General features: G+C 40.2%; 4 protein-coding genes and 1 non-coding gene across 13 annotated transcripts; 3 read left to right on the plus strand and 2 right to left on the minus strand.

The window, feature by feature from the left end:
* Positions 1–73828: 73828 nt before the first annotated feature.
* TOPAZ1 (testis and ovary specific TOPAZ 1) lies at positions 73829–141545 on the plus strand. 2 transcript variants are annotated; one of them, XM_068557900.1, is made up of 20 exons: positions 73829–74178; positions 74635–77101; positions 87958–88019; positions 88715–88842; positions 96788–96852; positions 98765–98910; positions 100500–100585; positions 101321–101446; positions 104916–104979; positions 112710–112861; positions 113067–113159; positions 114880–114995; positions 121559–121625; positions 122679–122853; positions 123554–123654; positions 126095–126260; positions 131180–131344; positions 132943–133146; positions 137969–138152; positions 141297–141545. In XM_068557900.1, exons 1-20 carry the CDS (start codon positions 73830–73832, stop codon positions 141514–141516), a joined length of 5136 nt encoding a protein of 1711 aa, XP_068414001.1. In that variant the 5' UTR covers position 73829; the 3' UTR covers positions 141517–141545. The 2 variants fall into 2 exon arrangements, with proteins under 2 accessions (XP_068414001.1, XP_068414002.1); XM_068557901.1 differs by having other exon boundaries at positions 73829–74034; positions 98768–98910.
* Positions 141546–143391: 1846 nt separating this feature from the next.
* On the plus strand, positions 143392–181509 carry TCAIM (T cell activation inhibitor, mitochondrial). Of its 8 annotated transcripts, none has more exons than XM_068558884.1 (11): positions 143392–143571; positions 149974–150046; positions 151341–151476; positions 154228–154381; positions 157312–157564; positions 164697–164819; positions 167202–167299; positions 167591–167682; positions 171627–171859; positions 172828–172959; positions 179632–181509. In XM_068558884.1, the coding sequence occupies exons 2-11, from the start codon at positions 150018–150020 to the stop codon at positions 179870–179872; spliced, it is 1491 nt and encodes a 496-aa protein (XP_068414985.1). In that variant the 5' UTR covers positions 143392–143571; positions 149974–150017; the 3' UTR covers positions 179873–181509. The 8 variants fall into 8 exon arrangements, 7 of the variants coding, with proteins under 7 accessions (XP_068414985.1, XP_068414984.1, XP_068414987.1 ...); XM_068558883.1 differs by lacking the exon at positions 143392–143571 and adding an exon at positions 143669–143751; XM_068558886.1 differs by lacking the exon at positions 143392–143571 and adding an exon at positions 143758–143823.
* An 11878-nt stretch (positions 181510–193387) lies between these two features.
* On the minus strand, positions 193388–223937 carry LOC137774033 (T-cell activation inhibitor, mitochondrial-like). Its single transcript, XM_068559171.1, is given in 10 exon segments — positions 193388–193523; positions 194488–194720; positions 199139–199230; positions 199522–199619; positions 202565–202625; positions 202628–202675; positions 208409–208418; positions 216623–216879; positions 220219–220371; positions 223799–223937. Coding segments are annotated over 10 exon segments (1227 nt in total).
* Positions 223938–230133: 6196 nt separating this feature from the next.
* LOC137774270 (uncharacterized protein C3orf86-like) lies at positions 230134–230644 on the minus strand. Its single transcript, XM_068559540.1, is given in 2 exon segments — positions 230134–230434; positions 230436–230644. Coding segments are annotated over 2 exon segments (510 nt in total).
* A 26401-nt stretch (positions 230645–257045) lies between these two features.
* TRNAE-UUC (transfer RNA glutamic acid (anticodon UUC)) lies at positions 257046–257118 on the plus strand. The gene has a single exon. It is a non-coding gene; the product is annotated as a tRNA-Glu (tRNA).
* Positions 257119–259357: the final 2239 nt, after the last annotated feature.

The following is a 259357-nucleotide window of genomic DNA, read 5'->3' on the forward strand; positions in this document are numbered from 1 at the left end:
TTCAATATATGCAAATCAATCCATGTGATACACCATATTAACAAACTGAAGAATAAAAACCATACGATCATCTCAACAGATGCAGAAAAGACTTTTGACAAAATTCAACACACATTTATGATAAAAACTCTCCAGAAAGTGGGCATAGAGGGAACCTACTTCAACATAATAAAGGCCATATACGACAAACCCACAGCAAACATCATTACATCATTCTCAATGGTGAAAAACTGAAAGCATTTCCTCTAAGATCAGGAACAAGACAAGGATGTCCACTCTCACCACTATTATTCAACATAGTTTTGGAAGTCCTAGCCATGGCAATTAGAGAAGAAAAAGAAATAAAAGGAATACAAATTGGAAAAGAAGCAGTAAAACTGTCACTGGTTGCAGATGGCATGATACTATACATAGAGAATCCTAAAGATGCCACCAGAAAACTACTAGAGCTAATCAATGAATTTGGTAAAGTTGCAGGATACAAAATTAATGCACAGAAATCTCCTACATTCCTATACGCTAACAACGAAAGGTCAGAAAGAGAAATTAAGGAAACAATTCCATCCACCATTGCAACAAAAAGAATAAAATACCTAGGAATAAACCTACCTAAGGAGGTAAAAGACCTGTACTCAGAAAGCTATAAGACACTGATGAAAGAAATCAATGACACAAACAGATGGAGAGATATACCATGTTCTTGGATTGGAAGAATCAATATTGTGAAAATGACTATACTACCCAAAGCAATCTACAGATTCAATGCAATCCCTATCAAATTACCAGTGACACTGTTTTACAGAACTAGAACAAAAAATCTTAAAGTTTACATGGAAACACAAAAGACCCCGAATAGCCGAAGCAGTCTTAAGGGGAAAAAATGGAGCTGAAGGAATCAGACTCCCTGACTTCAGACTATACTACAAAGCTACAGTAATCAAGACAGTATGGTAGTGGCACAAAAACAGAAATATAGTTCAATGGAACAGGATAGAAAGCCCAGAAATAAACCCACACACCTATGGTCAACTAATCTATGACAAAGGAGGCAAGGATATACAATGGAGAAAAGACAGCCTCTTCAATAAGTGGTGCTGGGAAAACTGGACAGCTACATGTAAAAGAATGAAATTAGAACACTCCCTAACACCATACACAAAAATAAACTCAAAATGGATTCGAGACCTAAATGTAAGACCAGACACTATAAAACTCTTAGAGGAAAACATAGGAAGAACATTCTTGGACATAAATCACAAGATCTTTTTTGACCCACCTCCTAGAGTAATGAAAATAAAAACAAAAATAAACAAATGGGACCTAATGAAACTTAAAAGTTTTGCACAGCAAAGGAAACTATAAACAAGACAAAAAGACAACCCTCAGAATGGGAGAAAATATTTGCAAATGAATCAACGGACAAAGGATAAACAGCTCATGCAGCTCAATATTAAAAAACAAACAACCCAATCCAAAAATGGGCAGAAGACCTAAATAGACATTTCTCCAAAGAAGACATACAGATGGCCAAGAAGTACCTGAAAATCTGCTAAACATCACTAATTATTAGAGAAATGCAAATCAAAACTACAATGAGGTATCACCTCACACCAGTTAGAATGGGCATCATCAGAAAATCTACAAACAACAAATGCTGGAGAGGGTGTGGAGAAAAGGGAACCCACTTGCACTGTTGGTGGGAATGTAAATTGATACAGCCACTATGGAGAACAGTATGGAGGCTCCTTAAGAACCAAAAAATAGAATTACCATACGACCCAGCAATCCCACTACTGGGTATATACCCAGAGAAAATCACAATTCAAAAAGACACATGCACCCCATTGTTCATTGCAGCACTATTTTCAATAGCCAGATCATGGAAGCAACCTAAATGCCCATTGACAGACGAATGGATAAAGAAGATGTGGTACATATATACAATGGAATATTACTCATCCATAAAATGGAACGAAACTGGGTCATTTGTAAAGATGTGGATGGACCTAGAGGAGACTGTCATACAGAGTGAAGTAAGTCAGAAAGAGAAAAACAAATATCGTATATTAACAGATATATGTGGAATCTAGAAAAATGGTACAGATGAACCGGCTTGCAAGGCAGAAATAGCAACACAGTTGTAGAGAACAAACGTATGGACACCAAGGGGGGAAAGTGGTGCGGTGGCGGGGTGGGGGGATGGCGGTGGGATGAATTGGGATATTGCGATTGACATATATACACTAATATGTATAAAATAGGTAACTAATAAGAACATGCTGTTTAAAAAATAAATTAATTAAAATTCAAAAAAATTTTAAAGATTTAAAAAAAAAAAAAAAAGAACCAGCCCCGATGAGGCAGTGAACAGGTTTGCTGGTAGATCTGGAAAGCTGCACAGAGGAGGGGCGATGGAGGTGCATTTTGAAGGATGAAGGCATTCCCCGGTATAGAGGGTGGAACAGGGGTGTGAAAGGTGGGGCTAGCACCCAACCAAAGGAAATGACCCAGGCAGGGACCCTGAAGCAGGAAAGAATCTGATGTGTTTCAGAAACTCCTAAGAGTGGGCAACTCTCGTGGCTTCGCACAGGATGGTTGAAAAGGAACAAACAAGGTTGGGAACAGGAGACTGAATGGGAAGCTTTTATTCTAGTCTAGGGGGGAAAGGTGAGGACCCGGCCTGAGGTGGGAAAGGCACAGGAAGCAAGTCCTCACAGGCCGCAGTGGAGAAGTGCTTGTGCGAAAGCCTGTGATTCCCACAGTCATGGCACAAATACAAATTTGTATGTTTCTTTTTTTTTTTTATGGCCGTGCCGCGTGGCATGCAGGATCTTAGTTCCCTGACCAGAGATCGAACCCGCGCCCCCTGCAGTGAAAGCACGGAGTCCTAACCACTGGACCGCCAGGGAGGTCCCTAATTTGTACGTTTCGATGCTTCACACCCAGGCTGGAGGGGTCACAACGTGTACCCCTCGTTATACCTTAGGAGAGCTGTGCCGTCTGGGAGAGAAGGGGGCCCTGACTCAGACCACACCCTGGGTATAAGCAGCCGCTCCCTGGAGAGGGCTGAGCTGAGGTCTGCCTGCCTTGGTCCAGGCTCAGAGAGCGGGGACATATCTCCTCTAGGAAATAACCCAGACAAAGCCTATCTGATACAGGAGTCCAAATCCAAAATCCAGCCCTGCTTTCTCCAGAAGACATCTCTAGCCAGAGACATGGCCTCTTAAGAGCCCCCTCAGTGGGTATCAGCCCCTCCGAGCCAAGAGCTGGGGATGCCAATGCTCTCTGTTCTCAGCAGATGTGCCCCCTTGTCACACTCAGTTTGGTTACTTGTTTGCCATCTTCCCTCTGGAAAGCTTTGTGAGGGAGCATGCCTTGTCCACCTTGGTCACTGCTGTACACGGAGCCCTAGATCTGTACCTGGTACCTAGGACATACTCACATGTGATGGATAAAGGGATGCTGGATCCCTAGAGTGGTAACCCCTGGCTCCCATGAGGACAGTCCATGGAGGAACTTGTCTCCCACCCTTTTCTGAACATGTCCCTCTAAACCACTTCTCTGCTACAATGAGGCTGGGTGGAGAGGGGCAAAGCAGCCTAACACCAGGCTCTGACGTCCTGCGGTTAGACGTCTGGTTGCCTAGAGGCGTTGACAATGACTAATCCCACTGAGGAGAACTCCAGCCCAGCCCAAGGCAAAAGGAATAGGCTGGATGATATTTTGTCATTTTGGATGCTGAGGAAACATGATCTACTTACACCACAATTTTTAATGGGGGAAATGCAGGCACTTCTGCACTCCTTGTTCTAGAGATGAGAAGACACGCACCACCAGGAATAAAGCAATGAACTGACTGCTTCTCCTCCAGCCTGTGAACGCCTTAGATTTATCTCCATGGCACAGTGTCTGGTCCCAAGTAGGTCCTCAACAAGCCTAAGTTGAATGCAACACGATAGATGGCCATCGAACACAGATGGATGTCACGTGCATTAAACTGAACGATCCAATTGAGTGTGTGAGAGTGAGCATGTGCACATGAGAAATGGAGTCTCAAAGGAGGAAAATCAGGGTCTTGTTCTCCTTGCTCCCAAGAGATCTTTGTCCCTATGGAAACGGACACACCCTCCCCCTAACACCAACTCAAGAATCTGAAAAAGAATATATGTATACATATAACTGAATCACTTTGCTGTACACCTGAAATTAACACAACATTGTAAATCAACTACACTCCGATAATTTTTTGTGGAGCTCGGGACCTAGAACTCGAAGGTCTCCCTCTGCGCCTCCCAACAGAGGGATCTGGAAGCCAGTCTCTGGCCCCTGTGGGAAGATGCACACACCTGGCCAAACCCTGGGGGCAGCCGAGGTAAAGACCAGGTACACGTTTACACTCAAATCCACAGCTGCCGCCGGCAAAGGAAGGTGCTTGGGATGGAGAAAGTTTAAGAAGATGGAGCTAAATAGTAAACTTGGTTGCTAACCATCAGATTGAAACGTTCAAGACTAAAACTGTTTGATCATAAGTGGTTGGTGTCATGTTTTTCCTGCCAATCATTATAAAAATATAAAAATGCTGTTTTCAAATTGTTTTATTGCCCATCAAACTGTAAATGTTTGTTCAAGAATCTTGATCAGATAATTATAAGTTATAAAACATGCAGGAGGTCATTATAGTTCATAAATTTTACTTATCAATAACATCTGAAGTTTAAGGGAGAGCTAGTTTCTTGCATAAAGCTCAGTCTTATGTTGAAGTGTTTAGGAGTGAAGTGTAATGATGTCTGCAACTGACTATGAAATACATTAACGAAAATAAGATGGATAAATGAATGGATGGAGGGATGGAGCGACATGTGATAAAGTAAAATTATAGAATCTAGGTTAATTGTAGAATCTAAGTGATGAACATATGAGTGTTTACCATAAAATTCTTTCGACTCTCAAAAAAAAAACTATACTCCGATAAAATTAAAAAAAACCAAATACATGTATAGTAAAACAACACCACCACCACCTAACTCGGATACCAAGAGAGGCAACCAATAATCAAGAAGCAGCTTTCTAGGCTCTGCCAGACCACACACATACACAGCATGGAGCTGCCCTGCGGACCAGGGTTACTGAGATCGACTCTGCAATGCCTCAGCATGATGATTGTGATGTGTGTTTAACCAAGTTCGTCCTCATCTGTATCGACGCTAGGACTAGTTTATTAGCATTAGAAGCGGTTTTGATCAGGGGCATTAGTGATGCTTAAAACAGGACGGATTAGGAGGCATCCAAGAGAAGCTTCCACCTTCCATGAAAACAGCATGAAGAATCAGAAAGCACAGCAGCCGGTGCCACCAGCCCCCTCTCAGTGTATAGAAGCCTTTCCTCTAGGGTTGGTCTGTTTTAAGAAGGATCCTGCCACCTCCCAACCTTAAGACGCCCCATCTGCTTGGGAGGGTTCCTTCCAAGCAAATCCTGGGAGAACTGCCAGAGGAGAATGAAAGAGAGGGATTTTTTCCCACTCCAGACAGGCTGGGAAACCTCTGTTAGCATAGCTCGTACACTTGGTCAAATTTGGTCTGAGACTTAGGAAGCAGTGAGGCTGCCAGTTGTGACATTGTCACACACACACACACACACACACACACACACCCCAACCACACCCCTGACATTCACCGACTAACCAGACTGGTTCAGTTTGGTAGGTTGGTGAATGACACCAGCTCACTCCTTTTAACTCTTCCTCTACTCCCCACTCCTAACTGCCTTGCCATGGGCTCGTCACAGCCCCTGTTCAGCTTGGCAGCATTTTCTGGATTGATCGATTGATTGATTTGCCGCACGGCAGGCAGGATCTTAGTTCCCAGACCCGGGATCGAACCTGCGCCCCCCCTGCGGTGGAAGCGCGGAATCTTAACCACTGGACCGCCAGGGAAGTCCCTTGATAACATTTTCTCACCTCTTTCCTCCTCATACTATCCACCTCAGTCTCTGTTGGCTAACTCCACGTTCCCCAAAGGGGAATCGGATTGGCTGTACTGATGCTTTCAAATCAGGTCACTTGGGTCACTGACTAGTGTACTGTTGGACTTCCCTTGGGTCAGATACTTTACTCAACATCCAGACAGCCATGGCCAGAGAGGTGGGTCCAGATGGAACAGACGTGGCAAATGCCCAGTTGCCCCTCGGTGGGTTATGGTCGGAGTCTTCCTATCAACAGAAGGAGGGGCAGGAATACTCAAAACCCAACGTGGACACAAATCTCTGTATGAATACTTGGTAGACTCCCTAAAGAAAGAGTAGATTGGCTAGGATTCATTTTCATGGTCAGGTTATAAACTCTGGGCTAGGGGTAATGAAAAATAGTCTATTCATTTGTTTTCATCTCAAATGCTTTTTCACATTTTCCCTTTTTGAAGGGATGCCAACTTGATATGAAAGGTATCGAAAACTCACACAGCCATCAGCACCCAGGAATGATTAAGTCACCTTTGCAAAGTCACTGAAATTAAATCAGAGACAGAGTCAGGACTGGGCCTACAGACCGCTGAATTCATATTTAAAAGCAGAAATCAAAATATACCAAACCTATAATCATTTCACAATGTATACATATATCAAATCATCACATTTTATACCTTAAACTTATATATGTTACATGTCAATAATCTCTCAAAGCTGGAAAAATAAAAAGCAATGCAGTAAAGAAAAAAAAAATGTGTACATATATATACCATAGGTTGGCCAAGTACAGCTCTAATCAATCTCAGAAAATCATCTGCTTTGTCTCTCTACTGACTACATTGCAGCCTTTGTTTTTAAACATTTTGCAAGTAATTGTGAGGATGCCTGTATCTCAAGGAGCATGAAACAAACGATAGGAAGTGCACTGCAGCATTTCCAAAGATGATAAAGATAATTAATTCCATTTCACCAACACTGAATGCATAATTAAAATGGAAGCCTGGTTTTCCCTCTGTTCAAGGTCATTCCCCCGCACTCTGCTCATGGGAAGTCCATTCTGATTTAACATGTTTCCCCAGGGTTTTCTGTAGGTGAACACTTTCCAAGTGGCTGTTCTGTGTTTTCTGAGGCTAGGCCTGGGTCCATGGCATTCACTGTGGCATCACCAGTGCCCATGAACATTTGACAGATAATTAGCAAAATGCCCAACACTATGCAAACTCTGAAAGATTCAGGGGAACCTAACACACCCAACAGCAAGAGAGCTCATGGAGAAATTAACCATTCTGTCTGTCAGTTTCTCTCTGTACTTCTGTTCTTTAGCTTTGATCCCCATTTCATCCTCATTGCCCCCCACCAAGCAACCTCTAATCTATTTTCTGTATCTATATATTTGTCTCTTCTGAACATTTCATATACATGGAATCACATAATATGTGGTCTTTTGTGACTGCCTTCTTTCACTTAGCATAATGTTTTCAAGGTTCAGCCATACTATAGCATGTATAAGCACTATTCATTTCTGTGGCTGAATAATATTTCAGTATATGGATATACATATTGTTTATCCACTCATCTGCTGATGGACATTTGGGTTGTTTCCACCATTTGGCTGTTACAAATAATGCTGCTATAGCCTTTTGTGTACAGCTTTGTGTAGACTTATGTTTTCAGTTCCCTTGGATGGATATCCAGGAGTTGAATTGCTGGGTCAAATGGTAACACTGTGCTTAACAGAATCCTGCTACCTAATTTTTTCCTTTTTTTCCAAGCTCTTTCTCTCTTATATCAGTACTACCTACCATCCACACACATTTTTTCTTGCCTTTTGTTGAAGTCTCTTTAGTTCCAGTTTTTTTTTCCACTGGTTAGAAAGTTATATATTCTATATTTATTCTTTTAGTGATTTACCCTTAAACTTTAAACCTTTAATTTTAAGCTTTAAATGTTTAATTCATGTATCTTTCTAGTGAGGTTCCTCTTTATAACTCCCCCCAAGACAAGGCAAGAAGCATAACATTGGATAAACAAGGTCCTACTGTATAGCACAGGGAACTATATTCAATATCCTGTAATAATGGAAAAAAATATGAAGAAGAATTTATATATCTGAATCACTTTGCTGTACACCAGAAACTAACGCAACATTGTAGATCAATGACACTTCAATTTTAAAAAAAAGAAGCATGTTGTGTTTTTATACCTCCCTACTCTCCCCCACCACCTGCTGCCCTACTTCCATGCTGAAATCATCTAGAATTCTAATTCCAGATCACTCTTCTAAAACATTTCCTCAATTAGCACTTATTTAGAGAGCTCTAGATTGTACTCACCATTGCATCTCTCCGCTTCCTCCCGAACTAATTTTTCTTCTTGCTGAATTACAGCCTCTAGTAGTGTCAGAAACAGTCGTGGGGGCGGGGTGGGCGAGGTGCTTTAAGTCCACAGCTTCGGTACAGCCTACATTTAAACCACATATTCAAATGTCCCTCCTCTGATTAAAACCGTGCAAAGGCTCCTGATTTTACTCAGAGTAGAAGTCACACTCTTAAGTGCCCATATGACGTGGCTCCCATTCCTCTTGGCCACATCATTGGCCACGGACACCACATTAGTCCTGCTCTAGCCACCTTTTTCACTGTTCCTCTAACAGGAATAGACAGGTGACATCTCATCTTGTGCCTTGTTTCTAGCTCTTTCCTCTCTGGCATACTGTCTTCTTCCCCCAGACAATCATTCAGCCAACTCCCTCACCTCAATTCTTTGCTTCAAAGTCACTTTCTCAGTGTGGTCTTCCCTATCCTCACTGCCTCCTTTCACTCTAAAATACCTGGTTCCCTTTATTTTACTCTACAATTTTTTTTTTCCAAAATTAAAAAATCTTAAACTTACAGCCTTCTAAACACACTATGTTGTTCAATGGCCATTTGCTCTCATACCAGTCCCCGCCATTCTCCTACCCTGTTCTGTATCACAGGGAACTAAGTTTCCCAGGTTCAGTTGCCCTCGGGCTTCTGAGAGATTCAGCCAATGGGAGGTACTGGCAGGAGGTTGAAGGATGGAAGGAAGAAAAAAACTGAGGTCCTTCTCCTCTCTCTGCTTTCGGGGTACCTCCAACAGCATCTCTGTCCTCTCCGTGACTCCGTCTCCCTCTGTCTATCCCCTTCCTCTGTGATCCAGGGCCTTCCAGGCTGCCCCCTGATCCTCTAGCCCGCACCCATAGCCTCAACTTCTAGGTTCTGGTAAAACTGCCCCTTCCTTTTGTCCCTCTGGCCCTAGAGGTACATTAGATCCCGTTTGGCTCCCCCACTCTTTCAATACTTGTATTAATCCCCTATATAAAACTCCTTCCATATGAAAATCCTGGAGTGGTTTGATTTTCTTGGCTAGCCACTGATTGACACAAAACGGTTTAACTTCCTTACTTATTACCTTTATAATTTGTGTGCCCATAAGGTCCAAGAGGATGGGGATCATTGTTTCTTTTGTTTACTGATATGCAGCAAGTGCCTAGCATGCTGCCTGCCACATAGTAGGTGCTGAATACATATTTGTTGAATAAATGTTCATCTCTGTGCTTGATGCTGGGATGTGACCCCCTGATCCCTCCCTCAAGATGGAAGAACTTACTCCCCCAGCAGCTAGCAGTGTTGCTGGCAGACATATTTTAGCTTTTAGCCTTCTCCAGAAATGTCTCTCAGCTAGCAAGAGCTGTCTCATCCAACGGTGCACCCCTTTCCTGGGGGCATCCTGCACCCAGTGACTGGTCCATATGGGAGCAGAAAGACCCCATGCAACGCAGGACAACTCTGAAGGCCATCCCACCTCAGAGCTCCCCTTGGGGTCTGCTGTAGCCTTTGCCAGGGCTCCACTGCAGCCTAACTTTTCTTTTTGCCTAATCCGTCTTCCTTTCCTTCCTCCACAAGTGTTGATTCCTGATGCAACTCCCCTATGCTAATCTCCATCTCAGCATCTGCTTCCTTGTGAGCCCAACCTGGAGCAGTTTTACTGGGTCTAAAGCTCTAGGTCAAAGTTCTTTCCCTTCACTACTTTAAAGCAGTAACCCTATTGTCTTACTTTTAGAGATACTGATTCGAATTTTAATTCGATCTGATTCTAGCTCTTTTAGAGTTGTGGCAAGTAATCTGTGGCCTCCCCCTTTTCCTTCTGATAGAACCAGAGTGTTGTTCAGGTTTCTACTGGCCAGTGTGCACGGTCTTCTATCTAGCCCTGGGGGGTGAAGGTCAATTACTCTTAGCCATTGCTTCCCATCCTTTTTTGCATCAAGGCCCACATAGGATATGATTTTTATAGGACACCTTTTAAGTGCTTCCATTTATCCTGGGAGACGACTAGCCTGGGAGGCTCTGGGCACCCCAGGTGCCACCCAGGCTGCCCTAAGGAATGAGAGAATCAAAGTCTCAGGACTGTCACCCACTTTCAGCACTGCCTACCAGCTAAGACTCTCTGGTCCAAGCCAATCATTCAATCATGCTAATGCCATTCCCCTTGCCGTGATTGCTTTTTGTATGGAAGACAGAGTTGCCTTTTCTAACCTTTGGTCATTGTTGTGTGGATAAGTGATGCAAGTAGCTGTACCATCTTGTAACTATGGGGTAATAGCCTAGGAGCAAAAAGCAAATACTCTAGGGGAGGCAAAGCCAAAAAATGGAAATAATCTGGATATCTGGTAACACTGAGCCACTGAATTAATACTGGAACTTTCCTGCCTCAGAACTTGTATGTAAAGAATTTTCCTCATTTAAAAAAATTTTTCTTTCAATTGGGTTTTTTGTCGTTTGCACCAAAAAGCATCCTATCTGATACAGTAGGTAAACTTGTTTGTTTCTAGTAGCTTTTTGGATAGGATGTAAAGAGAAGTCATTAGCTAAAACCAATGACAAAACACTTTTTGTCCTTTTCCTGCCATCTTTTTCCTGAGACTGTGCATGTCTTGTCTAAAGTTCTAGAAGCCATTTGTAACTACAAGAAAAAGGCCAAGCAAATGAAGACACTTCAGCCCTAAACCAGTGCCAGCCATCTCCTCCCTCTGGACCTATTACAAAAGGAAACAAACCCTCAAGTCTTTAAGCCACTACAGGCGGGTCTCTGTCACCAGCCGTCGAACAAAAGTCCTTACTGATTCCATATCCTTTGCATATTTGTCTAGCAGTTTGTCTATTTCTTGCCAAATTTTACAAGTTCTTTATGTATTGGAGAGATTTTCTCTTATCTGCACTACAAACATTTTCTCAAGCTGTCTCCTGTCTATTAACCTTTACAATATTTTGCCATGCAAATGTTCCATATTTTCATGTAATCAGATTTTTTGTAGTTTTTTCTCCTCTTAGTTACAGTGGGAGTGTTAGAGATGTGCCCACAAATTCCTTGATACTCCTCCCATTAAGAGGAAGAGATTCATTCCCTTCCCGTTGAGTGTGGGCTGAACTTAATCATCTATTTCTAAGGAACAGAATATGGCGGAAGTGGTGAGATGTCACTTCCAAAATTAGGTTAGAAAAAGACTGAGGCTTCCACCTTGGGCGCATTCATTCTTATTCTCATTCTCTGTCTTGAATCTCTTACCCCAGGGGAGGCAAGCTGCCATGATGTGAGCAGCCCTATGGAGAGGTCCACATGGGGAGAAATGGAGGCCTCCTGCCAATGACCAGTGAGGAACTGAAACCTACCAAGAACCACATGTGTGCACTTAAAAGCAGATTCTCCAGCCCCAGTTTAGCCTTTAGATGACTGCAGCCCTTGCTCACTACTTGACTGCAACCTCCCAGGAAACTGAACCAGAACCACCCAGCTAAGTCAGTGTGAGATTCCTGATCCTTAGAAAGTCTGTGAGATAATAAATGTTTGGTGTGTTGAGCTTCAAAGTGTTGGGGCAATTTGTTACACAGCGATAGACAAGTAATACAGTGACAAATCATTCCTATTATCCCAAATTATACTTGTACTCTCCTACACGTTCTTGCATGGTTTTAACTTAAAAAAATACATTTTAAGTCTTCAATCTATTGGATTTAATTTTTTTATGTGGAGTAAAGTAAGTCCACATACTTTTTTTCCAATATGAGCACCATTTATTATATTATCTATTATAAATCCCTTAATTCTTTGAAATATTAAAGTTTTAGAAATTAGAATCTCTTTCTGAATTTTCTCCTGGAACTTGTGTATTTGTCAATCCCTAAGCCAATAGAAATTGTTTGATTGCAGTGGTCATTGGATGGGGCTAGAGGTTCAGTGGGAGGAGGCTGGAGGGGACTGGACCACAGAGGGAAGGGATGTATTATATGCAGGGAGATGGAGACATGAAGAAGACACAAAGAGATGCTGCTGGAGGTATCACAGGAAGCAGAAGTACCACAGAAAAAGACCCTTGCCCTTCCTTTCCTCCAAGTCTCCAAATTTCTGCCAATGCCTCCCATTGGCTGGAACTCCCAGAAGAAAAGAAGGAAGGAAGGAGGACTGGGGAGGAAGAGTCTAGGACTACATTGTAGTTCCAAGGATGTTTCAACCCAGGCAATGGGGAGTCCTCAAGCAAAAGCTTAGAGGACTCCTCAGTTAGAGGAGTCCCACATGTCACTAGGATGCCCACCATGTTGGTCAATGGCTGGGAGCAGCCCAGGGGAAGCATGATTTCGGTGCAAACATGGTGGTGAATCCAGAGGAGCAACAGCTGGAGCTGCCAGTCAACCAGTTTCTCCTCGGCAGGAGATCTGAGCAGCATGTTTCTACAGTTGCCACTTTTGGTTTTAAAACTCAATCTATATTTAAATCACTGGAACAGAATCACCAGTGTTATCTAACTGCAAAGCAAGGTATATATTCTCTGACCAGGTAAGTACTTGGCATCGTGCATTTGTCTAGATACTGTGTCACAGGAAAAATGCACACCATACTCCATTTATGCCAATTGGTACAAAATATCTACCTTTTATCCCTGAAATATAACAAAATATATCATCAAAATATATTTTATATGTTCAAATTGAACATCTATCATGTTCCAGGAAATGTTCTTAGGCACTGGGGGAACATGGTGATAAAACAAGACAGATTCTGCCCACATGAGCTTACATTCTAGGGGGGGAAGTGGTAGGGTACAAAATAAAAGAGGGTAATAAGATGGAGAACCCTGATTTGTAGCATGACAAGTACCCAAATGGATGGAGCCAGGGGAAGACATTAGGTGGAATGGTTCAGACAGGCTCCTGAAGAGGTGACAAGTGAGCTGGGACTTGAATGAAATTGCTTTTGCTATCTCAAAATGTTTCATACCTTATGTTCAATCCTTCAAGTGCTTTTGATAGTCTTGATTAGGGACAAATAGAAGTCAATATATTAGATGTATAGAATTCTTTTATTTTGAGATAAAAATCAACTAGCTTCTTTTTATAATCGTCATGATTTTTTTAAATGACTCATTTGGAGAGAAAGTTTGAGGCTGCTATTTGCAAGCGTTGCTCTACAAATAACACATTACAGATGTGGATAGTATTTATTCCCAATAAATAGAAAGCTAAATTGGAGTAATTTCCACCATATTTTCTCTTTAGCACTGGTTGCTTAAGTGATAGATAATAATGTTGCTCTGCTATGTAAAGATCTCGATCAGATAAATATGCAACTTACAGATCTGGGAAGAACATCTTGAGGCATATCTGAGGAATTATCGTTTATCTTCTTAAATACGTATTTCAACATCAATGTTCCTCATGTTTCCTGCCTTCCATCAAGTGTTTATCATGGCTGTGAATTTAAGACTATGACTAAGAATAAAACAATTTAAAACATAGAATGGTTTAGGTAATTGCAATGTCCACTCTGCTCTACCAGCCACAATGGACTTGGGTTCAGATAGACAAATTCACAAGACACAATAGGCCCCACCCAGCACCAAGTTTACTTAGCTTTACTAAGGGATACAGGACATGGTATACCCTGACATGCACCACAATGGCACAGCCAAAATCCTAGGCACAGTCATTCTGAACTTGGGACATGTGTTCTCACAAGAGACAAGACTGAGTGCAAGTGACCTCAGTTCAGGGAAGCCATCATCTTTGAGCCCCCTTCAGCTTTATGCCAGCTGGTCATGTAGCCCCTCAGGCATGTGACTGCCCCCCACCCATTCTTCAAGGCAGCTGCATCTCATCAATGCCAATTACTCGTTACTCAATAACCAGTTTTGACAATGTGCATGTACAGACTATAATCCTCAACCAGATTCTATTTAATCAGTAGCCTATCATCTCAACAATTCTTTAAGTTAATGTTCCAAAGAGAAAAGACCAAGAGTCTTTTGGTCAGCTATGGGGGGAAAAAAACCCCACAAATTCCAAGAAACTGAAACTTAGTATCCTAAGCAGCACTGTCTTTCATCTCCTTGGTCTTGGCCCAAGTTATTCCCAAGAATTGAAATGATGGGGCCCTGAATTTTAGCCAGGTGAATTAACCATCTTTAGCTGGTTGTAGGTACTGTTGAAGTTCTCCAATTTTCCCTCACTGCTGCTTCTGAGATGGAGACCATCACAACATCACCAGTGTGAAAAACAACTTACTTTTGATGGCAATCAAATCTAAATCTCTTCTCACTGGGTTGTGACCATATACTGGAGACTTCAGGCACCCTTGCAGGAAGACAGTGAATGGATCCTGCATTCCTTTCGTTAAAAAATGAGTTGTGCCTGGCTTCCTCCCAAAGTTTATATAGAAAAGCAAGCATTAGTCAAATCTGTCTAATTTTAGCCTGTTGGGCTTTCTAACAGTTTTCACTGCGTCTAGTTTGGTGAAAAGCCATGATAGCCAACATTTAGTCTCCCAGAGCCACCTGCTTTACTCCTAGGCCAAATAGGATTATTATTAAGATGGAGAGATGATCACTCCTCCTTCCACTTATTACAACTGAAATTTCTTAATGCTGTCCCATAAGGCAGTACTATTCAATATTCAGTTTAAAGTGTGTATAATGGGAAAGGGGAGGGGAAACTATAGTATATGGGAAGTGAATTGGATATATTACAGCCAAGCACATTTGATCTCTCCTGAGGTAGGTTATCTTCCCAAGCACACTGGAAAGGTGAGCGTTAATAGGTGAAGGGTCTGAGATTTTACCCTACTTGCAAGCTAACAAATTAGCCTGCTACAGTTTCATGGTGGAAGATAGGAGAGTCTTAGATCACAGGACTTTATTTCTCATGGCACAAAAGCATAAGCCGCATGTTTACATAGTTCCTCTTGCACCAGGTAGATGCTGCACTGCAGGTATCAAAGTCCCAAGGTGGGAAAGGCATGAGCACATTTAAGAAGAGAAATAATACAAGTGTGCCTGGAGCCTGGTCATCAAGGGGAGAAGTAGAATGAAAAGATTAGCAAGGTAAACAGGAGCCAGATTTGCAGGTCTTGTGGATCATAGTAAGAAGGTCTGAATTTCATTCTGGAAGATAGGAAGCCATGTAACTCTTCAAGGTAGGAAATGCCATCATCTGATTTATGCCTGAGGGAGATCATTTTGGCTGCCATGTGGAGAAAAGATAGGAGGAGATCAAGAGTGAAAAGTTTAGTCCAGATGAGAGATGAAGATGCTTGATTAGGAGGTGAGAGGAAGTTGGAAAGGTGTAGATTGATTCAAAACAATATGGGGCTTCCCTGGTGGCGCAGTGGTTGAGAATCTGCCTGCCAATGCAGGGGACATGGGTTCGAGCCCTGGTCTGGGAAGATCCCATATGCAGCGGAGCAACTAGGCCCGTGAGCCACAACTACTGAGCCTGCGCGTCTGGAGCTTGTGCTCCGCAACAAGAGAGGCCGCGATGATGAGAGGCCCGCGCACCGCGATGAAGAGTGGCCCCCGCTTGCCACAACTAGAGAAAGCCCTCGCACAGAAACGAAGACCCAACACAGCCAAAAAATAAATAAATAAAAGTCATTTGTGAGACAAATATTTAAAAAAATAAACCAAAACAATATGGAACTCGAACCAGCACCACTTGCATGTGGATTGGTGGGGAGAGGCTCTGTGCTGGGGGTAAAGGAAGAATTGAGGGTGATGTCTAGGTCTTTGGCTTGAAGAAAAAACAAACATACCAGAGGTAGGTAGATAGGAAATGAGGTTTGGGCAACCAGAGGGGCATCATTAGAGCTCCTTTTGAACAAAAGTGACTTGAAATCCACATAAGTTTTGGAGTGTTAGTATTTGGGGTACAATTAAAGGCATGAGACTAGTAATGACCCAGTGAATGAGTACAGAGGAAAAAATCAGACCAATACCATGGACGAGGGCAAAGATGTACCTACAACAGTGGACATCATGGTGTTTATCATAAGAGAACAAAACAGTAGCCCAAAATCCACAGATAGGAGACCGATTAAAGAGTACCATGCCATCAACTGAATTGTGTTCTATAATGTATTTGCTCACATGGAAAGAGGTTCGGTTTTCATCCAGGCTACCCAGGTCCGATTTCTGGGCAGAGAACTAAGATCTCACTTCAAGCCACTGCCCACTGCTGTCTCTCCGAGATCAGTTCATGATATTAAAAGAAAATAGTTATGAGGCTATAGCTCGTGTAATCCTGCTTTTATTGAAGAAATTCTCTGTACATATGCATAAAAATAAGAGTAAAGAAATATCTACCAAATGGTACTGAGGGGCTAGATTATAGATTTTTTGTCTCTATTTTCTAAATCCTCTTCAATAAACATGGATCATGTGTATAGTAAGAGAACAGCTATGAAAAAATAACCTGATTACTCATACCTCATCTTTAGGACTCAATCCTGCTTCTAGAAACTCGAGTGTGAGGATTAAGGTAGCTCCAGTGGATTAGGACAGTCAAATCTATCTTATTTCTTAGCATCATTTCCGTAGCCAGCGTTTTGGAACCTTGGCTGTATACTAGAATCAGCTGAGGAACTTAGATGTCTATGCCAGGGCCCTACCCCAAGAGATTCTAACCTGAGTGGTTTGGAAAGTGACCCAAATACAACTATTTGGGGGCCCCAGGTGATCCTGATGGGCAGGTAGGGCTGGGAACTACTGGTAAGACCTGGCTTGGTCTCCCAAGCAGAGGCTGCGAATATTCAGAGAGGAGAGTATGGTAGAAAGAATGGTAGAGAAGGAGGAGTTGTGAAAGAATGTAGACTCGGAAATAAAGGATTAGAGAGAAATTAATCAGGACGCAAAATGCATTGAGGAAAAGGTTGAGAACTCCTCCCACCTCAAAATAGCTTTTATTTCACACCAGGCGCTAGTTAGCTGCAAAAATCTGATCCCTGCACAGAAGTTGATAATAAGAGGCCGTTTCCAAAGCTGCTGGAGCAGGTGTTTCCTCCCAAAAGAGGGTGGGCCAGAACTGTAAATCTCATTTTGGAAGTTTCGAGCCCTGGGGATACTATTCTGTGTCACCGCCACTCTTGCTGCCATCTGTACTGCATCTCGGCTCCCATTTCTGAGGCAGCCCTCCAGCCCACTTGCAGCCCCATGGTTTGCATTCTTGCACAGTGTGTGAATAGAGTGGGAGAGCCTTTGGCAATGCAGCCCTGGGGTTTCCTTCCCTCAAAAGATTTGCCAGTGCTCCTTGCCCTGCTGGCTTCCTCTTTAATTGGCCCACGCCGTGGGGAGCAATTGAGATTAAATGGCCACTTGCTGGGCGGCTGCGTGACGGTAGGCGTGCATGGCCCTATTTGGAGCATTTGTTGTCTCCCAGGGTTGAATGAGGCGACCGCTGCTGCTGAAGCTCGCGGCATGTTCCTTGAAGCCATGTCAAAGCAGCCTCTTAATTTTGCAAAACAGCCTCCAAAGTCAAACCGGCTCTGCACTGGAGCCATTCTAGACAGGAGTTGTCACAAGCAGAAGCCAGAAGGCTCAGAAAGAACCGGGCAGAAGGAATCAAGAAAATGTGTTATTGTATAATTGCCAGCTCAATTTGAATAGCCAGCAAGGGACAGAGAATGACCCCTTTCACTCCCAGAGGTGCCGTGTTTCTCTAACAATGCTCTGAAGCAAAGATCATCCCAAGAGAGTCCAGAAGTTCTGCATTTTAGACGCTAAGGGTCAGAGCAGGGCATGGTTGATTATGACCTTGAGCGAGGTGCTGAGCTTCCCGAGGCCTCAGATCCCAGGCTCTGCACAAGGGTGACAGGAAATCAAAGATATGTTTTCATCTTCTCCTGGGAGTGTTCTCAAAGATGAGCTTTGAGCCCTGTTCAGTCCCATCATGCAGGATGGATTGGGGACCTCACTGAGATTAAGCCAATGCAAATGCCAGTCCTTTGGCAAACCCAGAACCTGACCACCTGCAGCCTCACGCCATCCTCCTGTGAGACTCCGGGCCTCATCTCCCACTACTCCCCCCAACACACTTACTTTGCCTCCCTGCACCTTGCCTCAGGACTTTTGCACTTACTTCCCTAGATTAGATCCATCCTGGAGAGTAAGCTGAACTTCCAGTAGAAAGAACAAGCATTTCCATCCGTGAGCCACAACTACTGAGCCTGCGCGTCTGGAGCCTGTGCTCCGCAACAAGAGAGGCCGCGATAGTGAGAGGCCCGCGCACCGCGATGAAGAGTGGCCCCCGTTTGCCACAACTAGAGAAAGCCCTAGCAATCAATCAATCAATCAATCATTACAAAAAAAGACAGACTAACAAGGGAAATTGCTGCCTGGGATCATTAGCTATAAACCAATTATAAATTGGGAATTGTCTACCACACAGAAGACTTTGCTTACGCAGCAGCCCTTGGATTCTGGGTGAAATTAGCTGACAGCGCCTATTGCATAGTAAGGCCCTTCCTAATCTTTAATATGTAGATGACATGGTTTGAACTTTCTCACGCTTGTATCCAGCTCAGCCCAGTGTGTTGGGTAATCGGTAAATGGAAAGAAGGAGCATCCAGAACAATCAGCCTGTGAGAGGTGAGAAACCAGAGCAGAGGTCACAAACAGAGGTCTAGCAGGTGATGAGCAAGAGAGAAGTGGGCAGAAGCCAACTGGAGGAAGCAGGACCCATCTAAAGGGGCAGCTGCTGCTCAGCACTGCCTCATTTTTACTCCATGGGAAAGCAAGTCTGGGGCTACCAGATATGATTTTTCAGTGCAAGCCAGAAGCCAAATTTATGTGAAATCCCTCCATTTTGTAAATGTTGGCAACTCATTCAAATTAAAAACAAACAGTGGCATGGGTCAAATTACACCTTTGGGACAGATTCAGCAAACACACTGCCCATTTGTTATCTCTGAATTGACACGGAGAAGGTTACAGCGAGTAAGGGATGAGAGAAAGGCAGCTTTATAAATGCAGAATGAAGAGTGATGACCCCCAGCCTGAGGTCAGGAAAGGTGTCAGAAAGGAGACAAGTCTTAGACTGGAGAACGTGACTCAGGCAGAGTGGCAGGCAGGTGTGCATAATAAGTCTGCCAAATTTCAGCATAGCCAGCAAAGGCCCAGAGGTGGGATGGACAATGCAGTTTGGCCAATGAAGCACAGGGAGGGTGCTGGTGTGGCAGGATATTCCATCTTCCCTTTTCCTTCCTGTGTTTTCACCTTTCAAAAATATAGGGCAGGGGCTTCCCTGGTGGCGCAGTGGTTGAGAATCTGCCTGCCAATGCAGGGGACACGGGTTCGAGCCCTGGTCTGGGAAGATCCCACATGCCACGGAGCAACTAGGCCCGTGAGCCACAACTGCTGAGCCTGCGCATCTGGAGCCTGTGCTCCGCAACAGGAGAGGCCGCGATAGTAAGAGGCCTGCGCACCGCGATGAAGAGTGGCCCCTGCTTGCCACAACTAGAGGGGGCCCTCGCACAGAAACGAAGACCCAACACAGCCATAAATAAATAAATAAATAAAAATTAAACTTTAAAAAGAATATCACCAAACATTCCGAGAAGCAACTGGCCCTGAATCTGATCAGGGACCACTTCTAATCTCTTAAAAAAATAAATAAATAAATATAGGGCAGAAGTCACAAGCAACCTGGGACTCCACAGGGCTTGTTTCCAAAGCCTGAACCTCTTGGGTCTAGGGTAGAATTCTCAAGAAAGGTATTTTGGTCATGAAATGAAGAGAATAGCCTAGAAAGAGCTTTCCCTGGGCTGTGGGGGTGAAAACAAGCAGAGGTGTCTGGGGGTCCCATGGCAGAGGCTGTTCATAACATGGCAGGAAGAACTACCTGGGAAGCAGCCGGATCCCAGAAGGGAAAGTGATGCTAGACATCGAGACAGATGAGATTCTACCTGGCTGCCCAGGTGGATTCCCAGCTACTGTCTGGAAGCAACAGAGAGCCTCCAGGAATATGCTTCAAAACCAGGGCGATTCCTCCCAACACCTTGACTCCTCTGAGAGTGAGGAAGTTTCCTAAGACTCAGTAAAATGCAGGCTCAAAATCAGTTATTTTTCATATACCAGGGTTTGTAGATGGAGGTTCAAACTGGCTCCTTTACAGCGGGGCTAAAATTGAAGGTGGAGAGGTCAGAAGCAGTGTCTGAACTTGAGTCCAAGCTCCTCTGCTGATGGTCATGGGTAGGCAGTCTGTCTCTAGGACAGCTCCTAATGATCCCCACCCCATGATATTACACCCTGGGTGGTCCCCTCCCACGCTCTACCAGGATTGGTCTGCGTGGGACCAAGAGCATATGGCAGAAGTGATGACGTATCACTTCTCGGATTAGGTTATAAAAAGACTGCAGCTCTGTTCTGGGCACTCTCTTTCTTTCTCCCCCTCACCCCACCCCCACCCCGGGAGATCACTCTCTGGGAGAAGGAAGCTACCACATTGTGAACCGTTCTAGGAGAGGTCCAAATTGTAAAGAATAAAAGCCTCTGGACAACAGCCTGTGAGGAACTGAGGCCCTCAATCCAACAGACTGCAAGTAACTGAGGCCGCCCATGACCGCAAGAGTGAACTTGGAGGCAGATTCTCCAGCCTCAGTCAGTCCTCAGGATGACTGCAACCTCATGAGAGACGCTGAACCAGAATCCCCTAAGCTGCTCCCAGATTACTGACTGTTAACAACTGTGAGATAATAAATGTTTAGTGTTTTAACCTGTTAGGTTTGGGGGTCATTTGTTACACAGCAATTGATAACTGATATAGCCCCACCTCAATAGATAAAGTGGATGCTGAACCTAGTAAATTGGGAATTAGATGATCGGCCAGCAACAGAGTAGAGAATTATTGTCCTTTTTCTGCCCAGATGGTGCCACTGACCCTCTGGCAGAGAAGCTGATTCAGGAGAGAGAAGTGAATGAGGCAGACAGTTGGGGAGGGATGCTGAGCCATGCTCTGTACTGGGCACTCCTGGGTGACACAATTTCTGTACAGGATTTGGTCTGTGTGTCAGCAGAGGGAAGTGTGCCTTCCTGGCTTATACCAGTTGAGGAACAAAGAGTTCCCAGGCAAGCTTTAAGCCAAAGCCCCACAGGCTGGGCAGCACAGGAACTCACACTGGGTGATTCAAGGTAAAGACTGATTTTCAAGAGCAGCAGATCTTTGGTAGTCGCTTCTTTCCTCCCACTCTTTTTTTTTTTTTTTTTTACACAGAAGGGGAACATTTGCTGGTTTTTTTTTTTTTTTTACTTGCCTAGAGCTTTAACATCATGCCCCCTTATCATTGGGAATTGAGTATTATGGCGCTTGCTGATTTTTAAAGTGACCATTCATCATTTAGCTCTATACTCACTCTGATGACAAGCCAGAAATGATTATAAACTGGAGCATTGAAGAGTTGACCCAATACTTCATCTCCTGACGTGCCTGACGTTTGTTCTCCATGGTCTATGAAGCTAGCGGACACAAAATGGAGACCCTAGAACCTAAGAGAGAAGTTGGGGTGGGAAAGCCTGGAACCCAACCCTCTCCAGAGAGATTTCCCATGGTCTCTCTTCCAGTACCTAAGTCTTTGCCCAGGGGTACTCTTGTCTTGAGACATCCCACAGGAGGATACTTCCAGAACGGTACCAGTGACCTCCCTAAACCATGGGCTGTAGGCAGCTCCACCACTGCTAACTGCTTCCATTAGAAAATTTTCCAGTCCTAAACAAACTCATTTTGGATCCTGAGAATTAAAAGAACTCCTCTAAACTAGCACAGGGTTTCCTCTCAAGAAGGTACATTCACATCACCTTCACTCTGATGATTCTTCATTGCAACCTTATGACAAGGCATCCACCCTCAAAGGACTGAGTTTGATTTTAAACTCTTATCTGGAAGCTGGAAAGCTGAGAAATACTAAAAGTGAGCTTGTGGAATCAGGGCAAGGGCAACTCAAGATGAGTGGCCTTGGTCAAGTGTTAAGAAAGGTCAAAGTGAATGAACAGTGACCTTTATCACTGGGTGTTTGCATGAGCTGAGCTGGGCTGATGGCCAGAGCAAAGCCTCTTTTTTAGCCATCAGTCTCTCTTTGCATCCACTGGCATATAGGCGCTTTTGCTTCCTAACTGTAGGAAGAAGAGGTTTGGGTGGGCAAGGAGGAGTAGAGAGAAAGCCAACCAAGGCAGGAGCTGGGAGAGGTGTGGAGACAGCTCTCCTCCTGGCCCCTTGGATGGATTTGAACACCTATGGGTAAGGGCATAAGGGCCATCAGCTTCCCATAGAATCCAATCTGTGACGTACACACTGGCCTTGTCAGGACCTTGTTCCACACAGAATTAGAATCATTTCCAAAAATCTGGAAAAGAAATTAATTTCTGTCTTGTGCTTGAAGACAAACAGATTTTGCGTCACTAGAATAAGCCTAGGGTCATGAGACTTTGGAAGTTTGGTTCTCTACAACAGCTAGTCTATTTCCTTCAGTCCCCTGGTGTGGTGTCGGCAGCCCATTTAAAGTTTTGAGCACTTCTGAGAATGGGAGCTGGAACTTGGTTAGCATGAGGCTTAGCCATGCTGCCAGAACCTCACTTTCAGTAATAACGCATCAGGGGCTTTTCCAGAGGTGCCTCTTCCCTCCATGGTCAGATCACACCTGGAAAGACAGTTTTAGGAGCCTCTGGCAGGTAATCATCGCAAGGTCTCTTGACACTGAAGACGCTTATTTCCACAGGTGCTTTCTAAACTGACTCTAAAGACAAAATTACAAGAACCCCAATGTATAGAATAGGTGAAAAGTGGAAATTTTGATTAAATGAGGGGACATGGCATCCAGAGTCCCACCAAACCTAGATAGAAACTATGCAGTAACATTAGATAGTATCTTTAAATGTGGCCAAATGGGTCCCCTTCATTTCGTTGCCCACACTGATGTCTGTTTTGTTTTTGTGGAATGATAGCCAATTACAGGGGGCACTATAGGTCGAAGACAAGCAAAGCCTCCAGGTCCAGCTAAAGCACCGTGGGGAGACGCCCAGGGGGACCCAGCCGAATCTGTTCTGGTGCCAGTGATGGCAACATGGCAGTGGTTTAAGTGACTGGAAAATTCAGAGCCTGGTGCAGTATTGTATACTTTGCCACTTGTGTGTCCTTCAGGGGACCAGTTCTGTGATGTTATCTGGGGGTATTGCTCCTGGCTGTGAAGCTTCCTAATCTGGCTTTTCTTCTTTCCTGAAAATTACTTTCCTTTCTGATTGTTAGCCAGAATCAGTACTTGCAACCCAAAACCTGACTTTCAACAGCCTCCAAGAGACAGAGAAAGGAAGAGAAGTTATTGCAGCAGGAAAAGACTCCAGTGTCTCCCAAGACAGAACTCTGCATCTGCTTGAGGCACCCTTTCCCCCTGTAGGGAACCCTCCATTTCCAGTGGCTTGGGGTCCTTGCTTGGTGCGTTGTTCTCTCAGTTTGAGCCGTGACCACTGTCTCAAGGGTGGGCACATGCCTGGAGGAGATGCTCTGGCAGAGACATAAGAGCCATCGTCTTGAGGGGCCAGCTGAAAGGTGGAGGGTGAACCCTTACTGCTAATTAACAAAACTTAAAGAATGGTCCCAAATGGCCACTTTCCCACCACACAAACAGCCTTCTACATCAAGTGCCTTGGCTGATTCCCTGCTCCCTGAAAGCAGAGCTGAGAAAGAACTTGCTTACAGGTTGTGCACTTGACAAGGCTTTTAGGAATCGGCAGTAAGGGGAAGGGGAGCATGAGACAGAAAGGAGGCCATCCCCAGATGCGCCCTCATCACTGACTGGTCACACTGTGGGTCACCGGGGCTGGGGGTGCCCCATGGGCCCCGTACATTGGATTGCACACACAGCCATGTGAGGCAGGCGCCCACAGGCCACCCCCCCAGGATGTAAGAGCAGCCCCAGGGCAGGCGTGGCCCTGCCAGCAGAAGGTGCTGACTCCTGGGAACTGCACGCTCTAGCAGTGCCTGGAATCGGAGGCCAGGCCAATGGGATGTGAGGCAGGTAAGGCATCCCATATCCCTCCCACTGCTACGCTCTCAAGGCACTTCATGCATTTCAGAAGATTAGTACCATGTTGCATGTCAAAAATGATAGCTGCCCAAGTTTGGTCACTTACAATGTTATTTCTGGAACAAGCCCCACATCACTAAAGGAAGCAAAACACAGATCTCTCTCCCTTCCTCGTGCACACCCCAGCCTACGCATTTATGGATTTGTTACCATGAGGTTGGGCAGAGGGAACAGGGTCCCAAGATTTGGGTTTGGGGCTTAAGAGAAGAGAGCCTATTTAGGTCTCAAGCATGAGTCTCAGGTCCCAGCACACCTTTTCAGACTCTGTCTTGGGGCCTGGGGAGTATATGTCAGACTCCGCTGAAGAAGCAGCTGCTCTTCCACGCCCTCTTGTTCCTGTGTGTGGAGCTCCCTCAAGGATCTCCTAGGAAAGGCTGAGTCAAGACATGACCCAGGGTTCCTCGTCACTTTGATGGCAGCAAAGTGCCTGCCTTTGCCCATGACATTCACCTGGGCAAAGGTGTGAAAGATGGATTTATTCTACTGATAACCTGAAGATCTTCCTTATGTTTCAACTTTTTCCAGTTATCAAAACTGTTTACCTGAAGTTATTTCCAACTAGATTTGAAAGCCATCTCCTCACCTTCTCTTGGGGAAAGCCCTTTATCAAAATTGCCAGCAGGTAAGCAAAACAAAAACAAAAACAAAAAAACAAAAAAACCAAGCCTGATGGGGGTGGGGAAGTCTGACCTTGGACTACTTAACGTAATAACATCTCTGAATGTATTACCATTGGCAAAGTAAAGAAGCAAACTATGAATGAAATAAAGAGCTTGAGGTTTGTTCATTTCTTTCCTTATAAACAAGTATATATTAATTTCATTCTTCATTCCTAGTGATATTATAACACAGACACCGTCACTAAGCACCTTTGTCAGCAAAGAATCTCTGAGTCTAAAACAAGCCTCACTCAGTTAACCACTTTCTTTCTCAAATCCATTAAGCGAAGGTGAACTGTCACAATTTTTTCCTATAAGGATAGTGATTCAAATAGCATTAACAGATCTGAAGACATTAAAGATGGTATCTAGTAGAGTGTAACATCTATGTCATATATCTATTACACACACAGAAGTTATAAAGTGGTCTCAATACAGGCGGAACTGTCACTAATAAGTAGTGGTGGTGACTCAGGGAAGAAGCAGCCTAATCCAGTGCTAAAGTCAGAAACTGCCCATTGTGGTTACCCTGAACTCAGCCCCAGCACCCCCTGCCCTTCCAATTGTTCTTTTGCCCAGAGACAGCTCTCTGAGCAGTCACACTACAACACATCAAAGCATCTTGCATCTGACTTCAGCTTTGATGTGTTAGCAAACCTCCAGGTTCACACCTGTGCCAGGATGTGTCGACATTTAAACACTTATAACCTTGTTTTCTCAGAGAGTAAAATTTGATTGGGAGAAAAAAGATTACCAGTGCGGTCCAGTGGTTAAGAATCTGCGCTTCCACTGCAGGGGGCGCGGGTTCGATCCCTGGTTGGGGAACTAAGATCCTGCATGCCGAATACAGCCAAAAAAAGGAAAAAAAAAAAGAGTGCCATGGGAAACAGACAGGTCAGTGGGCATAGCAGTTGCCAGGGAAGGAACAGTGATTGTGTATCAATATTTTTTCACAGAGAGGAGCACCTCTCCCCTCTCCTTTTGGAAGATTGCCCCCCCGCCCGCCTCCAGACATATAGTTCTGGTCAGCCTGCCAATCACAGGCTGAGCTGATCAGTGATTTGTCATGTCCTTGCCCTGTGCTAATTCAGGCCAATCTGAGTCCCTCCCTGGGATTCTACTTAGTGAAATTGTCAAGGAAATGCTCTTTTTCCTCTCTGATCATATGACTATGAAAAATCTATGTCTGGAGCTGCCTAAAGCTTTGGTTCCAGTTTCCTCAGTACAGGGAACCTGGGAGAACAAAATCAGCATGCAAAGAGAGGTAGATACAAAAGCTGGGGAATACCAGTGACATCCAAGTCTCTCAGTCTAGTTACCCTTAGATCAGCACCAACTGCACCCCTTCTTGGGAAAAGGCTGGAACTTGCAACGGACAGAGTCCTACTGCAGAATGCTTCATACATGGATATACAAGTTGGGTCTTGAAGGCAGGTTAAGGCCCTGGATGCATGTTAAGAAAAAGGAGCATGAGGGCTTCCCTGGTGGCACAGTGGTTGAGAATCTGCCTGCCAATGCAGGGGACACGGGTTCGAGCCCTGGTCTGGGAAGATCCCACATGCCGCGGAGCAACTGGGCCCGTGAGCCACAACTACTGAGCCTGCGCATCTGGAGCCTGTGCTCAGCAACAAGAGAGGCCGCGATAGTGAGTGGCCCACACACCGCGATGAAGAGTGGCCCCCACTTGCCACAACTAGAGAAAGCCCTCATACAGAAACAAAGACCCAACACAGCCAAAAATAAATTAATTAATAAAAAAAGAAAAAAAAAAGAATGAAAAAAAAAAAAGAAAAAGGAGCATGAGAGGACAGGGAGAGGTGCAATGATCACACTAAAGAAGCAGGTGTGCTCTGCAGGAATGGAAGAAACGATTGGTCAGAAATTGTATACAGGATGGTATACTTTATGGTATTGTTGGAATGAATACATTCTAAATTGATTTAAATTTCTAAAGTAAATGCTGAAAAGTTTCCTTCCCATGCCTCTTTCACAACCACTGAGTTCCCATTCCTAGAGGAAAACAATGTTATCAGTCTCATATCATACAGCAATTTTTTTACAAAAAAAAAAATTGCATAAGCAATATACGTAACTGTTCTAGAAAGCCTTGAATGCCAAGGTAGCACACTTTGTCTGCATTTAGTAGGCAATAGGGAAACAGTGTAGTATTTTTTCACGAGGTGTAATTTACATATAAAATGCATACTGTAGTTTTTAAAAGACTGACATAGCGAGAGTAGTGTTTGGGGATGATCTGGCTGTCAGAAGGGTTGAGAATTTCATTGGGTGGGCTTAATAGCATATTTGAGATGACAGGAAAAAATATGGCTTGTGGTAAAATATCAAAAGGTCTAAAATGGGTGTAATCAGAGTCCAGAAAGAGGGAAGACAGAGATAGGGCACAAAATATTTCAAAAAATAGCAGTCCAAATTTCTAATTTGATAAGAAATGTGAGTTTATAGATTGAAGAAGTTTAGTTAGTTCTAAGTGGGATAAATACAAACAAACCACACTAGACACATCATAGTCACTGCTGAAAACCAAAGAATAAGAAAACCTTGAAATAAACCTGACAAAAAGGATACTTTACACGTAGGGAAGCAAAATTTAAAATTATGGTTTGCTTCTCATCAGAAATAATGCAGGCAAAAAGTCAACGTAATGACATCTTTAAAAGTGATGAAAGAAAACTGTCAAACCCAGAATTCTATATCCAGCCAAAATAAATCTTTCAAGAATAAAGGCAAAATAGAGACACTTTTAAATAAATAAAACCTAAGAAAATTCAAATTCATCACCAGCAGACCTGTTCCACAGGAAATGTTAATGTTCTTCACACTGAAAAAAATAATACCAGATGGAAACTTGGATCTTCAAGAAGGAATAAAGAACACCAGAAATAGAAAATATATGGGCAAACATGAAATAGTATTTTGTCTTACTTTTAAAAAATACATATGACAATATGTATAAAGCAGTAACTATTACACTGAATCACGGGGCTTATAAAACATGTGGATGTAATATATGTACATGTATATTATGTACATATATATACACATAAATATACACACATATACATGTACATATATACAGGCATATATATGTGTGTGTGTATGTGTATATATATATATACACACACACACAGATACACAACTATCATATAAAGGATAAGATAGGTAAATGGAAGTACATGACTACAAGGTACAGTTTAGGTGAGATGGTGTGATATTAAATTAGATTGTGAAAAGTTAAGAATATATATTGTAATCCCTAGGGCAACCACTAAAATAAAAACCAGCAGATAAAAATGGAATTCAAGAAAATATTTTAACACAGATGATAGAAAGGGAAGAACAGAGAAACAAAACACAACTAAGACAAACAGAATACAAATAGCAAAATGGCAAACCTAAATCTAACCATATCAATAATTACACTAGATGTAAGTGGACTAAAATGTAAGTGGACTAAACACTCCAATTAAAAGGCAGAAATCGTCTGGCTAAGAAAAGTAAGATATACCTAACATGCTACCTATAGGAGACATTTCAAATATAAACATATATATACAGGTTTAAAGTAAACCTACAGAAGAGCATATACCCTGCAAACAGGAAGCATAAGAAAACCAGAATGGTTACACACCAGATAAGGTACTCTTTAAGACAAAGAGAACTGCCATCAATAAAGAAGGACATTTCAAATTACAGACAGGTCAACTCAGGGGAGAAAAAGTCATAAATATTTATAAACTAAATAACAGAACTTCCAAGTACAGGCATACTTCATTTTATTGTACTTCGCTTTATTGCACTTTGCAGACATTATGGTTTGTTTGGTTTTTTTTAAATTTTATTTATTTATTTATTTATGGCTGTGTTGGGTCTTCGTTTCTGTGCGAGGGCTTTCTCTAGTTGAGACAAGTGGGGGCCACTCTTCATCGCGGTGCGCGGGCCTCTCACTATCGCGGCCTCTCTTGTTGTGGAGCACAGGCTCCAGACGCGCAGGCTCAGCAATTGTGGCTCACGGGCGTAGTCGCTCCGCGGCATGTGGGATCTTCCCAGACCAGGGTTCGAACCCGTGTCCCCTGCATTGGCAGGCAGACTCTCAACCACTGTGCCACCAGGGAAGCCCTATGGTTTGTTTTGTTTTTACACAAATTGAAGGTTTGTGGCAACCCCTTGTTGAGCAAGTCTATTGGTACCATTTTTCCAATAGTATTATTTTTTAATTAAAGTATGTGCATTTTTTAGACATAATACTATTGCATACTTAATAGACTACAGTATAGTGTAAACATAACTTTTATAGGCACTGGGAAACCAAAATATTCACGTGACTCGCTTTACTGCAGTGGTCTGGAACTGAACTTGCAATATCTCCAAGGTATGCCTGTACATGAAGCAAGAGTAGGTAGAACCAAAACAGAGAAAAATAAATCCATAATCAGAGTTGGATATTTTTTTTTAACGCTCCTCTGTCAGTTATTGATAGAAAAACTAGACAAAAACCAACAGTCAGTAAGGACAGAGATTTGAAAAGTTCTACTGAGCAATTTGGCCTAAGTGACATTTGTGGAACAGTTCGCAAACAATCGCAGAATACATATGATACATTGATCAACACTGATCATGTGCTGGACCATAAACTGAGTCTCAATAAATTCAAAAGATCAAAATCATACATACATCCTATGTCTCTGTTCACAATGGAATTAGAAATTAATAACAAAATATCTAGAAAGAAAAAAAATCTGGAAGTTAAACAACATACATCTAAACAAGTCAAAAAAGAAATCAAGGAAATTATGAAATATTTTGAAGTGAATAAAATACAGTGTATTAGGTGCCAAGGCCCCAGATTTTCTGAATAAAACTAACCTGAGGCTGGGTTTCTACTCAAACTACTTGATTTTTTAAAAATTCATTACTTTTGAGTGTGTGAAACACTAACATGATTCTTGAAGTGTTGAAGGAGGTCATGAGAAGATGTGAACACTGACTGACCCGTGAGCTGGTCCCAGGCAATGGGAGGCTCCTACCCACTCCCCTGTCCTTGGATGTGCATTCCGCTTGCCTTCCCCACGCTAGAAGCTGCCCAAGGAAGACACAGCCTTGAGGGAGTAATGTGTTGTTTAGACCATCTGGAGAGTACACATGACTGAACCCAGTTAAGGCTTCTATATAAACTTTTAAGATTCTGGAAGGCAGGTATGACAATCTACTCATCTTGCAACTGCCCAAGACAAGCCTCATAAGTATGTCCCCTTGCTTATTAAACCTGCCATCAGTCAATCAATCAATAAGGCATATTAAAATATATATGACGCACCTAAAACAGGGCTTAGTGGCTAAAAGGCAAATTATAGCTACAAATGTTTATTTTAGAAAGGAGGAAACCTCTTCAATAAATACTCTGTAAAGTTCCATGCTAAATAGCTAGAAAAAAAGAGCAAAGTAAACCCAAAGCAAGTAGAATATAAATAAGAATAATTTTATGAAATTGAGAAAATTAATAAAGACCAACAGAGAAAATACAAAAACAAAATTAAGATGAAAAGTTGTTCTAGTAAAAGATTAAGACAATTGATAAACCCCTAGCTATACTAATCAAGAAAATAAAAACACAAATTACCAATATCAGGAATGAAAGACATTAAAAGGATAAGTAAATATTATGAACAACTTTATGATAAATTAAATAATTTAGATATAATGGACAAAGTCTATAAGTAATAAAACTTAAAGCTGATACAAGAGGAAATAAGAAATCTGAATGCCAATATCTATAAAAGAAATTAACTACTAAAGTTTCGCAAAAACAAGACTCCAGGCCCAGATGGTTTTATTAGCACATTCTATCAAACATTTAAGAAAAAAATAACACCAGTCTTACACAAACTTTCAGAAAATGGAGTAGAAAACACTTCAACATATTTTATGAAGCCAACATTTCCCAATACCAACACTAGACAAAGACAATACAGGAAAAGAGTACTGTAGACCAATATCTCTAATGAGCATTACATGCAAATATCCTTAGCAAAATATTAATAAATCAATATATTGTGAATAAATGGAGTTTATGGTCAGAATGCAAAGTTGGTTTAAGACTGAAAACCATTCAATAAAATTCCTCGTATTAACATAATAAAGGGGAAAAAATCACATGATTATTTCAATATACACAGAAAAAGCATTTAATAAAATCCTATACCAATTCATGAAGGAACAAACACTCAGCATACTAGAGAAGAAGGGAATTTCCTCAGTCTGAAAATGCATAAACAAAACACCTACAGCTAACATCATACTCAGTGATGAAATGCTAAATGTTTTCTCCCTACAGTCAGTGACAACGCAAGGATATCCACTCTTACCGTTTCTATTCAACATTGTACTCAAAATTGAAGCCACTGCAATGACACAAAGAAAAGCCATCATGATCATAAGAGAAAGATCAAACTTTCTCTTTTCAAAGGTGACTGATTGTGTAGAAAACTTTAAAGAATCTTTAAATCAATTACTAGAACCAGTGAATTTAGTTAGGTCATAAAATGCAAGGTCAACATTGAAAAAGATCAGTTGTGTATCTATATACCAATTGAAAAACTGAAACGTAAAAAACAATACCATTTACAATAGCTTTCCAGCTTCCCTGGCGTTAGGTGTGGTCTTTGACCAAACTTAATAGAGGTGATCTGCACTGCTCTAGGCATGGCCCAGATAATCCTCTAGTTATAATCCTCAGTCCTCTCTCCCCTTCCTTATTACCAGAAACCTTGGCAGCCTTGGAAATCTTGGTGTGAAGATAACAGAGCTGCAAAGATAGGTGCCTATATCTTCAGAGCCCTGCTTTAGAAGAGATGTGCCTACTCTCAGGAATAATTGTTTTGGGACTCCTAATAATAAATTTATCATGTTTGGTCCATTAGCTAATATTACGTTAACTGATATAGTGACCATCACTTGGGGATCAGATAAGGAAATATTCTAGAACACGATGCTGCAGTTACATGCCATGAATAAGATACATTCGTGTTGCTGTGCATACATCTTAAACAAACAACGAGTGGAGAGAATGACAGATCCACAGTGTGGAACCACTTATGTAATTTGGAATACATTCCACTCCACTGTACATTGAAACAGTCAAGCATATATACGAACATATTACTAAATGCATTAGAAAGGTTAGGGTGGAATGGGAGCGAATTTTAGGAACAAGGGTGAGAACATGTGACCATGAAATGTTACTCAACTCAACAACTGCAAGGAGACAACACAAAAAGACAGCAGGTCGGAGATGGGAGTCTGAAAGTAGATGCTATTAAGGGTAGATGTGGGGACTTCCCTGGTGGCACAGTTGTTAAGAATCTGCCTGCCAACGTAGGGGACGCAGGTTTGATCCCTGGTCCAGGAAGATCCCACATGCCGCGGAGCAACTAAGCCCGTGTGCCACAACTACTGAGCCTGCGTTCTAGAGCCGTGAGCCACAACTACTGAGCCCGCGTGCCACAACTACTGAAATCTGCACACCTACAGCCCGCGCTCCGCAACAAGAGAAGCCACCGCAATGAGAAGCCCTCTCATGGCAACGCGGAGTAGCCCCTGCTCGCCGCAACTAGAGGAAGCCCGTGCACAGCAACGAAGACCCAATGCAGCCAAAAATAAATTAATTAATTAGTTTTTTAAAAGAAAGAGTATATGTGTACAGGGACGTATATTCAATATCTTATAATAACTTATAATGGAAAATCTGAAAAAGACAAAATGTATATATACACACACACATATATAACTGAATCACATTGCTGTACACCTGAAACATTGTAAATCAACTATACTTCAATTAAAAATCAATTAATTAAAATTTTAAAAAGATTTTAAAGAGGCTACATGTGATTAGCACACAAAGAGAACGTTAAGGATTGCTTAAAAGAAAGTCCAATGGCACAGTTTGCTTTGCAGAAATAACAAATAAAAATATACTTAGTTAAGGAAAGCACTTTGATATTGTCACACTTGCAAAATGTGTATATTTTCCGGTAGATGCAAAAAAATCTTAAGTCATAATAGCGCTTGTCTATGTTTTTCAAAGGAAAGGTTGTTAGAAACAGTAGTATGATAACTCAGGTACCATTAAGGGGAGCCTCAAAATAGTACTGTTAGAATTGAGACCGTCTTCCACTTAACCAAAAACCCTGCTATGGATCTGTAAAGGAATTGCAAAGAACCCTGAACACACATCACATGCATTGATTCATACTTGGCCTTTAACTCTCTTCTAGAAACAAGCTGCACAAGACTGTAGGACATTTTCATCTGGCACATATGAGAGGAAGATCCAACCCCTTAATAATCCTGCTGTTTTAAATTCCTATGTAAGAGAAAAGTGGCGCAGTTCCAGTTTAGCCACTTAGTATGTGAATTATATATGATTTTAGATGAGGCTTTTAGACTAGAGACTCATCTCCGTGTCTAACTGCTGGAAAGGGTGCCATAAAAATACACTTATGACCCCATGGAAAGAGCAACAGCCATTAAAATTGTATGACTACTTAAAGAAAAACTTGTAATTGAATGAGATTGCTTTGGTCTCACTGTGGTACTCAACACAAAACTAAGCAAGGGCCGGCTCCTAGTGATATAAAATACATTTTGATTGTTTGTCTACACTTGGGGAGGTGTCTGAAAGCTACAGATAACAGCAGGGAATACCCAAGCAGGATTTCATGTAAGAGAGGACAAAGTGAATGACAGAAGAAAAGGTACAGAGTCATAATGTTTTTGTCTTATCACTGACTTCAGCAATAAAATATTTCAACACACCCTTGCCGGCTCTGCACTACAGTGTATCACAAGACTTCAATGCCTTAGAATCTGTGCACCATGAGAACTTTGTAAAGATGTGAAGATAAAATGCCTTACCATCACTGTGAAACAGCTGTGACTTGCTGAGGACGCAGAGATCACACCCCTTCATTACAAATGCTCTGCAGATGAAAACCCAGAATTAGGCCAGGGGGCAGAGGCAGGCTGGAAGCACAATTTAGCCAAAATGTGAAACATTCCTTTGAATTGTTCTGGAACAAGGTGGGTGGGGCGGAGGAAGCAGGAGGTTAGGAGATTCCCAGCTCCCTCCTAAAACTCTTCTTTCAAACTATTCGGCAGATTTTTGCCCTCCAGAGCAAAACTTACCTGCATTCCTTGGCAGTTGGCATGCTGGTAGGAAATAGCCTTTGGCACACCACCATCTAGTGGTGTCTAGAAGAACTGAAAAAGCTCTATTTTTATTTATTTTTTCTTTAAACTAATTGGAGGCGAGGAGGGGGAGTTTATGCATCCTGGGAACCTCTTTTCTTTGCATTCTAGACCCTCCGCAAAGGGGGGACCCTCCATTGGACTTTCATGATGGCAGTGCAGACTGCCCTCATTTGAACGAATCCGGCTTTTCATCATCTCGGGTGAAGATAACAGCATTTATCCCCAAGTTTGTTGTGAGGATAAAAGTGCCCACACATGCAGTGCTCATACCCATGCCTGGTATAGAACAAGCACTAAATATCTTCGCCAGCAACCAGTGTTGGAGCCAATGACATTCCTACACTGAAAAACTCAACTCGCCGCTCATTAGAGCTAAACAAGCCATCTAGGCTTGTCAGGTGGCCCTCCCACAAGCAGCCCCAAATGTAAGTGGCCAAGAGCAGTGGTGGAGGCGGCAGCACTTCCATGGAGCAGGGGCAAAAAGTAGATGAAAAAAGCTTCCATTCTTCCCCTATTTTCAGCACCATCATTCTTTCCAGGACCCCCAAACAGAATGATGATTTTAACCCTTTCCGGTTTCGAAAACACCTCTGGGAAGCCAGTGTTTCTGGTTCAGCAGAAAAATGCACACAAAATCTTACATTTGACTGTGGGTGGTTCACTGACCCCCAGAGCTTATTCCCATGAACCCCAAGGTTAACATTGCCTCTTATAGAGACTGCAGGGTCATCTGGAAACAGGTGAGGGGGCGTTTTCCCCTCCAGCCCCTTTATAAGCTCCCTGCTTCCAGCAATGGGGGGAGAGTTATTGGTGGATACAGAGCCTGCTCACGTGTTCTCATCTCTGCCCTGGGTCAGTGGGCTTGCCACTCACTCACTGAGACAAAGCCAACATCCTTTAAAGCTGCAGTAACCATTTAGACATTTTCTCAACCTTTACTCTCTCCTTCCTCCCAACCAGGAAAAGGCGCTTGGAAGCTGCCCTTGGGCAGTATGACAGCTCTAAGCAGAGGATGAAAGGCTTATGAAATACACTGACATTAAGACCCCAGCCATCTGTCAGGCAATTTAGAATTTTAAACAATAAAATGAACAGTTGCCCAGGCTTGCCAGCAGGCCTGCTACCCTTATCTGCCTGAAAACCACACCTTCTACTAAAGAAGTGCCTAAGTAGGGTGACCAGGGCTGTAGCCCACTGAAACCCACAGGGCTTTCCCCACCCATCATCCATCACTCCTGGACCATGGTAGCTGCTTGTTGGATCACACTATACCTTGTGCAGGCTCAAAAGTTGTGCATGGTTCACGGTGATTTTAGGGATGTCATTTAGTATAGCTTATACAGGTCAATAGTTTTAGAGAGACATTATCTGGTCTGTTTTGTAAGTTCCTAGATTCGACTCTTCTTTCTTACTCCTCTGGGGTTGATTTATCTTGAAAGGCCAACAGCCCCCCTTGTTCATTTGGATTTCACAGGAATCTCCTACTTATTCTTTTTTTTTTTTTAAGGAATTCCTTTATTTTTATTATTTATTTATTTATTTATTTATTTATTTTTGGCTGTGTTGGGTCTTTGTTTCTGTGCAAGGGCTTTCTCTAGTTGCGGCAAGCAGGGGCCACTCTTTGTCGCGGTGCGCGGGCCTCTCACTATCACAGCCTCTCTTGTTGCGGAGCACAAGCTCCAGACGCGCAGGCTCAGTAGTTGTGGCTCACGGGCCTAGTTGCTCCGCGGCATGTGGGATCTTCCCAGACCAGGGCTCGAACCCGTGTCCCCTGCATTGGCAGGCAGAATCTCAACCACTGCGCCACCAGGGAAGCCCTATCCTACTTATTCTTAAGGCAAGCCTCCTTCCCACATTTGCTACCTGTTTAACTCCTATAGACTTTGCTCTAGATGACTAAGCAATATCTTGAATGAAAGGCTTTAGCAAGAATTGAGAAGAATAAGCACCGTTGTTTCCTAAAGGTAGTGATAACATGATTTTTAATCTAGAAAAATGAGATCTTCATCATCCCACCATGACCCCAAGGTTCATCTCCTAGGATTGTAGAATTGAAGAGAGAAAGGCGATCAGATACAAACAGGCCTATTCTAATCTGTGTCTCCTTAGATTAGTCTTCATATTTTGGAGAAATTGAGGCCCTATGTGGTCCGAATGCAGGAAATAAATATCTGCACACATCCTATTTGCTGAAGAAGCGATTCATATTTTGCTTTAAGAACATTAAGGACATTAACATAGGAGCAATCTGATGTCACTGAAGTAACATTTCAGTCATCGATAGACTCCCAAATATCTTTTGGATTCTCCGAAAGTGTAGTTTCATTTTCTAAAACATCTGATAAGATTTAAGGAAATCATAGGCAAACCGCCGATAAGGGGGCAAGATGGCTGGCTAGCTGTGACTCTCAGCCTATCCACTGCATGGGAAGAAGAAATGTGACTTCCTATGCACTGGCATCAGCTGTCAGATCCCACTGACAGTTTCCTCCGGTATGTGAGTACTTCCACACAGCCAGTTGCTTTATCCTGGGTGTTTACCAGGGTACCAAAGAAATGGTGCGGATGCTACTGGCAGAAGAGGAAAAAGAAGGGGAGAAAGAAAGAACAAAGGAAGGGAAAACGTGAATATGAAACCTACTTCTGGGTGTGCTTGGTCAAGCTATGCACAGATCCATCTCCTGTCAGGCTATGAGAGCCTTAAGGCCAAGATGGTCTTCATTTCAAGCTCCAAGCTCTGTTACAAAATATATGTCAGTATGTGCTTGAATATAGGAGCCAACCAGCGCCTAATGAATGGCATCAGTAACTCAACAGTTTGCTACAAACCCTAGCAAACCACCTAGATGGAGGAGTCTAGTTTTGACCAGTTGAGAAGACTCAAAGTTCACTCAACTTACAATCTTGACCTTAATGAAACAGAGACCCTGAAACTCCATTTCAAGAGCAACATAAGCTACAGCGAAGGGTTCCAAGTCCAGCTGTTAGTGGACTAGTCTCTAGTAAACTCAACTATAAAACCAGTGACCCTAACAACCAACGTACCTCTTGAGTAAAGAGAAAGGAGATAAATGATTTGGTTTCTATTTTATGCGCTATGATAATAATCCAAAACTTTCCCATAACCAGTGTTAGAAATACAATAACTACATGTAGACTATATATACATAGTCATTTAGAAAACACTGTTCCCAGAGGGATGCAATGAAAAGACTCAGGATGATTTAAACCTCCATGAGCCTTAATGGAGAAGACATTTCAGGCAGAGTTGTAACGATTAACGAAAATGTATATAGTCTAGCACCGTCCTGGCAGAGAACAGGTACTAAACAAGGACCTCCCTTCCACAAACTGCCTCAGTCTTCTGACTCCTGCTATTCGGAATGGCCTTCAAACATCTAGAAAAAAAATACCAGGGAATCAAACCAATAGTAAAAGGAAGGGCAGTGACCCTGTCATTAGCAGTTCTGTTACAGAAAATTCGATGGAGAAAAATCGTACATCTCACCCATAGTGTTTGCCATCTTCACAGATGCATAATTCATAAGGTTATAATTAAAAGGTGATGGAGGCAGATTGAAGCTCCCCCCAGAGGTGCCACTCAAAGCTCTAGCTTTAAGTGTGCCAACTGGCTCTTGGGGACCAATGCCAAGAATGTGGTCGGATGCTTTCTGCCAAAAGCAATGATAATTTAATCAACATGGAAGGGAGACCAAGCTGGGGTCCTCTACCAACACAGCCCTTGGGATCACGAAGGAGTCTTCTAGGGTTTTCTGAACCTGTGCCAGGTGGAGACAAGAGAGCTAGATGGAGCCACAGCTGGAGGGTGGCCAAAAGGAAATGACTACCTCTGAAAGGGAGGCTAAGAAATAGCCAGTTGGGCCCCTATCAGCTCTATCTGTACATGAAGCACCTGCTTGTTAAAGAGCCTAAGAGCGCGCACACACACTAAGAATTGGAAATAAAATCCAAAGAGAAATGTTCCTACTGTCCAGGCTGGCAACCTTCTGAAGGAAGGCGTCAAGTAGATAAGCTGAACAGTTTTGTGAACTCACCGCATCTCTCTCTGCCATAGGAAAGTGGATGAGATGGGATGGACGATATGATCAGTATCAGGCCAGATCCCCAATACTACCCTACCATTAACTAGTTATGGAAAAGTCTGACAACTGGGTTTCAATTGTAGAGTCTGGAAGAGGAAAACAGTATTCCTGTCACTTTGTGAAAGAATAAGAGTGGTAAGGTAGACTAGATCATCTCTAAGCCCCTTTCAGCTCAATTTCTCCAATATCAAAGCACCTGGTCTCTTAGGCCTATTTTTAGCTTCCTTTCAATCAGGATCATGCATGGTCTACATGTTTGCTGTAGACCTTAATCATCAATTAGGGTCCTCTCACAAGCATACCTGAAGTTTTCTGAAGACTTTCAAATGCCAGAGAACCTGCATCTCATTTTAATCAACACTTTGAGTAGCTATTTCACACTAGGCACTGAGTTAATTCAGTGTGAGTCATGGGAGTGTACGACCTGTTCCCTACTGTCAATGCGTTTGGCCATCTGAAGGCAAGGAGTTAACTGTAGCTTAAAAACTAGGAATAAAGAATTCCCTTTATCAAAAATCGAACTCAGAGTTAAAGACTTTTAATCCATACCCCAAGCAGACATGGGAAAAGCCAAGTTCTCTGGCTGCTTCATTACCACCCACTTTTTCCTAATTTGGGTACAGCCTCCAAAGCCAACCCAATACTGGGGAAGAAAAACAAGAATATCTCCAGGTTCAAAGTCTCACTGCACATTTCCTTCAAAGCAGCAGTGGCCTGCCGTGGAAGGGAATGAGAAACAGCCCATGAGGTCTTCATGAGCACATGCAACTGTGAGGCAAGGCTTCGACAAGGCACGGGGTCGTGCTGGTCTTGGTGCTTGGGCAGCTGCATTGATGACCCAGGCTGGGTGGCCAAGGACAGAGGTATTCCAGACTAATAGGTGACTTGGAGCAAGGGCTAACAAACCAGTGCAGATGCCCAAGGAAGTACTATATTTTATTCAATAGTGCTCAAACTTGATGGGACTCAATCCTGGCTTGTCTCCAGATACTTTACAGCCAGGAAATAGAATCAAGACCCAACACCTGAACTGAGTTGAAAACAGAAACCCAGGAATTTACTATCAACCAAAATAGCATCCATCTGGCGTCTTCATATCCACGACCAAAATTAAAGCAACTGGGTATTGTTTCCATAGTGATTCAGTTGTCACAATTGCACACTGGGCTGTCCCTTGGGTAGAGCAACTAGGTCCCCAGGAGCCCCACATGGGCCTGCATTTTACTTCTTTTTTCTGATCATTACAATTCAATTGCAAACTTCAGTTTCTAACCAAAACCTCAAGGACCCATGAAATATACCAATAACCCAACCTCCCTTAAAGCACCGTTATTCTGGGCAGGCTGCACGGCTTAAATAACTCCAGGCCCTACACCCTTCTAGGGAATATCCTAATGTTAGATGCGGGCTTTCCCCCTACTTAGGAGTTAACAAAGCTACAATTCAACCTCTTAGTAATTTTAGAAAAGCCTTCAATCTAAAATAGAGAAGAATAGCTTGTAAATCAAAAATTACTCCCCTGGGGCAACTGCAAATTACCACTCCCTAAGGTGGGGCTCCTTGGACACCCCAAAAAAAGGTTGTTTAGGCTTAGGACCCTGCTGGTAACTGGCTTAGGACCCTGCTGTTCCCCTTTGTAACTGCATGAAAACACATGGTCCTTCAGAGCAAGTTTGGATGGATGGGACTGCTGTGGCTGGAGGCCATATTCTCCAGGGAGAAGATTAAATGCACAGCGGAATTCATCTCTACAGAGACAGTGAGACACAGAGCTGACCTAGGCTATTCTTCACTCCTGGAGACGCAACTTTTTCTACAAACCTATTTGTTCATCCTGGACTTACCTTCCAGAGGCCATAAAGCTCACATCAACGGCAAGTTTCAAAAAGGACTCTAGGCCGCAGGCTGGATTCTCCCACCATCCGTGAAGGCAGAGGCTGCTGCTTCCCAGAGAGAGCTTTTAACCTACGGCTGGATTTGCTGCTCAGGGAAACCGGAAAGGGAGGGGGAACCCACAATTCCACTCAGCTGTCTCACACCACTCGAGGGAGGTTTCAGGTGCGCAACAATGCACCGTTTTACCCAGCAATCAACACTTCTTTGACTACAAAGAATATGCTAGGTGGGTTCTTAAGAGAACTTGGAGTGGCTGTAATTTTCAGGAACTACAGGGTCATTCCCCAGAGTCCAATATGCCATTGGGAGAAACTACTGCTCAAACAGCACTTGCAAGCAGGGGTTAAGTAGGTGGTTCTCAGACCTCATCGTTCATGGGCCACACCTAGGGAGCTTATTAAGGTGCAAGTTCCTGGGTCCCAGCCCATGAGGTTCTGGTTCGGTAGCCTGTGACTCTATATGTGTATCAAGCACCCAGCTAATAACAGTGTGAGGGTTCCATGGCCCACATGCCTGAAGCAGCAACATGCAACCCCTAGGTCAGGGCCGAAGTCCTGCACAGCCCAGCTGGACCTTACACTCCCAGGAGAACTCCCCGTAACTCCGTGACACAGCTTGTTCACCCCATGATTCATCTAGCATACACTCAACTCACTCCAAGCCTGTGTCTGTGCTGTGAACAATGGTGGCTCCAGAACCTCTCCACGGGGCAGGGATTTGGCTGTTGGACGAAGGGATCAGGGAACACCACTTAGGCTTAGATAATGTGCTTATCTGGGGCAGCTTGGGAAGCAGCTGAGGCTGACTTTATCATCGAAATGGCAGTGGCCCACAAAGATGGCTGAATTATACAGTGGTTATAAGTGTCCATTTGTCGATCTCACACTGGATTCTAAGCTCGTTGTAGACAAGGACTCTGCGCTACTCCTCTTAGTGCCCCGGAAGAGCCTTCCATGCAGTAGGTGCTCAATCACTAGTTGTTAAAATTAATCACTGCACCTTCACACATCCTCCGATGCCTAGAGGCAAGTGCAGTGCCTTGCACGTTAGAAGGCGCACCCCAAGTATTTATAGATCTGATTTAATGCTGGGTCCCCCTAAGCCAGAGCTGCCACACAAGGGTGGGCACTGCAAAGAGATACCACATGGAGGTCGGGTAAGTCCTGTGTGGGAGGAGGATTAATGCTGGACCTTGATGGCTGGGTCTGATTATAGTAAATGAAGATCCCTTTAGCTGTCAAAAGATGGGCTTCCCTGGTGGCACAGTGGTTGAGAATCTGCCTGCCAATGCAGGGGACACGGGTTTGAGCCCTGGTCTGGGAAGATCCCACATGCCGCAGAGCAGCTAGGCCCGTGAGCCAAAATTACTGAGCCTGCGCGTCTGGAGCCTGTGCTCCGCAACAAGAGAGGCTGCGATAGTGAGAGGCCCGTGCACCGCGATGAAGAGTGGCCCCCGCTTGCCGCAACTAGAGAAAGCCCTCGCAAGAAACGAAGACCCAACATAGCAATCAATCAATCAATAAATCTTTAAAAAAAAAAAAAAAAAAAAAGATGGAAGGTTCTGCCAGGCGGTCAGTTGGAATTGTGAGTTGAGAGGATAATGTACATCATCTCTTGATATTGCTGAGCTCATCATTGTAGCTGACGGGATGACACAGGCTGTGGGAAGAAATATGGTCTCCAACTGGAGTGCAGCAAGAAGGAACTGAGAATGTAGGGAGGGGTGGAGGAAGACAAGCCCGTGAAGGAGACTAAGAGGGGAGTTGTAGGCATAGAGGAGAATCCAGAGAGTGTAGTACTGATTCTTCTGAAAGACCGAACATAAGGCAAAGAATGAACCAAATACCATGTTCTCTATACAGTCTGGTACACAGTAAATACAGATTAACTACAAAAAAAAAAAAGACAGAGACAGAGATACCACATCGAAGAGGCTCTCGTTTACACTGAAGCCATCAAAGTATCTGAATAGACATTTCTCCAAAGAAGATATGCAAACGGACAATATTCACATGAAAAGTTGTTCAACGTGATTAGTCACTAGGGAAATGAAATCAAAACCACAATGAATTATCACTTCACACCCACTGGTATGATTAGAATCAAAAAGGCAGATAATGTTGGTGAGGATGTGGAAAAATTGGAGCCCTCATACACTGCTGGTGGGAATGCAAAATGGTAAAACAGTCTGGCAGTTCCTCAAAAGGTTAAATATAAGGCTACCATATAATGCATCAACCCCACTCCTAGATATATACCCCAGAGAAATGAAAACATATGTCTACACAAAAAACTTGTGCACAAACCTTCAAAGCAGCATTATGCATTGTAGCCAAAAAGTGGATCCAACGCAACTGTCCATCGACAAATAAATGAATAAACAAAATGTGGTATAGCCATGCAATGGAATATTATTCAGCAATAAAAAGGAAAAAAGTACTAATATACTGTGTGACATGGATGAATCTTGAAGACATGCTAAATGAAAGAAGCCAGACACAAAAGATCACATATTGTATGATTCCATTGTTATGAAATGTCCAAAATAGGCATATGCATAGAGACAGAAAGTGGATTTCTGGTTGGTTGCCAAGGGCTGGGGTGGTTGGAAGGAAATGAGGAATAACTGCTAATGAGCATGGAGTTTCTTTTGTGCATGATGAAATGTTCTAAAATCAATCGTGGTGTTGGTTGCACAACTCTGAATATATTTTAAAAAACATTTAATTGTACATTTTTAATGGGTTAATTTTATGGTATATGAATTATATCTCAGTAAAGTTGTCATTTCATTTTTTAAAAAACCCATTGGAATAAAACTGATAAGGTCTAATGGAACAAGTTGTTCTATATTTTGAAAATCTTTTTTGGTGGATTTGTTTACAATTAGGTCTACACAATAAGAAATTCTCCCAAGTGTATTTCATAAAAGCAGGGCCACTGTGTATTGCTGGTTAGGTTGTACACTCAACAATGTACTTAGCAGTATGTAGCAATCCTGCCTGAGGGGAACTCCATCTCAGACTGTGTGCTTTCTAGCCTGGGGGAGTAGAGCTGACCTGTGCCTTTGACCCTTCTTTGTGTCAACAATCAAACAGTGGTGCTTCTTCATTTCCACTCATTCTTCCACATTTCAAATGGCCCAACTCACCTAAATCCCCGAAACAATTCTCTTGAAATGCATGGCACACAAAAGAAGGCCAGAGCCAAAAGCAGAATGGATGTGAAACCCCAGCCTTCCTCCTGGTTGGGTTTGAAATGTTTCTATTTACTTCTTGAGTCTGTACTGATCATCTGGGGACTCAATCTGTCTCCTCCCCGGCCCTGTAACCCTGGATTGTGATTCTTGCTAACAACTGATTGCCCTGATTCCATTTCAACAAAAAAAGACTGGGAATTTTACCTTGAGCGTTAAAGAACTCTTCCTTATCCCCTAATGGCTTAACATAGAAAACACACCTTAACTGCTAAAGGAAAGTGAACCCTGACTTATGGAACGGTTTGGTACACTATTATTTTGAGAATAAAATGAGATGACGCATGTGAAAAAAACCTAGAAGTTTTATAGAGAACAAATGACTTGAGAGCTAGAAATAATTAGGGAGTTGATAGTAAAACACTTTAAGCTGTGTCTCATCAGGCTAACTATTTTACTTCCCTGGGCCTCAGTTTATCCATTAGTAAAGTGGGCAAAATGGTAGTACCCTTTTCATAAAGTTGTTTGTGAGTACTAAATGAATTAATATATACTAAGAACTTTAGAAAAACACCTAGTTCCTACTTTGCTCTTACTATTGTGTTTGCTCTTTCATTGTACATTCCAGATTTCACTTTGAACAAATTTTGGAGAGATCTGTTCTAATGTATTGACCACCAATTTATGGGTTTCTTCTTATCCTGTCTCCAATTTTTCTAAATAAATAAATTAAGCAGCATTTAGTGGTTAAGAACCTGATTCTGGAGCTGATCATCTGGATTTTAAACCAGGTTCTGTCATTTCCCTATCATCTCTCTGAGCCTCACTCTTACCATCGGCTAAATGGGGATAATAGTAGTACCAACCTTACAGGTTGTTGTGAAGATTGAGTTATTACGTGTAAAGACTTAGTACAGAGCCTGATACATAGTAAGCACTGTGTGTTTGCTATTATTAGGTTCAAAATGTGAAAATATTACTGATGGTCTTATGATCGGTCTTCCTTACTCTTCTGGGTTGCTGCTAAAGAAAAAAAAAAAAAAGAAGATCTCCATTGATAATCAGGTACAAACTAGGTCCACCCTCTCATGCTAAGGTAAGGTAGACCTCACTACCAGAGAATCATCTCAGGGTATCCATCCTGAGTTTAAAGCCCAGAATTTACATCAGGTTAAACATTTAATCAGGTTAAGCACAAAGGAAAACTACTAATAGGAACCATTCTAGGTGATTATTTCTTCATGCAAATTCAGATTTCAGGAGCACACAAATGACGCACGCACTCAAAGGACAGCAAATACAATCTGTGCCCTCCACAATAGGGCAATGAGTTTGTTAGCAATGTGTAGGGAGGGCTACAGTTGATGACAAAACAATTCATCACACTTTAAGAATTGCTCAATGACTGTCATTTTTCCCATTTGCACTTTCCAAGGCCCTGATCACACTGTGATTAAGATGAACCCTCAGATGCAAGGCCATAAGGGTAAGGATTAGCAAGTACTACTGGGCTGGTCCTGACCTGGTGTGCCACTAGGGAGAGAACTGAAAGAGTATACCTGAAAGCAAGGTTATCCCTTAAAATCTTCATTATATTATTCTGACATGTCCTGGGAATAATGACTTCTGACTGTTAAAAAATAAAAAATGACAACAGTCCACAGTAAAGCCCAAGCCAGTGTTGGACTCCAGTCCTACCAGAGTATGTTCATGAATCCTGGACTTTAGATCCTAAAAATAGGCAATATTCTCTTGTTAATACTGATTAGTTTCGGTTAAATTAGCAGTTGAAGGATCAGAGGGAATTTGACAGAATATGCACCCTCAAGGGGTTATCCCTGAAGAATTTCTTACTGATTCACACAGAAATTATTGAACCACCTAAAACATTCAGTGAATCACAAAACCAAGTGATGAATGCTAATGTCAGCCAATGATGAAGAAAAATGTATGGAAACATAAAAAAAACATTAATCTTGACATACTATTATGTGTCTGTAGCATGCATATGAAAATTTGGACCCCCAAATTTAAATATAAGGAAAGATTCATCACCACCCTACTTAAGAAACTTTATTGGCCATAAAATAGCTATCTCTCAGGAAGGGGGCCTCCTTCATATTTCTCTTCTCATAGAACAGAGGTTCTTATTAAAACCAAGTGTGGAAAGGAAAACACTGACAGACTGAAGCATAAAAATCCAAATGTTTTGTTTAACAAAAGATATTGCAGACAGAATTAAAAGACAAGCTACTGATGGGAGAAAATACCAGTAACATACACAGCCAGGAAGGTAGTAATATCCATAACACAGAGAATCTATAAATCCATAGAGAAAAATAATAAAAACCCCCAAATTGTCAAAGGACAGGAATACAAATTCACAGAAGAAACAACAGTAATAAATACATGAAATATGTTAAACCTCAGTAATATTCAATGAAGTACAAATTAGAAATAGAATATGCCGTTTTTTGCTGATCACAAGGTAAAAAATTAAAACGTTAACCATAACAGTAGGAATAGAATTTATTTATTTATTTATTTTTAACATCTTTATTGGAGTATAATTGCTTTACAATGTTGTGTTAGTTTCTGCTTTATAACAAAGTGAATCAGCTATACATATACATATATCCCCATATTCCCTCCCTCTTGCATCTCCCTCCCACCCTCCCTATCCCACCCCCCTAGGTGGCCACAGAGCACCAAGTTGATCTCCCTGTGCTATGCGGCTGCTTCCCACTAGCTATCTGTTTTACATTTGATAGTGTCTATATGTCCATGCCACTCTCTCACTTCATCCCAGCTTACCCTTCCCCCTCCCCGTGCCCTCAAGTCCATTCTCTATGTCTGTGTCTTTATTCCTGTCCTACCCCTAGGTTCTTCAGAACCATTTTTTTTTTTTTTAGATTCCATATATATGTGTTAGCATACGGTATTTGTTTTTCTCTTTCTGACTTACTTCACTCTGTATGACAGTCTCTAGGTCCATCCACCTCACTACAAATAACTCAATTTTGTTTCTTTTTATGGCTGAGTAATATTCCATTGTATAAATGTGCCACATCTTCTTTATCCATCTGTCTGTCGATGGACATTTAGGTTGCTTCCATGTCCTGGCTATTGTAAATAGAGCTGCAATGAACATTTTGGTACATGACTCTTTTTGAGTTATGGTTTTCTCAGGGTATACGCCCAGTAGTGGGATTGATGGGTCATGTGGTAGTTCTATTTTTAGTTTTTTAAGGAACCTCCATACTGTTCTCCATAGTGGCTGTATCAATTTACATTCCCACCAACAGTGCAGGAGGGTTCCCTTTTCTCCACACCCTCTCCAGCATTTATTGTTTGTAGATTTTTTGATGATGCCCATTCTGACCAGCGTGAGGTGCTACCTCACTGTAGTTTTGATTTGCATTTCTCTAATGATTAGTGATGTTGAGCATCCTTTCATGTGTTTGTTGGCAATCTGTATATCTTCTTTGGAGAAATGTCTATTTAGGTCTTCTGCCCATTTTTGGATTGGGTTGTTTGTTTTTTTGATATTGAGCTGCATGAGCCACTTGTATATTTTGGAGATTAATCCTTTGTCAGTTGCTTTGTTTGCAAATATTTTCTCCCATTCTGAGGGTTGTCTTTTTGTCTTGTTTATGGTTTCCTTTACTGTGCAAAAGCTTTTAAGTTTCATTAGGTCCTATTTGTTTATTTTTGTTTTTATTTCCATTTCTCTAGAAGGTGAGTCAAAAAGGATCTTGCTGTGATTTATGTCATGGAGTGTTCTGCCTATGTTTTCCTCTAAGAGTTTTATAGTGTCTGGCCTTACATGTAGGTCTTTAATCCATTTTGAGTTTACTTTTGTGTATGGTGTTAGGGAGTGTTCTAATTTCATTCTTTTACATGTAGCTGTCCAGTTTTCCCAGCATCATTTATTGAAGAGGCTGTCTTTTCTCCATTGTATATTCTTCCCTCCTTTATCAAAGATAAGGTGACCATATGTGTGTGGGTTTATCTCTGGTCTTTCTATCCTGTTCCATTGATCTATATTTCTGTTTTTGTGCCAGTACCATACTCTCTTGATTACTGTAACTTTCTAGTATAGCCTGAAGTCTGGGAGCCTGATTCCTCCAGCTCCATTTTACTTTCTCAAGATTGCTTTGGCTATTTGGGGTCTTTTGTGTTTCCACACAAATTGTGAAATTTTTTGTTCTAGTTCTGTGAAAAATGCCATTGGTAGTTTGATAAGGATTGCATTGAATCTGTAGATTGCTTTGGGTAGTATAGTCATTTTCACAATGTTGATTCTTCCAATCTGAGAACATGGTATATCTCTCCATCTGTTTGTATCGTCTTTAATTTCCTTCATCAGTGTCTTCTAGTTTTCTGCATACAGGTCTTTTGTCTCCCTAGGTAGGTTTATTCCTAGGTATTTTATTCTTTTTGTTGCAATGGTACATGGGAGTGTTTCCTTAATTTCTCTTTCAGATTTTTCATCATTAGTGTATAGGAATACAAGAGATTTCTGTGCATTAATTTTTTATCCTGCTACTTTACCAAATTCATTGATTAGCCCTAATAGTTTTGTGGTAGCATCTTTAGGATTCTCTATGTATAGTATCATGTCACGTGCAGACAGTGACAGTTTTACTTCTTCTTTTCTGATTTGGATTCCTTTATTTCTTTTTCTTCTCTGATTGCTGTGGCTAAACCTTCCAAAACTATGTTGAATAATAGTGGTGAGAGTGGGCAACCTTGTCTTGTTCCTGATCTTAGTGGAAATGGTTTCAGTTTTTCACCATTGAGAATGATGTTGGCTGTGGGTTTGTCATATATGGCCTTTATTATGTTGACGTAAGTTCCCTCTATGCCTACTTTCTGGAGGGTTTTTATCATAAATGGGTGGTGAATTTTGTCGAGAGCTTTTTCTGCATCTATTGAGATGATCATATGGTTTTTCTCCTTCAGTTTGTTAATATGGTTTATCACACGGATTGATTTGCATATATTGAAGAATCCTTGCATTCCTGGGATAAACCCCACTTGATCATGGTGTATGATCCTTTTAATGTGCTGTTGGATTCTGTTTGCTAGTATTTTGTTGAGGATTTTTGCATCTATGTTCATCAGTGATATCGGCCTGTAGTTTTCTTTTGTTGTGGCATCTTTGTCTGGTTTTGGTATCAAGGTGATGGTGACCTTGTAGAATGACTTTGGGAGTGTTCCTCCCTCTGCTATACTCTGGAAGAGTTTGAGAAGGATATGTGTTAGCTCTTCTCTAAATATTTGATAGAATTTGCCTGTGAAACCATCTAGTCCTGGGCTTTTGTTTTTTGGAAGATTTTTAATCACAGTTTCAATTTCAGTGCTCGTGATTGGTCTGTTTATATTTTCTGTTTCTTCCTGGTTCAGTCTCAGAAGGTTGTGCTTTTCTAAGAATGTGTCCATTTCTTCCAGGTTGTGCATTTTATTGGCATATAGTTGCTTGTAGTAATCACTCATGATCCTTTATATTTCTTTTTTTTTTAAACATCTTTATTGGAGTATAATTGCTTTACAATGGTGTGTTAGTTTCTGCTTTATAACAAAGTGAATCAGCTATACATATTAAAAAAAAAAAGAATATATCCCCATATCTCTTCCCTCTTGCATCTCCCTCCCTCCCACCCTCCCTATCCCACTCCTCTAGGTGGTCCCAAAATACCGAGCTGATCTCCCTGTGCTATGCAGCTGCTTCCCACTAGCTATATGTTTTACATTTGGTAGTGTATGTATGTCCCTGCCATTCTCTCACTTTCTCCCAGCTTACCCTTCCCCCTCCCCATGTCCTCAAGTCCATTCTCTAGTAGGTCTGCATCTTTATTCCCATCCTGCCCCTAGGTTCTTTATGATCCTTCATATTTCTGCAGTGTCAGTTGCTACTTCTCCTTTTTCGTTTCTAACTCTATTGATTTGAGTCGTCTCCCTTTTTTTCTTGATGAGTCTGGCTAATGGTTTATCAATTTTGTTTATCTTCTCAGAGAACCAGCTTTTAGTTTTATTGATCTTTGCTATCATTTCCTTCATTTCTTTTTCATTTATTTCTGATCTGATCTTTATGATTTCTTTCCTTCTGCTGATTTTGGGGGTTTTTTGTTCACCTTTCTCTAATTGCTTTAGGTGTAAGGTTAGGTTGTTTATTTGAGATGTTTCTTGTTTCTTGAGGTAGGATTGTAGTGCTATAAACTTCCCTCTTAGATCTGCTTTTGCTGCATCCCATAGGTTTTGGGTTGTCCTGTTTTCATTGTCATTTGTTTCTAGGTATTTTTTGATTTCCTCTTTGATTTCTTCAGTGATCTCCTGGTTATTTAGTAGTGTATTGTTTAGCCTCCATGTGTTTGTATTTTTTACAGATTTTTTCCTGTAATTGATATCTAGTCTCATAGCATTGTGGTCAGAAAAGATACTTGATACAATTTCAATTTTCTTAAATTTACCAAGGCTTGATTTCTGACCCAAGATATGATCTATCCTGGAGAATGTTCCATGAGCACTTGAGAAGAAAGTGTAATCTGCTGTTTTTGGATGGAATGTCCTACAAATATCAGTTAAGTCCATCTTGTTTAATGTATCATTTAAAGCTTCCGTTTCCTTATTTATTTTCATTTTGGATGATCAGTCCATTGGTGTAAGTGAGGTATTAAAGTCCCCTACTATGACTGTATTACTGTTGATTTCCCCTTTTATGTCTGTTAGCATTTGCCTTATGTATTGAGGTGCTCCTATGTTGGGTGCATAAATATTCACAATTGTTATTTCTTCTTCTTGGATTGATCCCTTGATCATTATGTAGTGTCCTTCTTTGTCTCTTGTAATAGTCTTTATTTTAAAGTCTATTTTGTCTGCTATGAGAATTGCTACTCCAGCTTTCTTCTGATTTCCATTTGCATGGAATATCTTTTTCCATCCCCTCACTTTCAGTCTGTATGTGTCCCTAGGTCTGAAGTGGGTCTCTTGTAGACAGCATATATACGGGTCTTGTATTTTTATCCATTCAGCCAGTCCATGTCTTTTGGCTGGAGCATTTAATCCGTTTACAGTTAAGGTAGTTATCGATATGTATGTTCCTATTACCATTTTCTTAATTGTTTTGGGTTTGTTACTGTAAGTCTTTTCCTCCTCTTGTGTTTCCTGCCTAGAGAAGTTCCTTTAGCATTTGTTGTAGAGCTGGTTTGGCGGTGCTGAATTCTCTTAGCTTTTGCTTATCTGTAAAGGTTTTAATTTCTCCGTCGAATCTGAATGAGATCCTTGCTGGGTAGACTAATCTTGGTTGTAGGTTTTTCCCTTTCATCACTTTATATATGTCTTGCCACTTCCTTCTGGCTTGCAGAGTTTCTGCTGAAAGATCAGCTGTTCACCTTATGGGGATTCCCTTGTATGTTATTTGTTGGTATTCCCTTGCTGCTTTTAATGTATTTTCTTTGTTTTTAATTTTTGATAGTTTGATTAATATGTGTCTTGGCATGTTTCTCCTTGGATTTATCCTGTATGGGACTCTCTGCACTTCCTGGACTTGATTGACTCTTTCCTTTCCCATATGAGGGAAGTTTTCAACTATAATCTCTTCAAATATTTTCTCAGTCCCTATTTTTTTCTCTTCTTCTTCTGGGACCCCTATAATTTGTATGTTGGTGTGTTTAATGTTGTCCTAGAGGTCTCTGAGACTGTCTTCAATTCTTTTCATTCTTTTTTCTTTATTCTGCTCTGCGGTAGTTATTTCCACTATTTTATCTTCCAGGTCACTTATCGGTTCTTCTGCCTCAGTTATTCTGCTATTGATTCCTTCTAGAGAATTTTTAATTTCATTTATTGTGTTGTTCATCATTGTTTGTTTGCTCTTTAGTTCTTCTAGGTCCTTGTTAAACGTTTCTTGTATTTTCTCCATTCTATTCCAAGATTTTGGATCATCCTAACTATCATTACTCTGAATTCTTTTTCAGGTAGACTGCCTATTTCCTCTTCATTTATTTGGCCTGGTGTGTTTTTACCTTGCTCCTTCATTTGCTGTGTATTTCTCTGTCTTCTCCTTTTGCTTAATTTACTGTGTTTGGGGTCTCCTTTTCGCAGGCTGCAGGTTCGTAGTTCCCATTGTTTTTGGTGTCTGCCCCCAGTGGGTAAGTTTGGTTCAGTGGGTTGTGTAGGCTTTCTGGTGGAGGGGACTGGTGCCTGTGTTCTGGTGGATGAGGCTGGATCTTGTCTTTCTGGTGGGCAGGACTGCATCCATTGGTGTGTTTTGGGGTGTCTATGAACTTATTATGATTTTAGACAGCCTCTTTTCTAATGAGTGGGGTTGTGTTCCTGTCTTGCTAGTTGTTTGGCATAGGGTGTCCAGCACTGTAGCTTGCTGGTCATTGAGTGGAGCTGGGTCTTGGCATTGAGATGGAGATCTCTGGGAGAGATTTCGCCGATTGATACTACGTGGAGCCAGGAGGTCTCTGGTGGACCAATGTCCTGAACTCAGCTCTCCCACCTCAGAGGCTCAGGCCTGACACCCGACTGGAGCACCAGGACCCTGTCAGCCACACGGCTGGGTGTATGACTGTTGTCTCCTTTTCTTCACATCCCAGGGCTCTTTGCTCAAAAAAGGTGACTAGGTTCAGCTTAGGGACAGCAACACCTGGCACACGGCCCAGAGGGCAAACAGGGTTTCGGCCGCCAGGGTCTGTCCCGAACGCAGTGGCAGTGAGGCTTTGGGCGGGGTTGGGGGTTGTGCCGCCCTCCTCTCAGGCTTTGGGACAATCTGCGACCATGGAGGCAAGAGAAGCCGAGCAAGGAGTTCAGGCTCTGTGCAGACCCATGCGCCATCAGGAATAGAATTTTATATTGTAATTTCCATCTTCATTAAAATAGAGACTTTTAAAATCTCTTTATGACTAACTTCATTTATTCAACCAGTATTGATTGGATGCTTCTAAAGCCGATGACAGGCTAGACTATGCAGTAGTTGCAAAAATGAATAAAAGACGCCTACAAGTAAACTGTAGTCGAGGGAGAAAGAGACCAACATCCAAGCAACCAATGGAATACAAGACAGAGTGAAGTAGGTACGTACACGAGAGATTTGGAAGATCAGAAAATTCCCAGTGGGAGATGTCTTCAAGAAGGGCTGGCATTTGAGCAGAACTTGTAATACTGAGCTGAAATAACATAGGCAGAAGTAGGAAGAATATTCAGGTAGATTGAAAAATAAGAATAAGAAAAAGAGAAGTGATATCACAGAAGGAAGGTCATATGAAGTCTATAAACACTGAGGCTGGTGTGAACATGGTAGAAGGGTGGCCAGTGGTTAGAGTGGCAAGTTGAAAATGGCTCAGTATGGCCTATTTAAATAAAGTTCAAAAAGAGCCAAAACTTTACTAGGTCATTTAAGAACAGTTGCATAGGGAGTAAAACTATAAAGGAAACAAGAAATGGTTATCACAAGAGGCAAGAAAGAATGGGAGTGGGGGAAGCTTCTCATAATAGGGAAATGTTCCCTTTGTTGGCCCCTAGTGGTGGTCACATGGGTGTGTGCTTTACAATTATGGATTAAAATATTCATTTTATCTAGGAATGCTATAGTTCACAATTAAAAGCATAATTTTAACACTTTTTTTAAAAATACAGATTTGATTCTCCTTTGTATTCTAAACTATTTGGTAAGATTTGTTTTTAGATGTTTACATAAAATTGTTTGTAACAAGTGAAAATCAGTCCTTCTACCTTTATGAGAATTTCAGTATTAAACTATGGAACATAATTCAATTTTATGAGTCTCAACACTGAAGGAAGGAGAAGGGGGAAGAAAGTTAAGCTCAGAATTCACCCTGCACTAGATTATGAACAGGCTCCATGTGGCCACACACTCGGCCGAGCTGACTCTACTAACCAGCAGGAAGGTGGTTATAAGAGGTAGGCAGGCTGAGCCAGAGCCTACTGGTCTTGGGGTCCTCAGGCGTAAGTGGGTGGGGATGCCAAGAAGACAAGTTCTTTGAACAGATTCAAGGAGTGAGGTCAGGCCTGGGGAGAGAGCACAAAGCTTGAGTCCAGAAAGGTAGAGACTTTTAGTGCCTGCACAGGAAAGGGGCTGCAGCCTTATGAAGGGCTTTGGATGGGGGGTATGAGGTGAAATTAGCAGCTCTATAGCGATTCTAGCTTACAGACAAGGCTCAAGGCTCTTTGAGGGGGTTGATTCCAGAGCCCCTTTCCTCCTTTATTCTTAGTCATTTCCATCGAGGCTCACAACGTCCAACTGCTTGCTTGGGACACTGTGGTATAAATAGCCTTTTTTTTTTTTTTTAATGGACTTTGCTCTTTGTGAGGTATTTTGAGACTCCTCTTATTCCTCAAAATGTAGTCAGCAACCAAGAGGATGTCTATCAAGAAGCCTAGAAAATGGTCAAAAACTTGTGACCAGAAACAAACCCAATTTTGAGCTACGTATTGGCAATACAGTAGTATTGTGCTTAAGAACTTGCTATCTCTATGTCAAGTTGTCTTGAATGTAGAGCTAACACTGGTGTCAGGACTTGCCTTTCAAACATCTCTAGCATTCTATGCACTCCAGGGAATTACTTTTCTAGCCTACCTTCTGCCCTAATCTGCCACTGATGGTGTGTTCTTGTTCTATGTATGCTGATTCGTCCTTTTGACTTAAGGGTCTCAAATTTCTCTCAAAGGGGCACCTGGACAGTGCTGGGTGTAGATGGGTAACTAAAGGGTCCCATTTACCCCCTTCTGTGCGTACTGCCTTTGTGTAACATTCTCAATTCGATAGTGGAGTGGCCGTTATCAAAAGTGATACAGAATGAGGTAAGGAGGGAGTTATGGGGATTCTAGAGCCCCATCATATTTTTGGAGGCAAGACTTGCCACACTTACAAAAATCATAGCATCCAATATTGAAAACTAGATTTCTTCCCAAAATTTTTCCTTCACAAAATCCTGCTCAGAAGGAACCAGAGGCCAGAACTCTTTATTTCCTTTTTCTGAGAGGGAAAAAGTGATTCTTAGGAGATGTCTATCCTGATTTGGTGATTTCCATGAAGAAAGAAACAATGGGCTGTCTGAAATATCCAACTGTCTGAACTAATGCTGAATTGGAGGTTAACTAAGAAATCTAGCAGTTCGGGACCTGGGGTGGGTTGATGGGTAGGGGAGGCAGATTGACAGGTGGAGACAGTAAACTAAGACTCCTCCCTTGAGCCAGCTGTTCCCTGTGAACCCTAACTGAGCCGAGCAGTCTAGGCAGCAAAATCTGTCAAGAAGGGAGAGACACCTCTCAGGCTAAGATGAAGGGGAGATACAAAAAATTAAGCATCTCAACTTTATTCCAGTTTGAACTCCTCACTCCTTTGGAGGTCCTAATAAAGAACTAGGTGACTAGGAGAAGGCAGAGCTCCAAGGAAAGAACAAGGAGCAGGGATAGGCTGGAGGGCTGGGATGTAGAAGCTGATGTTTACTTACAGGAGCATGTGCTTAAAGCCTGGTGTGTTCATGTCACAACTTCCCAGCTGCCTGTCTCTGCCTCTCCCAAAATTCCTGCCATTCTCTCATTGGGAAGATCAAGGGGGCAATAAAAGTAACTGGATAACCGCTTGGAAGTTGCAGGAGACAGGAAGGATACCTTTTACGACAGCCCTTTGGAGTTGCTTTCCTGCTGGCTCTGCTTCCCACTTGAAGGGACCCAGAAGAAAAATTGGTCAGGAAGAAGGCACAGCTGGCGAGCTCATGGACAGTACCTAATGTAGCTCAATTGAATGGGGCTTGAAGAGCATTAAGGCCAGGTGCCCCTGTTTTCCCCGTTGCACTGGCCCCTCTGGCAGTAATTGAGGGGCCAAGTATCCCCCCAAACTTAGAAGGGCTCCTTGCCTCACTTGAAACCAAAGGCTGGACATGTTATGCTGGGGCAGGTGGAGGTTTTGGGGCAACTTGCAACAGATAGAGAGAATCACTGTGGGATATGACTGGGGCGGGGGGGAAGCCAGGTCACGCTGCTTAGAAGGGGTCTGCTACCTGTGTGGGTAAGCCACATAAAGGGAAGCAACTGCTAAATGATTTAGGGTTGGTTTGTAACTTTCTGTAGTGGCTCCAGCTGACTTCAAGGTGAATCATAGGGCAGGTAAGCAGCGACTGGGGGCCAAGCCAGTAACAGGGAAAAACCACAGACCCATAAAGTGTGAATGTGGCTTATCACAGTGACAGGGCAGTAGATTTTTAAAAGTCTGGATTCTACTCAGGGGAACAAACACTTCTGGAGCATATTTAAGCCAAGCATCCTGCAGAATCTTACCTCATTTAGTCTCACAAGGCATGCAGGAAGTGACTTCTCACCCGGATCTTAGATGGCAGTTCTCAAATGTGAATGTGCATGAGAATCCCCTGCAGGCTTGTTAAAATACGCATTGCAGGGCCTCAGCCCAGTGTTTCTGACTCAGAAGGACTTGCACTCTAGCAAGTCCCCAGGTGCCACTGATGTTTTTGGTCAGGGATGTTTATCATTGCCAGAAATACTGTGCATAGGAAAGGGCAGTAGTTTCAGTAGTGACTTAGGTAGAACTGCAGGCGAATAGAGGTGTCTTCCTAAATTTTAGTGTATATACAAAGATGGTTACATTGCCTGAAGCCACTGATTTCATGAAGAACAAAGGATTTCAGTTTCAACAAAGACCTAGCTCTGAGGTAAACTGTGTGCTCCCTGTTGTGAATACACCAGATGAAAGTTGGGGTTGTATATGCGTAAAGTCAGAAGTTTGCTATTAACTTCCAACTGGAAGTGCTGACCTTTTAGGTAAATGGTTTTTGAGAAAGTCAAAGCAGGTACCAAAGGCTCTGGAAAATGTATACAAATGAGAAGGGCTGAGCTGCTGTTTGCTTTGTCTGATGGGATAATGATAGGAGTGAAGTACAAATGTCAGCACCAATACAACTTAGATAAATAGGGGGGGGTTGCATGATTAATTGATTTCATTTCCTGAACCTGATTATCTCTTTTCCTGTCACTTACACCTGCATTACCAAGTACATTGGGGCAGGGAAATTGCTGCTCTGCTTTTCTACAGGTAGAGCTTGCATTTGATGACCACACTGTACAACTTACAATACACCAGTAATTTCCTGACAGCTTCCACTTAGGGAACATATTACTATATTTATCAAGACATCTGAGTTGCATTTTCATGATTCCAAGTATAGCTTGTTTGTTTCTTTTCTTTATCTGAAGTGACTTTGAGAATGTTGGAAGTTCTGGTGGAAGTTATGATGAAAAGTAACATAATCAGAACTGAAGTTTTAATTGACAATATGGAATTCCAACTTTAGGAGTCCCTCTGGGTGATGTGAGTTTGAATAATTTTCTGAAAATATATTTCTATATTGTTAGAATGCTTAACAAAAGGCTTGTGGTTTTTTTTTTTCAAAAGAGATACAAACTTTGAAAACAAAACTTTGTGCACTTCCTCTAAGAATTGCCCTTCCTTTTGTAATCCTCCAAACTCTAGAAGTTTTCTGTATGTCTGTTATTTGTCTGCTTAAGAACCTGGAAACAGCCATGACCGTTACCTTACTTTCACATTCTTTATGCTAACACACCATCTAGTGAGATTGTTAGAATGCAATTAGCATTCTAATTGTGCAATTAGCATTCTAATTATGCAATTAGCATAACCCAAGATGTCAGTTAAAGGGAGGGAAGAGTGTACATGTTCACAAAGATGAAAATACATCTGTATAATATATGACCTTGGTCAAGTGTGCCTCCCTTTTCTTTGAAATCTGCTCTTTTTAATATGTAAAGTTCTTGTATATAGGAAATGCTCAAGTGTCAGTTTTAGCCTAAACATTCCGGGGTAAGCTCCTGCTTATAGGGAATCAGGATTATAAGGGAGAGAATACAAGATGTAATATCTATTTGCTCTGGCAATATAGATAGAGCAAACCATTAAAAGCAGAGAGAATGGAGAAAGCACATGGAAAAGTTAGCTGTCTTCAGCATTCACTTCGGTGGTGGTAGCAGCATTGGTTTTGTAACTCTGAGAGTACAGTATGTGTGATGTAGGAGAGCAAACGTGTAATTACGAATATTCCAATCTATCATCTTCTGTATCCTTGAGAACCAGGATTCTCTATATGGAAGAAGGGAAACGAAGGAGATAAGATGAAAGAAGTTAAGTAAAAATCCCACACTCATGAATTTGAAATAAAAGTATTAGCATGAACTCAGGGTATTTTCATTTAGCTTCCTAACTCTGCTGAAGAGGTCGAGAAATCATGACCAACCTGTTAGCAATGAGCACACCTAGCACCCAGATTATGGCCTTGAAACACCATTTTCTGTTAAAAGAAACCAGGGCTTCTTGGAGAAATGGATGATTCCAGGGCCAGGATAGAAATTGTACTAGATGAGTCTGGAACATCTTGCCATGTCAGAAAGTTAAGGAAGCTATCAAAGCTATCAAAGATTAACAAGATTGTGTTTCTAAGGACTTGACGAGGCACAGGCCATAGATGAGAGAATTTACACGGTAATAAAAAGATATAATGGTAATAGACAGAAACATTCAAATATGTTAAGTCATCAGTAAATCCATTATGAAATGTTACTAAAAGGAAACAAGTCACCTCTGGAGCATGATAGAGAACAAACTCTTTTTAAAAAGTAGTAAATTGAACCAAATAATTTCCCTGTTTTTTCTATATAGATGGAACCACTAGGTAACCAACTAGTTGATGAGGGGAAGTTTCTCTGTATGGAAGTAGCTACCAGCTAATACATAAAAGAATAGTAGATTTAGAATGTCACTACTCTGCACTCCCCAATGAACTAATGCATGCAGCATCAAAGGCTAATAATACCACAGAAGGAGAGGTGAGCAGACATTATGTGCTTCCCAATGCAAAAACACATTGCCGCCTATGAAATTATCTTGCAAAAAAAAAGAACCTGAATTGGACCGTCTCAAAATTCAGAGAACAGAAGACAGTGACAAATTACACTATAGGGATACCATCAGCAAAATCCAATCTATGGGAAACTTTAGAGCAGGGGTCCCCAACCCGCAGGCCACGTATCGGTAGCCTTCTGTGGCCTGTTAGGAACCGGGCCACACAGCAGGAGGTGAGCGGTGGGCGAGCAAAACTTCATCTGTCTTTACAGGCACTCCCTATTGCTTGCATTACCGCCTGCGCTCCACCTCCGGTCAGCATTATGGTGAGTTGTATAATTATTTCATTATATCTTACAACGTAATAATAATAGAAATAAAGTGCACAATAAATGTAATGAGCTTGAATCATCCCAAAACCATCCCCCACCCCCAGTCCATGGAAAAATTGCCTTCCACGAAACCGGTCCCTGGTGCCAGAAAGGTTGGGGACCACTGCGTTAGAGGACAAATGATTCAATTTCTTCAAATTGCAAAACGAAAAAGGGAGGTGGTGGAAACCTGTAGTTTAAAAGATTTCAAAGACATTTATTTCTAAGAAGCAAGCTAAATTACTGCATATAAGGATGCACATTTTGGAGTTAAAACTATAAAGAAAAGCAACAAAGAGCTGTGACTGCACAGGGCACAAAAGTGCTGCCAAAATAGATGGCAAAGGTGTATTTCTCGACCTGGGTAATGATTGCAAGGGCATTTGTTTTATAATTTATTAAGCTATATTTTATGTGGATTTTCTGTTCCTGTTTTACAACCAAAAAAGTGGTGGGAAAAAGAGATACACGTGATCAACGGGGTTCACATCGTTTGTCAGAGAAAAAATCTCCTAGAAAACAGTAAGAAAAAGACAGCCAACATAAGAGAAAAATGAGCAGAAGACTTGAAGAAGCACTTCACAGAAAGAGAATATCCAAATAGCCAATAAGCAAGACAAGTGCTGAAGCGAAATACAAATTAAAACCACAATTAGGTACTGCTACATGCCCACCAGAATATATTTTAAGTGTTGGCAGAGATGTACAGGGACTCTGAAATTGCTGGTGGGAATGTAAATTGGTACAACTGCTTTGAAAATAATTTGGAATTATCTGATAAATTTAAGGACACACATCCAGTGAGAGCTGCGAAATGTTCAACAGCCAGCTCTCTGGAAGCAAAGCCCTAATTTATAGTGTTTGCTGATTTCCATGGTGTAAAAACTAGGAAGTGATGAGTCTTTTTTAGAAATATAATTAATTGCAAGTATATATAATTTAGTGTTTAATAAGAGCTGTGTTAATTACAAAATTCCTGAAAATTTAACGTTTGGCTTCAGGGGCCAGCATGAGCTACGGCATATATATTGCCATGGCCACAGCCCATGACCCAGAAATTCCACAACACCCTAGAAAACGTGTTCATATGTGCACATACAGAAACATAGTCTTGGTCTGTAACTGTTCAAAACTGGAAATAACCTACTACCCAATAATAAATGAATTCAATAACTTTGGTTTGGTCATACAATGAAGTTTATTATACAACAATGAAAAAAGCCTGGAGTTACATGGAACAGTATAGATGAACTTTTAAAACAATGTTGAGTAAAAAGTAGACACAAAAGAATACATCATTACAACTCGGTTAATATAAAGTTGAAAAGCAGGCAATGCTATAGTGTTTAGAGACATACATATAGGTAACGAAACTGTAAAAGCAAGTCAAGAAAATGCTGTAAAACACAGGATGGTGACTATCTTTGCTTGAAGAGGCAGGGCTGTGTTCAAGGCACATGGGTTATCTAGGGTGCTGAAATGTTGCTTCTTGAACTGATGGTGGTTACCCAGACCTTCACTTAAGCTGAAAATGTGTTCCAAATACTTTTCTGTATGTGTGCTGCATTTCTAAATACGTTTCTGTATGTGTGTTGCATTTCACAATTTTTTAAAAAGTTAAAGTGAATAGAAAATTGTCTCCCAGCATAACTTTCAAGGTGCAGCAAAAGTTAGTATCTGAAAGGCACCGTAGAGAAATGCAGAAGGCCCAGCAGAGAGCAAGAATCCAAAACCTGGCCACAGAGCCAGCGGCCACGAGCAAGACTGATTCTCTCCAAATCATTTCCCTTTGCGAAACTGGGCCTGTCACCACGCACTGGCCCACTTCATGGCATGACCATAAAGATAAAATGTTGATGGCTTAAGCACTAGAGAAATACATTCAAGGGAGGCTTGTGATTCAGTGATGAACTTGAGGGGCAATGCAGGCGTGAATCTCTGCCCTGCTCCAACCCACTGAGAGGACACCCCTCTGGGCCTCAGTGCCCTGATCAAGTATCCTGCAGTGGCAACAAGCCCTTCCTTGTAGGGCTGGTAAGGGGATATTAAACACCATGTCCCACCTAGAGCACACTCAGATCGTGATTCTTTAACAAATGTATAACCTGTATGGAACAAGCATTACATAGATGCGGGACCACAACTATTCTTTTGTTTTCCTCTGTCCCTTCAGACTTCCTACAGTGAGGAGTAATATTCTCCGGAGCCTGGATGAAGACTTGGGCAGGATGAGAATTTTCTGGTCACTCGCAGATAGTCCTCTGTTGCTCTTAGCCATAGATAATCTCGATCACAGAAATTAAAGTGTCTAGCCCCTCGCGATGCTCTTGGTCTCGACGACCGTGGTTGTCAGTTGGCTCTGCACTGTCTCCCCTCTCCGCTCATTCCTGCTCCCAGATGGAAGCCTCCAGTGGGAAGAGGGATCCCCTTTCTCCTTGCCCCTCTTTTCCAACTCACTGCTCTTCCTGTCCCCCTTTGCTTTTCCTCCCTTGCTGGTTGTCTCAGAGAGAAGCAGTGGTCAAAGTCATCTCTCATGGGCTGTGCAGAGCCTCCTCTTGTCCCTGAACCTGAGCAGGTGCATCTATTTTCCAGGTAGTCCTTGAAACTGTTTCCTTAGCCACCAGGCACCCAGCCTCCTCCTCCTAAGGACACCCCATCCTATGAGCTGACTCTACGAGACATGACCAAGACTCCCTCATGTCCACTCTCCCCTGTATGGTCCCACCTGGTGCAAGGTGGACGCTGTCCAGTCTCCCGCCCAGACTAGTTCTAGGAGCGCAGACCTATCCCCACCTGGCCAGCCTACTGGCTCCACTACCAAGGCAGAGAGTCAGCTCTTTCCCACTCTGGATTTTCTGGGGTAGCAGGGCGTCAGGCTCACTTTAGTTTTCTGAGGCATGGGTCAGGCCTCAGTTCTGGGTCTCCCAACTGGATGGAGTCCAGATCAAACTCCCCAAGTGGTTTCCTGGAAGCCACCCTTGCTGGGCGTACGTCAGAAAATATCTCCTCACAAAGGGAAAGGATTCAGCAGAGCGGCAGCTCTCTCCCTTGAATAGCCATTTGAGCTACCATAAACGTTAACTGACTGTTACTTCTAAGGCTCGACCAGTGGCCAGGCATCACACTGAGTGCTGGGAGAAGAGAGATCAATAAGACACTCTCTTGGCTCTCGAAGAGGAATTGTTCTTCCTCGGGGTCTCTTGAACCTGCCACTTGCTTTTCTAGTGTTTCGCTCTAACACAAGGGGCTGTGGAAAGGCCCCTCTGTTTGGTTACCTTCTTCCTGCATGCTCAGCTCTTCCAGATCAGCCTCCCTGAGCCTCGACTCTGACAGTCCCACGATTCCACAACTGCTCAGAAAGGAGATTTCAGGCCCCATGCATCCAACGAACGTGTACTCTGGGCCAGGCACTATTTTCAGCAGGAGGGATACAGCAGGGCGTGGAGGGAGACCCTGGTCCAGCTGCGGGCTGGAACAGACCGACAGTGAACAAGCACACCATATGGCACGTGCTGGAAGTGCCAGGAGGAGAATGAAACCAGGGAAGTGCCTGGGAGTAATATCCCATCTTCGAGTGGCGCCAATGTTGGAGTTTACTTAAGCCCTGTGATCCTGCAGAGCAGGGAAGGTTAAGGAAACCCCACCCACTCCACCCTTTGTGTTCCAGAAAACTGCCAACTGCAAAGAACCACCTTTTCCCCCATAACTGAGATAAGACTCCCAGGGGCCTCTTATTTACCCATGACAAGGCCAGACTCTCAAAATTCCCTTTCTTTGCCCCATAATTAACTGAACTGTTTGTCCTCACTGATCAATTGTAACAAAATGCTTGTCTACCAAACTTTGGTTAAGCTTCTCTCCTCCCTTTAGGTTCCTGAACTTTGGCCCGCCCTCACCCTGAGCCAGCATACGACCCCCCTGAGAACAGGCTGGCCTCAGGGTCAGACATTCTCCGATCTATCCGATCATGCCACCCCGTCATCCCACTAACCCAAACCTGGTTGCTTCTAGCTTTATTTACTCCTCTCTGTAAATAATCTCTTGGAATCAATCCATTGACACCGGCTAGATCAGCCACGTGTTTATGTGTAATATGTGAAACAATGTACTTTCCCAGTGTGTGAACTACACTACTACCTTATTCTTATTTTATTTATTTATTCTATTCTTATTTTAAAATTTAAATTATATTAATGAAGATGATATAAAACTAAAAGTTCAAAAATAGACCCACAGACATAGGAAACAAACTTACGGTTACCAAAGGGGAAAGGTGGGGAGGGGTAAATGAGGAGTTTGGGATTAACAAATACACACTAATATATATAAAATAGATAATCAACAAGGACCTACTGTGTAGCACAGGGAACTCTACTCAATATTTTGTAACAACCTATAAGGGAAAAGAATCTGAAAAAGAATAGATATATAGAGACATATGTAGATATAGATATATGTATAACTGAATCACTTTGCTGGACACCTGAAACTAACACAACATTGTAAAACAACTATACTTCAGTAAAAAGTAAAATAAAATAAAATAAAAATAAATAAAATTAAAAGTTCATCTTCTCAGTTGTACTACCTACCTTTCAACTGCTCAAGTGTTACATGTGGCCAGTAGAGACAAGAGCATTCTTTAGAATATTGAAGTTTATTCATTTAAATACTGAATTAAAGATCATTTGGATTGAAATATTTAAGTATATTGCAAAGCACCTGCCCATATTAAGTTTTTTTGGTGATTTAGATCATTCATTTTTTTTCTTTAATATTTATTTATTTATTTATTTATTTATTTATTTATTTATTTATTTATTTATTTATTTATTTTGGCTGCCCCGGGGCTTAGTTGCGGCATGCAGGCATCTTAGTTGGGGCATTGGGACTTCTTAGTTGCGGCATGCATGCAGGATCTGGTTCCCTGGCCAGGGATCGAACCCAGGCCCCCTGCATTGGGAGCACGGAGTCCTACCCACTGGACCACCAGGGAAGTCCCTAGATCATTCATCTTTGAACTGTGTATATAAATCATGGTACTGGGTGTACACATTGTACATACAGTGGTTTCCTATCCCTTTGATGTTTACTGTGTTTTTGATGTTTCCCAAGAATCCAAGCGCTCATCTGCTTTTAGTATAATTTTCCCATCTGTGAAATGGAGATAACAATACTATTAACTATCTCATAAAGTTAAATGATACAGTGAATATAAACAACTTAGAACAGTACCTGACACATAGAAAATACCCAATGAATATTATGTATGTTTAAATTACAGTAAATCAACTATACTTCAATTAAAAAATAAACTTAAAAACAAACTTTTTGCCCAACTCTGGAGGCACTTGTAGATCTTATGGTCACAGTGTTCTCTCCATTGTAATAGTCTCTTTCTCCCCTTGCAATAATCCTTTTGAACAGAAGTCTTTCCTTGCTAAGTCCAGATGTGTTTCTTATTTGGCTTGGTCAGGGAGAGTCTCTTTCCGCAGGAACATTTCAGCAGAGATGTGAGGAAGTCAGGGCGTGGAGCTGATCAATTCTGGTGGGAAGAGACATTCCAGGCAGGGGGAGAGCAAATACAAAAGCCCCAAGGAGAGAACACACTTAGCATGTTCAAGTGACAATGAGAAGACCAGGGGGTTAGAGCATCACAAGGAAGAAGAAGGTGATCAAATATTAGGGCAAAGGGATGCCAGGGACATGATTATGCAGAGCCTGTGGAACATCAGAAGGACTTGGGATTTTATTTTAAATGGGACGGTACCCAGTGGAGGATTTGGAGGCAGAGACAACTTGCATTTTACTGAATCAACTTGACTACCATGTGAAGAATAGCGGGGCAAAATTAGAAGTAGGGGAATAAGTTAGGTTTTTTTTACAGTAGTCTGACAAGAAAGATGGTGGCCTAACGAGGGGACAGAAGTGGTGGAGATGATGAGAAACGGTGAGATCTGGGATGTTTTTAAGGAAAGCAGACCGAGTTTGCTGATGATTGGATGGGGGTGGAGAAGTGGGCCGGTGAGAGAGAGGATCCCAGAATGAGTCTAAGGTTTTTGACCCGAGTAACTAAAATTATAGAGTTGTCATTTACTGAGCTGATGAAGCTATGGGAGAAGTGGGGGAATCAAGGGTTATATTTGGGGAATGTGAACTTAAAATGTCAATTAGATATCATCTAAGCTGGGACAGAGCCCAAGGCGAGGACCTATGTGTAAGTCATTTACTTAGGAGATGCAGGGGCCAGTGGTAAGAATAGGGAGAGTGAGACCAGGACGGAAGAGAGGCCAATAAAAAGGTGTGCTATCCACTGCTATATATAAAAGAGATAACTAATAAGGACCTACTGTATAGCACAGGGAACTCTACTCAATACTCTGTAATGACCTATATGGGAATAGAATCTAAATTCAATCTAAATCTATGGATATATGTATACGTATAACTGATTCACCTTGCTGTGCAGCAGAAACTAACACAACATTGTAAATCAACTATACTTCAATAAAAATTAATTTTTTTTAAAAAAGGTGTGCTATCAAGGTAGCTGCCATGTGCGCTGATGGCTCAAATCTTCAGAGATACCTGAGAAAATATACCAAATGCCCCCAGGATCGTCTGCCTGAAGGGCAGGAGGCAGGAACATTTTTTCCGCTAGCTCCCCACCGCTGCTGGCTGAGAGTTTCTCCAGGCATGCTAACATCACTGCACTTTCTAGCTGCCCCTGCCCTGAATGAAGCCAGCTGTCTGTTGTGGGGGCACTGGAGGAACCCCTGGGGCAGGAAGGGAAAACTCTTGGTGACTGCTCTCTGCTAAATGAGTCGAACCCTGCAAGGAACTGTTTATCCCAGCCACTTGATCAAAGGCATGGACAAGGGGCTTCGAAGCAGAACATTGGGCTGGAGATATGAAGTCATCAGTGTATATGTAAACATATAATATTCTCTTGAGTGGGAAAAAGGCTAAATAGGAGGAACACTTCCCTGTCACACTTCAAATCAAACCATTTAGACAACCATCCACTCTATCCATTGGTGAGCTTGATTTTGACATAGTAGCTACCAGCAGAGCCCCCTCCTCTCTGAGGTTTTCCCATAATGGAAAGTGAAATGGGAATTCCCTCCTCCACAAATGATATAATAGACTACAATATTGGCTCTAATTCAACTGGAAAATTTGAGAGGCATAAATACAAGCTCCCTTACAGAGATGCTAGAACACGGGCACATGCACCACAGACATCCTTAGACAAGTGTGCAGCCCCATGCAGAAGCAGGAGAATAAATTTGTGCTTGCCTCGATCTCTCTCTCAGACCAGAGGTGACGGTCTCCTGAAGAATGGCCACTTGGAAGTGCGGGCAACTCAGCTGCAAGCAGTGGAATCACTTAGGAAATGACTGAATCACAGCACTTTTAAATTACTTAGCTTTCCCTGCCTCACAGTAGTAAAATGAAGAGGTTAGACTGGATGATTTCTGAGGTCCTGTTCTGCTGACAAATTCCCATTGTGTTCCATTTTGGACTTATTACATTGAGTAATTGACTTCATCTAACTCAGTGACACAATCAAAGGCTCTTAAACAGCATGGAGTTCCTGGAGCCAAAGAGCCGTGCGTCATCCTCGGCTGCTCTGGATCTGGCGCCCTCTAGTGTACAGAAAGTTAATTGAGTTTCCAAGTCCGGGCTTTTAATATCTGAAGTAAAATATTTGGGACCCATTGGCCAGTTTTGAAATCTTTGATTCTTTTTCCCCCTAGAGGTAAAACAGGATTATAGATTTGTTTTTCTTACATTTAAAGCATTCCAATATGTTATTCTCTGCTGAATATAAGATTGGGTGATATTCCTGGATGGAAGATTCACAATCTAAAGTCGAATAAGAAGCTACCCCTGGTGAAAATATTGGAAATACTTAGGAGAAAGAAAAGCGACCATGTCTTGGGAGAAGACCATGGTTATTCTTGCATAATTTAGACATTTATTTCAAGATGGCAAAATAACATTTCCTGCTATCGTGGCAGAACAGAAGTCTTTCCTTTTATCCCCTTTGTTCCTTCATCCACACTTTTAGTTACAGAGGGGTTCTCTTACCAAGAAAAAAAAAATTACTTTAAGTATCGTAAACAGAGGAATATAATGCAGGGGTAGAAGAATTGAGAAAACAAACAGGGTTTGATGAGGTGCCCAGAGATCAGTAAAAACAGAAGGGCACTGCTACTCTGAGGATGGAGGGTAAAGGGACCTCAAGGCACCTGGCTGAAACTACACCCCAGTGAGCCTGCCCAACAAGACCTGGAGGCCCAGAGGAGATGCAACTGCTGTCTCATAGACAGACTGAAGCAGAGGAAGATCTGGGGAAACGTCTCCCTTCTCCATTCTCCTACCAGTGTCCTTCATTGACCAAATCTCACCCATGATCCAGAAGCATGGAAAACACAGGCTGAGGGGCTAGCCCCTGTGATTCAGAGCAGGGCAGAGGCAGAGAGTGGAATTTCTCTGAGTTCAAACTGACCAAGAACTGGCACAATAAAGAGTAGAAGTTTTGATGTCAACACTGATAAATATTAGCCATAGAGAGGTTTGTAGACCATGGATCTATAGGGCTAGCTTCATGGGCACACAACCTGTGTAGTTGCACAGGGTGCCACACTTAGTTTAATACTCTGCTGTCTCTGTCTTGAAATCCTTAAGTTTGAACAAAGGGCCTCCAAAAAGTACATTTTCATTTTGTACTAAGCCTCACAAATTGTGTAGCCAGTCGTGTGCATGAATCATCTACAACTTATAGCTGTAGAATGCAGAGAATGTGGCTCTGCTGTCATCTTTCCAGCATAGAGCTAGGACCTGCCATGCACAAGGGACATGGTTGAAGCAGTGATCCTGAAGCTGACTTCAAGGGCTAAGCAGTAGTGTCGATCAGGATCCAGGGACAAGGGGAAAGGGGTAGAAAATTAAAAGGGGGGGAGAGGAACTAGAAGAGAAGGGACTCCCAAAGGGCTGACTCTGAGTGGACTGAGATGCAGTCCAATAGATATGGGTAAATATTCTGCTCCGTATTCTGGACTCCCAAGTGTATGAGATCTGCCACCAGGAAGATTGAGTCTTTTCTGATAAACAACTGTGCCTGCCCTTTCCAGACACTGCCAAGTACAATAGTAGGATTATGATAATCATTTCACAGAAGAAAACTTGTATAAACACACCTAATCTCCTCAAGTTTTCAGTGAAAGCAGTTTAGTATGAGGAATTTTAAAACTGTAATAAAGATTATAATTTTCTTATTCAGAACACTCAGGGAGCTTGATTTTGCAATTTCCTATGCTACTAAGCTCTTCCCATTTCTCTTTTATGCATTGCTCAACAGTTACGGGCTTAAGTCTTTAAATTCCTGGGCCTATAGCCGACCTTAAGACCATCTGTTTTTATTAAGACCAAGGAAGCTGGACTCCTGAATTTTTATTTTTATTTTACCAAGATCTTAGTAACAATGTTTATTTTGAAGGTAGTAAATGTCAGAATTATATAGGATTTATCTTTCAATATAGAGGTTTTTATTTAACAAATCTAGTTATTGTTTACAATCTGCTAGGCATTGTTAGAAGAGCTTTACAAATATTAGCACATTTAATTCTCACGAGAACTCCTTAGAACTCCACCTTCTATAGCATCTTCAACAAGGAACAATAAACTTGTATAGAAATTACAGGACAAAGGAAAGCAGTTTTAGGTGTCTAAGGGTGGCAAATTGGAAGAAGGTAAACATATGGGAGGAAACTAATAGAGTAAGTTTTATTTGCAGATTCCTCTAGTGCCATCTCCAAGCTTATAAGAGTCTAGAGTCATCTCCAGTAAAGGAGAATTTATATCTTGCCTCCACACAGAATTGAGGGAGGGTAGAGAGTTTTTCCTGCATTTCCTGCTGCTTAATTGCCTTCAGCTCAAGAAAATGTTTATGTCGAAGAGGCATAGCTTGGGATGACATATTCTGGTTTCCTTCAGGAGGTGCTCTTATTTCATTTTACAGATGAGGAAACTGAGGCACAAAGTGAACTTGGAATGAGCATGTAGCCTGAAATCCCTAAAATAACTTTTTCTAAATTCTGTTATTCTTAAACTGTCTTCCCTTTTACTGGAGGTATTCGCAAGCAGAAAGAAACAAAGTTCCTAGATCTTTTACACCTCCTTTACCTAAGTTCTATTTTCTAGAAGCTCCTCAGGATATTCCACTCATCCAAACTGCCACAGTACTCACACTCTCTGCACCATACCTACCATCCTTGAATGCATAACACACATTGTGTTCAAAATCACCAACTTCCTCTTTAAACACACAAAATGCAAAGATTAAAAGAAGGTACCAGAATTTCCCTGGCGGCGCAGTGGTTAAGAATCCGCCTGCCAATGCAGGGGACCAAGGAAGCTGAACTCTTGGTGGTGGGTTCAATCCCTGGTCCAGGAAGATCCCACATGCTGCGGAACAACTAAGCCCCTGCACTGCAACTACTGAGCCTGTGCTTTAGAGCCTGCGAGCCACAACTACTGAGCCTGCGTGCCACAACTACTGAAGCCCACGCACCTAGAGCCTGTGCTCCACAACAAAAGAAGCTACCGCAATGAGAAGGCCGTGCACCGCAACGAAGAGTAGCCCCCGCTGCCTACAACTAGAGAAAGCCTGGGCGTAACAACGAAGACCCAACACAGCCATAAGAAAAGAAGAAAAAAAATAAGGTACCTGCCCTGAGAGGGACATACAAGTAAACAGTTGAAAGTGACGAGTTTGCAGGCAGAAGCACCTGACCCCTCCAAGTGTAAGGAGAAAGTTAGGCGGGTAGCTTCCTTGAGGGGTGATCCTTGCACTGAATCTTGGAGGGGAAAATGTACTTCACCAAGCAGACAAGCAAAGGAAGAATTTCCAGGACCAGCATGTAGAGAGGCAGGCTGTTGGGGAAGCTAGTAAAGTAGCCTTGTTCAGGCTTCAGAGGCAGCACCAGGCCTCTCACTGACCGGACGATGATACTAAAGCTGGCTGCATGCCAAACTGCTGAGCTACACCCAGGCCAGCAGGGGTGGCACCAGCACACATCTTAAACCAATAGATAAGATAGAGTCAGTCATGGGACTTCTTGCACCTTGAGGGTCTGGCCAGCCCCCGGGATCCAGAACATTCCAAAACTTACCAGAGCTGCAAACTTGCACATAGGCTGATTGTTATCATCCTGCGGCCTGGTGCTAAAAGCTGTGCTCCTTCGAGTGGCAAACTGAAGTCTTACCCGTGGGGTGGACGCACCACCAGGACCTTCCCAACTGGGACTCCAGATTGCTGTTCAAGGGGCTTCCCAGCGTTGCTTGGATCTGAATGTAGGTGCTTCCCCAATTTGGAGATGTATAAACCTCTGTCTTTACTATTCTCTCTTAGTTAGTTATACTATTCTTTTCTTAATTAGTATACTGTAATTTGTTAATTCAATAAACTCTCTCTAAATTCTTGTTTAACTGAGTGTAGAGTGGTTATTTTGCCAGCTAATCCTATGAACCTTGAAACCAAAAGTAAGGCTTTCAGCAAAACACAGGCATTGAACAATTCATCTCAGGACTTAATGAAGCTCAGGTTCTTTATGTCTCAGCACAGAAGGAATTCAGTGAGGAACAAAGTGGTAAGAAGTGGATTTATTAGTATAGGATGCTTGTGGATTTATTAGTATAGGATGGATTAGTATAGGATGCTTGTGAAGGGTACAAGCGGGCAGGCAAGAGAGCTCTGCCCTGATAACTAAGTGGGCTACATTTTTATAATCCAAGGAAAAGTGGGGAGAGGGAGAAGACCACCTTCTTCCTCATTCTTTGAGTAGACAGCAGGCTTACATCATTAGCTCCTCCTTCATGTCATGGGGCTATTCAAATCAGCATAAGAGTGGTAACATACAGTAAAATATGTTAAATCATCTCAGGTTTCAGTATAATGAGGGTCTTCTACTTCGGAATGTCACCTTTCCCCTCTATTCCTGTCCTTGGTACGTGCAGAGGTGCATGTCCTAAGGATCATTATCTTGCTGACCTCGACCAGCAGGATGCAGGTCTCATTTTTTCACTTAATGGCCTGGGGCATATCTCGTGCTTTTGCTAGGGGAAACACTGACTGAAACTGCCCACCCTGGCCAGGCAAAGACTAACAATTTGCATGAGTTATTTTAGGACAGGAGATCCTGGTAAGGAACACGTAACTAACAAGCCACCACCAACCGGAAGAATATGGGAAAGGTCAAAAGGAGAGAGGAGACTCCAGTCCACATGTCCTACCAACCTCCCAAAATCCTCCTCGCTGGAATCCATCTTGGCTGAGCGATGTGCCCACCACCAGAAAGGACCCTGAGTCAGAATGATTGGCCAGAAACAACCCAGAAACTAATCCCATCACCATAAAACCTGAGACTGTGAGCCATGTGGCAGAGCAGTTCTCCTGAGTTCCCTTACCTTTCTGCTCTCCACCTGGGCACCCCTTCCCAATAAAGTCTCTTGCTTTGTCAGCACGTGTGTCTCTTCGGACAACTCATTTCCAAGTGTTAGACAGGAGCCCACTCTCGGGGCCTGGCAGGGGTCCCCCTTCCTGCAACACTTTTATTGCATGGTTTCATTGTTAAGCAGGTCTGTCTTGTTTCACAATGTTCTGATTACTTTCTTGAGTGGTCATTAACTTACAATGGTCTCCCAAAGTTCCTTCTCTATCTATAATCCCCTAGTGGGGTTTCTAAAGCTACCTGTGTAACTATCCTACTCTATCTCTATCAGCATGATGGATCATATGGAATCTAGGGAACTTCAGTAGTAGTCCAATGTGGTTTAAGTGCAGGCAGGCAAGGGCATGTGTGCTGTTAAAAGATAGCACCCCCCCAATTAAAATTGTTACTGAACTTGGGTCTGCTCACCCACAGCACAGCAAAGCCAATTTACTGACACCATGTTGTAGTGAAGGAAAGTACAGCATTTATTTGCAGGGCACCAAGCAAGGAGTACAGGCAGCTTATGCTAAAAAAAGAGCCAAACTTTCTGATGGTCTTCATGGAAGAATTTTTAAAAGCAACATTTAGGGGTGAGGACTGCAGGATGCATGACTTTCTTCTGATCGGTTGGTGGCGAAGTAACAGAGTGGTGTTCCAGGAATCTTAATCATCAGTCTTCTGGTTCAAACTAGTCTGGGTTCTATGTGCTTTTGCTCAGTCTGAAGTTACCATCCTCCACCTGGGTGGGCTACTTAGTTCCTGTAGAACTCAAAGATATGTATCAGATTGTTCTGTATATCCCTTGAGGAGGAATTAAGACTCTGCTTTATCGATGCACTATTGTTTCTTGCACTACTGTTTTCCCTTTGCTTCTACATTCCCTCACTTCCCTAATTAGTAACTGTCTGAATCTGCCCTTTTGGAACTCAGGGGAAGCCTATAAACAAGAAATGGGGACACAGAAAGCCTTTTGTAAGCAGGAGGGCCCCACAGGGTCCTGCTCAGTTTCAAAATCATGACTGTCATATAGATGTAAAAATGAACATGTTAAAGATTTTGTTTCTCCCATCAGGCGGATTTTATAATCGCCACTCAAAGGGTGAGTCCAAAGAACAGACACGTTTATAGACCAGGAATATTGAAATGAATGTGCAAGCGGAGGCAAAACTGGCTTCTTCCACAAGGAGGGGGAAGTCCTCTGAACTTCTGTAGGAGAGAATTTGTGTATCTATAGACCATTATTTTGCAATGCTACCACTCATTTACAACTTATATAGTTGTAAAATATCTCCCATAGAATCAGAATCAGATAATGCAGAAGGATGACTCCTGTGCATAGATTTCCACTGAAGCACACCTTCTCCCCTACAGTGGCAGTAAGAGAATCAACTATTCAGGGGCCATATCAGAAAGAGCCACAAATACCACAATAAAGAGTTTGGGGGCTTCCCTGGTGGCGCAGTGGTTGAGAATCTACCTTCTAATGCAGGGGACACGGGTTCGAGCCCTGGTCTGGGAAGATCCCACATGCCACGGAGCAACTGGGCCCGTGAGCCACAACTGCTGAGCCTGCGCGTCTGGAGCCTGTGCTCCGCAACAAGAGAGGCCGCGATAGTGAGAGGCCCGCGCACCGCGATGAAGAGCGGCCCCCGCTTGCCACAACTAGAGAAAGCCCTTGCACAGAAACGAAGACCCAACACGTCCAAAAATAAATAAATAAATAAAATTAAAAGAGTTTGGACTTTCTGTTAGTTTCAGTCTTTGAGCAAAGGAGGTTCATGAAAGGTCAAGCTGGGAAAGGCCAAGATATCCTTTCATTGGAAGGGCATGGCCTGGCGGCAGGTGGAAGCTGACTGAAAAGGCACAAGAATGGAGGCACGAATAAAATCTAGGAGGTTGATGCAGTAGGTCAGAGTCTGTAAGCCAGAGCCAAGGCGAGTGGCTGACAAACAGAGAAAGTCAAATCAAGCGGACCTAATGAACGTGGATGCGAGGGATGAAGTGGAAAGTAGGGTATCTCTGATGGTTTCTAGGTTTCCGACTTAGACAACTGGGTAGAGGGTGACGCATCCACCAACACAAGAGGAGCAAGCCCGTGAGGAAAGATAAGGTCAGTTTTGCACAACTTAAGTTTGAGGTGCGTATAGGATGTCAGGAAGGCATATGGAAAGGGACCCCCCAAGAGACTTGGGGCGGAGTTAGAAGCCACTCGGTTTTTGCGCGCAACCAGGCGCGAGAGGTGGCCGGGGGGGGCGGTGGGGGGGAGAGTCCGGCCTCCTGGAAGGCTCCACCCCCAAGCCCCGTAACGAACCGCGGAGAGGCTGGCTGCAAAGGCTCGAGGTCCTCCCGCCCGTTGGGCCTTGCCGCGCTTGCCCCAGCCAGGCATCGCGGACCCCACTTCCGCTTCCGGTCGCCGGGTCTTGGCGGCTGGGCGCGGCGGGTAGGGGCGGGGCGGGGCTGAGGGCCGCGGGTGCCTGGCGGCCGGAGCAGCTTTTGCGAGGCCGGTGGGCTCCTGCGAGCGGGCGTGGCGGGCCTCGGTGGGCAGACGGGCGGCCCGGGGCGGATGCTGCGGTCGCGGACCTCGGGGCCCGCGACGGCCCCGGGGCGTGAAGGCGATGCGCGAGGCCCGAGCAAGAGAGGCAGGCGGCCTGGACCAGGCAAGGCGGGAGGCTGTGGCCCTGAGGCCCGGGGGCGCAAGGAGAGCAGGCAAAAGAGGAGGATGGTGGCCCGAGCGTCTGGCAGAGAAGAGGTGGAAAATGACAAGTCGGGTGAGGCGTTCGGGGCTGGGAAGGCCTCAGCGAGGCGGCGAGTGGAGGGGCCGGGGGGCCAGGTGGGCTGTTCAGACCCTTCGGACCGGCTGGGCTTAGAAGCAGCGAAGGAGGCGGAGCTCCCCTTGCAATCGGGAAGACACAGTAAGGAAGCACGCAGAGGTCACTCCCTTTCCAGCCTTTGCACCCCTTCTCCTCCACCCGTGTTTTACCACTAGCGTTTCACTTGAATCTACGTGGGCTTTACTGATGCACACGGTTGACCCGGAGAGAAAAAAACAGGAATTCGCTTAAAACGTGTTTGTCCTGTTAGGATCCCTTGCTCAGAAGTTCTGTAAAAGGAATTCCTACTAGTGATTCACTTTGGCTTGTATGAAATGATGATGCTAGAGGTTATTCAGCTGCCTTAGAATTTATACAGGTTTATACAGGACCTTAATAGAAATTAGGTCTTTGATTTAAAAACAAACGTATATTTCCATACAGCTATTCAGGGAAATAAAAATGGATGGCTTCACAATTTTTTTTTATTTTAAAGTGGTATTGCTTTTTCCTCCTCAATATAAAATCTTTTCTGGTATGTTTTGTTGTTTTGATCAGCCAAGGAAAAAAGAAAAGTTACTGAAGCCTCAAGTGATCATCCACAGCCAGGGATTGACCTGGTAAGAAAGGAATCATTAACCAGTTCGGAATCTTTCCAAACAGTGGAATGCAGTGAATTTCAAAGTATGGCTTTCTTGCAGTCTTTGGGTAAGGAAGGTTTGGTAAAAGGTATTAAAAGAAGAATTCGAATTAAAAAATTTAAAAGCTTAGAACGCCCATCTCTCAAAATAACTGAAAATAAGGCTACACAAAATAGTAAGGTTGAATTCCAAGATGAACTGTACAAGAATACTCCAAAATATTCTTGTAACAGCTTGTCACCTGGAGTAGAAAATAATTCCATTTTAAAATTACATGATTGCAGTTGTTTCCCCCATTCCAAGGGTTGTAATGATGAAAATAACCTTGCATATAAACCTGATGGTGGATGTATGCATGTACCAGAAAATTCCTCAGAGTTAAAGAAAGAAAGCCCTAGGAGTCTTGCAGATAAGAGTGACAGAAATAATATTCCTCAACTTTTACAAACTGAAGAAAACTTAATGGGAGTAAATCAGTTATTACTTGAAGAAAATGATTCATACCAAAGTAAAAATAAGGGCTTGCTTTCCTGCCTTCAAAGTGAAAAAAATAAACATTCATTAGAGGAGAGCAGTGTTGGGAGAAAACCCAGAAAAAGGATGAAGGTGTCTGAAAAAGGAGATGAAATGGTTATTAAGATGAAATTCTCTAATGTGTATAACAAATCTGAACTGGTGTTACAAGAAAACAAAACAGGTGCTGAAGGTAAAGAAACAGAGACTTTAGTGGCTAAAAAAAGTCCTTTAAAAGTTTTGAGAAAAGTAAACAATAACACGCTGTCACCAGTGGATCATTTATTAAGTCTTCCAGAAACAGGGAAAAAAACAAGTCATGAACACCATGTAAATCCTATGTTTCAGAAAACTCTTGAGCCACTTTCAAAAGAAGAAAAAAAGAATGCTTCAGAGCCTTTAGGATGTAAGAGCATGGATCCAGAGGAGTATTTTAAGTGGATGAAAAACTCAATAGTGAAGTCACCTAGCGATTGCCATCCTATTGAAAAGAGAGCTTCGAGGGAAGACTCGAAGAATGAAGCTGAAGAATCTAAATTTAGCTGTCACAGAACAATACCAATGACTGGCAAAAGAACTTGGCCTTGTTATTCATGTGCTAGAATATCTGCCCAGTGTTGGAAAAAGACTTCCTTGCCACAGTCAAATAACTTTCTTCCTGGGTCTCAGGAAAGTTTTAGGCAAGATGATTTTCTTAAACACCAAGCAAATCAAACTCACTTAACTGACTCCAAATTGATGCTACAAAGTTCTGTAACAGAAACAAGCAGTGACTCTTCAAGTAGAGAGAAATTGGATTCTAATTTAAATTGTTTATCTTCAGTCTCTACAGTGGAACCTACTTTAATGGTTATAAAGGAACCTATCATCAATGATAATAAAAAAATGAAGTCAGAGAAACTAAGCAGAAGTGCGTCAGAGGTAGTTTCTAATACTACTGAAGATACTCCATTAACTAATGTGACTCAAAACTTAACAGGAAGTAAAAAAAAAGATAGAGGGAATTTAACAAAACTGAATTTGACAGTGGCTTCCCAGGATGGCCAGGAAGCAAATAGCTCTACAGGCAAAACTATTCATCGAAAAGCATGCATTGCTAAGCAAACACTGGTTGTTCCAGACTTCGTTAAGATGTTGAACACAGGACGGCTGACTAATTTTAAAATTCCCTTACTTAAGAACAAAACAGAAAAAAGAAAAGAAATAAATGCCAAGTCATCAGAGAGAGAAGTATATAGTCCCCTAGAACTTCTTGACAGTTTATCTGGAGCAGAGGTAAGGCAGAATAGGACTAAAGAAAATGTCACCACAGTAACTTCAGGACCTCAATCTTTGAGCATACAAAACAGTGTAATTCCAGTGCAAGCTGGTTCTGACTCATACTGCAGTAAGAATTCCTGTATTATTTCTCCAGGCTTTTTAAAGCAAGGTAATGGTAATAAACCATCTAACCACATCTCTGAACCAGGCAATATTGTTTCTAATAAGGAAGCTGTTTCTTTCACAGTTGAAAATAATACTATTTCTTGTGATCCTGGGTGTATAAAGAAAATTCCTGCCTTCTGCTCTAGTGAACAAGAAACATTCAAAGCAGTTTCCTCTGAAGTTAGTGGTAGAAAAATGACTAAGAACTTTTCAGAAATTGAAGTGGGGTTTCCAGATATTCTTAAAGCATATGAAGATGATGTCCTCTTAATTGATGTAATTCAAGATGACCCAGACCTCTTTGGAGTCTCCAATGAAGGGGAGCTGTCTTTTACTTCCGAGGTTCCCATGATAAGCCAGGAGCCCAGTGTTGCCGAAGAGCACCAGTCAACAGACTCCAAGCACATGGAACTTCCAGAAAAAAAAGAACCAAGTGATGACTTGAGGTATGCATGTTCAAGTATGCCTTTTGGTACAGATTATTGTTGCAGGTTTCAAAAGCACTTTCTGCTCTTAGGTGTCACCGATTTATTCAGTGATCATTGACGCTCCATTATTTTTTTAACCCAGTTATTTATTAAATGTAATATAGTGTATAATTGCTGAGACCTGGAAATGTCATTAATGCTGAAACTTAGAATCAAAATAAAACAATTATATATATTTGAAATTATAATGGAGCAGATTAGCTGTTCAGAATTTTAAATGGTGGTTTATAAAGTGGCTTTTAAAATTACTGAGATTGCTTCTTTCAAAAGTCAAATTTATTTTCATATGTTTTTTAATAATTGTAAATATACAGATATGCTTTTATTTCAGTCAAGTTATGTATTAAGAACAGTGCTATGTATTTTAACCCATTTTCACTGGCTTCCTTGTTAGATAAAAAATCCATTTTTCAGTGACCAGAGAAGCCTTGGAAAAGTTTATTTGAATTAGAACTTGAAAGTCGATCAAAAGTGAAACTAATATTCAGAGGGGAAAAGCACAAAATTTTTTTCATGGTTTTACTTTTAAGGTGATGGTTTTATTTTTTTTAATTTTTTTTTTTTTTTGAGTAAATGTTGCTTTATTATCAGCAAGGATAGAATAGGCATCTTGGTTAAAAGCAAGTAAAGGTGATTCTTTTTTTTTTTTTGCCACAAATAGTAGAGTTCTTATTTATTTTTTTTTGAATTTTAGAATTTTATTTATTTATTTATACAGCAGGTTCTTATTAGTTATCCATTTTATACATGTTAGTGTATATATGTCAATCCCAATCGCTCAATTCATCACACCACCACCACCCCACCACCACCACTTTCCCCCCTTGGTGTCCATACATTTGCTCTACATCTGTGTCTCTGTTTCTGCCCTGCAAACCGGTTCATCTGTACCATTTTTCTAGGTTCCACATATATGTGTTAATATACGATATTTGTTTTTCTCTTTCTGACTTCACTCTGTATGACAGTCTCTAGATCCATCTAAGGTGGTGGTTTTAAGTGATGACTTAGCCCCCAAATAGAGTGAGTTTGCCTGAATCAACTTTAAATGGAGCCAAGTAATAACCTTCTTATTCGGGAACTTGACCTATCTGATTGGCCTAAATTTTATTTACTATTATGTCATATTTTACTAAATTTTTATAATTCTTTAAGCTCTAATTTATATTTGTATGTTACAGTACTTGAATATTGGAATGTTCTGTGAACAGACTCGAAACATGAACACTTTCCACTAAGATTCAATAGTACATGACTTAAATTTATCTGGTATTCATAAATTTTAGTTACTTTTGTGATATTACATTCTTCCTGATGTTCCTAGTGTGACAAGAACTTGTAACTTATCACCAAATAGAGTACTTTCTGTATCCCAAAGGAAGGACCAAGAGCTTTATCTGTTATTTTTTAAAATCGTCCATAATGAGGATGGTAATCTGCCCATCTTGAGGTGGAAAAAATGAAGATGACAAGTTGTCAGTTGTCCAAATTCACACTGCTAGTAACAGAATCTGGATTTGAACTATCTTAGTTTAAAATGAGTGGTCAAGAACTTAACCTTTATAGTCTGACCTAGGTTTTTGAATCTTTTCCTTTCCCTAATAGCTCTGTCACCTTGTAGGCAAATTATTGATATTTTACCTTATCTGTAAAAAGGGAAGGTACTTGCCTCTCAAGGTCGTGAGGATTAATCAATGAAGGGATGGGAAAGGTTTTGGTGTAATACTGAGTGAATAGTAAGAGCTCAATAAAAGGTAGTTAATTAAAGGTGGTTTTAACTCTTGTTATACCATGCTTCCTTTGAGGATTACAAAGAGAAATTAGAGCAAAACCTACATTCAAAGGCAAACATCTCTGTTAGCTAACAAGATGTTGACAATGAACTGCAGTTGAAGGTAGAAATGTTGTAAACTGGGCATAAAGTTTGTTTTTTATACTTTTTTTTTCTTTCTTAGGATAATGGCTGATTTTATAAAAATGATACGTGTTCATTATATTAAAAGTGTAAGAGGGAGGGAATCTCACCACCCAAAATAACAAACTAATTACTCAAAATTTGTATGCCTATCTAGGCATATATGTGGATATAATTTCAGAAAAGTTGGATCATGCCACTTTTTAGTAAAAAACATTTAATTTTACTTACGTTTAACTTGGGGAAGGAGGGACTGAAGTGAAACTAAAGGAACTGCTGAATCAATATACTTCTTTACAACAAGAAATTAGTTCTTAAAAGTCCCTCCCAAGTTAATAAGAAAGATTATTTAAAAGTTTGAGTTTTGTTATCATGACTTTTAAAAATTGTGTTCTAACTTCAGACAGCAGCATTTGCTTTCCTGGTATAAAAGACAAACCAAGTATCAAATTTACTTCAGAAAATTTTTCTGTTATTGTAACTTCATTTCCTTTTATGGCAGGAGCACCAATTATACTTGTTTTAGCTCTTCTTTTTCTTTCATCTCTGCTTCTGAAGTTTTGGTTTTTAAATAAACTTTAAAATTTCCTCAGTAGTTATTTTAATATTTTCATTTTTCTGCACTGGAAATACCAGTTTTACAGTCATCCACAGTGCTAGGATAAACCTTAACAGGGAAAAATGGACGCATGATCACCAGAGGGGCTGCTAATAGTTATACAGAAAATTGTTAATGGTTCTGGAACTAGATGAAGCTTAAAATATAATTTCTAATGTCAGCTCTCTCCCTTTTACCAATCAGTTGCTAATTAGTACATTACTGTTTCCTCACTCTACGACACTGAGAGGTTGAAACCTGTTAGAATGAGTTTCTGTTTTACAGAAATAGAAATTGAAGATGGGAGGGCTATGCCCAGAAATTGTCAGAAGCTCTGGACTACCTCTTATTGGTAAAACAGGTAGACAAACATGAGTTAATTTGTAAGGTATTTAAGTTATGTTAGAATACTTGTTCATTGTCAATCTCCACTGTGGGGGAAGTCCATATTAAAATCCAAAGCATTAGAAGCATATTAGAACTAATTCCCTAAGACTTGAACTGATGAGCTTAGACATATATAATGGGTGAAATAGGTAAAACTTTTGAATTAGCCTGTAAGTATAGTTAGAGATCTGAGAATGTCTGTAATAGTCAGTGCTCTACAGTTAATCTGTACTAGAATATAGGATTATGTTCAATCACATATGCTAAAATATCAGTCGAGTGATATTATACAGTGGATCACTGAGATTTTAAGAATCTGCCAGATATTCACGGGAATTACTATATCGCTGGGGAAGTGGGGACTAATGTGTTTGAAACAAAAATATGTAAACTGAGGTACAAGAACACTAGTAGTTTAGAAAAGAGGGTTGAAAGGGCCTCTTGGAAAAGCCAAAATTTGTACTGATCCTTAACGGTTGGATTGATTTAGATTAACAAGGGGGAAGAAGGAAGAAAGTTTGGAGAGGTAGAAAAATAATGAAGAAAATGTGGGCAAAAGGTAAAGGTAGCTATGAATATGGTTGTGCAGGGCAGATTATGACTTCTTCAGACAGAAGTAGGAGCCGTTCTCTTTTCCCACAGCACCTTTTGCTACCTCACTTATGGCACTGATTTCATGATGATATAATTTACATCTCTCACCTGCTAATACTATTGGACTTCTTTTTTTTTTACTTTTCTTTTTTCTCTTTATTTCCAAATTTATTGAGACATATTTGACATATTTGAGACATATTTGATATATAACTTATGTAAGTTTAGAGTGTACAATTTGATGATTTGATATATGTATTTGTTGCAAAATGATTACCTTAATAAGGTTAACTGACACATTCATCTCTGTTCCTATGAGTTCTTTCTTTTAGATTCCACATATAAGTGAGATCGTACACTATTTGTCTAGACAAAATGAAAAGGCAGCCTATGGAATGGGAGAAAGTATTTGCAAATCATATATCTGATGAAGGATTAATATCCAAAATACATAAGGAATTCATACAACTTAATAGCAAAAAACCAAATAACATGATTACTTTTTTTAATCTTCACGTAGGTAGGAACTCAACAGATTGAGTCAGCCACCTAAGAGCCTTGAACAGGCCTGATTACACAACAGGAATCAGAAAATTTAACTTTAGCCAACAAAACATACACTAATCTAGTAGACCTTAATAATTTTGATAAAATATGTTTTATTTGCCCATTTTATTGTAAACACAGTTATTAGTCTTGTTTTATTTTCTTTGTAGATGCAACATTTAATGAGTTCAGTGAAGTCTTGAGAGGAGAACATATTTTTTGTTACTGAATACAGGCTAATTTTCATCTTGGTACCCGCTGATGTAAATACAGTTGCACAAGAATATATACTCTTGTGTATATTCTCTATTTTTCTTTCTTTCTTTCCTTTTTGTTTCTGGTGTTATCCTCTATAATAAGTTCTTGGTTTAGAGTAGATATCTCAGACACTTTTCCATGGGAACATCATTTTCTCTTTGTGTGTGTGTGAGACAGATATTTAACTTTTGTGTACCATACCTTGTATTCCATGGCTCACATAAACTGTTGGACTCCTTGAGGGTGGGAAATGTCCATGTCTCATTTGCCTTTGTAAACCCAGTCACTCATACATTGAGGGAGGGGAGAGAATTAAGGTTTCAATTCCTACTATGTTGTAGGCTGTTTCTCAAGCATTGGAATATATGTAAATGGAGACAGTGAATCCTTTTTTTCTAAAGCAGATAGATGTTTAAGAATAGTAAAAATAAGACTTGGTAAGTAGGGTGATACCAGACTAAGAAGGTTGGAAAATTAGGCATCAAAATTTGAACTTGGTATAGAATTGGTGCTGGTGATCAGTTTGGATCATTTATACCACCTTTGCAACTTGGACTTCAATCCGTGAAAAGCCATTGTACATTCTAGAGCCGGTAAATAATAAACTTCTGGGGGGGGAAATACCTAGCACCACTGTACAGAAAATAAAAGCCTATTACTTTTGCTCAGGCATTTGAGTCCCATTAGACCATGCCTAGCATGGATCTATCCTGGGTAAACTATATTGTCTCAAGAAATCCACCCCACTTACTTTCTCAGAATCTTGGGGAATCAGTTTGTTCCCCAAGAGATTGGCCTCTGTCACCAGGTTTACAATACCAAATGACCAAAAACAAAACCAAAAAATGGTTTCCAGCAAAAGTGAAGGTCATTCTCTTTCTTTCCCTCATATATTTAGACTCCTTGGCCTGTCTTTCAAGAAGCTCATCTTCCTCCATTCTCCCTTTCCACTGAATATCTGAGGCACTCTAACTATAATGCACAATTGTACACTTAATTGTAAGAACTGACATTTAGTGTCTACCCTGTGCTGGATACATTACTTATGCCATTTCATTAAGTAGAACAATTCTGAGATTGAAACTGACCCTATCTTTAAAATTGAGTCAAAGTCACTAACTTTCCAAAGGACACACAGCTAGTAAGTATCAGAGCTGAGATCTGGACACAGGGCAACCTGCTTCAAAGTCGATCTCCCCTCCCCAGAACAGCATGCTGGAAGAGTGGCACTTTGGTTCTTTACATGGCTTCAAATCCATTATTCTGTAGACTGCCACAGAACATTATTTACTTTTTGACCCCTTTCCTCTCTCATCTCGTCCTCCTCTTTATTTTTTTTTATTAATTAATTCATTTATTTATTTATGGCTGCATTGGGTCTTCGTTGCTGCACACGGGCTTTCTCTAGTTGCGGCAAGCAGGGGCTACTCTTCGTTGCGCTGCGCAGGCTTCTCATTTGTGGTGGCTTCTCTTGTTGCGGAGCACGGGCTCTAAGCACACGGGCTTCAGTAGTTGTGGTGCACGGGCTTAGTTGCTCCACGGCATGTGGGATCTTCCTGGACCAGGGCTTGAACCTGTGTCCCATGCATTAGCAGGTGGATTCTCAACCACTGCGCCACCAGGGAAGCCCTCATCCTTCTCTTTAAAGTAGCAGGTGGTGCAGTATGAAGAAGTATCGTTCTGATTTTTACTTTTTTCTCTTTTGGACCACATAAACCATTGTTTGTTTTTGCTGAAATAAATGGTACTGTACTTGATGGAGTTATTGTTTGTAATATCAGGAGACCGAGCACCTCACATCCTGGCATCAGGCTTGGGAACCTCTGGCCCAGTGAATTGGATACTGTAATATTTCTGGTTTTGGCTACTGTTATGTGCAGAATAATTGCCCCAGTAAGTTTATGGTAGTCCTTTCCACAAACAATATGTGAATGTGTAAATAAGTGAACATTGACTGCATTCAGCTAGTCAGCACCTCAAAAGGAAGCAATAACATTCTGAATTTTTCTTGGACATTCTGAATTTTTCTTGGGAATTTTTTCTGAATTTTTCTTGAGCAATAACATTCTGAATTTTTCTTGGGCAATAACATTCTCTTAGTTTTCAAGCTTTTTCTGGTAATAATTATTCTAGGGCTGTCATCTTCAAACCTGTTTGTCAGTTACCCGTACTAAAGATACATTTTACATTACAGTCTGGTACCTACCTCTGAATATGTAAGACAATAGATTTATAAAAATAGTATTTCCCTTACTACATGTGGTCTAGTATCGTATTTTGTATTTTATTCTGTTTTATTTAAAAATCCTGGTTGGAACCCATTAAATTTCATCACCCCCTTGAAAAATGCTCTGTTAGAGGATAAACCTGATGTAATCTATGTAGTTCTTCAGAAGCCTCTCTTATTCTCCTCTCCTTTTTGCTCAGATCTTCTCTTTTGCTTCCCTGTATTCTGTAGCCTCACCCAAGTCTGTTTCTCTCCTTTCCTCCTTCTACCCTTCATTTTTCCCCCTTTCTACTCCACTAATGCAAAGCTGTAATGTATTTATGGGGGGTTACAATTTTATTTTTCCTAATCTAGATGAATTTAAGTTTTTCGTATCTCTTTGTGTCTTGCAAATTCAAAACAAAACTAAATTACTTCTAACAAGAGTGGCATGTGCAATTTTACCTTCCTTGTAAGTTACTTATTAATAGTAAAAAGTTTCTCACTCTTATGAACTATACCAGCAGTATTAAAAATACTATTGTAATACTTTGAAATTAAAGCAGTACACTTGCTATACTTATTTACTTTTTTGGGTTTGGGTTTTTTTTTTTTTTTTTAAGGAATAACCTTCTGTGTGTCTGGGCTGTACCTATTTGTGAATGTAACTTTCACTATAATTAGAAACAGCCCTCAATTCTCCTCTATTTATTGAGTCAGTTAATCCTATTCATGCTATTACCTTGAATATCTCTGATGGTTTTTCCTTTCTCTCAATTCTCACTGCTACTATCTTATTCATATTTCTTCTAAGTTATTGCAATTAGCTCCTGGTTAATCTTCCTGAACTCTCTTAGTATATCCTCCTCCACAGTAATATTTTGAAGTAGAAATTGATCTGCCAGTGACTGCTTACAGCGCTCCGGTGGCTTTCAGCCACCTGAGGATGGAGTCTAAATTGCTTGGCATGGCTTTTTATGGCTCTTTGGTGGATCTGCATCCATTCTCTCTTTGGCAGCTATGGGGTCGGTGGGGAGGAAAGTGTGGGGAGAGGCTAATAAAAGATAAGCAGAGCAGGCAGCTCACTGTTTCCACAATATGTCATTATCTGAATCCTTTTGCAAGTGTTTCTTTATCCAGAAGTTCCTTTCTTTTCACTCATTTGTCCTCTAAATCACATCTGAGATATTATTCTAGGGATTTGTTCCAGTAGTTCTCTTGGCACAGATCTCAGTGTATTATGTCTGCTTGCATGTGCACCTCCTCCTATCTCCTATTCTGGGAGTTTGTAGACAGGAGAGAGGCATCTTCATTTGCGTCTCCCTAGTGTCTGGCCAGGAGGATGTTAGGTGCTGACTATATGGTGAGCAACTAGATGCACATGGACCTTGTTCTCACAGAGCTTTTAGTCTATCAAGGGCTGCAAATGATTAAGCAAATACAATAAAATATGGTAGGAAAAGTGCAAGGTGTTGAAGGCTTCCTCGCCCTAGAACATTTAAGTTGAACACTAAAGAATGAATAGGAACTAGGCAATAGGTGAAAAAAAGTGAGTAGAAAATTGAGAGGGAAGGAGTAGTCTATAGGTAGGCCTGCAGGGAAGAGCATGTTACAACTGAGAGACAGAAATAACATCCCATGGCTTAGTGTTCAGGTGGCAAGAAATGAAGCTGCAGAGTATGCAGAAAGCTCAGTCGTGCAGGGCTTTGTAAATAGGATGACCATAGAATTGATCTTCTGAATTGCAAAAATTTTGAGAGGGAAATGGGCGGGGGGAGGTATTAATAATTAATATGCCAGGGTAAGAGTCATACACAGATCATCCTAGATGAACTAGAATTCATGGTGAGTTTGAACTTTATCCTAAGAGCATATAGGGATTCACTGAAGGACTTTACTTCAAGTAGAGAATTTGATCAGATTTACATTTTAAAAATCATGATAGCTCTGGTGTGGAGAATAAATTGGCAAGGAGCTATTGTCATAATTAGACCAAAGGACGTGGTGACTTCAACCAGAAGTGGGAGTGGATTTGAGACAGGTTTAGGAAGTGAAGATTGATTAATCAAATGGGGGCGAGGTCAGAGGTAGGAGTTAAGGATGATACCTGGTTTCTCTTGTTTCAAAGAAGGGCATTACAATTCTCTGATGAAAACAGGCAGGATTGGGGAGGGATGCTGGTCATGAGGTCAAATTTAGACATGTTGGGGCTTCCCTGGTGGCGCAATGGTTGAGAGTCTGCCTGCCAGTGCAGGGGACATGGGTTCGAGCCCTGGTCTGGGAAGATCCCACATGCCACGGAGCGACTGGGCCTGTGAACCACAATTGCTGAGCCTGCGCGTCTGGAGCCTGTGCTCCGCGACAAGAGAGGCCGCGATAGTGAGAGGCCCACACACTGTGCGATGAAGAGTGGCCCCCACTTGCCGCAACTGGAGAAAGCCCTCGCACAGAAACAAGGACCCAACACAGCCATAAATAAATAAATAAATAAATAAATAATTTAGACATGTTGAGTTGGAGAGACCTTTGAAATACTGAAATGGAGATATTCTAGTAGACATGAGTTCAGAGGTATGAATTGGGGGAGGAGATTTGTATATATTTGTGTCTTGTTTGTAATTTTATTTTCCCATTCGTTTTTAAAATTTATTTATTTTATATTTATTTTTGGCTGCGTTGGGTCTTCATTGCTGCGTGAGGGCTTTTCTCTAGTTGCGGCGAGCGGGGGCTACTCTTCGTTGTGGTGTGCGGGCTTCTCATTGCGGTGGCTTCTCTTGTTGTGGAGCACGGCCTCTAGGCGCGCGGGCTTCAGTAGTTGTGGCACGTGGGCTCAGTAGTTGTGGCTCGCGGGCTCTAGAGCGCAGGCTCAGTAGTTGTGGTGCACGGGCTCAGTTGCTCCGCGGCATGTGGGATCTTCCCGGACCAGGGCTCAAACCCATGTCCCCTGCATTGGCAGGCGGATTCCTTTTTTTTTTTTTTTTTGTTATATACACAATTTTTCTTTTAATGATAAGATAGTTCAAAGCAGAAAATCAAAGACGATACTATTTTCAGAGAAAATTTTTTAAAAAAGCAGAATTGAGGTTCTGAATAATTGAGGTAGCATTGAAACTTGAAAGGAAAATCCCTCTCACAAAGTATAACATCATATCATTTAAAAAGCCATTGGTTTTCATACAAGTGTCTATAAACTTAAAGTTATATAAATGCATTTACTTTTTTTTTTAACATCTTTATTGGAGTATAATTGCTTTACAATGTTGTGTTAGTTTCTGTGGTATAACAAAGTGAATCAGCTATATGTATACATATATCCCCATATCCCCTCCCCCTTGCGCCTCCCCTCCCACCCTCCCTACCCCACCCCTATAGGTGGTCACAAAGCACCGAGCTGACATCCCTCTGCTATGCAGCTGCTTCCCACTAGCTAGCTATTTTACATTTGGTAGTGTATATATGTCAGTGCCACTCTCTCACTTCGTCCCAGCTTACCCTTCCCCCTCCCCGTGTCCTCAAGTCCATTCTCTATGTCTGCATCTTTATTCTTGTCCAGGCAGGTGGATTGTTAACCACTGTGCCACCAGGGAAGTCCTATTATATTTTATTCTGTGTACTTTTATATACTTTTGTCCAAGTTTTTAAAAATAGAATAGTATTTGGCCATTTGTTTCTGAATGGCTCCTATAGCTATAGTTTTCATTTGTTGAGCCTATGCCATTGGCTTTAAGAACATTTTATCGTATTTAATCCTCACAATAACCTTGTGGGTAGGTGGTATTCTCATTTTACAGATACGGTTAGACTCAAAGAATTTAAATAATTTTGCCACGGTTGACATAGTAAGTGGCAGAACAATATTTGAGCCCAGGTTGGTTTAACTCTGATCTCCATAGCTGTTACCTTTAGACCTTAGGTTGTCTTCAGAGACTACAAAAAGAGCCTCAAACTGCTCTCACACACTTCCTTTTACATTGGCGGTAAGACATACATACACATGCTTAAGAGTAGGAGGTAAACATTATCTTGCATTGGTGTAATACTTTTAAAATGTTTTAAATGCTTGGTATAATGTCATCAGTTCTCTCTAACAAAGTTTGAGTGGCAGCACTCCCTAACAATTGTGGCGAATGTGATTAAAGAACCAAATGCAGAATCTGCTTGGGTGTGCTATCCCAGAATAGTACTCTGGCCTTGGAGGACTTGAGCTGATGTTCACCAGCTGCTAAAGCTAGTATTGTGTAATGTTTAGAGGAGTGGATAGTTCTGCTAGAATATGTTATAATGTGTAAGCTCTGTTTGCTTTATAATAGACAACTCCCTGTACTGGATCCTGAATCGATGAAGTCAGAGATCTGTGCTTCCTTGTCAGCAGGTAAAATTTGACATTTTCAGAATGTGTAATATTGAAGTATTTTTATATCTCTATTTAGGCATAGTCAGAATGAATTCATTAAAATAGGAAGCTTTTCATTTTAGAGTCTGTCAACCGTGTTTTACAGTTTGTGAGTTTTCCTCAGTTTTGCCTGGTTGGCAGATCAGATTTTGAGAAATTTTCCAGTTGATTATTTAATAAATAACTTTGTTAGGCTTTATCTACAAAAGATAATTGACCTTAGCAATTTTTGTAGTCTCATTTTTAAAATTGAAATATATATTTAAGCTTTACCACATTTTAAATCTGAGTCCTTTTTAATATTTTTTTAATAATAGCTAATCCTAAGTTTAAATAACTGAATCTTTACAGGAAATAATTTGAAAGTTAATTTCAAAAACTTTCAGGTTTTAAAAATATATTGAAAAATAGCTGGACATGATCAAGAAAGATTCTTAAATTTATCTTTATGTCTCAATTTTGTCTTACTGCCAATTCTTTTTATACCATGTAATGGAGTTATTTTGATAGAGAGGGAGGAATAAATGTATAATTTGCTGAAAATGCTGCTTCATATTTGTCACATTGGACTTTAAAAGAGTCTCTGAATTCTAACTCATTTTTAGAACAATCTTTAAATGACTTGGTTATTTTGTCATTTAAAGTTTCTACAGTTGAATATTATTTCTTTTCAGCAAGTGAGATAAAACATGATTCCAAAGGTGCGAACATTTCCTTAGGTGAAGTTACTAATGAGACTTCTTCAAATGAAAAACTGGGAGACGTCAGTGAACACACAAAAAGTTCAGACTTGGATGAAAAGGTACTAGGGAATCTTTTGCATTTTCGTATTTCTTGGTCCAGATAGTGGTAAATACAGAAGTCCATCTTAGCAGTGCTGTCAGGTGACAAGGGAATGGCCTTTTTGTTGAGTAAAGAGTCACGTCATTCTGGCCATGGGACATACTGCTTGATGCTTGCCGTAAGCACAGTATTAACAGAGTTTCACTTGTCTGGGAAAATGGGGTGTGCTGTTTAATTATATATTTAGCTTTTTAGAATCCTAAAGTTCTTCTCAAACCTATGTAAATCTTTCTAAATTGTTACATATCTTCCTGCCTCACTAAGTACAAAGTACTGAATATCATTTGATCTTCTTTGAAGTTTTAGAATATCATAGTGCCTGAGTGCTATGAATGCAAGCATCAGTCATTCGACCACAGATGAAGAAGGCATAGGAATCGGAGCTAAACCTAACTTGATGTTGGAACATACCACTGGTGTATGATATGGAGAAAATTTGGGGTATCAATTATCTGCCAGATAATGTGTATGATTGTCTTAACCTTTTGAATAATTTAATTGACTCCTAGACAACTATTTCATGTTTTCTTCTTTCTCCTTATTCCTCCTCATTTGTCCTCATAGCTAACAACCTTGTTTCCTACTTTACCAAGAAAATTGAAATAATTGGAAAAGAACTTCCTAAGTTCCTACCAATACATTAGGCCACCTACCTGCACCTGTTCCCAAAACTTCAGCTTCACTTCTGTTACACTGGGTGAACAGGCCAAGACTATTCCCTTCACCTGTGTGCTAGAATCCATCTCTTCCCTCTCTTAAAATACACTCCAGTAATTCTGCTTTCATTACTGGATCATTCTCTTCAACATAAGCATGCTTTTCTCCCATCTTCAAACAAAACCAAAAATACACTTTCATGGTCCCATTTTCCTTTTCACCTCTTGTCCTATTTCTCCAAAGACTTGTCTAGACCCTCTATCCCCAGTTTCTCTCCTCCAGTTCCAAAGATACTCACCTTCACCTCCACCAAAACTACCTGTCTTAAACTCTCCAGTGACCTGCTCGTTGCTGAATCTAATAGACATAGTTCAGTCTTACTCTTACTTAACCTAGCACCAGTATTTAACAGTTGATCACGCTTTCCTTGAAACATTTTTTTCACATGGCTTTCAGGTTAAACATGCATGCCTAGTGTCCTGTCTGTCTGCAACTTCCCAGTTGGTTTCGCTGGTCTCTCCTGATCTCCCTGACCTCTACATGTTGGAGCGACCCAGTGCCTACACCAGGAGTCTGTTCTTTTTTCCTATCTAGATTTGCTCCTTAGATGGTCTCATCCAACCTCATTGCATTGAATGCCATCTGTGTGCTAAGACTCTCAAATTGATATCTCCAGCTTGAACTTCGTCTCTGAGCTGCAGACCTTTCTCTCTAGTTGCCTACTTGATTTTTCCACTTGGATGTCCAGTTACACTTCTCAAACTTAACGTGTTCAAAACTGACCTCCTGTTAGATGTCCCCTAGCCTACCACAAACCAGCTGTTCCTGTAATTTTCCCCTTTTCTATTAAAGGCAACTCCATCCTTTATAAGTTATTTAGGCTCAAAAACCTTGGATTTCCTTACTTTCTTTTTCTCTCACTCCATATCCAGACTGCAAGGAAATCCTGCTGGCCTTAGCTTCAGATGATGTCTGGAAATTATTCACTTTTCATCACTCCCACACATACCACACAGGCCCAGGTCCAGGCCCCGCCTAATATCATCTCCTGCCTGCATTACTGCAGTGGTCTCCTAACATTTCTCCAGCTTCTGATATTGTCCTCTTGTAGTTTATTCTCAACATAGCATAAACTAGATCATGTTATTCTTCTACTTCAAACTCTCCAGTGGCTTTTAATATTCATATTCCTTACTGTGACCTACATGGCCCTTTATCTGTTCCCCCTACCCCTCCCCTACGTTGTTACCTCTCTGATCTCTTTGACTACTCTCCTTATCCATTTTACTCTGACCACATTAGTCTCCTTGCTGTTCTTGGAACAAACCAGGCTTTCTCCCACTTCACGGCCTTTGCCCTTGCCATTTTATCTCCTAAAAAAAAAAAAAAAAAAAAAAAGATATAGCTTACTTTCTTATTTCCTTCACATCTTTACTCGAATTTCGTGTTCTCAGAGAGACCTCCTCTAGCCATCCAACCTAAAATTCCAGTATTCTCCGTTCTGTCAACATTTCATATCCCCCTTTCTTGTACTTATCATGATATAACATACTTTACATTTACTTATTTATGTTTACCTCTGTCTCTTCCTGCTAGAATGAAACTCCATGAAGGCAAAGATTTTTGTCCATTTTGCTCACAAATGAATCTTTAGCACCTAGAGCAGTGGCTGATACAGAGTAATAACACAAATGATTGGGTTTTTTTGGCCGCCCCGCACGGCATGCAGGATATTAGTTCCCCGACCAGGGATCAAACCTGTGTGCCCTGCAATGGAAGTGCAGAATCTTAACCACTGGATTGCCAGGGAAGTCCCAAATGGTTGTTGAATGAATATTGAATGTGAACCTCATTTGAAAATAGTCTTTAGGGACTTCCCTGGAGGTCCAGTAGTTAGGACTTCGCCTTCCAATGCAAGGGGTGCAGGTTCGATCCCTGGTTGGGGAGCTAAGATCCCACATGCCTCGGGACCAAAAAATCAAAACATAAAACAGAAGCAATATTGTAACAAATTCAATAAAGACTTTAAAAAATGGTCCACATCAAAAAAAAAATAGTCTTTAAGTGTTAGAAGTGTCCTATAGCATGAATAAAAATATCACAAAGTACTTGCTTAATGGTTTGATGATAACAGCCAGTATGTATTGAGCCTTTATTAAATGCCAGCCAGCCAGTGCTAGAGACTTAGCACTGGTTATATCTTATCCCTATGATATAAGGAGGTGCTGTTCAGGAGTTCCCAAAACCACCCTCAGGTTCAGTGATTTGCTAGAAGGACTCACAGAGGTCAGCAAAGCTGTTATTGTAACTCAAGGTTACAGTTTATTTCAGTGAAAGAATACAGATTAAAGTCAGCAAAAGAAAGAGTCACATAGGGCAGAGCACAGGAGAAACTGAGTACAAGCTTCCAGTTTTTCTCTCCCAATAGAGGCACGTGAACACTGCTTGCTTCTCCCAGGAGTGATGTATGACAGAAACAGAATATTGCCAGCCAGGGACTTGCCTGAAGCTTGGTCAGGGTTTTTATTGGGGTCAGTCACATAGGCATGGTTGACCACCTGCGTGGCTGACCTCAGTCACTCAGTCTCCAGTCCCTCCAGAGGTCAAGCTGATACCACATGGCTCAAGGACCCCGTCATAAATCACAAAGACTTTCTGGAGTGGCCCAAGGCCTCTACCATAAATTACACTGTTAGCTTACACTATCTGTTGTGATCCCAGACACCCAGGTAAACAAAGACACACAATCAGGCAGCATATTCCAAGGGCTTAGAAGTTACCTTCTAGGAGCAGGTCACAGGCCATTCCTTTAACATAGGCATATGGACAACCCAGATTTACTGAGTTAACCCTTTACTGCACATGAAGTGTGTACTGCTATTTCCCTTTGCAGATGAAAAAACTGAGACTTAGTATCTTGTCCAGGGTCACACAGTAGAATCCCTTGACTCCATAGCAGGGGTCAGCAAACCTTTTCTTTAAGACTAGATAGTAAATACTTGTCTGGCTTTGTGGGCCATATGGTTGCTGTCCTAGCTACTCAGCTCTGTTATTGTAAGGAGAAAGAAGCCATAGACAATATGTAAACAAATGTCAATTGCTGTGTTCAAATAAAACTTTATTTACAAAAACAGGCAGCCTGCAGGCTATAGCTTGCCAACCTTTGCTCTAAAGCATTAAAAAATAAAGTTTGTACTCTATTCTACTTAAAGCAGAAGAGAAGACTTTTTGCTTTCAATTCTGCAAGGATAGATTTTAAGAGACGTTTGCCAGAATTCACTGAGTTCTTAACACTAAATATTTAAAGATGTAGACTATTTTCAATATTAGCTCTTTTAAAAATAATCCCCAAAATCATTTAGCTGCTTCCTAGTGTGGTACTACTTTTTGGATTTGTTTAAGGGAAGGGGAATGATACTTTTATCTTTCTGATACCATGGTAAGCTTCAAAGTAGCAACTCTTTAGAAAATATTGATACATGACCCTGTCAGTAATATTTGTCTTTAAAATATCTGGCCCCCAAACTTGGGAATTAACAAACTTTATCCATCTCTCACCTTATATTTTAGGAACTTTAGAGGGTAGATAGGTTGATTTATAGGACATATGTCTAGCCTGCCACTTTTCTGCTTTTATGTATGGTTTTCTGTGAATTTTTAGAAATGCTTCCTTACTGATCTTTTACATATATATATATTTCTGTCTTTTCCCCAGACCTTGTTTTTTCTTTCTCTTGTATATCAGTTATACCCAGAATCCATATATAACAATTTTTAGATTTACCATGGTAGTAGTTGCTTAATGATTCTAGTTTTGAGCCCCAGATAGTTGAAATGCTAGTGTACTTTTTAATTTTTATTTTGAAACAATTGTAAATTCACAGAAAGTTGCAAAAGTAGTTTTCCTCCATGATTACATCTTAAAGCACAATATCAGAAGCAGAAATTTGGTATTAGTATAATGAGTGTATGTAGTTCTGTGTATATTATCAAGTGTGCAGATTTTTGTAGCCACCACTGCAATCAAGATAATTATGCCATCACTACAAAGATATTCCTTATGCTACCCCTTTGTCACACATCCCTCCCTACCCCTAACTTCCATAACCTTAGTAACCATTAATATGTTTTCCATCTCTGTAACTTTGGTATTTTGAAATAAATGCCCAGGTTTGCAGTTGCTGGGCTGTCTGGTAGTTGCATGCGTAGGTTTTAACTTGGGTGGACTTGGCCTCCAGGTTACTCCCCCTGTGGTAGTAGGCAGTTGAAATGTTTATTCAGTTCGTTTAGTGTCATCTGGGTTGTTTGGAGTCTACCTTACAAAGGTGTAGTTCAAGGGTCAGCTAGAAATTTGGACCAAGTTTAAAGCAGATTTGGGGGCTTTCTCTCTTAGGCTCTCCCGTTTCCAGGATTCCCAGCCTCACTTCCCAGTTTCTGACTTTGCCCTATACTCTGTCTTCTGGTTCTTTGTGTCAGTATGGCAAATTTTTAGCCTTCCCCAGTGGTTCCAACCAATTAAGGCCTCTCTTTAAGAATAAATCCATAAAAACAGGACTGTTACCCAGTGTCATTCCCTCTTTCCCTCCAGATTCTGCCTACTTTTCATACCTTTCCAGTGTTTTCAGGCAGAGTTTTTTTTTATAGTTCATCTGAGAGTTACAGTTGTTACCTGAAGAAGGATTAGCCCAATAAGAGATACTTATTTGCCATTTCTCAAACTGGACCTATTGTGTCTTCTTTTTAATTTTATACAAATGACAGCTTATCATTCTTTGTCTTTTTTTAACTTAATGTATAATGGAGATTGTTTCCTTTCCATATATGTAATGATACTTTGTTTTTACAATTATATAATTATCCACTATATGGGTATACTCTATTCAACAAGTTACAGTGTTGATGGACACTTGGTTTGTTCCCATTTTTTGCTATTTTAACATTGTTGCATTATGCATCCTTGAGCATAAGGCATTTTGCATATGTGCAAGCATTTTTGGATTAATTCTTAGAAGTAGAATTTTCAGATTGCCCTACATAGAGATTGCTTTGATTTATGCTTCCATCAACATTGTATGGGAATGACAGTCTTCTCCCTCACACACTCACCAACTCAGTATTAAAATTTTTTTATTTTTGTCCATCTGTACATTTTTACAAATGACTTTTCATTTGCTTTTCTCTTATGAGTCTAGTTAAGCATCTTTTAGTATGTGTAAAAGCCATTTACATTTTCTTCTGTGAACTTCTTTTTTACATCCTTTGCCCATTTTTCTTTTGGGATTTTGATCTTTTTTTATTTGCAGGAACTTTACATATATTAAGCATATTTGTTCTTTGTCATATGTTGCCATACTTTTTCCTGTTTTTTCATTTGTGTTTGACTTGGTTTAGGAGCTTTTTACCTTGAAGGAGCTTTTTATTTTTATTTAGTCAAATGCATGTGTTTTCTGTTGTTGTTGTTGTTGTTTTAATTTATTTATTTATTTATTTTTGGCTGTGTTGGGTCTTCGTTTCTGTGCAAGGGCTTTCTCTAGTTGCGGCGAGTCGGGGCCACTCTTCATCGCGGTGCGCGGGCCTCTCACTATCGCAGCCTCTCCTGTTGCGGAGCACAGGCTCCGAACGCGCAGGCTCAGTAGTTGTGGCTCACGGGCCCAGTTGCTCCGCGGCACGTGGGATCTTCCCAGACCAGGGCTCGAACCCGTGTCCCCTGCATTGGCAGGCAGATTCTCAACCACTGCGCCACCAGGGAAGCCCCTCAAATGTATGTTTTATTTTATGATATTTGAGTTATGAGTTGTATTTAGAGAAACCCTTCCCTGTTTCTGGATTAAAACTGTTCACCTGTATCTTTTTCTAGTGCTTTTTTGGTGTTATTTATTATGTTTACATTTTTTATCAATATAAATCTAAATTTTATCTTGGAAGAAAAAATGTAGAAACAATGTAACCTTTCTGTTCTTATTTTGACAGGTGACTTTTGTCATCTTAGCATATGAAAATATTTTAAATGTTTGTATTCAAACCTACTGATACTGTAATTCATGGTTTCTGCCTTTGGTGTCAGCTTAGGCTTTCTCCAGCCTCCAAATTATATAACTACTCACCTTTATTTTATTTTTGATACTTTCAGTATTTTTTATATTTAAATCTTTAATGAACCTAAAGTATTTTGACATATGGTGAATTGGTACCAAGCTTTTTTCCATCCAGTCAGCTAGCCTGTTGTTCTGTTACTATTTATTGAATCATTTCCTCACAAATTTCAAATGCCATCTTTAATAGTTTCAATTTTTATGTATAGAATGATTCTTTTACTTGTCTTTTATTTCATTAATTGCTCAGGTCCTGTACCAATTCCATACTGTCAATTACTTGAAAAATAAAAACAGGAAGGCTTGCTTTAAAAGATACTAACCTGTATTATAAATCTAAAATATTTTTGGCTATTCTTATATTCTTCTAAGAACTTTAAACACACATTGTAAAGTAATTTTTTAAACGTATAAATTAATTTGCAGGCAATTAACATTTTTTACCTTTAACATTCTCATCCAGGAACATGGTATATCTTTCTATTTGCTAGTGTTTCACGTTACTCAGTTGATTTTTATAGTTACAATAGTATATATAGTGTGTACCATTATTGTAAAATATGATTATGTACTTCAAAAAGACTAGAAAGATATAAAGCAAGATATTAAGTGGTTATCTCTGGCTGCCCAAATGATGGGTGATTTGGGGTATTTATTTTCTTGGTGCCTGTTTTTTCAAAGGTCTAGTATGTATAATTTTCTTACAGAGAATCACAATTCCCAAAACACTAATTACTAATTGTAAAGTGCTTTAAGTGTAGCAATGTTTTAAATACATATAAATATTTCTAATGAAAAATCCATTTATGTTGGTAAATACCACCTAAAAATAAAAGTCACTCAAAGCTGTTTTTTTCTGAATAAAAAGAAATATAACTTTAATTGTCCAAAATAATTTGAAATGGTGGCTTGCATAATTAAAGGTGACATCAAAAACTGGGAAAAATGTATTGATTTATATTAGCTTTTCTCAACAGCAGAAATTTTAAAATCAGTGTTCATATTTTAAATAATGTAGAGTAGAATTATTTTCCTGCTTGACCATGAGCTAGTCGTTTAATTAACATCTAGTACATTCTGATCTGGTAAGCCTCATAGCCTAATATGGAATGCAGAGATAGTCACTTATACTATTTAACCATAATCTCTTCACAGTGTAGATTTTTGGACAAGGTGACTATTCAAGAAGAAAAAGAAGATATTTATGAAGTTTGCAAAAGGTCTGTAACATAATTTTAAATTACATAATGTTAAAATAGTCATTCGTGTAATTTGTATCTTGAGCATATTTTTCATTCTCTCCTGTATATACTTGGGCTACTATGCCGTAAACAATACATGGGTATTATTTAATTAATGTGTCAGGTGTATACAGATGTTAGGGATATTGTAAGTTACCTTAAAGCTATCACTAAGAGTTTGGAGCCATTAAAATTTTTTTTTGAGGGAGGAATGAAGAATAGTGATAAAAGAAAAAAAGATGTTTATGTGACTTCTATGAAGGTAAGACTAGCTGAAATCAGATGAACATTGCAATTTGCAGGTATCTTCTATGTCTGCAGCGATTAGTACTGAGAGCTACAGTACACTCACTGGAACATATACAGATACCAAATTTAGATTTAGAGGACACCTTGGAGGTCATTTGAGCCACACCCCACACCTGTTCTGCTGTTGAGGCAAGGCACAGTCAGGTCAGGTGACAAATATGTTCAAGTTCTTTTATGTTAAGACAGTGTTTTTCAAAGTGTGGTCCTTGGAGCAGCTGCATCATGTGGGAACTTGTAAGAAATGTAAATTGTTTGTTCCCACCCCTGACCTACTGAATCAGAAACTCAGGAAATGGGGCCCATCAATCTGCGTTTCAACAAGGTCACCAACTACTACTAATCCTGCTACATGTTCAAGTTTGACAACCATTACGTTAAAGAAAAGCCTAGGTAAGAATTAGATTGGCATAGAAGCCGGTATGGTTCATGCCCACTTGAAGATCTTAAAAAGAAAATGTGACAAGGTTAACTTTTTTTTTCGTATTAAAAACATTTTGCTTACAAGCTAAACAGTTGCAACCTGCAGAGTTTTGTCATCACCTTGGCTCTGCCATAATGACCAGGAGTGTGACATTGGGTCAGTCACCACATTACCCAATCAAAATAAAAGAATTTTTCTAGATAATCTTTTCCATCTATAAAACTCCATAATTCATATTTGTTTGTTTTATGTTACTGCTTTTATTTTGTTTTATTTGGAGTGGGGGTATGATAATTGCACATATCAATGATATCCCAAGTTGGGGAGAGAAGCAAATATTTTTATTTTGTGTGAAATTATTGAACTCCCGTCAATGCTACTAGGTTTCAACTGTTATGAGCATTGGCCCCTTTTCTTACTATTTTTACTCTCCGCTGGCCAAGGGAACCCCAGGTGAAAAAGCTTTATTAGAACTGTGTTTAAGGTAAAATACTGTAGTATCTGAATGAGGGTATAGGTCTTTCTCCGAAAAAGTAAATTCATTTATATCTGATAGCTCTGAGGTACTTTCCACCCTCCCCCTTGCTTAAGTTATTTATTTTTCTAGGTAAGTGACCTCCAAATTAAGGTGGTTTTTTTTAATTGGCTATATAGGATCTCACGTATTAGAACACAGTCAAAGCTGTTTAAATCAGTAGCCTAGAACAATACATTTCTTATACCTTCTTCCCAAAGGAAGGTCTCAAGTACTTGTATAAATTTATTATATATACATGTCCTGAAGAATAACTTGCAATTCATTTATTTTATTGCACTATTAATAGAATCATTGCCTGATCTTTTCTGGATTTGGATGCTAGTCCAGTTCCTGCTCAAACCTTTTGTCTGACATGATCAGAAATACTTTGCTCTAGTTTTAACCCCACCACCCCACTTCTACCCATACCCTAGCCATTTAACAAGTATCAGTTTTCTAGTTAAGAAGGCAGGAACAACCTATTGAAAATACTGAAGAATCATAGTATATGATGGTAGTACACAGCATAGTATGTAGACTACATCAATACTGTCGTTAGGATGTGTTTCTACTTATTTGATTCTCATTACTTTATGTTTTTAGAATAAATTTAAATTCTGATTTTGGTTTTTCTGCTCACACAGCAGTGATTCTAAAAATACAGAGAATGTGGTTGGTGAATGTCAGTTGGCAGCACTGGGCCCCAAACCTCTGTGCTTATCAGTGCCAGTGCCACGTTTGAATCTAAGTGCTCATCAGGAAGACACATTACTGAAGCCCTGGATGAATGGTACAATTTTCTTGGTAAAATTCTGTTGGCTTTTGATAATATAGAAATGATACAGGAGATTTTTCCACCCGAAACAAAAAAGTTAAGAAAACAATTGAGTGAATTCCCTGGCGGCAGTCCAGTGGTTAGGACTCTGCACATCCACTGCAGGGGGCACGAGTTAAATCCCTGGTCAGTGAACTAAGATCCCGCAAGCTGTGTGGCAGGGCCCAAAATAAAAAAGAGAAGAAAAAAATTGAAACAAGTATAGGATATGCTAAGATTAGAAGGTTTGTGTACCTTTAGTTAGTACTTTTGATGGAACAACTTCTGAGATATCTATATTTATGTGATAGTGGTAGTATAGGTAAATTATAGTCTATACCTAAAATATTCATATTTTAAGTGAGTGTTTTAGAAATTTAGAATGTAGATTAGAATTTGTGTCTTTTTTTGATAATTCATAATGCTGTGAAAAAATAAACTAGATTGAAGAATTAATTTAGAAACAGCAAAATCCTCTTGTGTATGTAGCTCACACCTAACTCTTCTGGACCTCCCATTACTGACTTCATGCTGCCTGGTGTTGTGTACTATAGCAGCAAGCCCATGATGATCACATGTTTTATCTTAAAAAGCTTTACAGGTTTCATAATGAAAAGTACTGCAAAGCTATGCAGCAAAAACGTCAGCTTGTCCCAAATTATATCTGGATGCTGCCAAAATGAAAAATGAAATCACTTAAGATAAAAAACATTTTTGTGTTATCTTTAGAAAACATAATTTTTAAATGTCCTAATTCTCATTTTAAAAGACTAACATTAAGGGATAATGATCCCTGGTATAATAGTCAGCTCGGGCTGCCATAACAAAATGCCACAGACTGGGTGGCTTAAACAACAGATATTCATTTCACACAGTTCTGGAAGCTAGAAGTCCAAGATCAAGTTTCTGGTAGAGTTCAGTTTCTGGCTGTCTTCCTGGCTTACAGACGGCAGCCTTTTCACTAAGTCCTCACATGGCCTTTCCTTGGTGCATGTGCATGGGGGGAGAGAGAGAGAGAGAGAGAGAAAGAAAGCTCTCTGGTGTCTCTTATAAAGACATTGATTCTATCAGATCAGGGCCTCATTTTTACAACCCCATTTAACCTTAATTACTTCTGCAAAAGGCCCTAACTCCAAATACAGTCACTTTGGGGGTTAAGGCTTCAATTTATGAATTGGGGGGAGACACAGTCGATCCATAGCACCTGGGTTTCTCAGTAGTTTTCTTCCCTAAGAAAGGTTTATTGTGTGTAATATTTGTCTGTTTAACTTAGACAATCATTTGAATATAGTACTCAAATCTGCTATGTAAGGCTTTTAAGAAAGCATCTTTAGCTTATAATGAATTTAAAATGTTAAGTTCAGATCTAGACATCCTTAAGGAACACCTAAGATGTAAATTACTGTATATTTCATAGGAACATACTACAGCAGCAGTCCTTGAACTGAGCACAAGAAGTCCAAAGTGAAATATTAAAGCAGATAGTAGTAGTCATCTGTTTGATCGTTCTGAAAGGAATAAGTTGTAACATATTTGAATGTAATCTCATTCTTAATCATTTCTAGATTTCAGATTTCCAGGAAAACATTCTCTTCTAAAGCTGCAGGATCCTGAAATTTGTGAAATATTTAAGAGGGAAAAAAATGTAGGGGTAAGCGCCCCATTTAAAAAAATAGTAATAATCTTATAAGCTTGTACTTTGGGGCTTTCTGATTAATTTCCCTATCATAATTTAAGCAGTTCTGGACATTTTATGGATTTTAAATGGGAGTTGGTGGTAAGGGACAGAAAATGGGTAGCGATTCAGAGGATATTCACAAACAGTATAACAGGTTTAAGGCAGAAGGGTGGGGAATGGGATATCCAAAACAGAAAATACAGGATGAATAGTTCCCTGTGATGGAGAAAGCTAGTGATATAAAGCAATTGATAGGAAAAGCCTGTTGTAAAAAGCTTTCACTCATTGCCTTTTTCCGTTAATCAGAAAAGCTAAGGAAATTTTTGGTTCTAATAAATGCATCTGAAATATGCATATTATTACAGAATTAACTTTTTATACAAGTTAAAAGGGCAGGCACATGAGAAGGAGGAGGGAAAGTATAAACTTTTAAAACCACATAAAGTAAAATGGTAGTAACTTTGATGAAATATAAAAGTTTTACACTAAAGGAGATTGCAGAAATTCAGACAAATAACTTTAAATTGATTTTTTTAATAATTTTTAAAAATATAAATTGTTTGGAGTTACTTTTTATCAAGTCAGCAAACAATTTATCGTGATACTTTTTGGATGTATAATATTTCTGGTTGTTTCAAATACTTTCTCACTTGATTGCAGTAAGTGTTTTACAATTAACACAGAAAGGGAATTTGTCTAATTTTCTAGGTGTTCCAGAAGCCCCTAGGGTTGATGATACCCCATAGATATTGCAAATTTCATTTTAATACATTACGTGGCTGTGAGCGATCACAGTGCAAGTTTGCTCACGTGCCTGAGCAAGGGGATGAAAAGGTAAAATATGTTAAGTCTTTGAAGTAGAGGTTGTTTTAATAACCATCTCAGTCATATGTTTTAATTCAGATTTTCATCAACTCCTGATATATGAGCTTTGCCTGATTTTGTGCTTTACATAAATGGAGTCATACAATTTGTATTCTTTTGTTTCTGGCTGCTTTTGCTCAACATTTTTGAGATTCATCTGTACTTTTTTACTTAATTGTAGATGTTTCTTTCTCATTGCTGTATAATATTAAATATTCCATTGCATGAGTATATCAAAATGTTTTTTGTTGATAAATACTGCTTTTGATGGGTGCTTTCTAAATTTGGTAAATACAGTAGTGTTCTGCATGTCTTTTGGTGAACATACGAACACATTCTGATGGGTTATACTTAAAACTGGAATTATTGGGTCAAAGGGTCTACATATATTCAACTTTAGTAGATACTGCCAGACAGATTTCCAAAGTGGTTTACCAAATTACACTCTAACCAGCAATGTTTGAGAGTTCTGGTTGCTTCACATCCTCACCAGCTCTTGGTGTTACCAGCCTTTTAAGTTAAGCCATTCTAGTGGGTGGGGAGTGATACCTTCCCTGGTGATTGATGAAGCTGAGCATCTTTCAAAATGTTTGTTGGGTGTTTGAATATCCCCTTTCTGTAAATATCTAAATATTTTGCCTATATTCTAGAGGATTATCTTTTTCTTGTCCATCTTAAGAATTCTTTATATATTCTGGATGCAAATTCTTTGTTGGATATACGTATTGCAAATAACTTTTACTACTTTACAAGTTGCCTTTTCACCCTTTTATTTTTTTAATTTTTTTGGAGTATAGTTGATTTACAATGTTGTGTTAGTTTCATGTGTACAGCAAAGTAAATCCGTTATATACATATATCCACTCTTTTTTAGATTCTTTTCACATATAGGTCATTACAGAGTATTGAGTAGAGTTCCCTGTGCTGTACAGTAGGTCCTTATTAGTTATCTATTTTATATACAGTAGTATGTATATGTCAATCCCAATCTCCCAATTTATCCCTTCCCCTCCCCTTTTCCCCCTGGTAAACCATAAGTTTGTTTTCTACATCTGTGACTCTATTTCTATTTTGTAAATAAGTTCATTTGTACCATTTATTTAGATTCCACATATAAGAAATATCATATATTTGTCTTTCTCTTTCTGACTTACTTCACTTAGTATGATCATCTCTAGTTGCATCCATCTTGCTGCAAACAGCATTATTTCATTCTTTTTTATGGCTGAGTAATATTCCATTGTATATATGTACCACATCTTCTTTATCCACTCCTCTGTCATTGGACATTTAGATTGCTTCCATGTCTTGGCTATTGTAAATAATGCTGCAATGAATGTTGGGGTGCATGTATTTTTTCAATTTATGATTTTCTCCAGATATATGCCCAAGAGGGGGATTGCTGGATCATATGGTAGTTCTATATTTAGTTTTTTAAGGAACCTCCATACTGTGCTCCATAATGGTACCAATTTACATTCCACCAACAGGCCTTTTCACCCTTTTATTTTATGTATTTATTTATTTATTTATTTTTGCTTAGTTAAATCTCTAATTTTATTTTATTTTAACATCTTTATTGGAGTATAATTGCTTTACATTGTTGTGTTAGTTGCTGCTATATAACACAGTGAATCACCTATACGTACACATATATCCCCATATCCCCTCCCTCTTGCGTCTCCCTCCCACTCTCCCTATCCCACCCCTCTAGGTGGTCACAAAGCACGAGCTGATCTCCCTGTGCTATGCAGCTGCTTCCCACTAGCTATCTGTTTTACATTTGGTAGTGTATATATGTCACTGCCACTCTCTCACTTCATCTCAGCTTACCCTTCACCCTCCCTGTGTCCTCAAGTCCATTCTCTATGTCTGTGTCTTTATTCCTGTCCTGCCCCTAGGTTCTTCAGAACCATTTTTTTTAGATTCCATATATATGTGTTGGCATACGGTATTTGTTTTTCTCTTTCTGACTTACTTCACTCTGTATGACAGACTCTGTCCATCCACCTCACTACAAATAACTCAATTTCGTTTCTTTTTATGGCTGAGTAATACTCCATTATATATGTGCCACATCTTCTTTATCCATTCATCTGTCGATGGACACTTAGGTTGCTTCCATGTCCTGGCTATTGTAAATAGAGCTTCAGTGAACATTGTGGTACATGACTCTTTTTGAATTATGGTTTTCTCAGGGTATATGCCCAGTAGTGGGATTGCTGGGTCATATGGTAGCTCTATTTTTAGTTTTTTAAGGAACCTCCATACTGTTCTCCATAGCGGCTGTATCAATTTACATTCCTACCAACAGTGCAAGAGGGTTCCCTTTTCTCCACACCCTCTCCAGCGTTGATTGATTGTAGATTTTTTGATGATGGCCATTCTGACCGGTGTGAGGTGATACCTCATTGTAGTTTTGATTTGCTTTTCTCTAATGATTAGTGATGTTGAGCATCCTTTCATGTGTTTGTTGGCAATCTGTATATCTTCTTTGGAGAAATGTCTATTTAGGTCTTCTGCCCATTTTTGGATTGGGTTGTTTGTTTTTTTGATATTGAGCTGCATGAGCTGCTTGTATATTTTGGAGCTTAATCCTTTGTCAGTTGCTTTGTTTGCAAATATTTTCTCCCATTCTGAGGGTTGTCTTTTGGTCTTGTTTATGGTTTCCTTTGCTGTGCAAAAGCTTTTAAGTTTCATTAGGTCCCATTTGTTTATTTTTGTTTTTATTTCCATTTCTCTAGGAGGTGGGTCAAACTTTTCACCCTTTTAAAAGTGTCTTTGGTAAACAAAATTATTAATCTTTATATAGTCCAATCTTATCCATTTTTTTCCCTTTTATGGTGTTGACTTTTTACATGCTGTTCAAGAAAGCTTTGCCAAGATCATGAAGATGTTCTTTTATGTTTTTCCTTTAAAAGTTTTCTTGTCTGATATTTACATTTAGAACTCTAAGCCATCTAGAATTAATTTTTGTTTAGGATGTGAGAAGGTCTAGATATATATTTTTTCCCATGTGGATCTCCAGGTGACCCAAAACTATCCTTTCCCCCACTGCACTGCAGTATCACCATGTCATAAATGAGTGGGTCTATTTATAGGATCTCTGTTCTATGGGTCTATTTATAGGATCTCTGTTCTAATCCATTGGTCCATGTGTTTCTCCTTATACCAGTAAAATATGTCCTCCCTTCCCCAGTTGATTGCTAATCTTGACTCTGCTTCCTAGACTATTTCTTTGACAGAGATTCTCTGAATAAGATTTTTGTAATGAATTCAGTGTACATTTCAAATCTTAGTTAACCTAACATCAGCTTCTTTATTCCATTGCTTTCAATTGACTTAAAAAAATTGGAATAAGCAAAAAGATAGGACTGAAATTTGTGTAGATCTTACGAAATATAAAAAGGTAATTTTACATTTTTTGTGACTTTTATAGGTTTGTATGGATGTGTTTAAGAAATACATAAGTATCAACGAGCTTTGTTTGCTACAACGTGCAGGTATGAGACAATGGAATGATTACTATGAATTTATTAATATGAGAGTTTCAAACAATGTGCTGTTGTCTTAATAGTTTGAAAGTAAATTCAGTACTTTTGAGTATGAAAACTGAATGCCTTAGAGTAGCTCTCTTGGTCTTAGAAAGGATTAATAATAAGTGTGGCATTTTGGTTAATAAAAAAATTATAATCCACCTAACACTGTAATTCCCTCACATACTAATATTTTCATGACATAGAAATTTTATTTACAGTTGTAAGACAGGAAAAAGGATATTGTTAATTGGCTTAAAATCTTTCTGACGGGATCTTTCAGAAACTGTATCTTCCTTACTTATTAGCCCTTTTCTTTTTACATTATCACTTGTAGCCAGTGCACTATCCATCATTCTGTGCAGTTCCCTAAATAGGGCATGCTGTGTTATAATAGAGAGGGCACTGCTGTCTCTACCCAGGATCCCTTTCTTTTATCCCACTTCCCCATAGCAAAGACCTATTCATCTTTCAAAGCTTACTCCTAGGAAATAGGATAATCTCCTCTATTAGGCCCTTATCTGACTCCACAGCCTCATCCCATTCCCTGCTCCCGTCTCCCCCTACTACATTGTGAGCCCCAAGAGGAAGGGACCAAGCTTTACATTTGTCACCCTGACACAGCCACCAAAACCACATAGTATGATGGTAACAGAGCACCATATTCATCTGCTTAAAATCTCATCTAGCTAAAAACAAGATCTCTGACAAGTTTGTTTTGCTGGTGATATCATCTCCTCTAAGGATTAGAGGAAGCATATGAGGGAACTGGTAGTCTGGACTTAATCCAGCTGTAGCAAGGAGGAAGTAGTTAAGGTAGAAGTAATAGGAGCCTATATAGGGAATATACCTGTCATCTGACAGGTTGTGATAACCAAGGAGGAGAAGCTACATATGGTTAGATATGGATGAACATTTATATTCCAGAAATAATTCCATAACATATATGGAAGAAAAGAGGATGACATGGGAAAAATGCAAAACTCCCCAAAACATAATTCTGGTTGTGTGAATATCCAGTATGGGAAAAGGAAAAATATATGTTTATTCAGTTATAAAACAATAAATACAGAAAACAAAAATAAAAACCTATAGTGAAGAATAAGTGCAGGAAGTTGGCAAAAACCTATATAAATTACGTTTGATGTGAAAATAGAAAGTTAGATCAGCGGAACAGATAGATAGCTCAGAATAAACTTGATATTATGTATAAAGAGGTTTAGTGTTTAGAAAGACCATAGGGTTTGGGAAGGAAGACTCATTTTATGAATGACGTTAGGAAAACTGGATAGCAACTTAGAAAGAGAAACTCTGAATATCTCTGGTATAAAGTATAGATCTAACTGCTCAGGCTCTACAGAGAGGCCTCAGGAACCACCTAGTTCACAAGGGAAGGTACTGAGAGGGTGGGACTCCCCATTACCGTATTTAAGCATAAGTTCATTTTTATCTGTATTATATTTGAATTTCCACATAAAATTCTTTTTCCAGAAGTTGTTTGACTAAAAACATTGTGAAAAACTACTACTGCTTAGCATACACCAAAATGAATAATTGTAGTATGTTGGTAATTCAGTAAAAAGAATTAACATTTTCAATCAGATATTTCTGAAAGTTGATAATTTCTGTGGTTTAAAGTAATCAAAGGAAGCACAAAAGATAAAAATTTGTTTATATAAATGTAAACTGAAAAAAGGTATTAGCTTCAAATATTTTAAAATATATGTATTCTGAGCTCCAGAGTTACCACATTATTGGATTCAAATGCCCACTTTTCAATCAAAAAGTCTCATGTGACAGGGCTTCCCTGGTGGCGCAGTGGTTGAGAATCTGCCTGCCAATGCAGGGGACACAGGTTCGAGCCCTGGTCTGGGAAGATCCCACATGCCGCGGAGCAACTGGGCCCGTGAGCCACAATTGCTGAGCCTGCGCGTCTGGAGCCCATGCTCCGCAACAAGAGAGGCCGTGATAGTGAGAGGCCTGCGCACCACAATGAAGAGTGGTCCCCACTTGCCGCAACTAGAGAAAGCCCTCACACAGAAACGAAGACCCAACACAGCCATAAATAAAAATAAATTTTAAAAAAATTTAAAAAAAAAGTCATATGACATACAAAGAAATGAGCAAAATATGGCCTATTCAAAGGAAAAAATAAATCAACAGAAACTATCCTTGTAAAAGACCTGATGGCAGATAAATTAGACAATGATTTTAAAACATCTGTCTTAAAGGTGCCTGAAGAACTAAGGAAGATGTGGGGAAAGTCAAGAAAATAATGTGTGAACAAAATGGAAATATCAGAGAGATAGGAAACCTAAAAAGAAACCAGAAGAATTCTGGAGTTGAAAAATACAATAACTGAAATGAAAAATTCACTAGAGGGATTCAACAGCAGATTTTAGCAGGCAAAAGAATCAGAGAACTTGAAGATAGGAGAATGGAAATTATCAGGTCTGAGGAACAGAAAGAAAAAAGTTTGAAGAAAAGTGAATACAGCCTGAGGAACACCATGAAACAGAACACTGTGGAAGTCTCAGAAGGAGAAGAGAAAGAGAAAGGGGTAGAGAGAATATTTGAGCAAATAATGGCTGAAAACTTCCCAAATTTGATGAAAGTTGTAAATATAAATATCCAAGAAGCTCAGCAAACTCTAAGATGAACTCAAAGAGACACACACCAAGACTTATTTTAATCAAACTTTCAAAAGCCAGAGGCAAAGAGAGGATCTTGAAAGCAGCAAGAGAGAAGCAAATTATCACATACAAGGGATCCTCAATAGGATTATAAGCAGATTTCTCATCAGAAGCTTTGGAGGCCAGAAGGCAGTAGGCCAATATATTCAAAGTGCTAAAAGAAAATATCTGTCAACCGAGACTCCTATATCTAGCAAAACTGTCCTTCAGAATTGAGGGATAAATTATTGGTATGACATTCCCGGATAAACAAAAGCTGAGAGAGTTTGTTTCCTTTAGACCTGCCCTTCAAGAAATGCTCAAGGGAGGCCTGCAAAGTGAAATGAAAGGGCATGAGACAGTAACTTGAGGTCATATGGAGAAATAAGGATCTCAATAAAAGTAAATACATGGGTAGTTACAAAAGCTAGTATTATTGTAACAATGGTTTGTACTGTACTTTCTGTTTTTTACATGATTTAAGAAACTAATACCTTTAAAGAAAAGTATATTATTAGTGTAAAAACTAGTATTATTGTAAATTTGATTGGTAACTCCAAATCCTCTTTTCCATATTATTTAAGAGACTGATGCATTTGAAAGAACTGTTAGTTAATGTTTTGGGGCACACAGTATATAAAAATGTAATTTGTGACCTTAGCAACTGAAAGGGGTGGGGATGGAGCTGTAAAGAAGCAGAGTTTTTGTATATTATTGAAGTCATGCTGGTATAAATCCCACAGTAACCTCAATAGCTATAGAATATGCACAAAAGGAAATGAAAAAGGAGTTAAAACTTTCACTCAAAAAATCAGCTAAACACAAAAGAAGAGAGTATTGCAGGAAATGAGGGACAAAAAAGCTATGAGACATACAGAAAACAAATAGCAAAATCAGAAGTAAGTCCTTCATTATCAGTAATTACTTTTAAAGTAAATGGATTAAATTCTCCATTCAAAAGACACAGATTGGCAGAATGAATAAAAACACATTATCCAATTATATGCTGTCTACAAAATGTTCACTTTAGAGCCAAAGACAAATAGATTGAAAGTGAAAGGATGGAAAAAATATTCTATACAAATAGTAACCAGAAGAGAGCAGGAGTGGCTATACTAATATTAGACAGAATAGACTTTAAATCAAAAAAGGTTACAAGAGACAAGGAAGGACATTATATATAGTAATGAAAGGTTCAGTACAGCAGCAGTATAAACATTTATACCTAATGACAGACGATCAAAATACATAAAGCAAAAACTTACAGAATTAATGAGAGAAATAGACAGTTCTACAATAATAGTTGGAGACTTCAATACCCCACTCACAATAATGGATAGAACAACCAGACAGAAGGTAAGTAAAGAAATAGAGGACTCAACACAAGATACCCACTAGATCTAACAGACACATACAGAATATTCTACCCAACAACAATAGTATACATATTCTTCTCAAGAGCACATGGGGCATCTTCCTGATAGACCATGTGTTTGGCCACAAATTAAGTCTCAACAGATTTTAAAAGATAGATATTATACAAAGTATCTCCTCTGATCACAACAGGTTGGAATTAGAAACCAGTAACAAAAGAAAACTGGAAAATTGACAAAATTGTGGAAATCGAACATACTTTTAAGCAACCAAGGGATCACAGAAGATATCACAAGGGAAATCAGAAAATACTTAGAGACAAATGAAAATGAAACACAACATTCCAAAACTTATGAGTTGGAGTGAAAATGGTACTTAAGAGGGAAATTTATAGCTATTGTATAAATGTTTATGTTAAAAAACAAGAAAGATCTCAAATCAACAACCTAACTTTACAACTTAAGAAACTAGAGAAAGAAAAACAAACTAAACCTAAAGCTAGTAGAAGGAAGGAAATGATAAAGATCAGAGCAGAGATAAATGAAATAGAGAACAATGAGAATAGAAAAACAATGAGAAGAAAATCAATAAAACTGAAAGCTGGTGTTTCAAAAAGACCAACAAAATTAACAAATCTTTGGCTAGATGGACTAAGAAAAAAGGAGAGAAGATTGAAATTGCTAAAATAAAAGAAGTGGGGACAATAATATGATTCTACAGAAATAAAAATGATTATAAGAGAGTACTGTGAATAATTGTGTGCCAAACAAATTGGATAACTTAGAAGAAATGGCCAAATTCCTAGAAAAACAAAATCTTCCAAGACTAAATGATGAAGAAATAGAAAATCTGAATAGATCTACAGCTAGTAAGGAGATTGAATCAGTAATCAAAAATGTTCTGACAAAGAAAAGCCCTGCACCGAATGGTTTCACTGGTGAGTTCTACCAAACATTTAAAGAACTAATATCAATCCTCAAACTTTTCCCAAAAATTGAAATACTTGCTAACTCATTCTATGAGGCTGAGGCTACCATTGCCCTGATACCAAAGCCAGATAAAGAAACTGCCAAAAAGGTAACTACAGATCGATACTCCTTATGAACATTGATACAGAAATCCTCAACAAAAACTAACAAACCAAATTCAGCAGCATATTGGAAGGATCGTAGACCATGACCAAGTGGAATTTATTCTTAGAATGCAAGGATAGTTCAACATACAAAAATCAATCAAAGTAATACACCACATTAACAGAATGAAGGGGAAAAACCACATGATCATCTCAACTGATTCAGAAAAAGCATTTGACAAAATTCAACACCTTTTCATGATAAAAACACTCAAAAGACTAGGAATAAAAGGAAACTACCTCAACATTTAAAAAGCCATATCTGGGCATTTCTATACACTGACATTGAACAATCTGAAAAGGAAATTACAAAAACAATTCCGTTTACAATAGCATAAAAAAGAATAAAATACTTATTAACTTAACCAAGGAAGTGATAGACTTGTACAATGAAATCTACAAAACATTGCTGAGGGCTTCCCTGGTGGCGCAGTGGTTGAGAGTCTGCCTGCCAATGCAGGGGACACGGGTTCGAGCCCTGGTCTGGGAAGATCCCGCGTGCCACGGAGCAGCTAGGCCCGTGAGCCACAATTGCTGAGCCTGTGCGTCTGGAGCCTGTGCTCCGCAACAAGAGAGGCCGCGATGATGAGAGGCCCGCGCACCGCGATGAAGAGTGGCCCCCACTTGCCACAACTGGAGAAAGCCCTCGCACAGAAACGAAGACCCAACACAGCCATAAATAAATAAATAAATAAATAAATAAAAAAAAATTAAAACAAACAAAAAAAAACAAACAATTAGGAATTTCTTAAGCAGCAGCAGACTGGGAAAGGCAACTGTCAGTGCTAAAGAAATATGTTGAAACTCATTTAAAAAAAAAAAATTGCTGAAAGAAATTAAAGATAAATTAATGGAAACACATCCCATGTTCACAGATTGGAAAACTTAATATTGTTAAAATGTCATTACTTCCCAAGTGATCCCCAAGGAATCCCGAAATAATCTTGGAAAACTTAATATTGTTAAAATGTCATTACTTCCCAAGTGATCCCCAAGGAATCCCGAAATAATCTTGAAAAAGAAAAAACCTGGAGGACTCATACTTCCTATCTTGAAAACTTACTACAGAGCTAACAGTGTGGTACTGGCATAAAGACAGACATATAAACCAATGGACTAAAATAGAGAGCCTGGATATAAAGCCTCACATATATAGTCAAATGATTTTTGAGAAGGATGCCAAGATCATTCACTAGTGAAAGGATAGTTTTTTAGTGCTGGGAAAACTAAATATCCACAAGCAAAAGAATAAAATTGGACCCTTATCTAACACTATATATAAAAATTAGTTCAAAATTGATTAAAGACCTTAATGTAAGACCTACAACAATAAAACTCTGAGAAGAAAGCATAAGGACAAAAGCATCACACGTTGGATTTGGCAGTGATTTCTTGGATATGACACCAAAGACAATGGCGACAAAGAAAAAACAGACAAATTGAACTTCATGAAAAATTTAAAATTTCGTTCATTAAGAGACAATATCAGTAAGATAAAACAGCAGCCCACAGAATGGGAGAAAGTATTTGTAAATCATATATCTGATAAAGGATTGGTATCCAGAATATACAGAGAACCCCTAAAACTCAACAACAAAACCTGATTCAAAAATAGGCAAAGTACTTGAAAAGACATTTCTCCAAAGATACACAAATGGCCAATAAGCATGTAAAAAGATGCTCAGTATCACCAATCCTAAGGGAAATGCAAATCAAAACTACATTGAGATACCACCTTACTCCCATTAGGATGACTGCTATCGAAAAAAACAGAAAACAGCAAGTGTTAGTGAGGGTGTGGAGAAATTGGAACCCTTGTACCCTATCGGCAGGAATGTAAAATAGTACAGACACTGTGGAAAAACAGTATGACAGTTCCTCAAAAAATTAAAAATAGAGTACTGTATGGCCCAGCAATTCTTCTCTTGATATATACACAAAAGAATTGACAGGGTCTCAGAAGATATTTGTACACCCATGTTTATAGCAGCAGTATTCACAGTAAAATGTGAAGCAACCCAAGTGTCCGTTAAGAAACTACTTTCTCAAAGGAAATTAATAAGTGTTACAATTTTTGGTAGAATGTTCATATCACAAATTGGAATAAAAATATCCCCAGGGTCAACATGTTGGTGGGGGTTAAAACAGCAAGAAGGGATATATGTCAAAATAGTCTACATCCACCCCTAAACAAGCCACTACCTGAAATCTCCATGGGAGTGTGGCTCCTTAGGAGTTTGTATTTAGACCATTATGTATGAGGCAGTTTGGCCCTATTTTTTGTGGATAGCACATGAGTTAGCTCCCAATGTAGTGCCTAACATCCTGGTTAACATGTTATTGCCATTAACTTTTGCTTTAATTTATTTTCTTCAAGTATTTCTGATACTGGAAGTGTACCTTTTAAGAAAATGAATTTATACTACTTGATCTTTAAATATGGAAAGATTGTCTAATTTAGGAAAGATGAATATCTTAAAAGCAGCAAATAACTTTAATATATACTTCTTCCTTTTTAGTAAACACGTTTATGGCGTACTACAGAAAGTTCCCTCCGGGTATACACTTTGATCTACAAGTACTAAATGACCTTCTCAATTCTTTACTCACACATTGTTTACTGAAAGAAGTATTTCAGGTCATGAGCCTCAGCATAATGGTTAAAATGCTGGTAAGTAACCTGAAAATATATTTTTCTAATATTTTAAGTTAATTTATCTGTTATATTTCTTGTTTGTATAATTGAGCAGTTGCATTTCTGTTTGTTGAATACTTCGTAGAGAACACTTGTGTTTTTCAGCATAAATGAATTTGAGAAACTTAAGGTGTACTGAAAGAAGACATGAAAATGAGTGTAATTTTTTTGTTTTATCCAGCCTGCTCTGAAAATATTACTAAAAACATTTGAGTGTGTGGCAACTATGAAATTAAGGAATGCTGTACCTGCTTTAATTGATATCTTTTGCAAGGTATGATTTCATTTTATCCCTTTTATACTCTAATACTGAATAACCAAGAAAACAATGATTTCTGCTTACACTCTTAAATTGCCTTTTACTCACATTCTTAATGCCAAAGAATTCTGTTTTCAGAAATGTTCTTTTTCTCCCGAAATAAGGTTTATAAACACACTCCAGTGGCTGACAGGACTTCCCCTTAATTAAATAGTTCTAAGCACTCGAGGTGACTTCTTTCGGATTCGTGAACTGTCCTCATCTCTACTTCTTAAGGATGATTAAAGAAAGTTTTCTTTTTCAAAAAGATTTGAGGTCATATATAACAAAAATAAATACACAAATCAATGTATAAATAGGACATTGTTACCAAACAAAGCAGATCGATAAGAACATGGTGGCAAGGAGTTAATTTTCTATTTGGCACTAAGCAAAAAGAAAAACAAAAATTTTTATAGCTTTTAAAAGGTATATTAAAATTTTGACTGTTGTTGAATATTTCCTAGTGTTTGGTACTACCCAGCCATTCATTTCAGAATAGGCTTAATAGCAGGAAAACACCCAATTCTCACCCATTCTCTTTAGGGAGCAGCATTGGAACCACTCTAGCAGATGAACAAATATTTCAGTGAATACTTCTAGTTCCACATTACAAAACTTGACAAAGTTACTTGCCTGGAAATTTTTTGAATCAAGAATTACTCAAACTTCCAGTTACATAACAAATGAGTCACAGGGATGAAATGTACGGCATGGGGAGTATAATCAGTAATAATGTAGTATCTTTGTATGGTGACAGATAGTAACTAGACTTACGGTTATCATTTTGTAATGTACAGAAATATCAAATCACCATGTTGTACACCAGTAACTAACGTAGTGTTGTAGGTTAATTATACTTCAGAAAACAAACTCATAGAAAAAGAGATCAGATTTGTGGTTACCAGAGGCAAGGCATGGGGGGATTGGGAATTGGATGAAGGTGGTCAAAATGTACAAACTTCCAGTTATCAGCTAAATGGGAACTAGGGATGTATTATACAACATGATGAATAGAATGAACACGGCTGTGTGTTCTATATGAAAGTTGTTAAGAGAGTAAATCCTGAGAGCTCTCATCACAAGGAAAACAATTTTTTTCTTTTATTTTGTATGTATATGAGATGATGGATGTTCACTCAAATTATTGTAATCTTTTCGTGATCTATGTAAATCAAATCATTATGCTGTACACCTTAAACTTATACAGTGCTGCATGTCAGTTATATCTCAACAAAACTGGAAGATAGATAGATAAATTTAAAATTAAAAAAATAAAAAGAAATTACTGATCACCTGTAGTCATTGTAGAAAACCTCAGTTTAATACCTCTCAGGAATTTTATCATCAGGGATACAGTACAACCACCAGTGCTATACTTAGTAAAAGACAGAATGAGTACCAAACGAGGTACAGCTGATGAAGTGGTTGAGCTAACTTGGAGAACAGGAAGAATATTCAAGTTTGCACTCTAAAGTATTATTTTCATTTTTGCTTTAAATTCTTGACATAAGCAGTCTTATCGTGGTTCTCAAATATTTGAAGAAAAATATGCTTCAAAGTTTTAAAACGAATTTTAATTCTGTTTGTCTCCATGTTTCACTTCTTCCATCAGTCTCTTAGTTTTTTCCACACACATTGGTTTTGACTCTTTCATATTTTTATGAGAATGACTACTTTTTTCCCTCTTCTACAGCTTGTTGAAGCTGGGATGGTACTTGACCCAGAACACTTTAACTATATTATTAAGCTTTTATACCAAGTACAGGCTTCCAAGCAAGAAATAACTGCAGTTCTGGAAATGAAATCCAGGTAAGAAGAATCATTATAATTAGGACTAAAATATATGTATTTTGGTGGGGACTTAAAAAGGATGAAGGCAAGGCACTTATTATTGTTCACATGCTCACCGTAAGCCCTTCTCCTTATTTTGGCTATGGCCTAGTCACATTGTCATCAGCTGCTCCTAGCCAACCCTCCTGGCCAGCCTCACCAGATCTTTTTCAGTACCTGATTTCATCTCAGTACCTGGCAGATCAAATGTAAAGTCTCCCTTGCTCTGTTTCACAACTTACTTGATTCTACTTAATGCACTCTCTTATGTGTATACAAATTACTTTAATTCTTTTTTCTCTTTCACTTCTTGCCACATTAACTAAATAAAATATTTTAATGTCTCTCCTTCATTCTTTTTATTTATTGATTGATTGATTGATTGATGGCTGCGTTGGGTCTTTGTTGCTGTGCGTGGGCTTTCTCTAGTTGCGGTGAGCGGGGGCTACTCTTCGTTGTGGTGCGCGGGCTTCTCATTGCGGTGGTGCGCAGGCTTCTCATTGCGGTGGCTTCTCTTGTTGCAGAGCATGGACTCTAGGTGCCCGGGCTTCAGGAGTTGTGGCTTGCGGGCTCTGGAGCGCAGGCTCAGTAGTTGTGGTGCATGGGCTTAGTTGCTCCGCGGCATGTGGGATCTTCCCAGACCACGGCTCGAACCCGTGTCCCCTGCATTGGTAGGCGGATTCTTAACCACTGCACCACCAGGGGAGCCCTCTACTTCATTCTTTCTCTCTCACTTGTTCACTTTCTCTATTCAGTTTATGGGCCTCCAAAGGCCTTAAAAAAAAAAAAAAAAAACCCTGTGCTAATTGTAAGAGTAGTACCATAATATACCTGTATTGAGAAAAAGGAAAGCCATGACTTCTATAAAAATTTTTATTACGCTGTCACATACATAGAGAAAAGTATACAAATTTTAAGTATTTAAATGAACTATAGCTTTTTAACAAAATCAGATTTGATAAAGTGCAAATGATATCAACCACCAAAGTCCTTGAGAGTGCCCAGAAAGCTCCTTCAGAGGAGCTTCCACAGTTGTTTTTATCTCATTTCTCATTATCCTCTAGTACAGAGGTTTCCAAACTTTCTTGGTTCACAGTGTCCAGAGGCCAAAATAAATACATTAACAGTACCGTTTATTAAGTAGTTAAATCCAAACAAGTTAATAGCAGTTTGACAGTGTCTGACAGATGTCGCTTGAAAATTTAAAATAACCTGAGGAGCCCCTGTGAATTTGCTCTAGTGCTCTGGATGCCATGGTGCAGTTAGGGAATTTCAGCTCTAATTATACTGCTTCCCTTCAAACACCAGCATTTAAGGTACATTTGAGTTCTTCAGGTTCTATGATTTTTTTAAATTCCTTTAACTAGTGATAGTTAATAATATTTATGTTGCATATGAAAATTATGACAATTTATTTGGTAACCCCTAATTTTGAAAATTGTATCCTTATGCACTCTGCCCCTTCCTATGTGCTTGCTTCAAAACAGTTATCTTGTATTTTTTAGGAGGTATTAACATGGGTGACCTATTTATTAGTGAAGGAGAAAATTAAAAAATAACTCTGGGTAGTTAAGAGGTGTAGATCATGGTGGGGGATATGGACCCAGCCCCAAGGCAGAAGGAAAAAAAAAATTTAGTATTTATTATTTTATATTTGAATTTATATTTCCTGATGTTCTTTGAAATAATTACCCATTTCTAGACAAGGGAAATGAATTTTAATGGACATTCTTATTTTGATTTTGATTATAATTTTTAGTTAGCTGTAGTTCATTTGAAAGGCTTTCACTTTCAGTGGATAAGGCTACTACAAAGAATTCTGACATTTATATTCAGGACATCAGTGAAAATTTAGGTGTGTATATAATCTAGGAAATTTGTTAACATACATTTAATGATTTTAAAAGTTGTATTTTGAAATAATCTTAGATTTACAGAAATGTTGCAAAAATTAGTGTGGCGAATTCCCATGTTCCCATCATCTAGCTTCCTTCATGTTAACATCCTACATAATAATAGTGCCATTATCAAAACTAGGAAATTAATTTTGGTATAAATCCATTAACTCACTACAGATCATATTGCACTGTAGTAGGATGCACATGGTTCAGTATATCTTATTACTGGTTAAGTTAACCTTTATCACTTAGTTAAAAAGATTATCTGCCAAGTTTCTACACTGTAAAGTTACTCTTTGTCCTATTGTAATGAATAAATATCTTGGGGAAGAGACTTTAGCATTATGTATTATGCTGTTTCTCCTCAAAACTTCATACATTAATTTTAGTATTCTTCAGTGGCTCTTTACTACAGGTTACTACTGTGGTATTTACCCAATGGTGATTTTGTATTTTCCCCATTTTTTCTACATTTAAAAAATTTTTATTTATTTATTTATTTATTTATTTGGCTGCACTGGGCCTTAGTTGTGGCATGCAGGATCTTTAGTTGCGGCATGCAGGATCTAGTTCCCTGACCAGGGATCTAACCCAGGCCCCTTGCATTGGGAGCGCTGAGTCTTAGCCACTGGACCACCAAGAAAGTCCCTTTTCTACATTTATTTATTTATTTTTAAATAGCATGCTTCCTTTTTTTTTTAATAGCTATTATTGCTGGGGTTTTTAAGAAATATTTATTTATTTGATCACACCAGGTCTTAGTTGTGGCAGGTGGGCTCCTTAGTTGCAGCTCACCAGCTCCTTAGTTGTGGCATGCGAACTCTTAGTAGCGACATGCGTGTGGAATCTAGTTCCCTGACCAGAGGTCGAACCCAGGCCCCCTGCATTGGGAGTGCGGAGTCTTAACCACTGCGCCACCAGGGAAGTCCCTCCCTTTTCTACATTTATTAATTGGAATTTTTCAGTAAAGAAGAGCTGTCCCTTCTCCATTTATTTACTTATTCAAAATTTATGTCAGTGTGAACTCATGGCTGTTTATTTTATTCTATGGGTTATTTATAATCTAATAATATAGTTATTTATTTTGTTGCTCAAATTGTTCCAAATTTGACCTTTGGGAATTCCTTCAGGTTTGTTCCTACATCCTTTCATCATTTTTTTTTTCATTTTTCTACCACTTTCGTGTTATTTGAAGCCAAAAAGTTAAGTCTCATCTTCTCTTTTCCCTGCTCCAACATTGGCAGCAACCATTTCTCCAAGGAGCTCTGGTTCCTTTTATTAGAGAATGGTATTTCAAAACCAAGACCTGAATGTGTTCATTGCTGCTAGAGTATCATTGCAGCCAGGTCTTCTCAGTGGACAGGGCTAGGAAATATATGTATGTATACACAACATACATACACACACAAGATATATATATTTATTTCTCTATTTTTATGTATATTACAAAAAACATGAGTACATACTGATAGCTTGATTCTAATCCAGCACTACAGGTTCATCTTAGTCTTCCCTTTTTCATATTTATAAATTCTCCAACAGTGAGAAACCTGACTCTCATTATCTACAATATATTTGCTCACTTATTCAGTCTTACGATCCACAAAAAGTAGTTTCAGAACTGCTAACCCATACCTCTGTGGGAAAAAAATTTAGTACATTTTTAGTATAAGGTTATTATAGTATTCAGCCAAAATATTTCTTCCTAAGTTATTTTGTTTAGTTCTTTTTTTTCCCCTATGCCCATTCAGTGTGGTTATTCATTTGTAGACCATTTAGGTTTATTTATTACTGTTTGTATTATATTTTCAGTTATCCCACATCCTAGTTGGTTTGAATTATTTAGGGAAGTATGTGAAAAATTGCTGTCTGTTCTAACAGTCAATGCTGTACTAAAAAGATGCAATGAGAAATGTTGCTCCGGCTTACTCCTGCTCCACCGTTTCCATTTCATCCTTCTCTCTACCCCTTTTCCACCTACATACTGGAGGTAACCAGTCTTTCAGTTTCTGGGGTTATCCTCTTATAATGAGCAGATGTGTATGTATTTTCTTATATCTACTTCTTTATTACATATAGTGTAGAAAATAATAAATACTCTTTTTTTTAATTTGCTTTTTTTCACTTAGACAGTATATCCTGGAAATCAATCTAAACCAGTCCATAGAGAAATTTGTCATTTTTTAAACAATGCAAAGTACTCCATTGTATGGATATACTTTAGGTTATTCAATCAGTGATGGGTATTTAAGTTGTCCCCAATATTTTGCAATTTAAAACAATGCTACTGCTCTTGGATTGTAAGAACTAATATTGTTAAAATGACCATCCTACCCAAAGCAATCTACAGATTTAATGGTATCCCTATCAAATTACCCATGACATTTTTCACAGAACTAGAACAAATAATCCTAAAATTTATATGGAATCCCAAAAGACCCAGAATTCCGAAAGCAATCCAGAGGAAAAAGAACAAAGCTGGAGGCAGAGCCCTCCCAGACTTCAGACAATACTACAAAGCCACAGTAATCAAAACTGTATGGTACTGGCACAAAAACAGACATGTTGATCAATGGAACAGAATAGAAAGCCCAGAAATAAACCCACACACAGTTAATCAGTTAATCTTCAATGAAGGAGGCAAGAATATTCAATGGAGAAAAGACAGTCATTTCAACAAGTGGTGTTGGGAAAGCTGGACAGCTTCATATGTTTAAATCATTAAAGTTAGAACGTTCCCTCACACCATATACAAAAATAAACTCAAAATGGTTTAAAGACCTAGAAATAATGACACCATAAAAATCCTAGAAGAGAACATAGGCAAAACATTTTCTGACATAAAACGTAGCAATATTTTCTTAGATCAGTCTCCCCAGGCAAAAGAAACAAAAGCAAAAATAAACAAATGGGGCCTAATGAAACTTAAAAGCTTTTGTACAGCAAAGGAAACCATAAACAAAACAAAAGACAACCTACAGACTGGGAGAAAATATTTGTAAACGATGCGACCAACAAGGGCTTAATTTCCAAAATATATAAACAGTTCATACAACTCAATATCAAAAAACCAAACAACCCAATCAAAAAATGGGCAGAAGACCTAAATAGACATTTCTCCAAAGGAGACATACAGATGGCCAACCTGAAAAGATGCTCAACATCGCTAATTATTAGAGAAATGCAAATCAAAATTACAATGAGATATCACCTCACACCGATCAGAATGGCCATCATCAAAAAGTCTACAAATAATAAATGCTGGAGAGGGTGTGGAGAAAAGGGAACCTTCCTACACTGTTGGTAGGAATGTAAATTGGTACAGCCACTATGGTGAACAGTATGGAGATTACTTAAAAAGCTGAAAATAGAGTTGCTGTATGATCCAGCAGTCCCATCCCTGGGCATATATCCAGAAAAGACGAAAACTGTAATTCAAAAAGATACATGCACCCCAGTGTTCATAGCAGCACCATTTACAATAGCCAAGACATGGAAGCAGCCTAAATGACCATTGACAGATGAATGGATAAAAATTAGGAACTTGTCCTTCCTTTTTAATGCTCTGGAATAATTTATAAAGCATCGGGACTAATTACCAAAATTGACCCCATAGTTGGCTGTCACACAGTATTCTTAGTTTAATGGAACCCTCCTCTTTTCTCCTTTTCTTCTTCTCCTCTTCCCAATTGCCGGTGTGCTTCTCCTTTCATTTTTGTCTTTTTTTCTTTCCCAGAAGCTATCTATACATTTCACAGATTGCTTTCTTTAAATCATACAAAACTTTTAAGTTCCTTCTGTGTGGTTTGTGTTCTAATATACCCAGACAGTTTTTTTCTTAGCATTTTCAAATTTAGTGTGGACTTTGTCTTTGTAATGGTAGTTCTTAATCAATGTTAGGTCCCTCTGGTAGTTTCCCTTTTTGGTTCTCCCCTACAAGTATTTTTGTTTGTTTGCTTTGTTTTGTTTTGGTCAGTATTTGCTTGCCACAAATCCTTATGGACCAGTGAGAGTGAAGTGGGAGCAGTAGAGATCAAGTGCTGAGATTTAATTTTTTTTTCTCTTTTTATTCACAATTATTTTAAAGTTTTGACATTCTCTATCTTCAAGTTAGGATGAAAGTATGATTTCATGTGGAATTTGCTTTTTCCTCCTTGTTGCCTGTGGTTAGGTATCTGCTCAGTTGCCATTTTCTTCAGCGCTGAATAATTTTTGTAGTATATTACTCTCTCTTTCTCCAGTCTCTTAGGTATAAATTATAGAACAAATGAATTAGGAGCAATATTGACTTTTTGGGTGATGAACATAATTAACCCTTTTTTTTTTTTAATTTTTATTTATTTATTTATTTATTTATGGCTGTGTTGGGTCTTCGTTTCTGTGCGAGGGCTTTCTCTAGTTGCGGCAAGCAGGGGCCACTCTTCATCGCGGCGCACGGGCCTCTCACTATCGCGGCCTCTCCCGCTGCGGAGCACAGGCTCCAGACGCGCAGGCTAAGTAGTTGTGGCTCACGGGCCCAGTTGCTCCGCGGCATGTGGGATCTTCCCAGACCAGGGCTCGAACCCGTGTCCCCTGCATTGGCAGGCAGATTCTCAACCACTGCGCCACCAGGGAAGCCCTATTAACCCTTTTTTATTGTTAAAGGTTACAGATGAGGCAGTTTATAAAGAACTGGAAGTGTGATTTAGAGTCAGCCTTGAATGAAATAGAGGTATGTTGCTTATCTTTTAAATAAATTTCTGGGATCTCCAAAACCAATAACAGCAAAGAAACTTTGGATAGTAACCAAGTTTTAGAAAAGTTTTACAATGCGGCTGTTACACGGAGAAATGAAGGAAAAGAAGTTTAATTTTTTGCAAGTTAATACTTTGAAATGCAAACATAATTTCTAGAGTTGTGAACTGTTCTAAAAATAATTGTAGAAATAGTTCAGTTTAAAATTAACTTATGTTAAGCTATAATAATCTATAGCTTAGCCTTTAATTCTTGTCACTAGGCAGACTCCCTCAGTGCACAAATGACTTGGCTTTATTGTCGAGATCCATAGGTGGCTGCAGTATGTGACATGACAGGGTAAAGCCAAGGTCATTGTGCACTCTCCAAGCATTTAAAGTCTGAATAAGAAATAGAGGACTTTCAGGATGACTGTACTTTTTAATTTAAGATCATTTTTGTACTCATTCTAGTAATTGTTGATCTAGTCTAAATTAGAATTTATATCCTTGAAACAATTTTTTGTTGGCATGGGAAACTTTCTTAGTTTAGAATTGAAAATAATAGGAAGATAGTAAGTTTACTGAAATTTACTTTGTAACACCTTTTGTAGAAGAAATGTAATGCCCAAAATTATGTGTGGGCTGCAAATCATAAATGGCCAACTAACTGTAAAATGCAATCTCTAAAAGTAATAAAATAGTGTATTGCTGTGGAAGTAGCTCAAATCATGCTGCTAATCATCTGTTTTCCTTAAATCTATCTCCACTGTGTAGTTCAGGTTTGGGGGTGACATCATTAAGTACATTAGGAGCTAGATAATTAAAACAAGTGTATGTTGACATCTGGAACTTATAGAGGCATTGCTATGGACAGAAAAGCAAACTGTACAGTAACATGTTACTGCTGTTGTAACACTTGTCAGTAAGTTTATAAGGTTTGCAGAGATTGTCTTATTAATTTCTGTATATCTAATGCCTGCATGTGGCTACCCCATAATATGTTTGCATAAATGACAACTTGCATCTTTTGTTTTTAATAATTCTCATAGCATTATAAAGAAAAAGGTGACTGGACCAAATTGGGAAATTTATACATTAACGTAAAACTGGGCTGTGAAAAATTTGCAGATTTCCAGAGATTTTGTGCTTGTATTGCTGAAACACTAACAAAAGACTGTAAAGAAGAGAGACCAGGTGTTCCATTTTGTGAATTCGCTGAAACAGGTAAATGTCACTGTTTTGATCTGAGTACTGTGTGTTAGGGTGATACAGTGTTCTTTATTATTGATTGATGGATTGACTGGTACAATGTTCATAACATATAAAGCTCTTAATAGTCTCCATGTTGGAGATAAGTTAACACTGCAGTTTTTAGATACTTTTCCTTCTTTTTATAAATTTTTCCATCTATTTATTGTTAAGTTAGATTATAATGATAAAAGGTCAATAGAATATCAGATGTTTCATGTTCTTATTTTTCTTTTCATTCAGATTGGTAAAACTATTTCTAAGAAATTGTAGTGGAGCATCTGAATTTTTGAATCATTAAGTTGTTACTATCTTCACTATTGCCACGTCAACAAAATTCGTATATTTTTGAGACCTTTCTTTTTACATCAGCTCTTCACTGCTATATTCTGTGTCAGGGTTGGCAAACTCTGTAAAGGACCAGATTTTAGGCCTTGCACGCACGGCATATAATCTGTGTCACATGGTTTTCTTTTCAAACAACCCTTTAAAAATAAAAACCATTCTTAGAAGCTCACAGGCTGTACAAAAACAGGCCACAGGCCAGATTTGGCCCATGGGCTTTAGTTTGCCGATACCTGGTCTTTGTGGTAATATCACTAATTCCATATTAAATTTGCCTTTTCTATCATTCTAAGTGACTCACTTTCTTCCATATACCTACTTTGTGTTTCAGTTAGCAAAGATCCACAAAACAGTGAAGTAGATAAAACTTTGCTGGGAAGAATCGGAATCAGTGCTATGTACTTCTACCACAAGCTGTTGCAGTGGTCCAAGGTACTTCACTAAATTTTATTTTGGCTTGGTATGTAGAGTGTTAGTTTTAAATTTTTGAGCAGAATATAGGTTAACCCTGAAAATTTGCTAATAATTTGCTAATTTGCTAAAAATTTGCTAATAATCATTACGGGTGGCAAATTGAGACTTACACAATAAGTGAATTATTAGGTGGTATATTAGGCAAATATGGAAAGGAGGTGGCATGAGAAGAATCTCTATGACTACTATGAAGAATCTCAGTATAAGGAACACTTAGGAAGCTGTGCTAAATATCGTATTTATTTGAAGCACCTTTCAATTCAGAATTTATTTTGCCAGCTCCTGAGTATTGGTAGTATTATAATTTTGGAAGCTCTCTCTTAAGATGAACCCGAGATACTAACAATTAACAGAACTCTTTTAAAATCACTTCTTAGGATGCCCTGGAATACTGTATACCATATATCTTCATGTCTACCTTTGAGGCTTAGCTCACCATAGAAGTGGTGTAGTGATTCTAGACCATATTGTACTATCATTGTTTAGATTTCCCTGAGGTGGTGGTGGAGTTATAGATTCAATAAAGTTAAGTAAAGTAAAGGACAGAAAAATCCAAAATAGGGAGCGAAGTGCTGAGGGATGGAGAGTAAGATAGTTGAGAGTGGGGTTACTATTGAATCAACTATTAAAATGTATCTTTTATTCCTTCCTTCTTTTTATAAAGAGGTTATTTCACAATTGAAATAATATTTAAGGACATGGTCACTCAGGTACACATACAAAATTCATGAATTTTTTTTTAAAAAAGAAAATAATTTTTAAATAATCATTGTACAGAAGATCTCCGGTCTCCAACGTCTTCTAAGCGGTTTAGCACCTATTGTGTGGTAGGCCTGGGATGGGCAAAATGTACCTTGGCTCCGCTCTCACATTCTAGCTTAAAGTCTATCATAGCATTAATTTCTTGGGTATTTAATGCTTGAGAATTTGAGGACTACCTAGTTAGAAGACCCTTTTATAAAACTCAGACTGATTTTGCTGAAATTTTAGAGTATGTTTTAATTTTATTTGGTTTCTTTTTAAAGATTTGTTTTTGATGTGGAACATTTTTAAAGTCTTTATTGAATTTGTTACCATATTGGTTTTTTTGGCCGTGAGGCATGTGGGGTCTTAGCTCCCCGACCAGGAATCAAACCCGCACCCCCTGCATTGGAAGGTGAAGTCCTAACAACTGGACCACCAGGGAAGTCCCCTTTATTTGGTTATTTTTATTTAGGGTATAAGCAGTTGGTGACTTTGTACCCTTTTCTTTTCTTTTTTTTTTTTTTCCTGGCCGTGCTGCGCGGCATGTGGGATATTAGTTCCCAGACCGTGGATTGAACCCGTGCCCCCTGCAGTGGAAGCACGGAGTCTTAACCACTGTACCGCCAGGGAAGTCCCAATGCCTGTATTTTAATTTTAAATGTTCACTATCTTATTTAGAATGAGTATTTTATTATCTTACTTAGCATGAATTTTTTAATGAAACATTCCATTTTGAACATAAAAGTAAAACCATTGAAATTAAACTTAAGGTATCCCTTGAAAAATGCACTCATTTATACAGTCAGATTGAAAGTACTTTGACATCATAATATGCATCTGACTCAAAATAGCATGTAATATAATATAAAACAAGAGTCTGAAAACCAAAAGCCAGATCTGGCCCACAGCCTGTTTTTATACAGCTCATGAGCTAAGAATGTTTTTTACATTTTTAAAGATTTAGAAATTTAAAAACAACGAAAAGGAATAAGCAGCTGACCAAATGTGACCTGCAAAGCCTAAAGCATTTACTGTCTGGCTTTTAATGGAAAAATTTTGCTGACCCTGGTATAAATTAATGACGCATGTCCAATTTCTGATGTCCACCCTAGAGACAGCCTTTATGTAGACAATGCGAAATAATTAGCCTATTGACTCAAAAAAACAATTTTCAGACAACAATTTTATCCCCCTTTTTTTTTCACTATCATTCTTTATCTAAATTTCATATGAAATAATCTCCTTTTCATTGACTTTCCCTCCTGGATCTCAGGGTGATCAGCAGAAGAAGAGCAAAAACATATGATGGGTAGCTTTCCACATTAAGGCATGAAATCCTTTTGCCAAATGAAATCTTTAGAGGAGACACAGTGAATAAAACAGATGAAAGGAGAACCGATGAAAGGGGGCCCAGTGGTGGGCGTGGTTAATGAGACAAAGCCCTGCTTGCTCCCCTTCCCTTTCCATCTTTGTGGCTGAGCAGGAAAGGGCTTAAGGAGAGAGTCTTGGAGCAGTTTGACAACCATCAGTCTAGAATTATTCAAATTGCATAATTGGCTTCTATATAATTATCAGTGACTTTGTACCTCTATAATACTCTTAATGATTGATACTCAGTGGGTGTTTTTGTCTTTTTTTTTTTTTTTAACTCTAGGGAAGGAAGGTCTTAGATAAACTATATGAATTAAAAATACATTTTACAAGTTTAAAAGGACTTACAGGGCCTGAGAAGTTAGCACCGAGATGTCAAATTGTGAATATTGCAGCAGAAATTTTTCTAAAAAGTGGAAGCCTAGATGGTGCCATTTGGGTATTAAGGGGTAAGTTCTGATATATGCCAGCATGAAATAATTTGTTAAGCTTGTTATAAATTCTTGGTTTTGTAGTTATCTCAAGTTGATATTGAATTGTGGGTGATAATTTGGTCTAAACCCCTAGTGATCATGCGGGTAGGAACGGTTGTTACATAAAATGAAAGGAGAATGTTAACCTAGCTTTAAAGAAGAAACTATGTGAACCTTTGCTGAAAAGTTAGTTCTTACTTTGACCTAAGCACTATATAGATGCTTTACCTGATTATCTCAATTAATCTTCATAGAAACCCTATGAGTTTGGAATTATTACAATCCCCATATTATTGATAAGAAAATGTTGTCAGAGACAGTAAGCAGCTTGCCCAAAATGACATAACAAGTAAGGAGTGGAGGCCGGATTTAATCCCAGACAGTCCAGCTTCAGAGCCCAAGCTTCAGCTGCTGAGACAGGGAAATCCTGACTGCAGTCTGCGTAACTCTATCTTTGCATGTGCCGACAACCATGGCTCCAAACCAAGACAATAAAGATTATTTCCCCTAGTAAGTCAAATCATCTAACAGAAATTACGATGAAATTAAGCCAGCAGAAGCAACTAAGGTTAGTTTGGCATGAGGTAAATAAAATTTAGAGAACACAGTAGTAGCACAGCATCTAATGTAGCTTTGGCTACTTGGACCATCAAGCAGATTTTATTTGATAAAATGGGATAGATAAGAATGAAGAAACTTTGAGAATCTCAGTTTAAGTGGAAGATGGAATAAACGCACAGGTAAATAAAATAGAAAACTTTTACACTAACACACAAAACTAACATGCATACATATTCCTATATACATAAAACACCATATTTGTTCAGAGCTGAGGGTTTATGGAATATAGAGGTTGTGATTAGACTTCGTGATCAAAAGCTTGCTGGAAAAGGTTTTCTTCAACTTAACAGATGTAGCCAGTGAGGTTTCCTAGGACGGGAAGATTAATCAAAATAGAAAGATACCACACAAAATACAAATATACAAATACAAAATAGAATGTTTATAAAAATAGGAAGTAGCAAAATGCAAGCCAGAGCTCACAAGCTCTGTGAGAAAGAAAAAATGTGGCAAGAAATGGAAAGGGTAAAATAGTTGGTAAAAATGGGCCTGGATGATCTTCTGCCTAAAAGTTTCTGGCAAAACCAGTCTTTCTCAAACTAGAGACTGGGGAAGGGTTTGTGGGAGGGGTGTGGAGTGGTCTATGGAGATTTAAAATTTTTACAATTTTGTTGTTTCAATTTTGAGATTATCTTTTTAAATTCTATCAGTTATAAACACAGGATTTTCTTTTGCAGTGACCATTCCAATTGAAAGTCATTTTTCATAAGTAAAATTTTATTTCTTCGGAAAAAAAGGGCCCACAGAAGTATGTTAAGTTGTCCCCAGAATTTTTTTGTTCTTCAAAGAGTTCTGCAGTGAACAGGCCACTCTCAAGAAAGGAAATACAAATGGCTTGATCTCACTTGTAATAAGTGAGAGTAATACTCACTTGTATTAAGAGAAATAAACATTAAAATCCTAAACACCTGTCAGACCAGCAAAGATTAAAGTTTTGTGATATGCTTTTTGTGAGAGTATAGAGAAATGAGCCTTCACATATATTGTCTTTAGGGGCTTTTTGACAAAATGTCTGTCAAAATTTAGTAATGCATATTTCCTTTAATCTATTAACTTCATTTCTAGGAATTTGTCTTACAAACACATTTATATCTGTATACAGGGGTATGCACTGTAAGTTATATGGAATCTCTTTTTTAACCCATCAACAATGATAACAAAGAATTCCAGATAACTTAAGTGTCTGTTAAGGGTGTACCAGTTAGTGAAACTGTGTGACAGCCATATGATGGAATAGAACGACGTAGAGCTGCAAATACTCATTGGAATGATCTCCAGGATTTACTACCAAGTGAAAAAAGGAATGTGCTGAACGGTGTACACAGTATGCTACCACTTCCGTAAAAAAATAAAATGGATACATACATACTTGCTTTATACCCTTAAAATACTTGCAGAAGGATGGATGCACAAGAAACTAGGAATAGTGGTTGCTTCTGGGAAGAAGAATTGACTGCTTGGAGCACAGGGATGAGAGGCAGATTAACTTGTTACATATTTTTTCTATATTTTTTCCTTTTAAAAACGTGCATTTATTACCTACTAAACTTTTTAAAGAAGGGGTTTACATACACTTACTCATATTTGAGAAATGTAGAATATTTTATACATTTTTATTTAATGGGTGGCAGCCATTATGCAGCAGTCCCCAACCTTTTTGGCACCAGGGACCGGTTTTGTGGAAGACAATTTTTCCACGGTGGGGGGTCGGGGTCGGGGCCAGGGGGATGGTAATGCCAGCGGTGGGGAGCGGCAGATGAAGCTTTGCTCGCTTGCCCGCCGCTCACCTCCTGCTGTGCGGCCCAGTAGCGGTCCGCAGCCCATGGGTTGGGGACCCCTGCTCTATTGTTTGGGCCTTACACATTTTCACTTTCACATTTTAAACTCTTCTTCAGCATTGGTACCTTGTATCCTGGCAAATGAACAGCAAATTCCTACCTTGCCTTATACCCTTACCAGCATTAAAAAAAAAAAAACAAACCTTAAAACTATAATTTTATAATTAAGGTTTGGAGGCTGAAAAATAAATGTCTTAACATTCTAGAATACAAATTTTGTAAAAAAAAAAAATTTATATATGCTATTTATTGAGAAACTGCTCTTGAATTTTAAAATAACTTTTAGTGCCTTTATATAAGTAATACATGGTTATTATGATTTAATAATATGTTCTGCTTATCCACCCCTTCTTATTTCTCTATAATGAAATATAGAGAAATTTCTATAGAGAAATAGAAGGGGTGGATAAGCAAAACTGATGATAAAAAATCCTTTTCAGCCACCCACCCAGTGTTATAAATAACACTATAGTGTTACTATACAGACTCCTTAGTACCTTTCATTTTCATCAGGCAGCAGTCTTTCTGTGGCCATCTTTCTGTGAAAGGGAATATTCCTCTACAACATCACTTAATGGGCTGCGTAGTTTTCCATCTTATAAACAAATATAAATAAACATAGATACATAGATATGTCCGTGAGTCCACTTTTCTTGAACTAGCTGGTTTTTAAATTTCTATGATAAACAAAATCCCTGCTAAACATCCCTGCTAAATCTTAATTACGCCCTTAGGATAAATTCTGATGGAATTACTGGGTAAAGGTAAGGGCAGTTTAAAGCTTTTTGATAAATGTTGGCAAATTTGCCCTTGTTGCCATTCAGATTTGCAGCAAGTTATTTTGAGTTTATTAGAAAGCCTCCCTTTGTGAGAAAATCCTTGGAGAACAATTGCATAGGTATTCTCTATACAGTCATTGTCCTGTTAGGGATCACAGGTGCACATAAACAGTCCAGATGTTAGTGCCCAATTTTATGTTTTTTACTTACCAGACAGACTGGTCCACTTCAGTTTATGCAAACCCTAATCTGGCTATTCCGAACATTCCATTCCAGGTGTTACCTCTGTGAATAGAATACAGAAGTACTCTATACCTTTAGAAGTGTCGTACTAATTATAGTCATCTTGCCAGCATTTCAAGATGCATATTATGAAACACCCTTGCCAAATTCAGTATTATTTTTCCTATCTCTTTATTAGTTTGACAGGATAAAAGTGATATTCACTGGTTTGTTTTGCATTTAATTGCTTATTAGAAAATTTAACTCTTTCTCTTTTTATTTCTATTTGTACTTATTCTTTTGTGAATTACCAGTTCACATTCTTGGTCTGTTTTTTAATATTAGTATTTCTCTTCATTGTTGATTTAATCAATTTAGGAGTAAATTAATGAAGGTATCTGTCTAAATGAGTTAATAATTGTAAAGCACTAATATTTGTAAAACACTGCCTCGTAGGTAGTATAAATCAAGTCAGCCAGTCAAGTGAGCTCTAGTAATTTAAAAACAAGCTCCTGCTTTAAAGTTTTCTACTCAATACTTAAGACTTTATTTTGGCATTGTATGCTTGAATTATCAAATCTTTCTTTAATACTTTCTGTATTTACTGTGCTGGGAAGGCCACGAAAGGAAAGGATTGACTCCTGTTCTTTGTCCAGTTGAAAAAGAACACAGGAATGTGATTTGAATGTTACATGACAGCGTTTCATTATGTGTCTCATTATGTGTATAATGATTGAGGGAATTAGGTAAATGGTAAAATGCTGACATTTCTAACATGTTAACACCTCCGTGTTCTATACTACAGTCTCCCATTGTTTTTCTCAATGTGAAAATCAGGGCAGAAATTAAGGAACTTCAGCATTATAGGTAATATTCTGTTTTCTTTAAGCTGTGTGATGGGTACCCAAGGATTCTTTTCATTATTATGCTTTTGTAACTTCCATATGTTAGATATTCCTCTGTACATAGCAAGTATTTTATTTAAAAATTTTTAAATAGGCAGATATTGTGGGGGAAAGCTGCTCCCCAAGAATACCAAAACTAATTAAATTATGTATTCTTTACTATAAAATTGTTCAATTTGTCTACACATACAATATTTTACCTTATAATGTATACTCATTATAATCTGAACATTTTGTCATATAAAAATAATCATTAACTTCAGAATCAACAACTGATTGGTACATTTAGAAAAATGAAGAATTAGTAAAAAGATAAAAATAACAAAATGGTCATTAGTTGCATCTTCTTAGGATGATGATCATCACTATATAAGTTGTTTCTAATAAATTTGAGCTATGGTTATCTTTCTGAGTACACATATTTAAGTTTTTCCACTTTCTCCAAAAGATACTTAAAAACATTTGTTGTGATTATACTGTTAAATGTAATTTTCATGGTGTAAAGTACTTGTACTTCTTCTTTTTGTAAGAGTCAGAGTGGGTCATCAATACACCACTGTGGCCTTGTGATAGACTGGATGTGCTCAATCGGCATAATCTGCTCTGTACAATTGCACATGAAATTTTAGCGAAGAGTCTTTACAGACAGACATTTGAAGTTTTGCAAAATCTACCAGGTTTTCAAAATTCTCAAGGTATGTTTTTTAAAAAGTCTAGCTTAATTATCTCTGACCCATCTGGTATTTAATAAGAAACAGTTCTCCACCTGTTTTGGTTGAATTTTATATTCCAGCATATATTTTTAATGATGTTTTTTGTAAAATGTGTTCTCTGCAAATTGAATATGCTTTCCTGATGGTTCAAAAAAAAAAAAAAGAAAAAAAAACCAGAGATGCTTATCTTTTGTCAGCAGTTCCTACAAGGAGCATTTCATCATTCCTTTTCTAACCTCTGTCAAGTCATCAGCAATCAATGTTAAGTGCCCCCAGCAAGCTTTATACTGTACCTTAAAATAATTTTTTGCATTGGCATAATAAAGAATACCTTTTCTTTTATCACTTAACAAACATAGAACATAGTTTCCATTACCTTGGAACATAGGAAAACATGGAATAAATGCAGGAAATTAAGCAGGTGATGGGTTCAAAGAAAGAGAATGCCGGTGTGGGCAATGGCAGGCAGTGCTCTTGAATGCTTGCAAGTCATATGTCGGTAGCAAGAGAGAGTCCGTGTGAAGGGAAACAGCAAAAGCTTTGGGTCAGGAATGAGCTGAGCAATGGGTTCAGAGTGGTGGGTTAATGTTTAATGAAAACGTTAACTTGAAGGCCTCCCCTCAGTGCTTTATCACCCTCCATTTTCCCATGTATTCCACTGAGATACTGTATTGTCATTAACATTCTTATCTGATTCTCCCTCTAGATAGTAAGCTCCTTAAAGGCAATTGTTTTCTTTATCGTGGTATCCCTGGTACAATGGCTGCTGTAGAACTGGCTTTTGATACACAATTATCATGATAATGAAACAAAATATAATAGTGAGATTCAACAGATAGTTGTGCCAGATTTTGGAAGACCCTGAATGGCAGGCTAAAGGAATTTTCTTCTCTATGTGTAGTAAGGGGTCACTAGAGTTTTGGCGCCAGGGCGTGACATAATGGAGTTGGTGTTTTAGGAAAGTTCCTCTGGTGGTAATGTTTAGAAAGAGACTAAAGGTAAGGAGATAAATTTCCTGATAAGGCCTAGACCACTAAAAACTCCTAAAGTGATAAAGACCTAGGGTCTAGGTCATAGACCCACCTGACTGAATATAGGGGATAAAAGAGTTGGAAGTATCCAAGGTGACTTCACTTTCTTCTAAGTGAAAAGCAGAAAGGAGTAGACATACCCAAGAAAGGAGGTTTTGTGTTTTTTTTTAATTTGAGAGTGAATATTTATGAGTAGATGATTTATTTTTAGTCGTGGGAAAAACAAGTCTGAGGTCTGCACTGTAGATAGAATGCAAACAGAACCATGCAGATGCAGTCACACGTGAGGACCATGGACAGAGGTGTTAATGTAGCCTCTGAAATCATATTCCTTTCACATTCTCCATTACAAAGTGAATGAACCGTTTTGCTTTTGTCGAATTTTTTGTTTGTTTGTTAACTTAGTATGTAAGATGATTGCATTTTGGTGACTCTGACTTTTATAGCAGGTAGGAAGGGGCCGAGGAGAGCAGAGGGGAAAAGGAGTAAGAGAGAAGTTTGAGAGAAGATAGATCAGTTTCACTATATCAATGATTTTTTTCTTTTCAGAAACTGTGGAGGTCTCACAGTATAGCCTTCTTTTTAATAAACTTCTAGATGCCTGTATAGAAAGCAACAGTCTTGGTATATCATCCTCCGTAGCAGAATTCATGATTTCAAAGAGCATCCCTATTGATTTTTCCATTCTTAGAAGATTAATTACTTCTTTAGGAAGAAGTTGTTTATGGCTCAAAGCCAGAGCCCACTACAAAAGTAAGTTACATTTTAAAATTTTAAAGTTTGATATATTGGTTTTGAATTTGATTTTCTAACCTGAAATCTATGTATAATATTCATGGCGGGGCCTTAAATATGTAAAAAGAGCAGTTGATACACATTTAAAAATAGTGGCCTACATAGATTTGTGCTCTTTTGAAACCTGTTATTTCTCATTTCTAATTGCTATATTTTTATTTCTTTCTATATTGGCTTGTCCACGGGAGGATATGAAAAGGAAATAAATGACAGAATTTGAACCAGTTTGGCATATTTTATAAATATATAGGGGTAAACCAATTGGTAGAATGAAGCTTAAGGAATACATATTTATCCCTGGTATATCCGTGATCTTTTTGGTTAGAATATGTTATAACAGGCACATAGGAAGTACAGAGGGTGTCATTACAATGCAACATGATACATAACAGTTTTTCACATGGCTCCTAGTGATGTTTACAACTGTTCCTCTCTAACAAGTAAGCCTAGAAAACGAATACTTTCTCTAGTCCCAATCTCCTTGCAAGTATTTTAATTAGAAAACAATTCTGTGTAGAATCTAGATCTAGAAAGGAATTCTTTTCTGCCTTCCTGCAGTAATTTGTCTTAAATTTCCATTTCTACCACTATCAACTATATGACAAACATTTGAGTACCTACTCTGTGTCACCACTGTGCCAAATGTGTCAAACATCCCAGCCATCCCTACACCAACAAAAACCTCTCTGAACTTGAAAGTGTTTTTCATGTTCCCAGCTGTGATCAGTTCAGCAAGTGGTAACTTTTTTTTCCCAGTGAAATGGGAAAGAAACTATTAGTGTGCATTACAGGTAGTAAGATATCATATTATTTGATCAAATTTTCATTTCAGTTACATGTATTCTTATATGTGTGCTAGGTCATTATGTAAAATGTATTTCTTATTATAGGTTACAATAAAACTTTTGAAAGCAGAATTTTTATAAAAGGATGATCAGAAATTTAGAGGCAAGGTGGAATTTTTGTTCATAACACCTCATTTCAATTTTGTGGTTATGTTTCAACTCCTTATACTATTTCCCTGCAGACTGCTAGAAATCACACCACAAAGTATATATGTACTATTTGCTATAACTTCTTGATTTTAGTTTTTAGAATTGATGTTAATGAGGTATTTTTTCCAAATAATTGTGCAATTTGGGAAAAATGCCAGCAGAAGGCATTTATATGCCGCAGGAATAACGTGTTAACTTGGAAACATATAAATGAGATTTCTATGAATCTGTTTTTTAGTTGAAAATAAAATTTTGTATTAAAACAGCTAAACTTAATCATTTAAAAAATTTTTAATTGACAGCTTTATTGAGATATAATTCAAATGCCACACAGTTCACCCATTTAAACATGTACAATTCAGTGGTTTTAGTGTATCTACAGAGTTGTGCAACCATCACCACCATCAATTTTAGAACATTTTCATCAGGCCAAAAAGAAACCCCATATGCGTTGAGTCACTCCCCATTCCCCCAAATTCTTTCAACCCTGGTAATAATTTAGTTTTAAAGACTTTTTTTTAAGCGATGTGTTAAAGCATTTAATGCTTGAGTATAATTCAGTACCTTTCCTATTAGCTTAACACATCTATGCTTAATTTCATATGTAGTGAAACTTCTGGGACTTATGCAAGTGAGGTTATACGGTAAAGAGTATTTTTGTTTTGTTTTGTTTTTAATGTACCTGAGTTATAAAATGAAGTGAGTAATTTACAGTCACTGATCAGTCTTCAGAACATCTCATTTCCTGACAGTGTTGACATTTAAAATATCAGTGGAACTCTCTTTGGATCTGTCTTCACACACAGGTTAACACATGCTAGGAAAGCCTTTCAGTGCCTTATAATCACATCTAGTAGTACATATTTGATTCTGAGCTTACAGTTAATTTTTCATCAAGGTACTGTTAAGGCTGTAGTGCCAGTGCCTTTGTTTTGCTTTTTTCTTTAACATTTTTTACAGCTTTATTGAGATAATTTCATATACCATAAAATTTACACATGTGAAGTGTACAGTGCATTTTTATTTATTTGTTTATTTTTGGTTGTGCTGTGTCTTCATTGCTGCACGCGGGCTTTCTCTAGTTGCAGCAACTGGGGGCTACTCTTGGTTGAGGTGCGTGGGCTTCTCATTGTGGTGGCTTCCCTTGTTGCGGAGCACAGGCTCTAGACACGCAGGCTTCAGTAGTTGTGGCACATGGGCTCAGTAGTTGCGGCTCATGGGCTCTAGAGCGCAGGCTCAGTAGTTGTGGCACATGGGTTTAGTTGCTCTGCGGCATGTGGGATCTTCCCGGACCAGGGCTCAAACCCGTGGCCCCTGCATTGGCAGGTGGATTCTTAACCACTGCGCCACCAGGGAAGTCCTTACAGTGCATTTATTTTTATATTATTCACAGAGTTGTGCACCACAATCTAATTTTAGAACATCTTCAACACCTCTAGAAAAAGAAACCCTGAACACATTTATATTCACTCCCTGTTCCATGTATGTTTCCCACCCAACCCAGTCCTAGGCAACAATTAATCTGTCTCTATGGATTTGCCTTTTCTGGGCATTTCACATAAATGGAATCATTCAATATGTAGTTTTTTGTGACTGGCTTCTTATACTTAACATAATGTTTTCAAGGTTTATCCATGTTGTAGCCTATATCATTATTTCTTTCCTAATTACTGAACAATATTCCATTGTACGGAATTTGTTTGTCCATCCATCAATTAATGGACATTTACTTTGTTTGCACTTTCTGACTATTATAAGTAACACTGCTCTGAACATTCACATGCAAGTTTTTGTGTGGATGTATGGTTTTCATTTCTCTTTGGAGCAGAATTGGTGGCTCGTATGGTAAATCTATGTCTAGCATTTTGAGGAACTGCCAAACTGTTTTCCAAAGAAGCTATCTGTTTTACATTTATATTCCCACCAGCCATGTATGGAATTTCTAGTTTCTTCACATCCTCACTGAGTTTTTTATTTTAGCCTTCCTGGTGGATATAAAGTGATACTTCACTGAGGTTTTGATTTGCATCTTCCTAATGACTAATGATGTTGAGCATCTTTTCATGTGCTTATTTGCCATTTGTATATCTTTGTAGAGAAATGTCTATTCAATCCTTTGCCCATTTTTTTCTTTGTACTTTTTTAAATTGAGGCGTTTTTCTTGTTTTTTCTTGTTGAGTGTGTTAAGTATGTGTGGGGGTACATATAAACACATACTATTCATATATGTATACGTGCGCTCTACATACAAGTCCCATGTCAGATATATGAATTCAGTTTTTTTTCTATTCCATGAGTTATCTTTTACTTTCTTGATGGCTTTGCTTGTGTTCCCTAACTAATCAGAAGGAAATTGTCCAGGGACAGCAAAATTGCCTTCCTGATGCTCCTGATGTCCTACCTAGTCCTAAAAATAACGGCTTTTCTGTCAGAACTGAAAAGTCAGGAAGGGAAGATGTTATTAGTATATCTTTTCCTTACTTTCCCCCGCTAAAACCAAATAGGAGTATTTTTCTTTTCATGTTTGATTTTAGGGGAAAAGATAATGTTAGTAAATTTCTACTTAGTTTGTTGGCTTTTGTTTTCCTCTTCTGCTCAGAAGTAAAACAGGTATGCATGTAAATTATACCTACCAATATTTAGGAATGTTAACGAGTCAATAGTTTGTTGGTCCTGGCAGTGATCTAGGAAGGTGGGACTTCCTAGTGGTTAAGATTCCAAAATCTGGAGTCAGAAGGCCAGGGCGCTTACCCAAAGCCCCCCATCTATAATATGGGAGTTGTTGTACCTAATTGCAAAGGTAGTAAACTGTCAGGTTAAAATTAGATAAAACCTATGTGTTTAGCACAGGTACCTGGCATATAGTAGGTCCTCAAAGATTACTCATCATCATCCATATTAGAAAGATTTATTGAAGAAATTTAACTTAATAAAACATTTTAAACAAATTTTACACACAGATTTAAATTGGTTTCAGTAAAAGACAACAGTATAATATTGCCTATATACAATTTGGATGTCCTGGACTGATGTATAGGGGATTTCCCTGTATATCACTTGTAATAAGCACCTAAACAGTTTAAAAGTTGAATCTGTTCTTTGGAAAAGCAAAATTTTTAGAACATGAATTGGAGAACAACACACTGAGCACAGACATGATGGAAATGTATCTTATTCATTTTTATATCTAGTGTTTAGCACAATGCCAGACATTTGTAGGAACAGCAAATATTTATTGCACAAACTTTAACAGCACTATAAGTACACTCAAAAATACTATAAAACTATGTGATAGAAAGTAAAATCTTCAAATTATAATTTCTATTTTCTTTCTACATTTTGGATTCATAATTCAAGGTAGATAGTTATATATATAATTATATATAATATTATATATATAATAAGTATATGTAGTTGCTGTTAGACCCAGATCCCATTAAAACAAAACCCAAGTAGCTATTCTGGTTTTTTAGTTATTCTGAAATTATGTTGTGTTGACTATGGCTTAAAATAAATAGACATTTGCTACAGTGAGGCTCAAAAGTTCTTTTTCAGGGTTTTTTTAAATTTCTCACTTCATGTTTAATGTTTCAAAACCATTTTACAAAGAATGATCTCAATTGTACTAGGATAAGCTCACTCCCATATAATTTATGCAATAAATCTGCTTCTAATGTGAAGAATTATTCTGAAACAAAAGTAATTATCACTTGTGGATATTTTCGAAGCCTAGGTTTTCACCTACTGGGGTTTTAGTAAAGTTTGATCTGTTACTTGACTTTCAGGTGCTTTTTCATTGGGTTGCTACCCACCATTGGAGGGAAATTTATACCGAAAACTTCTACTGATTCCTTCCTATTTGTCTGAGATTGAAATGCTTTTAGCTATTGAAATCTTCATGGTATCTAATGCTAGTAGTATTCAGAGTCCTGGAACTTCTACACAGATGCTGCAGATAGTTTTAAAAAGGTTGGTTGAACTAACTTCTGACTGCATCCTGAAAGCAGATCATGGCTCCCTACACTTGCCCTAGCACGTAAATGTTTTATTTATTTGTATATATATAAACATTTATATATTTATATACTGCATATTTATATACTTGTGCATGTGTGTATTGACAAACTTTGGTAGCATTTATATTGAGAAAGGATTTGACCTATTTTTGGTTTAAATCCAAACAAGTTAGTACCTTTCAATAAACATTTTAACAACTTCAAAGATCTTGTTTAGATGTTCAAAGAGATGGGTCTTCTTTAGGTGTGGACCTTTCTCGTGTACTGGTGGTTTTTAGTTAGGTACCTAAAAGTTATCTTTTTGGTCAGCACAAAAGATCTAAGAACCAGGTCTAAAAGGGAAATATATGATAATTTATTAGGTTCAGTCAAGAATCCTGTTCAAAATAAAGCCATCAGCCTAGTTTCAGTATTTTAAAATGCTGTTATAAATGCATAAATATTATAATGTAGCTGTTGGACCAGAGTGGCATCCCTTCAGATAATTTTGTTCAAAATCCCAAAATTTAGTTTTACACCACTCCAATTTTTTGTCAGCTTTATCTAGGAAACTTGTAATATAAGGATCTCATGGGACTCCTGTTTTGGCATTTCTTAACAAGAATTTTGCTTCAGTTCACTGGTGTTAGAAACCGGATCCTCAGACTGAATATTCTGTTAGTTATCTATTACAGTGTATAAGTTATCCCACAGCTTAGTGGCTTAAAATAGCAAGTATTTTCTTAGTTTCTGTGGGTCAGGAATTTTGGAGTAGCTTAGCCAGATGGTTGCGGCTCGGGGGTCTCTCATGTCACTGGACTCAGGATGTGGTCAGGACCTGCAGTCGCCTACTTGATGGCTTCACTGCGGCCAGAGGATCCGTTTCCCAGCTGGCTCACTCGTGCCTGTGGTCAGGAAGCCTCAGCTCCTCACCACATGGGCCCCTCCATAGGTTCCTTAAGTGTCTTTATGACACAACAGCTAACTTCTCTCAGAGTGAGTGATCAGGAGAGAGAACGCAAGGAGGAAGCTACAGTGCCTTTTGTGACCCTACATCAAGAACTGTGAAGGCTCTGAGATTCCACCCCATTTGCAGGCTGTAAGTCAGCCTGCCATAGTTTCACAGATCCTGGCATAAGACACAAGACCTCCTGGGTTGGAGACAGGACTTTATTACTCATGGCACAGCAAGCAGCATGATTATCTGCATATTTGTATCTCTTCCTCTTGCTTGCTCCCAAGTCCCACACTTGGGCCCAGATGGATATCTGCACATGCAGTGGGTTCCATTACATGAGAGGAATCCTGAACTTAGGAACCCCAATCTTTTATAATGGGTAATAAACATACCTGCCCCTTTGCTCTTTAGATGGAAACGCTATCTCCACCTTGTAAGGCTGTAAGCAAACCTGTCTTTCGCTCCTGAAGGAGAAACTATCTTTGTCTTTCAAGGTTGTTCACTATATTAAACATCCTTGAAATCCAGAACAAGGGGTAATCAGTGTCTCTGCTCTCAGAACTTCCAGAAATGCAAGGGACCATGAAAATTGATATCTAACAATCTAGTGTCCAAAGTTGTGCATCATTTCTGCTCTATTTATTGGAGATAAACAAGTCATTCAATCCAGCCTACACTCAAGGGGAGGAGAATTTATTTTAGGTCCACGTTTTTTTTTTTTTAAACTCACTAAAATTAGCTTTTTTGTTAGCGGTCTTTCCTGAGGGCCTTCTGTTTACAACTATGCACTACAGTTGCATGAGGCATTTGGGCTCTCCATCATCCTAATGAGGGTTTGGTTTTCTCATAACTTTCCATTCCCCACATATGCAGTCTCTTCATTCATTATTGAGTTTGTGGGGTATTTGTGATGCCAGCACATAACTAGTGACATGCCTGGATCTTCTATTTTGTCCAAACCAATATTGTTTCCTCCATTACTGTTATCATACCAAGCCCTGCTTTGTTACATTAACCTCTGAGAGAGTTTTTATTCATCTTAAGACTTTCAAAACTGCATATAGTTGGTGTATGCCCAATCTACCAGATTTCAGGCACCAATCCTAAGCCAGAATGTACTAGAAGCGACCTGACCAATCTTTGCTCTCTGTGATCACTGATTCCTGTTCCAAGTGGAAGTCCTCACTCCCACCACTCTGTGGACCACACTGTTGTGCTAATGCAGTTGGCTCATACTCGGGCCTTGCTGCTGAGCCTTACAGGTGCCCAGAGCAGGATGCAGTGAACACAGAGAAAAAGTGATGCCTAATAACAGCTACATCTCTATCTTATATACTTCTTACTCCCTATCCCATAGGAAAAATAGCCATAAGGTATGAGTTTTATGAAATTTGGTGACTGGTAGAAAAGTTATTTTAAAATTCCAGCACTTTAGTGAAGTACCTTAAATCAGGACTAAAGAAAATAACTTAGTATAAAGTTATTCATATATGAATATACTATAAATATAATAGTATACTATAATATACTGTATAATATACTATATTATAGTATATATATACTATATAATATACTATAATATTATACTATAAAAATTTAGTATAAAGGCCTACAGCTACAATTTCTGTTACCAGATGTGAGCTACAAATTAAGTATATGCTTATAATTTAAAATAGCCATATCAAGGTAAAACACATGAATGTTAGTAACTCCAAACTTGATTAAATTTAATATTTTATGCATTATAATGAATAATTATACAGTTATTAATTTGAAAATACGAAGAGAGGGGTTATTAGTTGTGTTCTAGATCAGTGTTTCCAAACTGCGGGTTGCGGCCCATTTGTGTAGTGAAATCAATTTAGGGGGTTGCAACCATTTTATTTTAAAAAATGAAACAATAGAAAATAGGGTCATAAGGGTAAGTCTTGTTTTGTGAAACTTTTATTTCAGTTTTTATGTATGCAGGTATATATTGGGTCACAATATAAAATGTCTTTATTACTGTGTGTCACGGTCAAACAAGTTTGAAAGCCACTGTTAGAATATAGTAAAAAGACTGTCATAGCTTAGAACCAATAAATGTAAATTACTATCTTTTGAAGAAACTATATAGCTTCTTTTTAGAGTTTCTGACTTTGTGAGGTGTTCACTTTGTAGATGTGAAGAAAACAAATCCCGGAGCAAGGATGATTATCAAGCTGCAGTGGAAAGATTAATTATGGCTGCTCGTATATCAGATCCAAAGCTCTTCATTAAGCACATGACCGTCAATGTTAATACGGAACAGGTTTATAGTTTGGAACATTGTTCTGCCCTGAAATGGCTGAAAGAGAATATGAAGTGGGCTGGAAAGGTTTGGCTTTTCAGTAACCATTAGTTATGAAAGGCTTTTTTTTTTTTTTTAAGTTCAAGTAATCATTGTTGAAAATAAAAGGCAATGAAAATAAAGACAGTTTTCACTATATTCAGCTTTTGCTCTTTCTTGATTTATAGTATGTCAGTAGTTTTCAAACACTAAAAATTTTGTTTGAGGTACGCAATTTATAACAGTTTAACCCATACTGCAAATGATTTTTCAAATTACTTTTTGACATCTCCTTAATTTAGGTAAACCTAAGTATGGTGAATCCCAATTTATTCTTAAATCCAAACAATGAAAAATCACAAACTGAGTATTGTGCAGCATTTAATAAGAGGGAGACATAAAGGGGAAAATATTCAAGCAGGTGTCTGGAGCTTTCAGAACAAGCTTTGGGGTTATGAAGTAGATTTGGTGAGCACTCAGTCCAGTCTCTAAAGCCTATTGTACGCTTGTAATATAGAATAGTAAAATAATACTGGAAAATGACTCAAACACTAAAATTCCAGAGCTGAGTTATACCAGAAATTTTAAATTATTCTCTAAAGTTTTCCTTTAGTGTATCTTAAAATACTATATGTATATTGAAAATTTGTAATTTATGTACATTACATTAGGTATGACTAAAGAAATCAGTATTTTAAACAAATATACCAGAACCTGTCCAAACAAGAATTGTACCTTTCAAGCCACCTTAGGAAGTTTAAACTCCTTTTCTGAAGCCATCTGCAGAATCCGTAGCAGTCATTCTCCAAGGTGGTCATCCTCAATCCTTAATTTGATACTTTAGATTTGATACTTTAAACCATAATTTAAATCATTTAGAGAAAATGTCTGAGTAAGGGGAGTAATAAAAGAGTAAGTGGTGACTAGGGGGACTGAAAGTATTTCTTAAAGGAGTTCCCAAAATATGGTAATGGCAGCATCACTGGAGTAAGTCTATAACCTCACAAGAATAAAAAAGTTAAAACCTAGCACTTAGCAGAATGCCTTACTATGATAAAATGTGGAATGAATACTCTCGTGAATGGGATATGGGAAGTAAGGCCTAAGTAGACATCAAGAAAGAGGCCCAGTTCTCTAGTACGAACAAATTGGGTGACTAACTGCCATTACTGAAATTCAGCACCTAGGAAATAAATTGGGTTCGGAGATTACCACCATCAGTTTGAAGTGCCTTTGAGGACAAGTGAAGAACGGTAAGTGGGCAATTATAACCTTATGCTGGTGGCAAGGATGCATTTGAAAGGATGAAAGATGATAAATTAAGCTTTTAGGAAAAATGGGATTGGATGGAACGGACCACAAATTGACCAGATGGTTTCCAATGAATGAGAAGTCAAGAACCCTTAGGGCTGGAACAAAGGGAGGTTGGTTGTTTTGTTTGTTTGTTTTTTGGTATTCTGGGGGTATTTTTTGGTTTTGGGGGGGTTTTTTCCCCCACCTCGGTCAACGGTGCCAAAAGGTAGGAAAAGAGCGGTTATTGTACGTGTCTTATTCCATCTGTGGCAGTTTATGGGAATAACCAAAGTCATAGAAGCGAAATACAGCTAACAGTAAAAACCCCAAGCTGACAGTGAATTGCTTACCCTTAAGGGCCAAAGTCAAAAGGAAAATGCAAACTGGAGAAAACAGTTTTAATTAGCTATATTTATGTAAAGAAAGCCAAAGGCTATACTCAGTAAGACCTTTAAAATCTGGAGGTCTCAAGCGAGTCGCCCTAACGCGTCAGCTCCGAACGCTCTGCGGACTGATCCGCCAAGCCAGCCTCCTCCCCTCCCAGGCGCCCGGGGGTTGGGGGACCCGGGACGGGGAGGAAAGCGGCGCCGGCGCGCATAGCGGCGCCGGCGCATGCGCACGCTCGGTCGCCCTTCTCTCCTTGCCCTCCTCAGCAACCCTCGGTTCAGGCCCGGCCACCTGCCGCCCAGTCATCTTCTGACTCCCTCCCGCCTAGTCCTTCCTATCCCTGAGCGCTCATTCGCGCCTCCTAAAGCTTTCAGCTGAGTGCGCGGAGCCCGCTCCGGGCCGGACCGTAAGAAAACGGAGGAACAGGAGCTCCCACGCTGCGAGAAGGTGGGCGGTCACCTAGTTGCTGACGTCACGGTGGGGCTGAGAACCGCTAGGGTTTTAAGCCGCGTCCTGGGCTGTGCGCAGGCGCCCCAGAGAGGAAAGCCAGGCACGCTTCAGCCAATGAGAGCGCGCCTGCGGCCCGGCCCAGAGCCCGGGCTCCTCTCCAGCAAGTTTCCGCGACAGGCACCGACAGAGGGGTGGAGCAGTACGCGCCCAGCTGAGATTTCACGGGGGGGGACTCAGAGAGCACTGCGGGTAGGAGCCTGTCAGAGCCTGTCGTCAGGTGGGGCGAGAGCGGGCGGGAGCGCCGGCCCAGCGGCGCGCTCGTTGGCCGGGCTGGCGCCCCGGTACGCATGCGCCCCTGCCTGGCCCCGCGCACCCCTGCACAGCCTTGCGAGAGGATCGACCGTCCTTCCTCCTGGTACCTGGTGGGAGGTGGAGCCGGTAGGAGGAAGCCCTCGCGGCGGCCCCTTGCCAGAACTGTAAGGAGCAGGACGGGAGGGGCTCCATTTGTGCTTTCAGGCAGCTCGGGGCAGAAGGGGCGGGGGGTCGGCGTGGGCAGCGATCAGCGTCGCCTTAGCTCGACGTGCTAACTTTCGAACCCAGGTAGTGCCGGGGATCGGAGTACCCGCCTCGTATCTGTTTCAACTTGTTTTGAAATGAGAAACCTGAGACGATTTAGGTTTTGTTTCCGACTGTCATATTTCCCCGAAGTCTTTGACTTATCTTAGGATATGGTTGATTCAGATCTCATAGCAAAAGATTTACAAAAGGAAGCTTAAAAACCCTTGATACTTTGCTGCAATTTATTAATTTATCTAAAGGTCTTCCTGCTTTTTCCCTTCCCTAAGAAGTGTTAAACCGAAGAGCAGTGAAATATTGCCCGCTTTTATCACTCCTTGATAGAACAAACTACTTTTTAAAACCTTACAAGATAGTTACTAAGGAAAGTCACAGTTTAAATGAGAGTAGCCTGAGGATATTAACTGTGTTCAAATAAGTTACTAGGACCTCTGTGTGGCAAACGTGGTTTCTATCGAATGTAATTTAAACAAAACTTCTTAGACTACCCATAATTTGGCTTTTCCACCAATATAGATATCTTTCTACCCAATTTGATCTGAAACTGCCTAGAAGATTTAATGCCTCACTTTAAACAGCACAGGACTTCCCTGGTGGCGCAGTGGTTAAGAATCCGCCAGCCAATGTAGGGGACACGGGTTTGAGCCCCGGTCCGGGAAGATCCCACGTGCTGCGGAGCAACTAAGCCCGTGGGCCACAATTACTGAGCCTTCCCTGACAGTGTCATGTTCACTTAAATTTGCCTTGAATTGGCCTAGGTCAACGCCATCCAACAGAAATACAATATGAGCCACAGGTGTAATTTAAGTGTCACAAAAGACCAGGTTGTGTTTTGCTTTTAAAAAAGCAAAAAGAAACAAGTGAAATTAATAAATTATCATTTCAACATAATCAGGATAAAAAATTATTAATGGGATACTTTGCATTTTCTTCATACTAAATCTTTGAAATCCAATGGGTACTTTGCATTTAAAACACGTCTCAGTTCACAGTAGCCACATGTGCTAGGGACTCCCTTATTAGGCAGCACAAGTCTAGATTCGAATTCTCTTTATTGCAGTGTGAACCTTTTTAGGAAATAGCCAACTCACCAAAAAAGCAGGCAGAAAATACCTAACTCTTAATCTATAGTAGCCTAATCTTTTTTAAAGTTCTTTCTAAATCTAGAAACCATGATTTAATGTTCAGACTTGTATTTGAAAACATTTTATTTTCATTGGGAGAATCTCTTGTCACACTTCCAAGTATTAATGTCCTTTTTAAGTCATTGCTCAGTACTAAGTTTAATTATACCCTATGATTACAGAGTGAACAATGAATGAATTATTTTTCTGGACAACTGAAGACCCGGACTTTTAAATACAGAAACTTTTTTTTTTTTTTTTTGCTTTGATTATTTTTGACAGAATCACTTCTAAAACATGCTCCATAATTCTCTGCATGACATACTTTATGCTCCATGTTTGAAAGTCACTGAGGATACAATCCCTAATTTTTGCAACTTTGCTGTGAGTGACTCTTTGGAGACTAATTCTGAAGTAACTCTTAAGACAAATCCTGTAAGTTTCTTTCTTGGCTAAATCAGCTTTTCCTAACAATTCTTTTTTTTTTTTTTTTTTTTTTGTGGCTTGGCCACAAGGCATGTAGGATCTTAGTTCCCCAACCAGGGATGGAACCCGTGCCCTCTGCAGTGGAAGCACTGAGTCCTAACCACTGGACTGCCAGGGAAATCCCTCCTAACAATTCTTATTTATAGGTGTTTAGATATGTACATTTCTAAACAGTGTAACTTGGCTGCCTGCCTCTCAAATTCTTCGTGAATCAAATTGGAGACAGCCAGTCTTTTCTAAATCAACTTCCAAAAATTTTATTGTCTTTTTAGTGTGCTTTAACTTCTATTTCAAATCAGTGATCATGACAGTTCCTTTTCACTGTTTTATTTGTTTTGATGTCTTGCTTTGGAAAATGGGGAATAGAGTATGACTTGGATCACCTACATTGCACATCAGATGGAGACATTGTGATTTCATGAACTTCTAAGATACTGCTGCAACCGACCATTAGAACAGGTTACATCATTGTTGCAATGGTAGGCCTAAGTGCTTTCCATTGTTCAGTACTTCTGACTTTTCAAGGCTTCTTATAGGATCATTTTATGCTGAAAAGGATGATGGTTAGAACTTGGCTGCATATTATTTTCATCTATTGCCCATTCATATTCTTGGTTGATCATACGCCCCTCGAGTATTATTCCTCGTTTCTTACCCAAGTTTTAGCTCATTTATTAGTATCTTTGCAGTTAAGTGGCATAAATTTTCTTACTAATGTTAAAAATGAAATGTCATTGTGCGTGAATGTGAGGGGCTGTTTCCTTCTTGAGCTAGACTGGGATCACAGTCTAGAGCTGTCACTGGACAGATTTCCCAGGGCCAGGGGCCTGTCTTAAATACTGAATGAACAACACGTATTCCTGCTCTATTCCTTTTCATTGTTTACTTTTGTATGCTAGAAGCATTGTTGTTTTTTTTTTTAAGAGCATACTTCGCGTGCTCATTGTAAATAAACTAGGAAATAAAAAAAAAGTAAAGGGCTTCCTATCCTACCACCTAAAGAGAGCCAGTTCTGGATTGGATATGTATATTCTTCTGGTCTCTTCTTTGCAAGCTTGGAGGCTTGTACCTGTTCTATCTTAACTAAGTCGAGATTGTTCAGTTACTTCATAATGACGTTTAGTGAGAATTCGGTCGTGGGCAGCACTGAAACTTTAGTCAAAACGGTTCTTTCTTCCTCATTGTATCTCCACTGAATCTCAGAAATCTTCCAAATGGTAGGAGTATTTCTGGTATCCATATTTGTCTCAAACAAAATAGCAAGGTGAATGGTTAAATAAAAATCACGTTTTTAAACATTTAAATGAATACCTATAAACACATTCTGTATCCAAGAGGGTCTTGCCACACCAGTCAACCAGAAAATAAATGGAAGCACCCACTGTTGTTTGCAAATGCACTTTTTAAATAGGTAATTCTTGATTTGTCTTTTAAATACATCTTTCTATTATCCTGTTAATGGCAGTTTTGCTTCATTACCTTGGTTCAGATATATTAACTGCATTATGAAAAAATTTTTTAAACTTTTTAGTTTTATTTTTTTTTAACATCTTTATTGGAGTATAATTGCTTTACAATGGTGTGTTAGTTTCTGCTTTATAACAAAGTGAATCAGTTATACATATACATATGTTCCCATATCTCTTCCCTCTTGCATCTCCCTCCCTCCCACCCTCCCTATCCCACTCCTCTATGTGGTCACAAAGCACCGAGCTGATCTCCCTGTGCTATGCGGTTGCTTCCCACTAGCCATCTATTTTACGTTTGGTAGTGTATATATGTCCATGCCACTCTCTCTCTTTGTCACATCTTACCCTTCCCCCTCCCCATATCCTCAAGTCCATTCTCTAGTAGGTCTGTGTCTTTATTCCCATCTTGCCACTAGGTTCTTCATGACCTTTTTTTTTTTTTCTTAGATTCCATGTATATGTGTTAGCATAAACTTTTTAATTCTTAAGATTTGACAGAATAGGACTTGAGCCACGTGGTGGTTTGTTTTGAGCAAATACACTGCCCCACAGGCTCAGAGCTTCATAAGCCGGGGGAAGAAAGGATTTTTTACCTGGTGATTATCATGTGAATAATGTGGCATTTCAAGACAGGTTGCTCATAGAATATTTAAAATCACTTGGTCAGTTGACATGGAGACTATAGTATAGTTGAAATTCTTGCTGAAGCTCTAAATTATTGGAAAAGTCCATGTGATTCAAATCATGTTCCCCCTTTTATCTGCTTAACCTTTTTATAAAAAAAAGCTTTATTTTTTAGAGCAGTTTTAGGTTCACAGCAAAACTGACCAAAGTACAAGAGTTCCCACATACCCCCTCCCCACACACAGCCTCCCACACCTGAGTTGTACATTTGTTACAATCGATGAACTTAAATCGACACTTCATTCTTGCCCAAAGTCCATAGTTTACATTAGGGTTCACTCTTGGTGTTGTACATTCCACGGGTTTGGACAAATGTATAATGACATGTACCTACCATTGTAGTATTATTATACAGAGTAGTTTCACTGTCCTAAAAATCCTCTGTGCTCCACCTATTCATCCCTCCCTCTCCTCCAACCCCTGGTGACCACTGATCTTTTTACTATCACCATAGTTTTGCCTTTTCCAGAATGTCATAGAGCTGGAATCATACAGTATATAATCTTTCCAGATTGGCTTCTTTTGCTGAGTAATATGCATTTAAATTTCCTCAGTGTCTCTTCATGGCTTGATAGCTCATTTCTTTTTGGCAATGAATAATATTCAATTGGCCGGATGTACTACAGTTTATCCACTCACCTACTGAAGGATATCTTGGTTGCTTCCAAGTTTTGGCAATTAAGAATAAAGCCACAATAAACATCCGTGTGCAGGTTTGTGTGTAGACAAGTTTTCAATTCATTTGGGTAAATACTAAGGAGGGTGGTTGCTGGATCATATGCTAAGAGTATGTTTAGTTTTGTAAGAAAGCCCCAAACTGTCTTCCAAAGTGGCTGTATCATTTTGCATTCCCACCAGCAATGAACGAGAGTTCCTGTTGCTCCACATCCTCACCAGCATTTGGTGTTGTCAGTGTTTTGGATTTGGCCATTCTAATAGGTGTGTTGCAGTATCTCATAGTTTTAATTTGCATTTCCCTGATGACCTATGATGTGGAGCATATTTTCATATGCTTATTCGCCATCTGTATATCTTCTTGCAGGAGGTGTCTGTTCAGGTGTTTGGCCCATTTTTTTAATCAGGTTGTCCATTTTCTTATTGTTGAGTTTTAAATGTTTTTTGTATATTTTGTCAGATATGTGTATCTTTTACAAATATTTTCTCCCAGTCTGTGGTTTGTCCTCTTGTTCTCTCTACATTGTCTTTTGCAGAGCAAAATTTTTAATTTTAATGAAATTCAGCATATCAGTTCTTTTCCTTCATGGATTGTGTGTCTGGTGTTGTATCTAAAAAGTCACTGACATACCTTAGGTCATCTAGGTTTTCTCCTAGGTACTCTTCTAGGAATTTTATAGTGTTTTTGTTTTACATTTAGGTCTTTGATCCATTTTGAGTTAACTTTTGTGAAGGGTGTAAGGTCTGTGACTAGATTAATATTTTTGCATGTAGATGTCCAGTTGTTCCTGTACCATTTGTTGAAAAGATTATTGTTGCTCCATAGTATTGCCTTTGCTCCTTTGTCAAAGATCAGTTGGCTATATTTTTGTAGGTCTATTTCTGGGCTCTCTATTCTGTCCCATTGATCTATTTGTCTGTTCTTTCACCAGTACCAGACTGTCTTGATTACTGTAACTTTACAGTAAGTCTTGAAGTCCAGTAGTGTCAGTCCTCCAACTTTATTCTTCTTCAGTATTGAGTTGGCTATTCTGAGTCTTTTGCCTCTACATATAAACTTTAGAATGAGTTTGTTGATTTCCATAAAATAACTTAATGGGATTTTGAGTGGGATTGCACTGAATCTGTAGATCAAGGTGGAAAGAACTGACATCTTGACAATATCAAGTCTTCCTATCCATGAACATGGAATATCTCTCCATTTATTTAATTCTTCTTTGATTTCTTTCATCAGAGTTTTACAGTTTTCCTCATATAGATCTTGTACATATTTTGTCAGATTTATAACTAAGTATTTCATTTTGGGGGGTGCTAATGTAAATGGTAATGTGTTTTTAATTTCAAATTCCACTTGTTCATTACTGGTATCTGCTTAACTTTTTAAGTGATTAATGGATGCCTGGAAGTTGACCTACATATATATTCAGAAATGTTTTGCCACCTGAGACCTGTGAGGAGGTAAGCTTTGTGGTTCCATCTGTTATTAGTATTTGTGGGGGTGGAGGGGTGTGGAATCTGTTAGGTGTTTAGCTAATTTCAATTTATTATAATTTATCAAATTCTGACTATTTTGTGGATAATATGGTGGAGGGCAGGAATAAAAAAAGAAACAGAAAATTCATGTGAACATCCAGGTCCATTCTCCCAAGAGTCCATTCAGAGTAGAAGGTGAAAAGAATACCATCTTTCAAAATAGTTCAGTGTGAAAAGTTTAAGAGGAAAAAAGATAAAGTTTGTCCTTAGCACAGTTCTTATTACCATGTTGCCCTCAAGTCTATTGCCGTCATATAGAAAACCACGTTACATTTAAATTGGATAGTAAGGTCATTTGACTATTATATTTGCTATTTATATAGTAAATAGTAGATTGTCTAAACCCTATCTACTTCAAGAAAGGATTTAAGGAGTTCAGTAAAATTTAATTGGCACAGTAATAGGCATATATAGGGTAATCAAAATGGAGACCAGATACCCTCTAGAGAAAGATCATTTGTTAAAAAAAATAGAACTCATGAGACAATTATTCAAACATCAAATTTTGTTCTGGCTTCTTGGTAGCCAAGTCAAAAGAGATAAATAAAGTGTTTATTTGGCTCAAAGTATATAACCAAAATAAAATTGGATCTGTTACATAAAAATGACATGTGAAGTTTTAGATTTCTAAAACATATTTGGCAATAATTAGTACTTTTAATTAACTATTATGTACATGAATATCTCAGTAAATAGTCATTGTTAAAAGGAATGTCTTGGGACTTCCCTGGTGGCGGAGTGGTTAAGAATCCACCTGCCAATGCAGGGGACACGGGTTCGATCCCTGGTCCGGGAAGATCCCACATGCCACGGAGCAACTAAGCCCGCATGCCGCAGCTACTGAACCCATGTGCCGCAACTACTGAAGCCCACTTGCACGCTAGGGCCTGCACGCCACAACTACTGAGCCTGTGCACTCTGGAGCCTGCGCACCACAACGAAAGATCCCGCGTGCCACAACTAAGACCCAGTGCAGCCAAAAAAAAAGTAAATAATAAATTTTTAAAAAAGAAAAAGAAAAGAAATCATGTGGGACTCACTGCTTTCAAAACTTTTGTAGATTTAAAAAAAACCCACAAAATTTTACACTTTGGTTTCTGTCTTACTTCTACGGTATTTTCCATACACAGTAATCTTAATGCTACTGTCACTTTATACACGGGGGATTTGTGTCCATGTCAGTGCTCTGGTGAATAATAAATCCATATGTTTTAAAAAGGTTATGTCCAGGAAAGATATTTCCATACTGGTTTCTCTACTCAAGAGCTTTATCGGGAGCTGAAGCAGTCAATGCCTTGAGGCCATTCTATTTTGCTGTACATCCAGATTTCTTTGGACAGCACCCCAGGGAAAGGGTAAACAATTATTTTTTTACTATTTAACATTTAGTCTATGTTTCTGTTTAGTTTATTTACCTTTGCTACAGTTAATACAGAGAGTTCTATAAATTGGGGTTGTTTTGTCATGGTGGAATAATCAGTGCTTTGAACTATAGATACTGAAAACTGAAACTAAAACTATTGTTTTTTTTAATGAAAGCTGTCATGTTTTATGCAGGCAATAAAGATATCACGTAAACTCTTTAGAGTATTAGTAATCATATTTTCTGTACCAGGTTTGAAAGTAAAATTGAGGGTTTGAAGGAAAATTTAAGGGCTCTGATACCATGATCAGTGCTTTTTTTTAAGGTTGATGCAAGGAGGGTTTTTCACTGCCCAAATAGTTTTTCCTTATGTTGCATGCTTCTGGTCCACTTCCCTATATCATCAGTTAATGTCTGCTCAAGGAATACAAATTCATGATGAACTTAGTTGGGAAGGTCACTATTTTTTAATGTTAGATAATATATTACAAAGCCAGATGCTTTGGAATAACTTCATTGGTTCCTTTTATCTTCCTTAACATTGACACCTGGTTTAACATGTAAAGGAATTTAAAACTCTTGAGAATTAGAACATTATTGTGTTGCTTTTCCCCCTTTTTTGGGGGTGGGGGCCATGCCTTGCGGCTTGCACGATCTTAGTTCCCCAACTAAGCGAGGAGTCCTAACCACTGGACCGCCAGGGAATTCCCTGTATTGCTTTTTTTCTACTTGCTGTGGAAAATAAATCAGTTTTGCTTCTTTGCTTTAGGAAAATATTTTGTTTATGATAGTTGATATATATATATATATATATATGTGTATATATATATATATCTATATTGGCTATTCGAAGTCAGATCCTTTTTAAGTAATTAGTAAATTGAATCAACAGAAAAATACTACCTTGGAGATGTCATAATTTAATATAAATTATTGGGGATGTCATAAATTAATACAATTTAATTTAATGTTTAATAATTTAAAGTTTTTAAATCCAACGTGTGAGGAAAAATTAAGCTTAGTACTAGGTGACTGGTTTCCCTCCTCTACCAGTGTACCTTTTTTTTTTACTAAAACTTCTGTGTGCTATAAAAGGTGAACTCAGCAGGCTTGGGTTGCTTTGTTGCAAGAAATGCCTGGCTTCAGTACTGGCCCTTCAGTGCCTCCTGGGAGATGAGCTCTGAGCCCCTGGGATATCCTTGCCCGATAAGAATGTTTTTGTGTGCCGGGGCCTTGGGCCACACCAGATAGTTTATGCTAACAATGTATTTTATGGTGAATGCCTGTTTTCTCATGTCTGAGGCCCTCTGGGGAGGCTGGAGACTGAATAGCCGTGGTCAGTCATGTGGGCATGTAGTGCCCGAGTAAAAGCCCTGGCCCCCAAGGCTTGGATGAGCTTCCTTGGTTGGCAGCACTTTTCATGTGTTGTCACACGTCCTTGCTGGGGGCTTAAGCGCTGTCTGTACAACTCCCCTGGGAGAGAACAACTGGAACCTTGCACTTGGTCCCTACGGGACTCCACCTTACATGCCTTTTCCCTTTGCTGATGTTAATCTGTATCCTTTTGCTGTTATAAACTGTAACTGTGAGTATAACAGCTTTTCTGAGTTCTGTAAATCCTTCTAGTGAATCATCAAACCCCCAACACAATATAGCTGAGAGCGGTATATTGTAATAAATTCAACAAACAAAAACAAACTGTTCCTAATTTCAGATCACACTGTGTTTCTGAGAAGAGATCTATAGGGATAAGAAGCAGAGTTATTATTTATGCCATTTCTTGGAGCTATTCCTTCACTAAAAGACATTTCTTTTTTCACTTAACAATACATCCTAGAGATCACTCTGTGTACATTCCTAAATACCATCTGTGTCATATTCTTTCCCTTTTTTTTCCTTTTGGCTGTGTAGCACTCCATTGAATGAAGATACCATAATTCAACCAATCTCTGAAAGGGCATTTTTAGAGCCCTTTATATAGAGAGAAATTAGCTCTTTGCTATGAAATAACTTGCAAATTGGGGAATTCCCTGGTGGTCCAGTGGTTAGGACTTGGTGCTTTCACTGCGGTGGGCCTGGGTTCAATCCCTGGTCGGGGAAGTAAGATCCCACAAGCTGAACAGGGCGGCCCAAAAAAAAAAAAAGAAAAGAAAGAACTTGCAAATAATTTCTTCTACTCGGTTTTTGTCTGTAGACTGCTTGGGGGTGTGTGTGTGTGTGTGTGTGTGTGTGGTTTTTAATGTGTTCTTAAGTTGTTTTTTTTAATTGAAGTATAGTTGATTTACAATGTGTTAATTTCTGCTGTACAGCACAGTGATTGTTATACATATATATGTATTTATATTCTTTTCCATTATGGTTTATCACAGGATATTGAATATAGTTCCCTGTGCTATATTAAGTTTTTAAATTTTTTTATGTAATTGGATTTATCAATCATTCATTACCTGGGATATTCAGTCATAGTTAGGCTTTTTCCACATCTAAGTTATAAAGAATCTCAGCCATGTTTTCTTCTAGTACTTATGTGGCCACATTTTTTTTTACATCTCATCCCTATGGAGTTCCAAGTTGTGAGGTGTGGATCCAATTTTATCCTGTACTGAGGAGCTATGAAATCCCACCATTTTTTAATACTAAATTCTTTAATACACTCAATAATGTGTTTAAAAGGTCGGGATATAATTTCTGATGTTTCCTTGTTCTATTTTGTGTATAAATGCCTCTTAACATTTTTTTCCAGGAAGTCAATGAAAATTCTCTTAAGAGATTAAGTGCCTACTTAGAAAACCTCCAGAAACCAGGCTTCAAGTCTTTGAAACCAACCCAGCTTATGTTTTATGTCAGAGAAACAGACCAGAACTCCTCTGATGGCCAGGAACACTTCAGCAGTTCGGGTACGTTTCTTATTTCTCATGTGTCCCTTGCAGGCTTGGTGTGATGTATCCGGTCTGTCTAACGTTGCTAGAAGACCTTCAGATTGAAGCCTTGTCATAGAAAATAATATCATTTAATTGCATGTTTTCCTGGAGTTAGATTCTGTTCCTGGTTGCATGTGTTTGATGAGCCATTTTTTATGTTTAAACTTTTCTGACTAGAAAACTGAAGTGTTCCTATTTGTCCCCTTCCTATTTCAGTGCTGTTTTAAGTATTAAATGTCTATATAACAATTTGTATCTTTAAAAAATATAGCTTACATTCTCTTTAGTCCTCAAAGTACCCTGTGAGGAAGGTAGTATTTGCCTAATTGTAACTTAGTAATGTCCCAGGACCATGGAGACAGAATAGGGGTCTTGAACCCTTTAACTCCAGCCTCATGCTGTTTGTAAAATCTGATCAGTCTTCATGTACAGCCTTCTTTCTGTTTTATCCTTTGTCACTGCTTTAGCCATGATCCAGTGATACTTTAAACTAAGGATGAATGTGGGTCTGTCCATCCTTTTTGTGATCCTTGAGGAAATAACTTTATTTTTAAAATGAACTTTAAAACAGTTTAAAGATTTACCAAGAGCTTTCTGTGAACTAATGCTAAAACAAATAGCAGTCATCAGCTCTGGCTGGGTAAAGAGAAAAATCCTCTACTTTCAGTTAATGGTTAACTTTGAACCATTTATTAAAATAGATTATAAAAAATAAATTAAAAATGGGAGAAGACATACAGCATAAGTGACAAAAAGATAATGTTAGTATATAAGTAGTTCTTAGGAGTCAAGAAGAAAACAGAGCAGCCTGGTTGCAAAAATGGGCAAACACAATGTCTTGGCAGTTCAGGAAATAACACACATATATAGCCAATAAGATACAAAAACGTTTAGCCTCAGTAATCAAATGCAAACTAAATAAATTAGGTAATATTTTCCAATAAAGGATATATGCAATCTGGTACAGGCATTCCACACTATATAGCAGCCCTGACCTTGGATTAAACAATTAATGGAATTGATAAATTAAGAGAGAAACTGGGATTTACTCCTTGACTTACCTCTTCTGAGGATAAACTATTTTTTCCTAACCTCAAATGCAGGAATTTGCATTTCCTTTCCTCTTTCACTGACTAGAATAATTTTCCTACCAGTATTTCTCACTTTACCATCAATGATTCAACTAAAAAAATCTTTCTTAGTTTGCATGTTCTACATTTTGTAAATCTATGTGGCAGGCATAGTAGGTATCTCTGAGAATGATTTACATTGAGATGACTTTCATCAGTGGCAAAGACAAGAAAACACATTTTGGCCTTCTGTGGAATGGTGAAAAATTAGAAACAACTTTTATAGTCATCAGTTTTGGAAGTGTTAAATAAATTGTGCTGCATTGATTATGTGGATTAGTATAGCGCTACTAAAAAGAAAGAGAATGATGTATACATACAGATAATGGAAGAGTCACCAAGGTTAAATAACAAAAGCAAGTTCAAAGTAATAGATCCAGAATGGTGCAGTTTATATGTTAAAAAGGAACAATTCACACTGTGGGTGTGTGTTCGTGCAAACATATAAGCGTATATATCATATATAACATACACACAGAGCACATAGGAAAGGTCTAGAGCAGTGCTGTCCAAGAGGACTTTCTGCGGTGATGTAACTGTTCTGTATGAGCGCTGTGTGGTCCAGCTGGTGCTAGCCCCATGTGGCTGCTGGGCACTTGAAGTGGGACTAGTATGACCAGGAACTGAATTTAAAATTTTATTTAATTTCAGTCAATTTAATTTTATCAATAAATAGCCACATATGGCTAGTAGCTACCATATTAGGCAGTGCAGGTCTAAATGCTTGTGTACCTAAATGTCAATAGGGTTACATCTAGTGAAAGTGTGAGGTTGTGTGCCTGTCAACAGGAGACTTTTACTTTGTATATATAATTTTACAAGAAGGATGTACTTATATAACGCTTGTATAATTTTCAAAACCAATTTAAGAAATTTTTCCAAAGAAAGAAAAAAGAGTCAGCATGTTATAATGGGGAAAATGCTTGGCTTGGTGGCAGCTCAGATTTAAGCCCTCACTTTTCACGCTTCTTAACCTCCTCGAACCTCTGCTTCTTCACATTTGAAAAGAGAGATAATAATGGCACTGGTGACAGTGTTCATTGAAAAGTTATGTAAATGCAACTAGCGCCATGTTTAACACCCAATAAAGGTGCAGGGGAACCAGTAGATTTCCTATTGTTGACGTAAGTTAGATTACTACCCTGAGCCCACTGACTACTTGCATTAAAGTCAGATTGTGAAGTGCTAACTTTTAAAAAATTAGGGAATTTTGAGTCACTTCTGAAAATATTGTGTCCCTAGCTAGCTGGATGGGGGAGTATGAGGACAGTCTCTTTCAACCGCAGAGAAAATTTGAGATGGGTTTCTGTGACCCCTGAGACTGGATTGGCCCCCCTCCTTGAACCACTGTGGCAGGGCAGCCTGCCCCACCCTCCCCCTACCTCCCCCCTCCCCCTTCTCTTTAGTGCTGGACACCCTCTCTGCTGGACACGTGCTCATAGGAGAGCTTTTCCATCCCTTAGACTGTAGAGACCAAATTTATGAACAGCATTGAAAATATTCTCAATCCCCTTCTTGGGCTGGGGTGGGTTTGGTCACTGGTGCCAAACTAGAAAAGGGAGCTGACAGAGGACTTCATGAAGATGGAGGTAGTGTGGTATAGTTTTGGAGAAGGGATGTAGTTTTCCATTTACAGATGATTTTCCAATAGGATGAATTTTAATCAGTAATGGAGTGTTTTAAAAGATTTTGATTCTATAAATGTATGAAAAACTGTTTTTCAAGTAAAGCCAATAATCACCTGTATTAACTGTTTGGGGGAATTATATTCTCTAGGATTTCGAGCAGTCAAATTTACTTTGCACACCAGAGATCTGCTAAGCACAGTGTTATATATTCTCAACTCCTGCAGTTTATCTATTGAACATATCCAAAGCTTGAATACTAATGTGCATTCCCAGCCTCTCAAAGAGGCCAAAAGGATATCTGACAGGCCCATCAAATGGGACAAGTCTTACTACTCCTTTACTGGGTTCAAGGACCCTGATGAAGACCTCGAGCAAGTCTGGAGAATGGAAACAACCCTAACGTATGTAAGAGTTTTTATTTAACTAAACTTATTTGTAGTTAGTAGGCCCCACTCGCCTCAACTAGAGAAAAGCCTGCATGCAGCAACAAATACCCAACGCAGCCAAAGATAAAACAAAAAAAACCAAAAAACATGAGCTAGAAGAGAGGGCCTCAGCCTTGCATGCACTGGGATCCAGCCCATGAAACTTCTGCTTATACCCATTGCTCTAATTATCTCACAGTGTGTCCAGATGAACAAAAACTTGGGAATGTCTGACCTACCTTTTGGTATAGAAAAAAAGTGGGATTGGATAAGTCAAGGCATAAAAGCAAGAATGAGAGTTGTTGGACCTTAAGTCAAGAGGCTTTAGAATAACATATTAAAGAAATTCAGCAATTAGAAATTCAGGAAAAAAGAAATTCAGTGGTTCAGTTGAGTGTTTCATAGGGTACAATTTTGGTCTGGAGCTAGATGTGTAGCCGTCATGAAAAGATTGTCCCAGGGACCCAGAACTCAGAGGTAGTCAGCTGGCAAACAATGAAAACAGACTGGAACTGGGAAAAGCCAATTCACCAAGATTAAGTGCTATTTCACTGGTTCCTTGTCCAAGCTGAGTATTTATAATTTCCTTATTTGTATGTAGTTCATCCAATAAAATTCTTCAGTCTTTAATAAAAGTAGACACTCTTACATTATATTACATGTTACTAGATAATGCATTTTTAAGAGTAGGGAACATGTTTTAATCATCTTTCTACTAATCTGCTTTGTAGATTCATAAAAGCCAACCAGCATTTTTATTTCACTGAATTAAAGAATTGTTGGAAAAGTGTGAATGTGAAGTGCTGGAGGCTGGGTGTGGAGAACTCAAGGTTTAATATGGAAATGTAAAATAGCTTAATACAGATGGTAGCAGTAGAAGTGACTCAGCAATGAATGTAGAGGACCGTTTGTTTTAAAACAGTGCCTCTGTTAGTTTCATTAGTGTTAACTGAAAAGTATCTGCTGTTTTTAGCAAGAGATACATTGTCTTAAGGAAATTTTCTGAGCGTACATGAGTTGTGTTACTATGAATTCTTCATTTCCTCCAGAGGTATACTTCGTTTTAAATTCAAGCTCTCATGTTGACAATTACCAGGACAGGCTCAAAACATGTCATTTTGATTTGTCTACTCTTAAAGAAGATAGCAACATACATTAAATAGACCACTGTTCTAGAAATTGAAATCAGTGGAAATATAACTGTCTAATTTATTGATCATTATTATCCAAATTCCGTTGTCAATAGCTATGTATGTTGTCAAACAATGAAGTAAACCCATTCATAGCCAGATAGAACCTTTGTTTTCTTAGCTTTGACAAATGAAATTAACAACAATAAAGCATTACATGTTTTAGCCTTGTTTATAAGAGAGATCTTGCATTCACTTTAAAACTGATTTAAAATTAATATTGAATTATTCTAAATGAAACAGACAGTATTTAGAGTTGCTTACAAAAGAGCTGGAATAGGGCTGTGGCTGGTTCTTGGTGTAATGCTGTTTCATGTCTTTTACTTCCATATATTTTTCTTGGGCTAGAGAATATTGAGAGTTGACTGGTATCACCTTAAATCTTCCTACTCAAAGCTTCTCTTCTAAAATCTACCGGTTAGAGATTTCTGTTTCATTTAGTTTTTGATGCTTGTATCGGAGGTCCTTGGGTTATATTTCTTGAACATGGATATGTTAGTGACTTACCTGAACCAGATTATCACACCTCATAGAGTTTGAGTTTAGCTTATCAGGTATAATTTTAGAGCAGAGGATCCAGGCTGGGTAGGATAGGAGAGGACAGCTCTACACTGAAAAAAGGCAAGAAAAGGAATACATGCTGCTCTTTGGGCCCTTTGGGTAAATTACAGTATAGACTAAATGCCGCAAAAAAAAAAATCTGTTGCCTTTACCAGCATGCCTTAGAGGGCCTATGCCCCGGTTATGACAGTTGTATGAATTTGGAAGATTTCATATCTCTTATTTCCATAACCTAACCTGGTCTCCCTGGTCCAGTGTGTTCACACAGGCCCAGCACCCCTTTCAGCCAATCTTGACCTTTTCCCAACTATGGATGTTGCCCAGTTTGCGGGGACCCTGATGAGGGTTTGTTCAAGGTTTTGTTTTATGTTAGTTTTTCCCAGTAAGGATTCCAGGAGCTTATGTCATCAAAGCCAGAGTGGTGTTGGTATCAGTTTCTTGTTTCAGTTATTAATTTTTTTTTGGCCACGCCACGTGGGACGTGGAATCTTAGTTCCCCAACCAGGGATCGAACCCGAGCCCCCTGCATTGGAAGTGCGGAGTCTTAACCACTGGACCGCCAGAGAAGTCCTAATTTTTTAAATTTGTTATTATTTTGCAAATAATTATAAAATTGTTGAACCATTGGGAGCTTTCAAATCATATGAATGGAGTGACTGTCCCATAGTCAGGAGATTTAGGGTAGCTGTAACTAGGACAAAACTTCTTCACCACCATGGTCATTTTGGCCATATACGGTTTGTTTTTATTTTCATTCTTGTATTGTTTACCTCATCTTTATTACATATGTAGTTATAGGAGAGGACTCCTAAGGAGCACATGCTGAATTACACAGTTCAGAGGGAGCATAGAGATAATTCTGCAAATTTATATCCAGCTGATCTTCACCTGATTTACAAATTGCATTCACCTGATCAAAATTTAATCTTGAAAGCATGTTATTGCTAATATTCCAGAATGTAATGTTAAAAAGAGAAAATATAACAGTTTTATTTAGTGTAAACTTTCAAATAATTTTCCTTATGTTTCTGCAGAGACATGCAGGCTGAAATAAAACAGAGAAATTATGAAAATAAATTAGTTGAGTTTTTAAAAACACAACATAGAAGAATTATCAGGTCATAAAAGCTCCATTTAATCTATTTTCTTCTTATACCTGGCAGTTACATTTCAATCTACATTTTAGGACATGCTGTGTAATTTTGAATTTCTCAGAAAATTGTGCTTTATCTTACTGTAAAATCACTTTATAGTGATAAAAACACTATAATGAAATGTTTAATTTGTAAGGTTTTCTAATTTTATACTATAGTAAAAAGAATATGCCAGCCTAAAAAAAATTACAAAATGCTACTTTGTATTGTAGCTTTTAGTATTTCCATATTTTGCATATATTCTCTGATTATCAAATAATTTTATAACTAAAATGTATTGCATTTATAGAATTTGTATTTGCAAGGAGACAACAGGATCCATTTGTATGTAAACAGAATTATCCCATATGTAATGTCTATCCCACTGAAAAAAACATGTCATTAAACTATGGAAAGACCATTTAAATGCTATTCTGTTAGCTACTGAGATATTAGTAAATGTCAGACTTCCATTTTTTCTATTTGAAGTTTGCACACAAAGTTTTAATTTCACTTTCATTGTCTAAGCTCTGAATCCTCTTAGTGTCCACAAAATGCCACATTGGACAATTACAATATTGGAATTATTTCTGTAGGATATTTGGAAATGCTATAATCATGCTTTAACTCATATCATACACTTATTCACTCTTCTCCTTATTTATAGGCTAAGTCATTGTTTTTCAAATTATAAGTCATAACTTTAGTCTCTGTAACCTCCTTTAATCAGGAATGGTTCCTCAGTGGTTTCTTGTCTTCCATTACCTTGCTGTTATTTTGTAGAATGTCCCTCAATTTGAGTGTTTTGAGTTTATCTAGTATTTCTCATAATTAGAGTCAGGTTATTCATATTCGGCAGGAATACCCCGAAAGTGAAGTGTGTTGTTTTCAGTGTTATATAGGAGGCATATGATGTTGATTATCCCATTACTAGTGATATTAACTTGGATCATTTGATTAAGGTGGTGTCTCCCAGTTTTTTCCCCAGTAAAGGAACTATTTTTCCCTTCAGTTAGTTTCTTTTGAGGAGATACTTAGGGCTATGTAAATATTCTTTTAACACTGAATTTTTACCCCTTAGCTCTAGTGCTCATTGATGATTTTTGCCTGAATCACATATTATGATGATGGTTGCCAAATGGCAATTTTCTAACCTTATCATCCCTTCAAGCCGGCTCCTATGTCCCCATCATTCTTTGAGAACTCTCTTACTTCCTGGTTCACCAAGGTGTTCCAGGCTCATCTGGACTTGCCCTGGCCCAGTGTTTGATTGAACCCTTTTGCCGAGAAGCTCTGGTTCTTTTTAGGAGGGAATGATTTTTAGAAACCAAGATCTGGGTGGTGCATGTCTCAATTGCTACTGAACTTCTCAGTGGCCAGAGCTAGGAAACATGTATCTTTGTCTTTATATCTATAGATAGATCTAATATCTAGATAGATAGATAGATAGATAGATAGATAGATAGATAGATAGATAGATAGATAGATAGATGAAAGAAAGAAAGAAAAGAAAGAAAGAAAGAAAGAAAGAAAGAAAGAAAGAAAGAAAGAAAGAAAGAAAGAAAAGAAAGAAAAGAAAGAAAAGAAAGAAAGAAAATGCCATGTGTAGAACCTTCATTTTCATCTCAGTGTTTAGACACAAAACACAAAAATTGTTAAACTAGATCAGTTAAATTTTATACACTAAATGTAAGAATTCCAACAATCAGGTCATGAATATATAATCATAAGATTATATTTCAGTCTACAGTTTAAGACATTTGGTCCCCAAACCCCACATGGTATGCCATTTGGTAATTCATTTGTCAAAAAGTCATCCTTTCTATTACATTATTTAAAGTAAATTGATTAACACGTATGACTTAATAAATGAGGAAAAGGTTGAAAAATTGTAATAGCTAATAATCGTGATATAAAGTAAGATATTATTTTATTTCTCACACAGAAAGCAGAAATAAAATCACTACCAGTATTCTTAAAGGGGGAGTAGGAAGAATTATTAATGACTGCACACATTTAGTGAATCAAAAAAATGTGGAATATAGGGAATTCCCTGGCGGTCCAGTTGTTAGGGCTCCGAGCTTCCACTGCAGGGGGCACAGGTTCAATCCTTGTTCCAGAACTAAGATCCCTGCAAGCCCCTCCGTATGGCCAAAAAAAAAAGTGGAACATCTTTAGGTAGAGGAAAAGGTCCCAATTCCTTACCCCAATGTGCAAGACCTTTTATAATCTCACACACACACACGTACGTTCCTTTCCAGTCTCATCTCACACCCCCCCTCCCTCTAGGCATCGTGTGATCTGGGCACGTTGGTTCATCTTATACTTCCCTGTGCACTGGCGTGGTTGGCATGCCCTTCCCTTTCACTAATCTGCCTGGAAAACTCTAATCCATCTCTCAGGTTCAGGTCACATATCACCTGCTCTATAGAACCTTCCAGGCAGAATTACTTAATTCTTCCTCTGTTCTCCTAGAAGCTCATATATTCTCTTCCAGTTGCTTCTCTCTCTATTCCTTACTAGATGCATCTTCCTTATATTCCCAACACAACACACTGTTAGGCTTTCAGGATAAATATTTGATGCATGCATAATGGTTGATTGGTTCTGAGAGTTTCAACTTGATTACTATTATTATTTTTGCGGCCACACTGTGCAGCATGCAGGATGGTAGTTCCCCGACCAGGGATAGAACCCAGTGTCCCCTGCAGTGGAAGCGGGAGTCCTAACCGATGGACCACCAGGGAGTTCCCTGAACTTGATGATTTTTTAAAGGTTGTAGATCACAACATCTCAAACCTTTAAAGTGACTTAATAATTACGGAACCTTAAAAAGGTTTATTTGGCAAGCACTTTTGAGATGGACATATGAGCCCTTCTGCAGAGTTATCCTAACACCTGACCATCAATCACTGACAGGTGTCCCACAGGGGGTGTCAGGTGGCCTGGGGATGGGGTGCTTTAGACCATTTTCCCCCTAACCCCCTGGAGCTTTCTCTTGCACGGCTGTACCCAGGGCCCACTCCACCACTACCATCTTGGACCCAAAATGTTCCTCTGATCCCCGAGTCACCTTGCCACTCTGCCCTGCCTACTTCTGCAGCAGCCATTCAGCCTCCTAGGCACCACCCAGGCCTCTCGTTTGTCCAGACTCCCCTGGGGGACTAGAGACTCTGAGCGACAGCCAGCATCCCTTGTGCCATGACCATTACAACACCGAGGAAGTGATAACCTCCCAAGGGGCCGTGCTGCTCGGTACCAGGCCACCCGGGCTGCCCTCAGCTCTTGTCTGAAAGCTCTCCCCATCTAATCCTTACGCCGACTTTGATGTTTATTTTCTCTTTTAAGACTTCATTGAGGTAAACGTTCTAAGAAATGCAGAATTAAAAGAACATCTTTCTGCTGAGCCTATGATGTAGTTGACGGGGGAAAATAATAAAGGTGGAGAGAGGTGAGACTAGAGCTGGGCATTTGGTCGGGTGGGAAGGAACCGAGGGGCAAACAGACCCACCCGACAGGAGGGTGTGGACGGAGACACCGAGACTGGTAAGGCCTGACCAGTAGGAGCACTTCGACAGAGAGCTGAGGGGCTGAGCGGGGCAAGCTCAGGGTGCTGACAACCAAGACAAAAATGGAGCAAGAGACAGGGTCTACCCAGCTAGAATCCACAGAGTTACCTCTGCAAGTCCCTGCCTCAGGAAACACCGCCTGTTGAATGTCACCAGCACCATTAGGTGCGTCTTCTCAATTGACTTTTTCCCTGTCTGGCTGCACTAGGACATCATCTGCTCATGTGCCCCAGTAGGAAAAGGGTCGCCTGTAGATGACCGATGCAAGTGGCGGTCCAGTACAGCCTGCCTAAAAGTGCAGTAAACATAAGTGAGGTTTGAAGTATCTTTAATTCTTTAAAAATCATCTCATCTCTGGAAATCTAGCAACAGGCTGGGTGTAATTTAAATTGAATTTTTTTGATAGACAAAGGAAGTTGTCATAAGTAGAATATGATTTAACAGATGCTGGCAGTTCTCCAAGAAACCTATTTTAGAAGTATTTACTCTAAATGAATAGAGTTGGCAGCAGTACTTATAATTTGGTAAATGTTTGATGGCAAACTCGGTTTAACACTGGGGCTGCTTTAAGTCAATGAACACATCGTTCACTAGTAGAAATGTTTGCATTACAGTTAGTATTGCAAAGTGTATATCTCTGTTTTTTTCTTTCTAGATCCTGGTTAGATAACAATGGGAAAAGTGCTGTTAAAAAGCTGAAGAATAGTTTGCCACTTAGAAAAGAACTAGATCGTTTAAAAGATGAACTGTCCCATCAATTGCAGCTCTCGGATATCAGGTAATGAAGAAGAGAAAACCTAATTTAGAGATTAAAATAAACATGTATTACCTTTTGGTAAAGGTTTCTAACAGTTAAATATTTGCATCTTTAATTATTGTGTTCACTAAATATTCAGTTATCTTTTTATGAAAGTAATCAAATGTTTATGTAAGAAAATCAATATGAATTTCTTGTTTAAAATAGTGAAGTAAAGTTTAGATACTGATATTTTTAGCATAATAGTTTTTTTTTTTTAACATAATGGGCTTGTAAGAAAAATACACTTTTCCTATGCCCATAATGTATAAAAAATAATTATTTCCCAATCATTTAAGACTGGTACTTAAGTTTAAAAAGAGGAAGGGAGATCAAAAATAAATGTTGTATTCTTTTATTCTGTGTTATATAGCATGACTTTTTTTCTTTTTTTTCTTTTCTTTTTTTTAAATTGAGGTATAATTGACATATAACATTAGTTCCAAGTGTTTTACATAATTCATTATTTGTATACATTGTAAAATGATCACCACAATAAGTCTAGTTAACATCTGTCACCATACCTAGTTACAAAAAAATTTTTTTCTTGTGATGAGAACTTTTAAGATCTACTCTTTAAGCACCTTTCAAAATGCAATACAGTATTATTACCTGTAGTCACTATAACTTGACTTTTTAAATGTTTTCATAAACTTAGAACTCACAGTTGTATAAAGATACATGCTGAATCTTTATTTATTATAAAAATAGATTTAACAGCTGTTACAACCCTAAGGAGGGGGTGGTGTGATTCAGTCATGGGACTCTGCATTACAAAAACCCTGAGATATTGTCATCTGGTCTGGAGCTTAAACTTCTATTACTCTTTGCTGTAGCCTGTTTTGTTGTTTTCAGCCATCATTATCAGGACTTTTTACTTAGATTGAACCAAATGACCATTTGGGTACAATAACAGCACCTTTTTCCTGGGCTTGCAGAATACAGATAGTACTTATATATTCTATTCTTATGTATTCAAATCATAGTTGTCCAAGATAATTCAAATTTCAGAGGAAAGTGTTTACACTTGGACTGTGTGGGATGTTTGGGTTTGTGCTGATAGCTGCTGTCTTTTCATCACATCCAAGCTTTGATTAGAGGGGGCCCTTCCAATTCCATAATCTAGTAACATAGACTTCACTAACTAAAAACAGAATAATAAGATCCTTCTTAAACGTTTATAAAAAAACAAATTAATATGCATGAAAATAACTTTTTCTAAATAAATTTTAAAAGATGTGAGAAGGCAGAATGGATCAGGAAAATGAAAGGATTTCTTAAACATAAAGAGAAATAAACATTATTTTACAGTATAGTGGAGAAATTTCTCAGCTTTAATTCTTACTATGGTAAATATCAATAGCTATAACCCATATAAGCAAAAGCTCTTCGAGGTTCTCAGTTTTTAGGAGTGCAAAGGGGTCCCGAGACCAGAACACTTGAGGACCGTGGACATGAGTGTCTCGGCTTACTGGGAAATTAACCAAGTCTCCAACAAAAGGACAGTCACAACAAAAGCATTGTGACTGATGACATTGTGTGTTAAAGGAATAATTTTGAAAGCCGATTTCACTTTACCAGAAGTGACATTCGTCAGAATTGGTGTTAGGATGAAGAAGGAACCTAAGTTTTCTGAAAGCCTGTTGAGCACCTTACTCCTTCACATGTTCATCCCCTGTGATTTACGCCACCTGTGCTGTAAGAAGTGTCCCCACTGGGCAAGCAGGAAGAGAAACCTTAGGAAGACCAGAGGCAGCTTGTTGAAGGTCACAGAGCTAGTCAATCACAGAATTAGCATTCGAAGGTTGGTTTTCTGACACCACTTAATACCGGTGCTCTTTACGCATACACAGAAGCGCCTCTGTGACATCATGTGAATGTCAAGTTCCATTTTGTCACTGAGATGTAATAACGTTCATCTATAAAATGAGGAGATTACACGATGTCGTAAAAATCATTTTCTCTAGAATATGATTAAAAAAATTCTGATAAACCAAACTGGAATTCCTAGTTGGAACTTCAGTCTAAGACAACATCATCGTCATTGAACAATGTAAAGAAGGAAAAGATCTTTGTCAAAGTTTTCCCCATTTCATCCTCTTATTTTAAGAGAAACAACACAGTGTATTTGCTTGTTTTAAGTCTTTGGATAGCTGAATATAGTGCTAAGGTTTTTACCCTCTGGTAAGCGATTCATTTCCCATTTGGCTGCTTCTTGAAACATGAGTTAGTTTGGGAACATGTTGTGTGTCTCCTTGAGAAAGCAACTCCTCGGCTTTCCCGGGAGTCAAGCAGTGGGGGCGCGTGTGTGCCTCCCTCTGGGGGGACACGGGTGTTAATGGGCCGTGTGCTCTGTTGGACCAGGTGGCAGAGGAGCTGGGGCATCGCCCACCGCTGCAGCCAGCTGCACAGTTTAGGCCGCTTAGCCCAGCAGAACTTGGAAAGCCTTAAAAATACAAAAGGTAAACAATTTCCATTCACTTCCGAAATCCACATCCCTTAACAGCTATACACATCTGTAAATTCTAGAGGGAAGCTAAGTGTTGAAAGTCTTTGTATTGATAGATGTGACTTTATATCAGCTGAATTTTAAAATCTGTTCCTTTGACTTAAACAGTGACATAAAATTAGGCTTTAAGTTTCTACCAAATTTAATCCTGAGTTGATACATGAAATTTACAGAATTATTTGCACAGTGCTGAAAGAATGAAGCCTCTCTGGGCAGTGACCAAAGGTTTGTGTTTTACCATCAGGACGTACAATAATATTTACAGACCGGTCCGGGATGAGTGCAGTGGGCCATGTGATGCTGGGAACAATGGATGTCCATCATCACTGGGCAAAAGTAAGAAAAAGCTTAAAAACAAAAAAAATCTCTCATTTGTCATCGACATACTTTTGTTTGAAACTATGCTGATATGTCAGTAAACTAAAAAAAATTTGAATCATCTGTTTGCAGATCAGCTGCTTAATATTTTGTAGTTTAAATTCTTAGAGGACTGATTTTTAAGTCCGTTTTTATTTGGAAATTTTATAGTCTTTTCTGAAGCATAGCCTAAAGGCCTTCATTCTGTTGTTTTGTTTGTTTTGTTTTTAGCAGATTTACTGTGGTATAATTGACTTACAATAAACTGCACGTATTTAGTGGGTATAATTTGATGAGATGTGACATATGTAAATACCCGTGAAACCATTACCATAATCAGGATAGTGAACACATCCGTCACCCACAAAAGAATGCTCATGTCCCTTGTAAACCCTCTCTTCCATCCACCACCCCCTGCCCAAGCAACCACTGGTCTGCTTTCTGTCACTATAGATTAGTTTATATTTCTAGAGTTTTATATAAGTGGAATCACAGAGTATGTTGGGGTTAGGATCTGATTTCTTTCATTCGGCATAATTTGAGATTCATCCATGCTATTGCGTGTACTTATTGCTTTTTATTTCCACGTAGTATTCCATCATATGGATATACCAGTTTGTTTATCCATTCACTTATTGATGGATGTTGGGTTATGTCAGCTTTTGGCTACTAGAAATAAAGCTATGAACATTTATCTACAAAGTTTATATGGACGTATATTTCCTTTTCTCTTGGGTAAATACCTAAAAGTGGAATGGCCAGATATGTTAGGGTATTTTAACTTTTTAAGAAACTGCCAACACTTGCTATGGTCATCTTTTTAATTTTAGCCACTCTAAGAGGTGTGTGGTTCTGTCTCACTGTGGGTTTAATTTGCATTTCTCTAATGATGAATGGTGGTGAGCATCTTTTCATGTGCTTTTTTGCCATCCATATATCTTCTTTGGTGAAATATCTGTTCAAATCAAATATCTGGTAGAAAATATTTGCAAACCACCTACCTGACAAAGTCTTTGTATCTAAATATATAAAGGACTCTCAAAGCTCAACAGTAAAAAAATAAACAATTAGAAAATGGGCAAAGAACATGAACAGATATGTCACAGAAGAGGACATACAGATGACGAATAAGCACATGAAAAACCATAGGGAAATGCGATGCGATGTCACTGCACACCTGTCAGAATGGCTAAACTGAAAAATGACACCACCAAACGCTGGTGAGGATGCAGAAAAACTGGATCACTCATCCATTCCTGTTGAGAATGTAAAATGGCACAGGCACTCTGGCAAAGAGTCTGGCAGTTTCTTATAATAGTAAACACGTGTTTACCATGTGGTTTGGCAGCTGCCCTCTTGGGCATTTATACGAGAGAAATGAAAAATTATATTCACACCAAAACTGTACACAAATGTTCGTGAGAGCAAAAAACTAGGAAGAACCCTAATACCCTCCAGTGTTTGAATGGTGACACAAACCTTGGCACATGGATGCAACAGAACACCACTCGGTGTTAAGAAGGAATGAACTGCTGATACAGGCCACAGCTTGGGTGGCTCTCAAGGGCACTGTACAAAGTGAAAAAAGTCAATCTCACAAGAATACATGTTGTATGATTCCATTTATATAACATTCTTCAAATAATAAAATTATAGAAAGAACAGATGAGTGGTTTAAACAGGGGTCAGGGGGTGGGAGAGCAGAGGTTTCTGTGGCTATGGAAGTGCAGCAGAGGGGATCCTTGTGATGGAACTCTTCTATGTCTTGACTGTGGTCGTGTCACATGAATCTCTACGTGTGATAAATCTGTATATGATTAAATACACACGAGTGCAAGTAAGACTGATGAAATCTGAACAAGGTTAGTGGACTGTAGCCGTGTCCGTTTCCTGGTTGTGATTGTATATAGTTTTGCAAGATGTCACCTTTGGAGAAACTGGGTGAAAGACGTGTGAATCTACAGTTATCTCAAAATTAAAGGTGTTTAAAACGTAGCTACCATTTACACATGAATAACTCGTTGAGAGAAAAATTGAAAAGTATGTAGTAAAATTGTTTTTCAGAAAGTGTTAGAAGTATATTATAAATACTTTGTAGAATTTTTATACTGCTATTGCTTTTATTATAGCGGACTTTTTGATGTCTTTCAACTCCTCTAATATAACTGCAACTTTCTGTATAAAATCTGAGTCCGTAATGTAGGACACAGGTCCTTCCCCGATCCAGCGACACCTGCCTCTTCAGCCTCGCCTCCTTCCACGTAGGCCACGTGTGCCACCCTCCAGCCACACCAAACTCCTTGTTTTTGAACCTGCTTTGTCCCTATTGGTGCTTCCAGGTTTGCACATGCTTTTTTCTTTCCCTGAAACTTTCCCACATGCAGCTAACCTTCTCTCTTCCTTTTTTTTTTAATTGAAATATAGTTGATTTACAATGTTGTATTAATTTCTGGTATACAGCAAAGTAATTCAGTTATACATACATATACATATTCTTTTCCATTACGGTTTATTACAGGATATTGAATATAGTTCCCTGTGCTATACAAGAGGACCTTGTTGTATATCTATTTTATATGTAGTAGTTTGTATCTGCTAATCCCAAACTCCTAATTTATTCCTCCCCCACCTCCTTCCCCCTGTGGTAACCATAAGTTTGTTTTCTGTGTCTGTGAGTCTGTTTCTGCTTCGTAGATAAGTTCATTTCTGTCATATTTTAGATTTCACATATACGTGATATCATATGGTATTTGTCTTTCTCTGTCTGACTTACTTCACTTAGTTTGGTCATCTCTAGGTTCATCCATGTTGCTGCATATGGCACTGTTTCGTTCTTTTCTATGGCTGAGTAATATTCCATTGTATATATAGACCACATCTGCTTTATCCATCCGTCAATAGACATTTAGGTTGTTTCCATGTCTTGGGTACTGCAAATAGTGCTGCTATGAATATTGGGGTGCATATATCTTTTCAAGTTATAGTTTTGTCTGGATATATGCCCAGGAGTGGGATTGCTGGATCATATAGCAACTCTATTTTTAGTTTTTTAAGGAACCGCCATACTGTTCTCCATAGTGGCTGCAGCAACTTACATTCCCACCAACAGTGTAGGAGGGTTCCCTTTTCTCCACACGCTCTCCAGCATTTGGTATTTGTACACTTTTTGATGATGGCCATTATGACCAATGTGAGGTGGTACCTCATTGTAGTTTGGATCTGCATTTCTCTAATAATTAGTAATGTGTCTAACCTTCTCTAAATCCTCATTATCTTTTCATATTGGTTACATTAGACGTCTTTAGAAACCTTTCCTTGACCCTCCAGTCCCTTCACCCTGATGTGGCACTTTTGGTACACTGAATTCTGATTCTTGTTTTGTTTCCCTGCACCCTGCCCATAAGCCCTGGCAAACAGGGACACAAATTCTTATAATCTCTATATTCCAAGGACCCAGTTTAGTACTTAAGTACATGGTAGGTGCTCCATAATTGAATTTAGTTGAATTAAGGGAAATTCTGAAGGAATAGACTTGGAATTGAAATATGTAGACTTTATTTCTAAAACCCTTCTTTATTATACCATTTAATCTTTCTAACCTAATTTGAGATTCTTACCTGAATATTTAAATGTTAGTATTTAAGACTTATTTTTATTTGGAACATATTTCTTTCCTTCTGCAATCTCTTCAATTCCTAGCTAAAAGTTCCTAAGATTTACAGTGGTTTGTTTTGGAAATTAATATTTCCAGCATTCCATAGCTTTTTTCTTATTGCTTACTTGAACTTTCCTTTAGGAAAATAATTTATAATTTTCTTGTTAGAATTTCTCAATACCATTTATCGAAGTCCTAAACTTGGACTATTAAAGTACCATAAAACTAAATATTCCTTCCCTTTTCTTTTAAAAAAAAAATACTGTAGCTTTTTGAAAGATTACCGAGTTATTTTGACCTGCAGAGGAGGCTGATGCTTTTGGAGGACCAAATAAGCTATCTTCTAGGTGGCATCCAAGTTGTTTATATCGAAGAATTCCAGCCAGTGTTGACACTTGAAGAATATTACTCTCTTCTCGACGTGTTCTATAATAGACTCTTGAAAAGTCGAATACCTTTTCACCCTCGAAGTTTGCGTGGTTTGCAAATGATCCTTAACAGGCAAGTATCTAAAACAATTACTTTTATTCATTCACTCAGATGGGCTGTGTGTGTCCATGCATGAAATTGTTTTGTATTTCCACGTGTGATTCTTAGGAATTAATTAAAGAAAGGAATGTCACCACCTCTGTTGGCAACACTCTTTTACACATGAGAAAAGCCAACATGAGAGGATTGAAAGATTGAGTCTCTAAAACATTGTGTAAATATATTGCCACTTACAGGGCAAATCAGTCCTGTGGAAAACTTTATAGGATTAAACTACTGTGAAATCAACAGTGTGCATATCAGGCACCATGCTTGGTACTTAAATGCATTATCTCTTTAGCTCTCACAACCTCACCATGGAGTGGGTTACTACCCCCATCTTACAGACGAGGAAGGTCACAGGGCCGGGAAGGGTGTGGTCATCCTGATAGTGTGTCTCTTTGGGGACAGCAACACTTCAAATCAATTCTGCTATGCAGGAAGTCCACTACATATGAACCTTCAGGCTGCAAACTTTCAAAGGTGCAAACGTGCGTTGACATGTCCAATCTCATAAGTTAGTTCATGTGTCTGCTGTACATTGTCACATGCGTGCATCCTCTACAAGTGGTTGTGCTTTTGTGTACTTCACTGTACAGTACTGTAGAGAGTACAGTAGTACCGTATCTTTATTTCAAGTGTTTGTTTTTTATGTAGTATTTGTGTGAAAAGTATTATAAACCTACTACAGTACAGTGCTATATAGCCAGTTGTGTTAGTTGGGTACCTAGGCTAACTTGTTGGACTTACGAACACATTGGACTTAGGAACGCACTCTTGGAACGGAACTCGTTCATATGTAGGGGACTTACTGTACCTTTAAAGTGGATTTTCTTGATGAGTTCCTTTTCCATTAATCAGACTAAGAAAATCGTTTCTTTGGGGGTGGAAGGGGGGTGGAGAGGTCGCTGATTTTTCCTTTTACGTATGCTTTATTACAGTGACAGATATGCTCCCAGTTTGCACGAACTTGGGCATTTTAACATTCCGATCCTCTGTGACCCAGCAAACCTCCAGTGGTTTATTCTCACCAAAGCCCAACAGGCAAGAGAGAACATGAAAAGAAAAGAAGAGTGAGTTCCCTTAGCCCTCTTCCTGTCTTACCATTCCGTCTAATCGTTAAAAATATTCAAGTAGTCAGAACTCATAAGTATGGGAAATTAAAACTGTATTGAACTTAGGAAATCGACTATATTAAACTGCATGTCACTTAGGAGTAACATTTATTTATCCCCCCGGTGGTGCCAGGGGTTGGATGTGGCTGTTTTCTCAGTGTAATAACCTCAGCTGCATTCCCACCATGTGCTTCAATTTGAGAAGCAGGGCTTGTTAATATAAAAGTCAACTCAGGAGCAGAATGAAAAGAGTATCAGAAAGAAACTGTGCAGATGGAAAAGGGTGGCAACAAGGGGGGGAAACTAAGTTACTACTTGATTAACTGGAATCTTCACTATTTAAAATTTTGAAATCTGCTGCTAGAAAACAAGCCTCGTCTGCACTGTCATTAAATTGAGAAGAGATCTTAAAGTGAAAAAGGTTTTTGGTTCATAAGCAGTGCTGTCTCTATGCCATTTGTATCCTTGAAGGAATCCTGTTGTAGTCAGTAGTTTTGTAGGCAGTAAGATAGTGTTGATGATGTTTCATGGATCTACTATGAAGAAAGGGAAGAGTATTATATTCAAAACAGGGCGGTTTTCCTAAAGACGTGGCCTAAGGAGGTTTGGCTAGCGAGGATTCATTCATTCATGCAGCCGTCACTTGCTGTGACCGTTGCGGATCGGAAGCTGTGAAAGGCGCCACTGGTAGAAAGATGAAGGCCTGGTCCCCAGGCTCGCAGGAGACGCAAGTGCCCTCAGCGTCAGGGGTGGTGGACGGAGAGGGGTCACGCGTGAGAGGAGCCGAGGCTGATGCTCTGGGAAGGGAACAGGAAGCAGAGGCTGTGGCCGAGGAGGACGAGCTGACGTGTCCAGGGAGGAGGGTAAGGAGGGCGGGGGCAGGAGCCTGGTGGGCGGAGGACCGGGGTGATTGTCCGAGTGTGCTGCTGGGGGCCCCCCTCTGGTTACTTACTTCTCTGGCCTCGCTGCCTGTTCTCGCCTCGATCTACACAAATTGCTTGTTTAAAAAGCCTAGGATGTGAAACAGAGAAAGGGTGGCCACGCAGGAGGGCTGTGGACATGATCCGTTTCCCAGGAGATGATGGGGTCATTTTATGCATCAAATAAGTGAAGGAGTCACATATCTGTTTCACTTGTGGAATTGGTGACAGTTCCTGGCCAGATCCTATTGAACAAATAGCCTGCTTCTTGATTGGTCGGTGAGCATTTGTGTTTGTGTCGTTACCTTTTCTAACCATAAGTTTGTTTTCAAACACTATGAGTCTGTTTCTGTGTTGTTAATAAGTTCATTTGAATCATTTTTTCTTTAGATTCCACATGTAAGTGATATCATATTTGTCTTTCTCTGACTTCCTTCCCTTAGTATGATCGTCTCTGGGTCCATCCATGTTTCTGCAAATGGCATTATTTTGTTCTTTTTAATGGATGACTGATATTCCATTCTGTGTGTGTACCACATCTTCTTTGTCGATTCCTCTGTCTATGGACATTTAGGTTACTTCCATGTCTTGGCTATTGTAAATAGTGTTGCAATGAACGTTGGGGTGTATGTGGCTTTTCGAATTATGGTTTTCTGTGGATATACGCCCCAGCAGTGGGATTGCCGGATCATATTATAGCTCTAGTTTTAGTTTTTTTAAGGAACCTTCATACTATTCTCCATAGTGGCTGTTACTGATGTCCATTCCCACCAACGACATAGGAGAGTTCCCTTTTCTCCATGGCCTCTCCAGCATTTATTGATGATGGCCATTCCAACTGGTGCGAGGTGGCACCTCATTGTAGTTTTGCTTTGCATCTTTCTAATAATTAGCAATGTTCGACAGATAAATGGATAAAGAAGATGTAGCACATATATACAATGGAATATTACTCAGCTATATAAAATCGAAATTAAGTTATTTGTAGTGAGGTGGATGGACCTACAGTCTGTCATACAGAGTGAAGTAAGTCAGAAAGAGAAAAACAAATACCATATGCTAACACATATATATGGAATCTAAAAAAAAAAAATGGTTCTGAAGAACCTAAGGGCAGGACAGGAATAAAGATGCAGAGGTAGAGAATGGACTTGAGGACACGGGGAGGAGGAAGGGTAAGCTGGGACGAAGTGAGAGAGTGGCATGGACATATATACACTACCAAATGTAAAATAGATAGCTAGTGGGAAGCAGCCGCATAGCACAGGGAGATCAACTCGGTGCTTTGTGACCACCTAGCAGGGTGGGATAGGGAGAGTGGGAGGGAGATGCAAGAGGGAGGGGATATGGGGATATATGTATACGTATAGCTGATACACTTTGTTACACAGCAGCAACTAACACAACATTGTACAGCAATTATACTCCAATAAAGATGTTAAAAAATTAAGAAAAATTTTTTTTTAAAAGTTACCAATGTTGAGCATCTTTTCATGTGCCTTTTTTTTCAACAGTGTAAAATTTACCTCTTGAAATTGGCTTCTGGAAAGTCTGCCCTGTTTGAATTATTTTGCGATTACCAACCCCAGGACATTTCTTGAGGGCAGGTGTCATTTACAGCCCCCCCAGGCCTTGTGACTATTAAGTGCCCATCAGCACTGGTTTTTAACTTGTTTTTCTGGAAAATGGCCACAAGGCGGCAGGATTTCTTCATGCCAGCTCTGCTGCCTTGGGCACCCAGAGCCTTAGGGAAACTCGTTTCTGGGTTGTAAATTACAGTGGAATGTGCCAGAACAAACACCCAAGAGCTTTTGTCTCACTGCCCCTTCCCCCTTCCCCTTCCCCCCCAGACAATACCCAACCCCTGCAAAACCGCCCTGCTGAGTGTGCTGTCCTCCGGAGGCGGGGCGACTCTACAGACCACTAGGAGATGTGGAGACCAGGTGACTTTTCAAAGCTCTTCCAGCCCAGAGAGTCCACCATCCTTTGGGTGCAGTGGGCTTGGTGTAGCTGTAGGAGGGCCTGCCTGGATCTGGAGATTGTGGTCGCATCCAGAGGGGACCAGGCACTAGAGGGCCAAGGAGGGGCTCATTTGCTGGCAGATCCTCCCCAGCTCCCTCAGCCCCAGGACAGTCCATCCTTGGGATCCAAGCCTGCTCAGGCTCTAGGGATGTGACACCTGCCGAGGTCTTAATACTCACAAGGCCTGCAGGGCTGTAAATAAGTAACACCTGTCCTCAAGAAATGTCCTGGGATAAGTAACCGAAAAAGAATTCAAATCAGTGCAGTTATTTCAAGAAGCCAATTTCAAGAGGTAACTTTTATCCACACTGTTTAAAAAAAAAAAACATGACAAGATGCTCAACATCCCTAATTATTAGAGAAACACAAATCAAAACTGCAACAAGGTCTCACCTTGCACTGGTCACAATGGCCATTACCCAGAAGTCTACAAACTATAGTAGCTGGAGAGGGTGCAGAGAAAAGGGAACCCTCCTAAGCTGCTGGTGGGAATGGAAACTGGTAACAGCCACTATGGAGTACATTATGGAGGTTTCTTTAAAAATTAAGAATAGAGCTACCATATGATCTGGCAATCCCACTCCTGGGCATATCTGGAGAAAACCATAATTTGAAAAGACACATGCACCCCAATGTTCATTGCAGCACTACTTACAATAACCAAGACATGGAAGCCTCCTAAATGTCCATCAACAGAGGAATGGATAAAGAAGATGTGGTCCATGTATACAGTGGAATATTACTCAGCCATAATAAAGAACGAAATAATGTCATTTGCAGCAACATGGATGGACCTGGAGATGATCACACTCAGTGAAGTGAGTCAGACAGAGAAAGACAAACATGATTATCACTCATATTTGGAATCTAATTTTTAAAAAATGATGCAAATGAACTTACACAACAGAAACAGACTTACACTTCAAAAACAAAGTTATGGTTACTCAAGGGGAAACACTGGGGGGGGAGGAATAAATCAGGAACTTGGGATTAACATACACACACTACTACATGTAAGATAGATAAACAACAAGTACCTAGTGTATAATACTGGGACCTCTACTGAATATTCTGTGATAATCTATATGAGAAAAGAATATATGTGTATGTATAACTGAATCACTTTGCTTTACACCTGAAACTAACAATGTTGTAAATCAACTAGACCCCAATAAAATCTTTAAAAATAATAAGCACTGGGCTTCCCTGGTGGCGCAGTGGTTGAGAATCTGCCTGCCAGTGCAGGGGACACGGGTTCGAGCCCTGGTCCGGGAAGATCCCACATGCCACGGAGCGACTGGGCCCGTGAGCCACAACTACTGAGCCTGCGCATCTGGAGCCCGTGCTCCGCAACAAGAGAGGCCGCGACGGTGAGAGGCCCGCGCACCGCGATGAAGAGTGGCCCCCGCTCGCCGCAACTGGAGAAAGCCCTCGCACAGAAACGAAGACCCAACACAGCCATAAAAAAAATAAAAAAAATAATTAAAAAAATAATAATAAGCACTGAAGGATAAACCAGAAATAAATTAATTAATTAATGAATTGTAAGTCTCACCTACCCTCCATTATGAGGCCTGATGACCTCGCTACATCGTATCTGCTGCTTTTTCTGTTTTCGCACTGGGCGTTCTATAGCTTTGAAATAGTGCCAGTAGATTTTTAAGGAAGGAAACTAAAAAGAAATAAAAATCAGGTATTTTAGTTTTTGAGCGTTTCATCCACCAGTTGCTGAGGTAAATCAAACCCCGTGATTCATCTTGATTCCTGTCCTGCTTCCTCATTCCCCACATCCCGGCCGGCAGACCTCTCAGCTCCACCTTCTCCGTCTCTCCAGAACCCCGCCCGTCTCGTGTCCTTTCCCGCTGCGCCCGGGTCCCAGCGTCCATCATCCTGTGATGCCCTGTCCGGTGTCCACGCCTCCGCATGCACGCCCCCGCCCAGTGGATTCTCAGCCGAGCAGCCGGAGGGAGTGGTCCTTATAGAGCCCAGATGTGCTCCTGCCTGCGAGGCCCTGCCATCGGCCCCCTGAACTCGCCTCCCAAGACGCTGCCCTCACTCCTGCTGCTCCTGCCAGAGGAGCTTCTTACCTCCTCAAGGACCTGCGCTCTGCCCCTGCCTGGAGCCCTTCTCCCCAATGGCTTCAGGCTCCGCCCCTTCCCAGCCTCAGGTCTCAGCTCCCCTGCCACCCGGCAGCTTCCCCTCATCCCTCCCACCTGCCGCCCATCTCCCTATGACACGCTGTTTTCCTTGTTCATTTACTGTCTTTCCCCCCCCCAAACAGCATGTGAGCTTCATGAGGGCAGAGGCTTTGTCTATTTTGTTCGCTCTAGTGCCGGGGTCGGGGCCTGGCACTTGGGAGGCTTCAGTCAATACTCACCGACTGGATCCACTGATGCTCATGCTTCCCTGGCCTCCTTCTGGCTCTGGGCTCCGGAGCCTTCATCCCTGTCCCCTCCAACACGGAGGGTAAAGAAACCATTTGCTGCTGGTCCCGTCACGCCTGCCCCCTCGGCCTGGGCCCTCTGCAGCCGTCTGCCCCGGCCCGGCTGAGCCTCCCCCCTCCCCGCCGCCTTCTCTCCTCTCCCTGCGCCGCGGTCCCTCCTTAGTCCGGCCGCCTGCATCGCAGCCACGCGGTGCTGGTTAGGCAGCCTTCTTGCCTTAGATGAAGCCTGTTCTGAGACAGTGGTTTTCAGACACTTTGAGCTGCATCTCTCTTTATAAAGTGGATTCTCAAGTGGAAACCCAGTTGATAAAGAAAGATCAAGGTTGGCAGGTGCTCCAGTTGAAGAGGAAAGGAACTAGAGGCCGTCCATACCCACGAGGGCCCTCAGAGCACCTCTGCACCACCCTCGGCTTGCTGAGCCGTGTAAAGACCACTGTTCTCAGCTAACGTCTGGGTCCTGTCCTTCCAGCCCCTGCACGACTTTCTCCAGGTTGCCTGACTTGCAGCGCCTGTGTCTTACCCTTGTCAGGCGGAAGACAGAACCTGTGCCCTGGTGGGGAGAGAGTGGGAAGGGCGGCCTCCTCCAGCCCCTGGTCCTGGGGTTTTTTCAGGAATCTCCAGAAGTCGCTCCTGCCCGGGTCAGGGTTGGACTGTAGGGCCTCCTGAAGCTGCCGGTGGTGCTCTCAGCTTCCTGCTTTTCTCAGTCACCAACAGCTGCTCCTGGAGGCGGGATAAGAGGCTTCTGAATTATGTATTAATTAGACAACAAGGACCTACTGTAGAGCCCAGGGAACCATACTCAATATTTTGTAGTAACCTATAAGGGAAAAGAATCTGACAAAGAGTAGATATATGTATGTATAACTGAATCACTTCTCTGTACACCAGAAGCTAGCACAACATTGTAAATCAACTATACCTCAATTAAAAACATTTTTTAATTAGAAATTAAACTTAAATAAAAAATAAAAATTTTTTAAAAGCCAAAAAAATTATTGTATTAATTATCTTTACCCCATTACTGCTAAAAAAACTTAACAAATACTTAGAGATACATGTGGAAATAATAGGTGCTACAAGATACCCATGGACAGTCTTCTGAGCATATAATTTGGCCTTTGTGGATACCATTTTCAGTGTTGAGAGTAGAAAGTTATGGCCCAATATACAAAAATGTTTTTTACATTTTATGTTCTTTTATTTGGTTATAGCTTGTGGCAATCATGTTTGTTTTCAACCTAACAGGTTGAAAGTCATTGAAAACGAATTGATGCAGGCTTCCACGAAGAAATTTTCTCTGGAAAAGTTTTATAAGGAGCCCAGCGTTTCAAGTATACAAATGGTGGATTGTTGTAAGAGACTTCTAGAACAATCACTGCCTTATCTACAAGGGATGCACCTCTGCATTTCACATTTTTACTCTGTTATGCAGGATGGAGACCTTTGTATTCCTTGGAATTGGAAGAATGGAGAAGCCATTAAATAACACAGAAATCTGTATTATTTTTTAAAGAGATAAGAAACTGCTAAACTTATTTAAATCCACAATTGGATGTAACAGTATTACTGATGTGTTACAAGAAAAAAGTTTCTAACTGCTGCTTTAAAAGTAGACTTTTAAAAATTAATTTCTATTAGGAAACTTGTTTTAAAAAGGTTTTATCTCCCAATCTTGTAGTGTTTCTTATCTGATTGGCAGGACTGGCTGAAAAGATGTTAGAAAGAAAGGATTCTACAGGGTGAAAGATATATATATATATACACACACATATATATATATATATATTTTTTTTTAATGAGTGAATGTTGGTAAGTATAAACAGGTCTCATTCAGTATAGCTCTAGAGTTGCGGAACTCACTTCCACCTGTAACAATTCAACGTGCGACTTTATAGTTACATCCCATGTATCGATACACACACCTGTATTTCGCAGCCAATTATGGACAGTTTGAGTCCAAAACAGATGACTGATGGGTAGTAAAAATTCGTTAATCAAATTTTGCCTAAAGAGAGAGTAGATGGGAAAAAGCAATTGAATGAACAAATGATATTGACATTATCATAAGCTGATACAGTTTGTTAAAGCATTTCCAGTAACAGAGAACTTAAAGTTTTCCTATGCATTAAGATATTCTAACTGTTGGTAGCCTGTAACCAAGAGACAGTGAATTTTTTTGAAACACTGAATGAGGTGATTCATTTGTTTCAAGGACAAACACTATCCAGAAAACTCCTTGTTTCTCAAAGAGTTCCATCAAGGAGGGCCAAGTTTAAAATGATTCGGACCATTCAGGATCTGCCACCCCTCTCAACCCCGGTCTTCCAATGATTAGAACACTGGTTAGAGCCCCTCTGAGTCACCCCCTGTCCATAGTTGTGTGGACTTTCCTGGACCCACCACCCAGCCCAGCCCCAAGCCCTATAGACAGACACAGGGATTCTCTCTGTGGATATTTCCCTTAGGATAATATTTTTAACCAGATCCAAAATCCTCTTCAGCTTGTTTCTCAGGAGGACAAGGTGAATCCAGGTTTGTAACAACATTTTTGAGGCTCTTACTGCTGAAGAAATAAGGAATTTTTTCCATAGTGCATTAGAAAGGAAAAGAGATGTTAAAAATGATTCTCGAAGCATATTTTAAATTTATCTAAAACACTGATTATTTGAACGTTTTAAATTCAAATGTGTGTTTGAATAAGTATTGATTTGTAATTATTATAGTTTGTGCATATCACCCCTTTTAAGCTGTGCCTAACAACTGTACTTAATTTTTTTTTCTCATGTAACAATGTTGTTGCCCATAAAAGTTTTCCAGAGCCAAATGATGGGAGTGAAAAATTCTTTAGAGGTTACATAGGAAAATTTATTTGAGGGAATTCCCTGGCGGTCCAGTGGTTAGGACTCCACACTTTAACTGCCAAAGGCGAGGGTTCAATCCCTGGTTGGGGAAATAAGATCCCAAAAGCCATGCAGTGTGGCCAAAAAAATAATAATAATAATTTATGGAAAAATATGTTTGGATTATGCCATTTCTAAAGTCAACTAATATAGAATCCTCAGTAATATGTTTTGAATTGGACTTTGTCTCAGAACTAATTGTTATATAATAAGTAATACGTTAACCAGATAATTGTTTTCTCATTATTCATTTGTTAATAGTTTACAACTATTTCAACATAAAGGAATCTACAAAAAATTGGTGGCCTGTTTATGCCTGTTTGAGTTCCTCTTCCAATCTAACATAAAAGTTCTGGAAAACTCTCTCCCACCACTGAAAACTAGGACAGGATGAGACCCCTCTAACCTCAAAGCCTTGGGTCAGAAATGATCTCCGGAGGTACCTGAGCTCCAGCCCCAGGCCAGAGCTCTCCCAAGGAAGAACCAGGCCATGAGTTTGCCTGGGGGCCGTACCCTCTGCCCAGGCTGTCCAGTCAGGGAGGCGTATGTCCAGAGCCACGTCCGTCCACAGGACAGGTCTCCCCAGGCCCTGCTTCCTCCTTTCTCTCTTCAAAGCCTCTGCCTCCAGGCAGCCTCCCTGAGCTCATGAGAGGGGCTATGGGCCTTGAGGGGTGGACGGGCGGGCAAGGGGAACCAGGGCTGCCTCAGGAGCCAGCTCGCCTTTGGAACCTCTAACCCACCCCTCCCTTGGCCTCAGTCTCCCCATCTGTGAAACATGCCCATTCTTGGAGCTCCTTCTCACCCTCAGTGAGTCTGTCCCAGGAAAAGAGAGTCCTCCCTTGGATGGTCCTTGGCCACCAGCCCAGGTGCCTCTTGCTGCTTAACAGCTGGACGAGGAAGAAGAGGAGGAGGTGGGGCAGCCAGTGACCAGAAGGAGCAGACCTGGGTCAACGCCATGGGACCATCTTCCCTCCACACCCCTCCTACTGCAGCCTGGTTCTACTGGTCACTCAAAACCCTTCCCTCGTGGGGACATGCCTTTTACAGAGAACTTTAGGGATTTTTTCCCATAAGCTGACAAATGCTGCATATAGGGAAAATGAGGCCCCAAACAGTGCAGAAACTTGTGCAAGGCCCTTCTGCCTGCTGCAGGCTGAAGAGGGGGGATTAGAACCCAGGAAACCCCAGGGCTGGGAGGCATCTGCACAGACAGGAGCACCCCCAGCTCTGGAGGAGTCCACCCCCAGGTCAGCGCCAGGGCTTGACAGGATCACAAGGCAAGCAGTACAGCCCCATGGGGGCGGGGACCATAGCAGAGACAGTGACCTTGGGGCCAGGCATGTCAGTCCTGGCCATGATGGTGCACACGGGTCGGCGGGGGGCAGAGCTGACTTTGCCCGACTCTGGGTACTGTTGTGAGAACCGGGAGGGGTGGCACCCCTCCTGCTCCTCCCGAGTGACCTGGCAGTGCCAGTCAGCCTTGCCCCTCCAGCCAGACTGCTCGGGCAGCCCCCGTTGTCCCTGCTCAAGCTGGGCCAGGGCGTGCACTGGGCCCCCGCAAGTGCTTGTAAGTGTCATTCTATAAGCAACGTTTGCACACGACTGCCCCAAAGTCCATCACGGCAGTTCACGTGGGCGGAACTGGCTCAGCACAGGGCGTGGTGCGCCACGTGGGGAGGGGGCCATCGGATTTCACCCTCAGAATCTTTGGGGGCTTCCCTGGTGGCGCAGTGGTTGAGAATCTGCCTGCTAATGCAGGGGACACGGGTTCGAGCCCTGGTCTGGGAAGATCCCACATGCCGCGGAGCAACTAAGCCCGTGCACCACAACTACTGAGCCTGCGCGTCTGGAGCCTGTGCCCCGCAACAAGAGAGGCCGCGATAGTGAGAGGCCCGCGCACCGCGATGAAGAGTGGCCCCCCACTTGTCTCAACTAGAGAAAGCCCTCGCACAGAAACGAAGACCCAACACAGCCAAAAATAAATAAATAAATAAAATTTTAAAAAAAAAATTTTTTTTTAGAAAAAGAATCTTTGGGAGGCAGTCAGTTTTTCTTTCTGTCACTACCCCAGGCACTGGCCTAGACCTGGTGTCAGTCGGTACAAGGCAGAGGCTTCCGGGTGAGCAGGGTGAGCGGAGAGACCTCAGGAAGAGCCCTGGGACAGGGAGGCAAGCCCAGTACCATCCATGCAGACAGCGGCCCTGCTAACTCACTTCATCTGCACCCAAAAAAGGCAGGATTTTTAAAGTTTGGGATAAATCTTTCCTAAGAGACTTCCTGATCTTTTCCTTTCTTCTCAGTCATTCAGTGAGAACTTGGGCAGCACCTCCTGTGTGCAGGCACTAGGAACATAGCAGGGCCTGAGCCTTTCAGGAGCTGGACGCTGGGCATCATTCAGCCTTCCCTGGTGTATCAGCGTCCTGTGGCTGACATAAATTACAAACTGGGCAGGGCTTCAAACAACAGAAAGTTATTCTCTCACGGTTCTGGAGGCCACAAGTCCGAAATCAAGGTGTCAGCAGGGCCACACTCTCTCTCCAGAGGTTCCTCCCTTCTTTTCTTTGCCTCCTTCAGCCTCAGGGGGCTGTCAGTGTTCCTTGGCTGGTGGCCACATCACTTCAATCTCTGCCTCTGTGGTCACAGTGCTTCCCCTTCCGTGTCCTCTGTGTGTCTGTCTCAAAACACTCCTGTCTCATCTAAGAATGCATGTGGGTGGGTGGGGGAGCGTAGATCAAGATGCCGGAATAGAAGGACGCGGAGCTCACCTCCTCCCACAAATACATCAAAAATACACCTACATGTGAAACAGTTCTCACAGAATACCTACTGAATGCTGGGAGAAGATCTCATAATCCAAAGCTGCAAGAAAGATCACCATATAACCAGGTAGGACAAAAGAAAGTAATTGGGACAGGACCTGCACCCCTGGGAGGGAGCTGTGGAAGAAGAAAGGTTCCCTCATCTTGCGAACCTCTTCACCGGCAAGGAAATCAGCCGGGACAGAAGGGGAGCTTCAGAGGCTCAGAGGAGAGGAGAGCAGTCAGCTTGGGCAGGCAGGACAGAGACCAGCACAGACGGTCCTGGCCACCTCGCTGCACCCCCCAGCCCAAGTCATGCATCTACTGGTGCACACGGGAGCTGGGTGCTGAAACTCAGGTTTCAGCAGACAGACCCGGGGAGAGGACTGGGGTTTGCTGCATGGGAACAGCCTGAAGACACTAGAAGGTGGTCCAGGCCGCAACCGTGGGTGTGCGCAGGACAGAGCCTGGGTCCGCCACAGAAGCCCCACTGTTAACACACGGCAAAGGGAGGGGCATGTCCCTGCCACAGCAGCCTCATTCTCGGTGTGCTCACAGTGGGCATGGCTCTGCTGCTATGAGCTCTGGGAGCACACAAGCCCAGCAGGTGGCCCACACGTGGAGGTGGGGCTGAAATCAGAGCCAGTTCCCAGGGGCTGTTTGACTATGTAAGTACAGCACCTGTGGAACATCTGTGTGGATTCCTGGTGCTCCATGGCTGGGGTGGGACCGGCATTAGCAGCAGCGGGCTTTGCAGGTGCACACACGGAGGCAGGGCCAGGGTCTATGCTGATTCCATAGCTCCCACAGTAGGTCCAGGTGTGTGACTACAGCAGGTCTGGTGCCAGACTTTGGCAGATCTGCGCCTGTGGCTTTGTAAGCACGGTACCTGAGAAATACCTGGGCCAATTGCCAGCGTTCCCATGACTGAGGCAGGGCTGAGGGCAGTGCCAACAACAGTGTACTTTGTGAGCGCACACAACGGGTGCTGGGCAATGCCGTAAAGCACACTTCCCATTGGACACCTATTGCAGAGGAATACTCACCAGCTCCTCTCCCAGTGGGAGCACTCCAGTTTCACCTACCTCACACCACAGCTTAGAAACAGATCTGGAGGCTGCTACTCTGACAGCTGGGGAGCAGACCCTGTCACAGGGCAGTGACAACCACAGAGCAAACAAGAAGCCCCACTCAACATCCAGTGCAGGCTCTGGTCATCACAAAAACAATCACACCCCCTATCCAGGGGATAACGGCCAGCACACACTGAGGAAAGACATGGCAGGCATCCATACTAAAAACAGCTCTCACACCAAAAATATTAGACTCACACAGGCTACACAGGGATGCTCCCACAAAAGAACAGCCCTTCAGGACCAGAGTAGATAACTGTTACTCCTAAATTCATAGAGTCAAAGAAATAAGTAAAATGAAGAAACTAAGAAACCACTCCCAATTAAAAGAACAAGAGAATTGCCCTGAAAGAACAATGAAACAGACCTTTCCAGTCTACTAGACCCCGAGTTCAAAAAGGAGATAATAAAAATACTGAAGGAATTAAGAAAAGCTATCAACAGAAATGCAGATCACTGTAACAAGGAACTAGAAACTATAAAGAGGATCCAATCAAAATTAGAAGACTCATTTGCCAAGATGAAAACCGAGTTAAAGGCAATGGATAGCAAACTAAATAATGCAGAAGAACAAATAAGTGACCTGGAAGATAAAATAATGGGAATCACCCAATCAGAAAAACAGAAAGACAAATGAAAAAAAAAAAAATGAAAGCAGTATGTGAGACCTCTGGAATAATACAAAGAGAGCCAACATACACATAATAGGGATCCCAGAAGGAGAAGAAAGAGAAAAGGGGATTGAAAATCTATTTGAAGAAGTTATGGCTGAAAACTTCCCAAATCTAAAGAAGGAAACACATATACAGATACAGGAAGCACAGAGAGTTCCAAAGAAGATGAACCCAAACAGACCTACATCAAGACATATTATAATCAAAATGGCAAAATTTAAACATAAAGGGAAGATTCTAAAGGCAGCAAGAGAAAAACAGAGTCAATTACAAGAGAACTCCCTCCCCGCCATAAGGCTATCAGAGGATTTTTCTGTAAAAACTTTGCAGGCCAGAAGGGAGTGGCAAGATATATTCAACATCCTGAAAGGGAAACGAGGATACTCTACCCAACAAGATTATCATTTAGAATAGAAGGAGAGATAAAGAATTTCTCAGACAAGCAAAAACTAGAAGAATACAGCAATACTAAACCTATCCTAAAGAAATATTGAAAGGTCTTCTCTAAACAGAAAAGAAGCAAGAATCTATTGTAAAGACAAAATCAAAATAGGAAAGTAAATCACTTAAATAAGCCAGTACATAGATTAAAATAAATTTTTTTTGTGACAGTGATTACAACTACAATGAACAGCAAAACATGAAGATGTAAAAGAGGACATCAAAAATCATAAAATGTGGGAGAGGGGAGTAAGAAAATGTAGGTTTTTTTCTGGACTGTTTTTGAGCTTATATGACTACCAGTCTAAAGAAAGTAGATACAATAATGGGTTAACATATTTGAAAACCAGGGTAAGCACAAATCAAAAACATACAATAGATTCACAAAAACCAAAAAGAAGAGAACTCAAACATAATACAAAGAAAACCATCAAACCACAAAAGGAAAACAAAAAGAAAAATGAAGGAACAAAGAAGAGAAATACAAAATCAATTGGAAAGCAAGATTTAAAATGGCAATAAATATATCTCTAACAATAATTACCTTAAATGTCAATGGACTAAATGCTCTGATCAAAAGACACAGAGTGACAGATTAAACAAGAGCCTACAATATGCTACCTATAAGAGACCCACATAGATTGAAAGTGAAGGGATGGAAAAAGTTATTTCATGCAAATGGAAATGACAAGAAAGCAGGGGTAGCAATACTCACATCAGACAAAACAGACTTTAAAACAAAGGCCATAAAAGAAGGACACTATATAAAAGAATCAATACAAGAAGAGGATATTATACTTATTAACATATATACACCCAATATAGGAGTACCTAAATACATAAAACAAATACTAATGGATTAAGGGAGCTATTGACAGGAATACAACAATAGTAGGAGACTTTAACAATCCACTGACATCAAAGGAGAGATCTTCCAGACAGAAAAATCAGTAAAGCAACAGAGATCCTAAATGACACAATAGAACAGTTAGAGTCAATTGTTATTTTCAGAACATTACATTCCCCCAAAAAACAGAATACACATACTCTTCAAGCACACATGGAACATTCCCTAGGATAGGCCGCATACTAGGACACAAAACAAGCCTCAACAAATTTAAAAGGATAGAAATTATTTCAAGCATCTTTTCTGACCACAGTGACATGAAACTAGAAATCAACCACAGAAAGAGAAACAAGAAAAAAGTTATTACATGCAGACTAAACAACATGCTAGTAAAAACCAGTGGGTCAATGATGAAATCAAAGAGGAAATTAAAAATACTCGAGACAAATGACAATTAAAGCACAACCATACAAAAATCTATGTGATACAGCAAAAGCAGTCCTAAGAGGGACATTCATAGCGATACAGGCCTTCCTCAAAAAAAAAAAAGAAAAATCTCAAATAAACGAATTAACCTATCACCTAAAATAATCAGAAAAAGAAAAACATACAAAACTTAAAGTCAGCAAAAGGTAGGAAATAATAAAGATCAGAGAGGAAACAAATAGAGATTTTTTAAAAATAGGAAAAAAAATCAATAAAACCAAGAGCCAGTTTTTGAAAGCATAAACAACATCAAAAAACCTCTGACAAGGCTCACCAAGAAAAGAGAGAGGCCCCAAATAAACAAAATATGAAATGAAAGAGGGGAAATAACAACCAATACCTCAGAAATACAAAAAACAATAAGAAAATGCTATGAACAACTATATACCAACAAATTTGACAACCTAGAAGAAATGGACAAGTTTCTAGAAACATACAGCCTGCCAAAACTGAATCAAGAAGAAATAGGTAATTTGAACAGACTAATCACTAGAAGTGAAATAGAATCTGTAATTTTAAAAACTCCCTGCAAACAGAAGTCCAGGACCAGATGTCTTCACTGGGGAATTCTATGAAACATACAAAGAAGAAGAACTTATACCAATCCTTCTCAAACTCTTCCAAAAGACTGAAGGGGAGAGACACTCCCAAAGTCATTCTATGAAGCTACCATCACCCTGATACCAAAACCAGACAAAGACACTACCAAAAAAGAAATTACAGGCCAGTATCTTTGATGAACATACATGCAAAAATCCTCAACAAAGTATTAGCAAACCAAATCCAACAACACATAAAAAGGATCATATGCCATGATCAAGTTGGATTCATACCAGGGTCACAGGATGGTTCAACATACAAAAAGTCAATCAATGTGATATACCACATCAACAAAAGACAAAAACCACATGATCATCTAAAATGATGCAGAAAAAGCATTTGATAAAATACAACATCCATTCATGATATAAACTCTTACAAAAGTGGGCATAGAGGGAACATACTTCAGGATAATAAACGCTATTTATGACAAACCCAAAGCCAATATAATAGTCAACAGTGAAAAGCTGAATGCCTTCCTGCTAAAATGTGGAACAATACAAGGATGCCCACTCTTACCACTTCTATTCAACATAGTATTGGAAGTCTTAGCCACAGCAGTCAGACGAGAAAAAGAAATAAAAGATATCCAAAGTGGAAGGGAAGAGGTAAAATTGACATTATATGCAAATGACTTGATACTGTATGTAGAAAACTCTATGGACTCCACACAAAAAACTATTTGAACTTATAAACGAATTCAGCAATGTAGCAGGATACAAGATTAACATACAGAAATCTGTTGAATTTCTTTACACTAATAAAATATCAGAAAGGAAAAGTAAAAAAACAATCCCTTTTAAAAGTGCATCTTAAAAAAAAAAAGAAAAAAACAAGCCTAAGAATAAACCTGAACAAGGAGGTGAAAGACTTATACACTGAGAAATATAAAACATTGATTTTAAAAAACTGAAGTCGATTCAAAGAAATGGAAAGATATCCCATGATCTTGGACTGGAAGAATTAATATTGTTCATACTACCCAAAGCAATCTACAAATTTAAGGCAGTCCCTATCAAATTACGCATGACATTTCTCACAGAACTAGAACAAATAATCCTAAAATTGATGTGGAACCACAAAAGACCCAGAATTGCCCAAGCAAAACTGAGAAAAAAGAAGAAAGCTGAAGGCATTATAACCACCCCCCCCAGACTTCAGACAATACTACAAAGCTACAATAATCAAAACTGTACAGTATTGGCACAAACACACACATATAGGTCAAAGAAACAGAACAGAAAGACAAGAAATAATACCACACACCTACAGTCAATTAATCTTCAACAAAGGAGGCAAGAATATTCAACGGAAAAAAGACAGTCTCTTCAGCAAAAGGTGCTGCGAAAGCTGGATAGGGCCATGTAAATCAATGAAGTTAGAACACTCCCTTGCACCATACAAAAAAATAAACTCAAAATGACTTAGAGACTGAAATATAAGACATAACATCATAAAATTCCTAGAAATGAATACAGGCAAAACAGTCTCTGGCATAAATCATGCCAATATTTTTTTAGGTAAGTCTCCCAAGGCAAACAAAATAAAAGCAAAAATAAACAAATGGGACTTAATCTAACTTAAAACCTTCTGTGCAGCACAGGAAAGCATAAACAAAATGAAAAGACAACTTGTGGACTGGAATAAAATATTTGCAAACAATTTGGCTGAAAAGGCTTATTCCCAAAGTATACAAATAGCTCATACAACTCAGTAACAAAAAGACATGATACAAATAAACTTAGAAAACAAACTTATGGTTATGAAAGGGGAAAGGTGGTGGGGAAGGATAAAATGGGAGTTTGGGATTAGCATATACACACTACTATACTTAAAATAGATAAACAGGGACTTCCCTGGTGGCTCAGTGGTTAAGAATCTGCCTGCCAAGGCAGGGGACACGGGTTCAAGCCCTGATCCGGGAAGATCCCACATGCCGCAGAGCAACTAAATCCGTGTGCCACAACTACTGAGCCTGCTCTCTAGAGCCCATGAGCCACAACTACTGAGCCTGAGTGCCACAACTACTGAAGCCCACTCACCCTAGAGCCCACACGCAGCAACTGCTGAACCCACGTGCTGCAACTACTGAAGCTCACGCACCTAGAGCCCATGCTCCACAACAAGAGAAGCCACCGCAATGAGAAGCCCGTGCACCACAACAAAGAGTAGCCCCCGTTTGCCACAACTAGAGAAAGCCCACAGGCAGCAATGAAGACCCAACACAGCCAAAAAATAATAAAATTAAATAAAAAATTTAAAAAATAAACTACAGCGAGATATCACCTCACACCAGTCACAGTGGTGATCATCAACAAGTCTACAACGATAAGTGCTGGAGAGGGTGTGGAGACAAGGGAACCCTCTTGTACTGTTGGTGGGAATGTAAATTGATACAGCCACTATGGAGAACAGTATGGAGGTTCCTTAAAAAACTAAAAATAGAACTACCGTACGACCCAGCAATCCCACTACTGGGAGTATACCCTGAGAAAACCATAGTTTAAAAAGAGTCATGTACCACAATGTTCATTGCAGCACTATTTACAATAGCCAGGACATGGAAGCAACCTAAGTGTCCATCAACAGATGAATGGATAAAGAAGATGCGGCACATATATACAATGGAATATTACTCAGCCATAAAAAGGAAAAAAATTGAGTTATTGGTAGTGAGGTGGATGGACAGAGTCTGTCATACAGAGTGAAGTAAGTCAGAAAGGGAAAAACAAATACTGTATGCTAACACATATATATGGAATCTAAAAAAAAAAAAATGGTTCTGAAGAACCTAGGGGCAGGACAGGAATAAAGATGCAGAGGTAGAGAATGGACTTGAGGACACGGGGAGGGGGAAGGGTAAGCTGGGACGAAGTGAGAGAGTGGCATGGACATATATACACTACCAAATGTAAAATAGACAGCTAGTGGGAAGCAGCCGCATAGCACAGGAAGATCAGCTCGGTGCTTTGTGACCATCTAGAGGGGTGGGATAGGGTGGGATAGGGAGGGTGGGAGGGAAACGCAAGAGGGAGGGGATATGGGGATATATGTATATGTACAGCTGACTCACTTTGTTATACAGGAGAAACTAACACACCATTGTAAAGCAATTATACTCCAATAAAGATGTTAAAAAAAAAAAAGGAAAAAGAATTCAAAACAGGGCTGACTTTCAGGAAGCCAGCTTCTTAAGGTACATTTTCCTCACGCTGTATAAAAAAAAAAACACATGAAAAGGTGCTCAACATCGCTAATTACTGGAGAAATGCAAATCAAAACTACAACAAGATATCACCTCGCACCATTCAGAATGGCCATCATCAAAAAGTCTACAAATAATAAATGTAGGAGAGAGTGTGGAGAAAAGGGAAACTTACTGTGTCTTGGTGGGAGTGGAAATTGGTAACAGCCACTATGGAGAACAGTATGGAGGTTCTTTTAAAAACTCAAACTAGAGCTACCATATGATACGGCAATCTCACTGCTGGGTGTGTATCTGGAGAAAACCATCATTCCAACAGACACATGCACCAGAACATTCATGCACTATTTAAAAGAGTCAAGACAGAGAAGCAACCTTAACGTCCACTGACAGAGGAATGGACAAAGAAGATGTGGTACATACATAGAATGGAATATTACTCATCCATTAAAAAGAACAAAATAATGCCATTTGCACAAACATGGATTGACCTAGAGACGATCATACGAAGGGAAGGAAGGAAGTCAGAGAAAGACAAATATGATATCACTTACATGTGGAATCTAAAGAAAAAGTGATTCAAATGAACTTATTAACAACACAGAAACAGACTCAATAGTGTTCGAAAACAAACTTATGGTAAGAAAATGTAACATCACAAACACAAAGGCTCTCCAACCAATCAAGAAGCAGGCTATTCGTGCGGTAGCATTTGGCCAAGAACTGTCACCAATTCCACAAGTGAAACAGATATGTGACTCCTTCACTTATTTGATGCATAAAATGACCCCATCATCTCCTGGGAAACGGATCACGTCCACAGCCCTCCTGCGTGGCCACCCTTTCTCTGTTTCACATCCTAGGCTTTTTAAACAAGCAATTTGTGTAGATCGAGGCGAGAACGGGCAGCGAGGCCAGAGAAGTAAGTAACCAGAGGGGGGCCCCCAGCAGCACACTCCGACAATCACCCCGGTCCTCCGCCCACCAGGCTCCTGCCCCCGCCCTCCTTACCCTCCTCCCTGGACACGTCAGCTCGTCCTCCTCGGCCACAGCCTCTGCTTCCTGTTCCCTTCCCAGAGCATCAGCCTCGGCTCCTCTCACGCGTGACCCCTCTCCGTCCACCACCCCTGACGCTGAGGGCACTTGCGTCTCCTGCGAGCCTGGGGACCAGGCCTTCATCTTTCTACCAGTGGCGCCTTTCACAGCTTCCGATCCGCAACGGTCACAGCAAGTGACGGCTGCATGAATGAATGAATCCTTGCTAGCCAAACCTCCTTAGGCCACGTCTTTAGGAAAACCGCCCTGTTTTGAATATAATACTCTCCCTTTCTTCATAGTAGATCCATGAAACATCATCAACACTATCTTACTGCCTACAAAACTACTGACTACAACAGGATTCCTTCAAGGATACAAATGGCATAGAGACAGCACTGCTTATGAACCAAAAACCTTTTTCACTTTAAGATCTCTTCTCAATTTAATGACAGTGCAGACGAGGCTTGTTTTCTAGCAGCAGATTTCAAAATTTTAAACAGTGAAGATTCCAATTAATCAAGTAGTAACTGAGATTTCCCCCCTTGTTGCCACCCTTTTCCATCTGCACAGTTTCTTTCTGATACTCTTATCTTTCATTCTGCTCCTGAGTTGACTTTTATATTAACAAGCCCTGCTTCTCAAATTGAGGCACATGGTGGGAATGCAACTGAGGTTATTACACTGAGAAAACAGCCACATCCAATCCCTGGAACAACCGGGGGGATAAATAAATATGTTACTCCTAAGTGACATGCAGTTTAATATAATCGATTTCCTAAGTTCAGTACAGTTTTAATTTCCCATACTTATGAGTTCTGACTACCTGAATATTTTTAACGATTAGACGGAATGGTAAGACAGGAAGAGGGCTAAGGGAACTCACTCTTCTCTTCTTTTCATGTTCTCTCTTGCCTGTTGGACTCTGGTGAGAATAAACCACTGGAGGTTTGCTGGGTCGCAGAGGATCGGAATGTTAAAATGCCCAAGTTCGTGCAGACTTGGAGCATATCTGTCACTGTAATAAAGCATACGTAAAAGGAAAAATCAGCGACCTCTCCACCCCCCTTCCACCCCCAAAGAAATGATTTTCTTAGTCTGATTAATGGAAACGGAATCCATCAAGAAAATCCACCTTAAAGGTACAGTAAGTCCCCTACATATGAACGAGTTCCGTTCCGATAGTGCGTTCCTAAGTCCAATGTGTTCGTAAGTCCAACAAGTTAGCCTAGGTACCCAGCTAACACAACTGGCTATATAGCACTGTACTGTAGTAGGTTTATAATACTTTTCACACAAATACTACATAAAAAACAAACACTTGAAATAAAGATACTGTACTACTGTACTCTCTACAGTACTGTACAGTGAAGTACACAAAAGCACAACCACTTGTAGAGGATGCACGCATGTGACAATGTACAGCAGACACATGAACTAACTTATGAGATTGGACATGTGAACGCATGTTTGCATCTTTAAAAGTTTGCAGCCTGAAGGTTCATATGTAGTGGACTTCCTGCATAGCAGAATTGATTTGAAGTTTTGCTGTCCCCAAAGAGACACACTATCAAGGTGACCACACCCTTCCCGGCCCTGTGACCTTCCTCATCTGTAAGATGGGGGTAGTAACCCACTCCATGGTGAGGTTGTGAGAGCTAAAGAGATAATGCATTTAAGTAGCAAGCATGGTGCCTGATATGCACACTGTTGATTTCACATTAGTATAATCCTATAAAGTTTTCCACAGGACTGATTTGCCCTGTAAGTGGCAGTATATTTACACAATGTTCTAGAGACTCAATCTTTCAATCCTCTCATGTTGGCTTTTCTCATGTGTAAAAGAGTGTTGCCAACAGAGATGGTGACACTCCTTTCTTTAATTCCTAAGAATCACACGTGGAAATACAAAACAATTTCATGCATGGACACACACAGCCCATCTGAGTGAATGAATAAAAGTAATTGTTTTAGATACTTGCCTGTTAAGGATCATTTGCAAACCACGCAAACTTCGAGGGTGAAAAGGTATTCGACTTTTCAAGAGTCTATTATAGAACACGTCAAGAAGAGAGTAATATTCTTCAAGTGTCAACACTGGCTGGAATTCTTCAATATAAACAACTTGGATGCCACCTAGAAGATAGCTTATTTGGTCCTCCAAAAGCATCAGCCTCCTCTGCAGGTCAAAATAACTCGGTAATCTTTCAAAAAGCTACAGTATTTTAAAAAAAAAAGGAAGAAATATTTAGTTTTATGGTACTTTAATAGTCGAAGTTTAGGACTCCAAAAAATGGTATTGAGTAATTCTAACAAGAAAATTATTTTCCTAGAAGGGAAGTGCAAGTAAGCCTTAAGAAAAAAGCTATGGAATGCTGGAAATATTAATATCCAAAACAAACCACTGTAAATCTTAGGAACTTTTAGCTAGGAATTGAAGAGATTGCCGAAGAAAAGAAATATGTTCCAAATAAAAATAAGTCCTAACATTTAAATATTCAGGTAAGAATCTCAAATTAGGTTAGAAAGATTAAATGGTACAATAAAGAAGGGTTTTAAAAATAAAGTCTACATATTTCAATTGCAAATCTATTTCCTCAGAATTTCCCTTAATTCAACTAAATTCTATTATGAAGCACCTACCATGTACTTAAACACTAAACTGGGCCCTTGGAGTATAGAGATTATAAGAATTTGTGTCCCTGTCTCCCAGGGGCTTATGGTCAGGGTGCAGGGAAACAAAACAAGAATCAGAATTCAGCGTACTAAGTGCCACATCAGGGTGAAGCGATTGGAGGGTCAAGCAAAGGTTTCCAAGGACGTCTAACATAACCAATATGAAAAGATAAAGAGGATTTTGAGAAGGTTAGATGCATCACTAATTATTAGAGAAATGCAAATCAAAACTACAATGAGGTACCACCTCACACTGGCCAGAATGACCATCATCAAAAAGTATACAAATAATAAACTCTGCAGGGACTTCTCACCTGGTGCAATGGTTAAGAATCCACCTGCCAATGCAGGAGACATGCAGGAGACAAGATCCCACATGCCGTGGAGCAAATAAGCCCATGTGCCACAATTACTGAGCCCACGCACCATAACTACTGAAGCCTGTATGCCCTAGAGCCCGCGCTCCACAACAAGAGAAGCCACTGCTCTGAGAAGCCCACACACCTCAACAAAGAGTAACCACCACTCACCACAACTAGAGAGAAAGCCTGTGCACAGCAACAAAGACCCAATGCAGCCAAAAATAAATTTTTAAAAAAAAGCTGGAGAGGGTGTGGAGAAAAGGGAACCCTCCTATACTGTTGGTGGGAATGGAAATTGGTACAGTCACTATGAAAACAATATGGAAGTTCCTTAAAAAACTAAAAATTGTGGGAATTCACTGGTGGTCCAGTGGTTAAGATTCTGTGCTTTCACTGCTGAGGGCACAGGTTTAATCCCTGGTCAGGGAACTAAGATCTCTGCAAGCTGCTTGGCCAAAAAAAAAAAAAAAAAAGGAAAACTAAAAAGAGTTGCCATATGATCCAGCAATCCCACTCCTGGGCATATATCCAGACAAAAGTATAATACAAAAATATACATGCACCCCAGTGTTCAGAGCAGCACTACTTACAAGAGCCAAGACATGGAAACAACCTAAATGTACACTGACAGATGAATGGATAGAGAAGATGTGGCATACATATACACACACACACACACACACACACACACACGGGAATACTACTCAGCCATAAAAAAGAAGGAAATAATGCCATTTACATGGATGAACTTACAGATTATTATACTGACTTATCAAGTAAGTCAGAAAGAGAAAAACAAATATCATATAATATTATGTACATGTGGAATCTAAAATATGACACAAATGAACTTATCTACAAAGCAGAAACAGACTCACAGACATAGAAAACAACTAGAGAAAGCCCGTGCACAGCAACGAAGACCCAATGCAGCCAAAAATAAATAAATTAAAAAAAAAAAAAGAAAGAATCCGCCTGCCAACGCAGGGGGCTCAGGTTTGAGCCCTGGTCCAGGAAGACCCCACATGCCGCGGAGCAACTAAGCCCGTGCGCCACAACTACTGAGCCTGCGCTATAGAGCCCGCGAGCCACAACTACTGAGCCCGTGTGCCACAACTACTGAAGCCCGTGCGCCTAGAGCCCGTGCTCCGCAACAAGAGAAGCCACTGCAATGAGAAGCCCGCACACCACAACGAAGAGTAGCCCCCGCTCGCCACAACTAGAGAAAGCCCGCTCCCAGCAACAAAGACCCAACGCAGCCAAAAATAAATAAATTTATTTTTTAAAAAAAGAATATGTATGGGATATATAACTGAATTACTTTGCTGTATACCAGAAACTAACACAACATTGTAAATCAAGTATTTCAATAAAAAAAAAAAAGGAATAGAGAAGGTTAGCTGCATGTGGGAAAGTTTCAAGGGAAGAAAAAAGCATGTGCAAACTTGGAAGCACCAATAGGGACAAAGCAGGTTCAAAAACAAGGAGTTTGGTGTGGCTGGAGGGTGGCACACGTGGCCTACGTGGAAGGAGGCAAGGCTGAAGAGGCAGGTGGCGCTGGGTCAGGGAAGGACCTGTGTCCTACATTACGGACTCAGATTTTATACAGAAAATTGCAGTTATATTAGAGGAGTTGAAAGGCATCAAAAACTCCGCTATAATAAAAGCAACAGCAGTATAAAAATTCTACAAAATATTTATAATACACTTCTTTTTTTAATTTATTTATTTTATTTTTGGCTGCGTTGGGTCTTTGTTGCTGTGCGCGGGCTTTCTCTAGTTGCGGTGAGCAGGGGCTACTGTTCGTTACGGTGCATGGGCTTCTCATTGAGGTGGCTTCTCTTGTTGCGGAGCATGGGCTCTAGGCGCACAGGCTTCAGTAGTTGTGGCACTCAGGCTCAGTAGTTGTGGCTCGCAGGCTCAGTAGTTGTGGCACATGGGCTTAGTTGCTCCATGGCATGTGGGATCTTCCTGGACCAGGGCTCGAACTTGTGTCCCCTGCATTGGCAGACAGATTCTTAACCACTGGGCCACCAGGGAAGTCCATCACTGCAGTTTTAATTTGCATTTCCCTATGGTTTTTCATGTGCTTATTTGTCATCTATATGTCTTCTTCTGTGACATATCTGTTCATGTATTTTGCCCATTTTCTAATCCATTGTTTATTTTTTTACTGTTGAGCTTTAAGAGTTCTTTATATATTTAGATACAAAGACTTTGTCAGGCAGGTGGTTTGCAAATATTTTCTACCAGATATTTGATTTGAACAGATATTTCACCAAAGAAGATATATGGATGGCAAAGAAGCACATGAAAAGATGCTCACCACCATTTATCATTAGAGAAATGCAAATTAAACCCACAATGAGATAGAACCACACACATTTTAGAACAGCTAAAATTAAAAAGATGACCATAGCGAGTGTTAGCAGTTTCTCAAAAAATTAAAATACCCTAACATATCCGGCCATTCCACTTTTAGGTATTTACCCAAGAGAAAAGGAAATATATATTCATATAGATATTTGTAGAAAAATATTCATAGCAGCTTTATTTCTAATGGCCAAAAGCTGACATAACCCAATGTCCATTAACAAGTGAATGGATAAAAAAACTGTGGTATATCCATATGATGGAATACTAAGTGGAAATAAAAAGGAATAAATGCTTGATACTTGCAATAGGATGGATGAATCTCAAAATAATTATGCTGAGTGAAAGAAATCAAACACCACGAAAGTACAAACTCTGTGCTTCCACTTACATAAAACTCTAGAAATATAACCTATAGTGACAGAAAGCAGACCAGTGGTTGCTTGGGTAGGGGTGGTGGGATGGAAGAGAGGGTTTACAAGGGACATGAGCATTCTTTTGTGGGTGACAGATGTGTTCACTATCCTGATTATGGTAATGGTTTCACGGGTATTTACATGTCACGTCTCATCAAATTATACCCACTAAATATGTACATTTATTGTATGTCAATTATACCACAAAATCTGTTAAAAACAAAACAAACAAAACAACAGAATGCAGGCCTTTAGACTGTGCTTTAGAAAAGACTATAAAATTTCCAAATAGAAATGGACTTAAAAATCAGTCTTCTAGGGACTTCCCTGGTGGTCTGGTGGTAAAGAATCCGCCATACAATGCAGGGGACGCAGGTTCGATGGAACTAAGATCCCACGTGTGCAGGGCAACTAAGCCCACACGCCACAACTACTGAGCCCATGTGCCCTGGAGCCTGTGGGCTACAACTAGAGAGAAAAAACCCACACGCCACAATAAGAGAGAAGCCCTCGCGCTGCAACAAAGAGCCTGTGCTCAACAACAAAAGATCCCACATGCCTCAAAGAAGATCCAGCATGCCGCAAATAAGATCCGATACAGCCAAAAATAAATAAATAAAAAGTAAATCTTAAAAAAAAAATCAGTCCTCTAAGAATTTAAACTACAAATTATTGAGTATCTGACTTGCAAACAGCTGAAACTATGATTCAAAATGTTTTAGTTCATTGCTATACTAGCATAGTTTGAAACAAAAGCATGTTGATGACAAATTAGATTTTTTTTTTGCTTTTAAGCTTTTTCTTACTTTTGCCCAGTGATGATGGACATCCATTGTTCCCAGCATCACATGGCCCACTGCACTCATCCCGGACCGGTCTGTAAATATTATTGTACGTCCTGATGGTAAAACACAAACCTTTGGTCACTGTCCAGAGAGGCTTCATTCTTTCAGCACTGTGCAAATAATTCTGTAAATTTCATGTATCAACTCAGGATTAAATTCGGTAGAAACTTAAAGCCTAATTTTTTGTCACTGTTTAATTCAAAGGAACAGATTTAAAAATTCAGCTGATATAAAGTCACATCTATCAATACAAAGACTTTCAACACTTAGCTTTCCTCTAGAATTTACAGATGTGTATAGCCGTTAAGGGATGTGGATTTTGGAAGTGAATGGAAATTGTTTACCTTTTGTATTTTTAAGGCTTTCCAAGTTCTGCTGGGCTAAGCGGCCTAAACTGTGCAGCTGGCTGCAGCGGTGGGCGATGCCCCAGCTCCTCTGCCACCTGGTCCAACAGAGCACACGGCCCATTAACACCCCTGTCCCCCCAGAGGGAGGCACACACGCGCCCCCACTGCTTGACTCCCGGGAAAGCCGAGGAGCTGCTTTCTCAAGGAGACACACAACATGTTCCCAAACTAACTCATGTTTCAAGAAGCAGCCAAATGGGAAATGAATCGTTTACCAGAGGGTAAAAACCTTAGCACTATATTCAGCTATCCAAAGACTTACAACAAGCAAATACACTGTGTTGTTTCTCTTAAAATAAGAGGATGAAATGGGGAAAACTTTGACAAAGATCTTTTCCTTCTTTACATTGTTCAATGACGATGATGTTGTCTTAGATTTAAGTTCCAACTAGGAATTCCAGTTTGGTTTATCAGAATTTTTTTAATCATATTCTAGAGAAAATGATTTTTACGACATCGTGTAATCTCCTCATTTTATAGATGAACGTTATTACATCTCAGTGACAAAATGGAACTTGATATTCGCATGATGTCAGAGAGGCGCTTCTGTGTATGTGTAAAGAGTACTGGTATTAAGTGGTGTCAGAAAACCAACCTTCGAATGCTAATTCTGTGATTGACTAGCTCTGTGACCTTCAACAAACTGCCTCTGGTCTTCCTAAGGTTCCTCTTCCTGCTTGCCCAGTGGGGACACTTCTTACAGCACAGGTGGCGTAAATCACAGGGGATGAACACGTGAAGTAGTAAGGCGCTCAACAGGCTTTAGAAAACTTAGGTTCCTTCTTCATCCTAACACCAATTCTGATGAATGTCATTTCTGATAAAGTGAAATCGGCTTTCAAAATTATTCCTTTAACACACAATGTCATCAGTCACAATGCTTCCTTTCGTTGGAGACTTGGTTAATTTCCCAGTAAGCCGAGATACTCACGTCCACGGTCCTCAAGTATTCTGGTCTCGGGACCCCTTTGCACTCCTAAAAACTGAGAACCTCGAAGAGCTTTTGTTTATATGGGTTATAGCTATTGATATTTACCATAGTAAGAATTAAAGCTGAGAAATTTCTCCACTATATTGTAAAATAATGTTTTATTACTCTTTTTTAAATTTATTTTTGGCTGAGTTCGGTCTTCATTGCTGCGCACGGGCTTTCTCTAGTTGCGGCGATCGGGGGCTACTCTTCGTTGTGGTGTGTGGGTTTCTTCATTGTGGTGGCTTCTCTTGTTGGGGAGCACGGGCTCTAGAGCGCAGGCTCAGTAGTTGCGGCGCACGGGCTTAGTTGCTCCACGGCATGTGGGATCTTCCCGGACCAGGGCTTGAATCCGTGTCCCCTGCATTGGCAGGTGGATTCTTAACCACTGCGCCACCAGGGAAGTCGCTGTTTTATTACTCTTTATGTTTAAGAAACCCTTTCATTTTTCTGATCCCAGTCTGCTTTCTCAGTCTTTAAAAATTTATTTAGAAAAAGTTATTTTCATGCATAGCAATTTGTTTTTTATAAACCTTTAAAAAGGATCTTATTATTTTGTTTTTAGTTAGTAAAGTCTATGTTACTAGATTATGGAATTGGAAGGGCCCCCTCTAATCAAAGCTTGGATGTGATGAAAAGACAGCAGCTATCAGCACAAACCCAAACATCCCACACAGTCCAAGTGTAAACACTTTCCTTTGAAATTTCAATTATCTTAGACTACTATGATTTGAATACACAAGAACAGAACATATAAGTACTATCTGTATTCTGCAAGCCCAGGAAAAAGGTGCTGTTATGGTACCCAAATGGTCATTTGGTTCAATCTAAGTAAAAAGTCCTGATAATGATGGCTGAAAACAACAAAACAGGCTACAGCAAAGAGTAATAGAAGTTTAAGCTCCAGACCAGATGACAATATCTCAGGGTTCTTGTAATGCAGAGTCCCATGACTGAATCACACCACCCCCTCCTTAGGGTTGTAACAGCTGTTAAATCTATTTTTATAATAAACTTCAGCATGTATCTTTATATAACTATGATTCCTAAGTTTATAAAAACTTATTTAAAAAGTCATGTTATACGGTGACTATAGTTAATAATACTGTATTACATTTTTGAAACTTGCTGAAAGAGTAGATCTTAAAAGTTCTCATCACAAGAAAATAATTTGTAACCATATATGGCGATAGATGTTAACTAGACTTTTTTTTTTAAATTAATTTATTTATTTTTGGCTGTGTTGGGTCTTCGTTTCTGTGCGAGGGCTTTCTCTAGTTGCGGCAAGCGGGGACCACTCTTCATCGCGGTGCGCGGGCCTCTCACTATCGCGGCCTCTCCTGTTGCGGAGCACAGGCTCCAGACGCGCAGGCTCAGTAGTTGTGGCTCACATGCCTAGCTGCTCCGCGGCATGTGGGATCTTCCCAGACCAGGGCTCGAACCCGTGTCCCCTGCATTAGCAGGCAGACTCTCAACCACTGCGCTACCAGGGAAGCCCGTTAACTAGACTTATTGTGATCACTTTGCAATGTATGCAAATAATGAATTATTATGTAAAACACTTGGAACTAATATAATGTTATATGTCAATTATACCTCAATTAGAAAAAAAGTCATGCTATATAACATAGACCCAAAGAATATAACATTTATTTTTTCTCTCCCTTTATCTTTTTAAACTTGAATACCAATCGTATGAGGGGGAAATAATTATTTTTTATACATTATGGGTATATGGAAAAGGATATTCTTATTACAAATTCATTGTGTAAAAAAAACTATTATACTAAAAATGTCAGTATCTAAACTTTACTTCACTATTTTAAACAAGAAATTCATATTAGTTTTCCTACATAAACATTTGATTACTTTCATAAAAAGATAACGAAAGAATATTTAGTTAACAGAATAATTAAAGATGCAAATATTTAACTGTTAGAAACAAACCTTTACCAATAGGTAAAGCATATTTATTTTAATCTCTAAATTAGGTTTTCTCTTCTTCATTACCTGATATCTGAGAGCTGCAATTGATGGGACAGTTCATCTTTTAAACAATCTAGTTCTTTCTAAGTGGCAAACTGTTCTTCAGCTTTTTAACAGCACTTTTCCCATTGTTATCTAGAAAGAAAAAAACAGAGATACACACTTTGCAATACTAACTATAATGCAAACATTTCTACTATTTTTTTGGGTGGGGGTTATTTATTTATTTATTTATGGCTGTGTTGGGTCTTCGTTTCTGTGTGAGGGCTTTCTCTAGTTGTGGCAAGTGGGGGCCACTCTTCATTGCGGTGCGCGGGCCTCTCGCTGTCGTGGCCTCTCTTGTTGCGGAGCACAGGCTCCAGACGTGCAGGCTCAGCAAATTGTGGCTCACGGGCCTAGTTGCTCCGCGGCATGTGGGATATTCCCAGACCAGGGCTCGAACCCGTGTCCCCTGCATTGGCAGGCAGATTCTCAACCACTGCGCCACCAGGGAAGCCCAAACATTTCTACTGTTGAACAACGTGTTCATTGACTTAAAGCAGCCCCAGTGTTAAACCGAGTTTGCCATCAAACGTTTACCAAATTATAAGTACTGCTGCCAACTCTATTCATTTAGAGTAAATACTTCTAAAATAGGTTTCTTGGAGAACTGCCAGCATCTGTTAAATCATATTCTACTTATGACAACTTCCTTTGTCTATCAAAAAAATTCAATTTAAATTACACCCAGCCTGTTGCTAGATTTCCAGAGATGGGATGATTTTTAAAGAATTAAAGATACTTCAAACCTCACTTACGTTTACTGCACTTTTAGGCAGGCTGTACTGGACCGCCACTTGCATCGGTCATCTACAGGCGACCCTTTTCCTACTGGGGCACATGAGCAGATGATGTCCTAGTGCAGCCAGACAGGGAAAAAGTCAATTCAGAAGACGCACCTAATGGTGCTGGTGACATTCAACAGGCAGTGTTTCCTGATGCAGGGACGTGCGGAGGTAACTCTGTGGATTCTAGCTGGGTAGACCCCGTCTCTTGCTTTGTTTTCGTCTTGGTTGTCAGCACCCTGAGCTCGCCCCGCTCAGCCCCTCAGCTCTCTGTCCAAGTGCTCCCACTGGTCAGGCCTTACCAGTCTCGGTGTCTCCGTCCACACGCTCCTGTCGGGTGGGTCTGTTTGCCCCTCGGTTCCTTTCCACCCGACCAAATGCCCAGCTCTAGTCTCACCTCTCTCCACCTTTATTTTTCTCCCCCGTCAACTACATCACAGGCTCAGCAGAAAGATGTTCTTTTAATTCTGCATTTCTTAGAACGTTTACCTCAGTGAAGTCTTAAAAGAGAAAATAAACATCAAACTCAGCGTAAGGATTAGAAGGGGAGAGCTTTCAGACAAGAGCTGAGGGCAGCCCAGGTGGCCTGGTACCGAGCAGCACGGCCCCTTGGGAGGTTATCACTTCCTCGGTGTTGTAATGGTCAGGGCACAAGGGATGCTGGCTGTCGCTCAGAGTCTCTAGTCCCCCAGAGGAGGCTGGAAAAACAAGAGGCCTGGGTGGTGCCTAGGAGGCTGAATGGCTGCTGCAGAAGTAGGCAGGGCAGAGTGGCAAGGTGACTCGGGGATCAGAGGAACATTTTGGGTCCAAGATGGTAGTGGTGGAGTGGGCCCTGGGTACAGCCGTGCAAGAGAAAGCTCCAGGGGGTTAGGGGGAAAATGGTCTAAAGCACCCCATCCCCAGGCCACCTGACACCCCCTGTGGGACACCTGTCAGTGATTGATGGTCAGGTGTTAGGATAACTCTGCAGAAGGGCTCATATGTCCATCTCAAAAGTGCTTGCCAAATAAACCTTTTTAAGGTTCCGTAATTATTAAGTCACTTTAAAGGTTTGAGATGTTGTGATCTACAACCTTTAAAAAATCATCAAGTTCAGGGAATTCCCTGGTGGTCCATCGGTTAGGACTCCCGCTTCCACTGCAGGGGACACTGGGTTCTATCCCTGGTCGGGGAACTACCATCCTGCACGCTGCACAGTGCGGCCACAAAAATAATAATAGTAATCAAGGTGAAACTCTCAGAACCAATCAAATCACTATGCATGCATCAAATATTTATCCTGAAAGCCTAACAGTGTGTTGTGTTGGGAATATAAGGACGATGCATCTAGTAAGGAATAGAGAGAGAAGCAATTGGAAGAGAATATATGAGCTTCTAGGAGAACAGAGGAAGAATTAAGTAATTCTGCCTGGAAGGTTCTATAGAGCAGGTGATATGTGACCTGAACCTGAGAGATGGATCAGAGTTTTCCAGGCAGATTAGTGAAAGGGAAGGGCATGTCAACCACGCCAGTGCACAGGGAAGTATAAGATGAACCAACGTGCCCAGATCACACGATGCCTAGAGGGAGGGGGGGTGTGAGATGAGACTGGAGAGGCACGTATATGTGTGTGTGTGAGATTATAAAAGGTCTTGCACATTGGGGTAAGGAATTAGGACCTTTTCCTCTAACTAAAGATGTTCCTTTTTTTTTTTTTTTGGCCATATGGAGGGGCTTGCAGAGATCTTAGTTCTGGAACAAGGATTGAACCTGTGCCCCCTGCAGTGGAAGCTCAGAGCCTTAACCACTGGACGGCCAGGGAATTCCCTATATTCCACATTTTTTGATTCACTAAATGTGTACAGTCATTAATAATTCTTCCTACTCCCCCTTTAAAAATACTGGTAAAGATTTTATTTCTGCTTTCTGTGTGAGAAATAAGAAAATAATATCTTATTTTATATCACGAGTATTAGCTATTACAATTTTTCAACCTTTTCCTCATTTATTAAGTCATACGTGTTAATCAATTTACTTTAAATTATGTAATAGAAAGGATGATTTTTTTGACAAATGAATTATCAAATGGCATACCAGGTTGGGTTTGGGGACCAAACGTCTTAAACTGTAGACTGAAATATAATCTTATGATTATATATTCATGACCTGATTGTTGGAATTCTTATATATAGTGTATAAACTTTAACTGATCTAGTTTAACAATTTTTGTGTTTTGTGTCTAAACACTGAGATAAAAATGAAGGTTCTGCACGTGGCATTTTCTTTCTTTCTACCTATCTATCTATCTATCTATCTATCTATGTAGATATTAGATCTATCTATAGATATAAAGACAAAGATACATGTTTCGTAGCTCTGGCCACTGAGAAGTTCAGTAGCAATTGAGACATGCACCACCCAGATCTTGGTTTCTAAAAATCATTCCCTTCTAAAAAGAACCAGAGCTTCTTGGCAAAAGGGTTCAATCAAACACTGGGCCAGGGAAAGTCCAGATGAGCCTGGAACACCTTGGTGAACCAGGAAGTAAGAGAGTTCTCAAAGAATGATGGGGACATAGGAGCCGGCTTGAAGGGATGATAAGGTTAGAAAATTGCCATTTGGCAACCATCATCATAATATGTGATTCAGGCAAAAATCATCAATGAGCACTAGAGCTAAGGGGTAAAAATTCAGTGTTAAAAGGATATTTACATAGCCCTAAGTATCTCCTCAAAAGAAACTAACTGAAGGGAAAAATAGTTCCTTTACTGGGGAAAAAACTGGGAGACGCCACCTTAATCAAATGATCCAAGTTAATATCACTAGTAATGGGATAATCAACATCATATGCCTCCTATATAACACTGAAAACAACACACTTCACTTTCGGGGTATTCCTGCCAAATATGAATAACCTGACTCTAATTATGAGAAGTACCAGATAAACTCAAAACACTCAAATTGAGGGACATTCTACAAAATAACAGCAAGGTAACGGAAGACAAGAAAACACTGAGGAACCATTCCCGATTAAAGGAGTTTACAGAGACTAAAGTTATGACTTATAATTTGAAAAACAATGACTTAGCCTATAAATAAGGAGAAGAGTGAATAAGTGTATGATATGAGTTAAAGCATGATTATAACATTTCCAAATATCCTACAGAAATAATTCCAATATTGTAGTTGTCCAATGTGGCATATTGTGGACACTAAGAGGATTCAGAGCTTAGACAATGAAAGTGAAATAAAACTTTGCGTGCAAACTTCAAATAGAAAAAATGGAATTTTGACATTTACTAATATCTCAGTAGCTACCAGAATAGCATTTCAGACTCCCTCTTGTGAGAACACCAGAATCACAACTAGCTGCTGGACAATCATCGACAGGAAGACACTGGAACTCACCAAAGAAGATACCCCACATCCAAAGACAAAGGAAAAGCCACAATGAGACGGTAGGAGGGGCGCAATCACAGTAAAATCAAATCCCATAACTGCTGGGTGGGTGACTCACAGACTGGAGAACACTTATACCACAAAAGTCCACCCACTGGAGTGAAGGTTCTGAGCCCCACGTCAGGCTTCCCAACCTGGGGGTCCGGCAACGGGAAGAGGAATTCCTAGAGAATCAGACTTTGAAGGCTACTGGTATTTGATTGCAGGACTTTGACAGGACTGGGGGAAACAGAGACTCCATTCTTGGAGGGCACACAAAGTACTGTGCATATCGGGACCCAGGGGAAGGAGCAGTGACCCCAGGGGAGACAGAATCAGACCTACCTGCTAGTGTTGGAGGGTCTCTTGCAGAGGTGGGGGGTGGCTGTGGCTCACTGTGGGGACAACGACACGGGCAGCAGAAGTTCTGGGAAGTACTCCTTGGCATGAGCCCTCCCAGAGTCTGCCATTAGCCCCACCAAAGAGCCTAGGTAGGCTCCAGTGTTGGGCTCCCTCAGGCCAAACAACGAACAGGGAGGGAACCCAGCGCAACCCATCAGCAGCCAAGTGGATTAAAGTTTTACTGAGCTCTGCCCACCAAAGAAACAGTCAGCTCTACCCACCACCAGTCCCTCCCATCAGGAAACTTGCACAATCCTCTCAGATAGCATCATCCACCAGAGGGCACACAGCAGAAGCAAGAGGAACTACTATCCTGCAGCCGGTGGAGCAAAACCGACATTCACAGAAAGATAGACAAGATGAAAAGGTAGAGGGCTATGTACCAGATGAAGGAACAAGATAAAACCCCAGAAAAACAACTAAATGAAGTGGAGATAGGCAACCTTCCAGAAAAAGAATTCAGAATAATGATAGTGAAGATGATCCAGGACCTTGGAAAAAGAATGGAGGCAAAGATCGAGAAGATGCAAGAAATGTTTAACAAAGACCTAGAAGAATTAAAAAACCAACAAACAGAGATGAACAATACAATAACTGAAATGAAAATTACACTAGAAGGAATCAATAGCATAATAACTGAGACAGAAGAACGGATAAGTGACCTGGAAGACAGAATGGTGGAATTCACTGCTGCGGAACAGAATAAAGAAAAAAGAATGAAAAGAAATGAAGACAGCCTAAGAGACCTGTGGGACAACATTAAACGCAACAACATTCACATTATGGGGTCCCAGAAGGAGAAGAGAGAGAGAAAGGACCAGAGAAAATATTTGAAGAGATTATAGTCGAAAACTTCCCTAACATGGGAAAGGAAATAGCCACCCAAGTCCAGGAAGCGCAGAGAGTCCCATACAGGATAAACCCAAGGAGAAACATGCCGAGACACATAGTAATCAAATTGGCAAAAATTAAAGACAAAGAAAAATTACTGAAAGCAGCAAGGGAAAAACGACAAATAACATACAAGGGAACTCCCATAAGGTTAACAGCTGATTTCTCAGCAGAAACTCTACAAACCAGAAGGGAGTGGCATGATATACTTCAAGTGATGAAAGGGAAGAACCTACAACCAAGATTACTCTACCCGGCAAGGATCTCATTCAGATTTGATGGAGAAATCAAAAGCTTTACAGATAAGCAAAAGCTAAGAGAATTCAGCACCACCAAACCAGCTCTACAACAAATGCTAAAGGAACTTCTCTAAGTGGGAAACACAAGAGAAAAAAAGAACCTACAAAAACAAACCCAAAACAATTAAGAAAATGGTCATAGGAACATACATATCGATAATTACCTTAAACATGAATGGATTAAATGCTCCAACCAAAAGACACAGGCTCGCTGAATGGATACAAAAACAAGACCCATATATATGCTGTCTACAAGAGACCCACTTCAGACCTAGGGACACATACAGACTGAAAGTGAGGGGATGGGAAAAGATATTCTATGCAAATGGAAATCAAAAGAAAGCTGGAGTAGCAATACTCATATCAGATAAAATAGCCTTTAAAATAAAGAATGTTACAAGAGACAAGGAAGGACACTACATAATGATCAAGGGATCGATCCAAGAAGAAGATATAACAATTATAAATATATATGCACCCAACATAGGGGCACCTCAATACATAAGGCAACTGGTATCAGCTATAAAAGAGGAAATCGCCAGTAACACAATAATAATGGGGGACTTTAACACCTCACTTACACCAATGGACAGATCATCCAAATTGAAAATAAATAAGGAAACAGAAGCTTTAAATGACACAATAGACCAGACAGATTTAATTGATATTTATAGGACATTCCATCCAAAAACAGCAGATTACACTTTCTTCTCAAGTGCACACAGAACATTCTCCAGGATAGATCACATCTTGGGTCACAAAGCAAGCCTCCGTAAATTTAAGAAAACTGAGATCATATCAAGCACCTTTTCTGACCACAACGCTATGAGATTAGAAATGAATTACAGTGAAAAAAAGTAAAAAACACAAACACATGGAGGCTGAACAATACGTTACTAAATAAGCAAGAGATCACTGAAGAAATCAAAGAAGAAATCAAAAAATACCTAGAGACAAACGACAATGAAAACACGACGATCCAAAACCTATGGAATGCAGCAAAAGCAGTTCTAAGAGGGAAGTTTATAGCTATAGAAGCCTACCTCAAGAAACAAGAAAAATCTCAAGTAAACAATCTAGCCTTACACCTAAAGGAACTAGAGAAAGAAGAACGAACAAAACCCAAAGTTAGCAGAAAAAAAGAAATCATAAAGATCAGAGCAGAAATAAATGAAATAGAAACAAAGAAAACAATAGCAAAGATCAATAAAACTAAAAGCTGGTTCTTTGAGAAGATAAACAAAATTGATAAGCCATTAGCCAGACTCATCAAGAAAAAGAGGGAGAGGACTCAAATCAATAAAATCAGAAATGAAAAGGGAGAAGTTACAACAGACACCGCAGAAAAACAAAGCATCCTAAGAGACTATACAAGCAACTCTATGCCAATAAAATGGACAACCTGGAAGAAATGGACAAATTCTTAGAAAGGTATAACCTTCCAAGACTGAAACAGGAAGAAACAGAAAATATGAACAGACCAATCACAAGTAATGAAATTGAAAGTGTGATTTAAAATCTTCCAACAAAAAAAGTCCAGGACCAGATGGCTTCACAGATGAATTCTATCAAACATTTAGAGAAGAGCTAACACCCATCCTTCTCAAACTCCTCCAAAAAATTGCAGAGGAAGGAACACTCCCAAACTCATTCTATCACGCCACCATCACCCTGATACCAAAACCAGACAACGATACTACAAAAAAAGAAAATTACAGGCCAATATCACTGATGAATATAGGTGCAAAAATCCTCAACAAAATACTAGCAAACAGAATCCAACAACACATTAAAAGGATCATACACCATGATCAAGTGGGATTTATCCCAGGGATGCAATGATTCTTCAATATACGCAAATCAATCAATGTGATACACCATATTAACAAATTGAAGAATAAAAACCATATGATCATCTCAACAGATGCAGAAAAGGCTTTTGACAAAATTCAACACCTATTTATGATAAAAAAAAAACTCTCCAGAAAGTGGGCATAGAGGGAACCTACCTCAACATAATAAAGGCCATATACGACAAACCCACAGCAAACATCCTTCTCAATGGTGAAAAACTGAAAACATTTCCTCTAAGATCAGGAACAAGACAAGGTCCACGCTCACCACAAATATTCAACATAGTTCTGGAAGTCCTAGCCACAGCAATCAGAGAAGTAAAAGAAATAAAAGGAATACAAATTAGAAAAGAAGAAGTAAAACTGTCACTGTTTACAGATGACATGATACTATACATAGAGAATCCTAAAGATGCCACCAGAAAACTACTAGAGCTAATCAGTGAATTCGGTAAAGTTGCAGGTTACAAAATTAATGCACAGAAATCTCTTGCATTCCTACACGCTAATGATGAAAAATCTGAAAGAGAAATTAAGGAAACACTCCCATTTACCATTGCAACAAAAAGAATAAAATACCTAGGAATAAACCTACCTAGGGAGACAAAAGACCTGTATGCAGACAATTATAAGACACTGATGAAAGAAATTAAAGATGATACCAACAGATGGAGAAATATACCATGTTCTTGGATTGGAAGAATCAATATTGTGAAAATGACTATACTACCCAAAGCAATCTACAGATTCAATGCAATCCCTATCAAATTACCAATGGAATTTTTTATGGAACTAGAACAAAAAATCTTAAAATTTGTATGGAGACACAAAAGACCCCGAATAGCCAAAGCAGTCTTGAGGGAAAAAAACGGAGCTGGAGGAAACAGACTCCCTGACTTCAGACTATACTACAAAGCTACAGTAATCAAGACAATATGGTACTGGCACAAAAACAGAAATATAGATCAATGGAACAAGATAGAAAGCCCAGAGATAAACCCACACACCTATGGTCAACTAATCTATGACAAAGGAGGCAAGGATATACAATGGAGAAAAGACAGTCTCTTCAATAAGTGGTGCTGGGAAAACTGGACAGCTACATGTAAAAGAATGAAATTACCGCGATGAAGAGTGGCCCCCGCTTGCCGCAACTAGAGAAAGCCCTAGCACAGAAACAAAGACCCAACATAGCAATCAATCAATCAATCAATAAATCTTTAAAAAAAAAAAAAAGAATGAAATTAGAACACTCCCTAACACCATACACAAAAATAAACTCAAAATGGATTCAAGACCTAAATGTAAGACCCGACACTATAAAACTCTTAGAGGAACACATAGGAAGAACACTCTTTGACATAAATCACAGCAAGATCTTTTTTGATCCACCGCCTAGAGTAATGGAAATAAAAACAAAAATAAACAAATGGCACCTAATGAAACTTCAAAGCTTTTGCACAGCAAAGGAAACCATAAACAAGACGAAAAGACCACCCTCAGAATGGGAGAAAATATTTGCAAAACGAATCAACGGACAAAGGATTAATCTCCAAAATATATAAACAGCTCATGCAGCTCAATATTAAAAACACAAACAACCCAATCCAAAAAAGGGCAGAAGACCTAAATAGACATTTCTCCAAAGAAGAAATACAGATGGCCACGAAGCACATGAAAAGCTGCTCAACATCCCTAATTATTAGAGAAATGCAAATCAAATCTACAATGAGGTATCACCTCACACCAGTTAGAATGGGCATCATCAGAAAATCTACAAAGAACAAATGCTGGAGAGGGTGTGGAGAAAAGGGAACCCTCTTGCACTGTTGGTGGGAATGTAGATTGATACAGCCACTATGGAGAACAGTATGGAGGTTCCTTAAAAAACTAAAAATAGAATTACCATATGATCCAGCAATCCCACTACTGGGCATATACCCAGAAAAAAACGTAATTCAAACAGACACATGCACCCCAATGTTCATTGCAGCACTATTTACAATAGCCAGGTCATGGAAGCAACCTAAATGCCCATCGACAGACGAATGGATAAAGAAGTAGTGGTACATATATACAATGGAATATTACTCAGCCATAAAAAGGAACGAAACTGGGTCATTTGTTGAGATGTGGATGGATCTACAGACTGTCATACAGAGTGAAGTAAGTCAGAAAGAGGAAAACAAATATCATATATTAACGCATAGATGTGGAACCTAGAAAAATGGTACAGATGAACCGGTTTGCAGGGCAGAAATTGAGACACAGATGTAGTGAAAAAATGTATGGACACCAAGGGGGGAAAACCACGGTGGGGGGGGGGATGGTGGTGTGATGAATTGGGAGATTGGGATTGACATGTATACACTGATGTGTAAAAAATGGATGACTAATAAGAACCAATTGTATTAAAAAAAAAAGTTAACATGACATGTTCCTTGTCAAAAAAAAAAAAAAAACACGGGGCTTCCCTGGTGGCGCAGTGGTTGAGAATCTGCCTGCCAATGCAGGGGACACGGGTTCGAGCCCTGGTCTGGGAAGATCCCACATGCCGCAGAGCGACTAGGCCCGTGAGCCACAATTACTGAGCCTGCGCGTCTGGAGCCTGTGCTCCGCAACAAGAGAGGCCGCGATAGTGAGAGGCCCGCGCACCGCGATGAAGAGCTGCCCCCGCTTGCCGCAACTGGAGAAAGCCCTCGCACAGAAACGAAGACCCAACACAGCCATAAATAAATAAATAAATAAATAAAATTAAAAAAAAAAAAAAAGAATAGCATTTCAATGGTCTTTCTATAGTTCAATGACATGTTTTTTTCAGTGGGGTAGACATTACATATGGAATCATTTTGTCTCCTTCCAAACACAAATTCTATAACTGCAATATATTTTAGTTATAAAATTATTTGCTAATCAGAGAATATACGCAAAATATGGAAATACTAAAAGCTACAACACAAAGTAGCATTTTCTAATTTTTTTTAGACTGGTAAATTCTTTTTATTATCGTATAAAATTAGAAAACCTTACATATTAAACATTTCATTGTAGCGTTTTTATCACTATAGTGATTTTACAGTAAGATAAAGCACAATTTGCTGAGAAATACAAAATTACACAGCATGTCCTAAAATGTAGATTGAAATGTAACTGCCGGATATAAGAAGAAAATAGATTAAATGGAGCTTTTATGACCTGATAATTCTTCTATGTTCTGTTTTTAAAAACTCAACTGATTTTCATAATTTTCATAATTTCTGTGTTTTATTTCAGCCTGCATGTCTCTGCGGAAACATAAGGAAAATTATTTGAAAGTTTACACTAAATAAAACTGTTATATTTTCTCTTTCTAACATTACATTCTGAAATATTAGAAATAACATGCTTTCAAGATTAAATTTTGATCAGGTGAATGCAATTTGTAAACCAGGTGAAGATCAGCTGGATGTAAATTTGCAGAATTATTTTTATGCTCTCTCTGAACTGTATAATTCAGCATGTGCTCCTTATGCATCCTCTCCTATAACTACATATATAATAAAGATGAGGTAAACAATACAAGAATGAAAATAAAAACAAACCATATACGGCCAAAATGACCATGGTGGTGAAGAAGTTTTGTCCTAGTTACAGCTACCCTAAATCTCCTGACTATGGGACAGTCACTCCATCCATATGGTTTGAAACCTCTCAAATGGTTCAACAATTTTATAATTATTTGCAAAATAATAACAAATTTAAAAAATTAGGGGCTTCCCTGGTGGTGCAGTGGTTGAGAGTCTGCCTGCCAATGCAGGGGACACGGGTTCGAGCCCTGGTCTGGGAGGATCCCACGTGCCGCCGAGCAGCTAGGCCCGTGGGCCACAACTGCTGAGCCTGCGCGTCTGGAGCCTGTGCTCTGCAACAGGAGAGGCCGCGACGGTGAGAGGCCCGCGCACCGCGATTAGGAGTGGCCCCCGCTTGCTGCAACTAGAGAAAGCCCTCGCGCAGAAACGAAGACCCAACACAGCCAAAAATAAATAAATTAATTAATTAATAAAAAATTTTTTTAAATTAAAAAAAAAACCATTAGGACTTCTCTGGTGGTCCAGTGGTTAAGACTCCACACTTCCAATGCAGGGGGCTCGGGTTCGACCCCTGGTTGGGGAACTAAGATTCCACGTCCCACGTGGCGTGGCCACATAAAAAATTAATAACTGAAACAAGAAACTGATACCAACACTACTCTGGCTTTGATGACATAAGCTCCTGGAATCCTTACTGGGAAAAACTAACATAAAACAAAACCCTGAACAAACCCTCATCAGGGTTCCCGCAAACTGGGCAACTTCCATATTTAGTAAAAGGTCAAGACTGGCTGAAAGGGGTGCTGGGCCTGTGTGAACACACTGGACCAGGGAGACCAGGTTAGGTTATGGAAATAAGAGATATGAAATCTTCCAAATTCATACAATTGTCGTAACCGGGGCACAGGCCCTCTAAGGCATGCTGGTAAAGGCAACAGATTTTTTTTTGCGGCATTTAGTCTATACTGTAATTTACCCAAAGGGGCCAAAGAGCAGCATGTATTCCTTTTCTTGCCTTTTTTCAGTGTAGAGCTGTCCTCTCCTCTCCTACCCAGCCTGGACCCTCTGCTCTAAAATTATACCTAATAAGCTAAACTCAAACTCTATCAGGTGTGACGATCTGGTTCAGGTAAGTCACTAACATATCCATGTTCAAGAAATATAACCCAAGGACCTCCGATACAAGCATCAAAAACTAAATGAAACAGAAATCTCTAACCCGTCGATTTTAGAAGAGAAGCTTTGAGTAGGAAGATTTAAGGTGATACCAGTCAACTCTCAATATTCTCTAGCCCAAGAAAAATATATGGAAGTAAAGATATGAAACAGCATTACACCAAGAACCAGCCACAGCCCTATTCCAGCTCTTTTGTAAGCAACTCTAAATACTGTCTGTTTCATTTAGAATAATTCAATATTAATTTTAAATCAGTTTTAAAGTGAATGCAAGATCTCTCTTATAAACAAGGCTAAAACATGTAATGCTTTATTGTTGTTAATTTCATTTGTCAAAGCTAAGAAAGCAAAGGTTCTATCTGGCTATGAATGGGTTTACTTCATTGTTTGACAAGATACATAGCTATTGACAACGGAATTTGGATAATAATGATCAATAAATTAGACAGTTATATTTCCACTGATCTCAATTTCCAAAACAGTGGTCTATTTAATGTATGTTGCTATCTTCTTTAAGAGTAGACAAATCAAAATGACATGTTTTGAGCTTGTGCTGGTAATTGTCAACATGAGAGCTGGAATTTAAAACAAAGTATACCTCTGGAGGAAATGAAGAAGTCATAGTAACACGACTCAGGTACACTCAGAAAATTTCCTTAAGACAATGTATCTCTTGCTAAAAACAGCAGATACTTTTCAGTTAACATTAATGAAACTAACAGAGGCACTGTTTTAAAAAAAAAGGTCCTCTACATTCATTGCTGAGTCACTTCTACTGCTACCATCTGTATTAAGCTACTTTACATTTCCATATTAAACCTTGAGTTCTCCACACCCAGCCTCCAGCAGTTCGCATTCACACTTTTTCAACAGTTCTTTAATTCGGTGAAATAAAAATGCTGGTTGGGTTTTATGAATCTACGAAGCAGATTAGTAGAAAGATGATTAAAACATGTTCCCTACTCTTAAAAATGCATTATCTAGTAACATGTAATATAATGTAAGAGTGTCTACTTTTATTAAAGACTGAAGAATTTTATTGGATGAACTACATACAAATAAGGAAATTATAAATACTCAGCTTGGACAAGGAACCAGTGGAATAGCACTTATCTTGGTGAATTGGCTTTTCCCAGTTCCAGTCTGTTTTCATTGTTTGCCAGCTGACTACCTCTGAGTTCTGGGTCCCTGGGACAATCTTTTCATGATGGCTACACATCTAGCTCCAGACCAAAATTGTACCCTATGAAACCACTCAACTGAACCACAGACTAATTGCTTCTCTGAATTTCTTTAATATGTTATTCTAAAGCCTCTTGACTTAAGGTCCAACAACTCTCATTCTTGCTTTTATGCCTTGACTTATCCAATCCCACTTTTTTTCTATACCAAAAGGTAAGTCAGACATTCCCAAGTTTTTGTTCATCTGGACACACTGTGAGATAATTAGAGCAATGGGTATAAGCAGAAGTTTCATGGGCTGGATCCCAGTGCATGCAAGGCTGAGGCCCTCTCTTCTAGCTCATGTTTTTTGTTTTTTTTGTTTTATCTTTGGCTGCGTTGGGTATTTGTTGCTGCATGCAGGCTTTTCTCTAGTTGAGGCGAGTGGGGCCTACTAACTACAAATAAGTTTAGTTAAATAAAAACTCTTACATACGTTAGGGTTGTTTCCATTCTCCAGACTTGCTCGAGGTCTTCATCAGGGTCCTTGAACCCAGTAAAGGAGTAGTAAGACTTGTCCCATTTGATGGGCCTGTCAGATATCCTTTTGGCCTCTTTGAGAGGCTGGGAATGCACATTAGTATTCAAGCTTTGGATATGTTCAATAGATAAACTGCAGGAGTTGAGAATATATAACACTGTGCTTAGCAGATCTCTGGTGTGCAAAGTAAATTTGACTGCTCGAAATCCTAGAGAATATAATTCCCCCAAACAGTTAATACAGGTGATTATTGGCTTTACTTGAAAAACAGTTTTTCATACATTTATAGAATCAAAATCTTTTAAAACACTCCATTACTGATTAAAATTCATCCTATTGGAAAATCATCTGTAAATGGAAAACTACATCCCTTCTCCAAAACTATACCACACTACCTCCATCTTCATGAAGTCCTCTGTCAGCTCCCTTTTCTAGTTTGGCACCAGTGACCAAACCCACCCCAGCCCAAGAAGGGGATTGAGAATATTTTCAATGCTGTTCATAAATTTGGTCTCTACAGTCTAAGGGATGGAAAAGCTCTCCTATGAGCACGTGTCCAGCAGAGAGGGTGTCCAGCACTAAAGAGAAGGGGGAGGGGGGAGGTAGGGGGAGGGTGGGGCAGGCTGCCCTGCCACAGTGGTTCAAGGAGGGGGGCCAATCCAGTCTCAGGGGTCACAGAAACCCATCTCAAATTTTCTCTGCGGTTGAAAGAGACTGTCCTCATACTCCCCCATCCAGCTAGCTAGGGACACAATATTTTCAGAAGTGACTCAAAATTCCCTAATTTTTTAAAAGTTAGCACTTCACAATCTGACTTTAATGCAAGTAGTCAGTGGGCTCAGGGTAGTAATCTAACTTACGTCAACAATAGGAAATCTACTGGTTCCCCTGCACCTTTATTGGGTGTTAAACATGGCGCTAGTTGCATTTACATAACTTTTCAATGAACACTCTCAGCAGTGCCATTATTATCTCTTTTCAAATGTGAAGAAGCAGAGGTTCGAGGAGGTTAAGAAGCGTGAAGTGAGGGCTTAAATCTGAGCTGCCACCAAGCCAAGCATTTTCCCCATTATAACATGCTGACTCTTTTTTCTTTCTCTGGAAAAATTTCTTAAATTGGTTTTGAAAATTATACAAGCGTTATATAAGTACATCCTTCTTGTAAAATTATATATACAAAGTAAAAGTCTCCTGTTGACAGGCACACAACCTCACACTTTCACTAGATGTAACCCTATTGACATTTAGGTACACAAGCATTTAGACCTGCACTGCCTAATATGGTGGCTACTAGCCATATGTGGCTATTTATTGATAAAATTAAATTGACTGAAATTAAATAAAATTTTAAATTCAGTTCCTGGTCATACTAGCCCCACTTCAAGTGCCCAGCAGCCACATGGGGCTAGCGCCAGCTGGACCACACAGCGCTCATACAGAACAGTTACATCACCGCAGAAAGTCCTCTTGGACAGCACTGCTCTAGACCTTTCCTATGTGCTCTGTGTGTATGTTATATATGATATATACGCTTATGTGTTTGCACGAACACACACGCACAGTGTGAATTGTTCCTTTTTAACATATAAACTGCACCATTCTGGATCTATTACTTTGAACTTGCTTTTGTTATTTAACCTTGGTGACTCTTCCATTATCTGTATGTATACATCATTCTCTTTCTTTTTAGTAGCTCTATACTAATCCACATAATCAATGTAGCGTAATTTATTTAAACACTTCCAAAACTGATGACCATAAAAGTTGTTTTTAATTTTTCACCATTCCATACAAGACTGAAATGCGTTTTCTTTGCCACGATGACCGTCATCACAGTCTAAATCATTCTCAGAGATACCTGCTATGCCTGCCACATAGATTTATAGAATCTATAACATGCAAACTAAGAAAGACTTTTTAGTTGAATCATTGACGGTAAAGGGAGAAATACTGGTAGGAAAATTATTCTAGTCAGTGAAAGAGGAAAGGAAAATCCAAATTCTGCATTTGAAGTTAGGAAGAAATAGTTTATCCTCAGAAGAGGTAAGTCAAGGAATAAATCTCAGTTTCTCTCTTATCAATTCCATTAATTATTTAATCCAATGTAAATGCTGCTATATAGTGTGGAATGCTTGTGCCAGACTGCACATAACTTTTATTGGGAAATATTACCCAATTAGTTTAGTTTGCATTTGATTACTGAGGCTAAACATTTTTATATGCGTATTATTTCCTGAACTGTCTAGTCACTGCATCTGCCCGTTTTTGTAACCAAGCTACTCTGTTTTCTTTTTGACTTCTAAGAACTCCATATATATATAATTTATTTTTTTTAATTAATTTATTTATTTTTGGCTGTGTTGGGTCTTCCTTGCTGCGCATGGGCTTTCTCTAGTGGCGAGCGGGGGCTATTCTTTGTTGCGGTGTGCGAGCTTCTCACTGCGGTGGCTTCTCTTGTTGTGGAGCACAGGCTCTAGGCACCTGGGCTTCAGTAGTTGTGGTGCACGGGCTTAGTTGCTCCTCAGCATGTGGGATCTTCCCGGACCAGAGATGGAACCCGTGTCCCCTGCACTGGCAGACGGATTCTTAACCACTTCGCCACGAGGGATGGATGGATGGATGGATGGATGGATGGATGGATGGATTTATTTATTTATTTTGATTGATTGATTGATTGATTGATTGGCTGCACCATGCAGCTTGTGGGATCATCGTTCCCTGACCAGGGATTGAACCTGGGCCCTTGGCAGTGAGAGCACAGAATTCCCACTGGACCACCAGGGAATTCCCACTAATTTATTTTTTTATAGTCTATTTTCATTTAATAAACGGTTCAAAGTTAACCATTAACTGAAAGTAGAGGATTTTTCTCTTTACTCAGCCAGAGCTGACGACAGCTATTTGTTTTAGCATTTGTTCACAGAAAGCTCTTAGTAAATCTTTAGACTGTTTTAAAGTTCATTCTAAAAATAAAGTTATTTCCTCAAGGATCACGAAAAGGATGGACAGACCCATGTTTATCCTTTAAATCCAGTTTAAAGTATCACTGGATCACGGCTAAAGCAGTGACAAAGGACAAAACAGAAGGTTGTACATGAAGACTAATCAGATTTTAGAAACAGCATGAGGCTGGAGTTAAAGGGTTCAAGACCCCTATTCTGCCTCCATGGTCCTGGGACATTACTAAGTTACAGTTGGGCAAATACTACCTTCCTCACAGGGTACTTTGAGGACTAAATAAGAGAATGTAAGCTATATTTTTTAAAGATATAAATTGTTATATACACATTTAATACTTAAAACAGCACTGAAATAGGAAGGGGACAAATAGGAACACTTCAGTTTTCTAGTCAGAAAAGTTTAAACATAAAAAATGGCTCACCAAACACATGCAACCAGGAATAGAATCTAACTCCAGGAACACACGCAATTAAATGATATTATTTTCTATGACAAGGCTTCAATCCGAAGGTCTTCTAGCAACGTTAGACAGATCGGACACATCACACCAAGCCTGCAAGGGACACACGAGAAATAAGAAACGTACCTGAAGTGCTGAAGTGTTCCTGGCCATCAGAGGAATTCTGGTCTGTTTCTCTTACATAAAACACAAGCTGGGTTGGTTTCAAAGACTTGAAGCCTGATTTCTGGAGGTTTTCTAAGTAGGCACTTAATCTCTTAAGAGAATTTTCATTGACTTCTTGGAAAAAAATATTAAGAGGCATTTATACACAAAATAGAACAAGGAAACATCAGAAATTATATCCTGACCTTTAAACACATTGTTGAGTGTATTAAAGAATTTAGTATTAAAAAATGGTGGGATTTCATAGCTCCTCAGTACAGGATAAAATTCGATCCACACCTCACAGCATGGAACTCCATAGGGATGAGATGTAAAAAAAAAAAAAAAATGTGGCCATATAAGTACTAGAGAAAACATGGCTGAGTTCCTTTATAACTTAGATGTGGGAAAAGCCTAACTATGACTGAATATCTCAAGTAATAAATGACTGATAAATCCAATTACCTAAGATAGTTTAAAAACTTAATATAGCACAGAGAACTATATTCAATATCCTGTGATAAACCATAATGGAAAAGAATATGAAAAACTATACACATATTTCTGTATAACTGAATCACTGTGTTGTATGGTAGAAATTAACACAATATTGTAAATTTTTTTAAAAATCTTAAAAAAAGAACACATAAAAAACCACACATTTTTAAGGAAAACACACACACACACACACACACACACACACGAGTCTACAGACAAAAATCGACTGGGAAAAAATATTTGCAAGTTATTTCATAGCAAAGAGCTAATTTCTCTCTACATAAAAGGCTCTTAAAATGCCTATCCAGAGGGCTTCCCTGGTGGGGCAGTGGTTAAGAATCTGCCTGCCAATGCAGGGGACATGGGTTCGATCCCTGGTCCGAGAAGATCCCACATGCCGCGGACCAACTAAGCCCGTGCGCCACAACTACTGAGCCTGCGCTCTAGAGCCTGTGAAGCACAACTACTGAAGCCCACGTGCCTAGAGCCCGTGCTCTGCAACAAGAGAAGCCACCGCAATGAGAAACCCGCGCACCGCAACGAAGAGTAGCCCCCGCTCGCCGCAACTAGAGAAAGCCCGCGCGCAGCAACAAAAACCCAACACACCCAAAAATAAATAAATTTATTAAAATGCCTATCCAGAGATTGGTTGAATTATGGTATCTTCATTCAACGTAATGCTACACAACCAAAAGGAGAAAAAGGGGGAAAGAATGTGACACAGGCAATATATATGAAAGGACATGGAGTGATTTCTAGGATACACTGTTAAGTGAAAAAAGAAATGTCTTTTAGTGAAGGAACAGCTCCAAGAAATGGCATAAATAATAACTTTTCTTCTTATCCCTATAGGTCTCTTCTCAGAAACACACTGTGATCTGAAATTAGGAACGGTCCATTTATTTTTGTTTAATTTATTATAATACACCACTCTCAGCTATGACAGTCCCATGAGCAGCTGAGAGAATTTCCTGTTAGTGAAGGACTAAATCTTCATAATTATTTTTTGATACATATTTCTATTTTTGCCAAAAAAAAAAAAAAACAGGCAGAACAACCCAGAAATGAATAAAAATGACTGCCAACAGGAAGTTAATGGGATTGGGGTAAATGAAATTGGGATGGGAGTGAAACTCCTGAGTAAACTTTGTGTTTAGCTTTGATTTTTGAAACCTATACATGTTTTGCCTATTTTAAAACTGAATTAAAATTAAGAGGATAAAACAGCAACAGCTGTGCTTCACTCTGAGATCCTGGCCTGATGCCATAACTACATGCGACTCTATGCCTCTTTCCCTTAGAAAGGGGTGAACGTGCCCTACAAGAGTCAGGGGAAAACTGACATAGAAGACAAACTTATGGTTACCAAAGGGGAAGTGGAGGAGGGATAAATTAAGAGTTTGGGATTAACATATACACACTACTATATATAAAATAGATAAACAACAAGGTCCTACTGTATAGCACAGGGAACCATATTCAATAACTTAAACTATAATGGAAAAGAATATGAAAAAGAATATATATATATATCTGAATCACTTTGCTGTACACCGGAAACTAACACAACGTTGTAAATCAACTATACTTCAATAAAAAATTTTTTAATTAAAAAAAGAGCATTACCAAATCTTTAAGTAAAATGAAAGTGAAATGATGTAAATTGCACCCATGTTAAAGACAAGTTATTGAAAAATATAAAATTCTTCCTATGAAGTTTAAAAAAATGCATGTGGCTGCATTCAGGGCTCATAGGATAATCCAGGATAAGCACCTCCTCTCGAAATCTGTAACTAAGTCACATACCTTAATATACAAGGTAAAATTCACAGGTTCCAGGAATTAGGACATGACACATCCTTTGGAGCCAGCATGCAATCCATTGCACTTGGTGACAGGATCACCATTATAAACTCCCCTTTGTTGCATTCTGCCTTTGAATGACTTTGCAGAGAGAAGCCGCCACCTGTGGGTGTCACGCCAAGTCCACCTGAGACCCTGGCATTATTTCACATCCACTCACACCCCCAAAGTTAGGGTCTCCCATGATTCCAGCCTCTACTGAGCCTGCCCTATTCATTGGGCACTTGGGTTGGATCCAGCCTCTCACTTTTCTAATTGGCTAGTTGTGACTTTTTTTGTGCACAGCGCTTCTCTTTTCTCCTTGGGCCAATGGGTTCCAGAATAGAGCTGCGTCATGGGTCTTCTGTGCCAGTTCCCCCTTTACTGCTGCTCAACTTCCAACCCACCCTTCACACATGCTCTGCAGTAATGAACAGGATTCCTTTAAGCTTCTGTCCTTCAGAGTGAGCACAATGGTAAGCTTTTCCAGTAGAGGGCGCTAGGGGGACGTTGCAGAGAGAGGCGCCCTCCTGCTGGTTTTGGAGGCTGCAAGATTGATTGGTCACAAGTGTAGGTGTGATGGCATCTGGTGCAGACCTGCCCAGCCATGGGCGCAGAACCCGTGGCCCTCACAATGTAATAGAGACAAATCTGACTCCATATCGGATGTGTTTCTTTTACTTTAACCTTTGTAGCCTACTGCTTTTGCTACAAGTTAATTACTAAAGGGATGTTGCCTATAAGCTTAAATTATACATAATGGCCCACCTCTGGGATGCCTGCCTCCCAGGTAATGAGCATTAAGCTAAAATATCTTTGTTAACTCACAGCAAACATCCTGAGCACGCCCACATGTGAGTGGCTGCAGGAATGAAGGAATCAGAGTCTGAACAGAACCAGGAGTTTACTCCCTTCCCTTCTAGTATAAAAGAAGCCTGAATTCTAGAGAAGATGGCTCTCTGGGACACTACTCCACCCTCTTCTCGGTCTGCTGGCTTTGCAAATAAAGTCACTATTCCTTGCCCCAGCAAATTGTCTCTCAATTTACTGGCCTGTCAGGAGACAAGCAGTATGAGCTTGGACTCAGGAACATCAACACACTGCAAACTCCGGGCCTCCTGCCCCCACTGGCACTCCAACTTCCTCTGCTTGTTCACAGGCCTAGCCATCAGCTGACCTGCCTGCACCTGCTTTGTGCCCCAGAGAGTTGCTTCCTGCTTACCCAGTGCTTGGGGAGCCACGGCAGGAGCAACCCAGCCAACTTCTCTGCCACCAACGAGGCCTGAACACAGGACCTCGAGAGAGGACCCCTTCCAAGCTTTTTTCCTCCTGGGAGGCTCTCCCTCAGCACTAGGGCCCATATTGAGTTTTATTACATCTTAGAGTCATTCTTTTATCTAAGTTGTTGGGCTGCACCCCTCAAGCCAGCAAGCCCTGTACTCGCCCAGCCTCAAGCCAGAAGAAGCAGCCCAGAGTCGGCAAGGGCAACCTCAATGGTTTAATGGATAGGAGGATCTTACACGTCTGAAGCAAGGTCCTGGAGCGAGACACCAATGGCGTGCAGCAAACAGCGGGCGGGACATGACAGCAGTCTTCACTCCAGGGGGAGAGAAGTGGGGGGGGGGGGGGCGGGGAGAGGTTACCAGTTAAAGGAGGAACTGACGTCAGATTGACTCACCGGTTGCCAGAGAAACCAGCAGAGGAGCACGCCCCTTACTGCCCCTTTGATAAACCAGCATAGTGGAGAGAGTTCTGATCTAAAGATTAGAACAATCACCAGCTGGGGCCGGGGGCAAGTACACAGGCATTTACTGATGAGGTTCTACGACTGAGAGGGAAGGTCAGTCATGTGAATCAGGTATAGGTAAAGCAGGGGATGTACAGAGAGCAGGAGAACAGCCATCATGTTGGGTGACCTGATCAGACAAAATTTACCAATTTTTATATTGTTTCCCCGTTTAAATGTGAGTTCCGTCTTGTGATTGGACCCAGACCTGATTCAGCAGTACCTCCAGCCTTGGGGATGAGTCCAGGCTTCACTCCTCCTGGGTGCTCCCCACCTAGACGACCCTGCACAGATGCTCCAGCTTTCTGAATCCAGCTAGCATACTGGTCATTCATTTAAAAAAAAGAAAAAAATCATTGACTATATCCTTGGTGCTGAGATACAGCAGGCTGGCTCGGCCTCAGCAGCCCACCTCTTCCTCAAAGGACATAAAGCTCATAGGCTCTGTGACATTTCTCAGGTGGGGGAAGCCTGAATGTGTTCTGGAAGGAAGAACTGCTGTGGTCCTGTTGTCTGCACAGTTAGGCCCTGCAGCGTGAACCTGCCTGGGTATAAACCGGCAGGAGAGGAACACTCAGGGCTTCTGAATCAGGTAAGGCGCTGTGAAGCCAAGGCAGGCCAAGAGCGGGGATTTTAGGACCTGGGGGTGCCCTGGAGACCCCTGCTCTGGTTGCTTCCCACCGGCTGTGGGCTCCAGGCTGGGCATTTACAACTGGCCTCCTGTTTCCATTTCCTGAGGAAGGAGGCAGGTGGGCTCTAGGCTAGATATTTACAACCAGCCTCCTGTTTGCACTACGAGATAGAAATAACAACAGCAACAGGGTAAGTAGCTGGACTTTGTCTCCTGAGGACACTTTAAGATAACAGTCATGGCGGGGACAGAGAGGGGCTAAACCCTTTTTGAGTAAAAAATAAAGAGGTCACATGTTTCCCATCCTTGGGGCAAGGGAGACACTGCACATGCGCAGAAAGCCTCCTTGGGGGTCAAAAAGGAGGGGGCGCCACCCCATAATAGGTGATGCCAAGGCCCCCCCATAGGCCTCTGGGCTGGAATCCATGTCCGGGAGGGTCCTAGGGCAGGTCAGGTGGGGAAAAAGAAACCAAATAATGGGCCAAAGATAAACAAAGAGCCGGAAGAACTGCCCTGTATAAATGACTTAACTGCCTCTTTCCCGTGCTCCTCATCATTAGCGGAGACGCCCACACCCTCTCTCCCGGTGTGTATTTCTGCCTCGCTTCTGTCTTAGATAAACAAACTGTTTCTCTGTGTGCTTTCCCACTTGTCCTATGTCTCTAATAATAAACTTTGTACCTGTTTTTACAGTTTTTGCCTTCTTGAGAAATGCATTTTTCAATGGAGGCAAGGGCCAGGGGAATTTAGCTTCCAGCCTCTAGCCCCTGGTGGACTAACGGCTAGGATTCCTAGTTTTCATCCAGGCTACCCAGGTCCAGTTCCTGGGCAGAGAACTAAGATCTTGCTTCAAGCCACCACTCACTGCTATCTCTCCAAGATCAGGTGCATCCCAGCCAGAACCAGTGCATGACCCACAAGGGTGATGTCCAGCTCCACATGGCTCAGGGTGCAGCCCATTTGGCCAGCCCCCTCGTCCCCCACTCTGGGACCCACGCAGCACCCATGGCCCATCCCGGGCTGGGTCTCACTTCCTGCCTTGTCTCACCGAGCCAAGTCCGAGATGAGACCAGGAAGGTGCGATAGCCCCTCCACCGTGTGGCCTGGAACAGGAGATGGCACAGGCGGCTGTCCCCACCCAGAAGTCTCCCCGGAGCATGCAGTGGCGGGTAGCACGCAGGATGCCCCCATCCACGCGGGTCAGGGCAGGACCCACCCACTCGGCTCTCAGCCAGCAGGAGAGGTACGGGGATTAGAGGGCAAGCCTGAAAGGAGCCTCCAGGAGGTACAGGAGGGAGGGAGTGGGCCAGTGGTCTCAGCACAGAAAGCTGTTGGAGCGAGACCCCAGCTGAAGTCTTTGTTAAAGCCTCCCGAGCGGGGGCAGGGCAAGGCCCACCTCATCCTCTAGGTGAGGTTCAACATGCCCTGAAGTGGAGAGGCCGGTCCTCAAACCCAGACCCACTGGCTCCAGAGCACGAGCCCTCTGGCGGTCCAGTGGTTAGGGCTCCGCGCTCTCACTGCCGAAGGCCCAGTTTCGATCCCTGGTCAGGGAACTAAAACCTCATAAGCCGAGTGGTGTGGCCAAAACAAACAAACAGAGCACAAGCCCTCTAGGCTCTGCCCAGCCACAGCCCTAGGCAGGAAGGTTCAGCACCTGTCACCGCATGACAGTGGGCAAAGCTGGCTCTGAAACATGCCTGACGACATGTTCAGGGAAACCGCACAGAGGACCCTGTGCACTTGACCAGCAACACACACACCACAAGTGCGATGGGGGACTGGGCCGAGCCGGGGTCATTTGTGCTGCACGTGACCCTGGAACCCAGGGCCAGGGGATCATTGTGCAGAGAGCCAGCTGAAGCCATCCAGCATCTCCCAGCCCAGGACCCTCCCCACTGCCCATCTGCAGGGCCAGCCGTTCAGGCCTACCCTCTGTCCCTGGCCATCGCCTGGGGTGGCCGGATCCCTCTGCGCTGACCAAAACTGCTTCCTTAGGGAGAGGTGAACTCTACAAGGGGGCAGCAGAGAACTTGGCGGTCCATGGGGCCATGTTCCCCCTGATAGCCTGAGGTTTGCATGTTCTTCACGCACTGGCCTATCATCCTGCTGTATCATCCTGGACAGTTAACCAGGTACCTTTGGATTGGCTTAAGTCAAAGCAAGGTAGGCAGTGGCTAGACAAGAGGAAGAACTTCCTGACCATCAGAAAACTCACCAGAATCAGGATGTGGTGATTCTATCACTTGGGAAGCAAACAGACCACCAGAGTAACTCAGAGGCTCAGTGACGACCCGCTGGGGGTACAAGGACAGCCCTGTTTTCCAGCACCTGGGGTGGGGCGGGGGGCGGGCTCATGCGCCGCTTGCCCATGCTCATGCGGCCAGTGTCGGAGCAACCTAGGTTCACAGCCCCCTCCCCATTCAGGACCCCCGTCCATGCAGGTCACCAGCGGGGATGTGCTCTTGGCTCCAGGTCAGCCCATCAGCAAAGGCATCCTGCAGCCCACAGTGACCTGGAACAGGTAAGATCAGGATGCCAAGCGGGCCCAGCCCCAGGGGAACAGGTACTTTACGTGGTCATGAGCACCCTGAGGAAGGGAGTCCTGCAGTCTTGGGGGTCTTGAAACCCTTTGTGGAGTGTTTCCCAAGGCCGCCTCTGGGCAGGCACCAGGCTTGGCATAACACTGGAAGGTTCACCCAGTGAAGGGGCCATAGGTGCTCGGGGTCTCCCAGGGTGGGCTGATGGCTGCATGAAAACATTAGCACACAAGGGGAATAAGGGGTCCTGCTCAGTCAGTGGGATATGGTGATTTATAATAAGAGACGTATTGTTGGTCTCCATCCCTGTCCCCACTCGCTGCACCGAGCTCCTAAAACACTTGGAATTTTTTGAGTGCTGAGAGCCTAAAGGTGTCTTTTGTTACGTTAATGAGGTGACTGTTGCAAACACCTGCGGATGGGGGTTGGTTGCCCAGGAAACCAACCATGTGATTAGAGGGTAGGAACTTTCAGTCCCACCTCCTGACCTCCAAGGAGGAGAAAGTGGCTACAGGTTGAATCAATTGCCGTTGGCCAATGATTTAACCGTTGTAATGTAATGAAACCTCCATAAAACCCCCCAGTAAATAGACAGGGTGAGTGGACAAGTGGAGGTGCTGGGAGAGTGGGGCTCTCAGAGAGGGTTGGAAGCTCCGTGCCCCTTCCCACGTTCCCTGCCCTAGGCATCTCTTCCATCTGGCTGTTTCTGAGTTTTATCCATTTATAATAAATTGGTGATCTAGGAAGTAAAATGTTTCTCGGAGTTCTGTGAGCTGGTCTACGAAATTAATCAAACTTGAGGAGGGGCTTGTGGGAACCTCTGATCTATAGTGGGTCAGATGCACAGGTGACAACCTGGCCCTGCAACTGGTGTCTGAAGTGGGCGACAGGGTGGGCAGTCTTGTAGGACTGAACGCTTGGCCTGTGAAATCTGATGCTATCTCCAGGTTGTGAAAGGAAAATAAAAATGGAGTCAGTATTGCCAAGAGAGCTCTCTAAAATAGAGCCAGGAGGCCACTGAGGAAGTAAGACATGCACACCTGATTCAGCAGTACCTCCAGCCTTGGAGGTTTCGTTAACTGCAGGGCCTTTGTTGTTATCCACTTGCTTGCAGAGGGTTGGGGGTGAGGGTTATACCCACTGCTGGCTGGCTTTCCAGATTAGAGACCCCGTGGACAATCAGGCCAAACTTGACAGGAAACTCCTGCCAAGACTTTTTCACATATACACTGTCAGTGGAAGTGGCCCTGCGAGGTCACGAGGTAGAGGACCAAGCCATGCTGTCCCAGAAGGGCTTAGATGGTTTTGTCCATGGGATTTATAACAGTCACTGTTACTCTGGGGACTCTGCTGGTGTAGACTGAGCCCTGGTCCCTGCCCCAGTGCTGAGCTTGAACTTCTCTGGGCCTCTCTGAGACACTTGTTGGGACTCTTGGGGGTTGGTTGGGAGTGAGGCTAAGAGCCCCTGCAAGGTCAAGGCTGGGGGCCTGGCCCCAACAGCTCTGCCTGAGAGGCCAGCACCCCCAGCCATGACAACGAGGTCTTTGTCAAGGCCAACCAGCAGGGAGCCCGGAGAGTGTACTCTGGTCCTCCCACCACCCACCCTGTGGAGCTAATGGCCCCTGCCACTCTCAGAAGCAGTCATGCCGTTGGCATCAGCTAACCCCACCCTAGGCCTGACCTCCAGGCCCCCTGTGTCCCCAGCGCCTCACCCAGTCCTGGTTCCTGGGAACACAGTCACAGACTGTGCAGTTGAGCAGAAGTGCAGACAGGCTTGCTCACCCCCACGTCATGCAGGGAGGGAAACTGAGGCCAAGAGAGGAGGGGTCCTGGCTGCGTCAGAGGGTCATCAGCCAGAGAATCAACGCTGGACGCCAGGCCTTTACTCTCCAGCCCAGAGAACTGGCGTTTCCCGGGGTCCTCAGGCTGGGACAGTGTGTTTCAGAGCCTCCACTTACCACCTCCTGCCCAGCATGGCTGCATCAGCAGGCAGCGGTCACTCCATTCCTGGAGGGCCGAGCGGCTGCTCACTGTGTCCCCAAAGCGTCACCCAGAGCCTATTCCACCGGGGAAGGCACAGAGCTGGGCTGGGGGTGGGGCTCTCTGCCCAAAGGCCCCCTGGCCTCAGGCCGTCCCTCCCGCCCCGGCTCTAGCTCCTTTCTGATCAGGGCCCAGGCTGGCCCTCAATGCTGCCCCCAAGCCCAGGTGGCCCCAGGTTGTGCCCAGGGACACCAGGCCTTCGAGTCCCACTCATCCTGGCTTGTTCCTATCTCAGCCAAGTGGGGGATCCTTCTGGCTCTGGCTGGGAACTATTACTCTGCTGCCAACATTAGAATTGGATTCTTGAACCCCAAAGAGTTAAAAACACCAAGATGTCTCAAGAGGTAAAGGAAGTTCTAGAAAACATTATGTGTCAAAATCTAAGTTAAATTTATATGGGGTTTGAAAACATTGGGCACATTCCTGTAAGAACTCCACAGAGGGTCCTGAGTGCTTCCAGGGGAGGCGGAACGGTCCTTGCAGGGCATGAAGGCGTACAGGTGGCAGGAGACAATGTCTCAGAAAGATGCTCAGAGGGCGTGCCCCGGCACATTCTCTCAGGCTCAAAAGGAAAATCGGTTATTCCCAGTAAGGACGTTTTTCAGCTTGCAGGTGAAGGCGCAGGGGGCAGAAGGGCTGGGAGGAAGGGTAGAGGCTTGTGACAGAGGCGCTAGCCCAAGGGGGCCGAATGGCGGCGGAGCGCCTCCTGGCGGTGAGATGGTGACAGGAATTGCTGAGAACAGCGTGGGGCTCCGGGCTCCAGCTTTGGCCGGGAGATGGGTCGGCGTAGCTGGGACGGAGTTTCGGGAGCCAATCTCTTCCAGTGAAGCGCTAGGACGGGGTGGAGGGGCGGCCTTCTGCGCGTGTGCTGGCTGAGCTCTGGGCGCCGGGAGGACCTCCCTGCACGCTCCCTTGCTGAGATCTGGGTCTCTCTCCTGGCTTCTCTACCGGGGCTGGAGAAGCTGCGGGTGCGTCTGCCCTCAGCGGGGGGTAGGTGATTTCTCTAGTTATCTCGTTTACCCAGAAAAACGTATCTAGAGGCTTCTTCCCCTGTCCGAACTGACTCTTTAACATCGCTGCAAAGGAGAAAATGGAGACAACACAGGAGGGTCTTCAGCCGTCCATACTGAGGGAGGGCTCCACCTACACAGCCAGCATCAAAGGGAGCCGCGAGCCCCGGGCTTCTGTAAACAAACTGTGCTAGGCTTCTGTCGTCCCAGATGCTCCAGAAATCTTCCCAGGACCAAAAGTAGGCCAACCTGGAGGCTCCGATGAATTCGAGGGTCTTCTTCTTCTTCTTCTTTTTCTTTTTTTAATGGCAGTGCCACGTGGGCTTGTGGGATCTTAGTTCCCCAACCAGGGATTGAACCCAGGCCACCGCAGTGAAAGCAGGGGGTCCTAACTACTGAACCGCAGGGGAAGTCCCTAGGGTCTTTTCTTTTCTTAATTATCTTTTCAGATTTTAAAATTTTAACCAAGCATACTAAAAAGTATTCTTTACATCTTGATCTAGTTCAGATATATTTGTGTGTGTGTGTGTGTTTGTGTGAATGCATGTGCATGTGTGTATGGATGAATGATAATTTAATGGAATGTGAATGGTTGTGTGCAGCGGTCTCTGATATTTTTCTATGCAATTGAGTTTTCCTATATTCCTTTAAAAAATGCTCATTGCCATTCCTTAAACTCATTTTATAAGGGAAGCAGCAATGATTAATAAACTATAGCTTCAAAAACACTGTCTGAGATTAAGAGGAGAATGGAGAATGTTGGAGCTTCTACAAATGAAGACAAAAAATCACTCTTACAAATTTTACAAAAACATGACCATGTGTAGTCTGTGGAATGGTTCCCCAAAGATGTCCTTGCCCTAATCCTCGGAACCTGTAAATATGTTTTATTACATGGCCAAAGGGACTTTGCAGATGTAGTTAAAATTATGGACCTAAAACTAGGGGGATATTATCCTGTATCACCTGGGTGCCCCAATCTAATCACTTGGGCTCTGAAAAGTAGATTTCTCTGGCTGGGATCAGAGAAATGGAGCTGAAGGAGAAGTGGAAGACAGACTAAGTATGAGAAGGACTTTCCCACCATTGCTGGCTTGATGATGGCAGGGACCAAGTGAAGACCATGAGAAGGAAATCAATTCTATCAACAAAATGCATGAGCCTAGAAGTGGATTTTCCTCAGAGCCTCCAGGTAAGAGCCCAGGGTGGACAAAACCTTGATGGTGGTCTTGTGAGACCCTAAGTAGTGTACCAAGCTACACTTGCCAGACTCAGGCTCTGTGAGATGGTAAATGGCTCTTGTTCCAAGCAGCTAAATTTGTGGTCATTTATTACTGCAGCAACAAACTCATACACCATGAGAACACTTTTCCAGGAACAGTGCAAGAGAGAGGCTGCAAAGCTGACTCTTCCTGAGCTCAGGGTAAGCCTGCCTTTGGTGTGGGCCTATTAGCCAGTCTGGGGACTCTTCCTACTTTCCTTCTGTCAAGCTTGATAATTGCTTCACCTTCTTGAAATTGCTTCACCTTCTTGAAAGTGGACTGTCACCCCTGAGAAACATCAAGTTACACTACCTAGAACATCAACCAAGTCAACGAGCTTTCAAGGTCCTGACACCTGCATCCTCCGTGAAGCTCCGATTTGCCCTCAGACAGGGTTTCCCCCACCTTCCCCTGATGGTCCACAAGGCCAGGGGAAGTTAGCACACCCTGCAGGGATTCCCAGAGTCAGGGTGGCTGGTAGCAAGGGCTCGGTGGGTTGAACAGGTAGGGGCTGGCCAGGAGCTAGGGGGCTAAAAAGGTATGAAGGGTTTGAAGCTCACCTGTCAGGAGGTGCTGGGGGGAGAAGTCTGTGGAGGGAGCTTCAGAGAGGAGAAGGAGAAGTAGAAGACCGGGGGCTCCTAGCAACCCAATCTTTATTGTGTAAAGCGTTTCCCACCCTATCCCAGCCTTGATTCCACCTGGTGACCTCAGATCTATCCAGCACAGCCACAAACACACCTCACCCCTGCTCCAGTCCCCTCTGTCATTGTGTCTGATATCCCCAACCTAGAGGTGTCCGTGGCACCCACCTTTCCCCTTCCCATAGTTCCTGACTTTTGCCAGTCCCACTGTGTGGCTCCACAAGCAGTGTCTGCTTTTTCTAGGACATAAACTTACAGACAAGGGAGGATGCCCTCCTCTGGCAAGGTTAGTTCCTTTTTAGCATCGTGGATGCCAGGGGTTCTTCGGTTAGGCATTTCTCACAGAGCCACTCCCTGGGTTTGGCTCACAGCTGGCTTTGGCTCAGCCTTGGACCCATCACCCTCTTCACGGCCTCAGCTCCCTGAGAATTAGACCCATTCCCCATGTTACCATCTGCTAACTGAGATTCTGCCCCAGCCCAGGACCACCTGGAATCTTCACCAAGCTGCCTCTGACCTGGGGCTGCCCCACACTGTGGACCCAGCAGCTGCCAAGTGTTACAGGGTGCCGGCCCATCACACTGGTGGAGATGGAATGGCGGACCTCTTAGACTGGCCCCAGGTCATCCCATTAGGCTTTTCCCCTCTTCTCATCTGCCTGGTGCGGCCCACCTGAAGGAGGGCAGTCCAGAAGCACTGCTGAGTCTCCTCTACCCCCCCATGTGTTCTCCACCCGGCAGCCTGCCACCGACAACTTTCTCCCATGGGCATTTGTGGCCTTGACTCTTCCCAGGGACTGCTGTGAGCCTGTCCTTTGCATGAGGCCATTGCTAAGGTGAGGGAAAAGCCCTCTGTCTCCTCCTTCCCTGGCTCTACTTATCCCCTCCTGCTACTTGTCTAGGCCTAAGTGAGTCTCCCACTTCTTTCCCCAGCACTCCCATCTCTGTCTGTGATAGGGAAGAACCTTTGTATTCTATTACAAGTTAATCACTAAAGGGATGTTGCCTATAAGCTTAAATTATACATAATGGCCCATCTCTGGGAACCCTGCCTCCTAGGTAATCAGCATTAAGCAAAAATACCTTTGTTTAGCTCACAGCAAACATCCTGACCAGGCCCACCTGTGAATGACTGCAGGAAGGGAGAAATTAACACATCCCCTCCAGAGTCTGACAGGAACCAGGACTTTACTCCCTCCCCTTCCTGCATAAAAGAGGCCTGAATTCTAATTCAGGGAAGATGGTTCTTTGGGACACAAGTCCACCATCTTCTCGGTCTGCTGGCTTTCCAAATAAAGTCACTATACCTGGCCCCAACAACTCGTCTCTCGATTTACTGGCCTGTCTTGTGGCAAGCTGTATGAGTTTGGACTCAGTAACATGTACACACAAGGGCAGCTTCCCCCAGGAATGTTAACTCATACTCATCTCACTGAGCTTGGAAACTCAGCTTGCTGAGAATATTACCAAGCTTAAGATTTCACTTGCTTTCACCACAGTGTCCAGCTCTTAAAATTCATGCTCTGAGAGCTCTGTCTTCCACGCATTTGAAAACTCTGATTGGTGATGACTGGCCTTTGACAAGTTCCAAGAGGAAAAGTTACACACCTCTGGACACACACCCAGTTCTCTGGGGTCTTATCTATCTAAAACTCTGAAACACCTGCTCCCTGAACGTGTTCTCACTATGATGCTAATGCCTGTGCGTATCTTTCTCACTGGCTCAATTTCACCAATTATAATTTGGAATTATAGTAGCCACTTTTTAAAACTTTTATTTATTTGTGGCTGCGTTGGGTCTTCGTTGCTGCACGTGGGCTTTCTCTAGTTGCAGCAAGCGGGGGCTACTCTTCGTTTCGGTGCGTGGGCTTCTCACTGTGATGGCTTCTCTTGTTGGAGAGCACGGGCTCTATAAACGCATGGGCTTCAGTAGTTGTGGTGCATGGGCTTCAGTAGTTGTGGCTTACAGGCTTAGCTGCTCCACGGCATGTGGGATCTTCCTGGACCAGGGCTAGAATCCATGTCCCCTGCATTGGCAGGCGGATTCTTAACCACTGTGCCACCAGGGAAGTCCTAGTAGCCACTTCTGAGGAAATTTGATATGGACAAAATTACTCATTTGAGAAGCGTCTTAGAACAAAAAACAAAGCAAAATTCTGACTGTCCAATGGTGTGCTTTCTTAATTGGTATGAGAAGGATTCTAAACACAATTTGAACTCAAAAATTGTCTCCCTAAATATTACTTAGTGAAAACTAATGTAAAATATGAGAATCTTCTCCCTCATCAGCACCTTTAGACAGTGTTCAGGATTAGCTTTTGATGTTATTTCCAGTGCTCTTTCCACTGTTGGTTAATGGCTAAAAGTTAGAAATCATAGATGTATTAGGTAAACAAAAATGTTGGTTGGTAAATCACTCCATGGCATGATGAAATAAAATTTATATTTTAAGGCAGGACAGGAAAATTTAAACATAAAATTCTTTCTGTTTGAGCCTCTTCCTTCCCTCCCTAATGTGCAATGTGCATCTGCCTTATACATTAACTGGACCTCCTCAAAGGTGGGAATGCCTGCTCAACTGTAAAGTTCAATTTTTTTTCCTTTCTTCTGATGCTAGTCATGTAACTTCTTAAAAGATGAGCATTCTTTCCCAATTCTGTGAGGGGTCATGGTGACTTGCTTCTCTCTTTGTACATGTTACCTGGATTATGTATATTTGTTGAACTTTAAATAAAATGTCACTGTCATTTTGATGTACAATCCTTTGTCTCAAAAATGTGTATGACTGTGCCTTCCACTTCTAACAGGCAGAACGGTTCTCAGAGCTTCTGAGAGTCTGTCTCCCAGGTTATAATCCTCAGTTCGCCTTGAACAAATTTTTTTTCTTAACTTGTTAATAGAATTTTCATCAACAAACATTGACATTTGGTTATATATTTTAAGGAGACTTTAGACACCAAAATACGAAAGAATTCTCATGAGGAAATGATTAATCTTGTTTGCCTGAGCAACATATAATTTTATTTCACTCAGGAAGCATCACTTCCTTCCTTTCCACACATAAGGAATTAATAAGTGCTGGCTTTAAATATCTCATGGCTAGATATAATTTTCAAGGACCAAATTATGTCAGAAACAGATATATGGCACTCCTTTTTGTGTGTGTGCATGTCTAAACGTTCTCCTCTCTCCTTACAGAGAAAAATGATTAGCTATCTGTCTAAAGCCAATTCCCTCTTATTTTTTTCTATCACATTTCCTCTCTTTTTCCTCTCTTGAAGATGTGAAGGATTTACTCATCAAAAAATGCATTCAGTTGTTCTACATATACTCCACGAACATTTAGTTTGGATAAAGCCAAAATTGTCTAAATGAGAAAAAGGAAAGAAATGTTATTAAAGTGTTTCTGTTTACGGACATTAGAAAGTATAGTTAGGAGCTTCTGGGCTGGTGGACACATGGAGATGCTGGGACAGGGGTTGCTCAGACGGGGCATGGAGGCTCCATACCCTTTCCCCATACCTTGCCCTGTGCATCTCTCCCATCTGGCTGTTCCTGGGTTATATCCTTTTATAATAAACCAATAATTTAGTTAAAAAAAAAAAGTATATTTACCTAATAGCCTTTGTAACTACTTATGACATAATAAGGCATCAATTAAAAAAAAAAGAGACTTTAGCATTATTCAGTCTTTATTAATTTATCATTTCAAAACATGTTAGCACAATATTTTGGTTTGACTAAGACCAATATTATATTTCTCACGATTCAAACTTCCTATATTTCCTATACTGGTTTTGTAAGTTAAATATGTTTCCACTATTTCCAGAACTTAGTGGAAGTGGGCCTCATCCAATCCATTGAAGGCCTGAATGGAAAAAAAGCTCTGTGTGGCTGTTTTCAAGCCAGGACATCTGTCTTCTCATGCCTTTGCCCTCCAACATCTACTGGAACTACACCAGCGGCTCTCTTAGGTCTGGACTTCTCAGCCTTCATAATCATGTGAGACAATTCCTTATAAGAACTCTCTATACACACACACATACACACATACACACACACATACATCCTACTGGTTCTGTTTCTCTGGACAACCTAATACAGTCTCTCAGGTAAAATGACTACTTTTTTAAATGCCCAAATTATAGAGGTTCCTTTTTTTGTCACCAAACTATTCTGTTAACTCTCAGCACTTCTGGCATACACTTAAATCATCTTGTTAGTGATTCCCTTGCATAGCTCTGATCTAATTTTATTTGTTCATATTTTTAAATATCATAGAAATAAATTCACCCTTAAAAATATAGACCACTCCCCAAAATTAAATTTCCCAAAATTAAAGTCCACAGGACTAAAATAGTTGCCCTTGCCCAGGCATGCCAACTGGCAAAAGCAAAGAGGTGCATATTTACACTGGTAGCAAAGGTGCTCTCCTCCACAAATTGCCTTGGAGAGTCCACTGTGACAGTGAAGGGTGAGCGCTGTGATTGGCTGAAGACCTCGATGTCATAAAGGCCAGGTGTTAGTGCCAGAGAATAAAAGGAGAGGGCCATGGGGCGGAGAGGGGACAACCAGTCTTCGGCCACTCCTCCTCGTGTTCCTTTCCTTCTCAGCCTTCCTTCCCCCAAACCCACTGAACATGGCCTTGGAACCCACGTAGCATTCCAGTCCCAGGCCCGAAGACTTCTCACTGCTCCTCAGTCGGACCCACCTTTTCCACCCAGCATCTAACAGCTGAAAAGCTGCTCAGACCTTGAAACCTACTCTAACCTAGAAGGTAAGGGCTTTCAGATTTCACCAGCAAGGAATGTCACTTCATACCTTATAAAAGAAATAGAACTTATAAATGCATAGAGATAGCCTTTGGCAAATGAGTCAGTTATTTAGAGCAGGAATGGACTTGGAGACATCCAGTGTTTCTCTTACTGGAGTTCTGATCAAACCTAAAAATGAACTTTGGACAGTTGATGAGACCTCTCTTGTTCCTGCAAAAGCTTCTGAAAAGCTGCAGCCCCACGGGGTATGGGGTTAGTTCACTGAAGCCCACGGACCATGGGGTTCCTTGCTATGTGAGAACGCATGCTGTGTGAGGGGTGGCCCCTCCATTGCCCACTGATGGAGAACTCACCTAGGTTTTCTCTCCTCTCCTTTAGATGTCTAGAAGTCAGGTGGGGTCAAAGAACCAGCCTCTACCTACATTTATGTGGGTAAATGAAGTCACAGCACAAATTACCTACCCCACGTGGAAGACAGATCCTCCGGCACCATCTCCTGCTTCTCTGCTGAGCCTGAGATATGAGCCCCTATCTGGATGTAGGGCTGGGGATGTGGCTCCCCCCTGTCCCAGAGGCCCACCTATTGTCCCTGCACAGACATGGAGTCCAGTGGCACCCCCTACTGCTGCCTCCCCAAAAGAAAGTGGCCCAAGGAGCCCTGGCTGCTCTCCAGGCGCTGGCTGGGTGCCTGCTGCTGTCAACAGCCCTCCTTCGCTGCCAGACGCAGGCCCTCCCCCGCTCTGTAGGCCGTTGGTACCACCCCCTCGGCCACTGCCCTCTACATTTCCCTCCCCTCCAGGCACTCTCCCAGCTCAAGGGCATTCCTGCTTTTATGATTTGTCCATGAAGGTGACAGCCTTCAACCCCGAGAAAGTCATATTCCAGGCTGTTAGCGTTACTCACAGGACCCTGCACAGGGTCCTCGGAGGCCCCCAGCCTGATACAAATCATGACATGGTTTGACCTTTAAAATTTCTCAAAATCTAATATTGAAGGCTTTCTTAGATTCTTTTTATCATTATGTATACATACATATAATTCTTTTAAATAAATTTAGATAAATTAAAAAAAATAATATCCAATGTTTGCGTCTTTGTGCTACTATGTGTTTTCCATTTTAAAAAAGAAAAAATACGCTCATTAGGAATAAGAACTCAGTGGACAGACTGAACGTAAGATAGGACACAGATGGCAGAAGGGCTAAGCGAACTTGAACGGGATCTCAAGTGCCATTTTCCTTAAGGGGTATAGAGATGAGGAAGTTTGAAGTGACAATATACAAATCACAGAAAGAAAGCTTGAGGATTACAGAACAGAGAGCTGGGAGGAGAGCACATCAAAGACAGAAGGCTGAGCATTCTGCAAAACTGATGCAAGACAGGAATTCTCAGAGATTCCACTGAATCCCAAGTGGGATAATTAAAAACATCCACACTCACATTGTAGCAAAACCATGGAACCCTGAAGACAAATCTTGAAAACAGCTGAAGAAAATAAATAACCTATGACATCAATAATGATGGAATTTCGTCAAATAACATTTTTAACATACTTAGAAAAACCAGTTACCCCAGATTTGTGTGCTCACCTAATTTTTCAAGAATTGGAAAATATAAAGACTTTCGAGATAAAACGTTTATCACAATCAGACCTAGACTAAAGGAATGCCTCAAGCAGTGTTTCTTTTTTTTTTTTTTTTAATGTTGAGTTTCTTTAGGAGTTTTTGTTTAAATTCCTCTACTTTTTTTTTTTTTAATTTATTTATTTGTTATTTATGGGTGTGTTGGGTCTTCGTTTCTGTGCGAGGGCTTTCTCTAGTTGCGGCAAGTGGGGGCCACTCTTCATCGCGGTGCGCGGGCCTCTCATTATCGCGGCCTCTCTTGTTGTGGAGCACAGGCTCCAGACGCGCAGGCTCAGTAATTGTGGCTCATGGGCCTAGTTGCTCCGCAGCATATGGGATCTTCCCAGACCGGGGCTCGAACCTGTGTCCCCTGCATTGGCAGGCAGATTCTCAACCACTGCGCCACCAGGGAAGCCCAAGCAGTGTTTCTCAACCTCAGAACCCTTGACATTTTGGGCCAGACACAAGGGTTAGAGGCTCGGACCCTCCATGCAGTGGAAAATCCGGGTATCCGCGGTGCCTCTGCATCCTCGGATTCGACCAACCAGGGATCATGTAGTACTGAAGTATTTACTATTGAAAAAAAAAAATTCATGTATAAATGGGACCCACAGTTTAAACTTTTGTTATTCAAGGGTCAGCTGTGATTCCTTCTTGTGGGGGGTTGGGGGGCAGTACTGTGTATTGTATCAATACGATATTTAGCAGTACCTGTGTCCACTGGATGTCACTCTTCTTAGTTGTGACAACAAAAATTGTCTTCAGACATTGCCATATGTCCCATCGTTGAAAACCATTGGTCTAAAGGGTGTTATTCAGGAAGAAAGAAAATGATGCCAGAGCTTGCTGGAAGACAGACAAGGTTAGGGTTCACCACTGTCCATTCTCGGCTTTTCCCTAGTAATAGAAATCCCGGACTTCAGTTGGGCAGAGACAGGAAGGCCGGTGCTTTAAAATGTTTGGTCAGGTTGCCATCTTAATTTGGAAGGGAGACCACAATTTGTTTGGTTTTTTTTAAATTTTATTTTATTTTATTTATTTTTTATACAGCAGGTTCTTATTAGTTATCTACTTTATACATATTAGTGTATATATGTCAATCCCAATCTCCCAATTCATCCCACCATCACCACCCACCCCACTTTCCCCCCTTGGTGTCCATACATTTGTTCTCTACATCTGTGTGGAAGGGAGACCACAATTTGAACACAGCTGTGGCATTAAGAAAATGGTAATAAGGGAATTCCTTGGTGGTCCAGTGGTGACTCCACTGCCGTGGACCCGATCAATCCCTGGTGGGGGAACTAATGTCTCACAAGCTGTGTGGTGCAGGCAAAAAAAAAAAAAGAAAGAAAAGAAAATGGTAATAAGAATCCAGAATGGTAGTTTTGTTGGCTGCTCCTTGGCTGCTTTTAGCAAAGTCCTGTAAGAAAAGTGGTCCCTGGCTGGAATTAGCCAGTATGCAAGGAGAGTTGGAAGGATCCAGAGTGTTGCTAATGTAGTTAACACCCAATTGTGGCCTGCCATACATGGACAGTTGAATAAGTTGTTTCCTTACAAGTTTGAAAAAATTAACCACTTCTATATACTCAGCCAAGGCAGTTATTAGCTGTGGCTATGAAGAGGCAGCCTTTGCAGGAGATAACACTGGTGCTGCTAGCAAAGATGAGTTTAAGTGTGTTGCTTTTCTATAACATCTATCATATTGGTAAACGTGAAGAAAGCTGGCAAAAAATCAAGCATTAATGAGAACTGCTCCAATTTGGCATTATTTTATAGCATAGGACATAGGCATTCTCAATGAGCCAGGACAAAAACTGGAAAGAGCCCAATGTCCATCAAGAGTAGACTGGATATGAGACTTCCCTTGTGGTCCAGTGGTTAAGACTCCACGCTCCCAGTGCAGGGGACACGGGTTCGATCCCTGGTCAGGGAACTAGATCCCACATGCCACAACTAAGAGTTCACATGCTGCAACTAAAGATCCCACACGCAGCAACAAAGATCCCCGCACGCAGCAACTAAGACCCGGTGCAGCCAAATAAATAAATAAATATTTTAAAAATAAAAAATAAAAGAAGTGCATGAAAAAATAAATAAATAAAAATAAAAATAATTTTTTTAAAATTTATTTATTTATGGCAGTGTTGGGTCTTCGTTTCTGTGCGAGGGCTTTCTCTAGTTGTGGCAAGCGGGGGCCACTCTTCATCGCAGTGCGCGGGCCTCTCACTATCGCGGCCTGCCTCTCTTGTTGTGGAGCACAGGCTCCAGACGCGCAGGCTCAGTAGTTGTGGCTCACGGGCCCAGTTGCTCCGCGGCATGTGGGATCTTCCCAGACCAGGGCTCGAACCTGTGTCCCCTGCATTGGCAGGCAGACTCTCAACCACTGCGCCACCAGGGAAGCCCAAAATAATTTTTAAAAAAGAGTAGACTGGATATCAGTTGTGGTGTTATCATACAGAATATCATAAAACAAAATAAAGCACAGTGACATGCAGTAGAAACATGCATAAAACTGACATAATTTTGAGCAAGATGAAGGACAGAAAACAGTTTGATTCCATTTATATAAAAAGTTAAAAAAACAGGAAAAAATAAATTATATTTAAAGATGTCTACATCGGTAGTAAACATTGTAGAAACCAATAATAAAAATGTCCAGTTTATGGGATAAAAACCAAACAAAATAAAAATTTAGATAATAAGATAAAGTGTGTCTATATATACTGACTTGGAAGGAAGTCCATGATATATTGTTAAACGAAAAAAGGAAGTGGGAGAGATTCAAGCAGTTCTGGTTGAGCATCTGATTAATTCTTTCTTTATAAAACTTTATATTATATAAGCAATAATTGCTAATTTTAATTTTTTTGGCTAAAAATAATTTCAAAAATTAAAAACATTTAAAAGATGGAGAGTGATTAAAGATAGTGTTTCAAAGTAATTGAGGTAGAGGTATTAACTTTATAAGTTAATACAAGTACAATACAAGTGTGTTTATATAGTATAAAAATGCATGATCTTTTCAAATAGTAGAAACAGCATATAACAGTATAGAGGAAAAACTGAATTTAAAGGCTTCAATGAATCCAAACAGAAGTAGAGAAAAGAACACCTTAGATAAAGCAGGACAAATTAAAACACTATAACATTATAGAACTGATTCCAAGAATATCAGTAAATGTGATATTTTTAAGGCGAGTAAATGGTCAGACTAGGAAAAATGCAACTAAATGATGTTTTCAAGATATACACCAAAAACATAAGGATACAGGCTGAAAGTAAAAGGAGGGGGAAAGGTCTGCAATAAAAATACTAACCAAAAAATGCTGGTGGAGCTCCCATACCAAAACAAAACAAAACAAAAGACTATAAAGCAAAGGTTAGGAAACTTTCTGTAAAAGTTGTGGGCTATCTCTGACCTGAAGAGTGAAAGTAACCATAGACAATATGTAATGAGTGAGTGTAGATCTGTTCCAGTGAAACTTCATTTAGGGACACTGAAATTTGAATTTTATATAATCTTTACATGTCACAAAATATTCTTCCTTCGATTTTTTTCCCAACCATTTAAAAATGTGAAAACCAGGACTTCCGTGGAAGTTCAGTGGTTAAGACTCCATGCTCCCAGTGTAGGGGGCGCAGGTTCGATCACTGGTCGGGAAACTAAGATCCCATGTGCCACACGGCACAGCCAAAAAGTTTTTTTTTTTAATTAAAAATGTAAAAACTATTCTTTACTTACAGGCCATATAAAAACAGGTGGCAGCCAGATTTACCAATGGACCATAGTTTGTCAACCTCTGCCTTAAGGCGAAAAGCATTATCAGGGATATAGATGTTCACATAATGATAAAAGATACAATTCTCCAGGAATGTTTAACAATCCTAAGTGTGAATTCAGCTCATTAATGTTGTCCTAAATATACATGACAAAACAAAGATAGATATACTTACATGGAGAGGATGGTAATCCTACCATCACATTGAGGGGTTTAAAAAACATGTATTTCTCAGTAACTGATAGAGGATGCAGAAAATAATTAGTAAGGCTATCAATCATGGGAATAACACAATTCCTAAACATGATCCAATTTAGAGAACTTTGACCTTGACAGTCAGAAAATCTGTCATTCTCATGGGCCAAGAAGAAAACAAAATGGAAATAAGAAAATCAGAATTAAATTATAATGAAAATACTCCAAATCAAAATTTGTAGAACACAGCTTAAATGGTACTTACAGGAAAATTATAGCCTTAAATGCTTTCTATTTAATAGAAAAGGTTGAAAATGAATAGGCTAAGTAAGTATCTGACTTATAATTTAAAAATAATAAATACAAAGAAAGGGTAAAGGATAAAAGAAATAATAAAGTAAAAACAAAGATATTATCTAAGGAATCAACAAAAGCAAATCTTGGTTCTCTGAGCAAAAAAAAAAAAAAAAGAAAGAAAGTGAGAAAACTGGTAAGATTACTCAATTTAAAAGAGTGAGAAAACTAAAAAGCACAATCATGGAAATTTTAAAACAAGTGTAAGTCTAGCTATAGCAGAAATTAAAATAATAAACACCACTCTTTGATATTGCATAACTTTGAATAACTTTTTGATATTATATTTAAAACTTAGATTAAATGGTCAATTTCCTGAAACAATGTCATTTTCCAAAATCTATATAAAGAAAAATATAAAACCTAAATAGCTCTCTCCTCACTGAAGTTTAATGAGAAGTTAAAAATGATACACATTGCGTATGGCTGATTCACTTCGCTGGGCGGCAGAAACTAACACAACATTGTAAAGCAATTATACTCCAGTTAAAAAAAAAAAAAAAAGATACACACACACACGCATACAAAGCAAAGTCCTAGGAACTTTATAGGAAAAATCTTGCGAACATACAAGGCATGGAAAATTTCAGTTACGTTAATTAAGATTAGGTTGGCCTATGAGTAACAGTAAGCTAACAAAGATACAAGTTTAGGGCTTCCCTGGTGGCGCAGTGGTTGAGAATCTGCCTGCCAATGCAGGGCACACGGGTTCGAGCCCTGGTCTGGGAGGATCCCACATGCCGCGGAGCAACTAGGCCCGTGAGCCACAATTACTGAGCTTGCGCGTCTGAAGCCTGTGCTCCACAGCAAGAGAGGCCGCGATAGTGAGAGGCCCACGCACCTTGATGAAGAGTGGCCCTCGCTTGCCACAACTAGAGAAAGCCCTCACACAGAAACGAAGACCCAACACAGCCATAAGTAAATAAATAAATAAATAAAAATTAAAAAAAAAAATACAAGTTTATTTATTACATGCTCACATAAAAGTCCAGAAATGTGCGGTTCACATCTCATGTGCTGTGTGAAATCCTTGAGCATGCATGATCCTCCCAGCTCACCCTCTGCCATCCCTAGGGACTGAACCTCGTCCTTCTGGTATAAGAAAGTGACATATCTGCATTCCAAACCACATGGTGGAGGAAGAGTTCAAGTAGGAGCCACAATTTTGTCTGCTAACTCTTCAAGAAGATCCCAGAAAACCCCTACAACACTCAGTGGACATCTCATGGCCATGCCTAGCTTCAAAAAAGGCTGGGACCTAGAGTCTTTAATTTCAGTGGTCCTATAAACAGCTAAGCCTTCTACTATTGAAAAAGAAGGGAGACCAAAACATGGGGGACATTTAGTGGTCACTGCCACACCAATTGTATATGGAATCTTCCAGAGAGTTGGAAACAGAAGATATTTCAAATTATTTTATATGGCTAGTATAAACTTGACATCAAATTTAGATAAGGAAAATAAAAAATTATAGGCCAATCTCATTCATGAACATAGATGCAACATTATAAATATTAGCAAATCAAATCTAACAGCTTATAGATACTTTAAAAAATACATCTTTGGATTTATCTTAAGAATTCACAAACGGTTTAACATTAGGAAATCCATTTAACATTAGGAAATCCATTTAAACCACATCTCAACAGAAGCAGAATAAGCTTGTGACAAAATAAGACACCCAGGCTTCCCTGGTGGCGCAGTGGTTGAGAATCTGCCTGCTAATGCAGGGGACACGGGTTCGAGCCCTGGTCTGGGAAGACCCCACATGCCGCGGAGCGACTGGGCCCGTGAGCCACAATTACTGAGCCTGCGCGTCTGGAGCCTGTGCTCCGCAACAAGAGAGGCCGCGATAGTGAGAGGCCCACGCACCGCGATGAAGAGTGGCCCCCGCCTGCCGCAACTAGAGAAAGCCCTCGCACAGAAACGAAGACCCAACACAGCCATAAATTAAAAATAAATAAATAAATAAAAATTTTTTTAAAAAAAGGAAAGCATTTTTTAAAAAATTAAAAAAATAAGACACCCACTCATAATTTTTAAAATATCAGCAAACTAAAACTATAGGGGAGCTTCCTTAACACAATAAGGCTAGTATTTTAATCATAGAACAAACATCATACCTAACAGTGAAATCTTATAATTCCCTTTAAAATCAGGAATCAGATGAGGATTCAACATTGTAAAACAAGCCAGTTCATTAACATGTGTCAAAGAAGTAGAAGTATAAAGATTGGAAAGGAAGAAACTAAACTGCCATTAGTATAGTCGCTCAGATTATCTACAAAGAATAAAACAAGGAAGTCTAGATAGAGACTATGGGAATCACTACCTAAATGCAGTGGGGCTGATGGAATCCTGAGGAGGCAGCAGCCATGTGGTAACACACACCAGAGACGAGGCAGGTGTGTTTACTGCACTAAGCAACAGAGTCAAAGGAGTCAACTGCAGATTCTGACCCACAGAGGCCTTTGATGTTAGCTCGTTGCTCATGGTATCCTTAGACCTGAAATGGATGGAGCAGCCTACTAAAGTTTTACTTGATCTAAATAAGTGGAAAAGCTCCAGGTCTAGTAAATAGAAGTCTGACTTGAATCAGAAAAACAGAGTTACAATCCATCACTCAGTTTCCAGACGTAAGCTAGTTCACAGACCTAGAACCACTTGAATGAAGAGTAGGCAGGTCCCTTTGAAGCAGAACCCTGCTACCGATGAGAAATATTTATACTTTTAATCCTCCTCTTCCCCAAAGGCACCCGAGAACATTGATCAGAGTGACTGTGCATTGGGAAGGGCATATAATCAGACTTTTCTGGGATTGCCAGAGTCTGGTTCTGAACTGACACTAATTACGGCAGACTCAGAATGGCACTGTGGTCCCCTGGTCAGAGTATGAGCTTATGGAGTTCAAGTGATCAATGGAGTTTTGGCTCAGATCCATCTCACAGTAGGCACATCCTACTGTGAACCCATCCTGGGATTATTTTCACAGTCTGGAATACATATTTGGAACAGACATACCCAGCAACTGGCAGAATCCCGAGTGGAAGCCGCTAGAACTGTCTCTACCCACAAAAGTAGTAAGGCGAAGCAATACTGCATCCCTGGAGAGATTGCCTAGATTAGTGCCACCATCAAAGACTTGAAACCACACCCCCATTCAACTCGCCTACATGACCTGTGTGGAACAGGTGGATCTTGGAGAAGGACAGCGGATGATCTTAAACTTAATCACGCAGTGACTCCAAGAGCAACTGCTGTTTCCACATGTAGCTTTGTTGCTGAGCAAATTAACACATTTGGCACCTTATTTGCAGTTACTAATCTGGCAAAATCTTTTCTCTATACCTATTAGTAAAGACCATTAAAAGCAGTTAGTTTGCTTTCAGCTGGATACACCTTCACTACGCTACTTCAGTGCTATATCAACTCAAAAACCCCAGTCACCATCTAGTTTACAGGTACTTGGATCACCTTTCCACCCACAGGATGCCACACTGGTCCATTATACTGATGATATTATGGTGATGAGACCTGCCGTGTAGAAGTAGCAACTACTCTAAACATGTTGGTTAGACACATAACATGTCAGTATGGGAAATAAACTTGGCTCAATTTGGCTAGGGTGAACATTGTCTTCCAAAACTCCATTCTTTGTTCTGTATATTCATATTTATGTTCTGTGTATTTAAAGGGGCCACAAGAGAATTTTACATGAGATTTTCTGAGTCGTAGGGTAACTCTACGTTTAACATTTTGGGGAACCACCAAAATGTTTTCCAAAGGGGCTGCCTCAAGTCTCAGATAATTCTCAGCTCACAAAAGCCACTCTCAGTGGGCAGTGCTGGCCTCTGAAGTATTCATGTGGGGCTGCCTTGTGATCTGATCAGGACCAGATACATAATTTGCCAGGTCAAGTGCAAAATGTTCAAAATTATTCTGAATTTCTAATGAATGACAGCAGAGCACTAAAGCAAGTGTGAAGCTCTTCTAAGCATGGGGCCCTGTGCAACTGCACACGCTGCACACCCAAGGAGTCAGCACGGGATCTGAGGCGCTACATTTGCTATGGTGACGAGGAAAATGAGCTGATGATTCTTTTTTTTTTTTTTGGCCACGCTGCAAGGCTTGTGGGATCTTAGTTCCCTGACCAGGGATTGAACCCGGGCCCATGGCAGTGGAAGCCCTGAGTCCTAACCACTAGACCACCAGGGAATTCCCTAAGCTGATGATTCTTGACTTTGCAACCTTCTTTCCCCAGGTCTGGTCCATCTAAGATCAAGATCCAGAACATCTTCCTTGAACCCCACTCTCCCTCCTTGGGCATTTACCCTTGTATCCCCACCAGACCCCACAGATATGGGTCCTGAGAATAGCTCTTAAGATTCCACTGGGTTGTCTGTTCGATTTCCTTTCTTCAGCAAAATTTCCACATCCAAAACTTCCCTTCATCTCAGCTGGAAAGATGAAAACAACTAAGGCTTAGCTTCCAGGAAATTTTATGGTGGTGACCGATCGAGAGTATCTATTCCTTTCCTATGGCACTTTACTTTCCAGTCTTCCTGTCAGGACTTTGAAAAGCTCACCTGCTGAGATCTTCTGTGACCACTTGTGCTACCTACACTTTCATGCAAAAATGACCCAGCCAGGGGTACACAACAGAAATGAATCCCACAAACATAAGTTTGGATGAAAAGGAACCAGACACAAAGGAATACATACTGTATGGTCCCATCTATTTAAAGTAAAAACACACACAAAACAAAGAACAGCAAAACTATAATGTTTAGGGGAGTGTGCTTAGGTGGTAAAAAGATAGAAATGCAAGGAAATTGTTACAATACATCAGAATATGGTTTACTTTGTAGGAAAGGGAAGGAAGAGGAATTGATCGAGAACGGCCGGGGGGTACTTTTGAGTTTCCCACAAAGTTCTATTTCTGAGTCTGGCTCGTGATTCCAGGGGAGCTTACCTTATGAAACTTCACTGGGTTGTACATTTTAAATTTCATATACTACTACATTTCATGATAGAAATATTTTTTAAATATTGTTACTTACACTGTACTTCCAGAGTTGAATATTACCCAGAGCTTTTAAGCCTCATGATTTTCCTTTGAGTAGGCCCTCCAAAACTAGAAGTAGAGTTGACCATCGAACAACACAGGTTTGAACTGTGCAGGTCCACTTATACAAGGATTTTTTTCAATAGTAAATACTATAGTAGTACACGATCCATGGCTGGCTGAAACTGCAGACGCAGAATTGCAATACAGAGGGCCTATAAATTATACTTGGATTTTTGACTGCACAAAGGGTCTGTGCCCCTAATCCCTGTGTTGTTCAAGGGTCAACTGTAGTTCTCTAAGTCAAGTCATTTACAATCTTAAGGCCTCTTCACATTGTAAAAATTAATTCCCTGTTCAAAACTATTTGGATTTAATTCTGCTTTGCAGTTAATTTTTATCAAACTTAAAATAGGAACTCAGTCAAATAATTCAAACTAAATTATAAACTCACTGACAGTTCTCACATTCTTCCCACCTTTGTTAAAAAACAAAGAGGATAGGAAAGGAATCTGTTCTCAACTTGACTCAGACCACCACCACCACATAAGAAAGCAAGTTTTAATTACTGAATTTGTTCAGTGCCCAAAAATATGAATCAGGTATGTCTCTTATCGGTGTTCAGCCAATCTGAGACCAGACCATCTCAGTTACTTTTATATTTAAAATGATTTTGAAAAGATCGCCGAGTGATGTCGGCATCATGGTGGCATGAGACACTCTCTTTGTCTCTCCCCTTCCATCTAAAACAACTATAACTCAACAAAGTTTCCCCTGCCCAACACACCAGGACCCCGGAAAGATCTGGACATCTGCATCTCTGAAGGTGGGTGGACTGGAACACATAAAAGAGGCAGAACCAGGGGAAGAGTGAAACCAGTGCCTACGATCCTGGCTCCCCTGCTGAAGTGACTGAGTCCCACAGCCCAGAGAACCTAGTAGCAGCAGTGGAGGCAGCGCACATGAACCCGCCTCCTGACTGCAGCCGTGCCCATGGCCACAAGGAAGTGAACAACAGCAGTGGCAGGGCCCAAACCCTGGTCCCTCTAGCCATGTGACTCCGCACCCCACCCCACCTGCAGCAGCAGAGCTCAAAAGCCCAGTAACCCCAAATGTGGTGTAGGTGCTGGAGATACCGGCTCCCCCCCTCCATTTTCTCCCTCCCCCCACTGCAACAGTGGTGCCCATGCCCTAGGTGATCCTGGAGGCAGCAGAGGTGCCCGCCATCCTCGTGCCCCCATAATGACACCAGTGACACTGGCAGCAGCAAGGTACCAGCAAACCCAGAGGCACAAGCAGCAACAACAAGGGCACCAGCAACACCTCTGGCACAGGCAGCAGAGGGTGGCAAGTGCCAATTTCCAAATGTAGCCAGAGGCAGCTCAGGTAAATGAAACCAAGAACTTGTGCTATAGGGAAACCTACTGAAAAACAGAATAAATGCCTTTAATTACCAACCTGTTGAACTGTTAGAATCAAATTAAACAAAGCTTTACCTAAATAAGAAAGGTGTTCACTACTTCAAATGTACTGGCAGAGGGAAAACTCATTGAGCACCAAGAATAGCCACGGTAACACAGTATCACAAAAAGAAAAAAACAGTTCTCCAGAAACCAAACTTAAAGTCATGGAAGACTGTGATCTAACTGATAGAGAATTCAAAATATCTGTCATGAAGAAATTCAATGTGCTACAAGAAAACTCAGAAAGGCAGTTCAACGAGCTCAGGAATAAAAGTAATGAACCTAAGGAATACTTTACCAAAGAGATTGAAACGCTAAAAAGGAACCAGGTAGAAATTCTGGAGCTGCACAACTCAATACATGAGACAAAAAATACATTACAAAGCACTGGAAATAGAGTAGACCAAATGAAAGAGAGAATTAGCAAGTTGAAGACAGAATTTAGAAATGATTCGGGTAGAAGAGGAGAGAGAACTAAGATTTTTTTTAAATGAAGAAACTCTACAAAAACTATCCAACTCCATTAGAAAATGCAACATTAAAATAATGAGTATTCCAGAAGGAGAAGAGGGACGAGGGAGCAGAGTTTATTTAAATAAATAATAGCTGAGAACTTCCCAAACCTGGGAAAGGAACTGGATATACAAGTCCACAACACTAATAGAACAACCAATTATCTCAACATAAGAAGACCTGCTCCAAGACACATTATATTAAAACTGTCAAAAGTCAATGATAAAGAAAGGATTTTAAAGACAGCAGGGGGAAAAAAAATGACAGTAATCTACAAAGGTACCTCCATTAGGCTATCAGCAGATTTCTCAGAGGTAATTCTACAGGCCAGAAGAGAGGAGAATGACATACTCAAAATATTGAAAGATTAAAAACTGTCAGCCAAGAATACTCTAGCAAGCAAAGTTATCCTTCAGATATGAAGAATAAATAAAGGCTTTCCCAGACGAACAAAAGCTGAAGGGGTTCATCACCTCTAGACCTGTCTTACCAAAAAAATGTTGAAAGGAGCTCTTCTACCTGAAACAAAAAAGCAAAAGTACACAAAATGTTGAGAAAGGTGACAAACGGACAAATAGAATCAGAAAATTCCAACTCTATATCAGAATAGGTTGTTGAGCACTTAATTATAGCATAAACGTTAAATGGGGGAAAAATATTTAAAATAACTACAGCTACTTCAATTTGGTAAAGAGGTCACATCATGAAAAGGGATAATTTATTACAACAGAAACATAAAAGAGTAAGAGGAAAAGGATGGAACCTGTATAGGCAAATGAAAATAAGATGCTATCAGCAGAGAAAGGACTATTTTATCTATGAGACATTTTAGACAAACCTCATGATAGCCACAAAACAAAAATCTAGAGCAGAGACATGAAACATGAGAAAAAAAACTGAGAAAAACATCATAGAAAAACCATCAAACTAAAATGGCAGACAGAAACACAAGGGAAAAGGAACAATGGAAATATAAAGCAACCAGAAAACAAAAGATAAAATGGCAGTCATAAGTCTTCATAATTACCCTAAATGTAAGTGAATTAAATTCACCAATCAAAAGACAGAGTGGCTAGATGGATTAAAAAACAAGATGCGATTATATGGTGCCTCCAAAAACTCAGCTCTGAAGACAGTGTAGGGACTTCCCTGGTGGTCCAGTGGCTAAGGCTCCATGCTCCCAGTGCAGAGGGCCTAGATTCGATCCCTGGTCAGGGAACTAGATCCCACATGCCGTAACTAAGTTCACATGCCGTAACTAAGAGTTTGCATGCTACAACTAAGAGGTCGCATGTCACAACTAAACTATCCCGCCTGCTGCAACTAAGACCTGGCAGAGCCAAATAAATAAATAAATAAATATAATAAATAAATAAATAAAGTAAAGAAAAATGTAGGCTCAATGTGAAGGGATGGAAGATGATACTCTGAGCAAATGGCAGCCAAAAGGAAGAGTGCAGACATACTCATATCAGACAAAACAGACTTCAAGCCACAAAAGATTAACAAGAGACAAATACAGACAATATATAATGACAAAAGGGATAATTCATCAAGAAGACATAACATTTATTAATATATAGGCACCTAACCTGGAAGCACCAAAAAATATGAAACAATTATTAACAGACCTAAAGGGAGAAATTGACATCAACACAGTAACTGTAAGGGACTTAAACACCCCACTTACATCAATGGATAGATGTAACTGGCCTTAGGTGAAACATTGCACCAGATTGACTTAGTAGATACACACACACACACACGTATATATATACATGTACATGTATATGTACATATATAAGTATATATACATATATATGTATATATACATACATGTACATATATATATATATAAAACATTCCATCCAAAAGCTGCAGAATACACTTTCTTCTCAAGTGCATGTGGAACATTCTCAAGGACAGACCATGTGTTAGAACACAAATCTCAATAAACTTAAGAAAATTAAAATCATATCAAGCATCTTTTCTGACCACAACAGTATGAAACTAGAAATCAACTACAAGAAGAAAGCTGGAAAAATCAAAATATGTGGAGACTAAACAACATGCTACTGAACACCTATTGGGTCAACAAAGAAATCAAAGGAGAAATCACAAAATGCCAAGACAGGGACTTCCCTGGTGGTGCAGTGGTTAAGAATCTGCCTGCCAATGCAGGGTACACGGGTTCGAGCCCTGGTCCAGGAAGATACCACATGCCACGAAGCAATGAAGCCCATGCGCCACAACTACTGAGCCTGCGCTCTAGAGCCCACGAGCCACAACTACTGAGCCTGAGTGCCACAACTACTGAAGCCCGCACACCTAGAGACCGTGCTCCGCAACAAGAGAAGCCACTGCAATGAGAAGCCTGGGCACCGCAACGAAGACTAGCCCCCACTTGCTGCAACTAGAGAAAGCCCACATGCAGCAATGAAGAGCTGATGCAGCCAAAAATAAATAAATAAATTTATGTTTTAAAAAAATGCCAAGACAAATGAAAATAAAAATATGACATACCAAAATCTATGGGATGCAGCAAAAGCAGTACTAACAGGGAAGTTGATAGCAATACAGGCCTACCTCAAGAAACAAGAAAAATCTCAATCTAACCTTACACCTAAAGGAACTAGAAAAAGAAGAACAAATGAAGCCCAAAGTCAGTAGAAGGAAGGAAATGATAAAAATCGGGGTGGAAATAAATGAAAGAGAGTTAAAAAGAGAATGAAAAGATCAATGACACTAAGAGCTGGTTCTTTGAAAAGATAAACAAAATTAACATTTAGCTAGACTCACAAAAAAAGAGAAGGGTCAATAAATCAGAAACAAAGGAGGAGAAGTACAACAGATACCACAGAAATACAAGGGATTATAAGAGACTAGTTTGAACAGCTATACACCAACAAATTGGACAACCTAGAAGAAATGGATAAATTCTTAAATAGTATAACTTTCTAAGACTGAATCATGAAAAAATAGAAAATCTGAATAGACTGATCACTAGCAAGGAGATTTTAAACAGTAATCAAAAAACTCCCAAAAAACAAAAGTCCAGGACCAGATGCCTTCACTGGTGAATTCTACCAAACATTTTTTAAAAAGGACTTACTAAAAAAAAGAAAAAGTATCCAGTGGGGGTGGGGAGGAGGAATTTTTCTCCTGGATTGAATTATAATTGCACTTATTATAATCAATCAAAACAAAAAATATTGTAAATTTATATAAATAATTGTTAAACAGAAAGTAAATTTTATTGGAATTAAAGCTCTTAATGAGAAAAAAAATAAGAAAGGACTTAAAACCTATCCTTCCCCAACTCTTTGAAATAATTGAAGAGGAGGGAACACTTCCTAACTCACTTTATGAGGCCAACAGTACCCTGATACCAGAACCAGATAGGGAAAACACACATGAGAAAACATTACAGGGCAAAATCTCTGATGAACACAGATGAAAAAAATCCTCAGCAAAATATTAGCAAACCAAATACAACAATACATTAAAAAGATCACACACCGTGATCAAGTGGGATTTTATTCCAGAGGTGCAAGATGGTTCAACATCTGCAAATTGATCACCATGATATATCATATTAACAAAATGAAGGATAAAAATCATATGATCATCTCAATAGACACAGAAAAAGCATTTAACAAGATTCAACATCCATTTATGATAAAAAATTCTCAATAAAATGTGTACAGGGCTTCCCTGGTGGCGCAGTGGTTGGGAATCTGCCTGCCAATGCAGGGGACACGGGTTCGAGCCCTGGTCTGGGAAGATCCCACATGCCACGGAGCGACTAGGCCCGTGAGCCATAATTGCTGAGCCTGCGCGTCTGGAGCCTGTGCTCTGCAACGGGAGAGGCCGCGATAGTGAAAGGCCCGCGCACCACGATGAAGAGCGGCCCCCACTTGCCGCAACTAGGGAAAGCCCTCGCACAGAAACGAAGACCCAACACAGCCATAAATAAATAAAATTTTAAAAAAAAATGTGTACAGAAGGAAAATACCTCAATATAATAAAGGCCATATATGATGAACCCACAGCTAACATCATACTCAATGGTGAAAAACTGTAAGTTATCCCTCTAAGATCAGGAACAAGACAAGGGCCCACTCTCACCACTATTATTCAACATGGCATTGTAAGTCCTAGCCAGAGCAATTAGGCAAGAAAAAGAAATAAAAGGCACCCAAACTGGAAAGGAAGAAGTAAACTTTTGGGAGTTCCCTGGCAGTCCAGTGGTTAGGACTCGGCGCTTTCACTGCCATGGCCCCGGGTTCAATCCCTAGTCAGGGAACTAAGATCCCACAAGCCATGCAGTGTGGCGAAAAAAAGAAATAAACTTTTACTATTTGTAGATGACATGATTTTTTTATTTTATTTATTTATTTACTTATTTATTTATTTTTGGCTGAGTTGGGTCTTTGTTGCTGGGCGCGGGCTTTCTCTAGTTGCAGTGAGCAGGGGCTACACTTCGTTGTGGTGCACGGGTTTCTCATTGCAGTAGCTTCTCTTGTTGCAGAGCACAGGCTCTAGGCGCATGGGCTTCAGTAGTTGTGGCTCACAGGCTCTAGAGCACAGCCTCAGTAGTTGTGGCGCACAGGCTTAGTTGCTCCGCAGCATGTGGGATCTTTCCGGACCAGGGCTCAAACCTGTGTCCCCTGCATTGGCAGGTGGATTCTTAACCACTGCACCACCAGGGAAGCCTAACATGATTTTATATATAGAAAATCCTAAAGACTCCACAAAAAAAAACTATTAAAAATAATAAATAAATATAGTAAAGTTGCAGGGTACAAAATCAACATACAAAAATCTGTTGCATTTCTATACACTAACAATGAGCTAGCAGAAAGAGACATTAAGAAAACAATCCCATTTACAATCATGACAAAAAGAATAAAATACCTAGGAATAAATTTAACCAAGGAGTAAAAAGACCTATACACTGAAAACTATAAGATACTGTTGAAAGAAATTGAAGAAGACACAAAGAAATGGAAAGATATTCCATGCTCATGGATTGGAAGAATTAACATTGTTAAAATGTTCATATTACCTAAAGCAGTCTACAGATTCAACTCACTCCCTATCAAAATCCCAATGATGTTTTTCACAGAAATAGAATAAAAAATCCTAAAATTTGTATGAAACCACAAAATATCCTAGATAGCCAAAGCAATCCTGAGCCAAAAGAACAAAGATGGAGGTATCACACTCCTTGATGTCAAATTATACTACAAAGCCAGTAGTAAAAACAGCATGGTATTGGGAGAAAAGCAGACACACAGATCAATGCAACAGAATTGAGAGCCCAGAAATAAACCCACACATATATGGACAACCAACTTATGACAAAGGAGCCAAGAACATATAATAGAAAAGGGAAATTCTTTTCAATAAATGGTACTGGGAAAACTGGACAGCCACATGCAAAATAATGAGACCAGACTACTATCTTACACTATACACAAAAATTAACTCAAAAAGGATTACATATTTGAATGTAAGACCTGAAACCACAAAACCATAGGCAGTATGCTCTTTGACATTGGCCTTAGTATCTTTTTGGATATGTCTTCTCAGGCAAGGGAAAACAAAAGCAAAAATAAACAAATGGGACTACATCAAACTAAAAAGCTTCTGCACAGTAAAGGAAACAAAAAGACAACCTACCAAATGGGAGAAGATATGTGCAAATCATATACCCAGTAAGGGGTTAATATCCAAAATATCAATATGTAAGGAAATCATACAACTCAACAATAACCAAAAAAAAAAAAAAAAACCCTATTGAAAAATGGGCAGGGGAATTCGCTGGTGGTCTAGTAGTTAGGATTCGGCGCTTTCACCGCCATGGCCTGGGTTCATCCCTGGTCAGGGAACTGAGATCCCGTAAGCTGCACAGGGTAGCCAAAAGAAAAAAAGAAAACAGAAAAAAGAAAAATGGGCAGAGGATCTGAATAGACATTTTTCCAAAGAAGACATACAGATGGCCAAAAGGCACATGAAAAGATGTTCAATATCACTAACTATCAGGGAAATGCAAATCAAACACAATGAGCTATCACCTCATGCCCATTAGAATGGCTATTATAAAAAAGAAAAGAAATAACAAGTGTTGGAGAGAATGTGGAGAAGGAACCCTCATACACTGTTGGTGGGAAAGTTAAGTTGGTGCAGCTACTATGGAAAACAATATGGAGATTCCTCCGTACATTAATAGAACTACCATATGATCCAGCTATTCTGAGTATTTATCCAAAGAATACGAAAACATGAATTTGAAAAGATATATGCACCCTATGTTCATTGCTGCAGTATTTACGATATGAAAACAACCTAAGTGCCCATCAACAGAAGAATAAAGAAGATGTATATATATACAATGGAATACTACTCAGCCATAAAAAGATGAAATCTTGCCATTTGCAACACCATGAATTGACCTTAAGGGTATTATACCAAGGGAAATAAGTCAGATGGAGAAAAATAAACTACTGTACGATTTCACTCATATGTGGAATATAAAAAAACAAAAATAAAACCAAACAAAAATAAACACATAGACACAAAGAACAGGTTGGAGGTTATCAGAGGGTAAGGGGGCTGGGGCGAAGGGCAAAAAGGGTAAAGGGGGTCAACTGCATGGTGATGGATAGAAACTAGACTTTTGGTGGTGAGCACAATGTAGTATATACAGAATTACAGTGTTGTACACATGAACCTTATATAATGTTATAAACCAATGTTGCCTCAATTAAAAAAAAAAAGATTCCCAGGAATTCCCTGGTGGTCCAGTGGTTAGGACTCTGCACTTTCATTGCCGAGGGCCCAGGTTCGATCCCTGGTCAAGGAACTAAGATCCCACAAGCCACATGTGGCCAATAAAAAAAAAAAGATTCCCATGAATGAATGATTGCCAGCTCCAACTAATGTGACCAATGATAAGTTAAGTCATCCTAGGGTTGAAGCTTCATAGCGTGCAAACGACACATTTGAGGACAGGAAAACACCATCTGTTATTGGACATTGGATTACTCTAGTACTAGTGACCAAGGCTTACCAATTGGAATCCACCTCATACAATTAAAATCATAGTAGTAAGACTTTCTACTTACCTAACATAGCTCCTTCTGATGACATTGTAGCCACCATGCTTGCTCTTAGGACTCCAACCAGACTTTCTTCTTATGTATAACTGCTACTTGTTTCTCTTTTTTAACATATAAAAGTTCTGCTTACGTTCACATTAGACTGCACCTTGGTAGAATGAGCTTCTCAGCTGTGGATCTGATGATAGAACCTTAAATGTATATAATTATTTTAATTGTAAGTGGACCAAAAAGAAGGAAAACTTGTGGATCTTCCCAACAACTTTATAGTTCTATATGAATAAGATTCATGTGTACAACTAGTATGTGGAAATGTTTGCACTAATCTAAAAGTATACTTCTCTTGGGTTGCTGACTTCAATATTTAGTATTGGTTTATGTACATGACGACTCCTTGGACTCTCTCTCACCAAGGGAGAATCTTCCACAGCCATTTTAAATAAACCAAAATGATGCATCTGAGGGCAGTCTGTTTTCTGCTCTCATTCAAACCTAAAGTTGCAGAGGGAAAACATCCATACTTAGACAAATTTTTTTCTACCTCTACCCAGTATATTTATCAGATTCTTTGATTCACACAAATAGTAACCCATCTGTTGAAACCACATTAATAGCCTATAAATCTTAACCAGTAGACCTAGATGCATACATTCTCCTTGCCTTACCTAACTTATATAATGTGAAAGGCACGAACTGATGTGCTCCCAGGTCATTTGGGCAACAAAGGCAGCTCAACCATGGATTTAAATGGAGGCACCTTTGTGTTTTTAATTGGAAGATTCATTTCAAATTCAGGGCTATAGGACTTGCTGTCTGGTTTCCCCTGTGCTCTGCTGAGGGTTTATCCAAGTCACTGCTCCATTTGAGGCAAATTGGGATTCTGCTATGTTTTGTTAAAGTCACAAATTTGCTTTATTAAATTTATTAATTTATTGAAACTTGTTGTAAAATAATGTTTATAAAGTGGAATACCTTTAACTGTGTTCTTAATTTTGAGAGACTCTTCTTGCGGCTTTTACTGAGTTCATTACAGCAAGACGAGTTAAGATCACAGTGAACAGCTAGTTATTACAAGGTCAGTGGGTAAAATCAACTGCTTATGACATAATTTATACCTTTAAGTCACCAGTCACCACATGATTTTCTCAACAAATATTATTGGTCTCAAAATTTTAAGTCAAATATCCTAGGAATTTTAAAAATAAAATAATTCAGGAAAGCTGCACCATTTATTTAGCTTATTGTCTCTCTGCTTCAAACCTGCCCTCCTATAGATGTTCTGTGATGACGGGGTTGAATTCTGCAATCCACATCTCTGCTTTGCCCGCTGGTTCCATTAGGTTCTGCAATCAAGGAACGCAAGAGGAAAGCTGCAATGTTGGAGGAGTGTAATGATTAATTTTGTGTGTCAACTTGTCTGAGCCACTGACATTTGGTCACATGTTATTCTGGGTATTTCTGTGAGGGTGTTTTTTGGATGAGATTAACATTTAAACTGGTGGACGGTGAGTGAAATAGATTACTCTCCATAATGAGGGCAGGCCTCTTCTAATCAGCCAGAACAGAACAGAAAGACTGGCCAACCCAGGCAAGAAAGAATTCTCCAGCAGATTGCCTTCGGACTTCACCTGCAACATCAGCTCTTCCAGGTTCTACAGCAAACAGCCTCTGGGTGGAACTGGAACACGGGCTCTCCTCGGTCTCCAACCTGCTGGCCCACTCTGCAGATTTTGGACCTGCCAGCCTCTATAATCATATGAGCCAATTCCTTGTTCTCTCTTTCTCTCTTTATATTTTTTCTATTGATTGATTCTCTGGAGAATCCTAATACAAGGAGGAAGAGGGGGCTTGCTCCTTCCTGTTCTTTGTGGGCATTCTTCTGTTCCCAATGCTTCTTCACCCCAGCAGTGGCAATTCCTTCTGGTAGCAGCAGAGTCCAGCCTGCAGTTTTGCCTACATGGGGCCCTTCCCCCCGAGTTCAGA

This window comes from Eschrichtius robustus, chromosome 12 (genome assembly GCF_028021215.1).
Source record: "Eschrichtius robustus isolate mEscRob2 chromosome 12, mEscRob2.pri, whole genome shotgun sequence".
In the NCBI taxonomy this organism is placed as follows: Eukaryota; Metazoa; Chordata; class Mammalia; order Artiodactyla; family Eschrichtiidae; genus Eschrichtius; species Eschrichtius robustus.

Excerpts from the sequence above, each read along its gene's own strand:
- TCAIM (XM_068558881.1), top strand. The coding sequence starts at position 143,922 with ATGCGCCCCTGCCTGGCCCCGCGCACCCCTGCACAGCCTTGCGAGAGG. Across the intron at positions 167,683-171,626 it reads TCCATCATCACTGGGCAAAA|CTTTTTGAAAGATTACCGAG; the intron begins GTAAGAAAAAGC and ends AAAATACTGTAG. Across the intron at positions 172,960-179,631 it reads AACATGAAAAGAAAAGAAGA|GTTGAAAGTCATTGAAAACG; the intron begins GTGAGTTCCCTT and ends TCAACCTAACAG.
- TOPAZ1 (XM_068557900.1), top strand. The coding sequence starts at position 73,830 with ATGCTGCGGTCGCGGACCTCGGGGCCCGCGACGGCCCCGGGGCGTGAA. Across the intron at positions 88,843-96,787 it reads GTTCAGACTTGGATGAAAAG|TGTAGATTTTTGGACAAGGT; the intron begins GTACTAGGGAAT and ends ATCTCTTCACAG. Across the intron at positions 112,862-113,066 it reads GCATAATGGTTAAAATGCTG|CCTGCTCTGAAAATATTACT; the intron begins GTAAGTAACCTG and ends TGTTTTATCCAG.